This window comes from Punica granatum, chromosome 1 (genome assembly GCF_007655135.1).
Source record: "Punica granatum isolate Tunisia-2019 chromosome 1, ASM765513v2, whole genome shotgun sequence".
NCBI lineage: Eukaryota > Viridiplantae > Streptophyta > Magnoliopsida > Myrtales > Lythraceae > Punica > Punica granatum.
The window spans coordinates 10,042,446-10,325,716 of NC_045127.1; the positions used below are offsets into that span (position 1 = coordinate 10,042,446).

At 37.5% G+C, this 283,271-nt stretch overlaps 27 protein-coding genes, 1 long non-coding RNA gene and 1 pseudogene across 69 annotated transcripts; 15 read left to right on the forward strand and 14 right to left on the reverse strand.

The window, feature by feature from the left end:
• Positions 1–6,873: 6,873 nt before the first annotated feature.
• Positions 6,874–8,916, reverse strand: LOC116203073. The gene is made up of 4 exons (XM_031534742.1): positions 8,811–8,916; positions 7,673–7,880; positions 7,331–7,466; positions 6,874–7,151 (listed from the first exon to the last, which is right to left on the reverse strand). The coding sequence occupies exons 1-4, from the start codon at positions 8,914–8,916 to the stop codon at positions 7,122–7,124; spliced, it is 480 nt and encodes a 159-aa protein (XP_031390602.1). The 3' UTR covers positions 6,874–7,121.
• Positions 8,917–15,577: 6,661 nt separating this feature from the next.
• LOC116199933 (E3 ubiquitin-protein ligase UPL2-like) lies at positions 15,578–32,118 on the forward strand. Of its 2 annotated transcripts, none has more exons than XM_031530526.1 (17): positions 15,578–15,777; positions 15,959–16,084; positions 18,503–18,598; positions 18,685–18,891; positions 19,028–25,532; positions 25,690–26,777; positions 26,865–27,170; positions 27,316–27,520; positions 28,107–28,375; positions 28,475–28,761; positions 29,185–30,316; positions 30,405–30,551; positions 30,662–30,742; positions 30,853–31,078; positions 31,181–31,320; positions 31,418–31,524; positions 31,781–32,118. In XM_031530526.1, the coding sequence occupies exons 2-17, from the start codon at positions 15,989–15,991 to the stop codon at positions 31,881–31,883; spliced, it is 10,995 nt and encodes a 3,664-aa protein (XP_031386386.1). In that variant the 5' UTR covers positions 15,578–15,777; positions 15,959–15,988; the 3' UTR covers positions 31,884–32,118. The 2 variants fall into 2 exon arrangements, with proteins under 2 accessions (XP_031386386.1, XP_031386394.1); XM_031530534.1 differs by having other exon boundaries at positions 28,110–28,375.
• Positions 32,119–33,847: 1,729 nt separating this feature from the next.
• On the forward strand, positions 33,848–34,639 carry LOC116203084 (agamous-like MADS-box protein AGL23). Its single transcript, XM_031534750.1, has one exon. It carries the CDS (start codon positions 33,848–33,850, stop codon positions 34,637–34,639), a length of 792 nt encoding a protein of 263 aa, XP_031390610.1.
• A 1,844-nt stretch (positions 34,640–36,483) lies between these two features.
• On the reverse strand, positions 36,484–37,405 carry LOC116192972 (agamous-like MADS-box protein AGL29). Its single transcript, XM_031521688.1, has one exon. It carries the CDS (start codon positions 37,322–37,324, stop codon positions 36,572–36,574), a length of 753 nt encoding a protein of 250 aa, XP_031377548.1. The 5' UTR covers positions 37,325–37,405; the 3' UTR covers positions 36,484–36,571.
• Positions 37,406–40,260: 2,855 nt separating this feature from the next.
• Positions 40,261–45,154, forward strand: LOC116192671 (protein CLT2, chloroplastic). Its single transcript, XM_031521281.1, has 10 exons — positions 40,261–40,752; positions 41,274–41,419; positions 41,680–41,717; positions 42,290–42,405; positions 42,696–42,795; positions 42,884–42,919; positions 43,011–43,061; positions 43,609–43,732; positions 44,427–44,552; positions 44,653–45,154. Exons 1-10 carry the CDS (start codon positions 40,343–40,345, stop codon positions 44,808–44,810), a joined length of 1,305 nt encoding a protein of 434 aa, XP_031377141.1. The 5' UTR covers positions 40,261–40,342; the 3' UTR covers positions 44,811–45,154.
• A 2,207-nt stretch (positions 45,155–47,361) lies between these two features.
• LOC116207958 (GATA transcription factor 19-like) lies at positions 47,362–52,277 on the forward strand. 4 transcript variants are annotated; one of them, XM_031541107.1, is made up of 12 exons: positions 47,362–47,504; positions 47,613–47,932; positions 48,160–48,243; positions 48,327–48,460; positions 48,850–48,960; positions 49,049–49,190; positions 50,001–50,060; positions 50,210–50,278; positions 50,393–50,461; positions 51,071–51,148; positions 51,743–51,817; positions 51,905–52,277. In XM_031541107.1, exons 2-11 carry the CDS (start codon positions 47,639–47,641, stop codon positions 51,812–51,814), a joined length of 1,113 nt encoding a protein of 370 aa, XP_031396967.1. In that variant the 5' UTR covers positions 47,362–47,504; positions 47,613–47,638; the 3' UTR covers positions 51,815–51,817; positions 51,905–52,277. The 4 variants fall into 4 exon arrangements, with proteins under 4 accessions (XP_031396967.1, XP_031396974.1, XP_031396980.1 ...); XM_031541114.1 differs by having other exon boundaries at positions 49,049–49,163; XM_031541120.1 differs by having other exon boundaries at positions 47,613–47,899.
• Positions 52,278–52,736: 459 nt separating this feature from the next.
• LOC116207984 (GATA transcription factor 25-like) lies at positions 52,737–55,988 on the reverse strand. 2 transcript variants are annotated; one of them, XM_031541140.1, is made up of 7 exons: positions 55,416–55,988; positions 55,104–55,187; positions 54,860–54,993; positions 53,919–54,026; positions 53,691–53,796; positions 53,504–53,563; positions 52,737–53,294 (listed from the first exon to the last, which is right to left on the reverse strand). In XM_031541140.1, the coding sequence occupies exons 1-7, from the start codon at positions 55,722–55,724 to the stop codon at positions 53,253–53,255; spliced, it is 843 nt and encodes a 280-aa protein (XP_031397000.1). In that variant the 5' UTR covers positions 55,725–55,988; the 3' UTR covers positions 52,737–53,252. The 2 variants fall into 2 exon arrangements, with proteins under 2 accessions (XP_031397000.1, XP_031397009.1); XM_031541149.1 differs by having other exon boundaries at positions 53,035–53,285; positions 55,416–55,987.
• Positions 55,989–59,169: 3,181 nt separating this feature from the next.
• On the forward strand, positions 59,170–61,005 carry LOC116214735 (UDP-glycosyltransferase 91C1). The gene is made up of 2 exons (XM_031550178.1): positions 59,170–59,789; positions 59,886–61,005. Exons 1-2 carry the CDS (start codon positions 59,296–59,298, stop codon positions 60,808–60,810), a joined length of 1,419 nt encoding a protein of 472 aa, XP_031406038.1. The 5' UTR covers positions 59,170–59,295; the 3' UTR covers positions 60,811–61,005.
• Positions 61,006–62,005: 1,000 nt separating this feature from the next.
• On the reverse strand, positions 62,006–63,051 carry LOC116214744 (50S ribosomal protein L10, chloroplastic). The gene has a single exon (XM_031550188.1). It carries the CDS (start codon positions 62,950–62,952, stop codon positions 62,251–62,253), a length of 702 nt encoding a protein of 233 aa, XP_031406048.1. The 5' UTR covers positions 62,953–63,051; the 3' UTR covers positions 62,006–62,250.
• A 5,270-nt stretch (positions 63,052–68,321) lies between these two features.
• LOC116194694 lies at positions 68,322–69,166 on the forward strand. The gene is made up of 2 exons (XM_031523575.1): positions 68,322–68,542; positions 68,643–69,166. Exons 1-2 carry the CDS (start codon positions 68,323–68,325, stop codon positions 68,852–68,854), a joined length of 432 nt encoding a protein of 143 aa, XP_031379435.1. The 5' UTR covers position 68,322; the 3' UTR covers positions 68,855–69,166.
• A 160-nt stretch (positions 69,167–69,326) lies between these two features.
• LOC116194684 (double-stranded RNA-binding protein 1-like) lies at positions 69,327–73,027 on the reverse strand. The gene is made up of 3 exons (XM_031523564.1): positions 72,929–73,027; positions 71,425–71,687; positions 69,327–70,603 (listed from the first exon to the last, which is right to left on the reverse strand). The coding sequence occupies exons 1-3, from the start codon at positions 72,951–72,953 to the stop codon at positions 69,716–69,718; spliced, it is 1,176 nt and encodes a 391-aa protein (XP_031379424.1). The 5' UTR covers positions 72,954–73,027; the 3' UTR covers positions 69,327–69,715.
• Positions 73,028–75,462: 2,435 nt separating this feature from the next.
• LOC116194710 lies at positions 75,463–79,963 on the forward strand. 3 transcript variants are annotated; one of them, XM_031523599.1, is made up of 7 exons: positions 75,463–75,633; positions 75,823–76,042; positions 76,332–76,418; positions 76,830–77,210; positions 77,798–77,945; positions 78,231–78,572; positions 79,223–79,963. In XM_031523599.1, the coding sequence occupies exons 1-7, from the start codon at positions 75,575–75,577 to the stop codon at positions 79,684–79,686; spliced, it is 1,701 nt and encodes a 566-aa protein (XP_031379459.1). In that variant the 5' UTR covers positions 75,463–75,574; the 3' UTR covers positions 79,687–79,963. The 3 variants fall into 3 exon arrangements, with proteins under 3 accessions (XP_031379459.1, XP_031379471.1, XP_031379465.1); XM_031523611.1 differs by having other exon boundaries at positions 75,823–76,015; XM_031523605.1 differs by having other exon boundaries at positions 75,464–75,633; positions 78,234–78,572.
• A 269-nt stretch (positions 79,964–80,232) lies between these two features.
• On the reverse strand, positions 80,233–84,431 carry LOC116194702 (protein NETWORKED 2A). Its single transcript, XM_031523588.1, has 2 exons — positions 84,124–84,431; positions 80,233–83,334 (listed from the first exon to the last, which is right to left on the reverse strand). The coding sequence occupies exons 1-2, from the start codon at positions 84,215–84,217 to the stop codon at positions 80,486–80,488; spliced, it is 2,943 nt and encodes a 980-aa protein (XP_031379448.1). The 5' UTR covers positions 84,218–84,431; the 3' UTR covers positions 80,233–80,485.
• Positions 84,432–86,961: 2,530 nt separating this feature from the next.
• Positions 86,962–89,670, reverse strand: LOC116186968. 5 transcript variants are annotated; one of them, XM_031515564.1, is made up of 3 exons: positions 89,461–89,670; positions 88,329–88,827; positions 86,962–87,335 (listed from the first exon to the last, which is right to left on the reverse strand). In XM_031515564.1, exons 2-3 carry the CDS (start codon positions 88,789–88,791, stop codon positions 87,286–87,288), a joined length of 513 nt encoding a protein of 170 aa, XP_031371424.1. In that variant the 5' UTR covers positions 88,792–88,827; positions 89,461–89,670; the 3' UTR covers positions 86,962–87,285. The 5 variants fall into 5 exon arrangements, with proteins under 5 accessions (XP_031371424.1, XP_031371415.1, XP_031371407.1 ...); XM_031515555.1 differs by having other exon boundaries at positions 88,329–88,830; positions 89,390–89,670; XM_031515547.1 differs by having other exon boundaries at positions 89,324–89,670.
• Positions 89,671–93,772: 4,102 nt separating this feature from the next.
• On the reverse strand, positions 93,773–98,633 carry LOC116194926 (kinesin-like protein KIN-4C). The gene is made up of 12 exons (XM_031523887.1): positions 98,375–98,633; positions 97,996–98,106; positions 97,778–97,891; positions 97,602–97,682; positions 97,077–97,148; positions 96,909–97,002; positions 96,790–96,821; positions 96,282–96,355; positions 95,501–95,563; positions 95,234–95,375; positions 94,613–95,065; positions 93,773–94,273 (listed from the first exon to the last, which is right to left on the reverse strand). Exons 1-12 carry the CDS (start codon positions 98,555–98,557, stop codon positions 94,223–94,225), a joined length of 1,470 nt encoding a protein of 489 aa, XP_031379747.1. The 5' UTR covers positions 98,558–98,633; the 3' UTR covers positions 93,773–94,222.
• Positions 98,634–99,483: 850 nt separating this feature from the next.
• LOC116192721 (kinesin-like protein KIN-4C) lies at positions 99,484–107,810 on the reverse strand. 6 transcript variants are annotated; one of them, XM_031521345.1, is made up of 22 exons: positions 107,565–107,810; positions 107,149–107,295; positions 106,885–107,037; positions 106,540–106,790; positions 106,142–106,308; positions 105,701–105,825; positions 105,223–105,259; positions 105,038–105,129; positions 104,835–104,951; positions 104,639–104,752; positions 104,431–104,514; positions 104,116–104,346; positions 103,946–104,026; positions 103,358–103,429; positions 103,137–103,250; positions 102,862–102,947; positions 102,401–102,472; positions 102,058–102,285; positions 101,756–101,900; positions 101,364–101,459; positions 100,821–101,234; positions 99,484–100,178 (listed from the first exon to the last, which is right to left on the reverse strand). In XM_031521345.1, exons 1-22 carry the CDS (start codon positions 107,706–107,708, stop codon positions 99,837–99,839), a joined length of 3,312 nt encoding a protein of 1,103 aa, XP_031377205.1. In that variant the 5' UTR covers positions 107,709–107,810; the 3' UTR covers positions 99,484–99,836. The 6 variants fall into 6 exon arrangements, with proteins under 6 accessions (XP_031377205.1, XP_031377204.1, XP_031377203.1 ...); XM_031521344.1 differs by having other exon boundaries at positions 100,821–101,237; positions 101,364–101,462; XM_031521343.1 differs by having other exon boundaries at positions 102,058–102,291.
• An 8,130-nt stretch (positions 107,811–115,940) lies between these two features.
• On the forward strand, positions 115,941–123,511 carry LOC116187883 (mechanosensitive ion channel protein 3, chloroplastic-like). Of its 3 annotated transcripts, XM_031516898.1 has the most exons (15): positions 115,983–116,096; positions 116,886–116,973; positions 117,071–117,254; positions 117,488–117,547; positions 117,846–118,003; positions 118,177–118,300; positions 118,385–118,482; positions 118,578–118,691; positions 119,189–119,249; positions 119,464–119,613; positions 119,782–119,892; positions 119,988–120,155; positions 120,244–120,357; positions 121,863–121,919; positions 122,472–123,511. In XM_031516898.1, exons 3-15 carry the CDS (start codon positions 117,177–117,179, stop codon positions 123,246–123,248), a joined length of 2,070 nt encoding a protein of 689 aa, XP_031372758.1. In that variant the 5' UTR covers positions 115,983–116,096; positions 116,886–116,973; positions 117,071–117,176; the 3' UTR covers positions 123,249–123,511. The 3 variants fall into 3 exon arrangements, with proteins under 3 accessions (XP_031372742.1, XP_031372751.1, XP_031372758.1); XM_031516882.1 differs by lacking the exon at positions 116,886–116,973 and having other exon boundaries at positions 115,941–116,096; positions 117,037–117,254; XM_031516891.1 differs by lacking the exon at positions 116,886–116,973 and having other exon boundaries at positions 115,945–116,096.
• Positions 123,504–127,154, reverse strand: LOC116187900 (O-fucosyltransferase 31). Its single transcript, XM_031516911.1, has 10 exons — positions 126,859–127,154; positions 126,695–126,757; positions 126,488–126,569; positions 126,311–126,378; positions 125,962–126,050; positions 125,656–125,859; positions 124,799–125,069; positions 124,284–124,511; positions 123,973–124,170; positions 123,504–123,864 (listed from the first exon to the last, which is right to left on the reverse strand). The coding sequence occupies exons 1-10, from the start codon at positions 126,985–126,987 to the stop codon at positions 123,652–123,654; spliced, it is 1,545 nt and encodes a 514-aa protein (XP_031372771.1). The 5' UTR covers positions 126,988–127,154; the 3' UTR covers positions 123,504–123,651.
• A 914-nt stretch (positions 127,155–128,068) lies between these two features.
• On the reverse strand, positions 128,069–136,468 carry LOC116187867 (probable ubiquitin-like-specific protease 2B). 2 transcript variants are annotated; one of them, XM_031516874.1, is made up of 16 exons: positions 136,099–136,468; positions 134,529–134,794; positions 134,376–134,451; positions 134,213–134,262; positions 133,476–133,673; positions 133,304–133,379; positions 133,026–133,134; positions 132,834–132,890; positions 132,297–132,428; positions 131,795–131,995; positions 131,648–131,703; positions 131,428–131,521; positions 130,886–130,976; positions 130,500–130,619; positions 129,634–130,056; positions 128,069–129,055 (listed from the first exon to the last, which is right to left on the reverse strand). In XM_031516874.1, exons 1-16 carry the CDS (start codon positions 136,247–136,249, stop codon positions 128,318–128,320), a joined length of 2,838 nt encoding a protein of 945 aa, XP_031372734.1. In that variant the 5' UTR covers positions 136,250–136,468; the 3' UTR covers positions 128,069–128,317. The 2 variants fall into 2 exon arrangements, with proteins under 2 accessions (XP_031372734.1, XP_031372728.1); XM_031516868.1 differs by having other exon boundaries at positions 134,529–134,848; positions 136,099–136,466.
• A 5,325-nt stretch (positions 136,469–141,793) lies between these two features.
• Positions 141,794–143,556, forward strand: LOC116189989. 2 transcript variants are annotated; one of them, XR_004152586.1, is made up of 2 exons: positions 141,794–142,093; positions 142,982–143,556. It is a non-coding gene; the product is annotated as an uncharacterized LOC116189989 (long non-coding RNA). The 2 variants fall into 2 exon arrangements; XR_004152584.1 differs by having other exon boundaries at positions 141,803–142,010.
• Positions 143,557–143,728: 172 nt separating this feature from the next.
• LOC116189671 (MADS-box protein AGL24-like) lies at positions 143,729–157,253 on the reverse strand. Of its 4 annotated transcripts, XM_031519501.1 has the most exons (12): positions 157,122–157,253; positions 156,389–156,485; positions 156,167–156,252; positions 155,980–156,045; positions 151,501–151,700; positions 145,797–145,878; positions 145,555–145,616; positions 144,944–145,043; positions 144,786–144,827; positions 144,387–144,428; positions 144,170–144,309; positions 143,729–144,030 (listed from the first exon to the last, which is right to left on the reverse strand). In XM_031519501.1, exons 5-12 carry the CDS (start codon positions 151,683–151,685, stop codon positions 144,012–144,014), a joined length of 672 nt encoding a protein of 223 aa, XP_031375361.1. In that variant the 5' UTR covers positions 151,686–151,700; positions 155,980–156,045; positions 156,167–156,252; positions 156,389–156,485; positions 157,122–157,253; the 3' UTR covers positions 143,729–144,011. The 4 variants fall into 4 exon arrangements, with proteins under 4 accessions (XP_031375361.1, XP_031375489.1, XP_031375301.1 ...); XM_031519629.1 differs by lacking the exons at positions 156,167–156,252; positions 156,389–156,485; XM_031519441.1 differs by lacking the exons at positions 155,980–156,045; positions 156,167–156,252; positions 156,389–156,485.
• Positions 157,254–191,070: 33,817 nt separating this feature from the next.
• LOC116203103 lies at positions 191,071–191,670 on the reverse strand. Its single transcript, XM_031534769.1, has one exon. The coding sequence runs from the start codon at positions 191,668–191,670 to the stop codon at positions 191,071–191,073; it is 600 nt and encodes a 199-aa protein (XP_031390629.1).
• Positions 191,671–195,492: 3,822 nt separating this feature from the next.
• Positions 195,493–198,441, forward strand: LOC116215818. Of its 9 annotated transcripts, XM_031551653.1 has the most exons (4): positions 195,493–196,678; positions 197,167–197,248; positions 197,426–197,504; positions 198,000–198,441. In XM_031551653.1, exon 1 carries the CDS (start codon positions 195,586–195,588, stop codon positions 196,540–196,542), a length of 957 nt encoding a protein of 318 aa, XP_031407513.1. In that variant the 5' UTR covers positions 195,493–195,585; the 3' UTR covers positions 196,543–196,678; positions 197,167–197,248; positions 197,426–197,504; positions 198,000–198,441. The 9 variants fall into 9 exon arrangements, with proteins under 9 accessions (XP_031407513.1, XP_031407504.1, XP_031407521.1 ...); XM_031551644.1 differs by having other exon boundaries at positions 197,426–198,441; XM_031551661.1 differs by lacking the exon at positions 197,426–197,504.
• Positions 198,442–221,290: 22,849 nt separating this feature from the next.
• Positions 221,291–227,121, forward strand: LOC116188326 (serine/threonine-protein kinase PRP4 homolog). Of its 9 annotated transcripts, none has more exons than XM_031517610.1 (9): positions 221,291–221,428; positions 222,253–222,427; positions 222,505–222,596; positions 222,687–222,729; positions 222,831–222,887; positions 222,981–223,035; positions 224,754–224,842; positions 225,849–226,376; positions 226,773–227,121. In XM_031517610.1, exons 2-9 carry the CDS (start codon positions 222,278–222,280, stop codon positions 226,899–226,901), a joined length of 1,143 nt encoding a protein of 380 aa, XP_031373470.1. In that variant the 5' UTR covers positions 221,291–221,428; positions 222,253–222,277; the 3' UTR covers positions 226,902–227,121. The 9 variants fall into 9 exon arrangements, with proteins under 9 accessions (XP_031373470.1, XP_031373519.1, XP_031373512.1 ...); XM_031517659.1 differs by having other exon boundaries at positions 225,849–226,344; XM_031517652.1 differs by having other exon boundaries at positions 225,849–226,331.
• A 4,408-nt stretch (positions 227,122–231,529) lies between these two features.
• LOC116203112 lies at positions 231,530–234,673 on the forward strand (annotated as a pseudogene).
• Positions 234,674–236,896: 2,223 nt separating this feature from the next.
• Positions 236,897–238,529, forward strand: LOC116203123 (triadin-like). Its single transcript, XM_031534789.1, has 3 exons — positions 236,897–236,941; positions 237,393–237,863; positions 238,305–238,529. The coding sequence occupies exons 1-3, from the start codon at positions 236,897–236,899 to the stop codon at positions 238,431–238,433; spliced, it is 645 nt and encodes a 214-aa protein (XP_031390649.1). The 3' UTR covers positions 238,434–238,529.
• A 1,684-nt stretch (positions 238,530–240,213) lies between these two features.
• LOC116198212 (transcription factor bHLH30-like) lies at positions 240,214–242,198 on the forward strand. 3 transcript variants are annotated; one of them, XM_031528586.1, is made up of 3 exons: positions 240,214–240,342; positions 240,622–240,903; positions 241,478–242,198. In XM_031528586.1, exons 2-3 carry the CDS (start codon positions 240,676–240,678, stop codon positions 241,976–241,978), a joined length of 729 nt encoding a protein of 242 aa, XP_031384446.1. In that variant the 5' UTR covers positions 240,214–240,342; positions 240,622–240,675; the 3' UTR covers positions 241,979–242,198. The 3 variants fall into 3 exon arrangements, with proteins under 3 accessions (XP_031384446.1, XP_031384438.1, XP_031384448.1); XM_031528578.1 differs by lacking the exon at positions 240,214–240,342 and adding an exon at positions 240,350–240,456; XM_031528588.1 differs by lacking the exon at positions 240,214–240,342 and having other exon boundaries at positions 240,367–240,903; positions 241,505–242,198.
• A 10,230-nt stretch (positions 242,199–252,428) lies between these two features.
• On the forward strand, positions 252,429–254,162 carry LOC116192600 (AT-hook motif nuclear-localized protein 28-like). Its single transcript, XM_031521192.1, has 2 exons — positions 252,429–253,112; positions 253,398–254,162. The coding sequence occupies exons 1-2, from the start codon at positions 252,577–252,579 to the stop codon at positions 253,801–253,803; spliced, it is 942 nt and encodes a 313-aa protein (XP_031377052.1). The 5' UTR covers positions 252,429–252,576; the 3' UTR covers positions 253,804–254,162.
• Positions 254,163–268,083: 13,921 nt separating this feature from the next.
• Positions 268,084–274,427, reverse strand: LOC116210353 (ubiquitin carboxyl-terminal hydrolase 17-like). Its single transcript, XM_031544224.1, has 11 exons — positions 273,698–274,427; positions 271,269–272,712; positions 271,084–271,172; positions 270,795–270,880; positions 270,523–270,685; positions 270,290–270,410; positions 270,018–270,175; positions 269,486–269,570; positions 269,182–269,391; positions 268,997–269,058; positions 268,084–268,911 (listed from the first exon to the last, which is right to left on the reverse strand). Exons 1-11 carry the CDS (start codon positions 273,985–273,987, stop codon positions 268,323–268,325), a joined length of 3,297 nt encoding a protein of 1,098 aa, XP_031400084.1. The 5' UTR covers positions 273,988–274,427; the 3' UTR covers positions 268,084–268,322.
• Positions 274,428–283,271: the final 8,844 nt, after the last annotated feature.

The window sequence follows — 283,271 nt, forward strand, 5'->3', positions numbered from 1 at the left end:
AATGACACTAAATAACTAGTCATTATCCCGGTTGACAAGTATCGATTACCGGTCAACATTATTGTTGCAAATGAAGTACATACACACATGCAATGTCCATATAATGAAGAAGAACTAAAATAGGATTGATACATTTAATAATAATATGGCAATTACTCGAGTAATCAAACACATTCACTTATTTATTGCAAGTTAATTTGTACTTTCTTGCACCAAATGACAACATGTAGGATTATGGAGAGTTTATCGAGTTTTAAAGGTAAAATGAAAATTCACCCAAAAGAAAAAAGTAAAACGGAAAGATATACCAAATCTCATCTATCTTTTCCAACATGATTCACCAAAAAAAGAAAAGGTGGGGGAAAAGATAATCTACACATCTAAGAAGTCAAGTCTATAATTTCCATATATAAGAAGCTACTTAAGGGAAGGAAATTCAAGTCAATAATGGCATTTTGTTATTTTCTTTTTCACACGGTAACTTTCAAAGATGACATATGAGTTTTCTCTTTAGGTATCAAATGCAAATCCAAGGTGATCAGCGATAGCCACTAGACTAGAAATTATATAAGTAGAGATCGGACTGGATCTACGATTCCGCTATACTTTAGCCAGATGTATTAGTTTGAAATATCTACAAACCCTAGAACCTGCATATAACTCATCGAAACATATCTTTTACGTTTTACTCCTAGCAACCATATGAATTATTCGGATATTAAAAGAGTTAACAATAATCACAGACAAGATCAATAAAACTGCTATAATTATGAATTAGATAATGTGTGTTGGCCTTTAATTTCATAAGGAGAGGTTTGGTTGAAGAATCAGTCTAAACATGAGAAGCAATATATATTAATGTTACACCTCTAGGTAATTTCCATGTTTTCAATGGAAGTTAGGGCTATTTTGATAGTTACTGAGATTGAGAAATGAAATTTTGTACAGTGACACTTGTCCTCAGTCTAAAATCGAGATGTTTTGAATCCAATATCTTATCATTGAGTAAGCTTTCTCAGCTCCTTTATTTCCCGTTCTGTAATTTTTTTTCTATTAAGTTTATGAACCTCATTTATAATCGAAAAGAAAAAACCCGTACAAGTGCATATATCTAATATTTGAAAACCATGAAGATCTGTTTTGAATTCTTATTCGTGGTTGTTCTAATTTCCGACTCATCTGTGAGCAAACGATAAATTTCCAGTCGGATAAAGAAAGTCGAACTGTAACATTCAAAGGGTGCAAGTGCAATGGTATCATCCCTTGTTTTTCGATATATATATATATATATTACCCATAAAAGAAAAAAAGTGTGGCCGGACTTCCACTTCTTCATTTAATATACTCCTTGTACATAATTAGTCAAGTTGTACGAAAAAAAAAAATTTCACTTTTGTTGTCGGGTTTTCCGTTTTTGGACAATCATCTGTCATAGTGGCTTGTTCTACTAAACTTGTACTCCTAACTTTAAAGTGGTAAAGCACCAAGCGTGACATTTTAAATTACCGTCCATGGTACCTTATCCCTTCCTTGTAGTGTCCTCTTGAAGGTGTGAGTATCTTCACCGAATAAAGTAAGCCCGCATGATTTGAAGGCGATATAATTGTTTATCAAGATGAGGATGAGAAAGTTTTGGTAAAGAATCTATGGAGTCGGTGATTCATCACTCTTAAAATGTCCAGTCAATTATGAAAATTACACATGTCAGTTGCGCGATCGGGAAAGTCTGAAGGAGATGGGGGACCTCAGCTCCATGTACAGCTTGCCTACTGAATATAATATCCGTCTCCATGATGAGTCAACTTGACTATTCTTAAAAAATATTATCATTATCGTCAATCGATAATAGATCTAAGGTTATCACTTTACAGTAGATCTGTGATTATTTGTATTTAAATATATTATGTTTATGATATACAATATACATAAGCACATCTATTTGAACTTGTAGATCATTTCTCAATTTCTAAGAGCAATCGAGTCAGAGATATTGGAGACAGCAACCTGTATGATGTATATGCATGTAAAGAAATTGTGTCGAAGAGAGCAACTTGTACTATCTATTATCTTCAACCGAAAATAAATCTAGAGTTATCACTTTACAAGAGATCTGTGATTATTTGCATTTAAAAGAATTTGTATCTTATATATGTACTCTACATAAAGCATGCATATTTGAACCCCGTAGATCATTGTGCAGTTTCCGAGAGAAGTCGAGTCAGAGATATTGGAGAAAGCAACTCGTACGATCTATATACTACGACTTCAATTCTTTCCCTGCAACTCTTCAATCCTTTTCCTACAACCCTTTTGTTACAAAAAATTCAATTAGCATCAAGCATGTTCGTTTGTATCTAGCTTCATATTTCATTCATTACAAACACTAGCACACCACTTTAGGCACAAGCAAAAATAAATGGTGTATGGTCAAATATATATTTTGAGAACCTCATCGGGTTATCTTTCTCACGAACATCATAGTGGAACTTAATACGAATTCCCATTTACTTACTTTGAAATGAACATCCACACTCTTACATTAATGTTGGGATTGACAACAATGCCATCATTTTACATATCTATAAGGTTGAGTTCTCAGTCCCGAAATAGTGTAAAAATAAGACGTGCTTCATTGCTATTTCCACCCAAACTTGTTCTAAATTAAGATGAAAATTCTCGTCTTATCTATTAACAATGACAATGATGTATGTGGGAAACCTCCGAAGATATATTGTTTCACTATTAATGGAATCCATTAATCGATTCCGGGTCGAATATCCAACAAAGATATTCTGCCTTCAATCAACCTGCTCCAGTCTCTTTAACAACTTCGTCACCACAAAATTTTGAAAATGATATCAGAATCTTTTTTTTTTCCGTAACAGATACGAATGCACCGAAATAAGTACAATGTCATATCTTGGCTACAATATCAAAATCATAAAACCAACGCCTATCGACCGGGAATTGGTAAAGGTGAATTATCAATTGGTGATTTCAATAGGCTGAGGCACGTGAATCACAACTCGGATTAACCAATCAGAGGTCGACTTGACAAGTCATCAAAAGCCCATGCTAATTAGGCTTTTTTTGCTTTTCCCGTAAATATAATTAGTTAATTAAATAAAGGATTAATTAAATCACTAGTACAGTTATCTCCTCGGGCTTAGTTTGTGCGGACAAGTGTCGATCATCAGCCGAAGAAACAGTTGATGACTTCACCACATGTGGCTGAAAATTTCGGTAGACATACGTAGATGATCACCACTGGTAATTTCTTTTCTTTTCTCACCACATCAATGTCAGGTCACCTTTCAACCCATATAATATATAATGAATATATAAATATTTTTTTTCCCGGCTGACGAGAGTTAAAAGTACAAGAAAACTAAATAATAGGCAAAGTCGGAGTATGGGAACCCTTGATGTATCTCATGGTAGTGCCGAGTTAATGCCGATCGTGGGTAGATGACAATATAATCTATCTTTGCATTTATTGGGCACAAACAATAGCCCAACTCAGGTGTGGGCATTATTACGTAATGGGCTTCGATCAAATCATGCCCACCTAACCCCTTTCTGGCACTTCTTTTCTGTCCTAAATTTTCTTCTTTGGCTTTCCACTCCTATGCAGAAAATAGAGATGTAACATAGTAAAGTGTACATTGTCGGGCCGGTTTCCTTCCTATGTAGAGAGTGGCCCAAAACCTCGATCGACATTCACTCGGGGGGGGGGGGGGGGGGGGGGGGGGGAATAAACATAGAAAAAGATTGTACCACATAGGATCATAAGTTCGACAACGCTGATTGACAGAGCTTAAATGGGGGGAACTCGAGCTCTACCAAGTCTCAATGCAAGGCTAGCTCATGCTCATAAAAGAGGGATTAATAAACCCTAACAGCTTCCGATATTTGGCCCGGCTAGATTTAAAAGGCTCCAGAATCATTCAACTGTCAACGCTACTGGAGGACCAACAGCGCAGAGCCGGGATAGGATCACCGACCAGTTAAGAATTGCTCTATAATGTGAGGGTTTGATAGATTTCTATGGGGAGCTTCTCTTGGTGATCATTCGAGGAATGGTTCCTGCATCCATGTTCCATCTAATCAAAGGTTTTATGATCTGACGAACTAAAAGACACCAGGAACGGTTCCTTAAAGAATCCGGGTTTTTCGATTTCCAGCTAGCTTTCACCTTTCCTTTCTTGGACAGGGAGCTTGTGTTGTTACCTTGCCCAAGTGCTCATCGGGCCGTGGCCTGGCCCATCAAGTCGATCTACGGCTGTCCAAGCCCACGTAATGTTGCGTCGACCGACCATACGATTTCCCTCCCGGAGAACTATTGAATAGGGCGCGTGGGGACCACGCGAGGGAGCAAAGCCTGAACCTGAAGTCCTCCCCACGGAAGTGATTCTCTTTGACGAAGGAAGAAGATAAAGGATCAGTATCGGGGCCCTTCTTCTCTTCTTCGTTACGGCGACGGCCGGACCCAGAAATCCGGCGTCTGCTTAGACGGGTTGTCGTTGCAGCGGCAGTAGAAGCTTGAAGTTCCGGTCTTGTTGCCCGGCAGCTCGGAGTGTATCTTGTTTCCTGTCCTGTTGGAGAAAAATTCTTGACATGGCCGCCAATGCATCTGATGGAGCCACCAGAATCTGCAGCCACTGGTAACATAACCCAAAAAGAAAAAAAAAATCCTTGATAACTTGTCTGGATCATGCATAATCTTGTGGGCAACCTCGAAATTTTGCGTCTTTTTGTTCACAAATTACGCTGAAAATTGTACTACGTTTGTTAGTTGACTCTCCCGCTCATGCCCGGAGGGGATGATTTTAGGTGTAGTTGAATGAATTGGAGGCAAATATTTTTATCTTTCATAGCAATATGAAGTTTTGAATAGAAAACTTGGGGAGTGGTCTTTGAGCTTAAGCTGGCATGAAGTTGTGTTCTTGTGTTTATGTTATGATAATAACTTTCTTCATAAATACAGCATGTCGTTTTTTTTATGATAATTATGTTAAATATGCCATGGTATCATCCGTTTCTCAAATCTATCACATTGTTTAAAAATTATTCAGAAAGACCTATGGTTTACATCCGGTTCCAAATATATCATGGCGTTAATTTCACCGTCAACATTTAATGATGTTGTTGACGTGGAACGTAAGGCGGCCCATTCTTGTTGCTGTGATCCTTTATCCGGGACAGATTTGAATAAAAAATTTAAAATCATAGGATAGACTTAAGAAAAAATTAAAATTATGGGATTGGAACCTATTTACGTTTCATTAATGATAAATTGACGGCGGGATAGATTTGGAACAAGATGTCAACCATAGGCCTTTTTTGGATAATTTTTAAAGCATGAGATAAGTTTGAAAAAACGGTAAAATCATGAGATATATGGCATAATAACCCTTTTCTTTATAATGAATAAACAATTCTGAAGGCTATGGTAAGCATGTGGGAAGTGGAGGCAAAAGATTATGTGCCAATATTTCTGTTGGTTTATTTTAATAGTTGTTGCCAGCTGCAATTTTATCGTATGATTAGTGCTTGAATCCCCACCCAACCGAGCTCGATGCAGCTACTTCGATCTGGTCGGAGTTAGTTGACTCGTTGTCTGAAATCTGAAAGTTAAATGGTTTTCATGGGTTCTGTAGATATCTTACCACAAGACTTCAATTTCCTTCTGATAATGTGCCAAACATGTTTTTCTGCCCCTCTTGGGGTCAGTGAAAGCTGTGATGTTATGCTCTGAAACTTGGTCGAGAATGATGATCTATCCTAATCTTCACAGTTAAATTCTTGTCTGGTTTTCTTTTCATGCTTTGTACGTTACAGTCTTATTAGAACTAGATGAAGAATGAGCATTTTTTATTGGGAACATTTTGTTGCTTCGGAAGCCATTGTCGTGCCTGTTTACGAAGAGTTTGGTTTGATTAATTTAGAGTTCCCATTCGACATTCCTCAGGAAGTCTTATGGAATGGTGGATTGTGTATACTATCAGAAGGGGCAATATCCACCACAGCCTTCTTTCTATTGTTATTGGACTTTCTTGGGCGCTTTATAACTTAATCCAGTTGATTTATTGGTCCTAGAGCACTCAGGAATATGTTAAGCTCTATATATGTTGTCAATGGTTAATTTAGTCTAGCAGCAATAGATAAGAATCAATCCCTTTTGCATGAACTTCCTGCTGATCATCTCTCCATGCCATGACTTCTGCCTTCTATGTTTCCATTGAAGTATCATTGACTTGTTATTGATTCCTCAACCCTTTAAAAGATTATTTTCTTCTCTACGTGCTGATGCTGTCATGTACATTTGGAGCTAGTTCTCTGCACATTAATCAAAACGTCGAGATATGCTGATTAGTAGTTTGGCTTCATTCGCGCAGTGAGAGAGCTATTCCCATCTCGAGTATTGATCTCCACTATGCACATTGCTCCCGGAACCTAGAGAAGTGCAAAGTCCGTGGTGAAATGGTCCATAGAAGGCATGCTGAAGAGCATTTCTTGAACACAGATGCACCGATATGCTAGTTTTATATACTTATATTGTGTGAACTTTTGCACCGGATTCTTGTCAAGGTCATGACTCAATGTTATGGCTTGCTGCAATTGTAAACAGATTTGTGCAAGGACAGTACACCCCAGGAAGTTGTACCACAGCATCTGGTTTGGTAGTAATGAAGGGGAAATTGAACTGGGATCACCTTGTAAATTATTTTTGTAAAGAACGATTATCTACAACTTTCTTCCTATTTCATTCATATTAAATGTCACCTTTTCGCTGGATCTCGGCTCTATTTTGCGGTAAGTACTTTGTCAGGATGGCCACTGTTGGTTTGAGGTGTTAGGATGACCAGTGAGTAGTATGAATGGAATAGGAACTAACAGAACAAATATGAGTAGGAGATTGCTCGCCTGAGCTTTGCTTTTAACAATTTTGACATCAGTCGGGTTTCCCTGGTTGAATCAGACAATATCATTGTAACGGCTTCTCCTGCAGAGTACTAACCAACCTGTGGTAGAGCAGGTGTCATGTTCGATGTGTAGCGAGACAATTGACCGAGACATTACATCCATCCACAAGGGAGAGATCTGCCCACAGAGGATCATTACTTGCGAGTTCTGCGAGTTCCCATTACCTGCGATTGATCTACCGAGCCATCAGGTGTCCAAAAAATAAAGCAAAACTATGAACTTTCCCGATAAAAATATTCAATCTTGGTGCTTCTTCTTCACCCTTATGTGGGACTCCAATTCTGTATATTATCAGGAGGCGTGCGGCAACAGGACAGAACCATGTCACCTATGCAACAGATACCTCAGGCTCTGAGAAAAATTCCACCATGAGAGTCGGTGCAGCGGAGTGGCAGAACCAGTTGCGGAACCCACCGGGTAAAACATCAAAAGTTTTTTCTTCTTTTTCTGGATGATGGAATGCGTCCGGAGATACAAACCTATGAAAATTCAACAAGCTCATGGAACCATGTAAGTTTCGAGCCTCTTATAGAAGAAGCTCATTTGGGTAGCCACAGAATGTTAGACAGGGGCAAGGGATTGAACCTACTGTTATGCTTTTAACAATCCAAACCGGCAGGATCATGATGTCATTTGCTGTTGCTATTTCTTTTTGGTCGTTATCGGCAAACTTGTTGCGACTTACTGGGATTTATGGTGCAGCGATGTGAGGGCGCAAGGAAGATTGAGAGCTCCCAGAGCTGGACGTCCCAAGCATTTCCCAAGACGAATGGTGCTTACGATTGCCGTTGCAGGGAGCGCGGCCCTATTAGCCGTCGTCCTCGACAAGAGAAAGGCAGATACTGATGTGGTGCAGTAACAGCACGATTGTCGCTTTCTTTTGGCTCCACATCCTGTAAAGTTGATAGATTTGAAATCATTACCACCACGATAGTGGTCTAGTGGTTAAACATCAAGTACTCCACTTGAATATCATGAGTTCGAAACTCGCCACTATGTGGATGTATTATGGGATGGCAGTGGCCGGCCCATAATGCTTGATCCATTGGGCCTTGTACTTAATTCATTAGTGTGTTGGTGGAACTGCGGTGATCAAGTTGGGCTAAAGTCTCGGCGAGTTATGGCGAAAGGAACATTCCGTGGCGGTTAGATTCCCTTAATTGGAGCAGATACAACGGGCTAATAACTCGACTTAACCTTTTATTTATAAAAAAAAAAAAGGATAAATTTGAAACCGATATCTACTCTATGATCAATTCAGTCAACCACATTATTCTGGGGAGAGGATGTCCATTTAATTTCGCGTATTGAGTGTTGCAGATTATCGCGACTCCTTTTCCTTATACGGGATTGCACATTTTTTCTTGCTTCCCCCAATTGACTTATTATATCCATATAGGAGATATGATCTATAGTCCCTTTTTGTAGTCTTTTATTTATTATATAAATGGAATCAATTCATTGGAAGCATATTCCATTTTCTATGCCTTCGTCCTTACGATCTAAATTGTCGAACTTTCTCTCTTTTTTCTTATTACATAAATTTCACTTTCTATTCAAAGCTGTATGCTTTAGCTTTACTTAAGCTCTTTGTATCCACCAAAAAATGTCCTGACAGCATCACCTACTCCAAATCCTTTCTAACTGCAATTTTTCTGGTACGAAAAATTTAATCACATATGTAATATGTATTAAAAGGTCAGCTGGTACAAAAGGGTTTTCATACCTCAGGTTCGTCAACCATTTGATGGGGGTTTTCTTTATTTAGCAGGGGGCAGATCAACCGGGCAATCAAATCCAATGGTAAGGAGGAGCTCAAATACCCGTGGCAACTAGGCCGGGCCAATAGATCGGATTAGTTGGGTGCTCGAGATTCAGGTTGATTTCCTGGCGACCAATCTTCGGGTTGTGGACTGAGCATTGGATCATCCATATTCGAACTTCTGCGACAGACGATCCTGTTAATGGCCGAAAGAACAATTATCATGCGGCTGTTTTTTTTCTTTTGGCAGATCATGTGGCTGATTTTTTTTTAAAAAAAATCTCGTGTTCATGGCGATAGATTTTTCTTTTTTGTATTTATCTTTTGTAATTTAAGAAATAAAATAAAAGCTGATAAATCAGGCCATGTTGATATTAATTAATTAATAAAAAAGGATTTTTATTGTTGACTTTCAATGGAGGGATCAAAACCTCTGGGAATCAAGTGAATAGCATTTGATAGCTTTTTGAATACCATAGAAAATTGGGTCAACGACCAAAAATATTATGAATTTTTCCTTTTTTTTTACTTGTAGCACAAACTTTATTTTTTGGTAAAACAAATGAGAAAACTAGCAAAATGGTCATTGAAATATTTTAAAACTAACAAATTACTACCTGAAATTTTTTTTCGAACAAAACGATCATTCAAAGAGCAGAATCCATAACGTTTTGCTACCACCGTCAAAATTTCGTCAGTGCTGTCACGGAAAAATGACATGGACGCTTATGTGGCATCTAGTGGACAAACGACTCCGATTAATGTGGCACTTGCTCAAGAGCGACGTCGTTTGTTCTCATTCAAAAACCGACCATTTATAGGGGAAAAAAAAAGAAAAAGGTTACCTGCCCAAAACGACGCCGTCCTCGCCCTACTCCCCTCCCCCAATCGAACGACGACGTCGTTCCTCTCCCCCACCCCTACCGAACGACGTCGTCACCATCATCTCCTTCCTCCCTCATTTGCAATCAAAATTAGGGCAAGAAATCAAAATTATGGATTTCCCGCTCCTGTTCTTCACGATTGCGGGTTGAAGAGGCTCTGATAGGGCACCGTCATTTACTCACTCGTACTGAAATCGACAAGATCAAACAACGATCTGGTTTGTCTGCTTCGAGGTTAGTCGACCTTCACTCGATTTGGCTTGATTAGAGCTCGCTTTCTGGTTGCTCAGTGTCTTTGTCCATCGGTGGGAACTTTGCTTTTCGGTTGGGAAGTGTCCCTGTCCTTTTCACTTCTTGAAAAAATAAAGAAATCCAAAAGAAAGAAGAGAAATTGGGCCATCTTTGCCGAGAGAGGCTTTGGAGAAATCCCTAATTTTGATTTCTTGCCTTAATTTTGATTGCAGATGGAGGAGGGAGGGGATGATGGTGACGACGTCGATCGGTGGGGGCGGGGGAGAAGAACGACGTCGTCGTTCGGTTGGTGGAGGGGAGTGGGGTGAGGATGGCGTAGTTTTGGGCAAGTAACCTTTTTTTTTTTTAACGGCCGGTTTTTGAATTAGAACAAACGACGTCGCTTCTGAGCAAGTGCCAAGTTAATTGGAGCCGTTTGTCCATTAGATGCCATATAAGCGTCCATGTCATTTTTCCGTAACGGCACTAATGGAATTTTGACGGTGGTAGTAAAACGTTATGGATTCTGATTTTTGAATGATCGTTTTGTTCAAAAAATTCTTTCAGGTAGTAATTTGTTAGTTTTAAAATATTTCAATGACCATTTTGCTAATTTTCTCTAAAAAATCACGGACTTTAATTCTCTTGCCACGTTTTATCATTCATGTCATTTTCTGTCAATTTTTCTGGCGTGGGGACAACGATACTTGGGTGGCAAACGATCTCATACCCAGTCAGCAAAAATAATAAAGATAATGAAATTAAAAAAATTGAAATTGTTGATCAGAGAAGGGGTGGAGGCACCCCGCTGGCCACCCACCCCTCATCGGAGGTTACTGGCATAGTCAGAACCCGTTGGCGACCTCTGTCGAGGGTGGGTAGCTGGCGAGGGGCCCCACCCCCTCAATCTGGGGGAACCCCGACTGGATGTTGCCATTCCTTCTCCGAACATCAGCTTTGATATATCTATATCTATATCTATATCTATATTATATTATATATAAAAGTATGATAAGTTTTTTCAATTTTCAATATCTCAAAAATGCCCCTATATCCTCATAACTTTTCCTCACACATTTTCGGTTCGTGACTTTTCCTTGCACATTTTGACTATATACCATCTCTTTCCATTCATTGCTCATTTTTAACGTTTTATTGCCTCGCATCTCCCTCAACCAAGTTCGCTCTTCATCACATGTATATTTGTTTTGTTATTATTTCATAATGATTTATAGTTTCACAATTTCGTTGTACCATATGTTCGTTTTTCAACATATATTCTCCCAATATGTTCATACATTCTTTATCTCATCACTATGAATCACGTGGTTGTTTTCAAAATTTCATGTTTCCTTAATTTTTGTTCCAAAAAATACGCATATCCGTCGTGAATATTTACCTTTATTTCATACCTTTTATTCGCATGCCTTTGGTGTGCTCTGTTAGTGTAACTTTTTCTCACACGTTTTCGACTCGCTATTCATTGTTTATTATCAACATTCGTTGCCTCACATGTTCTATCATATACTGCCTCAGTCGAGTTAAACTTTCTACATCTTTTCTAAAATATGGCCATTCCCAAAGTGTTTCTCCAACTTTTTTTGCCCTTTTTGCCATTGTAAATTAATAATATTATTATTTTATCCTTTACTAAAATAATACGAATGGCACTAAACATCACATCTTTTTAATAGCACGACATCCTTTAATTCGTTTAAAAACTAACTTATACATATTCTTTCTCATGATATTTCGATTTTAAGGCATCCTTTCATATTTCTTCACTATAAAAACTATCTGACATGTTCTTTCTCATAATTATTCACTCTGACGAACGCATCAAACTTGAAATAACTTTTTCATTCAACTCTGGCAGCTCATTGTCTCCTTTCCTATTTACATTTGCATCTTTTTTATTTTCTCTTTTGATTTTTAATTTCTTCTCCTTATAACTATTCATATTCTTTAACTTTACTAATCGTTGAAAAAATGTTTCTCGTATTCTCTTTCTTCTGCCATAATCCTTTTATTTTTTTCAAATTTCAAAAATCAACTTATACTTATTTTTTCTCATGACCTTTCTATTTCAAGGCGTTTTTTCATATTTCTTCACTATAAAACTACTCGGCATGTTCATTCTCATAATTATTCACTTTGACTAATATATCAATATAAAATAATTTCTCCGTTCAACGCTCACGATTATTCTCTTCCCTCCTATTGACATTTGTACTGATGGATTTTCAAAATTTATATTAAGAATTTTTAAAAATGATTTTATAGATGAATATTTTCTAATGAGTTACCAACATATATCATGTGATTAATACCTTTCAAAAATAACGAAGAAATTCAAACAAATTTTCGACGAATTTTTCAAAAATTACATTAATTTATTTAAAATATTATTTAAGACATTATGCCATTGGTAATTTGTTTTCAAAGTCCTAATTGAAAGAAAGAGAAGAAGAGTTTCATATAAAAGAGATATCATATCGTTAATTTCCTTTTTATTTTATTTTGTATTCTCTTATCTCAGGTTTTTTCTTCTCTTCCTATTCTTATTCTCTCTCTTTCTCTTTTTTCTGTCTACAGACATCAGCTATCGTTCTATTAACTACCATTGTAATGCCTGCCACCACTACCTGCTAACAATATTGCACTAGCTCATGTTGTCAATGTCTTCTAGGGTACATGTAAAAAAAGGGAGAGATAACTTGCTTCCAATGTAAATTTAATATCGATTATCGATAGAACTTATCAATTTGCAACTAAAATTAAATTTACTCTTATGTCTTAAGTGTGATCTAAAGTATATTGTTTGTTTGTTTTATTCTTTAAGTATAAATTATAATGTATAGTATGAATTGCTAAAACAAATTGATATATATATATATATATATATAATCGGATCCAATCAACTTCCTTCTAATTTTCTTTCTTTAAAACTTAAACCTGATCCTTAAGGTCTTTAATTTTCATAATATCTTGACCGATTTGGAATTGGTTTTTTGAATTTTCGAGTTATGGGTGTCATGCATGACTATTTGTGAAAATAATGTTCCTATTAATTATTTTGTAAACTTTTATTGAAAATTTAAATTCATTTCTGTATTTTTTCTTTAGGATATTCTATTGAAATGAATGATCAAGTCAGAACAATATATCAATTGAAAATATTTTCTTGAAATAAATTATTTTTTATTTACATTATTTCATTTTTAAAAAATTATTTCTATTATTTAATCGTGCTTATCAAAATTTTATTATTCATATACTAGACTTTGCACCATCGCGATGCGCAATGTGAAAAAAACATTGTCTCTATATTTTCATCGTTATATATCATTTGTAATTCTACATAGTTGTGCTATTATTAAAAAATTGAAATTTTTTTGATGAAAATTGTAAAAAAAAAATATTTTTAGTGGAAGAAAAGAAAAATAACTTAGGTTGAGATAGAGATAAAGGGAAGACCGAGATAAGAGTTATGAGTTTTAAATTTGAGTAGTTTTATAGTTTTATTATTGCCTTTAGTTTTATTTTTCTTCGATAAATTAAAAAATAATTTGGATAATTTCGTAAAATTGTACAAAAAGTTATACATATACTTAGTTATAGTGATTTGCCATTAGTATGCTAATTTTGTATATACATTTTTATGTTACACATATGAGAATACTATTATCAATATACATGCATATATATGTTTCCATTGAAGTTAATATTATATAATTTATTAAATTAAATGAAATATTTTTTGTGAATATTATTAGTTACTTTTAATAATTTTGTTTTTAATTAACATATAAATACCCATGAGGTCGACTTAGTAGATTTTCATGTGCCGTGTTTACAATGTTAGTGCCATGTTAGAAAAATCAGTTAAAACTGACAAGAAAGTGATGACATGCTAGACGTGATACAAAACTCATAATTTATAAATTTTCATGCAATTAAAATTCATGCTAGAAATCATAAAAGGGCAAATTTTTACTTTTTTTGGGTCATATGGATATTATTAACTATTTTTTGTTTTATTTATTATAAATTAAAGTAAGAACAAGTTTTTGACTAGAAATTGTCATAAATCCATTCAGATAAAAATACTATTAATTAGGGTTAATAACATGAGACACCCTGAACTATTCCTTTTTTGTCAAATTTATCCCAAAGAAAAATTTTTTTGGCACACCTTGAACTTTTATTTCTCCACTCCATCCATCCTACTGTGACTTCATCTGTCAATACTTGACGAAAATGCTAAGTTGTCGTCGTTTATTGAGTGATGGCGCCATGTCAACCAATAGAACGACGACACCTGTTCCTTAGCCCACCCACTCTTTAAAAATGCCCATATATTTTTTTATATATTTAAATCGATCCCAAAATTTCAGGGTGTGTGGCAATTTTTTTTTCTTTGGGATAGATTTGACGAAAACGGAATAGTTCAGGGTGCCTCATGTTATTAACCCTATTAATTAACTTATAATTTATATATTTCTTTTTGTAAAAGAGTTTTCTTGATGTTGAACTTATAAACATCTTGTGACTCATTAATTCTTGTATTTTTTTACAAGTATATATCTTGTCGTTCGAGTATTATGTATTTTAATCTTAGAAAGAAGGTTTCACGTGCAACGCACTTGAAAATTCACTATATATATATATATATGTATTCTAATCTCATTATTTTTGCTAATATGGTTAGCCACCATTTGTTACATAAACACCGTTTGTCTTCTTATTAACAAATTGGACGAAAAATGGTACGGATGACAATCCTGAGAAAAAAAATCAAAGTCGGTGATTTTTTGGCAAAAAAATAAAATTTATGCTAAAGTAGAAAAGGGCAAAATTCAAGATTTTTTTGGTTTTTAATCTTAGAAAAATTGGGTAATTTATATTTTTTCTAAATTAATATGTAAACGGATAATTTTGAGGGTTGGGTGCACTTCTCTTTTTTGACTCCGGTGAATTACTTGTTTGGTTACGCCTTTGTATAGCTATAATAGATTTTAGAGGCGGTGTAAGTGAAAACAGAAAAAAACCGACCTTACCAGACCCTAAAAAATCCGAGTTTTTTTTTGAACCCTAAATCAAACTTGGGTGGTTTTTTAAGCTGAAAAAAAAATCACCTGATAGAATTAGGTAGCCGGACCGAAAAAAAACCGACAAAACCCTAAATCAAACTATCGCACTACTACGCGTTTCTCGGACCATAGCTTGAACTTTGAACCGTAACTCTTTTTCCATGTCGATATGTTTATAATTAAAAATCGGTAACATGCTACTTTTTTTTGGTGTATAATTTTGTATCCGGAAGTCCAATTGATCCGACTAATTCAGTCCAAGCTAAATTGACAAATTAATAAATTTAAATTCTTTCAACATGAATTTTTTTTCATTTACAATAATCGAATCGAGACATTATTTAATGGTAATAAACGATGAATTGTTTAAACTACTTCACATTCATCGGTAACACCGACTTAGCAAAAGAAGGCCGTGGAAAAGTCTTAAAGAAAAGAAAAGAAGAAAAAGCTCGATCGATCGATCGATCGGGGCGGGGCCTCGCACGTCAGTCACCTCCTCACCAATTAATTAAATTAAACATTATCATAAGTAAATCACATAGAAGAAATTATAAAAGGGGGGCCCAAAGCCAAAACTATAATATTAAACCTAAATTAACCCCGAAACTTATACAACTCAACCTCCACCCCCCTCCCTTCCTTCTCTCTCTCTCTCCCATTTGCTTTGGGGTTTCGCCTCTCTCTCTCTCTGTATCAGACCTCTCCGCCTCTGCTCGTCTCTCTCTCTCTCTCTCTCTCTCTCCGCACAGTCAAAGCTTCGGATGTGTATGCGTCCGCCTCCTTCCGCGCCTCCTCGTCCCGCTCTCCCATTCCTCAGGTCCGTCTCCTCTCTGTCCTGCTCTCATCCCTCTGCGTCTCCGATCTGCTTGCGATTCTGTCACTGTGTTGCTGGTTTGATGGATTCTCAGCTGCCTTGTTGTTCCGTTGTGGTTTTTATTTTCTTTTTGTACGTGTTGGTGCTGTGTCTGATTAGGGTTTTGGCTTTTGGCTTGCTGCAGCGGTTGAGTGAGAGCCTCGGTTGAGGTCAGATGGCAGCCCTAAGATCGAGCTTGCCGTCTCGTCTCCGGCAGCTCCTGTCTGGTGAAACTGCCGTCGGTCCCTCCATCAGACTTGATTCCGAGACTGTAAGTGCTCCCTCTCTCTCTCTCTCTCTCACAAGTACGCTTTGTGGGTTCTTATCCCGCTGCCTGCGCTTCTAGTGTTGCTTTCTCTCACAAGTACGCTTTGTGGTTCCCTCTCTCTCTCTCTCTCTCACACACACACACACACACACGCAAGTGTTGCTTTCTGTTTATAGACTTGATTACGTCGTACGTTGATGTCTCAAGTTAGGTTAGTGTCTTCTGCTGATTCGTATATTTGGTTTTTGAGTTAGGAGGTTTTAGGGAAGGGCGTGAGTCTTTTGACTTCATGTTCGATGGATAGTCATTTAGCTTGGCTGGTTTCTGGGCAATCAGTATGTCAAACTTGTTTGTCTGATCACTCTGTAGTCTTCACATGCCAAGTCAACTCCTTTTCTGGTCTTGTCGGGAATAAAAATTTGGCGCGATCCTTAGTCCTCCTTTTCTGGTTTCTGTCAAGTTTGCAGTCTCTACCATCATTAAAAAAAGATGTTCAAAAGCTGCTTTCAAGCCTCTGATAGGAATATCTATAGTATTTTGTTAAGTAAATATGAGTATAGAGGTTTTTATGGCCGTGAGTTGATATTTTCATGCGATTTCCTTCGTCATTTGTTGGGTTTATCGTCCGTCTTCAATTCTTCCCCACTCCCCCCTTGCCTTCACTGGGAGCAAATGAAAAAAATGCAATGTCATTATGTTCCTCACCAATGTATAGATTTCCATGGCAGCCAAATTTTTCTTGTATTACGGTCTTAGCATCTAAATGTACAAAGCTCCTTTTATATATATAGTGGACTAGTTCATGGAAGATTTGGGTTAGTAAAACTGGTGTGGCTGCTCTCTTCTGACTACTGTCAGTGAGACTGAAGATTCGTCTAATGTCTCATGTCCCTTGGGGTGCCTTGGGTAAAAGGAGCATTCTGGCAAAATTGAGTTTCTTTGATGCACAGACTATTTATAAACTGTTGTGGTGGGAATTAGTAGAATCTGCTATCTTTTCGAAAACCAAGTTTTCTAGGTTGTTGGCAGAACAATAATAGATCCAAGACCATTTAGAATCCATGAATATACCTCGATCACCAAGACTTTTGAGCTTCTGGAGGGTACTTAATTACAGAATGGGCTCAATCAGAAGTTCCCTCAATGGGTGGGCGGTGGTGGGGGGAATAAATCACTTCATTGTAACAATATAGTAAATTGAAGGTTTGAGGAGTGACCCACCATTTACAAAATTAATAGCTTTATAGATATTTTGTTTAGATTTTTATTTTTATTTTGGATAAGAAGAACAATTGAAGTATAAAGGGCAAGATATACACAAGTCTTGCAAAAGTGGAAAAATAGGAACATAAAAATAGTGCTACCTGAACCAGCTATCTTATATTGATGGCCTTACTTTTGATGATATATGAGTCTGCTTACATTTTCTTAGCTCCACAAGCCCCAGCATTGAGAAGGACCAATAACTTCCTCTCCCTTGCTTAATTGCTTTCTGTTTATTTTCCATGAAAATATATGGGTTTTGACCCCTAGCTTCCAATGGCTGAGGATGGGATCTTTTTTACTCTTAGTTGCCGGATGGGTTCTCTTCAAGCACCCCAGCCATCTTTTGTTTAAATTAGTTGTGTCAACACTCATATTGCTTAGTTGATTGAAATCTGTGGACGAAACAGCTGTGGTCTCTGTAATCTTTTGACACAATCCACATCAAAACCCTTTCCCATTCTCGGGAAGTAAGTATATGATGATCCTGTATATTCTTGTGCTGTAGTCATCCATAAAGACTCCGCATATGAATATCTGGTGCAACCTAGCATCCTGATAGCAATTTTATGGTCAGCACCACAGATTTCTTTCTCTGAAGTAGCAAATATTTTTCTGCTGCTTTTACTTCCTTTTCCCATATATTGATCTTCCAGTTCACGGAAGTTATTTATTTGACCCAAGGGAATGGAAATGGAATGAAATTTGGTTGCCAATCGTCATATAAGATGACATCTCATAAGCATCTAGTCATTGCAAGTGCACTTTACTAAATGGAATCCACGATTATCCTATAGACTACCCTATGTAGGCACCTTGGCATGTCTTCTAGATGCCTTATGGAAGCTGTGATATTTCTTACAAGACTGCACTTGCATCATGAAGTATGCCTGTTATACCACCTGATCCATCTGCTGATCATCAATTAGCTTTTTTTACATGATTCTAGGAAGGAGCATGTTCAGATTTGCCCCTAGTGGGGCAGACAAGAACTCTTTCCTTCTTGGATATTTTAAAATTTGTTTCAACGTGGGAGTAGATTCGCAATCCCTTATTCTTGTTGCTTGCGTTTCTGGCAAAAACTGGTATCTATGGTTTAGAATCTTTGGCTATTGCCCATTGGCAGTACTCTGAGCATATGACCCTTTTGCCTCGCAGCCTCCTAAAGTTAAAGCTTTCATTGACAAGGTCATCCAGAGTCCTCTGCAAGATATAGCGATACCTCTTTCTGGTTTTCGCTGGGAATATGATAAGGTGACCACATGGCTTTTCTTTTGTAAGTGCTGATCAGCTATATTGTTCTTATTGGTGCTCAGAATTAACTTGTGCAAAAATTGCAGGGAAATTTCCATCATTGGAGGCCACTATTTCTTCATTTTGAGGCATACTTCAAGACTTACGTGTCATGTAGGAAGGACCTGCTTTTGTCAGATAAATTAACAGAGGATGATAGTCCATTCCCAAAACATGCAGTTTTACAGATTTTGCGAGTGATGCAGATAATATTAGAGAATTGTCATAACAAGAGCTCATTCGATGGGTTAGAGGTGTGTCTTTGCTCAACTTATGTTGATTTAGTGACTGCATCTGGCACTTTCATTTACTTACTGGCCACTGAGAATTATTTGTGATAAGCGATGTTTTTATTTTCTGCAATGTAACCATGTTTGTATCCATTTGCAGCATTTCAAGCTCCTACTATCATCCACAGATCCAGAAATTCTGATAGCATCATTGGAGACTTTATCTGCACTTGTGAAAATAACTAAGCTGCATGGGGGTGGAAAGTCAATTGGATGTGGAGCAGTGAATAGCTATCTTCTTTCTTTGGCACAAGGCTGGGGAAGCAAGGAAGAAGGATTGGGTTTGTATTCATGTGTTGTTGCAAATGAGAAGACCGAAGAAGGACTATCTTTGTTCCCGTCGGAACAGGATAAGGAAGGTGATAATTCTCACTTTCGGCTGGGTTCGACCCTCTATTTTGAGCTGAATGGAGTGAGTGGGCAAAGTGAAGAATCCAGTGCTCCAGCACAAGCTTCTACTTCGAGAGTTATACACATGCCAGATCTTCATCTGCGGAAGGAGGATGATCTTGTCATTATGAAACAATGCATTGAGCAGTACAATGTGCCTCCTGATCTTAGATTTCCATTGCTTACTAGAATCAGATATGCTCATGCATTTCGTTCTGCCAGAACGTGCAGGCTGTACAGTAGGATTTCGCTTTTTGCTTTCATCGTGCTTGTTCAATCCAGTGATGCTCATGAAGAACTGACATCATTCTTTGCAAATGAGCCCGAGTATACAAATGAACTGATTAGAATTGTGCGGTCTGAAGATTCTATTCCAGGAACTATTCGTACACTTGCGATGCTGGCTCTGGGTGCTCAATTAGCTGCCTACATATCGTCTCATGAACGTGCGCGGATTTTAAGTGGATCAAGCCTTAGTTTCACTGCAACAAACCGCACTATTCTCTTGAATGTGCTTCAGAAGGCTGTGGTATCTCTAAAGAATTCCAGTGATCCATCATCACTTGCTTTTGTGGAAGCACTTCTTCAATTCTATGTTCTTCATATTGTGTCGTCTTCAACTTCTGGTAACAATCTTAGGGGTTGGGGGATGCTTCCCACATTTTTACCACTCCTGGAAGATTCAGATCCTGGCCACTTGCATCTTGTTTGTTTTGCTGTGAAGACCATTCAAAAGCTTATGGATTACAGTAGTTCAGCAGTTTCTCACTTCAGGGAGCTGGGTGGGGTTGAGCTTTTAGTTCAGAGATTGCAGCTAGAAGTTCATAGAGTCATCGGTTTGTCTGTAGATGTTGGTGCCCCACCTGTTGGTGAAAGTTCAAGAAGCAATGAAGATCTGTTGAATTCACAGAAGAGGCTCATTAAAGTCTCTTTGAAGGCACTTGGATCTGCTACATACTCACCATCAAATCCTAGTAGGTCCCAGAATTCTCAAGAAAGTGTCCTGGCATCCACCTTGTCACTTATTTTTCAGAATATAGAGAAATTTGGTGGTGACATTTATCACTCAGCTGTGACCCTTATGAGTGAAATCATTCACAAAGATCCTACCTGTTTACCCGCTTTGTTCGAAATGGGTCTTCCAGATGCTTTTTTAGCTTCAGTTGTGGCCGGTGTTCTTCCTTCTGCAAAGGCTCTTACCTGTGTCCCTAATGGGCTTGGTGCAATCTGTCTTAACACGAGAGGTGTTGATGCAGTTAAGGAAACTTCAGCCCTACGTTTCCTTGTCAACATATTTACCAGTAAGAAGTATGTTGTGGCAATGAATGAAGCTATTGTTCCTTTGGCAAATGCTTTGGAAGAACTCCTTCGCCATGTATCATCTGTGAGAAGCGATGGAGTTGATATAATTGTGGAGATTGTTGAAAAAATTTCTTCGATCAGTGAAACTAATGGGACAGGGACTTCTGGCAACGTCGATGGGAGTACAGCAATGGACATGGATTCTGAAGATAAGGAAAATGCCTCCGGATGCAGTCTGGCTGGTTGTGTGGATTCAACTGCTGAACGCATTGGTGACGAGCAATTTATTCAACTGTCAGTCTTTCATCTGATGGTTTTGGTTCATAGGACAATGGAAAACTCAGAAACGTGCCGGTTATTTGTAGAGAAATCAGGAATTGATGCTTTACTGAAGCTACTATTGAGGCCTAGCATTGCCCAGTCGTCTGAAGGGATGTCCATTGCCTTACATAGTACCATGGTCTTCAAGGGTTTCACTCAACATCACTCAGCTCCATTAGCACGTGCCTTCTGCTCTGCCCTGAGAGAGCATCTTAAAAAAGTGTTGGCTGGTTTTCTTTCTGGTCCTGGGTCCTTTTTGCTTGATCCCAAGGGGACCCAAGATGAGGAAATATTTTCTGAACTTTCCCTTGTTGAGTTTCTTTTATTTCTTGCCGCCTCTAAAGACAACCGTTGGGTAGCCGCATTGCTTCTAGAATTCGCCAATGGTAGCAAAGATGTTCTGGAAGACATTGGACGTCTCCAACGGGAAGTTATCTGGCAGATTGCACTTCTTGAAGATTCCAAGCTTGAAAAGGAGGATGATGTATCTGGGTCTGTCATGGAGTCACATCAATCAGAGTTCAGTGTGAATGAAACGGAAGAGCAGACGTTTAACTCCTTCAGGCAACTGTTTGATCCAATGATGAGGAGGAGATCATCCGTGGTTGATATGCAAAACCAGTTTTTGGAGTTCTTTCAACTTTATCGCAGTCTTAATGGTGGCAGCAGTTTCCGTGGTGAAGTCCCTTCAGGCCTGCGCCCTGGATCTGCGCATGAAGAGCATCCTTCTGATTCTCCAGATGCTACTTCTAGAAAAGAATTGGACAAACGCAGATCTTACTATGCATCTTGCTGTGACATGGTTAGATCACTTTCTTTTCACATAACCCATCTGTTTCAAGAGTTGGGAAAGGTCATGTTGGTTCCTTCTCGCCGTCGGGAGGATACTGTTAATGTGTCTCCATCGTCAAAAATAGTTGCCTCGGCTTTTGCTTCCATTGCTTTGGAACACATGAATTTTGGTGGCCATGTAAATCCTTCTGGATCAGAGGCTTCTGTTTCAACCAAGTGCCGCTTCTTTGGTAAGGTTATCGAGTTCATTGATGGTATTCTGATGGACAGACCAGATTCTTGCAGTCCCATTTTACTAAATTGCTTGTATGGCCATGGGGTAATTCAGTCAGTTCTGACTACCTTTGAAGCTACCAGTCAGTTGCTCTTTGCAGTTAATAAATCTCCTGCTTCTCCCATGGAGACTGACGACGGTAATCCAAAGCAAGATGAAAAGGAAGATGCTGATAAATTGTGGATTTATGGTCCTTTGGCGAGCTATGGTAAACTTATGGACCACCTGGTGACATCATCCAACATTTTGACTCCTTTTACTAAGCACTTGCTTATTCAGCCGTTGGCAAATGTCGATGTTCCTTTTCCGCGGGATGCTGAGACATTTGTAAAGGTCCTTCAATCCATGGTTCTGAAATCCGTTCTCCCTGTGTGGTCTCATCCTCAGTTCACTGACTGCAGCTATGATTTCATTACAACTGCTATTTCCATCATCAAACACGTTTTTTCGGGAGTTGAAGTAAAGAATGTTAGTAGCAATATCAGCTCGCGCATTACCGGTCCGCCTCCAAATGAGACAACCATTTTGACTATTGTAGAGATGGGCTTTTCACGATCTAGGGCTGAAGAAGCTTTGCGACAAGTTGGCTCAAATAGTGTGGAGCTTGCAATGGAGTGGTTACTTTCTCATCCAGAGGAAGCTCAGGAGGATGATGAACTAGCTCGTGCACTTGCCATGTCTCTTGGGAATTCTGAACAGGACTCGGGGGAAGATAGTTCGAATGCTCATGGTCAGCATCTTGAGGTGGAGTTGGTACACCTTCCGGTTGTGGAGGAGTTGCTAGCAACATGTGTGAAGCTTCTAGAGATGAAGGATTCATTGGCTTTTCCTGTTCATGACCTTCTCATGACGATCTGTTCCCACAAAGATGGCCAATGCAGATCCACTGTCATCTCATTCATCATTGGCAAATTGAAGGATTGCAGTTTGGCTTCTGACAGCAGACATATCACCTTGCTCTCGGCCCTTTTCCATGTTCTTGCTTTAGTTCTGCATGAGGATGTTATGGCCCGAGAAATTGCGTCAGGGAGTGGTCTTGTAGAACTTGCTTCAGATCTGCTGTCAAAGTGGATTTCTGTTTCAGGTGACAGGGATAAAGGTGATGTTCCAAAGTGGGTGACCGCAGCTTTTCTCGCTGTTGATAGACTTCTACAGGCAGATCACAAGTTGAACACGGAAATTCTTGACCAGTTGAAGCGGCATGATGGCTCGTCTATAAGTATTGATGAGGATAAGAAAATCAAGTTGCAGTCAGCATTGGGGTTATCTCTGAAGCATATTGATGTTCAGCAGCAGAAGAAACTGATCGAAATCGCCTGTACTTTTATTAGAAATCCACTGCCATCAGAAACAATTCATGCAGTTTTGCAGCTGTGTGCTACTCTCACAAGAAATCACTCTGTCGCTGTTAACTTTTTAGATGCGGGAGGTCTGAGTTCGCTTCTTTCTTTGCCCACAAGTAGCCTTTTCCCAGGTTTTGATAATGTTGCTGCTACTATTATCTGTCATGTGCTTGAAGATCCCAATACTCTCCAGCAAGCAATGGAATCTGAGATAAGGCACAGCCTTGTGGTTGCTGCTAACAGACATTCCAATGGAAGGGTCAGTCCCCGCAATTTTCTTTTAACTTTGAGTTCTGTTATTTCGCGGGACCCAGTTATATTCATGGAGGCTGCTCAGGCTGTATGCCAAGTTGAGATGGTGGGTGAAAGACCGTATATTGTCTTGCTCAAAGATCGAGAGAAAGATAAAATGAAAGAAAAAGAGGAGAAAGCATCAGAGAAAGAAAAGCTTGCAAGTGATGGGAAGGTTTCTCTAGGTTCTACAAATGCCGGAGGCCATGGAAATGGGCATGGCAGGGTAACTGATTCTAATTCCAAGAATGCAAAAATGCATCGAAAGTATCCTCACAGCTTCACTGTTGTGATTGAGCTTCTCTTGGATTCAGTCATTGCTTTTGAACCTCCACTTTCTGATGAGAATACTCCATCAACTTCAGACATGGACATAGATGTTGCTGCAGTTAAGGATAAAGGGAAAGCCATTGCGAGTGTTTCTGAGGAGCGTGAGACCTCCAGTGCTGAAGCCTCTGCATCACTTGCAAAAGTTGTATTTATAATGAAACTTTTGACTGAGATTTTGCTGATGTATGCTTCCTCTGTGCATGTTTTACTCCGGAAAGATGCTGAAAATGGCAGCTGCCAGGGTCCTCATCAGAAAGGTTGTGGGGGGGGTGTTTTCCATCATGTTCTCCGTAAGTTTATTCCCTGCGCTAGAAGTTCCAAGAAGGAAGGAAAGAAAGACGGAGATTGGAGGCATAAACTGTCAACTAGAGCAAGCCAATTTTTGGTTGCTTCTTGTGTGCGCTCTGCAGAGGCAAGGAGGAGGGTTTTCTCGGAAATCCATTATGTGTTTAATGATTTTATCGAATCAAGTAAGGGATACAGATTGCCAGGGAGCGAGTTGCAGGTGTATGTTGATCTGCTTAATGATGTTCTGACTGGTCGTTCACCTACTGGTTCATATATCTCATCAGAGGCTTCTGCTACTTTGATTGATGTTGGTCTAGTAAGGTCATTAACCCAGATTCTGAAAGTGTTAGATCTGGACCATGTTGATTCACCTAAAGTGGCCACAGCACTTATAAAAGCTCTTGAGCTTGTGTCTAAGGAGTATGTTCATTCTGCTGATTCCAACTTAGGGAAGGGTGAGAATGCATCGAAGCCTTCTGACCATACTCAGCATGGAAGAGTAGATAACAGTGGTGAGATGCCCGAACCTATGGAAGCAGTATCTCAATCAAACAATGATGCAATGGCTGCTGAGAATGCTGAGTCTTCTAATAATCTTCGGAGTTATGGCGGTTCTGAGGCTGTGACAGATGATATGGAGCATGACCAGGATCTTGATGGAGCCTCTGCTTCAGGTAGTGAGGATGACTTCATGCATGAAACTTCGGGAGACAACAGGGAGCTTCAAAATGGCATTGACAATGCAAGTATACGATATGATATCCAGCCTCATGTGCAGGAGAATGTTGACGAGGATGACGAAGATGATGATGAGGATGAGGAGATGTCTGGTGATGATGATGGAGATGATGTTGACGAGGACGATGATGAGGATGATGACCACAATGATCTTGAGGAAGAGGAAGTTCATCACCTGCCGCATCATGATACAGATCAAGATGATCATGATATTGATGACGATGATGATTTTGATGAAGAGGTCTTGGAGGAGGATGATGAAGATGAGGACGATGAGGATGGTGTTATACTCAGGCTTGAGGAAGGAATCAATGGAATCAATGTCTTCGATCATATCGAAGTTCTTGGAAGAAATAACAGTTTTCCCAATGACTCACTTCACCTCATGCCAGTGGAAGTTTTTGGTTCCAGGCGTCTACCACGCACAACATCCATTTATAATCTTTTGGGTAGGACCACTAGTACTGCTCCCCCATCGAGGCATCCTCTTTTAAGTAGACCGACTTCACTGCTCTCATCTTCTCACAGACAGTTGGGTAAGCTACTTTTGATGGTTTTACCTAGAAATTTTCTCATCTTGTTTTGCAAGACTTGCATTTATAAAATGGACTTTTATCGTTTGAGAATTTTTTGCTGTATTCTGTTTATTGTACTCAATTATGTTTTCTGAATATTGGAAACATGTCTTTCCAGAGAGTTCGTCTGATGTAGCATTCTCTGATAGAAACATTGAGACACCCTCAATGAGGTTGGATCTGATCTTCCGATCATTGCGAAGTGGACGTCATGGGCATCGGTTGAACCTATGGGTAGATGAGAATCAGCAAATGAGTGGGTCAAGTGCGGCTACAATACCCCCAGGCTTAGAAGATGTACTTGTTTCCCAATTGAGGCGTCCAGCAGCTGAGAAACCTTCTGAGCAGAACAAAGAGAATGAGCCTAATAGCAATGGTGAATTCAGCCAGCGGCAGGAATCAGAATCTGGTGTAATGCCTGAGGAAGCTGCTGGAGGCCATGTAAATGGTGAAGGTGAGGAGGTTGCTCCATCTGTAGCAACTGATGCTCCTCGAAATGATGATATGGGAACTCCAGTGGCAGATTCTATCCAAATAAATGATTCATCTGGAACACGTGCACAATCTGTTGATATGCAGTTTGAACACAATGATGCTATTGTGCGGGATGTGGAAGCAGTGAGCCAAGAAAGTGGTGGAAGTGGAGGAACTCTTGGTGAAAGTTTACGGAGCTTGGATGTCGAGATTGGAAGTGCTGATGGACAAGATGATGGTGGAGAGAGACAGGGTTCTGCAGATAGGGTTACCTTGACTGATCCTCATGCTGCTCGCTCAAGGAGAACAAATGTATCTTTTGGAAATGCTGCAACTGCCACAGGCAGGGACACATCACTTCACCGGGTAACTGAAGTTCCAGAGAATTCTGCACGAGAAGGAGAGCAGGATGGTCATACGGCGGAGCAACAAATGACTCCTGATGCTGGATCTATTGATCCTGCTTTTCTAGATGCCCTGCCTGAGGAGTTGCGTGCAGAAGTGCTTTCAGCTCAACAAGGTCAAGTGGCTCAGCCTTCAAATGCTGAGTCCCAAGGTAATGGAGATATTGATCCAGAGTTTCTGGCTGCTCTTCCTTCAGATATCCGTGCAGAAGTATTAGCACAACAGCAAGCACAGAGGCTTCAGCAATCTCAGGAACTTGAAGGCCAACCAGTTGAAATGGACACAGTATCCATTATTGCGACATTTCCCTCAGATTTACGAGAAGAGGTAAATTAGGTCATGGCTGCAATTTTATATGAATGCCTCACTTCTGCACAATTTATCTAACCTATGCGCAAATTTATGTGCCATCAGGTTCTTCTGACATCATCAGATGCTATTTTAGCCAATCTCACTCCTGCTCTGGTCGCTGAGGCTAACATGTTGCGTGAAAGATTTGCTCATAGATATCACAATCGGACCCTCTTTGGTATGTATCCTAGAAATCGCAGGGGTGAGTCTTCTAGACGAGGTGAAGCTTCTGGATCCAGTCTTGACAGAGCTGGGGGCAGCATTGCTTCACGCAGACCCTTTGGGATGAAACTTGTTGAAGCTGATGGAGCTCCTCTTGTAGACACTGAAGCTCTCAAATCTATGATCCACCTGTTTCGTGTGGTTCAGGTATATCCGAGATGTGGAAATATCCTGAGATATCATGTTCTGGTAGTTCTCATGTTAGATGTCATACAGCAGGTGCTCATTTTAAATTAGAAAAAAAAAAAAACTAATGCTAACTTTCATTAAATACTATATTTCTTTTCTGCAGCCACTTTACAAAGGTCAGCTCCAGAGGCTTCTCTTAAATTTATGTTCTCATAGTGAGACGAGGACTGCATTGGTGAATATCCTCATGAATATGCTGACGCCTGATACAAGGAAGCCTGTCAATCAGCTTAATGAGGCTGAGGCATCATTTCGTCTCTATGGTTGCCAAAAGAGCGTGATGTATTCTCGTCCCCAGTCTTTTGATGGTAATTACTTCTTATTATCTCACTTATGGGCGTCTTTTTATTTTACTTTTTGGCTTTAACACATAACAGAAAGGCAAGGCTAGAGTCGATTGTTTCTTAATGTTATTTACAATGTTGTTAGCAAATGCACGGGCTAGTTATATGTCCTAAAAGAAGCTTTCGAATATGATTGTACTGGTACTGTATTGATAAAACAAGGTTTTGGTTGGTGTCTTAATTATAGTAGTGGCATGTCTTACTTTTATGCATATCGCGCCAATATATTACAATTTTCAGTGGATCCTAGATGGTAAAATTGATCCTGTTGCACCATTACTTGTATCTTGAGTTTGGTTATAGTCATTAGTGGTAAGTTGCAGGTGGTTCTGAGGACTAGTCTTTTGCTATGAATTCACCATGATCGGAGGTTTACCTCGTTTTGGCTTCATTCTTCTTGTTTATGTAAAACTACATTCTAAGCTATTATCAGCATGTTAGTATAAGCATATAACTGGTTCCATTTGAAAGCAGTTGCTGTTGCAGCCATCTATTCTTTCTTATTATTTATGCCAATGATTTTCTTAATGTAATGTGGTTTTTAATGTAGGAGTCCCCCCTTTGGTTTCTCGACGAGTCTTGGAAACCATGACTTATCTAGCTAGGAATCACCTATATGTAGCAAAGATTTTGCTTCAGCTTAGGCTGCCCCATGCGGTTCCGGTGGGGCCAGAGAATACTGATCAGTCACGTGGGAAAGCCATAATGCTAATTGAAGAAAATAAAAATCAGCCCCGTGGAGAATATTTGCCGATTGAGCTTCTCTTGAGCCTCTTGAACCAGCCTCTTTACCTGCGGAGTATAGCTCATCTTGAACAGGTAATGCATTGAAAACTGATGGTTTGCTTATTGATATAGTCTGCATTTATATCAGGCTCATGCGGTGTTCATTTCTTATTCTATTTTCCCACCTTTCAGCTGCTCAGCTTATTGGAGGTCATAATCGACAATGCTGAAACCAAAGAAAGTTCACCGGGGAAATCAGCAGCATCTGTTGCTGAACCATCTGGTTCCCAGGTTTCTCTGTCTGAAGCTGAAGTGAATGCGGAATCTGGCAGAGTCTCCTCTGCAGCAGGTACCTCGGCCAATGTGGATAGGGACATGAAGAGTTTTAGTGAAAAAGATGAAACTGATACTCAGACTGTTCTTCTCAATTTGCCACAAGGGGAACTTCGACTTCTTTGCTCATTGCTCGCAAAAGAGGGGTATGTGTTTAGCTTTCAGCCGCATCTCATTTAAACGCTATAGTTAATCTTGATTTTCTTATGTGGTGTTTCTCGTCCTATGCGTATCCTCTTTGGGTGGGCTTTCCTGTCTGTCTCCACTGGTTTACCCCTTGTGGCTGGAATCTGGTACTCAGCCATTCGCAAGGGATCTTGATGCCTGCATCTGCATAACTAATTGAGCAGTACACTGTTCAATCTTTCTGTGTATTGATTCATGCAGCTTTATCCATGGAACTATTCGAATTGCATCTGGACATACTTTTCAAGTATTTTATAGACTAAATACTCAGAGGCTTACTAATTTCTTTGAAGATTTTGTGTTATCACTCTGAGCTTAGCTTTTCTTACTCCTTTGTTGATCCACGTGCTGTTTATCCGTCATTGTTGTGCAACGGCTTGCAGGTTGTCGGATAATGCTTATGTTCTGGTCGCTGAGGTGATTAAGAAGTTGGTGAAAGCTGCTCCCACTCATTGCCATCTATTCATAACTGAGCTGGCTAGCGTGGTTCGGAGTTTGACCAAGTCTGCCATAGATGAGCTACAAATGTTTGGGGAAGCAATCAAAGCACTCTTGAGTGTTACATCATCTGAGGGATCTGCAATACTAAGGGTTTTGCAGGCGTTGAGCTCCCTTGTGACCACATTGAAAGAAAAAGAAAAGGATCAGAAGGTGGTTGAGGTTCTTCCTGAGAAGGATTATTCTGCTGCTCTCTCTCAGGTGTGGGATATCAATGCTGCTTTGGAACCTTTATGGTTGGAATTAAGCAATTGCATCAGCAGGATAGAGAGTTATTCAGATTCTTCACCCGAGCTGACTTCATCACGAGCTTCAAAGTCTGTTCCATCGGGCATAATGACTCCTCTCCCTGCTGGCTCTCAGAATGTTCTGCCCTACATAGAATCCTTCTTCGTCGTGGCAGAGAAATTGCATCCTGCTCAGACGGGTAGCGGCAACGACTTGAGTATAGCTGCAGTTCCTGAGCTTGAAGATGCTACAGCATCAGGAAGTCATCGAAAGGCCCCTTTGCCAGCTTCTTCAGCAAAAGTTGATGAGAAACAAGTTGCTTTTGTCAAGTTCTCGGAGAGGCACAGGAAGCTGCTGAATGCCTTCATAAGGCAGAATCCAGGATTGCTGGAGAAGTCCTTCTCCCTCTTGCTGAAAGTCCCCCGGTTCATTGAATTTGACAACAAACGGGCCCATTTCAGGTCGAAGATAAAGCATCAGCATGATCACCATCACAGCCCTCTGAGGATCTCTGTGAGAAGGGCTTATATTCTCGAAGACTCATATAACCAGTTGCGCATGAGATCCACTGACGATCTGAAGGGGCGGCTGACTGTACATTTTCAGGGTGAGGAAGGTATAGATGCGGGTGGACTCACAAGGGAATGGTATCAGCTGTTGTCTCGGGTCATTTTCGACAAGGGAGCATTGCTATTCACCACTGTCGGAAATGAATCGACTTTTCAACCTAATCCTAATTCTGTTTACCAAACTGAGCATCTTTCGTACTTTAAGTTCGTCGGCCGAGTTGTGAGTGTCTTTCTTTACTTTGATGTGCTTTTTATTGATTACTTCAAATAATGAGTCTCAGTTGCTTATACGCCTATTTTTCAATTAGGTTGGGAAAGCGCTGTTTGATGGGCAACTTTTGGATGTCCACTTCACTCGATCTTTCTACAAGCATATCTTGGGGGTCAAAGTTACCTATCTTGATATTGAGGCAATTGATCCTGATTACTTCAAGAATTTGAAATGGATGCTCGAGGTAACACCAATATGGGACCTCAGTTCGTTATTCATCTGTTGATATCAATATCATTATAATTTCTCTAGTGTCTCGAAAGGACTTCTGCTAATGCTGTTTACCATTTGCAGAACGATATAACGGATGTCCTGGACCTCACTTTCAGCATGGATGCGGATGAGGAGAAGTTGATATTATACGAGCGAGCAGAGGTAACAAACCAATAATTCCTCATCTGCCTCATCTTCTTAGAAAGTTTTATTCTTATCCTTTGCTTTTTTTAACTAAAGTTCTGATTTGCATATGAAATAAATATTTGCAGGTTACTGACTATGAATTGCTCCCCGGGGGACGAAATATCAAAGTCACTGAGGAGAACAAGCATCAGTATGTTGATCTGGTAGCCGAGCATCGCTTAACAACTGCCATTCGTCCTCAGATTAACGCTTTCCTTGAAGGATTCACTGAGCTGATTCCTAGGGAGTTGATATCTATCTTCAATGATAAAGAACTGGAGTTATTGATTAGTGGTCTTCCGGAGATTGACCGTACGTTTTCTGCTCTGCTAATCTCCCATTTTTTTGCGTTCTTCACCATGTTTCATAGACTTTATCATTGAAAGTCTGCATTTTCTCAATTTTCTTTTACAGTGGACGATATGAGGGCAAATACAGAATATTCAGGATATAGCGCTGCATCCCCTGTTATCCAATGGTTCTGGGAAGTCGTCCAAGGTTTCAGCAAGGAAGACAAGGCTCGGCTCTTGCAGTTTGTGACTGGCACTTCAAAGGTGATACTTAGTGTTACTTGTGACCCCGAAGCTTTTCCGGAATAACGGTCGAACCTGTCATTAGTTCTAATTCCCATTCGAAAATTCCTTCTTATAGGTGCCCTTGGAAGGTTTCAGTGCACTTCAAGGAATTTCAGGCTCACAGAAGTTCCAGATCCACAAGGCCTACGGCAGCCCCGAACATTTACCTTCTGCTCATACTTGGTACAGAATGTTTTCCATCACTTTCAGATGATAAATTTAATTCGTGTTCGTGATTCTTACAAGACAATACTAGGATGTCACACTAGTTACTGGGGTGATCTGAACCAAATTCGCACTTATTTAAAAAAAAAAGATCTGAACCAATTCGTGATTTTGGCTTTATTTGTGAGAGTGACAAGTGATGTAATTTCAGTTTGGACTCTATATGGCCCAATATTGATGGATGTTATTGTTCTGTTTTTGATAATTTGTGCAGCTTCAATCAGCTGGATCTACCAGAGTACCCATCAAAACAACACCTCGAAGAGAGGCTGCTGCTCGCGATTCATGAGGCCAACGAAGGATTCGGGTTTGGTTAATCAGACAACAGGAAGCCCGTCTTTTTCAGGATGGAAGGAAATAATTGATGCACAATGTATATATTGGCATTCTCTTATATCATCATGATGAGCAAAAGGGAGGAAACTCGTTTCAGAATTATGTGGATGAACGTACAAGGACACACGTTGATATACTACTTTCACTGTACAGTTTTTCTTTATTCTCAACAATTGCTATAGAAAAGAAAAAAGGCCTATGGCAATTCCCTTTATATTTCTCCCCCCCCCCCCCCCCCCCGTCAATTTTGCCCCTCTATTGTGTTAAAAGAGATCTATTATTACTATTATGGTACGCTGAGCCGACTCGACTGTTGATTTTATAATTTAGATCTTTACGATGTAAACTTTGAAGCTGCAGTGTAGACGAATCATGAACAGAAGCTGTGACTATATAAAATCATGGATTGCCTGTCTATGGTTAATGGATCTTAATTGCCGTATAGATTAGCAAGATCCTCTGTTTCTCGATGATTCGAATCGCATTAAAGAGTGTTTGATCGGAAAACAAAACATTGACGCATGAGTTGTGAAACAAAATTTAATCTGTCAAGGCATAAACCCAAAATCATTACTCCGGGAGGCTTATCGGGGACTCCATAACCCCTGAAGACGAGCCTGTTCTTCATTGCCCGTGTCTAACATTGCCCTGTCTGAAGGAGCCACCGTGTCGCCGGCAGCCGGGACTAACCCCTCAAATAAGATCAGATCAGTAAGGGGGGTTCAAACTTCCATTTCATTGTATTTGGATTTCACCTTCTCTGTCATTCTTCTATTTCTGCAACCTATCGCTATGGCCTTTCTTATACTATTATTTGCTTAAATATCATTGAACCGCCCTTTTCGCAGGAGAAATTAGAAAAGTTTTTGATTAGGCGACTTCAAGTTAAATAAGGAAAAAAGAAAAACATTCATTTCCACGGAGTTAACTATGATACGACTAATGTTGGGATCTTTCTGTTCTTTTTCCTTTTCGTTCTTCTACGTCCCATCACGTTAATGTGGTCATGAGACATGTAGTTTTGATCGAGCCTCGGGCTATTTTCCTTAATTTCTCTACGTACCTTTGATATCGACTGCAGAGATGCCCTGATGGAGGCTGCCAACCAGCATCTCATTTGGTATCAAAGGGACTGAGATTCGAGGGGAGTGGACGTCAATCTTCTTGAACTTATGGTCCTGAATCTCCTGATTCATATGACAGAAGATAAGGGAAGAACTTAAGTAGATGGAACATTTGATAGGGAATTATAAAGGAGTCAGGTATTCGTGATAGCAAAACGTGTGAAAATAAACAGTTACATAATCCAAAAATCTGTCCAACCCGAACATTGCGTGAGTCCCCCGCGACATATCTCCGACTGCCCACACCCAATTTGGTTTTAGACTCGTGAGACAGTTACCTGCATGCCAAGTGATATTCTAGCGCATCGTTAATTTGATCCATCGCTTTTGGTTCATGCTAAATTTGATTATCAACATTATATTTTACAAGGGACTACAAGATATTTCAAATTCCTAGTATGCGTGACGTATACATATGTCGAGCCCAAAGAAAAATAAAATAAAGGTGTATATATATGTGTGTGATATACATATGGCGTAGTCGCTACAATATTTTTTTTTCGGTAGCATATATATGTATGCGATATCGTGCAGATATCCTCCAGGGGAGGGGAGACGCACAACATTTTTACATGAAATGAAACAAGTATATATTGAATCTATTAGCATATTTATTTCCTAAATTGAACTATTTGAATCCATATAATATATCATGATATATTTCCTAAATTGAGCCGAATAAGCAATATGTCGGTCACCTTAATTTATACATTCAGACATATATATATATATAGATAAGTAGGCAGCTAGTAATGAGTCAAAAGAAGAGTCAATTTTCTTCCTACTCACTATAACTAATCCAGTTAGTTCTGTTAGTGGGGATGTCTACTATCGGATCGGAGTGTGAGAATGAGATCATGGCTGAGGGCGGCGGCGGTGGCAGAAGGCCGCGCAATTGCTGGAGAAGGACCGAACTCAAGAAGATAGAGAACAAGTTTGCGAGGGAGGTTACTTTCACGAAGCGAAGAGGCGGCCTGTTTAAGAAGGCCAGTGAGCTTGCGGTGCTATGCGGGGCGGATGTTGCGATCATCGCCTACTCCCCCCATGGCAATCCATTCGTTTTTAGCAGCTCCTCCTCCACGGATGGGGTCCTCCGTCGTTTCATTGGATCACCAACCTCGGCAGCGGGAGAGGATTCTGGTGTTATGCCATTGTCAATGTCGTGTGAGGACCGGCTGAGCGAGTATAGGCGGCAGGAGAAAGAGGCACTATCGAGGCTAAATGAGGCGAAGAAGAAGCAGCAGGAGGCAAGCGGCAAAGGGAAGCCAGGGTGGTGGTGGGACAATCCTATTGAGGACCTGGAGGCAGAGGAGCTTGAGTGCTACATCGAGTGTGTGGAGCGGCTGATGGAGAAGGCCAGCCAGAAAGCAGAGGAGATGAGGACCAACCCGGTGCACACCAGTGCTACGACATCTCCAGCTTCTGCGTCCATGGCTTCCGCTGGCCGCAATATGGTGGATACTTTGGACACGGGGCTGTTCGAAACGAGCAATGGCGCAGAGGCGGCCGTAAAGGAGGAGTTTGGCATGGGAGATGAAGAGTTGGAGTCTTTGAGCAGCCTCTTGAAGGAGTTTGAGCATGACGATGTTGGGTGCATGCCTCTATGGTCCTGATGATGATGACACACCACACAGCGGTCGATGTTCATGCGACGTTAATGTTTTGTCCGTCTGTCGTTGTGGGGTCCAAGAAATTCGTTAATATGCCTGTTGTTCGATTTCAATCTCTTTCAGGATGTTTAATTTGCCATTTTTGGCCACACCAATTGTATATGGATCTCTGTGTTTTTCTCAGAGCATATTTTCTAAGTATGTATTTCATACTGCAAGTACGTAATCTAAGTGCGCATTTTCTAAGGAAGTATTTCGTATTCATCAGATGAAATACAACAAATATATTTCCTAATATACATTGTGCATTATTATTATTTTTCGGTTACAAGAGGAGGATCATGGCCTAGTACAAGGAAATGGAAAGGAAATCTAAATAAATGGGCACAGGTAGTCCCACTAATAAGAATCGAACCTGGAACCTCTAAGTTATCAAATGATGGTGTTAGCCACTGCACTACACCCATTTCTCAATTTTATTGTGGCCCAGTAGTCTATTGACTGAACCCGAGCCCTTCGTTGGCCTCATGGATCGCAAGCAGCAGCCTCTCTTTGAGCTGTTGTTTTGACGGGTAACGTGGTAGATCGAGCTGATCAAAGCTGCATGAATCAAACAAAAGAAGAGCACAACACTAATTCTTCATTCGCGTCAGACGGAGAAGATTTGGTGAGTCCTAATAAATACGATCAAGAGTTGGTCCCAAGTACGAGCTAATACTATATTTTGAGTCTGAGAATCACGATCCTTTCAATGAATTTACCTTAGAACAGATTATCTGAAAGGGAGGGAAGATATTCATACCAAGTAGTAGTACGAGCTGAAGTGGTTGGCCCTGCCATAGGGCCTTGTGGATTTGGAAGATACTACGATGGTAAGAACAGATTATCTCAAATTGATCGAAGCCTTCCAATGGTACCTATATATCTTTGAGAAGAAATGTTTTGGTGTTAAAAAATAGAAGAATCCGAGATTCAGGCGATTCTGATAAATGAAGTGCCGGTCGGCGGTCACAAACTGCTAGAGCCGAGCCTTGTTTTCCTCGATGAAACCTCAGACGACTTCCCAAAACCATCAGGTTGCCCTTATGTCATAATCTGAAAAAGATTTTCCTACAAAAAAATGTGGACTTTCAATGATGAAGTCTCTGAGCGTGGTGAACAAGGTAAAAGGGAAGATTAACAGAACAGAAAACGAACGGTCAATTTCTGGAATATCGCTAATGAAAACCTCCAGTTTTTATCATTGAAGATCGATATCAACTCCCTAGGGAGTCGAATATGATTCTCTTCATTAACTGAAGCACGATGAACACGTATACGACATTGATTTTTCGGGGCAAGTCTAGTTGACTTGGTCATCAATTTGGTTTTAGTAGCCGGACCCTATCATGGATTTCTGACTTACACATAACATAGTAATGCCAACCACACAAAAACTACATATGAGATCGTCATTGTACGTGGATTGGATCGGAGTGATGGCGTTTCGAGTCAGCTCGATCTTCTCCTGTTTCATTCGTTGTGTATCGTATTTGCTCCCATCACTCTATGAGATTTTGTGTCTGGTGGAAAATGTGTTGCTAATGACTCTCGGTATTAGGAAACGTATGCAGATTTTTTCTTTGGCCAGAGGCGTATGCAAATTTGCTCGAAAGAAATATTTTGTGGACGATTGGGTGGCCATCGATCACACAATGCTTCATTAGAAAAATACTTTGCTTAACAAAAACACGCAGAATAGATCCCTATACAATTGATAGGTGGCCAAATTTGGCAATCCTCAAAGAGTTTAAAACCGATGATCATCGATCAACAGAAAATTTCTCATGACTTCCTACGGTACCGAAATATTTACGAATTTCCTGGACCCCATAAAGATTGATAAAAATATTAACGTCGCATGGCATGAACATCGATTGCTATCGCTGTCAGTCATCACCAGGACCATAGAGGCATATACCCAACATCATCATATTCAAACTCCTTCAAGAGGCTGCTCTGAGACTGCAACTCTTTGTCTCCCAAGCCGAGCTCCTCCTCCACCACTGCCTCCACGCCATTTCTCGTGTCGAACACCGCCGTGCCCAAAGTATCCACCACCGTGCTGCTGGCTGAAGCCATGGGCGCAGAAGCTGGAGAAATCGCAGTACTGGTGGGCGCCGTGTTATTCCTCATCTCCTCCGCTTTCTGGGTGGCCTTCTCCATCAACCTCTCCGCGCACTCTATGTAGTGCTCGAGCTCCTCCTCCTCCATGTCCTCGATCGGATCCTCCCACCACCGCTGCGGCTGCCCCTTGCACTCTGCCTCTAGCTTACGCTTCCTCGCCTCTTCGAGCCTCGATAACGTCTCCCTTTCCTGTCGCATGTACTCGCTCAGGCGCGGGTCCGCCCCGCATGAGAATGACATAGCGTCACCTGACTCGGAGTCCTCCACTGCGGAGGTTGATCCAAGAAAGCGACGGAGGACCTTGGATGCAGATGGGGCCCCGTACACGAAGGGATTGCCTTGGGGAGAATACGTGATGATCGCGACCTCCGCGCCACACAGGACCGAGAGTTCGCTTGCCTTCCTGAAGAGGCCGCCCCGGCGCTTGCTGAAGGTCACCTCCCTAGCGTTCTTGTCCTCGATCTTCTTCAACTCGGTTCTTCTCCGTCTCCGGCCACGCCCACCACCGCCGCCCTCCGCCATATCTGTCTCTCGCACTCTGATGATCTGATCGTTAAGAGAACTGGATGAGTAATGTATGTCTATGTGTATGTAGGAAGACAATTAAACTGAGTCGAACCCCTGTCTGAACTACTTATATTTATAACGTAATGTGCGTGGACGCATAACATATTAGGGAGACCGACATATCTTCTCGGTCAACTTAGGAAATATACCCGAGATATTGTCAGGTTTTTGGGAAATATATCATGTAATTAACCTGTTTAATTTAGGAAATAATTCTCTGTTAATGTACACACAATGTATGTCCCCTTTCTTTTTCTTTTTTTTCCCCCCTCCGGTTACATAATGCATGTTTATTTTATCCGCACAATATATTCTATGTAGATATGAAGGGTCTGCACGATATATTTCATCTAGATTTAGGATATATTTATTTTATAGTGTATTCTTTAAATTATTCTTTTTTGCTCGAATTATGTAATATATATCTATATATAGAAACATATATATATATATATATATATGTCACATACTGACAGTACATTTGTGCATTGATCACATCAAATAATGACGGGTTTCGTTGAATTACTAGGACTAAGACAGTTTATATATATATATATATAGATAGATAGATAGATAGATAGATAGATAGATAGATCGTGCAATGCCTAGACTGCTCGATCGCCTAAAATGTGATGATAATTAAGTTAGTTAATTAGCAGAAATCCAAAGCGATGGATCAAAATTAAAGAAAGCTTCGCTGTAGAGAATATCACTTAGCTCCCTGGTCACTCGTCAGGTAACGGTCTCATGAATTAAGTTCCCGAAAATATTGTCAATCTCATATTTAGTAGTTTAAACTTGGGAAATATACATGACATAATATAACCTTTTGTTTTTTTTGTCAATTTTATCATAACTTTTAAAAATTACATTATATAGCATGCTATTTAGGGTGTAATATCAATCATAGCATAACATTTTACTTTTGTATCAATTTTATTATAACATTTTGAAATTATATTATATAACACGTCGTTTAGGGTATAGTATCAATTATGTCATTCATGACATCAATTTTTTGTAAAAATTAAACAGAAGACGCATGTGGCTTACCCGTGGATGAATAGTGGGCCTACACTCTTATCACATGCGAAAGTATCCATATTTCGACATGTTCGGTGCCCTTTTATCCACCTGACTCCCTCACCATCAATACCTTAATTTCATTCCCGTCTTTTCACAGATCTCTCCTCACACTGCAGTCCTAAATTTCTCTTCAGTCCAGCGTTTTGTCTTTCCCCCCTCTTCACCCACGAGCTTGCCAGTTTCTCTCTTCACACTTCTCCCTCATTTGTTTCCATAAAAGAAAATAAATTAAGGTTTGCATTCCATTTAATAGGTACGAGCTTCCTTCTTCTTTTTTTCCTAACAATTTTTCATCAATTGTTTATTATTTGAACTACAATAAGTCTGGTATGTGCTTTTTTTCATTCTATTGATGGTGTGGTATTTTTTTTTTTTCAGAAAGAGTAGTTCCGTCTGAGAAGAGGCGGGAATAGGATTCGAGTATTGATGGTGAAGGAGTCGGGTGGGTTAAAAAGGACACTCGACAGGTCGGAATTTGAGTTATTTCGCATGTGGAAAGAGTCTAGACCCACTATTGATCCACATGTGCCACACATCAGCCTCCCATTTAATTTTCACGGAAAATTTAATGTTAAGCTATATTTGGCACCACGTCCTAAACTCAATGCTATATAGTATAATTTTAAAATGTTGTGATAAAATTGACACAAAAGTAAAATATTGTGTTATGACATGTATTTTTCCCTTTAAATTTTAACTAATTGCGATGGATCAAGTGATGACATATATAAATATCCAAGTGAAGTGAATGGGATTACCTTCATATTTCATCCGAAATTTTAAAAAAAATAATATTGAAATACGTTGCTAAATACAAAGACGAGGGTCGGACGATTGGATATAGCCTCAATTGTTGCCCCTCTAGCCTATCAAAACTGGATTAATTCATCATGGCAATGAAACTTCAACCTACTAATGCGATCGATCATCCCATAAATTTCAGCCTCTCTTCATGGCCATAATTAGATTAGATGATGCCCTCAAGCCGAGACTTCCCAACTCCTACTATCATGGCCAGCATAGACAGAACCCAATACATAAGTATAAAGACCTTCATGTTTTCCGGGATAACAACGAACCCAAAGACCTCTTTGCTGGTGTAAGCTAGGTTATTGAATCTTTGTCAACCTTTTCCGGTCTAATGTTATTGAATCATGTCGATATTGAGGGCTCGTATATATGTACTATGCTCTAAGACTGTGTGACTGGCCTCTTTAAGCCTTGTGAGCTATCAAAGCCAGAGGATTGGCAAACCATCTCATTAGAGGTGTGTGTTAGTAGTCGTCACTTCTGGTGTAGACTTCCTCTATCTACACCAGAAGTGACGACTACTAACCATCACCGACACGAGACAACTAATAGCAAGCATCCTCCCGTTGTCATCCGTCTCGCTTGATGCACTATAAGTTCGAGGAAATTAAATCACAATCGACCCCCCCGGATGCGGGGAGGATATTTGTTCTCGCAGGCCCCCATGTGGACGGACCCCAAGTTGAGTGTTAGTACAGTACACAAGTACCAGATAGCCTCAAGTCACAGCTGCAACTTGATATAACTTCCCAGGAATCACTAGACAATTAGACCAGAATCGGATAATTAAGTTCAATGATTTTTTTTTATTTTTTATTTTTTTTATAGGTAAGTAAGTAAGAGGTAAAGAATATCGATTAAGAAAAATATCCATAGGGATCAAAATGAGACAAAAATAAAGTATGGGACGCATTTTGAGATAGAACCAAAATTGCGGGGCAAACTTTAAGGCAAACGGCTGTTTAGGTTGTCCCCGCCGGTCAACCGCCGAGTGGACCGTCGGGGTGAGCCGCAGCCACCATAACTGCCACCCGTCGAGAGTTGAACGTCAACGCCAGATTCCTTATTCCAGTTCTCATGGGATTCTCCTGCACGGCGTCTTTCCTGCCGTCGCCTGCCTACCTCCATGGCCTCCACCTCCCTCCCCTCACTCCAATTCAGCTCCCTCAGTCCCGCGGGCTCTCTTCACCTCTGAGACTCGCTACTACGAGCTCGACCTCCGGCGATGCTGCTGCTGCTGCTGGTATCGGGACCAGACTCAGCGGCGTCATCGGAATAGGGGAGGAGTTTAAAATGCGTGCCAGGAAATTCAGAGTTCGCGCCTCCGGTGAGGAGATATCGCCCCTCTTTTCCGCCGGAACCAAGCTAATCGCCGTTAGCTCGGCGGTGACTGTCACTCTTGCTGTTGCGAATCGCGTGCTTTACAAGCTCGCCCTTGTCCCGATGAAGCAGTATCCATTCTTCTTAGCTCAGTTCACTACCTTTGGGTACGTATCCGTTAATTCAACTGGTTTACTAAGCTTGCAAGAATGCAATTCGGGGGCATTTGGAGCATTGCCATTCAGTGCAGCAATCTCTGTTCGTGGATTTGGTCAATGAAGTTTTCGATTTTCGTGATATATAGTTTCTCATTTCTTGAAGCCGTAATCAATCAACTTATCAAGGGCCAAGCTTCTATGCCGACCTTCTAAGCTTGCGGTTTGTTTTGTTTCGCAGAGTTGTTTCCTAGCATTTAATTCCGAATGTTTCTTCAGAAATAGAGATGACTTTCCATGATTTCATCGATCATGCCCTCTGAAGTACAATCTTAACCATCCTTATGTTGTTTCTTTTGGTGTTTTCTCAAGTAAAAGAAACACAAAACTAGGATAATTTTCTAGAACATATATTTAGGATTGACTGGTTCATTGTCCTGAAAGCATTATTGCATTATTCATTTCATGAAGTTTGTGGGAATTTGTTGGCAAATTTGTCCTGCATAAAATGATTGTTCTATCATTAAACACAGGTATGTGGTGATTTACTTTTCCATATTGTATATACGGTACCGGATTGGTATTGTGTCTGATGAAATGTTGGCGCTACCAAAATCACGATTTGTCGCTGTTGGTATGCTAGAGGCCCTCGGAGTGGTCACTGGGATGTCTGCTGGAGGTACCTTATTCTCACATAGGATGCACTACTAATGCATATTGGTCGGTCTCTTCATCGTCTTTCAGTCGGTTGCAACTTCCCGGATGTTCCAAACTACAAAATCTTTGAAAAATGGGAAGAAGTCACTTGAATTTATCAGCAAAATGTGTCCTTAACCTTGAAAAATTTTAGAGGACATCAAAAGATATGTGAAGAAGAAAAACTGTGGCCTTATCTCTATGGTTTATCATAATTTAAATGCTGAAATGTTTGCCATGCAGCAATGCTTCCCGGACCAGCCATACCAATATTGAGTCAGGTAAATTTGATTTCATGAGGACATTTTCCTGATCTTATGTTTTTCTACTATCAATATTCTAGATATTTGCATTGAGATCATTGATTTTCCCTGGATACCCACCTAATAAATAGCAATAATGAAATTGGGTTTTAAAGTTGTGGTTGGGGAAAGGAAACTTAGTAGATGCATCAGCATATTTATAGAAAGGGATGTCACGTTGTGTATTTTGCTGCTCCATATTTGCAACTATCCGCTAGCCAATGAGGTGGACTAAATATGTTCTGCTACCCCCACAAGTCGAATATTTTCATATGAGAAATTTTGCTGCTCAGAGCAACTTCAAGGATGATCTTCATATTATTCATTAACTGGCCCTTTTTGTTCTCGATGATTTTTTTGGATAAGGAGTAGTGAAATGTTATTTGTCTTGTCAGTGATCCTGGCTGAATAGCCGACCATTTCTTGGTCAACTGGTTCCTAAGTTAATTTTTTATTAATTATAGGGAAACACAGTTAGTATTTGCAGGTTCTGCAAGGACGATGCATTGTGACAAAAATGTTTACTGAGCATTGACCATTTTATTGTGCAGACATTTTTGGTTTGGCAGCTGGCATTTTCTACTGTTCTTCTGGGAAGGAAGTACTCTTTGAACCAAATTATTGGCTGCCTCCTAGTAGCTGCTGGTGTTGTGATAGCTGTTACTAGGTGTGGTAGTTATCTCTTCTTAACAAATGAATGTTGCACTCTTCATCAGAAACAAAAGAAAATGATCAAAAGTGACAGAATGATGAAATTCCTTCAACAATGCAAAAGGGCAGATAAATGCAGTGACAGGAGGAGAATTTCAGCTTTTTTTTTTTCCTTCCAGTCATGTTGTTGAGCTGAGCATGAATTTGTGGTCACAAGAAGCTCTGTTTTGCTTGTCTCTGAAGGGATTTCATATTTTTGTGCTGTGAGTACTTTAGCTAACTGCAGCTATGTATCTTACACTGTAGCGGTTCAAAGTCTGGACAAATGGCACTTGATGTTGACTTTATATGGCCTGCAGTCATGATAGTTTCAAGTGCCTTCCAAGCTGGTGCTTCTATCATAAAGGTTCTACAAGGCATAACCTTGGGTTTTCTTTCTTATTGGCTTCCATATAAGCAAAATAAATAAACTTTGAGTTTTGCTTTATCAACAGGAATCAGTTTTTATTGATGCTGCAAGCCGCCTCAAGGTATGTGGATTGTCTCTCTTTGAAGTATTTAGTCTAGCTAAAGGGTTGGATGGTTTGATTTACCTGATGTCCTTAAGTTGTATAATTGCAGAAAAAGTCGCTCGACATATTTGTTGTGAATTCTTTCGGATCTGGCTTTCAGGTAAAAAGCCTTTTTCAAATATCAATATATACTTAGTTTTCCAAGGTTATAGAACCATACATATCGGTTAGGTTATTAGTACAAGGAAGGCAGGACCGTCTGCTGTTCTCAGATTTTTCCATATATGATGCACAAAAGGATCATTTCACAAAGCATTCTATACCTTATTGCTTATGCATATGGATAATCCACTTATTAAGAAAGTAGCCTTTCCCGTCCTGAGAATGATTTTTCAATTTTTTTTTTGTGGGCCATTGGTCATTTTTAAAGTTTACATATCTATAAGGGTCCACTTGTGAATGGTTGTAAAGTTTAGTTATTATGTTGAAGTATTTTAATTACAACTCTCTATAACTTGAATTGATTTGTCTGGAGCCGAGTTCACAAATCATGAAATAATTGTGATGATTCATGTAAGCTGTTGTATAGCTAGATGAGAATGCACAAGGTTTTATTATTGTCCCACTGTCATCAGAACCATTTGCTTTCAATAAAAAGTTACTGAGAATCATTTGACGTTAGATTTTGATATTTTCCATACTTGCAGGCTCTTTTTGTGCTTCTCTTTTTGCCTCTGTTGTCAAACCTGAAAGGAATACCATTTGCTCAGCTTCCTCTTTACCTCAAAAATGGAGCTGGTTGCTTTTTGAATATTGGAGACAATACCACAGGCAAGCTTCCATATAGTTTAGTGCTGGGATTATAATCCTTTTGGAAAATCATGACCTTATATATATGTATGCGTGTGTATGTATTTTAAATATTTTCTTTGATTTTGGAGTATATGTGGGTCTATGCATATGAGTATCTGAATTGACTGTCATGCCCTTGTAAGTTTTGAAACTGGATTTGAACATTTAGCCTTGTGAAATGTTTGGAGTAGTTCCCAGTTACAATAGCATGTCATAGGGAAAATTTTGGAAGTAGCATTTGATCCCTCAATTTTATGCAAGCTTTAGAAAATCATTGTACCATGCATGTTTTCTGTACAATTCAACCGAAAAATTTCAGGCTCTCTCAAATAGAGATCTTATCAGAGATGCTTCTACTGGTTCATACTTAATTCTAGGTTGCCTCGGTATGTTGCCTAGCTCATGAGGCAAATGATGTGTCAAGTTGTGCAAGTGACTTAAATTTCAAAGTTATGGTTGTTTTTCCATGCTGCCATTGTTAACGGTTACTTCTATGTAAAAGATTTATGGCACAATATTCTTCAAAGTCCCTCGAAATAAACAGTTGCTTACTTATTAATAACTTTATAATTTTGCATTGCGTGCCCTTTTCTGGACCCAGAGAAGTTTTTCGTCTTTCTCCTGAAGTTTTATCTGTCTTCATATGTAAACTTACTCTGATCAACTTGCACAGGTTGTGATGGGGCCCCATGGCTTCCTTTGCTTTACATTGCTACCAACATTATATTCAACATATCGGCGCTCAATTTAGTGAAAATTTCCTCTGCTGTTGTTGCTTCTCTGGCTATCATGTTATCAGGTCTGAGTCTCTCTCAAAACACATGCTTGTCTAATTGTATATCACATCACTTCATACATGCGAAGTTGCTAATAGCTTCTCTGTTTCCCATCTGTGGCAGTTCCTCTTTCCATATACATTCTTTCTCTTCCACTGCCTTATCTGCCTGAAGGCACGAGCTTGAGCCCTTTTTTCGTGGTCGGAAGTGCGATTCTTGTGCTGGGTCTTGCTCTGTACAACTTACCCCGAAGTCCCAGGCAAACCTCGAAAAATTCTTAGAGGAATCGTTTTGCAAGTCCACTGGGCATTGCCACGTGCCCCAGTCGATGTTGGATGTGAGCTATACTCTAGGAGGACCCCAAACTGGCATCTGGCTTTGCCCGAAATTTTCAGCATTCTTTGCCAAATTTTAGGCTACGTGCTGATCTCTACTCCATTGATAATTCTTCAATCTAATTCGAGGGAAAAAAAAATCATTCTTGAAGTGTTTGATTGATAGATGATGCCAGTAATTTCATTGTTCAGTATGTATTGATGTAACATTAAGCGTCTGCCTTGATGTTTTTTTTTTCCTCAGAGCCAAAAAAAAATAAAAGCATCTGCCTTAAATTCTTCAATTTGCATTCCGAGCCTGAAGTAAAGCTTACTTCCTTTATAATAATTCTACTACTACTTCTTAATGTATTTTCTCGGTCACTCGCTCAGCATTGGATGAACTGGTGGCCTCTGCCATGGATATCACGGCCCTCAGATGAAGGGAGCTCCCTCTCAGGGTCTCGTGGAGATCATGAAGGTAAATCGATAGTTTTATTGGTGAATAATGAGATTGGATGACATGAGAAAGTAGTAGTGAGGAAAGGACTGGCTGGCATGGTTTTTTCTTTTCAGTGGCCGGAGGAGTTGCTGCCGAGACAGTGGCAGAGTCTCTTGAGTGTTCGGCAGGTGGGTTCGAATCGGCCTTTGCTGCCTCCGACCGGTCGGTCAAGTTATTGTTGTAAACGAAAGTTAGAAGAATGGCCGTAACAACACCTAGCACTACCAGCATAGGCCTACCACTCCCCAAACTTTCGCAATAATAACTTTGCTCCCCAAAGTTTTGTTGCCTTATAAAGTGCCACGTCTGTCTGATACTTCGGATGGGGACTATGATGTTCGACCTGTTGGAGTCGGTGAAGCTCAGACTTGTTATCCTTTTTTTTTCTTTTTTTACAAAATACAATGATAGTCGAGAATCGTCAGATCCTAAACTTAAAATTCAGACTTATTATTATTTTCAATAATTTTGTACCGTTTGCAAGGCCGGCACCCCACGAGGAACATACATTTTCTTAGATTATCTCGATGGCCTTAGCTATCCAGAGAAAAAAGTCTGCACTTGATTAATTATTGAAGTTTTTTTTTAACTTTTTTATGAATAAATAAATAAAAGGGGCCGGGGCGACCGGCATAACGATTCTCAGTAGAGGTAACCATATGGGTTGGAGTCTTGCCACGGAATTTAGTTTTTCTTTACTTAAATTTATTAAATCGAGTTATTTTTTGTATTTATCAAATAACCTAAACTAGATACAAGGCCCGTACGAACGGGCTAGAATCATTGGGCATATAAAAAAAATTATTATTGGAATAGATATATAGGTAAGACAATTTCGTTTATTATTAAAATTTTGTGAGCAACTATTTGTAGAAACAATAGAAGCCTTCTTTATAATCGTACAATCTTGCAGAGTAGTCGATTCAATGAACAAGCATTACTCATACCCTATAATCGAGAGGGCTAAGGACGGAATTCTTTCCATAATCGAGAAAAATTTCTACTATTCTCAAGTTAAAATTATAGTGCAATCCTGATCTAGAAGAATCCTATTGTCAATATGAAAAAATTAAAAAAACTATGATGCAAATGCATGAGAAGGAAGTGATTAGCGTCTCAAGTAAAACATTATTAGAAGCAAGTGACCACCTTCTTAGAAGAGACTCAAGCGAAATGTGAAGAACCATTCAGTATCTTGAAAAACTTTACACTTTGTTTGGATAGCATCTTATGGAGGAATGGGGATGGGATGTGGTGAGTTATGGAGGGATGGGATGGAGTGGTTTAGGGAGAGGTTCTTTAATTCTCCATAACCTGTGTTTGGATAAACTTCATTAAAGGGTGAGGTGAGATGGTGTAAGAATTTGAAAAAGATCTTTGACTCTTGATTATTTTTTATAGTGTTATTTCAATTGTTGATCTTCTTATCTTTCTATAACACCCCAAATTAGTGAGATTAAAATATAAAGGTTATGAAGGGTTATGGTGGGATTAGTTATCCCTCCTTCAACTCTCCCACTCTTAAAAATTTTAAAAGCCAAACATGAGTCATAACAATCCCTATAACACATCCCTTCTTAACTCTCCATAATCTTCAATCCAAACCAGCACTAATGTTACAAAATTTAATTGATTGATCATAAATTCGACTTTTCATCTTCCAATGAAGGTCATTTCAATTTCAAAAGGTGAGATGACATCACATTATTGTATCACTTGTCATGTTACTATTGACAGTCGCATGAAAGGACACACAAGGAGAACTCTCATCCGTCTTACATGGCGCTACTCGATGCGTCGTCTTGACTTTTTGTATTTTATATAGATTATGGCATAATTTTAACTCTTAATTTGGACAATCAAACACTTGCTTAATTTTGACTCCTGTTCTCACTCCAGTACTTCTGACAAAATGCTCCTTATGTACAGTTAATTAGTTGTGAATTTCTTTTTAATCACGCTTAAAATACTCGGGATGCGAAACTTCAGGGTGCAAATGAACTAAAGTAAAAAGTTCGGGGTGCAAGATAGAATTTTCTAAAAATACCGACGAGAGTGGGCTGCCGTCTTTTCCCCTTCTGCAGTAAGTTTCCACCATTGCCAAGTTCCTCCGACCAGTTCGAACTCCGGAGCTCCTCTTAAGTCAGAGCGATCCTAAGGTCAGCGTCTCTCACCATCCAATGGAACAGTCTCTTCCCCGGCCACCATCCGCCGCCTAGGGTTCAACTTCCGACTTCTGTGCAGTCAATCATCTTTCCTGCTCTCAGGTAGTCCAGTCCCGCTGGAAGTCTCAATGGCGTCTGCATATCCGCAGCCCCTGCAGGCGCGCGCAATCGGCGAACAGGTCGGAGAAGTGGACGGGGAGTGCGATGACGACGACGATACCATGGAAGATATGGAGGAAGCCAGCCATAGCAACGTGAATTCGGGTAACAGTTGTGGTATGAACTGTGGAAATGGTTATGGAGGAGTCGCCTTAGCTCCGAGGACGAATGAGCTCACTATTTCTTTCGACGGAGAGGTCTATGTGTTTCCTGCTGTTACTCCTGAGAAGGTGGTGCTTCTTAATTCCGAGATGACGCAATACGTATGCATCAAGTTCCAATTTTGGGTTCCTGGCGATGATGATTATTAGGTTCGAGTTAAAATGTGGTGAAGTCTTTGTCGGGAATTATGATTGTGTTATCAATTCGAGGTTCATTTGTTCGATCGAGGGGGTTTATAGTTGGAAGAACAGTTACTTGATGCATGTCATGGTTGTCTTGAGAACACAGTTGAAGCAACGATTGAATTGTTTTGTCGTGTCAACTTCAGGTGCAAGCACTGCTGCTGCTTCTGGGGGGAAGTGATGCACCGAGCATTGTGCCCGCAGTGGAAGTACCCTATGAGCATAACGGGGTAAAACTGATGTTCAAGTTGTCAAGCAAGTTATTATTTATTCTGTCCGCATAAGGTTATCGGCAATTAGCCGTGTCTTTTAGGGCTTAGGTGAAAATTCAAAAAACTCGAACCGCTTGAGGAGGATTGCTTCTTTGGTAAGGTTTCGGGAAAAGCGCAAGGAGAGATGCTTTGACAAAAAGATTCGATACACAGCACGAAAAGAAGTTGCGCAGAGGTTAGATTAAATTATTCATTTTCTATTTTAACTTGATGCCTAAGATTTAGGTATATAACATTACGGCTTGATTAACTGGACATAATACTCTTTTAGATCAGTGAAGTGGTCCTTGTACTTGCCTGGGAACTGACTTTATGGTTATTGCCCCTCTTCCCCCTTTTCTTGAAACAACTGGATTTTGGTACTCTCGCCATATTTCTTCTGGATCCTGTTCTGGAAGAGGGAGAACTAAGTCCCGGTGGCCCTCCTCCTTGTGAAGTAGCTATGACTGTGCATATCTGTACCAGCCTAATAATTTGTTCTGCTGTTATGCTATTCATTGTATTCATGGTCGAGTTAGGCAAAAGGCCACCTAACATGCCCTCCTGAAAATATTACACAAGCAGGATGCACAGGAAGAATGGACAATTTGCATCAGTAAATGAAAGTCATAATGCTTCAACATGGGATGCCACTCAAAGTTGTTCTCAAGAAAGAACTCCTATTCCTGAGACTTTGTAAGTTCCCTGGCTTTCTCAGTCTTCATTGCTTACAGCTTTGAAAATAATATAATTTTACTGATGTATTTAATCTATTGAATTTCAGTCTTCGGAGATGTCAACATTGTGGCATTAGTGAAAGTGCTACTCCTGCAATGCGCCGTGGACCAGCTGGTCCAAGGACCTTATGCAATGCATGTGGGCTTATGTGGGCAAATAAGGTTCACTTAGTTCTGCATATTTCCATAGTATGTACAAATTGAGCTTAAGAGTTTTGAAAATGTTCACAGACTACTGTCGTGATGATTCCTATTCCATTCTCCAGTTCTTAGTCTCTGAAATTGTAATACTCGCAAAAAATCTTCATTTTGACATTGCGATGGACTTCTTGTGGATGAAACTTCATATGGAAAGATGATTGATTGGATTAATCATCTTGTTTTTTTCTCTGTCTAAGCTTCTCAAAGAACAGATTAATGCAACCGGAAAGGAGGCATAAACTTCTTCTATTGCTTTGCTTGCGCATTTGAGACAGATGGAGAAAGTATGAGAGAGCATGGACTATTCTTGAGAATAAAGTGTTCCATCTCTCTCTCTCTCTCTCTTTTTCTTTCTGGAACAATGAGACTTTAAACTTATTGAATAAACTCCCTGTGTTATGGCCATATGTTTATGAAAAGAATTGCAAGAACCAATGCCATTTACCTCCATTTCTAGCTGTTGATTTGATTGACATTTTACTTTATGTTGCTGTTACTTAGGTGGTTTAATAACCAACAAGAAGCCGAAAAAGCAAAAGGCTATTCTATTCACTCTTGCTATGTGATGTTTAAAAAGTATTTATATACGATTGTTTTTATTCACTTATTATTTTCGCTATAAATTAAAAAATTTCTGATCTATTAAGCTGTTGATTATTTGTATATGACAGGCAGGATGTAACAAGCTAAGCATATAAAATATGTTGCTATTGTTTTCAGACTGTGTTTTCTCTAACTGTTACCAGCCTCTGTTTATCTTCACAACTTTGATCCAGCTTATAAGTCATTACATTGCAGGGTACATTGCGAGATCTCAGCAAAGGAGGGAAGAATCTTTCTGTGGACCAAATTGAACCAGTATAACTTGCTTACTTTGTTTTTGCCGATTTTGAAGTTTTTATGCACTCCATTTTTATGCTATTAGTGGGCTTTTTATCAATTGCTTGATCGCATATTCTCCCTACTAAAGCATAGTTGACTTGCATCAAGCTCCATCCAATTTGTAGGAAACACCAGTTGATGTCAAGCATGCTGCGCAAAATGGAGGACACTTCTGTGAATATCTGGATGATCATGTAATTCTCATTGGCTTTATGAAATGTCTTGAAGCTCCATTCAAATAGAATGAAATATCTTGACTTTGGTCACCATCTTCTTAACTGTCTTTAGTTTAATTGTGATGCATGCAGGGAGTTTCTGGAGGTTCTTCCACAGACGATCAAAAGCTGAATGACCAATCTGTGCTACCTGATAACAGAGTATAACATAAGTTGACTGTCATTACATCATTAGTTACTGGTTTCATTTTATCGTTCACCCTGCAAAACTCTACTTCAAATGAAAGTATGCTCCCAAATTAAACTTCCACAGTTACTTTAAGTACTCAACTGATGCTCTTTCTAAATTGATTGTGTCCATACCCTTCAAGAATTCGATGCACTGGCAAATAAGTAGGACCTACTTACTAATCTTTCCTATGCATAAGAATTTGTTTGATCAGGAAAGAGCAAGCCCTTTATCATCAATGGATATCTGAGTATTTTTATCAAATTTGTTTGGCTCTATGATGAGAAACTCATCTTATCAGCTATGCATGCTGAGAAATATGTTAGTCTTTAAGTATTTCAGCTTGATGATGGGGATCAATCTACGTGAAAGATTTTGGTTAGGAATTGATGTATGTTTCCTAACTGAGGACATAATTTAATGGTTCTTTATCCTTTTCAACTTAGTTTACTGACCCAGTTCAATGATAGAAATGAGGATTGCCAATCTCTTAAGTTTTTCCCTTTACTACCTGTCCTTCTATGATACACTTAAATAATGTTTGGGTAGTTCTAATATTAATGGAATTTTGTTCCCCACAGGACTTTACTGAATCTGATGATATAATTGCCCAGACTTTGCCCATGATTGCTAATTCTTCGGCCGATGAAGATGAGCAGGTATGATAAGCTTCTCCCAAAAGTAATTACTAGGTACCTCAGCACCCTATAATCTGTGAACTCAAGAAAATGAACGATGCCATGTGGTGGAAAAAATGCGTGACATGGTTTGTGATGGTTTTTAGGGTAGATAGATAACATGAAATCGCCTTTTTATTACTGTTGGGAACTTGGGATGTCCTCTTTCTCTATCAATAGTGATATCAAGTAATCTATTGAATACGAAATTGCAAATAGATGTATTCTGTTTACATATGCATATCATATAATCATAATTGCCATTTGAGCTAGAATATGCTCTACATCCTATTATCTTTTCAATGAATTGATCTAAGTCTTGCCGGATGATAAAAGGGGTTTGCCTGAATTGTCTCCAGCAGTGAAGTACATAATATCCGAGTTGTTTCTGATAATTTTGGTCAAGCTTTGCCGCAATAAATGGAAAAGTTAAAAGGAACCAACTCTCAGCATGGAGAACTGTTTGGATCTTCCACAGCTAACTTTTCCTCTTTGCCAAATGTAACATAGATATTTTGGTTGTGTGATTATCTATGTAGTGAAGAATTTATATCTCATGATGCCTTGGATTTGCAGGGAGTGGGACGTCTTATTGAGTTTGCCAATCCACTTGCTACAGATATTGGCATCCCTCTTGACTTCAATTAGAAGGTAATTTAACAATCTATTGCCTTCACGCACAGAAAAAACTGATATTTTCTTTCCCCTGTAAGGCTAAGTTGCTGATTTCCATTACAGTTCAACACGACATACGTACAGGCTAGAGAGGCTGATTGTTCGTGACAGGTTAGGTAGGAAGCAACAGTTTATGTAGGCGTGACATGGAAGTAAATATATAGACAACGGGCCCTAGCGGGTAGGTTGCAGAGACTACTTTAGTTGGAACAGGGGAATGGCTGATTTTACTCTGTTCAGAAGATTGCTGCTCGTTCAATGTTGAGATAAGTTTACTGGATGGGCATCTATTAATAAGAGGTGACCCATGTTTATTGTGCTTATCAACATCTTGTAGTACAAAACTCTCAAGTTAATCTCATGTTCAATTGTTTTCTGCTGTAAATCTGAAAGGAGGATCGGATGATGCTTAGCGTGCATGTTTTGGTTTTGATTACTCCGAGTGGTTGGGTGTAATTTTTGCAATCAGGAGACCCGTACTACAATTCTTTGAAGATTTTCAAGTAGGGTCTCTTAGTCATGTTTCAAAAATTCACTGGTGCAGAATGCGTGCCCCTTGCCTATGCCGATATTGTCTTGCGAGGCCCGTGTCAGTATTGCCGTGCAAAATCTTGCATGAATAGTTGCTCTTGTCAACAGACGGGAGTAGAACTTGGACCTGATCATCTGGTCAGAATTATGTGCAGGTTAACAAAATAATGTGCCAACAACATGAATCATGGCTTGGCAGGCTTGGTAAATGGACCGTTATGAGCAAGTATGGCAGCTTAATTTCAAACTGCCTAAATAGGCTTAACACGAATGAAAGGCTTTTTATACTTTATAAATTCGCACTCTTAAGCCACAAGGTTTTGATCAGTCTAGCAGACCACACTTTGCAATGCCTAAGCTCAGAAATCCCAATCATAATCATCATAGCATACCTTGAGAAAAACCTGAGATTCCGAAAATACATCCTCCGATCTTTGTTTTCATACCAGACCCACCTTCCCTTAACCGTGTCTACTCAAACAGAAACAGACCATAAAATAATGCAGTGTTGGGCTATCCTCGGACAAGCTTGTTTCACTATCATGTTGTATGACTGGTCTTCGTAAATTAACAGTCCGTATAGCAAAAGGCGGCACTTGCAAGGACATGCAACCCTAAAAATGCACGAACTTACTCTAAACCGGCTGTGGGAAGAGTTTGTGTAGATTACTACCCCTAATGCAGTACATGTTATTATGTTCAAAGGTCCACTAGAGGCAATGTGTCCAATGACGAGGTACAAGGAGAATAAAACTTGTCCATCAGGGCCGAGTACGATACCTGTACACTTAATCAAAACTAGCAGAAGGAAAGAAAGAAATCCCCAGAAACTCTACTGCTCCCCGTTTGAGAAACCAACTAATCTGCGCTGCATATGAGATCACATTCCTTCCAAGCCATTCCTTTCGCCTCCCTGCATATTCTTGAACATAAAGTGGATATCGATATCAGTACAAAGCACACGAGATAAAGTACTCCAGTTTTCTGTTTTCGTGTACCGAAATGTTTGGGGACTATGGTAAGTGCAAAGAACTCATGTCTTGAAAAGTGAAACTAAAGAACTGATAATGTTGTCCGTGGTGAAACAAATAGAATGCCAGAAATAGAACATAATGATCTTGAAAATAATACCTGCTCGACAGAGGTTAGGGCATGATCTGGGGGTCTCTTAGTAAGATCTCTTAGAGTTCCCTGCAGAGTTATAAGAAATATACGCTAATGAATTGAATCCTCAGCAGCATATCGTAAGTCCACAAACAATGGCCATTGCATAAGAATACAGGAATCACTTATGGAACAAAACTAATTAGAAACGAACCCTGTTGGCCCAAAATAATCCACAGGCATTGCAAAGAGACCTCAGTCCAGATGGGCCCCGCCGCATCATCGGTGTACACTTTGAACTTATGCCACAATGCGTACAACTGAACAAGATTTACAAGAGAATTCAAACAGGGTAATTTCTTGACCTGGAAATCAATGAAAATGGGAAACCAGAAGCTTCATGTGGTATACTATACAATGAGGTATCAAAACCCAAACTTACGAGCTTTCCTGTGGCACATCATCTTGTCCTGATTCCTGTCCAGAACCCCAGCTAGTGTCTCCTTCGGACTTCTTTATTGACGTGAATTGACCTTTGCTCCGTTGCATTCTGATTTTTTTTTTTTGAAGGAAGTTATCTTAATTAGCAATTGCACTGCCTATAGCCAGTATGATTTCATTTATCCTTTATAGATTAAGATGAGAAGTATCATCAATCAACAAATGGAAACGAAGAGAATACCAGCCTTTACATGTACACACGAGGAAAGGTACAATGTAAGAGTTTCATCAACATGAAAAAGAATCAATCATGTCCAGTAACACAAGTATATCCAAATTGTACCCTTGCATATACCAAAAAATGTACTTCCTTGCAGCAAATACATGAAATGGTATGATGAGAATGTGAGAGATTAAGGACTACACGTAACATCATTTAGGAAAATGAAACTAGGATTCCAGGGCAAAGTTGATAATATATAAATACTATGAGCAGAAGAACTTCAGTCGGAAAATTTCAGAATTTATCATTGGAGCTCGTTGACTTATTTTTGGGTTCCTTCGTGTTTTTACTCTGGAGAGGTTCATTATTCTAAGCTTCCGAGATAAAGAAGAAAAAATGACACTGCCAATACTTCAACCAGGAGATTATTACAGATCAGAGGAATAGAAGATCTTTACTTGAAGGAGATACTTACAGATCACAGGAACAGAAGATCTCTACTAGAGGAAGTAGACATGATCATCATTTCATATGATCGCCCCAGGACTCCATTAATTCAATTCCAACAGAATCATGAGTCCATGTCCATAATACAAAACATGCAGTATGACAAAGGCCATCTAGACGGCATATAAGAGCAAACAAGCCTCAATTATGAAGAGGATGATGCCACATTAAGGACAGTAAATAAAACAAAGCATGGCACTCTGACTACCAACCTGAGTGCAACTTCTTGGCGGACGCTGTATCTAACTTTCCTGTCGAAGCACCGCTCTTTTCTTTTCTGCCGAAACCTATTTAATGAGGCGACCCTCTGCGGTTGGCTGCAGCGCGAGGGCAAGTCCACAACACCCTAATGAGGAAATGCAGCAAGCAGAATCAATAAAGCAACAAAGGAAACAGCTGATATGCATTGGAGAGGCAATGAAATACCATACTTCCTCCACAATTCACGGAACATACCCGATGAGTCTGCAAACTCATATCAACGCCCTGCGAGCCCGAAGACAACTCATATCCACCCAGCAGCAGTAACACCGCATGAACCTGATCATTCAAAGAAAGATGGGTAAACTTGAATTTTGCTCCAAGAACTTATAATTTGAGCCCTTCTCTAAGCTCTACAGGAATCAGCGTGGGTTCCGTAGTTCGGGAAAATTTCGGCTTTCAATCGCTCGTTCCCTTTGGCGGTAAAGAAGCAAAACATCAATCAAATGCTAAGGCGACAGAGACCCTAATCACTCATGAATCCTCTAAGCTAGAGAGAGAGGGCACCTTTTTAGGAGTAACGGCATCGAAGACGTAGACCTGCCCTTGGAAGGACAGCGTGAGCTGGCTAGAATCATCCTCGTGGCCGGGAACCGCCAGGTCAGTGCCGTCGCCGGACACATAAGCCGCCTCGGGAGGGACTTCATCTATGGCGGAGCCGCCAGTGAGGAGGGCGGGATGGTGCTCGTAGTGGATGCGGGAGTCGTCGAGGGAGTCTCCGGCGGGGGAGACGGAGGCGGCGTCCTCTTCGCCAGCGATCTGGTCGGGGATCTCCAGGTGGTGGTGGTGGTGGTGGTGGGGGTGGGCGGCGTACATTGGGAACGAGATTCAAGTCCAATGCAGGGGAGAGTGAGAAGCATGACAGGTTTGAGGGAGGAAAGGAACTGGGACTGTCTTGAAACCCTAAAACCCTCTGCTGATTCCGATGAAAGGGTATTCGAGGAATAGAGTCTTCTTCAGCCTTGAACTGTAAAGCCCCGAAGCAATGGAGCGAGAGTTGAGCTCAGCAAAGAGAGAGAGAGAGAGGAATGGATGAGGATAAAAGGACAGTGGCCCCAAATGGTTTGGCTTGGTTGGCTCTGTGTTTCCTGAAATTTGAAGCCGACAAGTTTTTTGCTTTTCTCTCTCTTCCATGGCCGCCATCAGACGTCAATGGTTGCTTTTCCTGTCGGTCCTTTTCATGTTTTCTTTTGTTCTTTTTGTGGGTAAAACTCTTTTCTTTTTTCTAAATTATACCCATAATTTCACATTTCTTTCAAATATATCTTATACTTTTAAAATGACTTAAAATATTCAATGATTTATATTTTTTTTCAAATCTATCCCGTCATTATATCTCCGTTAACATTTAACAGTCTTGTCACTGTAACCTTTTTATCCGGGATAGATTTGAGAAAAAAATTAAAACTATGGGATAGATTTGAGAGAAAAATTAAAATCATAGGATATATTTGAGAAAAATTAAAACCACGAGATAGATTTGAAGTTCACTAACGTTTCATTAACGGAAAATATAACGTCGAGATAGATTTGAAAAAAAATGTAAACCTTGAGATATTTTAGATCATTTTTAAAATATATGATGAATTTGAAATGAATGTGAAATTATGAGATATATAGGATAAATTTTTTATTTTTTATATATAAAATAGTTAACTTCATTAATATCTAAAACTGCCCATTCGGTCCTCCCTCCCAAAATACAGAGGCAATACTTCAATATCCCAAGTACATATATACAGGTGACATCGAGGAAATTAAGAAGATGTTTAATATCATCAATTACGGTAAATAGAGGTATAAGTTGCGGTATGCTTGGTATCAACGCAGCTAGCAGCCGCTACGAATCCGTGATCAACATCCCCGTTCACTGCGGATGTGCCAATGCTAGCTGCAATCCCGACGTGCAACCAGTTCCTTCAGCCAAAAGGGGGTCAGAACCCCTACATCTATCCACAGCCACACTCAAAAGCTGACCCCCAAGTGTCATATAATAATGCTACCCATATACAAAATCAGATGAGCCATCAAACGACATCGCATCATCCGTTTATAATAAGCAAAGAGAAACCGGTCTCAGATGGTAGCGTCTCCCAAATCCTGCTGGTCAAACCGAAACAAGAGCCTTCGTCGAGTCCCAAGTCAAAGTCACGAGAGATTCGATTTTCATCACAAATCCTAGACACAGAACACAAAGCGTTGGTGTGAACTTCGGTATCGATAATTCGACCCACTGAGGGATATAACTCTTTCAACGTGAATTTTCTCTATTCTCAAGACTTGAACTCGATACCTTATTTAAGGGAAACAGGCTGCGATCCGCTTGAACCAACCCAAATTTTTATCCATTAAACTCCAAATTTTCCATTAACAACTGCATTTTACAACTTCAAATTGATTTTATGCACGTGTTTGGTCATTAAATTATAATAGACTTAGTCTAAGTTTTGGGAATGAGATATTTGTTGAGTGATTACGGTATATAGGTCATCAACTTAGCAATGGATAAGAGAAAGAAACTTAAAGCGATATAACTAATTCTACTAGCGAAAATTGAATTATGAATCTTTTTGTCCCTCTCAATTCACAAGGGCTATTGTGCAGAATTCCTTTATTGTGCTATTGTTTTATTTGACAAAACTCGAAAAACCCTTTCCACTTTTTATTTTGTATCTCTACCTAGATTTATGATATTATATCGTATTTAAATAAGAATTTAGGGCAGAAGAAAGACAATGAAGAGGGTGGCATCCGTACCCCTTACGCCCTTGCAGTGCATTGGATTGATCCGGTTTGTAGGATGATTGGATTATTCGAGAAAACTTATCCTATGTTTGCTAGCGGAGATAGGGATGTCTACAGGTAAAGTTTGAGACGGCTAGATCATTCTCAAATCCAAATCTTTTAAAAAAATGTCCATCTCCAAACCCTTTCCAGACCCATTAACAATCTAAAAAAATATTTATCAAATCCTTCTCATTGAGTTAGCGGATTTCCACTGAGAACCTCTCTTTTATCCATTAATGCATTCTTAATCATTATAAAAAAATTTCAACAGCAAAATAAACATTTAATCACACTAAGTTTAGAAATAAAAACATCGATTAAAATAGCATCATTCTCAAAAGAATTTCATCATATCGAGTTTCTCCAAGCACAATCCATAACAAGTTAGAACAATTTAACTTAAATGAAAAAGAACTAAACTGGTTCAAACACTCAAAACTCTTTAATTCTCCACAAGTTTCATATCTTCATTGACATCTTCTTGTGATGCATCGAAGACACCATATATTTCACTGCAAACAAATGGATTAATTTAGTAATTTCCACCTTAATTAAAGGTTAATTTGTAAAATAAATAAATTGGAGTATTATAGTAATTTCAACCTTAACGGATTTGGGACGAGTTTTGATGCAAAATACCAAATCCTTTCCAAACCCTAACAAAATTTTAATAAAAAATTCATAAACCTTCCCGTGACCCATGGATAAAACCCTCTAACTGCCTATTAGGATTTGTAAATGGTCAAAACCCATTTATAAAAATTTATGAACTTCCCTAGGCGTGACAAACTAAGTAACGGGATTGGACATGATAATTTATTAATTATCCGGTTTAGAATATGTGGGTGATTATGATTATATTTTATAATATCTTATTTTTTGCTGGTGTTTTCGGATTTTCAACTAAAAGCGTGGAATGTGAGCCGTGACTTAAAATTTTCGTAATACAACTCATCTATACGTATTTGTCGAGAAAATTTTAAATGATTAGGTGAGAAAAAATCAATAAGAATTCTTTAATAAAAAATAATTATGATATTATCCGAGTGATTAGCACCAAATTTTTAATTTTAGGCATTTTAATTGGTACTTATTCACGTCACGTGACGAGATATAATAATCCAATAACTTCTCGTATTTATCCGTATATCAAAAATATTTTGACCAGTCAAAAACGGCTGCCTAATTCCAATTATATTTATCCCATCGATGATTAATTCCTGCGGCTGAAGCATCTCTTATAATGTATCATAACAAAGTGAATAGACATTATCAATGAGGTGAGTTGAAAGGGCTCAGCGCTTATTCATTTCAAATAAGATTTTGAATTTAAATTCTATGAATTATTAATTGAAACAACTTTGTATTTTAGTAGGCTCAATTAAATCAAGGGGCCAGCTGAATTTACGAATATAATAGTAGACCGAACAAAGTAAATGGGCATATATTTTTGTTTTTTCTTCAATGATTGAATACTATAATAATCATCATATGAAGTACCTTAGACTAGGTAAGGCCCACTATTTCCCTTGTTCCCTTTCCTTCTAAAAGACTGACGAAGAAGGAAGAACAGCTCTCACAGTTAGCATAGCATTCATTCATGGAAGAAGAAAGGAAAACAAGTGATGATGGACCTCTACACATAGCAATGTTCCCATGGCTTGCCATGGGGCACCTCATCCCCTTCCTCCGCCTGTCTGAATCCTTAGCCCGGAGGGGCCACCGGGTCTCCTTCCTCTCCACCCCGAGGAACCTCCAGAGGCTCCACGAAACCCGACCCCGGGCCCTAAATATCGACTTCGTCCCCCTCCCTTTTCCTCCGGTCCTGGACCTCCCCACCGGCTCGGAGTCCGCCATGGACGTCCCTTATCCTAAGCAGCAGCTCCTCAAGATTGCTCTTGACTCCCTCGAGCCACAGGTCAGGGCTTTCCTGGAGGGACCCGCTAGGCCCGACTGGATCATCTTCGACTATGCATCGCACTGGCTCCCAGCTGCCGCCACGGGTGCTGGCGTCGCCTCCGCCTACCTTGGCCTCTTCACTGCTGCCACGCTGTCATTTATCGGACCCCCGGAGGCTCGCATGGATGGCCCAAGGTATATGTATGCCATCATATGGGGATCATTTCATGCTGTCTTGTCAAATAAAGAGTTCTCATGCGTCTTGTTGTAAATTGGTTATTTCTTAATAAGGTCGACCATAGAGGACTTCACCACGGTCCCATCCTGGGTCCCACCAAAGTTCGAATCGAATGTAGCGTATCGACTGCACGAGATTGCAAAGTACATGGATCGTTCCGAGGAGTACACATCTGTGACTTCCGATACCGAGCGCTTCGGCATCTCGATCAGAGGTTGCAATATGGTAGCTGTTCGGACCTGCATCGAGTTTGAACCGGAGTGGTTTGGTCTGTTGAGCGAATTATACCGAAAACCAGTTGTGCCTATCGGGCTCCTCCCTCCCACTCGAGAGGAATATGAAGGAGCCGGAAGCCAAGAGAAATGGCTTCCTATCAAGCATTGGTTGGACGAACAGAGACCAGGATCAGTGGTCTATGTTGCTCTTGGAACTGAGTCCTCTCCGAGCCAGGAGGAGCTCACCGAGTTGGCTCTCGGGCTGGACCAATCCGACCTGCCCTTCTTCTGGGTCCTGAGAGATGCACCTGAGTCTACGCAAAGCAGGCTGGAAAACCTTCCCGACGGGTTCCTAGAACGAGTCAGGGGCCGTGGGGTCATTTGTACCGAGTGGGCCCCACAGTCGAGGATACTTAGCCACGATGCAGTCGGGGGGTTCTTGACCCACTGCGGGTGCAACTCATTCATAGAGGCCCTTATGTTCAGCAGGGTTCTAGTCATGCTGCCAATGCTAAACGACCAGGGTCTGAATGCGAGGCTCCTGAGCAGAAAGGGGGTCGGGGTGGAAGTGCCAAGGGATGAGAAGGATGGATCATTCACGCACGAGTCGGTGGCAGAGTCGCTCAGGTTGGCCATCGTCGATGAATCAGGCGAGACACTGAGGGCTAAGGCGAGGCAAATGAAGAGCTTGTTTGGAGATATGGAGAGGAATGAGATCCATGTGGACGGTTTTGTACGGTACTTGGAAGAGAATAGGAAGTGACTTTCCCTCGGCAGCAATGATCCGCGAACCAAATCATGAACTGAAACATCAATTCTAGAGAGATTTTCGCTTTTCATAGTTATGGAATACCATACCTTCCATTTGATGATGCATCATTGCTGCCAAATGAATTTGAATGTCATTGTATATCATCAGTTTCAGTTGATTCAATTATAAGGGAAAGTTGAGAAACCATCTCATCGATCTAATGAGGCCCTAAGCACGGGCATATTAGCTGCCGTAGGCGACCAATTACTCAGTTCATAGTGCGCAAAAAACATCCATTGGCAGCTCATTGATCCAGTTTTCGACCAAAAATCGCCATTTATTATGCGCGATTTGCATTTTTTTTTTTTTGCGGTGTGAACCCCAACATCCGAAAGTCCAATTGAGTCCCAACTAATCCAATCGAGCCGGGTCATCCCATTAAGGGATAAACCTCTCACGGCATGGATTTTTTGCATTTAATATGAATATTATCACCGGTGAAAGCTCACAAAACCCACAACTTCATTACGTGGCAAACTGAAATTGGTAACCCTACATGATCACGCGGTGGTTGAGAACCAACTAAACTTGCTCCCCAGACTTGCTTTCCGGAATCAACTGTCTGGAGTATGATACTACAACGTCAATATAATTAAGCAAATTGATGCACTTCACGCTAATCCGATAATCTTATAACAATAAAAGAATATGTGACCGGATATAAGCTCACTCTGCAGATTTCAGCCCCGGAGGACCAGTGCAGGTTATCAGAATTGCGAGATCACAGGATGAAGGTAGCATACCTTCAATCGGCAATCTCCTCTAGGTGCTGAGACTACTACGGCAAAGGTGGAGAAGACCTGACCCTGAAGGAAGCCGGGAGGCTGAAGTACATCCGGACACCGATCACGGGTCTTATTATCAGGAGCCAGGAAGGATATATCAAAAGATATTCGCAAAGAGGGTCTTTGTTTCAAGCACTCGAGCACAATCCCAAACACGGACTTCCCAGGCTGCAGTTGCTAGATTACCTATCAGAATACCTCTCTTCCATCCACCAGACTCCCAAGACTTACTCAAGAACGCCTCCGTGAAAGAAATTTAAAAGCATACGAACCGCTACGACTAAGAGATCGATCCTCCACAACATTCGACAGCTATGAATCTTCAAGCCACTTTAGCCCAACAAGCAATCTGCTAGAAGCAATTACTTCCACCAACAATGGCAAATGAATCTGAACAATTGATTGCTGATGAATATATGAAATGTATGGACAGATTCACCTCTACATTGTTATACAAATCCGTCCCCCTCCATCGAATTCCATCAGCGATTCATCGAATCGATAATAATCCTACCGCTTTGCTACAACAATCAATTCAAAATTTCAAGAACAACAACAAGATTGAGTTTCCAATTTGCACTTACAGGACCAAGAAACTCACTCCTAACTATTGCCCGCCTCCCTGCTCTTCCAGCTTCTGCACATACGCCTTCAGCACCATTACCACATCCCTCGCGGGCGCCTGGAGAGTGCTCACCAGCCCGATCGAAGGGCTCTGCAGCGACCCGAGCAGCCTCGCGTAAATCTCAGCCCGGCTGGGCATTGACTCGAGCTGCTTGAACTCCTCGGGGCCGTAGAACTTCCCCTCGAAGACCCCGCCGGTGAAGTCGTTGTTCTCGAGCTTCTTCTCCTTCTGGAAGGCCCTGTAGGGCTTGATCGCGGCGGGGACCTCCTCGCTGTGGACGAAGAGCCAGGCGTTCATCCCTTTCATGCAGGGCTTCAGGGCCTCAAACGGGGTCCCCTCGATGGCCTTGTAGACCAGGGTGTTCTTCGCGACGATAAGCTTCGTGTTCTCCGGGAGGGACCGCCGGAGCTCCTGGAACTGCTTGACCGTGAGGCCCTGGTACTTGATTCCGGCGAGGAAGTGGCAGTTCTCGAGCTGGGTCTTAACGGTCTCGACGGTCTCTTCTTTCTTGGAGCGCGAGATGGCGGCCCTGATGGTGGAAGGGAAGCGGGCTTTGCCGGAGGCGGGCGGCGGGGCGAGGAATGGGTTGACGGGTCGGGTCAAGGAAAGGGAGCTGAGGGGATGGGGAGACTGCGAAGGGGGCTTGGAGGAAGGGAAGGAGAGGAGAGTGGCCGCTGCTTCCATTGTCGCCGGAGCAGAGTGGACTGGAGATTGAGTAGTGGATTGATGGGCTTATCTCCTCACAGGCTCACACAATAAAGAGAGTTTCTCTCTCCCCCTCTTTTTTTTTTTCATTTTTTTCATTTTTTCATTTTTTTGGGTTTTTTTATAAAGAAAATCCATGTTATTTTTCGTGTAGTTTCCACGCAGCATCGATTAAAATTGGTACACTTTCCAAAGGATCGGAGCGATTTTGACAGTTATTTTGCTTCCGTTGTCGATCAAGAGGACTCAGATTCTTCTCAACATTTTAATATCTGCGATTTCTTGATAGAAAAGTTTCTAGATATCATGAATCTTTAATCTATAATATACATAATGTAAAATAGAATTCATATATTTATCGCGCATTAAATATATTAATATAAATAAATAATTTATTTTTTGTAAAAAAAGTTGATTGGTTTTTATTTTATTATCTCGAAATGGTTCATAATATGAAATAAATTTGTCTTAACTGATATATATAATTTTTCTAATAAAAAATTATAAATATAAGTTTTTATTGTAAAATTTAACTCTCTAACATATTTTAAAGTGTTGTATGTAACTTTTTCCTTTTATTACATTGCTTCAATTGAAGTGTGTATATATATATATATATATATTGTTTCTACATGAAGAACTTCGTACGTATTATGATTTATTTAATTTTTGCCTTTATTTTCATTATAGAAAAATTTAAAACATCAATAATTTTATTAGCAAATTTGTATACACAATATCGTTTGAATAATGACTTTAAATTTCATTATAATTACTATAAGTATCTCTAATTTATAAAATTACATATCTATTAATAAGTATAAACATTGATCGGAAAATGTTAATTTCAAAAATTTTTATTATGTTTACTTATTTATTTATGATAATATTTATTTAATAAATAAATTAACTGATTTAGTTATGCAAACATATTTGATTTCCAATATTTTCTACTCATTAAAAACAACACTTGGTAAAATAATTAAAAGTCAAATTTTCAAAATTTGTTTTTTCTATACGTTAATTTTATTACCTTAATTTATATGCACAATTTTAGTTTCGTAATAAAGCTATCGGAATACAAATTTTTCAAAAATCAAACATCACTTGGTAAAAAGACTAAAAGTAAATCATATGTAATTGTGTTTTGCATACATTAATTATACTATCTTAAATTATGTTACAATTTTTAATTTCTTATTAAAGTCACCGAAGTACAAATTTATCTTAAATCAAATGTTTCAATTATCATATTCATCTTTTAGAATATTTTAGTAAAAATTTACATATAATAAAATCTGTGCATCTCGTAGGCATAAATATAAAGAATGAAAAAAAATATATGATGTAAATCTAGTTGACTATATTAAATAACTACATTCATAATAAGACAAAAAATCAAAATTTGTGGCCCCAAAGGTATAGTTTTTATCTTCATTAAAATAAAGTTTAGTTTTCATAATTTAATTAATTAGAAAAGTAACTGCATTCATTTTCCTATCTGAAAATTGAAATACTGAATTACTTGATCCTAAAAAAATGTATTTGATATATTGATTGTTTAAAGAATTATACTATATATGATCAATTATAATTTATGAGTTAAAAAGATTAAATTGAATATAAAAATATACATCATCTAAGTGGAAAGTTTTTTTATACTACTCTCAGAATATGAGAAAGATATTTATCAAGCCACTATATAATTTATACGAAAGTTAATATATCAATGGGTTTTTAATAGATCAAATTTTTTTTCATTTTGTTATATTTATATAATCTTAATGGAAGTCAAATTAATTTGTACATCGGGAGAATGAAAAAGGTAAAGTGATTATTAATATTTCTAAACAAAATTGGAAGAATATCAAAATATAAGAAAAAAAATACAATAACATGAGTGCTATTAAAAACTTGTGCGGAGTTACACTTGGCTTTCTACACTAGCAAGTAGCAACTATGCACCCACACGATATGTTTATGCAATTTCCGATTTATAAATATGTTGTATTAGCTAACCGAAAAAAAGAAAGGGTGTTGTATTAAATATTAAAAGGTGCTTACTTAATGCAATTTGAAATTTTTATATTTCATTACATACTAGAAATTCACTCCCACTATGTGCAACAAAATATAACATTTAAATAATATAAGATAATATTTTATAAAATGAAAATACATGAGTGGTTTAGAAATTTACAAAATTCGCTTATGACTTTTTATTTTTATTCAATATATAGAATGATACAAATTAATTTTTTTTAAAGAAAGTCTATTGAAACAAAAAGGAATTTTTGGATTCGTGAAAAGAAAAGAGGAGAAAAATAAATGGGGTGAGAGTCATGAGAGTTGAGGGAGAGGAGGAGTGGAGCGGACGTATGTAAATGAGAGGGGAGGAAAGAGAAGAGAGGAGTTTGTGAAAATTGGAGTGATTCAAAATTCGTATCTCTGCCTCTTATGTATTGTTTCACTTTACTCTAACACTAGTCGTGAAATCCGTGTGTTGCATTAAAATAGTTTCACCAATCTGAAAAAAAAATTATAATTACAAATTAAAAAGAAAAATTACTTGGAGAATCAATAATGAAACAAAGATAATAGAATAAACAAACAACTTTCGAATTTAGTGGTAGAACTTACTTTCTGAGAGCTTGTATATAGGGGTAGCAATACCTTTTGAAATCTTGAAAAAAATGAAAAAAGCAAAAATAAGAGAAAAAAAAGAATGAAAAGTTTCAATAAAAGTGGAAGAAAAATCAAAGCATAAATTTTGCATCTAGAGAGAGACATAGTTCCAAGAGCTTATGTCTTGTTGTAGACATATTATTTAAGAGCTGAATATGCTCATATTTATGTGTTTGATAATTCATATTTATAACTATTATACAAAATATAGATAAAATATAATTTGATTTTTTTTTGTGAGCAAATCTGATTTGTTTTTTGAAAAGAAGATATAATTTACATATATCTATAAATATTATAAATATATTTTTAAAAATAAATATCTACAAAAACGTATAATTCATATATATATTTTTTCTTATTATGTATACTAAAGGTTTTCCACATAACCATATATTAAGATATTTATATTGTGTATAAGTATATACTAATAGATATACTTACTTTGATGTTAGTATTTATTTATGAAATATTAATTTTTATTTAAAAAAATCGAGATTATTAAAGAATATCTATACATATAATAAAATCTTCTTATTTATTTCAAATACACTATGTTATATAGATTATAAAAATTAAAGTAATCGAGAAATCAGATTTTATGATGAGATATACTTAAAAAATAATTCCAGATCTAGAAAATTCCATATATATATATATATATATATATAAAACAATATAATTCGTATATACTTTTTCTTATTATATATACTAAAAGTTGTCCACATAACCATATATTAATATGTCTATATTATGTATGAAATATATAATAACATATAGTTATTTTGATATTGATATTTATGGGATGAAATATTATTTACTTTCAATTTTATTAAATGGAATATTATTTCAGAAAATTTTGTTTCTAATTTGATAATTAAGTATAATTTATAATTTTAAAAACTAAAAAATAAAAAAAAATTTCATTAAAAACGAAGCGTTCTAAGGCCACCTAGGATAAAATATTAATTTTCATATTAGAAAATTCTAGGTTATTAAATAATATATCAATTATAAAAATAAAAGAAATCAAGAAATCAGATTTTATGATGAGATATCTTTTAAAAATATTTTTTACTAAAAACAATTCCGAAAATTTAAAACATTAAAAACATAGAAAGTCCATTTAGAAAATTGATATTGCTTTCTATTGGAGATCACTATCGTATCTAAAATTTTTTATAGTATTTTCAGTTTTTTAAATGGAATATTATTTCAGAAGATTTTATTGTTAATTTTATAATAAAAGATACCTTAAAAATTTTAAAAACTCAAAAAACCAAGAAAATTTCATTCAAAAATGGAGTGGTCTGAAGCCATTTGGTCGGGCCTACCTTGTACCTTGCTTTCATATATATATATATATATATATTCAAAAATATTAAGAACAAAGCAATAAAACATATGGAAATATAACATTCTTTTATATATTATTATAGATATAGATATAGATATAAATTTTAATTGTGTAAAATGATTAAAAAATGACTATGAAGGATGTATGTAATGCTATGACCAGGCATTTCTAAAAGTAACTTACATATGAATCACTATAAATAAAAGTACAACGTAAAGAATAAATTTTGAAAATTACTTTTTGTTAAATTTTGAAAAGACGCTTGCATCAAATTTATTAATTTAAAAAAGTAACTTGCGTCAGAATCAAGTATAAGGTAAAAGTAACTTGTATGCAAACATAACTTCACTAAAACTCGAAAAGTTTGATATGAGAAAGAAAGAGTGATGCATATTCAACCAGAAATTGGAAATTATCTCGTTATATATGATAAATTAAAAAAGAAAAAAATTAATCACTTCTTTTTATTGGTTATATAATCGTTTCTATTTCAATATATTCAGCTACGTGCATATTCATTATGACATATTGCGTTGCGACCGTTCGTGTTTGCAAAGGTGCGTTTGTTATCTCTCGGATTCGACAATCACTTACTTTGCTAACTTGCTCTCCCACGATGATGTTCGACAAGGTGATGATGATCGGTTTGACGACAGGCAGATGATGGTGCTTTTTTTTTTTGTTGGGTCTGAACCCTGATATCCAAAACTCAATTGGACTCTAATAAATTCAATCGAATTGGGTCGACCCACTAAGTCACTTAAGAACCATCTGTTATTGAAAGCAAATACATCACAAACCATTCACCAAAGACAATGATAATAAACACACCAGACAAAACAAAGACGAACAAAGGGTTGACTACGTACTCCGCAAGACTAGAAAATATTTATGAATAATTTATTCTGCAGAATCTTCTTGTTGGTGGTCGCCGTGCTCCTCAAGAAGATGTACTAATTATCGCTCTTAATTGGGATTTTTCAATAACAATCTATCACTCAGTTCTTTGAAAAAAAAAAAAAGTTCGACGTTTATACAAATGGAATATATATGATCACAGATTTTAAAGCAATAATGCAAATGTAATTGTAGTAAAATATCTGCAAAGTCTAATAGAGGCGAGGGTGATACAATATTGTCAACGAACAAACCAATTAAACAGTGTTGTTGCCGTAGGTTGTAGAAAAATATGTTATTGTAACAATTATTTATTTAGCATTTTTTTTATAATAATTAGTTAATACAATTCAGAAGCGTGTATGGAAATCAAGAGAATAGGTTGACTAGCTGCTCGATTTCTCTTGATCATGTGTCTGTATATAAGGCTAATGGCTATGGAGGACATGGCAGCAGTGTGTCTAACAAGAAGAAGAAAGAAGATGATAGAAATGGCTTCGAAGTCGAAGGGAATGGATGGGATCACTTGCCTCTGTATTCTTTCAGGCCTCATCTTTGGTGCCATCATCAGCTTCTGCTTAAATGGTTCCGAAGTGACCGCGAACGCCACCCTCATCGACGAATCCCCAGGTAGGCTATCAAAACTGTGTGAAAACTTGTTTTCGCAATTATTTTCCTCTCCCTTGTTGTGATGAAGCTCGGTTCTCCTGTTCTTGGTTTCGCATTGCAGCTGAGTTGCCTGGATCTGTGCTCAAAAGTGTTAATGATGGGATCATTATTCTGGCAGTAAAATTTCTCCACTTCTTGATCTCAAAGTGGCTGCAGTTCAGATTCGTATCGGTCTTTAACCACTCCGCGAGTTTCTTCAAGTCCGCTCTGTTCTGGGTAGCACTGACCAGATCGGTTTCTTCCTCTTCGATGCAAGAGCAGCTTCTTGCCTAATATGGTGGAGAGAATCAACCGCAGTACATAACATGTCGTGCTCAGATGCCCTTCCCTGCATAGCGAGGGAGAACCGAGTTTCATGCTCTGGTACTAGAGCATGAGTTGGTCCACCAAACTTGGTTTTTCCAATCTCCATCCCGACCTGACCCGGAAGGGCCATCTAAGCGAAATGTAAGCTGTGGCATCTGGCCAGCAAATACCTTACCGATCTACTAGCTCGTGGCCCAAAGTCAGACTACCTGTAACTTAGCATTCCTACATGCCTATATAACAAACTTTGCTGATAAGTGGGTATTAATATTCTGATAAGTCCTACAGATTTTGTACAAAACAACCAATTCTTATAGAATATATAAGCTATCGGCATAAACCGTTCACTCACCGGTGAACAGCATAGAAACCATAGAACTAGACAAGCGAAAGGGAAAAATAATGGTCGAATACGTAAAATATAACTGCACACTCATCAGAAAAGAAACAACATATGTAATGATATAGTCGATCCAAGAATCAATTCCTTGACAATCTTTATGGGCAAGGAAAACATGCATCTTTAAATACACAATGAGTCCCACCAAGCCATCATCAAACTCCAGAGAAGATAATTTTCCCCTCAAGTAATAAGAATTTCTTCCAAATGCAACTCATCTACGGCCCCCTCGGAGGTCAAAAAAGGGGTTCGAGGTGGCAACACGAGCAATATAGGATCAAATACCTAGACCAATTCTGCAGAACCCGAAATAATTCCTAAAAATTGTCTCCCTAATATAACAGATAATGGATTCTCATATAATCCACCCATCCACCCATAAATTATTTCTAATTCTAACTGCAATACCAGAGGTTCCTTCCACTGCTTTACCCCCGAGTTTGCACCATCTTGGATTCTTTCTCCCGATTGTTGAACCCCGTGAGAATAATGGTCGATGACGTCTCTAAATTACTCGCATGCGAATGGTTCTCTGACAGGGAACCCACTTCACCTGCCCGAGATTCATCTTTCCCTTCTGTGAGAAAGGCAGTGATATCTCCATACTCCGTAGAAGACATTCCCGTGACTGGAGCATCATGGTTTACTAAGACAATAATGCTGCTCGAATATTGAGAACCATTAGCACCGTGCTGGTAAAATCTTGCTCCGGCACTCTCTATTTCACTCGAGATAAAGCTTGATCCTCCAAGCTGAGGGTACCTCATTGGATCCTTGATTCCAATCGGGAGAGAAGATCCATTACCTTCTCCAAATTCAGAATCTGTATTTTCTGTGTTGTCGAGCTGTCTCACCGGGAAAGTAGATGCCTCAGCTTCGGCACTTTTAGAGTCAACCTGATTATGCTCAGAATTGTTCCTAGGCGGTTTTCTTTTTGATGCCTTCTTCTTAATACGAGGCTTCTTGGGCTTCGGATAATTCTCAGCATCCGTGGAAACAGAAGCACTAGCCGTCTCTGGGCCCCGCTTTTTGCATGGCAGGACAGTTAGTTGAGACTCACCAACAAGTTGTCTTTCAGATGGCTCGGATGCACTCGACTGGATAGCTATCAGAGCAGTTCTTGCAGCTTTAATCTCCGCTTCTTTCTTTGTTCCTGCAGCAGCACCAATATAGCGGATGCCCCCAATCTCGACAGTACATGTAAACAGAGTCCTTCTACCAGACAACTCATCCCTTTGGCACGTGTATAAAGGGATCGCATAATTCATTTTCTGCGCATATTCTTGAAGAAGGTTTTTGCACAATCCTGTCTCGTGCTGGAATAACCACAGAAATTAGACAATCAACTTTGGTCATAAAAGTGTAAACTGACCCAAGGCAATAATATGTAAACTATGCCAAGATCAAATAGGTTATGAGGTAACCACGAAAGGCCATCTAGATGGATTTTGCATAAGTAAATTAGACAAAAAGGAGATGACTTCTCAATATATTTTACAGTAGACCAACACCAGGAAGGAAATAAAGGAAGCACAGAGTCGTTCACAGGGATATAAAAGTGATGCAAGTTCTTTCTATAAAAATGTAACACGAGGAAACTCAGGTCATTCCAATATAATTAATATGTGGAGACACTCGTTGTCAGATCATAGCAAGTTACCAGCTGAAATCCGCAGAACTCAGAATGAAATAGGAAGATTATCAAATGCAAGTTGAAATTCACAAAATCAAAAGCGCTTCTCTTCCCCCAGGGATCTAGATTTTTTTCCCTATATCATCACTAAGTTCTACTACTCAACGCAATCAATAATCGAACCAGTTCATCCAAGAATCCTCATACAGGTCCCATCACTCATTCAGTTTCCCCTCCACTTGCTGTAAACAAAGTAGGTGGAGAAACGAATGGAACATTATATACTTACAATTGAGATGCATTTGCATTATTTGATGAGCAAACCAAACCGAAGGGAGAAAAAATGAGAGAGAAAAATATCCTTAAGTAGTTAAGGCATGAAAGAAAGATGAGATGTTGACAGTGCATTATGAAGACCTCTAAAACATTCAGCAGAAAAATTGAGCAGGCAACATTGCATTAGTCAGGAATAGCAGATAATATAGTAATGGAGCAAAAGCTTACAACTGGTTGAGAGATGCACTCGCTGACTTCACCAGACTTTGACAACTCCAAGAGAGCAACTTCAGCTGCTGACTGCTCTGCTGCCTTACGACTGAAAAATCCAGGCAAAGAATTGTATCTGACATCATTAACTATCACTGCTGACCTGAATGAAGGCTCATGGGAAGGACCTTCCTTGATAGTTTCATAGACTGGGGTTGGCAGACCTGCTTTCTGTGCATACTCTTGCAATCGGCTTTTGAACACGTAGCACTTTGAAACACCTACATTTCAGAGGAAGAACTATTTAAACAAGCTGCCCGAAAAGAAAATATTATAAGAAGCATGCCGTATCATATTGCATTGAACATCTGAAACACGTTAAAAGGTCTTCCTCATGAAATCCACATCTTTTACAATGATGCCTAATGTAGCAATTCGAATGTTTTCCTCTTATGGCAGGAATTTGCTAAAGCTAATAAAGCAAGTGACATCCATTATGACTGTCTTGTTTGGACTCACAAGCTACTTCACATACAGCATAATTAGTTTTCTGAAGCCCAACAAAGACTGTACAGAAGTTCTTCTGTTTATCATACTACCATAAAACTCATACAGGAGCCCCATGAAGAACTACTCAGCGAAGTGTAAGACTACATTTAACAAGCTCCATAATGCTTCTAACATGCTTTAATAGTAGAAAGGGAGTTCATTATGAGTTTTTACTTCCCTAACACTTAGGTATATCATTGGCAGAGAACAACATCTGGAACTACTGCAACCCTGAACTACATGGCAAGTATGGTTCTGAAGTCCATCAGTGGAAAACTACTTCTGAAAACTTTACAACAGGAGTCTCAACCATAAAACCAACCAATAAAGAGCTATCCTTAAGCTAAAGCTACAACCTTTGATGCACAATCGTAGTACCCTCTCACTTGTTCTCTATCTCAAGAAGTACTTCCAATGCAGCAAGTCCTGGTTCAATTCTTTTTCCCTTTACTCCACCCAATTACTAGTGTTGGTTGCTGAGACGTTCTATGATTTTATCAGGATTATAGGCTATTGGCAACAATGTCGGAAATCAAGAATCGGTCTTGTATACTTAGTTTATCATCTCCTGGGCATTTGTTCTACACGTTTCATCACATGACATTGCTAAAGTCCTAAAATCATATAGCATTTTGTTCATCAATAAGAATGAGTCGACAAGACCAACCAATTGCACAGACGAAGACAACTGCAAAGCAAATCCAGCCTACCGGCAGAACCCAACTCCACCCCATTTAAGAATGAGCAGTTAATCAAAGTGCCATCACCTATAGCGGAACTTGATCGAATCAAAGTGTCAACTTTCACGCTCAATCGCAAATTGCACCACAAAAGTGAAAACTTTTGCTGAGCATTATGCACAAAAAGCTCAACCGAAAAGCTAACGAGTTACAGAATCCAAACCGAAACGTACGGCCATTCCACCAACAAAGTAAAAGACAGTATGAGAATCAAACTAGCAAAAGCCAATAACCTGAGAAGCCGTCGTTGTTGGCCATGGCGGTGCCCGAATATCTCCGCCGATCGCCTTTCCGCCTCGGCACCGACCTGGACGGGGGATCGTCGGAGGCGCCCTGATCTCCGCCCGTCATGCTCCGTCGCCAGAGCTCAACTCCGAGAGAGAGAGAGAGAGAGAGAGAGAGAGAGGGAGAGGGGGCGGGGGACAGAGTAATAACGGAGGCTGATACAGTGGAACGGATGTACATGGTGTTGGGAGGAGAGGGATACTGGGGCCGTAAGATATTTGGGTGGGGACACGTGTTCGAATCCTGTGGGAGGATGCTGAATGCAACGAGAGAAAGGGGAGATTCCACCAAGCTATGATGATGTGAATGTTGCGTTGACTTATGCTGATTCCCGATAGGACCGAATGTAGGCCGAAGTGCCCCCACTACCAAAAGGCGCATCGCACAAATTCATTTTTGTACAACTATTATATATATATATATATATATATTGAAAAATAATACATATATATCGAATGAAAAAACCTTTTTGGCCATCAAAACCAAATATATGAAGAAAAATCAAAATTGGCTTTTTAATTTTTTTTTAATAAGAAGATGTTTTAATTTTTTTACAAATAATAGATGATCGAACGACTCGGAAGAAGCTCTTCTCCACTCCCCTCCTTGAGGTTTTTGGTTCAAATTTTGCTATGAGGTTACTTGGAGCAAGTCCGTGAATGCATTGGACCCGATACGGATGACCAATGTGGATCCTTGTATAGGGATTTGGTTGTGTAAATGAAGCAAAAGTTTGCTCATTTTCTTGGCATCTTGAGTAATCTCATCGGGGTCATATGAAGTAATTTTATTCATGCGCCAGACTTAACATAGATAGTTTATATGGACCGATTAGAGAGGAATTAGGTTGAGTTTTAAATCCAAAATATCATGACCGTTGCACGAAGAATGAAAGATGTTCTTGCTGCATTGCTCATGGCACATAGTAAAAGTTAATATTATCACATATTTAAAATTCAATAATTATCATATATCTAAAATATTTATATTGCACTATAATATATATACTTATATATATAATCGTGACCGAAGAAATTTTGAGATAATCTTAATGCATAATGCGATAACCAAAAAAAATATATATATATATATATAATTGCTATAGTAAAGATTATAGTGTATAACTCCTGGGATTAACATTTGTTTACACATTTTGTAATTTTATTGATACTTTCTCGTTTCATCCGACCAAATAAGTAAATGAAAGATTATCTATCTAGACATGTCCATCAATTGGATTTTCTGGTGGCTAATTAGATTTTTAGCATATGGTCGGGGCCCACGTACCTTTGTATGCATGCAATTTTATGGGTAAAAAAGGGCGGATTGGGTAACCACTTGGAGCTCCAAGTGCATGAAAAGAAAAATGAATCTCTTATGCTTGTGACATTATTTCAAGTTCATTTTCATCTTATATTTTATCTTTTTATCTTATATTATATCACACTTGTTATTATACTATTATTTAAATGGAAATTTGATTATATAGTTACCACATCATTTTTAGGTTGTGATTGAATAGTCGAAAATAACTATTTTTATTAATTTAAATATGATGTAATTTAAAATAAAAGAATGAAGCTAAAAAGATAATATTGTTCACTTAATATTATTTACTTTTTTTTCTTTTCACGTGTTAATCTCTGATTATATTGTTACCTTCTCGCATCTTCGAATTTCATGTTTTATCATATTATTTTACTCGAATTAGACAGTGTTATTATGCACAGTTCAATTTCCAGTATTTAGAATGTTGTAACAACTAGCTAGATATCGAATTCCTTAATCTGAGCCCCTAGAGATCCGGCTACTGCAATATTTCCATGTTATTTCGAACATGATGTGTTATCTTCCTCGTATTAAAGATATTTTGTACACAAATGTCATACCAATGCGTAAAATCGATGCTCATCGTCTCTCCAAGAGAGAAGAGTAAAATCAGTATTAATTGCAACAAAACAAATTAAAAACCATTGTTAATTTTACAAGTCAGTTGCCCACTGGTACCTAGCAAACAAGTTTTTTTCCGCACGAATCGCATACATGGAGAGTTAAGTACTCTACGATTGCTCCAAAAAAGCAAAAAAAGCGAAATATCAATTAGAATATGCATAACTCGGAAGGGTACACCTAACTAATGCGACGAGAATGAAACCTTCTTAAATACTTTGCTTGATACATCTAAAGATTACATTGATAATCCATCTTAGAGGTCGTGGATCTATGTCTCATTATGAACACGTGCAACAAAATTTACAATATGGCATTGAGCCTTCGATGTATACTTGTAGATGGTGAATATCCATTGAGTTTGTTTAATGCGAGCAGAAAAACTATAGGGAGCAAACCATAAAAAATCCAAACTACGAGGGGACCAAACTGATAGAATTAATTGGGATGCAAACTTCAGGGGTAAATTGAAATTTAATGTTTTTGTAGTCCTCCGTTGTAATTTTGATTTCGACTTCGGTCGAAGCACCGCCATCCGCCGCTCTTCTTCGCCGCCAGCGACCTCCTCAATGGTCGGATTCACAGTATAGTCACCGCGCCGTTCCATTCTGCTTCGCGCATCAATGGTGGAGACCCAAACCTAGATGGAGAACCGAAAGAAACGCTCCATTACCGAAGAGGACATCTCCATTCTCCTGCAGAGGTTCCTCTCTGTCTCTCTATGTGTTAATTACACCATACGCCATGCCCTTTTGCTATTATTGCAGCTTTGCCTTGTACTGGTGTATCAATGCTATGGGTACATTTGGGGTTAATTTGTTGTCGGGTTATACGTCGAATTTCGCGAAAAAAGTTTTAGCTTTGAGAATTGGGGTGTTGATGTTGGGGGCAGGTACCCTGCAACTACTTTGCTGGCATTGCTGCAAGAAGTGGCACAGTTTGAGCAGGTGAGGATCAACTGGCATGAGCTGGTAAAGAGGTCCTCGACTGGGATTTCCAGTCCGCGGGAGTATCAGATGCTGTGGCGTCACTTGGCCTATCGGGATGCTTTGTTCGAGAAATCGGACGATGGGGTTGAGCCTCTGGTCAGTTGTACGATGCCTTGTTCGTCGGTAGGAAAGAAACATTTCAGAGCTTGTCTTGTATAAGAGCTTTTCCAATCTTTGTTCACTTTTCTTGGGAAAAAGGCAATTGTTGTTTTGTGCAATTTTCCAGAATAACACTTCAGATCAATTTTTGAACTCAGTTTTTCGACAATCTGCAATAAAACAGACCTAGTACCATTTCTAATGGTGGGCATGTTTACAGAAGATCTCATGTAATTCTGGTATTCTGATTCGTATTTCATTACATTTAGCATTTTCATTTATTTAACCTCTGTAGTTAAATTTTGCTTGCAAGGATGATGATAGTGATCTGGAATATGAATTGGAAGCCTTACCAGCTGTAAGTGGAGAAGCTTCTGCTGAGGTTGCAGCCTCTGTCAAGGTAACCTTCATTCTCATTGCTCTATTAGTATGAAGCAATGACCATGGATGGAATAGAGTACCATATGAATTATACAAGTTATCAGATTGCGTTCCCTTTTTCCACTAGGTTGTGCACGTTCGGATGATATCTAATACATGACTGTTGCATGTGTTCACACTTAAGTATATTGGTAACGTGAGGAAGTAATAGGGCTCTTTTCTGATCAAGCATTTTGGGTTTGAGATTGTTTTGAAACTTGGTTCTTGAAATTAGAAGGAAATGGGAAGATTTATAGATTCTTTTTACTTGTAAATGTTGCATTGGGTCTCATGAGGGAGTGTCTTCTGTAAGGTCCTTAATCATTTCTTCTTTTCTTACTTCTTCTTCCTTCCCCCCCACCCTCTTCTTTCTTTGGTTATGTTTATCTAGGTACTAATTTCCTCTGGTCTAACAAGTGATGGCACCCTCCCAAAAAAATCAAGTGTGGAGGCTCCCCTGACCATAAACATCCCTAATGGCCAACCCTTCAGAGCTTCTTCAGAAGGATCAAGGCCTACTTGTTTGGTTCAAGGCATGAAGAACACTGCTAACCCAGTGTCCATTGAAAAATCGTCTTTGCCTCCTTCAGTAACAGGGAATGAAGGCTCGGACCCAAATGGCAACATGCTTTCTAAGAAGAAGAGGAAGCAGTGGTCTGAGGCAGAGGATTTGGAACTAATTGCAGCGGTACGGAAGTGCGGTGAAGGAAACTGGGCAAACATTTTAAAAGCCAACTTTAAGGGTGACAGAACTGCCGCTCAGCTCTCTCAGGTTTGTTTTCTGCTACTATAATTGTAAAGCGCCCTTGGAATTTTTTCCCCGTTTTGTATGTTTTGTATTATATGGGAAAGCATCACCCAACCACTCATTTTATATCTGACTTAAAGTTGCACAATGTCCCCTCCGACGGGATGCTGCAGTCAGAAATGAGATTTTGATGGGAAAAACTCCTGTCATAAAAGATGAGAAAGGCGAGTTGCAGGGTCTTTTTATTTGTATTGTATTTTGACTAGAATGGATGGTTATAAACATTCATGAATTTTTTTTACGGGTATCAATTTTATAATTAAGATGATCCATAATGTGATTTTTATGCAATGAGTTTTTTTGTGAAACTTATTGCGGGGATGGAAGGCAGCGACATCTTAATTTAAGTTTGAACTTTGGGTAGTAAGTCGTTGGAAATTATCAGTCTATGGAGACAGCTGTAAACCCATGAAAAGTTGAGGACTGCAGTCTTGTGATGGGCCTTCTCTTTCCTCTTGCATTTGTCAATGTCCAGTAACAAATACAGTACTTTACTTCCTCCCTGTCCTCCCAAATTCTTTGTGGTCAATTTTGTTCTTCTGTATATGCAGAGATGGGCGATTATTCGAAAAAGGCAAGGTAACTCAAACCTGTCAGTTTCTAACTTGACTACTGCAAGTCAGCTTTCTGAGGCACAGCTGGCAACCCGTCATGCAGTGTCCGTTGCCCTCGATATGCATGTGAAACCCTTAAGGACAGGTTTGCCCCAGACATCCTAAACAAGCTTTCACTACCGTGTCATACTATTCTTGGCAATGATTGCCCAAATTGGTTTCAATTCAGTTATTGTTGGAGCATCCTCTACACTTCTCTGCCCTAAGCTGTCGCTTGGTTAAGTTCCATCTCGGAACTGATTTTCTTTTGCTTAGTTCCCCTCCTTGATCATCCTGACTTATGGTCTATACAATGTTGCATAAATGTTCGATCATTGATTTTTTTTCTTTGTGCATTACCTGAAATTTTTGGTCTTCAATTTTGATCTAGCAGGAACTTTTTCAAGTAGTACACTTGGACAGCAGGCACAAAATCAGACCCGACAGGTCCCCGAGCCGAGAAAACTAACTCTTCTGGTATCACCATCAGTTCCTCCACTGAACTCCTCTGCATCCTCGGTGAAAACATCACCCAAGGAAAATAATATCAATAACAGTCATGATGATATGGTGATAAAAGCCGCTGCAGTGGCTGCTGGGGCCCGCATCGCAACTCCTTCTGATGCTGCATCACTGATAAAGGCTGCCCAATCAAAGAATGCTGTCCATATCATCCCAAGAGGCAGTTCCCTAAAAGCTGCTTCTGTTACTGGAGTTGCAACAACCAAGTCAGGTGCTTGTCTTAAACTCTGTTCTTGGATGCCCTTAGTTAAGGAAAGAAAAGGTCTCCCTTGTTTGGAAGATGCTATAAAAGAAAGAGGAGAAATGTAGGCAAAAGAGAAGGGAAAGGGAATATTAAGCATTCACACAAATGTCATAGTGAACTGACCTCTTCATCCATCAACAGGGATGGAGGATTGAGATAATACAAATATAGGGAAATAGAGGGAACACACCTCCCTTTCATTTTGCTTCCCTCTTAAAAAAAGAAAATGTTGCCTTGTAAACCCTGATTGCTTGCTTGGTGTACATTAAGAAGGTAGCAGTTCATATTTGGAACGTTGTTTAAACTAATGTAAAAAGATTAACTTTTCTATCAAACTGAATGCTAGAATATATAGATCTCCATAGGTAGTTGTTATATACACTGACACGTGATGTGGCTGCGTCTTTGGTTTGGCTTCTTTTATGCTCGTTTAACACATTGTTGCCATCCTCATGGACTTCAATGTGCTTGTGGGGTATACAGTGCTGAGCTCAGCTATGGGCGGAGTCCCACATTTAAAAAAAAAAAATATATATATATATACACTTAGATTTTAGAATATCACTTCTATTTGGTTTTCTTTTCACTCACTCATTTTCTCAATCTATTCTTGGCAGCACACCAAACAAGTCCCCCAGCTCAGTCTGGCCATGCTGCATCCACGTCCGCTACCTCCCACAATATTCCTGGCAAAGATGCCAGGCCAACAGTTCAAAATTCTCCAAGTGATGCCGCGATATCACCTCAGGAGCAAGATATTGAATCTGAGGGAGGAAAGGTTGCTACAGAGCTCAGCAACATGCTGCAAGAACCAGTACCTGGAGAAGATGTAGCACGTGCTTTAGGAAATGAAGGAGGCACACAAATGCAAGAAGATGCCGTCTTGCATTGTGTAAACGCGGATCTGCCCGCAAATCAAAATTCAGATGCTTTGACAAACAGGGAGGTGTTGACAACTGTGAGTGTTGGAGGTGCTTCTGAAGGCGATCAACCTGCAGAAGGTGAAAAAGCAGGTCAGGCAGTTTCTGAGGAGAAGTGCGAGAAGGAAAGCTTGAAGGGCGAAGCTCTCGACTCTCGCTAACCGTGGTGGTGGGTGAGAATAATGAAAGAATACGGTCGATGGTTTGACTGTCAATATTGGTCCTTGACAGGACTTTGTGCCATAAAATAGTAAAGAGTTTGTTTCTTCTGTAATTGGACATAATAGAGTGCTCTTTAGATGTTTATAAACGAATTTTCCATTGCACTGAAAGAATTGCCGAGCGAGTGAATTTGTCTGTTGCTATGGAGAAATGGAAGGGGAAAGAGTTAAGGACACTGTATTATACAGTTTGGTAACGAAGTCAAGTTTGATTTAATTTGATTTATCTTGATTTGAGGAGATGAAGACAAAAGTAATTGAAAAAAGTAAGTGAGAAAATTTGAAGGAAAAGACAAAAAAAGAGTAATAATTGTATCGTTGAATCGAGAACAAAGCGTGGAACAGCTGAAAGAATTAAGTATTAAAAAATTAATCGTAATAATGGATGAGAAAAAGTTTGAGAGAGAATTTGAAAAATAAATATAAAAAGAGTGTAATGATTGTGTTTATTGAATTAAGAGAAAAGTTAAGTTAAATCAGATTTGGTTACCGAACGTAACAAAGCACGAGTTCTTTTTATATGGTTGTGGAAATAATACATGTACAATGTTGAAAATGACTATCATTCCCGACGGAGCGACACGAAACACGACATCATAGCTCCCAACAGTATCTGCTGAAATACATGAAACTATCACAAATCAACAGAGAAAGAAACTGCCATTAGGAGTTTTTTTTCTGTGTAGGAGGTTTTTGAAGTAACTTATATGGTGGTGGTTTGAAGGAAGCTAATAATGGACTAAGTGGGCAACGGTGCTCGTCTCATGTCGCTGTACTGTTTCTGCAATGCTGGGTTCACGCATGAGAACAGCGATGGCTTCTGCTTCTTCAGCTTGACTCCAAACAAGAAGGATCGCAGGGGTATCCTAGACCTGCCCGACGAGTTGCTTCTCGAGTGATGAGGCTGCTGCTGCTTCTTTGATGCTGAGATCCCAAGATCCTTGTCCAATTCTTTCAAGGTCCTCTCAATCTCAGCCTGAAGCTTCTTTACGCGATCCAAGCCTATCCGCAACTCGTCCTCGACCTTCTTGTTCTCTTGTCGCATGTTCAGGACCTCTCCCTGGAACTTTGCAGCCTGATATTCTGTGATAAGATCATCTTCTCCCCCAATGCCGGGGCCTACCTCCAGGACCCTTGAGATCTCGTCCTGGATGTTGCTCAGGGCCAAGGACCTATTCTGGAGCTCCTCGTTCAGCAGCATGTTGTGCTCGAACCACAGCTTTATCTCCGTCTGTATCTCCCTCAGATGCTTGTATATTGGCCGAACCTCAGAGCTTGGAGGCGCACTGCTTTCATTCTTGGACTGCTGCTTCTTGGCATCCTTCAGCTTTGCTAGCTCAGCTTGCAAGTCATGGAATGTGGTCTGGAACTTCTGTACTCGATGGATAGACGTGCTGAACCTTAGCCAAAACTCAAGATTCTCCTCCATGAGCTCATCAATCTCCACTCGCAGCTTCTCTTCCATGGTCGGGACTGCAGCACCTTTACCGATCTTATATAGGTTGACATTGCCTTCCTTGTACTTCATGTTCCTTGTGAATCTGTCATTATGCAGGAGCAGCAACTTGTAGAGTGGCTGTTTTCCCGATTTAGTTGTTGTCGTTGACGATGATGGCAGCTGTGCTGTAGAATCGTTATTTGAGGTTGTGGCGTTTGAGTTTTCATCCTGAGTTGTCGCTCCAGGAGGAGTAGAACCGAGTTTTTGGCGCAAAGCCTCCAACTCCTCTTCCTTCTGAGCATTTGCATTCCTCAACTCCCTGATCTCCATTGCCAGCTCGAAGAGGCCATCTCTGTTTTTCTTCTCCATTTCACCGAGCTTACTCTTCACGTCCTTGTAGCTCCGAAGAACTGTAGTGTACTCCTCGAGCAAGATTTTTTCTCTATCCTCTAAGCCGTTCAGGAACAGCTTCCTCCAATTCGGTTGCTCATCTGTCCCTCCTTCACCGAATTCATTCTCCATTTCTGTGATCGTGTCAAACAAATCATGGCCTTCCTCCTTGTCGTGCTGCACCGACTCCTGGGGCTTCTCAGATAAAGCGTCGAAGTCACTGCTGGGGCCTGAAAGGATGAAAAATTCGTCCTGCCTAGTCTTGATGGCATTGTGATAAGTCGGGACCCTGCCATCCTTGATCTCTTCCTCTTCCTTTGGGTCACCATCACGTGCCTGCATGTTTTGATGCTCTCCAATCTCCTCCTCATCCTGTTTACCGTCCGACTCGGCTCTTGCCTCTTGGAAAAGTCCTGTCATCTCTACCTCATCATCTAAATTCAAGTTTTCCAGTTTCTCCGAAAGATTGTTGATGTTGCTGGTAGCTTCGTTAAATTGAGATAGAAGGTTCTGGCACTGAGACACGACGTGCTGCTTGAGGTTCTTCACCCGTGTCAGCTCCTCTTCGAATTCCTTAAATTTACCTTTCATTTTTTCTGTACTGTCGACCGGCGTATTCTCCTTCTCCTTTTCAAGGGATAGGATATGTGCTTGGAGGACGGCTGTTTCTAACCTTAACCTCCTCACCAGGGCAGCCTGCGAAGAGACTTCCATTTCTAAATTAACTACCTTGTCCACCAGATCATCGATCTTCTCTGCTATCTCCGGCACAGAGACCTTGGCATCGATCTCTTCTCTCATTTTTTCCCGAGCCAACTCCAACTCGTCCTTCTCCCTCGGCTCGGCATCAACCTTTGGGCTTGGAGACTTCATCTCTCGACTGTCCCTATCCGTGAGACTCTTTTCCTCAGTTTGCCCGCCGGGAGCATCCTTCTGTCTGGGAACAGACACACCGCTGAGGGTCTGGAACTTCTCGTATGCTTCCTGAATCTTTTCATCCTCGACTTTCACCTCTTCCTCTGATTGCCGGTGTCTCTCTTGCAACTTGACCAGAGCCTCCTGGCACGATTTCAGGGCAGTCGTCACCATCAAAGTGCGAGCTTCGTTGTCTTCAATCACAATGCCAATGGAGAACTCGTCCTGCAAGCTGCAAACCTTCTGCTGCATCTCCGTTATCTGGTGCTCGATCTCCCAGTACCTCTCCTTCCCCCTTTCAAACGCACTCTTGACGAATTCCTTTTCCGTCTGCAATGACAGTATCTCTTTCTGAAGCTTATCGAGCTCCTCCAGTGCCTCGGTCTTGCTTAAACCCGAAGCAGGAACAGCAACAGGAGCTTTGGCATAGCTTGGAGTTTGCCTAGGCCGGCCTTTCCTCGACATTAGCGTAGACGGGCTCCTGAAATCTTTCCCGGGACCGCCAGGGGCCTTCGGGATCCGAGCCTTCTGTCCATCCTGGAGGTCCTTGGGTTGGTTCTCGGGGGACTGACCAGACTTCCGTAAGAGTTCCTCATCTTCATCTTCATCATCGACATCGAACTGGAGTTCCTCGGGAAAGGCCGTGGCTATCTTGCGGTTTGCACTCTGGAGCTCCCTGGAGAGGTGGTCGTATCGCTCTGCAAGAGCTCGGTACGACTTGTAGGATTCTTCCACAAAGGCAATAAGCTCCGGCCTTTTCCGGTAGTACATTTCCGCTCTTTTGGCGAATGAATCGCCATCATCATCGATGATTTTGAGCGTTTCAGTGACCTTCTCCTCCATATCTGTCGATTTTGACATACAAATCATTCCTTTCATCACTACGGCGACGAAATATAAAACTCGAGAACATAATAACAATTAACATGCGCAGAAGAAGCATTTTCCTGAGTATGAAGGACAATATTAATTTGTCTCATAAAAGAACATATATGTTCCCTTGTCTTTGGCTGTAAGTCGAAACATTAACGGAAAATCAGTTTTCCGACATTATGCTTAACCGGATAACTGTTCTTGCAACACAGGTTTATTTATTTACCCTTTCTTTATAAAGGAAATCATAAGTTCTTTTTCTTTTTTAAAAGTAGCAATAATTCAATTTGGTGAACATCATTAACATGGCAATATAATTAAAAGTGTTACTTATGATTCCAATTTTTCATCGAGACAGCTCTTGTAAATTTTCATAATCAACAGTTTCCTTCTCTTATCATTCTCAACAGATTAACGATAACGAAATGTGTTATCGATCCTCCATCATCTCCAATACATTCGATGAACATCCAGAATATCCTATCCGAACGTAAAACCAAGAAATTTCCTAAAACAGACACAATGTGCAAGCACACTTTGCCTCCTAAAGTAAATATACCACGACAAGGTTCTGTACATACAATTACCGCACAGCGTTTGATCAACAGAATAAGCCGGCAGGCACACACGAACTATATATACATATCAAGACTTCATGACAACGTCCTATCCATGCAAATATCACGTAGGGCATGCATTTGATCATGACAGGATAAGAATCGTATTGGTCGAGAGAGGGAGGAACATGTGTGACGGCGTACCTTGGAGGCTCTGGTCGAGCCATTTCGACTGCTTGGTGCGAATGTGGCTGGCCCACCACCACGAGTAGGCGTTGCTCGCCGCTCTCTGCAACATTATAATATCAGGGTCGTCCCGATGGATCGAGCTCAAGAACCGGGGGACATGACCATTGGAGGGAACAAAAAGAAGAAGGGAAGGGCCTTTGGGTGGGAGAAGAAGAAGAAGAGGAAGAGAGGTTTTCTTTATTTGAAGGTAAAGGGAGGGATTGAAAGAGGGGACGTGAAGGGCTTAAACATGGAGGGGAGGATACTTCGCCAGGATTAGGTGTCAAGGAAACTCCTTTGACATGCTTCTAATTCCTCCGTTTATATATTAAAAAATTATTAACAACAAAAAAAAATTTGAAATTGCCCATTTTTGGATCTAATTGCCAGGTTGTTTTTTCTTTCTTTCTTTTATTTTATTAATTGAAAACCCAAAAAAAAGACAAAAAAAAAAAGGGTGCATTTCCTACAACCTCTTGCTTGCTTTAATTTGTCCTTTGATTTGTTACATCCTACCTAACTAAATAACAAAACCGTGTAATGTTATTTTCTTATATCTATTCCTTCTTCTTTTTTTCCTTTTTTGTTATGCTTATTAAACGGAACCAGGAAAGCACACTAAAGCGGGTGCAATGCTGAAAATTGTCGAGCACGTATAGATGACGATATCTACTTGATCGAGAAAGAATGTGTTAGCGTGGCCAGTTCAGAGCATCGATCATTCAGCTTTGCAGGGCTTTTCCTCTAGGAGTTTGTTGTTCTCGGAGGTCATTAATAACCTCCCAATCGATTACGCCACAAACAAGAGGAGCCAAATCACATACGCAAAATTATATTTAAACATGCTTACATACAAATATTTGTATATTCTTGTCCATACAATTTGAATGATATGCAGAGTCATGAAGGTGGGGAAAGATTAATTCCCGAAATCCGACCAACTCTATGCCTAAAACGACTTTAATGATCGCGTACGTACCTATATGTGTCTTGTTATATTCCATCGTTTTCAGCATACAAATCATGATCGATTAAGAATATTTTTTTGGAAATGGTTAAAAGCGATAAGAGTATATTCGTCTTTTTTTTCTTATTCTACCTTTCAGTCTCATTTTTTTCCATTGGGCAAGAAAAAAAGAATATCAAGACGAAATTTGCTTCATCAGACTCGTTGGACTCATCAAGGTTCTTGTAATTTCACTATTATTCTCTTCGAAGAAATTTACATTGTTTCGGAGAAAACATTGCACGTCATGTTCGGCGATATGATTTCGTCGCACTTTATTCATTTTGTTTTCTTCGTGTCTTCTCCATTTTCTGGAATTGGAGTTTACACGTAATTGATAAAGGGTTTCGGGAATTTTGGAACATATCAGTTACAAACCAGAACTCAAAATAAATAAATGAATGAAAAGCCAGAACTCAAAATTACTATTTTTGGAAATAACCGTATCTCCCAATCTGTTGGTAGTTAGGGATAAGTATGGCGGAGATGGAGTTAATCTAATCAACAGATAATCTAATAAATCAAGGGAAAAAAAATGTGCGTAGAAGAAAAATTAAATTAAGAAAAAAACCAATTTAAATAATTTGGGCAAGGAAAAAAAATGAAGAAAAAACATTAACAGAATATGTGCTTCGAATTGAGATCTTTCTAACATAGATCCCCAATAATCCAATTGATTCATTGATGTAGCAAAAGAGACGGGTCAAAGCAAAAGATTACAGGACAACAAAACATGGGACCTTGTTTCTATTTCTATTTCTTCAAAAAAATAGCAAAGAGAAAATTTTTGGTTGGCATCTACCTGTCGGCAGCACCGATTGCCGGATTACGGTCACCGGAACGGATTTTCCTCCTACGAAACAATAGTGCAAGACGCGAGACATCTATGTGCGAGGGAACTGCTAAAGCATTTTTGGACGGATCGAGAGATATGGCGTCCTCTTCCGTCTGCTGTACAGTTCATTCGTATATTACGATCCTATGTGGAAGGTATTCCACAATCTAAGTTACGATAGTTTAAGTTCCGGGCCATAGGTTACAACGCTACTGTCGATAGCGACGTAGTCACTGATCGTATACCTCGTAGAATTAAGGAAGTCATCAGAGAAAAAACTGCACAAGTTCACAGGTTCAATTCTTGCAGCTCTCCATTTGCAAGCTATTGTGGAAAAAGAATGTATCGTTCGATTTCTAGGAAGTAGGGGGTGGACTTGAGAACCAATTCAGATTGACTTGTCTTTCCATCTTCTTCTTCCTCTTACCCTTCCGATATTTTTCCGGTACAATCCCACAATACGACCGATTCAAACTTTTCAAGGTCGTGGAGGTAGCTCATCTGCACTTTCTACATATACAGTTCGATGAAGTTGTACATCTCAACTCAAGGCAACAGCTGTACGACGGAAACTCCGCCGACATTTCAACATTTACACGGTGGGAACTTACACTGTGTTCCCGTTCCCGATATTTGCATAGTCATATGCGTGACTATCACTCGACATACAACGACTCAACCGACTGATACCTGCAGATGTTTGCTAGTCATAAGCGTGACTATCACTGGACATACAACGACTCAACTGCTGATACCTGCAGATACAACGGTATAGAAAATGGCACGATCTGGTAAACCCACAGGCGCATGAAGAAAATTCCATACATCGGACATCAATTTGAAAGAAACTAGACACGACACGACGATATGGGAGGAATAGTCACGCTCACGATTTGCTCCATCTCCAGGAAAATTTTGAGCTCCGCTCTTGATTGTGAAAGGGGAATCAAAGCAAGAGTGGGAACGAGAGAGATATACTAATAATAGTCTTTTTATTCACTTACCAATGTACAAGAACATTTACATATTTACAGCAAGTAATAACACAAAACACGGCCCGGCTTCCTATGTACAGCATATATTTACATCAAAGAATTTCAGTCACACAATAGGACTCGTGTCATCATCAGTTCATCATAACACCAGCACGACTAATTGGCTCCATAATTTTTCATTTTCCCAAACAATAGTACAACTTAAGACTGATAAAATTCCACACCATCTGATAGATGCAATGAAGGAGATCCCTCGTACGTAGAGTGGGCCTGTGAATCAAGTAATAGCATGCCACACTAAATCAGCTGTTCTGCAGTGAAGAAAGCCATTGTTCCATGTAGTTGTTGCCATCTGTTCAAACCGATAGAGTTCCAAAGTATGCATCAGACGACTGATAATTTATGTCGAAGGTTTTCTTAAGAACAGAAACGGATACCAAAAAGTAGCAGTTAAAATAGTGAAAATAGTAAAACGAAACATCTCCGGAATCAAGTAGGCCCAAAAACAGGCCAAAACTAATGGAGATCCCCAAACTTCTCCATTTACGATATTAGAGCTCTTCTACCAAAATAGGAGATAGCTGAGATGCAACTTAGCTTGTTTGGGTATGCGGGTTATGGATAGTTATGGAGGGGAGGGTTATGAGAGTTTGTATATATTGACACAGAATTTAAATGACGAACATATGGCAAACTCATGGAATGTCTACCCTATGAATTGCAAAGTTCAATTTGTTTCCAATAGTTGCTGAGAAACTAATGCGTCAGAAATCCGTATCTCAAGTCTCAACCAATCTACTATGCATTGCTCGACACCTCTCTCATAGTTTCATTTGCTCCGAGAGGAAAACACTTCCTGAAGTATCTATACCAATAATATTGTCATTTATCTCTGTCGGGTACTGTTTTCAATTGCACATGTCTATCATTCTTCTCCTACGAGAAGACAGAGATCATCGGAGCAATTCCTCCGGGCACCACATAGTCCAAAACCAAGATTAAGGAAAGGGACAAACAGAAAACATCAGAACGAGCTTAGAGAATTTCTTCTCCAAAATAGGTTCTGCTTCAAATCAACGGACCGTTCAAGGCACTTTCAAATGTCAATTACTAAAAAATTTAAAAACCCAGTAATACAATACAATGACCTGTGATGTAGTTAGTCCAAGCAACGAGGTAACTCTTTATCTCGATATTTCATGGGAGAACAATGCATTCAATCGTGCAATTAAGTCCGTGCTAATGTCACTCATCATAATATATATCAAGTATAGAACAGCCGAGCATCAAGTCTGGTAGTCAATCTGATAGACTAGACTGAGGAGAAAATGAAATAGAAACGTACCAGCAGGATAAATATCAGCAATGTTCCCCACAATTCCTAGGAGTTTGCTCTTCCGGTCATCTTCCAAGTCATCCCTATCACGCCCGTAACAGGGGACCAATACGGCGAAACTATCTTCCGACTCATCATCACTTCGGAAACCGGGCCCGTGAGGCTCCAGCCACCCTATTGACCAATCAGAGTCATCTGATTCTGATCCTGATATGCACCCTCCATCAGGAGGCACGAGGACTATATCATATTCCCTGTCAATCTTCCGCTCCTCTCGGCTCCTCCACTTTCTCTTTATGTTCCTCGAAGATGAGGCCACATTACGTTTCCAGAGAGGAAATTTAAGAGTGTCTGATTCCCAGGATCCCGTCTCGGAAGGGGACGGATTCACAGGGGGGCCGTTCGGGATCCTCGGCTCCTTTTGTTTTCCACTAGAGACCCACCATGAGAGAGGGGTAAACACCACAGCCATATATACGATATGGCTGAATAGTTAGTAAATCTCTACCTGCTGCAGGGGAAAACAAGAACATCAATCGTGACCACTGACAAGCAAACACGATACGATTCTCGAAACGAAACGGACGATGCTAAAGAAGGCGACGGATGGTTGATTCAATCAAAGATGAGAATCGTCTCGGATTCTTTTTCTCGAAACAGCTAGATTGGTTCTTCTATGAAATTCAGTGCAATGCATGCGGACACAGTAATTGAGAAAGTCCAGGAACAAAGAACTCGGAGCTTCCCTTCACAAAAGAAACCCCGCTACGCCAAATATAGAAACCCCACCACTAGACCACCCCCAACAAATGGCTACCGATCCCATCCATAAACGATCATATCAAACAACAAACAGCCCTCGTTGACCATTTCTCAACAAAATTCACAGAAAAAAAAAAACATCACGAGAGTTTGGACAATTTCTGTTCGGTTCTTGGCACTTCTTTCATCCCCCTCTACGAATCGAAATGAATGGCGACTCGGGCATTTCCCGGAGAATCTACCGTATTCGAAATCGGCATTGAAGAGGAAACGGTATGAAGACACGAGGCCCCTTTTGAAATTCTTGCCTTGCGGAGCAAAATTCGGACGGAAGCGAACATTCAAAGCAACCCCAGAAAGCAACTTTCACGGGAAACACCTTAAAAAGGGCCAAAACTTTTGGTCATCGACGAGCCCGCGAGAAAATCGAAACAAAATATCCCACGGAATCAGAAATATCTCTGCTTTGAAGCAGGAGATGAAGAAGATAAATCAATTTTCGGAGGAGGAAGGAACCGCAAAGACGGAGTCAGAGCGCGCCCTGCTCTGTTCGTGTCGTGTCGAGCATGGGGATTGCGATTATGCTGGTGGGAGTGTTATTTAAAGGGAAAAGAAAAGGGCAAAAAGATAGAAGGGCAAATGAAATTGTGGGTTTGCCCCCGGGAGTGTGTCATCCGCTGCGGCCGGGTACAGGGAAAGGAAGTGAGGAGAGGGTTACTTGTGGCTGAAGGGTAAGGGCATTATGGGGAACTGAAGGATCTGTGGGCTCCGGTTGGTTGTTCGCGGAAGGGAGGAGGTGGGGCGCAGGATAAGGGTGTGGGGGCGAGAGCAGGGGATCCGGGCTAGAGGATGGATGAGTGCCAGGTCAGATTTCCGGTGCCGAAGAGAGATGGGTGACGTGGCAGGGGAGAAGACCAGCCATTTGCGTGTGTTTGGGTCTCAAGTAACTCTGCCGCCCACTTGTTTGGGAAATCCCTCCCCCCAAACGCCTCCTTAATAGTCGTTTTCGGCTCCCACTCTTCGTGTAATTGAAAAAGAAAGAAATTTGGCAAATTTTCATATTAGGCTTCTTTAATTTTTTTTCCAAGCCCACGGTAACACTCTGTAAATTCGCAAGATAAAATAAGTAATACCACACGGACCTTGCAAACGGCTCAGCAGTAAGTTCTTTTCTTCGTCAAACTCGAGGTTTAGTTTGGTAATGCTATTACCAAAAAAAATATTGAAGCATAAATGACGAAAGAGAAGTGCGAAATCATAAAACTTATTAAAGTATTTTGCTTTTTTTTTTCGACATGTACTATGATATTCAAAAATTCAATGGATCTTGACTAATTCAGTTTGAGCAAAATTAATTTTTCCTATAAAAAATTTTCTCCCTACCGAAACTAAAGACAAGGTATAAAAGCTATTTGCAAAACTACTTTTATTAGTTGCTTAAGAAAGTTAAAATGACTAATAAGTACAATAGCCGGTTCTAAATTGATAATTATGTTACATCGTGTATATATACATAATTAATGACATGATAATAGATGGAACAATTACGCATAGATAATAACATTAAAATCTTATATATGATATTCTTTCCCCACAAAAAAAACACATTTAATTTTGAATAACAATACTTTCGTCTGTAAGCTTTTCTTTCTCATTTGAGAGTGGGTGATCCATAAAGGTTGCTGAACAGAGTGTCGAAGGAAGATCGCCCCTCCAGTCAAGAATTGGGGCCTTAGAATCACTACTCAATGTGCTTTTCTCTCATGCTTTAAATAATTTTCAAATCCATATATAATATATAATTGCGAAATGAGAAGATAGGGTTAATGAAGTTGCTTCAAGTGGGGAGAGAGAATTATCGAAGTTGTTCCAAGTGTTAAACCCTCAGCTTACCCCGTGACACTTTTCATTTACCTATGAAGATAACTTGACCAACAAGTTGTTCCAAGTGTTAAACCCTCAGCTTACCCCGTAATAATTGTCCAAACTCCCATATTCTATCTTTTACTTGAAAAGAAAAAAGAAAAAAAGAGTCGCCTTTTAATTCTCTTACTAGTCGAAACTAAACAATAAATTCAATAATAATTACCCAAACACCTATTTCCATCTATGATCAAGATAAAGAAAAAAAGGGCACCTCTTAAAAGAACTAACGCTTCTCTTACAAATTGAAACTGTAAAAAAGTTCAATAATAATTGCTTAAACTATCATCTTTAACTGAGACAAAGAAAAATGGCTGCCTCTTAAAAGAAACAAAGCTCCCCTTGCAAATCCAAATTGCAAAAACTATTTTAAGTTTAAAAATTTTACATATTTTACTTTGTTATAAATCATTTGAAAAATTTATATGTTTCACAGGCCATAAATTACATGTAAAATCATATTTGTAAAATATATATATATAATAATAATATTTTAAAATATATTTTATACATAATTCGTAAGTTTTTTGCTAAACGACCAACATTAATTTGATGAAAAATAAAAATTTTGTAGAATAATTTACACATAAAAATATAAATGCATGTTTCAAAACGAAATAAAGTAATAAAAATATTAAGTGAATCGCACAATACATAGGATAAACTTATATAGCAATTACCTTAATTTCAATTAAAATAACCTTATTCATTTCATTTAATCGTCACTTGGTAATTATTAAAAACTTAATTCTACAATCATAAATTAATTAATATTTTTTAAAAAAATATTATTTTTCACGAGTAACAATCCGTGTGAAACGACTGGTTGAAAGTAAAAGAGAAAAGGGTTAATAAAATGAAAGGAAGGTTGAATTTATAAAAGATGTGGGGTAAAGTAGGCAAGTTATCTTAAATAACGTTGCGGCGACTGGAGCAAATTGGAAAAGCAATTCTTTTGCATACCTTTCAAATTTCACGGTGCGACTTGGTTTGCGGTGGAAAAGGCAAAAGCTACCCCATCCCCACACAACAATTATTTAAAATCATTTTTCTATAATAATTCCCGTTTGGGAATTTTCAACGCACTTTCAAACGAGCACTCGAGTTTGATTTTTATTAATGGAATGCTTCAACCATCATGCCAAAAAATTATTGGTTAATCCTTCCTCAACCTCCCTTTAATTAATTTCTCCTCTATTCTCCGTTTCTTTTTTTGACAAATAATGGTGATTCATATATTTTTCCGGTGTTTTAATAAGCATGGATGGAATCGAAACCAGTCCGAACCGATAATATAAAAATCATGAGCGCGATTTGGTTTTTGTGAATTATGAGTAGATGGATTAAATGATGAAAATAATTTGTGTATTTCATCTTGGTTGGTTTTTCTTTGTATATTATCGCGTTCGGGGAAAAAGGTTACGGAAACACCTACGCTCTACAAGATTGATTTTTAGCAGGACATTGGGATTGCTTCTCGAGTCAGGATATGCCATAGGGTTAAGAGTCAAGACGTCTAAGCTGGGTAACAAGTGCATTTGAAACTCCAATTATTATATTAGAGTTTATCTCACCGTATAACCTAATGTCGATAGATATCCTTAAATCTATTTCAACGTCGTTTTTTTTTCCTTAGATATCCCAACGTTGCTATTTTTATTTCACCAACTATCCCCTGGGGCTAGATGGTGATATCAAATTAGCAACGTTGAGATACCTATAGTAAAAAAATTATGTTAGGATGGATCTAAAAATATCTGTCAACATTAGGTTATATGGTATAATATACCTATTATATTATAAAATGACAAACGCAAAGGTCATTTAACCTCTCAATGGTAGCACATAATCGAAGCTTTTTAGAATTTCTGCAAGCTGTCGGATCAATTTTTGTGATGGAACTCGGATCGGAAAAAAGTTGATCAGATAATACACAAAAACATCGATCATATAACTTGCCAACATATTGCCAAAGATTTTCGTGGATTATGCCCAAGGAGAGGCCAATCCAAAAGCATCCAATTATGCATAAAAAAAAACAACGATTGTTGTTCTTTTCTTCTTTTAAATATAAATTAAACAAATTGTTGTGGCTCATCTCCTCCAGTTGGTCACCCCCAAACACTCATGACAGAGGGCAAAAATCGAAGTCACAATCTAATGAAAGATAAGGGGACGGGCCCCACCACTCCGCCCCACAAAAAAACCATCGGGACCATCTAAAGAAAAGAATTTCATGGGGTTGAAATAGTTTTGACATTTTGTTCATCAATTAGGTTCCCTGCCCCAATCATCCATTATTTTTGAATTTCCCCATTTTATAATTTTAGGATTAAGACATACATGTCCTGCGTCAATCAACACCCAACAAAGTTGCACTTGGCTAATAATTATGGTTTATTATATTATTGCAAGATTAGATTGAGATCATCGCATATTCCTAAACCTCTCATAATAATAATATTAATGATGATGATGATGATGGCATTGAATCCCGACGATTAAAGGGAGACAGATGGCGTAATTCCGGGAGGTGACGTGTACTTGTGCATCTCATTTAGTAATTTACTTCTCTATATACTTGCAAGCTGGCAAACAAGCCCCGAGCAGAATTAGCTGCTAGAAGTTTCCATTTATTAGAAAGAGCACCTCGACGGACCAAAATATCAAGGGAAACGATACTTCCCCCGAAAATTCTGCCGAACCCCTCTATGTATGAAATTGCCACAAGAGTTCTCCAAAATTACGAAAGTGCCATACGTGAGATATTCGCAGCAACGCTCAAAAATCAAATATAGTTTGTAATTTTCACTAAATTTTGTTTCCCCATAAAAAATAAAAATAAAAAATGATGTCCATGTCTCCATGAAGAAATCGATCAGCAATGCACCAAGAAATTTTTTTTTTTGTTGGATAGATGCAATGGAAGTTTAAAAAAAAAAGAAAAAAAGAATCATCAACACATTTCACAGCATTTGAGTTTTGTACCCTCTCAAGCAAAGCCAACTTCATAAGCTGAATGCCTTTCCTTCTGTTGTTAATCAGTTCCTGTGTCATACCAAAGTCCAGAAGTAGTAGTTACTTATCTCGAGATCACTACTGAGCACTCCCGCGTTTGCAGTTTCCTTTCAACTAGATATTGACCGTCATCGTAATCTCTGTCTCGAGCTGGCTTGTTTTTTGATGCACTGCATCTTCCTTAGGCTACGCTTGGTTGCTCAGTTACGGGCTTTCCTTCTCTGGTTGTGTTTCGAAGCAAACGATTTGATCTGCGAGGGACACGAACAATCATTGACATTCCGAATAGCTTATGACGCAGCTAACCAAAAGCAGCAAAATAAACAGAAATATTCGGATGTTTGTCGAGCTCTTATAAGGATGAGAAATGAAGTACCATGAGTCGTCCTGATCAATATATGCTTGTTCTAAGGACCCGACCCGATAATGTAGGAAAATCTAGGGATATTCTTTGGTTGCCGTTGATAACGTGGGAGTCCGAGCTAATCGCAACACAAAATAATTGTATAGCTAGACGAGTTTTCCCCCTTTTACGATAATCTAGTGCAGGTCATGATGATCTCTCAACTATTATAGTTGGTGAAGCGTACCAGTGTGTTTGCAATGTCATACAGAGGCATCTTCTTAAGCCCACAGTGATCATCAGTCTCTGCAGGCGCTAACAGGGGCCCGCTGTGAGGAATGGCATCTTGAGAATTGAGGACGTTTTTCTCTGCCTCGGCATTCACCGAAAGATTAGAATTTGAGTTCAAGTTTTCATCACTAATGCCAGTCCCTGCCGATTCCTCCAACTTGACGGGAAGATCTGCCCTGTTTGTGCACTTAGCAGATGAACAGCCGCACGCGATCCCACAGCTGCCCCCAGCAGTCCTGCACTCACATTTCATTGTTTTGCACAATGACCTCTTACTGCAAGAGCAGCATGTCCCCGATCCCTTTTTCCCCTGCACGGAAATTTCCTCGGAATTTTCGAGTTCACTTGCGTTTGGATCTGAATATGCAGTAGTACTTCCAGCAGAAATAGAAGGCTGAGTCAAGTCCCCCTGATTATTATGAGCTTGCAGTTAGTATTTAACATAAACCAAAAAATTCATTTATGCTCATCTCATCACATTTGCTCTTGCTGTGTCGGAAATTTTAATTCCTATGTAATCCCATTTAGGATAGGAAATCTCTCTTTTAAGGACGTATCATTTAGCTAACATGCAAACCTGTGCATCTTCCTGGAATGTGAGTTTTGCTTTTCGCGCTTCTAATTGGCTAAGCAGGTTACTCAGTTTGATTACGTCTTCTTTCAAGTCTCTCAGCTCGGGATCTTCTTTGCAGTCGAGTTCCTTGTTCTGTATCAAGAGCCTAGATAAAAGCATGAGAGTAGCAAATGTCAGAAAAAGCATTGATTTGAAATGTAATGCAGGCAAAGTGCATCATTTGTACGGAAGAAAATTCAAAAAGAAAAAGAGCAAGCAAAAATTGATCACCTAAAATTCTCTTGCTTAAGCAACTCAGCTTCTTCCTTGGCCTTCGAGATCTCATCAGCCATCCTGAGAGCACAAAAAATGCTGTGAGCCAAAAAATCTCTGTGGTTGAAGGAAAAGATTGAACAATAAACAGTGCATGCAGAGGTGCTGATGAATACTAAAGAAAAGAAACTGGAGTGTTCCATCAATGATTGGACGAGACAAAATATGCCATGTACATGATGACAGCAATTTCCTAATCAATTAACCCCAAGCTTTCATTGTTAATTGTGTCCATCTTAATTTAGTGTTTAGTTCCCATAAAAACCATTGATGAGTTTTAGCGAAGTTCGGTTTACTGCATAGCCTCTCAGAGAACACAATTTTTTCCTTAAGAAGTGAAAATACGGTGAGTATGAGGATGGTAAAATAAAATGGAGATGGCGGGATTTTGCAGTCATTATAATACATATTTTATCCCAGTCAAATTTTGCTTACAAGCTGGGGGGATCAGAAAACATGATGAATCTCTAAGAACAGACCAATGGTACAAAGAAAAAAACAAGGCAGACACATCATATGGTCAGTTGCAGCTAGGAAAGTTGTGCAATTATATAAGAACTTAGTAATTGTGACCATCTGTATGAAGACACTGCAAGTAGAAGAAATCAAACCTGTTCCTATAATTAAGTTGGCTTGATTGATCTTAATGTAAACGTAATGGCAGAAGATTTATGATGAAAGCATGCTGCAGGAATGACAAGCTTACTCAACTGGCCAAAAAAGAAGTAATCGAGCTTACATTTCTATTTGATGCTCATATTCTGCACAAAGTTGATTTATGTGTGCTGTGACCTCAAACTCATGTTCAAGACCCTGCAGCACATCAATAGAAAGGACAAGTTTAAAAAATGTTACTTCAGTATTTAGAAGCTATTGAAGGACTAGTTCTCCCAATTGTAAGAGCCTGATCATGCTAGGTAATAGAACTTCTTTACATATCAAATCCCAGCTATAAAACACTGCTATCACATTTTGCTATAAGCCTCCAGTCATGAATTATGTTTAACAAAGACATCATATACATAGAACTTTCTCAATTCAGGAAACACGGGGGATATTTATCCATTAACATGAAGATCACGCACATGCATAACTAGATCCATCACAAGAATGCAAAAATTATATGAGATCAAGCAATGAACGATCAGCAAATATGCACTTTGTAGATAATATATACTTCTTCATACCTTAAAGGAAAAAATCCATTGAAAAAAAAAATAAAAAGAAAAAAGAGTACTGATTAGCACCTGAATTCCAGCAGGACTTGCTCTTTTGGTTCCTATAAGAGTATTTACGAAAATTAGGTATGTTAGACATCCAAACAGTAGATAGATTTGTGGTTCATCAAGCACTGACAGGTACTAACCTGTTTTCTGGCTGAAGAGAACCTTTCGTGATTCCAAAAGATTCCTAAGGCGATTTGAAGCCATAGAATTTTCTTCATTTTTCCGCTGCAAGACCTAACAAATAACTACCAAAAGTTAGTGGAGCTTTGATAGAATACACGGAGAATCTTAAACGTCAAGTGGCTTACCATCTTCTGCCTCTGGTTTAGAGCTAATAGGTTTTGCATCTCAAACTCAGTTCTTCGCCCCTCTTTTTTGAGCTTACCACAGAAAATAAGCATATCAGATTACATAACCTAGTGAATAGGAACACAGACAAGCATACTAAATGCCAATGATGCCAGAAAAGTTTTTGGCCAAATTGGCAAAGTTCTGTCTAAGCTATCTGAGTACCAAGTTCCGATTGTGAAGGGATCGAAACAAAAGAAAATGAGTTAGTGGGAAAAATAAGAAAGAATAATGCAACATACAAAGAATATCACATTAAGCAATTTGGCTTCAATCAGCTTACCGAAAAAAGAAAAGAAAGGTAATTCGACACCCAGATCTGAAATAGCTTTAAGATTCAACTCTATGATGCACATATGGCTGACACAGTAAGAGGAACTTGGCTACTTTGCTAAAGAAAACTATTATGAATTACGCTGACATAACACTTTACCAGAGCATTACTTTCACGCTTAAAAAGGAGGAACATTAGGCAAAATATGTACCTGAAGGATTTCCTTCTCCAATGCAGCCTTGCATAACCTAAACTGCACAGAATCCAGCTTGCCCTGGCACTGAAGTTGAACCTACAAGATAAGTATCGGTTAGTCGAGAAGACTGAGGATTAAGGAACACACTAATAGTTGGCAAGCCCTTCCTCCACAACAAAATAAGGAGGTACTTTTTGAGCCTTCAGCTTCTGGATCTCGTCATGCAGATGCTTGCCCTCATCGTTTCTCCTTCTGCAAGTGGAAAGTTGGGATTGCACATCTTGCTTTTTCTTCAGTTCCTTAACCTGCGCACCCCAAAAAAATTGTAGGATTAGAAGAATGCATCCGGTGTACGATAAGCTTGATTCTTTTCTACAGCAGGTAAATTTGCATGAAATGAAGATTGAACCTGCTCTTCGAGAGCATTCAGCTTTTGTAGATAGCCATCCTTCAACCTCTTCACACTGTCGGGAGTAACGGAAACATTCCCCAGTTTGTTCTTCAGCCCCTCAATCTCTTTCTGCCAATTCACCCAAGAAATTAGCTGATAGAAGTCGTTCAACATGCTTTATCTTCTTTCAATTTCAGAGAGAGTCGAATTCGATCAGTTCCGCTCGAGCACTGAGAATGCCACATCTCTATTTACCGTCCCCTAGAACAAATCTAGAGCTCACACGAACAACAATGGGTGATCTGACCATATGAATCGAACAGTATCTCTTGCAAAATCATCCAGACAGAATCAGATCAAACAATCACTATTTCACCTCAACCGGAGAGCTACTTACCTGATACGCTTTGTTCTCCAGCTCCAAATCATGGATTCGCTTCTCGTAATGCTCTGACTGCTCAGCAGCTGAGCTGACGGCGGTCATCGTCGTCGAAGAAGAAGAAACCGGTGATGCTGAGGCTGATGGCGAGGCGTTCTCAGGTGCAATCGCTTGCTTTGCTCGCCGGGTCGCCTTCCCCATTTCCCTCTCTCTCTCTCTCTCTCTCTAACACTGTCTGCTCTGCTTGATCGACTTCGCAACGTTCAGAATAATTTGAAATGGAGGGAGTCGCTGCGTTGGGGAAACTCCTTGATGAGCCCGCGGGCCCCACCAGTCGATTCTATATATCCCGCAATGGCATTTGAATTTTCTTGTGATATTTCATTTTGCACCCCAAGCTTGTTATTTGACCCATTTGGCACCCTAAACTCTTGCTCTCCACCAGAAAGGCATAAAAAATTAAAATCGTATAGTTCTCACAGGAAGCATCTATTGAAATGTGCCAAGGTTGGATGGCTCAACCTGCAATTTTGCAGAAGGTAACGAGCGACGGTGGGTGTGGTTGATCAGGTCGGAGGACATACAACGTATTCGTTTCAAATAATGCAATCCCCTATTTAGACTTTTGTTGTTCCAACAATTTGCTCATTTCGAATATATTGTATAGCAAGTGACTGTAACTCATGAAATGAGCTCGAGGTCAGATAGTTCGACGTCAATGTGAAGCTTAACCAGCCCAATCAGGACCCTTATGCCTGTTGGGGTTTTTCTGGCTTCTTTAGCCCAGTTACCAGTATATGTCATATGATCCCGACATATCAAGCTACATAAGCGCTTTCTAGCTGACACTTGCTATGTGTCCTACGTCAATCCCATCCCGACACGGAATGAAACAAACGAGTGTATGTTACTAAAGACAGCAATGAATTGTATTTATATATACTAAGACGAATTGCTCGACAGTATTTAGCTAGATGCAGAGTTTCATTCTATACATTGCCAAGGTTATTGGGCTGGTTACTGATTTAGTTCTGGTTGGAGTTCTGCAAGTACAGTTCCATTTAAAAACCTTCAACATATTACCGAAAAATGGAAAAATAGATAAATAAATATAAGAAGGGGACAACTGTAACAAGTTTAGCACCACATTTTTAATTGACTGGAATGATTCGTAAATCATGAAATCAGAAGCAGCAGGAAGTAGGCTCGTCAATGCCCACTTTCCTGCTCTATCAAATTTACAATACAATGAGCAGAACCGAAGTCACCGATTTCGACAGGAAGTCGGAACAGGACAAGTACTTTTGTTTCTCAACAAAAGTTTGTTAGGCAGCACAATCAACAAACTACAGGGGGATATAACATTGAAGTTGTTCAAACACTTTGGAGATAGGCATATCAGCAGAGAACTGATCAATGATTCCTTGGCTGATTGATACCAGTACATGAATGTGGAAGCTGAGCGTAGAATGTTCAGACTTCATTGACTGAGGTTCTCCTTCTCGTCGGAAGTCGGGACCCGCCGAGGGGGGCTCCTCGGAGCATGTGGAGCATTCTCCTTGCTGTGGGTCGGCCCATTGGAAGGGTCAGAGTTCTTCTCTCTGAGAGGGCTGCTGCTTCCACTGTTTGCGGCTGGCGTGCGCATAGCTCTCGGTAGCTTCAGAGGCAAGTCCCCTTCAATGGTGAACTCCTCAGGCTTTTTCACAGCTGCGGCGGCGGTGGTTTCGAGTTGAGATGCAGCTGGGGGAGCGACAGGGACGAGCTGCACAACTGCTTTGCCCCACTTCTTCCTCTGATTAGGCTTCGGGGCATTGGGCGTGACCTGCACATATAGAAAAAATGGATATCACTAAACAACTGACCCATTCAAATTACATACTAAATTAACAGTTTCACCTAGAAGTCATGTGAATCTGGGGGGAAGTTTCAAGCATCTCGATGGACACATGGTCTCAGATTTTCATATTAAACACGATATGAAAGAGTAAAAGTTAGACATGTCACCACAACCTTCATCGAATCTTTTTGTCTTTGATTTTAGAATTGAGTGGAGTTGAGTTTTGATTTTAATTGATTTGTAATGACTGTGTTGTTGAATTATGAGAAAAATTACAAAAAAGTAATGAATAATTGAAATAAAGTAATGATTGTATTATTAAATTATGAAAAAAGTAATAATTATATTGTTGAAATATGAAAAAAGTAATAAATAATTGAGAGAAAGTAATGATTATATTGTTGAATTATGAAAAAAAAAGTAATAAATAGTTAAGAGAATTTAATATTAAAAATTAAATTGAATGATTAAAAAATTTAAAAAAATAATTATTATATTATTAAATTAAAAAAAAATAGAGTAAAATTAAAAATTATTTTGAAATCAAACACACCAATCCACCGAATTGTTTAATGTTACCCCATCTTTTATCTACTAAAAACTCCAAAAAGAAAGAGTGGGCCTTACCTGTCTATTCCCAATATCAGACAAAGCCTTCCTCTTCGAGCCATTGTCACCATCTTCATTCAGAGCTGCCAGCTTCTCTCCAAAGGCACTCTGAAGCAGAGCAGCACCCTCAGAGACGAGCTCAGAGGATTTCTCGGAGTTATCTTCCTTATTCTGATCAGTTGTTTCTGGAGCATCAACAGCAGCTGTTTCCCGGTTGCTGCAAAGTGTTGGGAGACATCCACAGCCAGCTCCACAAATGGTGCTGGTGCTCCTACACTCGCATTTCGAGGTCTTGCAGCGAGACTGTTTACTGCAAGAGCAGCACTTTGCCCCCCAATCGCAGTCATCATCATCGTCAGGAATGTCACAGTCGGAAGCTTCTGATTCCGACGTATCCATGTCCTCGAGCACAAAGACAGAGTTTCTGGGCTCCTGCTTCAAGGTTAGGCAATAACCAGCAAGTTAGCCCCAGCAAAAGGGGGGTGGAAAAAAGTGTCACACTCTTTAACACAACTTGGCCCATTTGAAAATCAAACCACCGGAGAAGCAATGCATGCTCACCTGCTTCCGTAAGCCATAGTTGTGGCCTCCCGAGGACGTGTCAGAGCCTCCAGAATCAGCAGCTTTGTCCTGTAAATGCTTCATCAAAAGCATGTTCTGCTGCAAACATAGACAGGCAAAATTCAAGTTAAGAAAAACATTAGGTATCATTTTATTAGAGCAGGTTTAGAGCGACATTTTTCTGCAAAAGAAGAAATCTTGAGCATGCTTATCTCCATTTGTGGGGAATACATGTTTTCTTTCTTCTTTTTCTGCAAATCCACTATTTACTCTAATATGGATTCATGGGCTTAGTATTCAAACACGGCAATCCTCAAACATATTAAAAAAGATGCAATCATAAATAGATTTGCATGTATCTATATATAAACCCTTTGGTCAAACTCACTAACCTGTGATTTCACCTGTTGAACAAGTTCAGCCTTTTGCATTTCCATTTGTCTAATGATAGAGGTCAGTTTGACAACCTTTTCCTTCAAGTCTTGTATTTCTGCATCCTTTTCTCTACAATCAACTTCTCTATCTCGCAATTGGCACCTTTACAGATAGAAGAATGAAATAATTGATAGTCAAATAATCATCCAACAAGTTTCTGCATCAATTGACATATCACAGTTCCTATTTAGGCGAGCAATTTAAAGAATCTGGTGGACAGGCTTTAGGATAAAGAAAATAGCAAACTCAATTTTACTACCTTGAGGAAGATGCCATATTGAACAGATGATTCATGAGACTTTTTGCCTCTGCAAGGGAACGGACTTGGTTCCATCGTCCCCTGCCACTAAAGCCTCTTTCGCGTTCCTCGGCCTCAGATAGTTGAGATGCCATGGAAACCAATGCACTAGACGATGTGGAGAGCATATTTTCAAGGGCAAAAATCCTTGAATTTCTAGCGCCAGGCGACATTCCTTGAGGATAATTGCTGTTTCTTTTTTTTAAAAAAAAATCATCAAGAGAGTTTCAGAATCACATAAATCTTCTGAAAAATTAGAAAATTTAGACAACCTAAGTAGAAAAGTAAATGGTGAATACCGTACCTCATGATTACTTGCTTTTGCATCTCCACTTCCTCCTTCAGTCTAGCAATCTCCCTTCCCATTCTAGCTCTCCTGATCGATCACATGAATCTCATATTAGTTTTACAATAACATAAGCCAATAAATAATATACGAAAAGCTTACTTTGTACGATTCATTTGGAAAGAGTGCATATTTGTATTACTCCATAAAAATAACCTGAGAGACAAGGTTCTTATACTCCACCATGATTAGACTAGCATGGAAATTGGAAATTTTACTTTTTCCCGATTTACAAACCAAGTCATTACAATTTTTTTTTTTTGAAGTCTCTTTTGATTTTATCCAAGAATTCTTCTTCCAAGGCACAGCTTGTCGATAGACCTTTGATAAATCTCCAAAAATTAGCAATGTAGCAGAAAGCATGTTAACCATTATCTCTAGGTGAAGCTCTCAATTAAAAGTAGCTTTGCAGGACTCACTCTTCCATTTGACGCTCATATGCCGAACGCACTTCATGTACCCGAACTGTAACTTCCAGCTCATGCTCAATGGCCTGCATGAGGGCCTTCCAGTAAAACAAATAAAAGGAAAGGATATGTCATGAAGAAGTTGAGACCTCCACTGAAAATTTCTGAATGTAGATGACTGTCAGTTCTACTATTTGGTTCCCTTAGAGACAATAAAAATATTCATTTTGATTTGTTTTTCCTAATTACAGCTAAGAAATAGATTCAAATTTCGTTCCAATGGTTACCTGAAGTCCAGGACCAGAACCACCAGTTTCACGAGAGGAAGCTTTCCGAGATTCCAACAGCTCCTTAAGCCTTTTTGTAGCCATGGAGGCCTCTTCTGTTTTTCTTTGGAGAACCTATCAAGAAATGTAGTGTAAGGAATAAGAAAAAAAGGCTGAGAAGGATAGACCTTCTAAGAAAATATAGATCAGCAGAATCAAAACCAGAAAGAGAACATTTTTACCATTTTTTGTCTCTGATTCAGAGCCAACAACTTATGCATCTCATACTCGTTCCTCCTTCCCTCTTTCTTCAACTGTCAAATCAAAAGCATAGCATATCGATAAAGATGCTTCCTCTAATACACAGCAAAATCAAGTTTTTCGAAGCAATAAAGGAAAAAAGAACCTTTAGACAAGTATTTAGTCAAGGGATCCGCTCCCTCGAAATTCCCTCAGAAAATTCCCTCGAAAATACTGGATTTCTTAGTAGTGCAAGAGTGCATATGAGAAATAAATATGCTAACTATGAAGATACTAATCTTGAAGGATTGACAATAGATCTTTCGAAGGAGATACCAATGGATTGCTTTCAGAAATAAGATCACATAATTTAAACTAAAAGGACAGTTATTATGCAGGTGGGGATAAATTAGTATTCTTTAGACTTGGTATTCTTCAGAAAGTATCGTTTTTTATTTCCTCATTCCTGGATCTTTGATGCTTAGGATCTTTGATGCTTTCATCAATAAACTTCTCTCTTCAGCAATATCAAGCTAATTTACTTTGTCATAAATCCATTTAAGAACTGAACCTAAACCTAAAAGATGTACCTGAAGAACTTCCTTTTCTCGTGCTGCCTTCCATGCTCTGAAGCTCTCAGATTCTTGCTTGATCTTGTGTTGTAATTGAACCTATTATTGCCAAATGATAAAGAATAGCATAAAATAATTGCACACTATACACATATGTAGGGTAATAATTCTACCAAAAAGCTTGGCACCTTTTGACTTTTTATTCTGTGAATCTCATCTTGCAGTCGTCTCGCTGCCTCGTCGCTTTTTTGTTTCTCATTCAAGCATGTGAAAGATTCATTCTTGACATTTAGCCCATCATCTTCTGAGTCGGTCCACTCAGTGACACGGTGCTTTGAATGATGCAAATTTTGCAAGCGAAGTAATTCCCCTTCTAGCTCTTGGATTTTTGATACATAATTCTTTATCAAATCATATTCCTGTAATATATTTCAGAAATAAATTAGGCAACTTCCAAAAAGAACATCCGATTAACTATAACAGAGACTCGGAGCAGTACGGACCTTTTCTGAATGGATCTCAATTTCATCCCAAGATTTTCCATTTCGAGCTGATTCAATTTGCATTATCAGCTTATCCTTTTCAACCTAACAAATTCAAGGACGTGAACTCATCATGGCTACAATAGTCTTCGCAGTAATAAGAAAAGAAAAAGATTTTGAGATATTGCTTTGATTTATCCCCCCAAAATAAACTAATCTAGTGAGATACCTGAGCATCAATAGCACGTTGCATTAGATGTTCACAAGACACTTGACGCTCTTGTAACTCCTTTTGTAGCTCCACATTACTTGCTTCAAGCAAGGAAATTTTGTGTTTCAAAAGCTACAAAAAGAAACACGTGTTAAGGACCTTGCACATACCATAAAAAAAGTCACAATAAAAGTGTTCCTACACATCATCATACCTGGAGTTCTTCAAATGGGGCATTAGTGTCACCACGATAGAACAAAAGTTCAGCCTGCAATTGCTCGATTTGGCTCCGCATTCTTTGCAATTGATCAGCCATTGGATCGCGATTGACCTATCAAAACATAAAAAGTACAAGAAAACAAAATATAGTAAACTTGAACCTAAGATAGAATTTTCAAGCGAAGGGAAGAAACTCACAATGGCTTTGTTCTGAATATTTCGTGCACGATTTGCATATTTGAGGGTGTTAAGAGTCTCCTCTGCATTTGTGTCAGCAGGACTAACACATGCTGAAAGTAGTATAATACAAGAAAGTTAAGACAGAGAGTAGGAAGAAGTATAGATTGCAGCTTTAATCAATTATAATGCCATCTATTTCTTACCTATCATCACAGTCTTGCTGTTTCCTCCAAGGGAATCCTAGCGATTCAAGTAGAATCATCAGTCTCTCAAGCTATAAATACTGAACTAGAACTTCATCATTGCCAGCTAATTTACCAAAGGTATAAGCAAAAGAAGAGTCACGGAAGACTCGCTATTTACTATTATTTCCTGGCAACAAAATTCTAATTTACGAGATCCTATGCCAGGAAATCTATATTGCTATCTACTGCTTTCATGGGATAGTAAAGCAGCCTTCATTGTTTGCTAGTAATTTTCTACTATGGTTTTCATCCCCATCTTTTACTTGCAGACTATTGGACGACCTTATTATATGGGCAGATACTAGATTCAAGGTGCATCGAGAAAGACATGCTGAGGTTTCAATTTGTGTGGCTCCAATTCTAGGGGCAGATTAGAATAGAAATATGTGGTTGTCTGAGCACAGAAGACTAAGCAACATGATTGCCTCACACATGCCTGTAATAACCGTGTTAACTTGCTGTCCCGATATGGAATGTGGGCTCCTTCTTTGCGTTTCCTGTCATCACCCAAGGCACTAATTACGTTGCCAAGAGCCAATAATCCTTTGTTAATATGGATACCTACATCAAAGAACCACTTTTATGAGATTTTCCTGTTAGAAAATTGATTGCTCTTGAATTGTCAATATATTGCTCTATAGGAATATTCATTAAACTAAGACATAATGCAACAAGCAAGCTATCTAACAGCTTTTAGTTAGAACTTCCGGCAGAAATAAGCAACACTCTATGATGAAAACAGAGCAAAACAAAGTTATTCTATAATCAAGTACTAAAAGTATATTATAAAATTATAATTTCTACCAGGCTAAGCAACTCCTTATAGTAATTAGCAATGACATCTACTACTATTCTAACATCAAGAGCAATGTCTTACCTTCTTTAAGGCGCATTCCATCTGCTCCTGTTCGTTTTGCTCTTTCAGATCCGGCAAGATCAACCAAATGAAGTTTCGAGCACAAGATGTCATCACCAACATCGTTATGGCTTTCTCCCAGATTTTTCTTTTGCTCCACCGTAATGGTGAATATGGCATGCGAACGGCTGAAAAAGGTTAAATTATTTTTAAAAAGTAAAAAGTTAAAGATCACAGGGAAGAAGCTTTTGAAGTAGAATTTTGAAAAGTGACTGAAAGCTGATTCATCGTGGGTTCAGACCATCAGAGAAGAGCAACATCAATAATGTTTTTCTTTTAAGAAAAAGAGTTTAGATCTCAAGAACCTAGAAAATAAAAAATATACAATCAAGATTAATTATAACTCTTAGAATCAAGACCTTGATTGGCTATTCATATTTGTGCTCCCGGTGGCACGAGATAGTGAGCCCCGCAGTAGATAAGATGACATTTCTTCCTTTGACCTCACTTCAGCCTCAGTCACACCTGCCAAGGTTATGCCTCCCATCACTGTTTCTCTTATTTGGATGGGAACTCTTGCAGCTCCTACAGTCTTGGCGGAGGACATGCCCTCGCCCTTAGAGATGGACGAACTGGAATCGAGAAGGTCAAAAACTTCTTCCTTGAAAATCTGTCACGAAAATAATGCTTAGAAGCATCATATCAAGATTCAAGACGGTGCATAAATCATATACCAACACCACCAATATTACAAATATGATTACCTCAATAAAGGATACACGTATCAAGAACTCCGTAGAATCTTTCATGGTCTCAACATGGCGAAAAATCATCTCCATCACCTTGGGTATAATTCTGCCGCTACTCTCTTCTCCATTGTAGTTGGTCCCCATAGTGTATGTTTTTCCCGAACCCGTCTTTAAGAAATACGTGAAACTTGATGTCAGCCATTCGATTGGAACTCACACATAGATACATTGAGATCGAACTGCTCAATCAGGACAGCAAAGAATAGGAAGCAAACATACCTGGCCGTAAGCAAGAACAGTTGCATTGTAGCCATGGAAGAGAGCTTCCACGAGCGGAGCGACGCAGTCATCAAAGATAGATGACGAGGGTGATCCTTTGTTTCCATATACATAGTCATAGGTAAATACATGCGACCCGATTTGCACCTATTCAGTTATGCAACATCGAATCAGCAACATGAACATCGAATTCGAGCAGAAAAACCAGAAATGGGCCAATGCAACAGCTTCAGAACAGTAAAACTGGAGCACAGAAAATAAATCAGCAGCTCAGAGATGTTTGGTCATCCGAATTGCACAAAAATCTCAATTTAGGCTTCGAGAAGCTCGAAAACAGTGAAATCAAACCACGGAAATGAACCGGCAGCTCAGAAAATCATGAAGGATAGATCCTGATGAGGAAGTAGCGGAGGCACCTGAGGCTCCCCGGGGATGACGGTGATGCAATCTGTGCAGCCATTGAGAAGTTCGGGAGTGATAAGGGGACGAATGTTGACCGCGACCCGGACACACTGAGATGAGTCCCTGTCGTGCGGTGCTGCTCCATTGGAGTTCTCCATCTCTGATAACCCTAGAGAAGATTGAAGAGATTTGCAGACAGAGAAGGAGAGAGATGGGGGGGAGAGAGAGTGGGGGATTTTCAAAATGGGAGAGATCGGGAGGAGACGTTGAAAAGCGCTCCAAAACGAATTCAAATCAAATCGAAAACCGGATTGGGCCATGGCCCAATATTTTTTTGTTTTTTACAATTTTACACCCTTCTTTTGTTACTTTAAGCCTGCGTTTGGTTTTCGAGTTGGATAACTAATCCAACTCAATTTGATTTTACACAATGATCGTAAATGTCGACAAATATATTGATGTATGAGAATATATATGTGTGTGTATATATAGATATGAAAGTATATGGAAAATTTAATTTTAAAAATGGCTATGAAAAAGTACAAGTGAAAAAATATTATTAAATAGAAGTAACTGTTAAAAAAAAGTGTGAGTGAAAAAGTATTATTAAATGAAAAAAATAAATATTAATTATTATATTATTAAATTCCGAGAAGAATATAGTTGATTTGGATATAGTTGGATTGTAATTCAAGGAACAAACAATGCCTAACCAATTTTGATTTGATTGTCAATCCATTTACTTCCCATAATTGATTTTCCTCTGGAGAACATTTTACCAGATAAATGTGTGCTGCTTCAAGTACAATAATATAGTAGGTTAAAATATATATGATATTTCACCCGAAATATATATTTATATAATATAATTAGATATCCAATAACATAAAAGCAACGTATTTTTTTCGTGATTGAATAGATTTTAAATGCTAATCCACGTAAAAAGCCCGAGTGGCTCCTCGAGTCACTTGGGGTTCGCTAACCCCAACTCCCCGTTATGCTCACTAACTCGATCCTGTGGTCCCAAGCCTCAATTGGATGGACCTAGGAGCCTTGGATTCATGGAGAGAGAAAAAATTATTAGGCACGTCCGATTGAGGTCCACGAATCCTAGGGTTGGGTTTATGAGCTCAGGGAACTTAACCCTAGGGTTTATGAGTCCCGGTGGCATGAAAACTGGGGCTCGTTGGGGCTCTCGGAAAATTACTTTTTAAAAAAATAATAATTTCTAGTCAATTTGACTTAAACTGGATTAGTCAAGGTCCGATGGCCTTTTGGATATTATAATACACACTGAAAAAAATAATTATCTTTGAAAAAGATGGAAAAGGGAGAGCAGGAACAAAACAAAGATGGACCCGGAATTCTGAGTAGGAGGGGCGAGACCCTTGAAGGATTGAATAGTTAAATAAATTGGTGAAATTAGGGACCCAAAGTATGAGAAATTTCATGAGAAATTTCTTTGAAATTAAGAGAGTATATATAGACACAGACACACTTTTGTATGAATCGGTATTTTAACGGGGCGATTGGCGACTTGCCTCCTCAGTCCTCCTCTCGATCCATCTCTGGTCGTATGCATATGTCGGAGCGGAAAATGATTGATCAAAATTGATTTCCCCCCGGCACTAAGTTCCCTAATCTCTCTATTCCTCTCTTCACATAAGCAGTCCAATGTATATCTACCATGCCGAAAATCGTAAATCTGTCTTAGGCGAAATTCTACCACTTATATCATCAATGGTTGATGGCGACATGCTACTCGTCAGATTAGCACCTGGGCTGGAATTATCTCAAGTTAATTGAATGGCTAGAAACAGTCTCGTGAATCGTTCATGTCAAGAACAATAGAATTTCTCTTGTTTTTGAAGACATTCTTCTAGCTGAGGCACTTTATCACGGGCCATTTGTTTAAGCCAAATGACCGAATATGAATTATTTCCATAAAAAAAAAGTTTGAGAAAAAATTTCTCCACAAATTATTTACAAAGAAATCAAAAATGAAAATATTTTATTTCAACAACCAAGATGGGTTGCTTCCAACAGTTCGACGATTATTCTCACTAATCAAGGTCTTGGATTCAAGTATTGTGAATGGAGAAACTTCATGCTGGGAAAGATTTACTCCTCACTGTACTGAACTAGCTTGAACTGGATTAATTGTGGCACGTTGAATTTTTTCGGATATCAAGGTACACATCGGAAAAAATATTTTATTTCAGCTACAAGTTGTACAAACTATTAGCACATGCTCTGATCCAGATTTAAGAGATTCCAAATTTAATTGTTGTCATGTGTCATTTTTTGTATCTATTTATTTTTTCCCTCTATTATATTCATTAGCATAATTTTTTTAACCTCGGAATAACAATCTATATAGAATTATAAAAGCCGAAGCAATGCCTCGGATGATGCCACGTAGGACAGAGATAGTCCGTCGTCGAGCGGCTTTTAAAATTCTCACAAATCACAACACGACAAATGTTGTCTCATTATCATGCCACAATACTCATAGAACTGCAAAGATCGTTTTAGTTTTGAAAGTCGAAGACTCAACTATAAATCTATAAATAGTCTTTAAGAGAAAAAAAATCTTATTATTTATGCATACATGCCCTCATCATCTTCATAAAACCAAAACAAAAAGCTCTTATTTTAAAAGTCATAGGAAGCTCCAATTTTTGTTTAATACAAAAATATAATTTTTGCAAGGCACTCTCATCTTCTATGAAAACAATGAAAAAATTTTAATCAAAATATGATTAAAAACATATAAACTCTAATCAAATACTCATAGAAAAAATCGTGCCACAATACTTATAGAATTGCAAAAATCGTTTTAGTTTTGAAAGTCGAAGACTCATCTATAAATCTATAAATAGTCTTTAAGAGAAAAAAATCTTACTATTTGTGCATACACGCCCTCACCATCTTCATAAGATCAAAACAAAAGGCTCTTATCTTAAAAGTCGTAGGAAGCTCCAATTTTTGTTTAGTACAAAAATATAAATTTTGCAAGGCACTATCATCTTGTATGAAAACAATGAAAATTTTTTAATCAAAATATGATAAAGAAGATATAAACTTTAATCAAATACTCATAGAAAAAAAACCGTGCCACAATACTCATAGAACTGCAAAGGTCGTTTTAGTTTTGAAAGTTGAAGGCTCATCTGTAAATATATAAATAGTCTTTAAGAGAAAAAAATCCTACTATTGGTGCATACATGCCCTCACCATCTTCATAAGACCAAAACAAAAACCTCTTATTTTAAAAGTCGTAGGAAGCTCCAATTTTTGTTAAGTACAAAAATTTAAATTTTGCAAGGCACTATCATCTTGTATGAAAACAATTAAAAATTTTTAATCAATTAATCAAATACTCATAGAAAAAAATCGTGCCACAATACTTATAGAACTACAAAGGTCATTTTAGTTTTGAAAGTCGAAGACTCATCTATAAATCTATAAATAGTCTTTAAGAGAAAAAAAAATCTTACTATTTGTGCATACATGCCCTCACCATCTTCATAAGACCAAAACAAAAAGCTCTTATTTTAAAAGTCGTAGGAAGCTCCAATTTTTGTTTGATACAAAAATATAAATTTTGCGAGGCACTATCATCTTATATGAAAACAATGAAAAAATTTTAATCAAAATATGATTAAGAAGATATAAACTTTAATCAAATACTCATAGAAAAAATAGTGCCACAATACTTATAGAATTGCAAAAATCGTTTTAGTTTTGAAAGTCGAAAACTCATCTATAAATCTATAAATAGTCTTTAAGAGAAAAAACTCTTACTATTTGTGCATACACGCCCTCACCATCTTCATAAGATCAAAACAAAAGGCTCTTACCTTAAAAATCGTAGGAAGCTTCAATTTTTGTTTAGTACAAAAATATAAATTTTGCAAGGCACTATCATCTTGTATGAAAACAATGAAATTTTTTTAATCAAAATATGATAAAGAAGATATAAACTTTAATCAAATACTCATAGAAAAAAAAACCGTGCCACAATACTCATAGAACTGTAAAGGTCGTTTTAGTTTTGAAAGTTGAAGGCTCGTCTATAAATATATAAATAGTCTTTAATAGAAAAAAATCCTACTATTGGTGCATACATGCCCTCACCATCTTCATAAGACCAAAACAAAAAGCTCTTATTTTAAAAGTCGTAGGGAGCTCCAATTTTTGTTTAGTACAAAAATTTAAATTTTGCAAGGCACTATCATCTTGTATGAAAACAATTAAAAAAATTTAATAAATTAATCAAATACTCATAGAAAAAAATCGTGCCACAATACTTATAGAACTACAAAGGTTGTTTTAGTTTTGAAAGTCGAAAACTCATCTATAAATCTATAAATACTATAGTCTTTAAGAGAAAATAATCTTACTATTTGTGCATACATGCCCTCACCATCTTCATAAGACCAAAACAAAAACCTCTTATTTTAAAAGTCGTAGGAAGCTCCAATTTTTGTTTAGTACAAAAATTTAAATTTTGCAAGGCACTATCGTCATGTATGAAAACAATGAAATTTTTTTAATCAAAATATGATTAAGAAGATATAAACTTTAATCAAATACTCATAGAAAAAAATCGTGCCACAATACTCATAGAACTGCAAAGGTCGTTTTAGTTTTGAAAATTGAAGGCTCATCTATAAATATATAAATAGTCTTTAAGAGAAAAAAATCCTACTATTTGTGCATACATGCCCTTACCATCTTCATAAGACCAAAACAAAAAGCTCTTATTTTAAAAGTCGTAGGGAGCTCCAATTTTTGTTTAGTACAAAAATTTAAATTTTGCAAGGCACTATCATCTTGTATGAAAACAATTAAAAAAATTTAATCAATTAATCAAATACTCATAGAAAAAAATCGTGCCACAATACTTATAGAACTACAAAGGTCGTTTTAGTTTTGAAAGTTGAAGGCTCATATATAAATGTATAAATAGTCTTTAAGAGAAAAAAAAATCCTACTATTTGTGCATACATGCCCTCACCATCTTCATAAGACCAAAACAAAAGGCTCTTATTTTAAAAGTCGTAGGGAGCTCCAATTTTTGTTTAGTACAAAAATTTAAATTTTGCAAGGCACTATCATCTTGTATGAAAACAATTAAAAAAATTTAATAAATTAATCAAATACTCATAGAAAAAAATCGTGCCACAATACTTATAGAACTACAAAGGTTGTTTTAGTTTTGAAAGTCGAAAACTCATCTATAAATCTATAAATACTATAGTCTTTAAGAGAAAATAATCTTACTATTTGTGCATACATGCCCTCACCATCTTCATAAGACCAAAACAAAAACCTCTTATTTTAAAAGTCGTAGGAAGCTCCAATTTTTGTTTACTACAAAAATATAAATTTTGCAAGGCACTATCATCTTGTATGAAAACAATGAAATTTTTTTAATCAAAATATGATAAAGAAGATATAAACTTTAATCAAATACTCATAGAAAAAAAACCGTGCCACAATACTCATAGAGCTACAAAGGTCGTTTTAGTTTTGAAAGTTGAAGGCTCATCTATAAATCTATAAATAGTCTTTAAGAGAAAAAAAAACCCTACTATTGGTGCATACATGCCCTCACCATCTTCATAAGACCAAAACAAAAAGCTCTTATTTTAAAAGTCGTAGGGAGCTCCAATTTTTGTTTAGTACAAAAATTTAAATTTTGCAAGGCACTATCATCTTGTATGAAAACAATTAAAAGTTTTTAATCAATTAATCAAATACTAATAGAAAAAAAATCGTGCCACAATACTTATAGAACTACAAAGGTCGTTTTAGTTTTGAAAGTTGAAGGCTCATATATAAATGCATAAATAGTCTTTAAGAGAAAAAAAAATCCTACTATTTGTGCATACATGCCCTCACCATCTTCATAAGACCAAAACAAAAGGCTCTTATTTTAAAAGTCGTAGGGAGCTCCAATTTTTGTTTAGTACAAAAATTTAAATTTTGCAAGGCACTATCATCTTGTATGAAAACAATTAAATTTTTTTTATCAATTAATCAAATACTCATAGAAAAAAAATCATGCCACAATACTTATAAAACTACAAAGGTCGTTTTAATTTTAAAAGTCGAAGACTCACCTATAAATCTATAAATAGTCTTTAAGAGAAAATAATCTTACTATTTGTGCATACATGCCCTCGCCATCTTCATAAGACCAAAACAAAAAGTTCTTATTTTAAAAGTCGTAGGGAGCTCCAATTTTTGTTTAGTACAAAAATATAAATTTTGCAAGGCACTATCATCATGTATGAAAACAATGAAATTTTTTTAATCAAAATATGATTTAGAAGATATAAACTCTAATCAAATACTCATAGAAAAAAATCGTGCCACAATACTCATAGAATTGCAAAGGTCGTTTTAATTTTGAAAGTCAAAGACTCATCTATAAATCTATAAATAGTCTTTAAGAGAAAAAAATCCTACTATTTGTGCATACATGCCCTCACCATCTTCATAAGACCTTCATTTTAATAGTCATAGGAAGCTCCAATTCTTGTTTAATACAAAGATATAAATTTTGCAAGGCATTATAATCTTGTCTGAAAACAATTAAAATTTTTTAATGAAAATATGTTCAAGAAGATATAAACTTTAATCAAATTTTATTTAAAAAAAAAATAAAACGATTAATTATTCCAGGGGAGAAACCTCCGCTAAGGTGGCTGCAGAAGATCATCTATTAAGGCAGTTACGGATATTTTGTGCAGCTAAAGTTGTTTCTTGTGCACGATACATTGTGAGATAAGGGAGAAGGAACTATAGGACTCTGAGATGGGCCAGTGTTCACTGTGCATCCCCCGCAAAATTCCAATCGGGGTTATGAATGGAGGTGGGTCCACTCCCCCGATAATAAGACGAGGTGGATTTTAGCACGCCGCACACATGGCCTTATTAATTGGGTCTTCTATCTTCTATCTTCTCCAATTTATACGGACAAAAGATCGGCCACTCATGAAAAAAAGTCTCCCCTTTCAAATCAATCTCTATATTTCCATTGTGATTGCTATGAAAGGTTCCATATTGTTAAAATTTAACAATAGAACTATTTTATTCAAATTATTAGTTAAAATATGAGATTGTTATGTTTGATAAATATATTGAATTGTTAAGAATGTGAATAATGATATAATATATTATTTTTATATAAATTAGATATGAGTCGTACAATTTTAATTTTGTTGTATTGTGAGAATTCCGCATGTTTCAAATATAAAATTTTTACCGACTACAATTGTAAGGTTTTAATTCGAGAATGTAATTCCAATGATTACTTTTACGACCAAACATTTTAAAACACGATGAAAAGTTGATGCTTTTCGTATAAAATTCCAACTTTACATCCAACCAAACACCCCCTAACAGTTTATGAGGCCATCATAATGGATGGATCAATACTTTATGGCAATCCCATGTTGACTCAACTATCATTATGATCTCATGAACAATTCGTATGATAAAAGGTAGAAACTATTTGTTTCAATTCAACTAGATCGAAGTTATACAAAATCAAATGTTGTCAAGTTCACCGTTTGATTATCTTTTATGCACCCTCTGATGTCGTCGACGAGCCTTTAACGGGAATAGGTGTTGCAGGTGATACTTTTATCGTCTCTCTATACTCATCGATTATGTCAGGGTTTTCTAAAAGTTATTTTAAAATTTTTACAATTAAAAATATAATAAAAGTCTCATGATCTTATCAAAAAATATAATAAAAAAATACAGAAATCCTTGTACAACCATTTTTGAAAATCGATGACTATATTTACACTAAAAGAAATTATGTGATATATGGTTTTGAAGAAAATAAGTTTCCAAGTATTACTGGCTCCTTTGTTGTTTATCTTTTTTTGTAGTTCTAATTTATATTCTCATCCCCAAAATTTAGATTCTGATATTTTCTTATCGAGTCAACAATAGTACACGTAACACAATAAAAAGTAAAAATAAGTGCCGAGTATATCGTATAATTCTCGATATCGTATGCTCGACCATGAAGATAGATTAGGACACGCTAATAGAATTTTAAGGCAAATCCCAAAAGAATTTCATGCGAAGCGGAAACTATAGAATTTCATTTCATTGCCAAAAAAAAAAAGAGAAAGAAAAAGAAAAAGAAAAGTAAAAAGGGACCATTTCTTTGTTTTTATTTTTTATTTTTTTTCAAAAGTCTTGGACGACTTTTCCTCTCTTCCCCTTTGTCTATCCGCCACATAAATACTTCACCCTAATTTCATAAATGCCCCTCCCCCTATTTCAATATATTCCTTCCACCGGTAAACATCCATAACTGCGCAATGCCATTGGTCCACGTCAGCATCGGGACACGGCACCGCACCCCGCGCACGTTAGCGCTGTTCGGTTCCTTCCGTCTTTCCCATCGCCTTCCTTGCAAAAATCAGAGCTTCTGTCCTTCCTCTCCTTCCTCCATAGAAGTCCTCGCAGGGGAATGCATTCTCGGAATCCTCTCCCTCCCTTCGCTTCGTCAGGTAACGTGACCTCTCCTTTCCTTCCCCTTCAGCTCTTCCGGCGACCGGTGGAGGTTTTGCCGCTTGGTTCATGATAAAAATCGCTGCTTCTCTTGTCTGATTGTTGTCTCGCTGGCCGTGAGAATTGGAGCTCCAAATGATCGGTCTGTTGTGGTGAATTGAAGCTCTTTTTCCGTTTCACGAGCTTTGTTTTGTTCTAATTGCTTAGTTATGTCCGCGCCTGGAACTTGCTCTGAGGTCGACGGTGGCCAGATGTTGGCAATTTGGGAACCTAGGTTTTTGACTCGTACTATGCTTCATGTTTCTATGAATCTGCGGGGTTTTTACTAATCAATTATCAATATTCCCCAATTTATGCCTTTTGGTTCCGTGGCTTGTCCAATAAATTGGGAGTTGTGGTGGGAAAAAGACACTTTTAGCTTTCCTTAACATCTACATTTCTGGAATTTGAGTGAAATGATAAAACGTTTTGAACTCTTTAGAGTGCATCTGAAGACACCTATGCTGCAAACCAGGCGTTGAATGTTTTGGTTGGAAGCATGGACTGGTCTTGTTAAATTTCCTTTCATATTATCACAGTACTGTCGATAATTACATAATCACGAACTTATATAAAACCAGAAATTACAACTCATGCTTATAATTCTTCTTCTTTTTTTAAAAAAATTTTTGGGGACAAAATTGCATCCTTTGAGACAATGAGCTGTGCAGTTATAGCTAGTGTCGGTCAGATGGCCTTAGCAAGTGCTTGAATCAGAGACTGTAACTTCAGCTCCAAATTTATGCCAGGTCATTTCGAGCACTAGGACCGTATCTGCTTTGTCATAGTTATGAACAGTTAAGAGACGGAAAGAATTCGTTGCTGAAGTTCCTGAAAGTATGACTAAGTATTATTGGTTTCTTTTCCTGTCTATATATTGATTCTTTGAAATTCTTGCAGGTGCTTAAATTTTTTCTTTTTCTTGGTAATCCAGCTTGACGGGTATTTTTCTCCGAGGACATGCACTTTGAGTTATAAAAGAAAAGGGTACAACTGTATCGGCAACTGCCATCCCTGTGGCTCCTTCTCCATTAACCACAATGGCCCATGCTAGTTGCCTGCGGCTGTCCCCTGAACGGGGAATCTGCTTTGAACCAAGATGCATTTACCAAAGCAATGTGAGTGACCACCGGCTACAACATCCTAATATCTCTCCCCTCTCCCTTCCATATCCTCGTGTTCAGTGTGAAAGTTTGCACGTCTCTATGTTCCCTGTGCATGTATGCGGGGGATGGACAAGTGGCTCCATAAGTTGGCATATGCAAGTGTGTTTGGCATATAGAAGTCTGTTTATTTGCATCTATGCAATTTCTTGGCTAAATCTTTCTTTCTGTGCTTTAATGTTGTGCAGAGCATTGCCCGGAACAGTCAAATACGTTTAGTGCGGATCAATCTTCCATCACATGATTTGGTATGACTATGAAATACTAATATCTCTCGTCTAGATGGCATACATTTCTTGTAATCTACATTCTCCATGTGTTTTAGGCTTCTTTTTCTATAAGAATGTGTTCTTAATTTTTTTGGCACTTGATTCTTTTGGATAAACACGTGACCCACTAGATGCATGTGCACACATATTTGCATAAATAGGAGTTTGTGGATCAGGCTTAGATGATTATGATGCCCAAATGCAATTTCAGTTTTTTAAAGCTTTGTATATTCACCGTCAGTAGAATCTTGAACTCTGGTGTATGTGGCATCTACAGCGACGCGATGCTTGGAATCTTCGTCTTTTGAGTACTGGACGTGGACCAATATGCCCCACGTCTTCTAGACGGAATATTTTTGTCTGCCGATCTTTTCTGCCACCAGGTGGTGGAAAGGAGGTCCCTGTTTTAAAGGCTGCCAGCTTTGCCCTGAAAAGGCAAGTATTCGTCTTTACATCTGTCATCTGCATTCTGCACTTCATTTTAATGTTGAGAAAGTCTTTTTGTTTGATCAGGTTTTACACTGATACTTAGGACTCTTTATGCTACACCTCAATGAGCTATTGGTAATAATGAGTGCACTGTATATTATCACCATATCTGTATGCAGGTCATATGATGCTTTGTCTGGAAGCCCTCTAGCACTGAAGTTGCTCCCTGCAGCTGGTGTTGTTGCATTTGCTGCATGGGGCCTTGCTCCTCTGATCCGTCTTGTTAGAGTGATCTTCCTTAATGTAAACACTTATTCTGACATCTTCTTTAAATAGTGATTTAATCTTTTTCAGCATCTAATTTCTCCTTTGGTGATTGTTTTGTAGAGGCCTGACAGTAGTTGGAAGAAGAGTAGTACACACTATATTATGACCTCATATATACAGCCTTTGCTCATATGGACTGGTGTAACACTCATTTGCAGGTGCAAATCTGCTAGAGAGTACTTTTATTATTTCAATGTTGACCTGTATATCAATGATTATCTGTTTATACTAACTGCAACTTACTCTACCTCAGAGCGTTGGATCCAGTAGTACTACCAACTGAAGCAAGTCAAGCTGTTAAGCAACGTCTTCTTAATTTTGCACGATCTTTATCTACTGTGCTGGCATTTGCATATTGCTTATCAAGGTGGGCATGCTTTACAGTAGAGCCCTTGGTGAATGGATTTAACTTTACCTTCAAGCCATCACTGATAATATTTCCCCAATTAGAGAAGAGGGATAGTCTTGCCTACACTTGTTTTTTGCAGAAGCATTAATCGAGAAATTATCTGTTTGCTTAACTGATAAGATAAAGATAATAGTTACTTACCGAAAAAAAAAGATAAAGATAATAGCGGTTACCGTGTCTAAACCATGTGAAGTTCCCAGGATCTATGACTGCCAATTATGCATGACACTAGCCCTATCTAAAAAAATTACTTCTTTTCAATTTTCTTTTCTCATCTGACTATCTAGAGACTACTAGACAGTTTTTTCTTTTCCCATTGGAACCGCTGAAGGCTTTATGATATAATTTGTATTGATTTGAATTGAGAATTAGCACGGATACTTCTAGTTACCTCCTCTTTGTAAGTTTGGCATCCTGTTGGGGATGTGAATTGATGAGGCTTTTATTTTTCTCAGCCTGATTCAACAAGCACAGAAATTCTTTGTGGAGGCAAATGAAGCAAGTGACACCAGAAATGTAAGATTATGTTGCTTATATTAACTGAGGCTTATTAATATCCTTCCCTACTTCAGCAGCTGGTAACTGCCTCATGGGTCAGAGCTCAATATGTAGGCAATGGGGAGACTAGTACTTAGCACAGTTCAAGTTGCCATTTAATTTATTGGGAGTGGAAGGTACCTAAAGATTTCAATCAGCAGGCATTTCTAAAGAGAGATTTTGTTCTGTGCAGATGGGATTCAGTTTTGCTGGAAAAGCTATTTATTCAGCAGTTTGGGTTGCTGCTGTCTCATTATTCATGGAATTGTTGGGTTTCTCAACACAGAAGTGGCTGACTGCTGGAGGTCTTGGTACCGTATTGCTCACTCTTGCTGGCCGTGAGGTGCATTTCCCGTTCAATTTTAATTTATTATTGAGAATTGCTCTTGTTGGTGTCTTCATTTAGCTGCCTCCAACATTCATTAATTTCCATCGTACATTAGTTCTTCCTGGTAGTTCCTGACTTGCTGGATTTTCTTAAAAATTGATTTGTATTCGCTTATTGATTCAGATATTCACGAACTTCCTATCAAGTATTATGATTCATGCAACAAGACCATTTGTTGTGAATGAGTGGATCCAGACAAAAATAGAAGGCTATGAAGTCTCTGGCACTGTTGAGGTTTGAGTCCAAGTTCCTGCAAACCTATGCTGCTATTGTACTGCTTACAGAGAACAACTGACTATCAGTAACTGACTAACAATGAATCACTCCAGCATGTGGGTTGGTGGTCTCCAACTATAATCAGAGGCGACGATCGTGAAGCAGTGCACATCCCAAACCACAAGTTCACCGTAAGTGTGGTGAGAAATCTCAGCCAGAAGACCCACTGGCGTATCAAGAACTACCTTGCTGTCAGTCATCTGGATGTCAATAAGATTAATGTAAGAGGGTCATGCTCCTGTTGCTTCCTTGATCTAGTTTTCTAGCTTGTTCTTTCTCCTGATATTGTCATATTATTTTCTGTTCCAGAGTATTGTAGCTGATATGCGCAAGGTCTTGGCCAAGAATCCTCAGGTGGAGCAGCAACGGTTACATAGACGAGTATTTTTGGAGACTATCGATCCAGAAAATCAGGCTCTCATGGTAAATATACCGTTGCTAAATTTCATTTGCCACTTAACCTGAAGCATAATCTTTACGAATCAACTGTAAGAAAAAAAGGGAAAAGATTCTCTTTTTTGATCCTGTTCAGCCCTAGATTATTTGCTATGTTTTCTCCAGCCTTAACTTACATGTTACAATTTTCCGATAGAGCATGTTGGAGACCCTCAATTACTTGTCTCTATATGATAATTTGTTAATACTAAAGCTTGTTTGACTGTCGGGATATGGATTGGGATTAGGATTTCAAAATCCTTATCCTGCATTTGGTGTGGATATGATAGGGATAAGGTGGTATATAATCATTAAGAGACTAATCCCATGTAGGGGGTGGGATAAGGGGGGACTGGGATTAATATTTATATCAAAAGACAAAAATGCCCCCGTCCTAACATCAAATTTCTCAAAATTGCTACAACAGTTTTCTTTTTTTATTTTTGAAGGGTTTGAGGCCAAAACATTGGGAAGGGTGGCAGTGGTCAAACTCTGGCCACCACCACCCTGGCAAGGTTGCCGGCATACCCAGGAGTTGCCGATGACCTCGCCTGGGGCGGTGGTGGCTCGATTCCGACCACCACAGCCTTGATTGAGAGCGACAGTGACGTCTGTGATTAGTCGGGGCTGTGGTGGCCGTAATCGGGTCACCGCAACCCCGATCCACCTAAGAAAGGATCTAGGGCTGTGGCAGCTCAACACCGGCCACCACTGCCCTAGGCGATGTCGCTGGCGACTGTGCCGGAGTTTGGCCATTGCCGCCCCTCTTCCTTCTTCTACCTTTTTTTAATTTTTTTTGTTACAATTTTAATTTTTATATTTTAATATTTCAGATACTTATTTTAAGGGATATGTTAAGTCTTTTTTTGATAGGTAAGGGATATGTTAGTCATTTAACTAGAATATCCTAATCCTAAACCTAAACAATTTGATTAGAATATTGTAATCTCATGGGATTTTAAATCCTAGCTCATCCCATCCCTAACCCTATCGCTAACCCGACCGTCAAACGTAGGCAAATAGTACGTAAGGAAGACATCCATTATTTTGGAGGCGGTGAGGAAATAAACTTAGAACCATACTTTTACGATATGATATTGTATGGTGCAAATGATTAATTTGTATGGCATTGGTTTATGTACTCTCTTGGATCACCTACTATTGTCCTAAACTCCTGTTAGACTTTTTTTTGTTAATGTTCGTAAAGTTGGTCTTCTCCTGATCTTAACACGTAAAGAAAAGTGTTTCGGAAATAAAAATAAGTCTTATTCTGCTGCAACATGGTCACTAAATGCCTATCGTGATGTTGCAAATTTACGAATTGTTGGTTCTTCACAATCTAGAGCCTTGTCTTTTGATTCTGCAATTTCCATCTTATCTCTTTTATGGGGAGAAGTAAAAGAACAGCTTTAATGGTCTCGCTTCTCTGTTAAAATCGGTTGCTGTATTTCTCTAACTTAGATGACCATCTCATTCATCTGGCCACTCTGCAGGTTTTGGTCTCCTGCTTTGTGAAAACATCTCACTTTGAAGAGTACCTTTGCGTCAAGGTAAGAGCAAGTTATCTACTCAAGTGTTTGCTCACAGATGTATCACTGCTGCATGGCTATGTACTCAATAGCATCTTTACGGCAATGCCGGGATTAGGATTTGGTAAGAAGTCTGATTTTCTAGCTCTCCAGTACAAGCTCTGTAGGATCTTCCTTGGAGATGCTGAGATCAAATCTAGTTTTAACATACTTATAATTCATCAAGCACCTTCCATGCAAAGGACTTTACCCTCCTTGTGGCAGTCTATTAGAGTAGTTTGGCAGTGCATTTCTCAAGACGTCAAATCCATCTTGATTCCCATTTCATTGTTACAGATTCTGAAAACATAGCAGAGGAGACCATCTTCACACTTTGATCCCGGTTTCTGCTTAAGGCAGCCTCCTTTAGTTATGCTTAGTAGTTTAGCTGTTCATAAGATTGAGGTTCTCACACTTAATGATGTCTTCGCAAGAACATGGTCTAGCATCTCACTATATGCAAGTACCCGTAATGTTCTCGCTTTCTTATTCTTCATATTAGAGGGTTTGAATTGTTTATTGTTCATGAAACAGGAAGCAATACTGCTGGATCTTCTCAGAGTTATAAGCCACCACCGGGCCCGACTTGCCACTCCCATTCGCACGGTTCAGAAAATATACAGCGATGCTGACCTGGAGAATGTGCCATTTGCTGATGGCGTCTTCTCCCGTTCTAGACCACCAGCAAATCGTCCCTTCCTTCTGATCGAGCCACCAGCCTACAAAGTCAACAGTGATGATAAAGCTAAACCTTCAACCCGTACTGGTAATGTTCGTGCAAATGAAGAGAGAGACGGCAAGGTTGAAGCTAACTCCACAGCTGAGTCCAAGGTGAGCGCGAGTCCCACATCAGCCCCCGACTTGAAGAAGGATGAAAAAGTTGCTTCACCATCAGGTTCTGGCACCCCTGGAGTCAAGGCTACGGCAACATCAGCTTCGGATCAGAAGGGCCAGAATGTGGGATCCCCAACTTCTGTCCAAGCAAAGTCCGAGCCACAACAGCAGGCAAAGGATAGTAAGAAGGCGGATGAGCCTGCAGCATTAGCAACTTCCTCAGAATTAGGTGGGGGAAAAGCCGAAAACCATTCTCCTCATCCTAAGCCTGAGACAAAACAGAGGCCTCCTATGGAAGAGAACATTGTTCTGGGTGTTGCTCTGGAGGGCTCGAAGCGAACACTCCCGATCGAGGAAGAAACAGTTCCTCCTGCTGCTCCTGTGGAGCCCAAGGAGTTGACTGCCCAGAGGAGTGGAAGTGGGCCGGCTCCCAGTGGTAAGGTCAAGAAAGATGGTCAAGTTTCACCAGCAAGTTAAAAGCGCATCTCTCTCTTCTAGTGTTTCCTTGGATATCCCAGGGATTATTCCTTGAGTTTCGATAGCATGCGGCTGCATTTTTTAAAAGCTGCAAGGTGCTGTGCCCTCTCTACAAACGTTACACTGCTCCTAGTTTGTGTAAATAATCATTTACTTGATTGTAATCGAGGGCCTGATGTCGGTATTTCCACTTCCTAATATTGAAGGAAAAAATGTACCAAGTCATTGAATGCATTCGACATGTCACGCCGTGTATTTCATAATCAAAGGTCCATGGAATTACTTTCCTTTTCGGTTTTGATAGACTTTGTTAAGATTAGGATACTGTCACTCACTGAAAAGATTTTCTAAAGAATCGGAAGAACAAATCAAGAGAGAATCTGATTAAAAATGTTTAAGGAACTTATGAGCTCCGGCACATGCAGTCAGGTGCTGGGTATGTATAAATGGATTGCGTCTCCTTTCGCAATCTGATGGTGCCCTGTCTATTCCAGTGCCCGGCCCGAATAGCTTCCTCAAACTCCGACCACTCGATGCTCTTGTTCAGGAACAGCTTCCCCAGCAGCCCCATGCTCGGTCTTATCGTCTTCAAGTTGTAAAATGCTCGATGCCCCACCTGAAATTATTGCATCAAACCAAAAAAATTAACAGAACTTGCTAGATGGTACATGGTTACTGCAAAAATAGCCAATAGATGGAAATAAAATGTGGGATGGCTTCTTACCAGTGCATTGTGCATATTTCCAGGGGATGCGGAAATGAAGATGTCGCTCTGCATGCTTACGTAATAGTCGACTGCTGATGATAGAGAAGCCTTCCCTTCGATCTTTGCCCGCTCCTCTGGAGATGTGAGGCTCTTCTTGTCTTCCATGAGAGGGAACAATTTACGCAGAGTTGAGATCCTTGCTTCTCCACCGTACACCTGATACCAGTCCACCATTATTTTCAGTTTTCTGAGGGGAAAATTAATACATACTCACAACAACCATGCTGTTTTGAACCAATAAAGGCAATGAAATACACAAAGATGAAAACCTTATGCGAAGCGAGGTAGAGGCGAGTTGTATTGCTGAAGCCCAAAGCCGCAAGCAACAAGCCTATCTCTTCAGGTGTAAGGGGACAGCGCCCTTGATATCTCAGCTCCTCATCAGTGAATTGGGAGTTCATTACTCTTCCCTGCCAAAGGACCTGACGGTATTTTGCAAGTGCCATTTTTTGAGCCTTTCCTCCACCAAAATCACAGGCAGAATGTGCAGCCATATCCTGTAGGAAGAAGATTTAAAGTTAGTCAGCATCAGAGCCCACTGAGCAGATAAAAGAGAAACAGTGCACTCATGAAGAGCAACTTGGGAACGCATTTTGGACATTAATGCACTTTTAAGGCCCATACTGAAACGGGAATTGTAGGTCCTTGTGAGTTCAGACAAGACGGGAATGGGGGATTCTTCATATAGCTTGCACTCAATTGCAAATGAGGATGATATCTATAGCAGATGATAGTAGTACGATATGACTTCCTACAAGATATTGACTGCCAACGAGGATAATACCTTGTCAAAACGTAAATGCAGGACAACAAACTTGCTCCCTAGCCGATTTCTAATAGCCTCTTGTCCCTCCTTCAGATGCGTGGTCCCTGTTTCTTGGCTTTGGCTTGGTGGATAGCGGAGGCGATTCACAAGGGTCCCAGCCAACTGCCTGATATGGGGGACAAATGCCAATGCTTCAAAGTTGACTTTACAGCGCAGGCGCTGGAGGTTTATGGGCAGCTTGTTAAAGGCCAAACGGTGTGAGAAAGGAGAAATAGCTGCAACACCATAGCTGCATCCATGAAAGGAATTGAAGTCTCAAAACTCCCTAATGGAATTGATTGATCACAAGGAAGAAAACTATATGGATATGGAGAGCTCTACTTGAATGCCAAGGCAAAACTTCTAAGTTTCTAACAACCGGAGTGCAATATGATAACAGTTTCAGCATCTACAAGCTGCTATGACAGTGAAAACGACTGGTGGATGAAAGCATGTAGTTTTTGTGGCTGACAGACGAGCAAGATCACTTCAGGCATCAGTTCGTTCTTTTTTGAGTTTTCTCTCAGTGAAGACGACGAGAGTTGAGCATAAAGTTCATGGCATTGATGATATTAAAAAGTTTAGAGTCTTAGGTTGTCCAAAGATGCATGGAATGGTTATTTTAGACAAATAATTTCATTCATTTCCCAAACCCATCCAGACATTGCAGGATCACACCACCTCTTTGGTTTCTGTTGCCGTAATAGTCCTGCAATCCTTTCATTTCATCTCTTAAGCTCCTCGCAGGCATTTCTTTATTCCCTTTACCAGTTATGTTTTTCACATGGGACTACTTAAGGGAGCTGATGAGTAGCCCACATCCATTATTAACCAACCTTTGCAATACAGGCAAGACATTTTCCAGGTACCATTCAGCTGAAGCCTGAACCGGCGCTGTCTTGATCCTTGTCTCCCGAATTCCTGTAGCATAGTACTCCCTCGTGCTCCAAGAGAGCTCACTGGGCAGCTCCCTCACTATAGAGACCTCATCTTTTAGGACTTGGATGAAGTGATCCACATCAAATATATCAGCAAATGAACTGCAGGAGGAAATTGAATACTGCCATCAATGACAAGTTTCCAAGGTAGATACAATCCATGGATTCATCAGTACAAAATTGTACATTACAGGAACACATTACCTCGAGTCTTGCCAGACAGGGTTGACTTCAAGGTGCGGGATCACTAGGGTCGAATTTAGTATTTTAGCAACAGCAACTGCATCGCATATCTACCAAGAAATAAAGCCAGTATCAATATCATAGACCGCGGCCGCATCCTAGCCTCAACTCCAAACAGAAAGAAGACAAACAATCAGACATAATTCTCGGCTGGCAAAAGAAGGCTCCACTAGTTTGTTGAAAAATGAACTCAATGCACCATGATGGGCAGTCTTTGAACATTTGGAGCCGGTTTATTGAGGAAAAAACAGTTCTTTTTTGGGGGAACAAAGGAGAACATGTTCAACCAAGCTTTCCATTTTACACTTACCCCCATCCTCTGCTGGTTCAAACCTCCATCGAGAAAGACCTGAATGTAACCCTGACTCTTGGGCAATGCTGCAAGAGGATAAGAGACTCCCAATTATCAAATTGCAAGACTGGGTCACTGGATGAATTGGAAGAACAGGAAAGAAACCAAAACTCAAAAGTCAAAAACAGGACTCACGGGTTGATGGCTGCAAGTCGGGGCAAGGCTCCCACCCTTGGGATGGCAAGGGAGACCAGAGATCGAGCTGATGCCTGAAGGGCTAAGAATCCACAGAAACAACGAGAAAATCATTCCACCCAGAAAAGAAGATCCAGAAATTTCAGCATTTGTGCAGCGGAAAAGACGGAAAGAAATGAAGAGAAGGGGAGATGGGGACCTACTCACAATTTGGCGCAGCAGAGCGGCCTCTAGCAGGGACGAGTGCATAGGCTTCGGGGCGTTCCATTCCTGCAGATTCCAACAAACAATGAAGCGTCGGGCGATCGAGGTTCCCGGGTGAAGCCCTTCATCGCATTAAAGGAATGGAGGAGGTGGAAGAGGGTACGTACGGAGAACATGGAAGGGAAGGAGCGGCTCAATGGGGAGAAGAGATTGGGGAAGAAGAACGGCAGCAGGGTGGCGAGAAGGCCAACGAGAGCCGTCCTCTGGGACTGCGACTGGTGATTGAGCATCATCATCGTCCTCCAGATGAATGGAAGAAGTGAGGAAGAAGACGAAGCAACTGAGAAGGAAGAAGCCTTAAGCTTGCTTGCTTTCGTATGGCAATGGCGACGGGGAGATGAGATGACAGTGGAAAGCTTCGAGTCTGCAGTTTCTGTTACTTAATGGAGGTGAAGCCTCTCCTCATTTCATTCGGGTCGAATGATAATAAAACCGTATTGATAATTAATTAATTAATTAATTAATTAATAAATATTAATCTCTTAATAAAAAAATATTAACCACTAATATAGTAATTATCTTCTTCTTGTGAACGTGAATTACACTCGTTCCACAAACGTTGGTTTGATATTTGCTCGACCCAGGATGTGCTTGAGAAGCTCGAGTCCGGCTCGTTAATGCTCGTTTTCTTCTTATTCTTAGGCGCCCGAAACACTAATGTCAGATCAGATGAGATACTCGAGCCGGGGTACTCCTGAATTCAAGCTTGGCTTCCTTAAATAGGAAACCCGACTCCGGCTCGAAAAGGTCAAATCGAGTTACACTTGTTACCATTGAGCTGATCCCGAAGAGCGCGTGAGCTGCTTGGTTCACTTGCACTCTGGCTGCAAAGTTGGTGCTGCTGCTGATAGTTGTTCCCATAGAGCAAGTCTTGGCCTCACTGGACCGACCCCGGCCTCAGCTAGGCTCAGCAAGGGTTTGCAGACTGGGCATATATTGCCTAGGCCAAATATGGACTGAGGCCATCATTGGCCTCCTCAAGCCGCTCATCAGCTTCGATGAGCCTGTGCTCAGTGCATTCAGTGAGGAGACTTGCTCACCACACGGCCTGAACAATGCCAACATTACTTCCATGCGGGGCCAATCCAGTCAAGCTTTACCTCACTACCGAGACAACCTAAGCCACCCGGACGGCACATTAGTTTATAATACGAAAAGGTTACAACCCTATGGGTTAACACAAGCAAGTCAGGATAGAAACCATAAGTTTCCAGTGCCAAGTCTAAGACGCTGCAAACTGAGTTGATAGATCTCGTGTATCAAGGAAGGAAGCTTAAAACGAAAAATGTAAGGCAAACTTCATGCTTTTCACACCGATGGAATGAAGAGATTGAATATCGCCTTTCGTGAGGCCACTCATAAGATACTAAATCACTACTGTATGTATATATGATGTAGGGTGCCCTAGAATATTCACAAAATGAGCATATGATGTATTTTCATGGCTTTCCACATAAATGACAGAGCAAAAGGCTGGTTAGAATCAAAAGGCACGTTTTAAAAGCTAGCTACCAACTGAGATTCATTCCATTCTTCCCTTTCTTTCCATTCCCTCCCGTGCGCCTCTCACAAATGGAGATCCTCAGACACATCACTGGTGGGCCCTTCCTCACCTTTGAGCGGAGGGTTGATCCTCCTCCTCTTGGCATCACGCTCCTCTTCCGTCAGCTCAGTAACCTCCTCCTGATCACCCATCTCGACCACAGCTGCGGGAGCTTCCACTGCTTCCTCTCTGACTACATCAGCACCCTCCTCCGAATCTTGAGCTGGTTCACTTCCATTCAGATCGGCACCTATCTGTGATGACTCCGCAGGTCTATGTTGGGGTGAGCCAACATTCTCAGGCTCAGGAGTACTTTTGACATGCATTCCATCGTCCAGACCCTGGGAACCTAATATGATCTGAGTCTCCAATGGGCCAGCACATGAGGCAGAAGCAACTAGCTCCTGTTCTTTTGGTTCCTCCCGGTTTTCCGCTAAGGGGGAGGGATGCTCGTCCGTATTGAACTTTCCACTAGGACTAGTAGCTTCATCTCCATGATTAGTATTTTCCAGTACTTTTATCTCCTCCGAATCTTCTACAATATGAGCTGATGTCTCCAGGGATTCAACCCTGTCTTCCTCCTCTCCCATCAGAGATATTTCAGATTTCCAAGTATGATGGGGTCCTGTGAAACCACCATCATCTGAGTAAGGGACCCCATCAGCTTGAGGTGAGCTTCTGCCCATTTCCCTGAAATCAGTTTCTTCACAAGTCCCGTAAGGCACATAGTCGAATTGTGCACCAATTTCTGCATCCTCTGCCTGCAGAACATATCACTGATAATTAGATGTCAAGCGAATTAGAAGATTCAGAACCAATGAATCTGCGATGCAAAAAGTTCTGCCACACGCGAGTCATCTGCAGTTTGATCCTGCCTTTTCTTCTTTCGGCCAAATGCAATGACACAACTAAACTGGGGCAAGAACGGGTGTCATTTATTAAAAACGTTCATGTTAATTTGGCAGGAAAATGAGGAAGAGTTTCCCATTTTTCAAAGAGGATACATGTATTATCATCCGATATGCCCTATAAAGTGCCATTCACTGAATCCTTCCCCCTTCTTCTCCTTCATTTTTCAAGAAGGCAATGTGAAAATGGAAAATCAGGCTCATCTTTCAAATATCATTTTCTTCTTTCGGCAGGTCAAATACAAGAAGTAAGGTTTTCAAATCCTTATCACATAAAATCTTGCTGGATACTAATTTGCAGAATCAAAATCTGAATATTGTTGCCATATAATTGATAAGAATTCAAAGGCACTAGTTTTCTTAAAGAACTAGTACTGAAATAGGCAAAAATACTATCTGGAAACATGCTAATGTTAAGGTTTGATTAATACCTCCATTGCCGAGACACCATTATCAAGGGGGTAATATGATTGCTCATTGAAAGACTGGCAATGCCCAAGAAATGATCCCCCAGAAGTTCCTGGCTCGAATAGCTCTCTGAGAACAAGGCCTGACTCATTACTACCACACTGAGCATTCCTGACAGAAGGGTCCACTAGCAGATCGATTTCAATCCCCTTGTCCGCTTGAGGAACTGAATGACAAGATATGATAGGGTTGGATGTCCCAGCAAGAGAGTTGCCACTATATCTATTTTCGACCTTTGTTTCAAGAATTTCAGGGGACTGGGGTTTATCACTGGAATAATCCGGAGAAGCATTCCGAGACTGCCCGTTGAGAAGTTCGTAAATCAGTTTCTGAATGAGGGTGCGCTTGAAAGATGCCTCCATAGGTTGGAACCAATCCACGTTGAGCTGAGAAAAAGCAGGTGTCACTATGAGTACTTCAAATATCAATTAATAAAGAAACTTCAGCTTCTTCACAATAGTAGCACTGAATCCTTGAAACCTCGGTAACAGGAACTTTTACAATTATAGAGCACAGAAACTGAAACATCACGTAAACGGTCAATGATGCATGACTAATCCAAGTTGTACATATGAAAAGATGAGACCACTATTTACATAGAAGGAAAGCCTTATAATTTCTCATGAAAATGAACATGTCCACGGGAAAGCAAAGAACCACTAGCTGAACACTAATGAACTAAAGAGAAGATAACAGGCCAAAGAGGCAAGTAAGTCAGAGTAATTGTTGGCCTTTGATTCTCCTACAAACTCAAGCCCCAACAGTTCTAGCATATCAAAAAAGTTGCACTTGAGGATTTAACTACAAAAGAAAGAGGGAAATAACTCACATATCTAGAGAATTTGGAAATCTTGGTAGGGTTGAAAGTAGGAGGGGCTTCCGCCAAGAAGAGCTCCAGATAATGTAGCAAAAAGAGGCCACAATCGAATGAATTTTCCTGCTGTGGCAGCTGAAAAACAACCATAGCTAGATATTAAAGCCAAAATATAGAAATACTTACATGCATGCTCTGATAATTTGGCAAATGTAAATTTTAGATTGATTCATTAAAATTTTCCGCTGACCAAGGTGGATTTAGTTAAAGAAAAGCCATAAGATGCATCAAAAGTTTAAAAGACACTTAAGTAAGAACACTTCGTGACAAACAAATGGAACCTGTTACTCTTAATGCAACTACAGCAAAAGAAAATGAGTAACAATGAACAAGGGTCATACATCAAGAGGCACAAATCGCATATTGGAGAATTTTGAGGAGGGGTGCTCGGATGCGTCATTTCCCTTTTCTTTCCACTCCTCCCACAAATAACTGTACAGTACCAGAGAGGGAAAAAAAGGCACAGGTCAACTACAAGCAAAGTAAGATGTACTACAAAAGGACTGATATAACACAATTTGAAATCCAATCCTATGGCTTCAATATAAATCTTCAAGTAGTGTTTAGAAGATTCCAACAAAAGTAGCCAAAGGATATCACTATAAAGATGAAGCACACCTACTAATTTAATTTGCAGCCCACAAGTTAGAGCAAGAGATGTGAAGAATAGCTGTATCTACAATTCTTTGCAGAAATCATTAAATCACGATCTAAAAACCAAAACCCAATAGACAATAACAAAGATAGCGGTGAGAAGGATGCAAGAAGAGACAAGGAAGTGATATCCTCCATGGAGGTAACGTTATATACATAATCACACATCAAAGTCACCTTGTCTGCATAGAATATTATTTATCTCTATATTCTCGGTACATTTAGGTACCTTTGAACTAGATTCTTGAGACCCGTATGGCTTCCTCTAATTGAGTCCATGTGCAATATACATGGTACTTTAGCGGCCTTGGTCAAGTCTTCATCTGACGTAGCAACAGAACATTAGGGAAATAAATCAAAAATACATTATCCTATTGAACTCTGTATCCATCACTCAACCAAAAAGGCCACGTAATAAGAGAAAAGCAGCATAAAATTGTTGCACTCACCACTAAAACTAGCAACCTCGCCAGGGTGACAGATGACAATCAAGCTCCAATGGAGACTGTAATCAGCTCAGTAAAAGAATCCATATGAGCAGCAAATCTGTAATATATGCTATAAGATGAAAGTGTTGGTTTTGCGAACGGTCTTACTTGAAGTTCACAGGAATGAAGATGTAATCCTTCTCAAATAAATTGATTTTCCTGGTCCATTTACGAACACGTAGAAAAGCTGCCCTGCCATCGCAAGCACTAGACGGATCTTTGTCCATATCCGCAAGCTTCCTAAAAAAAAAGCTATTGAAAAAGTGGAATCTGTGCATATCTTCTTGGTGGATTTGCTTCTTCAAGTACCTGTAAAAACATAGAGAATCTTTAGCCAAAGGAGTCGTACTCCTAGAAATAATCTTGAGATGAACCTGTTTCACACAGAAACCTACTCCAACTCCAGTTAAACCCACTAGTGCCAACCAATAAAACTATAGCCAGTGAAATGAATTCTATCATTTTGTGCATGTGATTTTGTGATGCGAGCACACGCGTTTTCCTCCATATTTTTCCATATACTACAACATATTCAATTAATTTGACTATTTTTCATAAAAATGTTAAAAAGGAATTTTTAACTATACAAGACACATATATAATTACTTACTTGATGTAAAAATCAATAATGGTATCATTGATAAATGTCTCCGGTTGTAGTAAATCAACATCTCTTTTACTGATTGACACGGCATCTGAATCCCCCTTTGGGTAGATAAGCTCTTCAAAAGGCTCATCAAAACTGAAAATGCAGATGTGTGCAGCATATAAGCACATAAAATATTAATAAGCACGCATTTAAATTTAGCGGAGAAGTAGGAAACCAGATGGAACCTCACTTCTAACGCGACAGGGAAATGATAATACATCCACACACTGGTGAATTAACCAAGGGAAGTACAAAACTAGATGAAACTTTACTTCTGAGGCACCAGGGGAATCCGTAGAACTACAAACATTTCATAATTACTCTTTCCTGAACTTGTTTCAACAATTAATCTAGACAATGAAAAACCCAGTCTCTCATAATAAAAATTTTTCCAATGAATATCGAGTCATTCTAAACTGCAAGTGATATAAAGAGAAAATAAGACAATTATGACCGTGAAAATAGCATTAAATCCTGGAAATGTATTGCTTCACTTACTTAGGAAAATAACGCTTCTGATGGCTCACGTCAACAACATCCATCCCTGTGTCAGTACTACAAAAGACAATATTTTTGTTAAAAAAATGAAGTTAAGAGGAGGAATATAAGTTAACCAAATTGATTATCGTGTATCCATTAAAAAAAAGAAGATTATTTGGAAACAATAACAATAAAATATTATGCACTCACGCGATTACAAAGTCCCATATACTTGAATATTTCACATTCAAGGCCGTTATAACATCCTGCTTCTTAAACCAGTTTGGATCAACAACAGCAAATTTCAACTCCTCAATACCTGCAAAGGCATAAAAGAAATCAATTAAACCATTAGTGCGAGAAAAAAATTATTTCATCGTAGTAAGAGGACAATGAAAGCAGAAAAGTTCAAACATGCATAAATAATCTAAGCCAAAATCATAAATCCAAGTTTTAAAAAGGATGAAGACTCCAATATGTGCACTGACCAGAAGAGCTGTTCGTGCTATCAGCTTGCGTTGCATCCTTGGAGATCAGATGCAACTTGATCAAGACTGTTTCAACCTGATAAAATTTGACAATTGTCATGCAGCTGAGCATTCACCAACAGAGATAGAAACTTCCAAAAGAACATCTCAGTAAAAGAATCTTGTTACTTACTTTGTTAAACCACTGACATGAAATATTGACAATATCATCTACAGAACATTCAAGGGTCAAGCCTCTTTCTTTTCCATGAGTGGTCGAACCCTCAATTTTCACACAAGTTCGAGAAAAGCTAAGAACGGGCTCCATGTAGTAATTGGCCCTGTATATGACGTATTCAGGAAAAACCACAAGCGCCCCATTTGTGCCAACCTACAATTGTGTAGCTGCTTTGTTCAGATAACTTCTGAATATTTCAGTAAGAATAGAAAAAACTGATGCGTGATTAACAGCATGTCAATTTACTTATAATAACCATGTAGGAATGGTTCATCTTTCTCATGAAAATTGTTACATCAGCTTATCAGAACAATATGGATGACTAACCAACTGCAGATCATCATTCATGTGGAGAACTTTAGCAGGACAAGAGAGAGAAGAAAGGCCAGACATAGCCAAAAGGCAACAAAAGGAAAGAATGGCAATACAGAGACACGTAAGAACCCAATCAAGGATATGCCAAAAAAAAAAAATCAACGATATGCCATGCATATCACTGCCACATACTTTATGTTTCTATTGGTTGAGGTGAAAATCAGTATATCCAGGGAGTTGGAAACAGATAACAGTTCTCCCAAAGTGACAACCGACTGGGCTAAAAGATCAGACAAATGAAATCAAACACATCAAGATTGAAATGCTACACAATAAATTTCATCATCAGATGGAATGAGTTTAGAGATGATAGGTACCAATTCCATGCTGTCCACATGAAAGTTTGATGCATGGCCATTTAAAGAACCTGAAATAATATAATCAAGTAAGAACATAAAACCTAAGGAGCATATCCATTCTATCACTTCATATGAGTCTTGATCACAAAAAAAAAAAGAAAAGTAATATGATAAAACGGACCATCTTCTTCAATATCTGAAGTAGAGGCTTGCTCATTAGCATTCTCAGCATCAGAATTCAGATCAACAGACTTGTCCTGCAAAGAGCTTGCCATTATGAACTTCAGCATGTATCATGCTAGTAATTCTGAAGAAAGATTTTCAGTTAACTTACGTTGGATGGAGACTCTGAGAGGGCACTATTGGATGGACTTTCCCCAGGTGAAGATGCATTAGGACTTGAAGTCCTCATCTCTTCTTCAGAACATGAACTCCTATATTCTTGATTATCTATCCTGCAGTAAGTGTCCAGTCCATCACCTAAAGAATCAAATTGCATAGCAAAAGTGACAGTGGCGCTTGATTCTTTGATAGGACTGCCCCCTCCCATGCCCAATGCAGCATTCATCGTGCAATTTTTCTCATCAGGATCATCGACATCTACACAAGGCAAATCCCCAGAATTTTTACTCTGAAGATTGGATCCATGGGCGACTGCAAAGACAGTTTGAATAAGTGACATCGATGGAGCTAATAGCTTCTCAATAAATAAAAACCACCCACCAGAAAAAAGGCATACAGTTTTTAAGCATATAGAATTAAGTAAACTAACAACAATCTCCAACCGCTAGTAATTGAAAAAGAAAATTCACTAAGCAATTAGTTGCAGGGTCTGATGCACCCAGTCCCAAACATAAGCAGCTGATAGAATCCATGTCGTTGTTTATGCTTTTCCAAATGTCATACATAACATGGTGACAATAGATGGCAAACAACCCATTATACACAATAACCATATATTTAAACACATGCAATCACAAGAAAGAGATTCAACACAACAAGGCTCCCTTCTGATTAGGACACATCTCTAGCCAGATATCCAACCGAGATCATCCTCAGCACCAGTAACAGTACAACACCTATTGCATGGGCTGCAAATAATTCTGCTTATTCAAGAGATAAACATGCATGCCTCTGATTCAATGGGAAAAACAACCAAGCCAGCAACATGTACAAGAAAACTAAAATGCTTTCTCCTTCTAGCTTGTTCTCCTACTACCACTTTTCGAGCGCCTCCATCACCCAACTAAAGAAAATCCTAAACTTTAAATTAGCATATGCAATGGTTGATCACACAGTTCAATATACATTCTAAGCCCAAAACATTTTTTTTTTTGGGAAACAACTACATTTTTTCAACGTACAAGGTTCCTCATTTTCAAGGATCAAACTTAAAGTACTTCGTGCAAAGATTTAAGCCACGATCTCCTAATTAGTTGCAGGTAATCACCTGCCTGTTTCCACCCCAAAATATATGCCAAATCTTACTTCCAACAAGGGACCCTCAGGTCCATTTTTTTAGTTCAATAAAGCCTTTGCTTCATCTTCAACTTTCTTTCCCTCAGAAAGGATGTTCTGGAACAGTACTGCAGCTCAAAGGCTAGCGGGAAAGCCCAAACTAGCAAAAGAAGGCCAGACAAAAACATGATCGGAAACCCATCAACTGAGTTCCCTGTTTGCTACCCCACCATTTGACGCCACTGAGGCTAACACTGCAAAAGGTTAAGCCAAAAAACAACTGCTAAAGGGACACAGCAAACCCAGAATGACCGTCCAAACCAAACTCAGAAGCGCATTGCCTCCATTTTCTCCCCACAGACGCTCGTCAGCAGCCCAACAACCCCACATTTTCCGGCATACTAAAACTGCAGCTCAAAATGCTAACACGATGATCACGAACATACCGCATTCGAGGAACTTGTACTTCAAGCCGGCGTGGTCGTCGACCCTAGGTTTCCCGAACTTCCCCAAAAGCTTGCGAGCTGATTCCTCGGGGACCTCGTCCTCCTCCTTGAAATCGAACACCTCGAGGCCTCTGCACGAGGAGCCCTTCATGTAGACGACCGTCGATCACGCACCCTCCGGTGGGAAGAGACAGAACTCCCCAAGCGAGTGAGCTCCCAAATCACTGTCAGGGGGTAAAAATCGGGATGGGCCTCAGAGTGCGATCGCCAGCTGGAGTTGAAGTCCGTGCCCTAATTTTCTGCAGTAGAGAGAGAGAGAGAGAGAGAGGGGGGGGGGGGCGATGAATGATTAGTCTAAGGACCGGAGATTGATCAGTCGGAATTAGAGAGAGAGAGAGAGAGAGGAAGTGGAGTAAGGCGACAAGTCGTCGACAGGACGACGATAAGGAGGGCGGCAAGGGACAGGGAGCCCGCTTGGCCCGGCCCGCACTAATGTGGGCAAGTCTTAACCGCGTCACATGGCAGCGTGTCACAAAAGATTCAATAAAAAAAATCTTATGGTGCATTTGCTTTCAGAGTTAAAGTAATTTTGATTTTAATTGTGAAAATGATAAAATATTGTGTAGTGTGTTAAGTTAAAGTTAAAGTTCAAATTTTTGACTTGAGAAATGTGTATTTTTGTTGTGTAGTGGGTTAAGTTAAAGTTAAAATTAAAATTTTTATGATTTTAACCCTGAAAACAAACGGGCCATTATTTTTCCTAAACAATGCCATTTTTTAAATTTGTAACCATCGGTGTTGATGTGTTTAATATTAATTGATTTGTGATAGATATTACGTGATATATCCATAACGTCACATGACTTTCTCCTAATACGGAGGAATTGACCAGACTTGTCAGACACGCGTATAGCCTAATTGAGGCCTATCAGGACTAAATTGGGCTTGCTACTTCCTAGTTCCCTCATTGATCTTCCTTTTTTGGTTTGATGTCATGTTGCATTAGATTAATTCTAATCGAAAGTGATGTGGAAAAAGAAACTAGCTGGAACTCAAAATTCAAGATCTAAATCAGCAGCTTCCTTCTCCTCGTTAAATTCTCTTATTTAGGTTGCGTTTGGTAATAGAGTTGAGTATAATTTAATTTAATTTTATAGTTTTTAAAAATTAAAAATTGACTCATAATTTTTTTATTATTTCAAAAATAACCCTACTCCTCTCTCTTTCCACTGAACTCCCTCTCTCTCTTCTCGACTTTCTTAGCTGCTCTTTGTCTTTCCCATGGCCATCCACCATCGATCCATCCATCTTCCCACTGCATCAAATCACAGCAGCAATCAAAGCCTTTTCTGCCTCGAATAACAGCAGCAAGCCTTTGATGGAAGCATCGCAATGGAGCTCCCGATGAGATCAGGACACGGTTCAATCGAAGCTAGATCGACATCAGTGACTGACATGTTCCTTCAATCGAAGCACTCTTTGCCTCGAATCACATCAGCAAGGCTTCGATTAGCCTTCGATTCGAGGCATTGGAGATGGACACGGACACGAACACCAGAGCTTTGATTAGGTTTCGAATCCTCGCAAAGGCCAGAGCTTGGATCGGGATCAGAGATGGAAATGGACGCTCTAGTTTAGACTTGGCTTTTGGCGACTGGACGACCGACTCTATGTGGAAGCTGTAGCCGCACTTGGGGAGGAGGCATGCCTTCTCGCCCTCCTCGAACTCAAACATGTAGACGGCGCATGGTTGGGCTGATGGGAGAAAATGGACGAATGTGCTCAAGAGGAAGATGGTTCTCTCATGGATCTCAACTTTGCAAATGTGATTTTAAAATCACAACTTTAACCTAATTCTATCAACAATAAAATAAAATAACTCATACAAAGTCAAAGAGTGAGCCTCATTTATACCACTTTTTTTCACAACAAAACAAAATAACTCATACAAAGTCAAAGGGTGGGCCCCATTTATACCACTCTTTTTCAAAATCAAAATTTGATTTTAAAATCCTACTTTGAAACCAAACGCAACATAAACAATGCAGTGATGGAGAGGAGAGAGGGGAGCTAGGGCATGTTTCTGAAAATGAAACAAATTGTGGGACTATTATTCAATTTTAAAAAGTTTATAGTTAACTTAACTTAGTTCCCAAACAAGCCCAAATAACTATATTTATTTGGAATTATAATGATTGTGTTATTGAATTATGAAAAAAAAAGAGTAATGAATAGTTGAAAAAATTTAATATTAAAAATTGTATTGAATGGTAGTTAAGATAAAAAATTGAAAAAAAGATAAAAATAATAATTGTGTTGTTGAATTGAGATAAGTGGAGTTAAAAGTGAAGTAGAGTTAAAAAATTACTCATTTGCCAAACAAGCTATAGTGTCACTGGGACATGCCCTTAGCCACTGAAAATAAGATCCACATAGCCCAAGTTTTGTTGCAGAAGAACTCTCTTCATCTTTCAAATTAGTTGTTTTCGGGTCTCTAAAGGATGAACAATGAACACACTCAATATTATCTTAAGTGGAGGTTTTTTTTTAAAAAAAACTCATAAAAGCACGCACTATTGTCGCTAGAACTACCAAATTGCTAACCAGGCTTAAATCACTGGACTGGACTTATTCGTCGGGACCCTTATTAGGCCGGGACTTCTAGTCGAAGCTATCCAAATCGAGTTTCTATTTAGAAACGGTAGATGATCCACATAGTCGAAATATACAATCAAATCGTAGAAACATAAGTTTCTACATAACAATAAAGATAGATATTTAAAATAGTTTTATCACCTTAAATATGAAAGTTAATCTTGAGAAAACTAAAATTAAGCTTAACTTGTATTTTTTTCCTTTTAACTTCACTTATCTTCAATTTAACAACACAATTATTACTTTTCATTTTTTTTTCAATTTTTTTTATATTAACTACAATTCAATTCAATTTTTAATACTAAATTCTCTCAACTATTTATTACTTTTTCAACAATTCAACAACACAATCATTACTTTCTCTCAATTATTCATTACTTTTTCCCATAATTCAACAATATAATCATTGCAACAAAAAAATAATATTTATAGTGGAATGAAGTCGAGTTAAACCCCCTCCATTCCCAAACAAAACCTAAAAGGTTCAAGTATCTACTGCTCAGATGCCCCTATCATGGTATTAGGATTGGACAAAGATGTCGTCATTCTACAATGGGTTGCTAAGACTCACTCAAGCTAATCTTGACGTGGTTGCAAATGGATCTTTCATGAAAAAAATCATATAGGGTCGATCCTAAACTCCTTGAGACGTTGGACAAAAAAAACTATCAGTGGCTTTTGATAGACTTAAACGAGCGAAGAGTAGCTGTAGTGCATGAGCTTTGATTAGGGGTGTAAACGAGTCGAGTTGAGACTGAATCTACAAGGCTCAAGCTGGTCTTGTCAATGTGCTCCTGAGTTCAGGCTTCGACTTGAGCTTGGTCAAGCTTGAACATTCGAGCTTGGCTCGTCAAATAAATTGAAGGCTCATTCAAGCTCGTGAGTGTTTCGAACCGAATACTATAAACAACAATCTATATATATATAGAGTTGTATCATACCCTATTAACTAGGAGTAGAATCGTAAATGTATAATCAATTAGTATGCTATATAGAAATTGAATAATATTAATTACTATTGTAATTAAAGAAACTAAATTTTAAAAAATTAAAGAAGAATACTATCCCTTATTATTATTATTATTATTATTTTATAAGTAATTGCAATTTTATTAGTAATTATATATACATAATCTTAAAGACTAAGAATTATTAAACTTTACTCAATTAATTTTAATAATCATTATTAGCCGTATAAAAGTTAACTTAAGTAAATCTCTCATAGAAGCGATTAGTTATTTTACAAAACTTAATATATGAAATATGAGTGGAAAAAGACAATTACGAATACCTAATATTAAAATTTCATAAACTCTATGATTATTAATCTTTCATTAATAATAAGGGTAAATTACACTGATGGTCCAAAAAGTTTTAATAATATATCAGGTTGGTCCAAAAAGTCTTTTTTGCTACTTGATGGTACTAAATGTTTCAAAGTTGTAACATGATAGTATAAACCGTCATCTCGCCATTGACGCCGTCAAGCCGATGCCGATGGTGCAAAACCGATTTTTGTGGGACGTTACATGATGGTGCAAAATGTTTTGAAGGTGTATCTTAATAGTACAAAATGTTTTACGTAAGTTACATGATGGTGTAAAATTTACAGTCTTGTAAAAGACGGCTTGACGACGTCAAAGACGAGATGGCGGTTTGTACTATCATGTTACAACTTTGAAACATTTTGTACCATCAAGTAGCAAAAAAAAAAAAACTTTTTTGACTAACCCGATACATTATTAAAACTTTTGGACCACCAGTGTAATTAACCCTGATAATAAACTAGCCAGGGATTTTTTTGGATTTTATAACTTTTTTCTTGTAAATTGAATCGATAATTGAGATCATGTCTATGAAATATTTTACATAAATAATTTGCTTATGAATTCTTTAATTAATATTATCTAGCGTGGGTACGAAGTTTATCGTATTAAATTTTATATAGTACAAGAACAATTTTTTTTTCTATATATTAATATAAATTATAAATTTAATATTAATAATTGTGTAATATCTAATGTTTCATAATAAATTTTCGTTTCAAAATGCAATGCACGGGTTCAATAGCCTAGTATCAGACAAAGTATAATCCAACGATATTGATTACAACAAAATATCAACTATAATTTTATTGATTTCCGAAATATAAAATTATTATTACTGGGGCCTTATTATGTGGGCGGAGGGCCTGAGCTATAACAACCAATAATATATATATATATATATATATAATAAAAAAATTCACTCAGGCTCACGAGTTTTTCGAGCCGAATACTTTAAGCTCAAACTTGTATGATTGGAGAGCTTGAGCTCGATAAGATCGAGTCAAATTCGACCTTTTATTGAGCCAAACTTGAGCTTTCATTGAGTCGAGCTCGAACCGTTTGCGAATTATCTCGTCTCACTTACACCCTTAAGTTTGATATTGTGACTACAAGTCTAGCTTAGATAGGGGTGCTGTACAAAAAGGTTCGGTAACATGAACCACTACAAGAAAACAGTCATAATCGAATAGAAAAATTTAGACGAAAATTGACATGTCCAAATTATAGACCGACTTATCAACGGAAAAGAGACGGAAGTGTTAGAGGCGGAAATTGAGACGAAATTTCCATCTAAAAGCCTTATAGAACGAACAATTCGTCTATATGCTAAGTCGGGAAAATCCGTCCATAATTCCATACATAAACTTTTAGACGGACGGCATAGACGGAAAATTACCGTCCCTAATCACATAGACGGAAACTTCCGTTCCAATTTACCTCTCTATTGCTTGGACGTGTTTGGTGAAAACTGAGAATCCGTCTCAACATATAAGAGGTGACTTAGAAATGGAATTTTCTGCCTCCATGACTTAGAAATGGATTTGACACAGAATTTTCCATCTCAACAGTAATAGATGGATTAAAGACAGAGACCCTCGTCTCAACAGCTTAGACGTGAATTGACTGTGAGATTTCGTCTCCACGTATTAGAGATGGATTTCACACGGAATTTCCCGTCTCAATCACTTTAGAGACGGATTACAAAAGGAAAATAGAGTCGGAAAATTCCGTCCATATTCCGTAATTAGATGCTTGTACAGAACTCTGAGTTCCATTCACATAACAGATCAGATTGACCAGATGGACAAGAGACGTCATTCTGCTCTTCTTGTCTTATATCCCACCCTCCCCTTGCTCCACGGCGCCCCATATATCGAAATCTTTGAGGGATTCGAAGCTCCTCCGATCCTCCGACGGCAATTTTCTCCAGTAAGCCTTATTGATTCGGCCTTCTCGATGCAATTGTATGTTTCATCATCAAAACCCTAGCTTTGTGTCAACTCCGTATATAGGTGAAGCTTTTACGATTCGTTCTTACACACGTACAGTTACGGTTATTGTTATATAGCTAATCTCTCAATAGACTTCAATCGAAAGCTTTGATCATATATCTGTAAATCTTTGACCTATGTGATTAGCAAAATACATATCGAGCGATTAGAGGTCAAATTTGTTAGAATTAAATCGTTTAATTGATGTCAATGAAAATTGCCATATATAGCCCCTGGTATAAGAGAGCTTCCAGTCTTAAAATTGGGCAGATAAATATGTTTATATATAAGTTGAGAATCACTGGCCAGAAATTTATTAAGTGTAAAACATAATGCACCTTTAGAAAAAAAAAGGGTAATTACACCGGTGGTCCAAAAAGTTTCACTAATGTATCAAGTTGGTCCAAAAAGTTTTTTTTGCTACTTGATGGTACAAAATGTTTCAAAAGTGTAACATGATAGTACAAACCGTTATCTCACCATTGACACCGTCAAGCGAAGCTGACGTGGCCGACACGTGGCTCCAATATGTTTTTAGGAGTTGATGGAACGTTACATGATGGTTCAAACTTTTTTGAAGTTATCACTTAATAGTCCAAAATGTTTTACAGATGTAACATAATGGTACAAAATATTTCTTTAATTAACTTAAAGGTCCACCCATGTCAATGACGAGATGACGACGTCAATGGCGAGATAACGGTTTGTACTATCATGTTACAACTTTGAAACATTTTGTACCATCAAGTAGCAAAAAAAATTTTTTGGACCAACTTGATACATTAATGAAACTTTTTGGACCACCGATGTAATTACAAAAAAAAATTTATAATGCAGTAATCTTGTTGAAATTTTGACTATATATATAATGATCTAGTAACTTTTTATGGATTGTGTGATTATATACAGATGCATATTTCTCCGCACAGACCTGGATGTATGATAGGACCCACCCTAGCCACGGGGGCCTCAGACCGGAGTTCATTAAAGGGGTTGACATATTTATACGACATGCTTTCAAATTGGATCTATTTAAGATGGTAGAATCGGATGTCCTTGCGTAAAATGCCAAAGGCGAGGGAAAATCTTATCAGAGAAAGACGTGAAGTTGCATTTGCTGAGGTGAGGGTTCAAACCTAATTACTGGTATTGGACAGATCACTGGGAGAAGGTTGAAGCTCAAGCCAAAACTGCACAATAGGATTTTCTGGATCCACCGCAACTGGTTGAAGATATGATACATGATGCAGCTATGCAAGAATTTGGGTATCAATCTGAGCAGAATGGCGGTGCAATTTCTACAAACGAGGATGAGCACACCAATGACAACGACGAAGAAGAGGATCCCAATGATGATGCTCACCGGTTTTATGAATTGCTTAACAAGTACAACAAGCCGTTGTATCCAAGACGCTCTCATTCTGCATTGCCTATTGCAGTGCGAATAATGAGAATTAAGAGTGACTAGAATTTGCCCCATGATACTGTTGATGAGTCGTTCACACTGTCCGAGATAGTTCCCGGGGAGAATAGTGAATGTCAATCCCGTGCAGGGAACACCTATATATATAGCATGTGAGAATTGCGGAGATAATCATCCAATAATGCCCGCACAACACACGGTCCAGCTTGTTCCCCCATCATATAACACTATAGTGACATACAAAATAATTTTATTCCTCTATATATATGTGTGTGTGAACTTTCACTTCAATAATCAGAGAATATACATAAACTATAGAAGTCATTCGAGCATTTAACTATAGGAGTCTAACATAAAGAGGCCATATAGAAGTCTTACATTTACATATATCATTTCTTTGCTCCATATGATCAGTTTCACACTTTTATTCTATCATCAACTCGTAATCAGAGGTTGAAGTCCTTATAATCTTATTTCTTCCGTAATCTATATGCTCTGCTTGGGTCGCCTCCCAATTTAGCTTGAGAAAGGAGGCCTGCGAAAATCCAAGAGAACTAATAACAGTTACAATGACTGATTATGCCTGTTGATTGACCGGGACTCTCTTTGATCGTTCGTTTTCACTTTAAACATTTGAACGAGATGTACATGTGCACGCGGTTTAATTTACTTACCCTAATTTGAGTGAGGTATCGGCTCTCGTAGCCTCAGAAGGAGGAGCAGGGGGAGTAATGTTGACGGAGCCTTCCTCTGCAATTGAGTCCTTCGATTGACTGAAAACTCTGCTATGCTTTCGCTGAGACACCAAAGCCATCTAACAAGAAAGTAAAGAGCACCTCGGAGTGAGAGCGAAAACATTTGTTAAGTTCCATACGTAATAATATGTCTTACTTTCTTTTTCAACTGCATATTGGCTTCAGTCAGTTGATCAATCTGCATTTTCATCACAGAAAAGCTTGTTAACTAAAAGATCAAACAAATCAATTTTAATTTTGCTACACATTCTGCTGTGACTTCTAGCTACTTAATTTTTAGATTACTAAAATTAATCCGGAAAACAGTGAAAAAGCTTGATATCGATTGTCAGGTTTTCATAGCTGCAGCTTGCAAGCTACTGTTACAACTCGGGGCTCAATTTGAAGATAAAAACATCGACCTCGGGATTTCCTATGTCACATCCACACCTATTCCCTACCCGTATCTTCTACCAGGCTAAGTGCTGATCATCTACAGGTATCGAAAAATTTAAAAAATTTCGTTATGAACCGAAATTGTACACAGTTAACTGACCTCTTTCTTGAGCGTGGCAAACTCTCCCATAATTCGCTCTTCCTGTGAAGAAAAACCAAACCGCATATTATTTATTTTCCTTTTTTTTTCAGTAGTTTAATTTTATGTCTTAATAGAGCAATATAATTTATGGCAAATGGGGATAAAAGAATGTGAACCTTAGTCTGGAGCACACGGCTAAGTCCGACTTCGAGTATTTTCTCTAATTTGTGCAGTTCCTCCAAATTTAGTCCTTGGATATCATCTTCCCTCATCTTCCTGCAGTTAATAGTAGTATACATAATATAATTTAATTTTCAACGTCATACGCAAAAACTACATATATTTTGAATGGTATATATATCCGGTGCTAAAGATCTATTCACGAGTAAAAATATATGGGAAATGAACAGACAAAGAGTAAAGCCCATCATCTTCGTGTCTTTCTTCAATCACGTATCTGACCATTCTTTACCCACACAACAATTACAACTGCTTCTGCACCATGACCATAGGCGCTCGGGTCAGGGCTCGCCAAAGCAATGTTGCCCTAGGGACCTCCCGGCATGACCTAAAGGGTTGCCTTGCCATTAAATGTGATCTACATTGTTGCTCGGTCGAGTTTGATCATTGTTATATGTGTGAGAGTGTTGGCATCTTGATCTTTCGAAACTTACGGGGAAATTTGTCCCGAAATGGATCAAATTCTAGGGGGTTAAACCGCGCCTCGCTCCATAGAATATTAATTATCGGTTTGCTGTAATTGTAGATGTGGTTCAATGCATCTTACCGTTGTTTGCTGCTGGTATCCCCAGCTCCTTTGCTTATGTTGATTTGATCACTGTTCACTGGCTGAAAGCATGAAACAAAATAGAGATAATAATGAACATGTGATAGCACCTTTTTCACACCCTTTCCGATGCTCCCATTGCAAGCGTACCTCTAATTGGTGACGCCGCTTACTTATCACCATATATATATATATATATATATATATATTACACTTTAACATTAACAAGATAATCTAATCACCTGAAGATGAAGAGGTGGCAGGTTATTCACTCTTCCAGTGTTATTTTTATAGAGATCATACCTTGATATTGCATTCCTCACGCTGTACCAAAGAGGAACAGGGTAAAAAAAGAAATGAATACAATATATTTGATTAAAGATTTGATTAGAAACGGGAACCTGATATCATGCATGAAATAGTTTTGAGATTTGTAGGATGTTTGCATATCATGGATTCTCACTGAACTCGGGCCGAATTCAAACATTCGGAACGAACGTGTTGCTTCTGCTCCGAATTCAGAACCAGAGCATGCTACACGAAATTAAGCTGATTCTAAGAAGTCGAATCCACTTCCTGTTACTACCTTAGTTTAATTTCTTCCTGTTACTACTTAGTTTAATTTCTTCCTGTTACTACTTAGTTTAATTTCTTCATGTAGCTTGGGCTTTGGCCTCATTTATATTTCCTACAGAAGCAAGAAACTAAGATGGTGTTGATGACATCAAATTGATGCTTAAATTAAAAATTTAACACTTAATTAGATTAAACTTGTTTGATAAACACCAAAGATAATGATCTAACTTATTAGATTAAGTAAAAAAAAACACTTCTTGCATTTGGTTTTCGAGTTGGATAATGATGCAACTCAACTTGATTTTGTGCAATGAGCGAAAGTGTTACAAATATATTGATGTGTGAGAATATATATATGTATATATATATAGATGTGAAAGTAAATGAAAAATTTATTATTAAAAAATTGATATGTATATATAGATGTAAAAGTAGATGGAGAATTTATTATTAAAAAATTAATTATAAAAATGGTTAAAAAGGTATGTGAGAGAATTTATTATTAAATTAGAGAAAAAAGATAAAATTAATAATTGTATTCTTGAATTGAGGAAAATATAATGTTGATTTGAGTCGAGTCGAGTAAGATTATGATTTGGAAAATAAACGAAATGATTGAAGTAACTCAAAACCTCTTACCGGAAAGGTAGGTAACTCAAAAAAACTACTTAGTTTTTAACTTATCCTCTCAACCAATAAGGCATTTGTTAAAAATTATAGCATTGCCCCTAAAGTTTTTAGTACTTGTAGCTCCATTCCTCAACAGTTAGGAGAGAAAGGAGAGAGAGGGGGAGCGGTTAAGGGAAGGGGGTGGTGGTGGCCGATGATAGGTCGCTGGTGACTTCTCTTGTGGCGCCGGTGGCTAGAGAAAAGGCCTACTATAATAATCACGTACAAAAGGTTTTGAAGTTGAAACGGTATTTTATGAACTGTCAATTTTGGAATAGCAACGTCAATATTTGCTGACATGGCTCTTGTATGGTTGTGGCACGTGTCTAGTTTGAGGACGTGGTTCTTACATGGTAGTTCGCATGACATTTTTCAATCTAAAATGAAATAGAATAAAACAAATACAAATAAATATGAAAATTTAAAATTAGAATAATAATAGAATTAAAAAATAGAGAAAGATAAATTAAATAAAAAATTAAAAGATAAAAGTACATTTAAAAATTAAATTAAAATAAATAAAAAGTAAAAACTTAAAAAGGGAATCTAAATTAAATATTAAAATGTAAAATAAAATAAATAAAAAAGAAAAAGAAAAATAAAAGATAATTCTGAGCTATATAACTTAAAAATATGTTAAAAACAAAATTATAAAAGAAGAAGAAGGAGAGAGAGAATCGGGTGGTTGAAGAAGGGGGTGCATTCACCCCCAACAAAATCTCAGAGGTCGCCAGCGGGCTCAAACCGGCAACCTCTAAAGGGGTGGCGGCGGCAGAAGGGATGCCCTCAACCCCTTCTCTAACTAGTGACCATTCGATTCTATTTTTCACTTATGATTTTATTTTATGTTTTTATATAATTTATATAATGTTTATTTGTTTACTTCTGTTTTTTTTTACTTTTACTTTTTTACTTTAATTTATCACGCAATCGTCATTAGGATGTATGTCTTCAAGCTCGACATGTCACACTGTCACGCAGAAGCTAAGTCAGCAACTATTGATGTCGCTAGCCCAAAATTGGCAGTCTGTTAATTGTTTCACCTTTCAAACTTTATGTACACAGTTGTTACGATTTTTAGTTTTTGTACCAAAGTATTACATCAGTAATAGATTTTTTTACCAATTTCTGCAATTTACTAGTCTAATAAAAGGAAAAAGAACGAAGAAAGACAATTAGGTGATTTATTTCTTTAATTATACCAGTCTAGATGCTATTCCAAATCAACCGAGAGCACAATCCTCATCCATTAGTGGTTCGTTTTAATCAGAACCTAATTCAACCCAACAGTAAATTTTCGAGAAGAAAATGAAAACAGGAGTATTATAAATCTATTTACCGTACGTCCATTAAATTCAGATATTTTTCTTCATTTACATCGTAAATAAATATTGATTAAATAGCACATTTTTCATTTTCGCAATCAGTTATTCCTACAGAGGAATTATCCTTCAAGCTAAATCAGTTACTCCTACAGTGACAACAGTCTTTGGCATGAAAGGGTGAGGTCGAAGGATCACATCATATAATAGTATTGTATGTGACTAGTCATTTCAAAAAGATAGTGCAAAAGGTCCGGAAAACAGGAAAAAAGGGGGGAGCAAAAAGGCAAAAAGACAGAAAACGAATATTTTCATCTTATTCCAATTATGAACTTGGTCTTCTATGCCAACGTAGTTAACGATATTCACCTGTTAATTTATTCTTAGTTTTGCTCAATGGAGTTATTTTATTCTTAACTTAAAGATGTATGCGATTTTGAAATGGGTAACTTTACCTAATCAACGAAAATGTTTGTTACTTAGCATCTTAGGTTGGTAAAATTCCGTGAAGTAAATTATACCTACCTTTGGTTCTTTAGTGATTCTTGAAGTACTTGAACTTTAGGAATAAAGGTTAGAACATAGCTAGGTTCTTTATGTTGGATATGTTACATAAGATATTTATATATATACTAGTACGTTATTTGCCCGTGCTTTGCACAGTTTGTTGGACTGAAATTAGTTTTATTGGGCCAAATATTGGTAATTAATTTATATGCTCGCTCAATTTATATAGATACATAGAGAAATGTGATTAGTGTGCAGGATCTTCTGTATAAAGTATTTAGCTAAAACAATTTAAAAGGGAATTGTCTATAATATGTTTGAATATTCATTACAATCAATTAATCATAATATTGGCTATTAACAAGTAAGTTAATATCCCACACATATTTAAAAAGTTAGACACGGACACTTGGTGTAGCTACCTCTAAACCATGATTTTTATTCTTGTAATAAAATAAATATATACGTACTTTAAAACCAATTAATCCAGAGAAGAGGAGAGTTAAAATAAAAAAAACATATAATTATTATAAGAAAAATAAGGCACCTGATTTTAAATTTTATCATCCCCGTGGGAAAAAAAGACACATCAGGATTATTTCTTGAAATTCAAATAAATATTACATAGATTAAATTTTTGATAATTGTTACATACCTAAAGAAGTAAAAATTCGTGCATGCAACAACTGAATTTACACAGTATATTTACCTAACTTATGCTTTAAAAGAAAGTGTAGTTGATATATGAGTTGTATGAAAAAAATATTACATAATAATAGAAGATTTTGAATGTATTTTTAATTATTTTATAGCATAATCAGCACTCTTCAAGGAATTGTAACTCGAATCATAATATGAATAAAGAAGCAGTAAAAAAAATCAGAATATGAATTACTGATAAAGAATGATAATTACTTCTATTCCAATGTTCTTGTTATCCTCCAGATTTTTCACTCGGGATGATTAGCAATATTAATTTTAGAATCGCCATTGCGATGGATGGACTTGGGTATCTCTCAAATTATACATAATTAGTCATCCACCTGGCCTTTGCGTGAAATTGTTATTTCTAACAAGTTTTAGTATATTCTATCATTTAATTTTATTAGAAACTTTTAATTAGTTTATGATTATATAGAATTTACTTCTTAATAATTTTCAAATTAAGGCTGAATATAAAATAATTTTTAAGTACAATGAACTGGACTAACTTTATTAAAATACTTAAGTAACTATATATATATATATATATATATTCTAAATAAATTAAAATAATCTAATTAATAAGTTTATTTTGATTAGTATTAAGGTAAATAATTAGATCTCTAGTTTCTAAAAAAACTTTTAAATTTTTAACATCAAAATTGTAAAAGTCACTTTGATTTCAAGATCTCATATCGTCTAAACAACAATAAATCAATCATATAATTTAAAATTTTGAACTCAAAGAATATTAATTTACTTATAATTTTAATTAAATGTATTTTTAATAATGAGAATTTGTAAATTCTTGTTGTATTTAGTTTTTACAAAAAATTGCAAATGTTATTAACTTTTCTAAAAATCTCTTTACATTTTCGAGTAAGTAATTAGTTCTAAAAAGTTTATTTTGAGTTTTGACTTAAATTTGTAAATTCTTTCATTCTAATATACTAAGTTAGAATTTGATATTTTTTACATATATAAGATAGTAAAGTATATAACTTTAAATTATTGCAAAATTCATGATTCTTGAACATTAGTCTCTTTTAATTATAATTTGAACATTTATTTTTCTTTTGAGTTTTAAATGAAATTAATAATTATTTCACTCTAACATAATAATTTAAAATTTGATATTTTTACATACATACGATAGTAAAGTATATCATTAAATTATTCTAAAATCACGATTTTGAATCATTAGTTTCTTTTTAATTATAATGTTATATTGCTGTTTATTTTGAGTTTTAACTTAAATGTTTAAATTATTTCACTATATATACTAAACTAAAATTGGATATATCTTTTACACATACATAAGATAGTAAAGTACTACTTTAAATTATTTCTAAATTCACAATTTTAAAATAATTAGTTTCTTTTTAATTATAATATTGATCATTTATGTTTATTTTGGGTTTTAACTTAAATTTATAATTTTACTCTAATAGACTAAGTTTAAATTTGACATAGTTTTAGATATATAAAAGTATATATTTCAAATTATTTTAAAATTCACAAATTTTTTCGGTGGCGAAATTCACAATTTTTTAGTAATTAGTTTTTTAAATATAATATTGAATATTTATACCCTAAAAAATGTCATTCGCATTAGGTAATAAATGCATATTATTAATTAGCATGAATGGGTACCAATACATGAGAAACTTCTACTTTGCGAAATGTTACTTTGCGAAATGTTCATACATGGTAGCCCCCGACCATTGCCTCATGCGATATATAACAATATATAGACTAGAGAATAACATAATAAAATAATAAAATAATAAAAATAAAAGGATTAGTGGCTAAATTGACCTTATATTTCCTTCTTAAAATTTTTGTCAACATATATAAAATTGTTCATATAATGCATGAATAATTCACAAATTCTCCCTTTACAAAGATTTTTATCTTTGTAACTCTAGCAGAAGCAATGACCACCCTCTATTCGCTATTTAGGATAAGTAATCAAAACCGTAGCGATGACTACTATCTGGCTTTTGCTAATTATAACCCTATTTTATTCTCTATATATACCAAGTCAATGATATTGATCTTGCTGAATCACACCACAAGAAAAACAAAAAAAGGGGATATATACGATGGAATTCTGTTTCCTGAAAATATTCCTTCCTTTGTTTTAACCTAACGGTAATCGAGTACGAACCTGGAGGAGCTGGAATACTCGAAGAGCTTGCCGGTGGCTGAGAAAACAACAACGGCAATCTCGGCATTACAGAGGACGGAGAGCTCTTCGGCCTTCTTGAATAGCCCTCTTCTCCTCTTCGAGAAGGTTAACTGCCTCGCAGTTGCGTTATCAATCTTCTTCATCATTATCCTCTCTCTCACCATGATTTTCTTGCTCTCCTACACAGAAACATCCCGACGAAGAATCAAAACCCCACCATCTCATCAATTCAGTCTTACTCATTATGTTTCCTTTTCTTTTAATAAAACATAAACAGATTCATTTCAGTATCTGCAAAAGTCTGGGTGCAGCAACAGAAGGTGCGTGATCGATCAAAACTTGCGTGGACACTGTTTCCAGGATTGGAACCGGCATATCAAGCCATACGAACTTCAAAGAAATGAGGCTTAAGGGGCAATACCAAGAGGAGTTTGGAGGTTATTTTTCGTCAGAACTCTCTTGGAGCAGTCCCCGTTCCAAACGGTACATAGAAGAGAATGAACAGCTAATAAGTGAAAATAAAAACACGATGCGTGATCTTAATTTCCTTCAATTTGATCAAAGATCGATGAATTTAAGGTTTAGGAGGGTGTAGAAATGTGTATGGACCAATATCATCAAAAGAAAACATCGATAAAGATTAGATATTTTCCTGATTAATCGAACGAATATGGTGATTCTTTCCGAATGATTGTGAGCTCTATGGTGATTGAACAGGCCAAAATAAATAAATAAATAAATAAAGACAGATAAAAATCATGTAGTAGAGGTATCTCTATTAAGGAAACCCTAAAGGAACAAAAGAAAAAAAAATAGAAACACATATAGATAAGCTCAAAGGTGGGAGGATTAGCATCTCCACTGACACTCTTCATTGAACTTGATCAAAGTTATGACCAATACGTAGCATAAAATCTGCACTAAAGGATATGTAATGAACTTCCCTCGGAAAGAAGAAGAAGAAGACATGGCATTAATGGAAAGTAAGAGAAGAGAGTATTTAGAGAAGTGAGTAGTCAATGGATTGGGTGCTATTTTACCTTCTTAATTAATTAGCCTTCTTCTGGCCGGATGAGATGCATGAACCAAACCAAGAAATTGTTCAGAGATGGAGGAAGAGAGGAGAGAGAGGGTAGAGAGCATATATGTCTATATCCGAGAAAGGAAATGTTGTCTTCCCTTTCATAGCCAAACAACAGGAAGTTCTTTCTATTATCCCAAAAGCTTCTTCGACACTTTTCCCTAAAGTAGATTGTTCAAAATGAAGATATCCTAATTGAAAGGTCACAGACTAGTTAATATAATCATGGTGCAGATGACAAGCTATGAACTTTACGTGGCCGAATAATTTCAATTGTAAGTACATATCTCATAGCCAAGATTAAATTGTCCCTCAACTGAAGGTAATCTCAGGCTATTGGCTGAAAAGACTCCATGTTCTCACCGAGAAAAGGACACAAGCAAATTCAACAATAGTTATTAAAGAAAAACAAGAATTCTCCCTATCCATTACACCACTTAAGAAAACCTCAATTACCCATCAAAAAAGAAAAAAAAGAAAACCTCAATAATTAGGTAGACTTGATCTGGTGATGCTAATATACTTGAGCGACCAAGAACCGGGATTGCTCTTAGTGGAATCAAGGATCACTTTTGCTTGATGCGATGGTGACTACCTAGCTAGCAATGGGAACTTTTGCGATGGGGTCATCACGAGTTCTGCCATTTATCAAATCGCCTTCTATGGAGCTCGGCGTTTTCATCTCAAGGTATATGAATTGTCCAGACTCATATATATCCACGCTTGCCTCGTTGAAATGTGATTAGGATGGGTATAAGTTTAACCTAAATTGATATGATAACTGTAAACAGCAATGAGTTTCAACACGAACCCTATGAAAGGTACTGCTGGGTCCTACGAGCAAGAGGTCCAACAAAAGCTATTTTAAAAGAGAGTGGATCCAATGAAAGGACGACAAGAAATTGGGTAGTCTATTCCTTTCTCTAGCCCCAAAAACACTTTTACTTTTACTTTTACTTTTCTCGTCTTTTCTAATACTGACGGGTTAGACATTTTTTCAATGTGTTTTGCATGTTCATGTTATTCTGGAAGGCAATTTATTCATAGTCTGTCATTTAAGATATGTTTCCTCCCAAGGGAAAACCTTTTGAAACACGTGATCGATATTATATATATAGATATATATATATATATATATATATATCAATGGTGACAATCAACATAGAAATGGGCTCGATGATTTCAATTAGTCCCTCTAGCTGACATGCGTTCACCAATTAGCTCTAAAAATATACAATCAAAACAATTGATTTTTTTTATTTCTTTTTCTGATAAAAAGATAATAATTGTTTAAGTGTACGGATGACACTTGTAGGCAAAAAGAGCGAGAAAGACCATATATTGTCATGTGAGGGCGGGTGTTGAAAATGTAGAATTCCACATGGAAAAGTTAAGAAAAATCAAAATCCAATAGGTTTATAAGAGATTGGATCTATCAACTCCAGCTTTTGGGTTGGCGATTGACCCAATAACTTATAGGTTTTGTGAATATTTTATATGGTATCAAAGCAGGTTATACTTTTGCTGGGACGTGTTGGGACTCACACTATGCCAGGCCCGAGTGTGGAACTCGTGAACAGTGAAGTCGAGTTCGGAAGTGGAAGTTCGGCTACTAGTTAGTTTAGTCCCTCTCGCCAAAGTGTGGAAGAGGAAACTCACCTCGAGGTAGTTAAACTCGAGTCTGGAAGATAGGAGAGTTCGTCTCAAGATAAGTTGTTGAGGGGGGTGTTTAAGTATTCATGTGGCACATATAGGCAAAAAGAGTGAAAAAGACTACACGGTGCCATGTGAGGGTAGGTGTTAAGAGTATAGAATCTCACATGTAAAAATTGAGAAGAAGCCAATTGATTTATAAGAGATTGGGTGCCATAAGCTATTAGCTCAAATTTTTGAGTTAGAAATAGATTTAATAGCTTATAAATCTAGTGGATATTTTACAGTAACTGAATTAATTTAAAAATATATATGGTAAGTCTGTATTATAATAGTTTTTAGAACTGTATGTCTTTTTTCGGTAAATTGCATCTCATTGTTGATCATGCTATGTCATCAAACTTGATTTTATTTGTACTAATATTATTACTTTTATATAAATTATGCTCGACTCCATTCCATTACTTTTTAATGATTTTAGATATCGTTTATTGTTCCAAAATACTTGTATTTTAAAAAAAATTATCGACTTAACGTGCCATCTATCACATTATAATTTTAGCTTATTTCTCGACTTTCATGTCATTTTGATAAAATATGATACAAGTCTTTTAAAAAATACATTTATATTAAGAAATATTTTGATGTTATTTTGATTAAAAAAGGAATATTAGCTAAATAATATATAGTGGAGCATGATTACAAGGAGTGAAAATGTTAAGAAGAAAGTCAATGATATATTACAAAGCAGTCAAAATATAATATAACTAACATTGAAATTATTGTAATATAATATATTTGGAAAATAAATATGATATACTTTTACCAAAATTAATTTGGAGGATGAAAATGAAAAAGTGGGAAATATGATGAAGAGTGCAAAAAAAAAAGGGAAAGAAAGTTTAGATGATATAAATATGAAATGGGTTCTTTTTCGAAAAACTTCATATGAATCATTTAGATTCATTTTTGTTTGTTATACTTGAAATATGGTTATTCTAATGATTTTAGGAGTTAGTTGAAAGGAAATTTATTGTTTCAGAATAGTTGGGTGTATTGGTTAGTTAAAAATATTCTGAAAATAATACACACCGAGAAAAAGATTTATATAAATAAAATTTAATGAACAAATAAAAATATTTTTTTTCTTTTTTTTAAAAAAGGAGCAGGTGGGTCCTGCACAAGTGGAAAAACCCACCTACTTGTCTCGAGGGATCGATGAATCCATTTTTTAGTTGTTTATCTTAATAATAATAATAATAAAAAACAAATAAAAAAGTGAAATTAAGGAGTAAATAAAGGGGCAGGGTGGGTTCCGGCGGGTGGGGCCCTGCTCGCTCCCGAGGCCCGACCGATGGACCCATTTTAATTGTTTTATTTTATATTTATCAAATGTATAATATAAAATTAAAGAAAGCCACCATATGTAATGGGCCTTGTTATATATATATATATATAATGGTCAAAATTGTGTAGTTTTCTTATCATCAGAGAGATACGATGGCCTCAACAAATTTATAAAAGAGTTACCTCTATCCTTTAAGAGATACTTTTTTAAGGGGCAAAATCCATGCATATATAGAGAAAATTTATTATTAAGAGAGTTTAATTACCTAATGAACCGATTCGGCTTAAATTGAATTAGTCGGGATCCGTCTTACTTCTCGATACTAAGGTGCATACTCAAAAAAGAAATCCATGCATATCAAATTTAAAGTGAATACCTCTTAGTCAGACCTCTCCATTTGTGGAGCGTGGATCTCGGCTCCATCATCACCGTCCAATTGCCCCTAGACATATATTTTTTATTATGCACTTAGGATCATACGGGGAAGAGCCAGCTCAAGAGTATTATGCGGGCTTAGATTTGGTTCCAGAGGTGAAGCGCGATTGATTTTAATACACACTCACAGTGGGATTCATGAAATTCAAAGGTTGTTGTTGAAGTTGACGTATTGGAGTAGGAGGTGAATCACTGAATCTATATAGAACAAACCCTAAAAAGAACACGAAAAAGATGTCGGTAGGAAGTCTGGAGGGATTAGGATGTGCTGATAGTCTTTACTGGATTTGATAAAAGTTGCGATCGATACGTAAAGAAAACCAGACTAAATAATATGTAACGGATTTCACCAAGATGAATGATGCGGAAGCATGTGCCACCATATGGTGGATCAGTCCAACAAAAAAACTCAAGTCCAAGACGTGGCCATTTCCATTCATAGAGATGCTGCAACATAAGGATGATTGTTATTTCCTTTATTAGTTTTCTAGAAAGAGAATATATTCATTACAATTGAGTTTCGGAAGAGCATTTCTCAGTTTCCTATTTTGAATAAGGAGAGAGTATTTTAGATGTCAGTTTTCATTTTATATTGGGAAGTTCCTTACTTATTAGTTTCCTATCTAAGCATCTAGATGGTTTGTCTTTAAGTCTATAAATGGGGAGTTATTTTCTTTGTAAGAAGAAGACATGGTTTGATTAATAATATTGGAGATCGCTTTGTGCTCTCTTAAGGTTATGTATCTTTAGAGTTTCTCTTGAGTGGTGAACATCATTTCTTTATCCTTGGATTGACCTCTCAAGGTGGTGATTCAACTACACGGATTGATCTCCGAAGTTGGTGATTCGGCTATACGATTCTTAGAGTGGTGATATATGTATCTCTAAAATAGTGTTCCTACCCTCGACTTTCTCTCTCTAAGTGGTGATATCTATATTCTTGGAGTTTGAGGTGTCTACCCTCTCTCCATATCGAGCATCTCACACCATCCCGGTATCAAAGAAGAAGAAGATACTTAATGAAAACAAAGGGAAGAGAAAAGTTTCAAACTTTCAATGGATTCGTGCTGTTCTTTTACATACCTCCTTAATCTTCTTCTGGCCGAATGAGATGCATGAACCCAACCCAGAAAATGTTCGTGAGATGGAGAGAGATGAGAGAAGGGGGGCGGGAGAGAGAGAGAGAGAGAGAGAGAATCTGCGGGTGTATGTGTGCGCTCGATGGAGGAAATGCTTGTCTTCCCTTTTATAGCTAAAAAAATGAACTTCTTTCTATTTTTTTTCGAGGTTAATGGTCAAGTCTAATGAAATAGGAATCATAATAACTAATAAAGAGGGACAGATGGTCCCCAACGAGTATCACATATGAAATCTCTTAATTATTAGACGAACGTATACGCCACGCGCTCCACCTTCTTTGATGAACTTCTTTCTATAATCCCAGAGCTTCTTTGACGCTTTGCCCTAGAGTAGATGTTGCAAATTACCCGCTAATTGAAAGGACACAAATTAGTCAATCATGAGATACAATGCAGTTGATGAATTGTGATTCATATATAGGTGGACTTTACTTGCAGTACCGAGATTCATACATAATCCAATGAAAGCACTTCTCCTGACTAGGGCTAAATCGACTTTCAGATGGGAGTAGACACCTATCGTAGTCTCACAAAATGAAAAAAGGACAGAAACTAGTTTGGTATTAACGAGGAAAGATTTCTCCCCATCCATTACAATTTACATTGATTAAGAAAACTTTCACAAATTAAGTAATGGTATAACGAAGATTAGATCTCAAGTTAGGCGGCTAAGCCATCACTTCTGCTCAATTTAATGGTTACAACAAGAATGGTGTATGAGTCAATAGCAGCTCTGTAATTGGTTCAAGTAGTTCGGTGCTTATTCCAATAAATAAAATTTCGAGCTTGAGTCTTGTAATTGGAAAAAAATAGTGAGCCGGCCAAGTTTGAATTGAATTAGTCAACACTTGTGTAGACTTTTCTAATATCAGAGTGTATATCGAAAAAAAAAAAACATAAAAATGAGTTTCATAAAAATCCTGTGGTGGGCACCACTAAGTCCAGATACGAGCAAGCGATCCAACGAAAGCTAATGAAAAAGAGAAAAGGGATCCAATGAAAAGAGGAAAAGAAATAATTGGGTAGTCTATTCCTTTTCTCTCCCAAAACACCTCTACTTTTTCATGTGGCCACATACAAACCGTTGCATATGTCAGCGTGGAGATCAATTTCTGTGATCAACGATCATCACCAGTCGTTTTTTCCTGTACGAGATAACCTCGAAAGGTCGTTATCTTTTCGCAGTCTTTTGTTCTTCTTCTTATTCTGCCACTTTTCTTTCTTTTTTTTCCTCCTTTTTCCTCCTTTTTCCTTTACAATTTGTAGATTGGACGTTAGCGAGATTTAACTTTTGAAGCGTGCTAATTTGCCTCTGTGCAGTTCTTTCATTTGATATCTTTCTGCCAGCGACAACCTTTTCGGACACGCCCTTTCGTATTGGATTTGTTATACCTCAGTACGTATGATTTTTCTGATCTCTTATGGCTGCCCCATGATGGCATTTCCGGGCTCATTAGCTTGCCAAATATACGTGGTCTCGATCTCTCAGCGTTGTGTACTTAGCTAGGACTTTTCCTGAAGATTGATCAAACCCGAGCGTCGATACGCTGATGATTTGGATTAGTCGTCACTCGCTCCTGCTGACAATCAATGCAGAAATATTGCTGGTGGTCACTCGAGTGAAGGTATTGATATCTTATGAAATTTTGTAGTAAGTGGCGATTGGCATCCTTTCAAATTTACTGAGGGTGCCGATGTACTTGAAAATGGGGAATTTTATGCCTACTCTTAAATTCTACCATGCTTATTTGGGTTTAGACTCAACTTTCAACTAAAAAATTCGAACTGATAAGTTATGAGATCAAATTTCATATAAACCATTCTATTTTTTTTTTATACTTTTGATGTGGGATTAATTTTTTCCAATTAACTTTTATATTCTCTAACACCTAGTTTAGAAATGTGGGTGCGAGTGGCTTTTAATAGATTGCAGGATACATATCATTAATATTTGCCAAAACGGCAATTGGCATGGGATCCAACAGATACTTACATAACTTCTTTCTTTTCTTTCTCTGTTTTTTTTTTTTTAAGTAAGGGAGGTCCATACTCCATAGATATAGTAGAAGAACAAGAAACAAAACAAATTTTTTTTTTAGTAAGGGAGGTCCATACTCCATAGGCATAATACAAGAATAAGAAATAAAACGAAATAAAGGAATATATAAATTTTACGTGTGAGAATTAAATGCAAGATCTTATAGTACTATATTGAGGCCCTTCCTCTTCCTTCCCCCAGATATTGCATGGAAGGAAGTCAACAATGTAACGGATCTTGGTCAAAAGAACAATATAATGGTCAATATTACGTAGTTTTCTTCTCAGATAATTGGATGGATTCCACAAAAAGCTGAAAAGGGGCATATCGGTACGGGCATATGATACGGTAGAGGGGTACTGATGATCCCATATCGGAGAGATACGAGGGTTTAGGTAATTAGCTACTGCGACAAATGTTTCTTAGTACTCATTCGTATAAATCACCGTGCAATGTTTACAACCTTCTTTGTAGCCAGCGATTTCTGCTTTTAGCCGGGAATGTTTTTTTTTTTTCCTGATATTGATTGCAACATTCCAGGGCGTTGGAACAAGGGCAACAAATTTTTTTTTTTGGGTACTAGTGGTACGATATCTTAATGAAGTACAAACTAAATTTATTCTATTATTATATAATCTCGTTTTTTTTGTGGATTTCATTATATTTTTTTTATGGATATTCAGTTAGATATTCCTCACTTTTTTCTCTTGAAAAACTTTCCAATAATTATATTTCAAAATAAAATTTTCATAAAAAGTTTGTAAAAGACAAAAAAGAATTTTTACTTTTTTCTTGAGAAATATTTGATTTTCTTAATTTGAATATTTTGTGTGGTCAAATACAATTTGATTTATGTTGGAAATTATATTTTTTAAAAATTGTAATGAAATGAATCAAACTAGGAAGTGATTCGTATCAAATAACTTGATGGCAAGTCACCTTATTCCAAGAAATTAATATTCTGTAAGAAAAGTATGAATCCATGAGCTCTACTTTTGTTTAATATTTCTATGGAAATCTCATCAACAAATAATTTTATTTTCAATAAATGTTTTTATGAGAACTTTCTATCCTATTTCTGAAAACATTTTCATTGGTAAGTTATTTGAACAATATTTTATTTATAAAATATTTTGACATATTATCATATGAAATTCTGGTGAATATTTCGTTGAGAAATCTTGAACTCATTTTAAATGAAATTTTTGTGGATAATAATCCATAGAAACGCTGAAAGTTTCTTTACAATGACTCTCTATCTATATCACTCATCATAATCATTTCGGGATATACCTTACTTATGCATGTCCACCTATTTAGACCATAGTGAAATATAAATTTTGAAATCATTGTTCTCGCAATGAAATGTCCATTCGTTAACTAGAACAAGTTTTATATAATTAAAGTATATACATCCATGCAACTAATGTATTCGAAGATCAACTAGCCTCAAACCTAGATTTGTCAAAAACCCATTGACCTTATGGATATCAAACGGTGCAAATCGAAATAAAAGAAAAAAAGTTTTCTCCAGTGGAACATATTATTTCGCCCTTCTATCAGCCCCATGAACTCTTCGAAAATGAAAATATAAAGTTGATTAATTATAACTGATTGAATTTACGAGAAAAATATAATAGTTTGTCATCCAAAGATAGGTAAGCACCCATTGGATTTTAAAATTGGATTTTACACTTGATAAAAGAGTACCTCATTAACAAATATGAATAAGATATAATGTGTCATTTCCAAGTAATGAATAAATAAAGAAAATTTCAGTTAAAAAAGTTGTAAGATGGAAAAGTTCCAAAAAGATGGAAATAAAAACTCCTCGAAATTCTTCCCTAAAGAAATCCTTGAAATTGATAAAAAATAAATGACTAAAATATTAGAAAAGTAAATAATAAAAACACTTAAAATACATAAATCTATTTAATCGTTGAGTTCAAAAGGCTTACATACATAGATATAATTGCATGTGTACATTCACCTTTAATCACATCCCCTTAACAATGGTCGTCACAATCCTGGGGGATAAGACTACTCTGTGTTCCCACGCTGTGAAAATCTTTTCTCGCTCCTTAAAAGGGACCTTTCGCATGCACCAATCAAATGTAGCTACATCAGTGTCTATTGGGGAAAAATTGTACTACCAAAATATAAAATCATTCATTCTCCTCTCTCCCTTCCCAACTGTCTTCTCTACAACCCTTTACAGCATTGAGGCTATTGTCTTGGCCCCGATTAACCCTGTCTTGCTCAATCTCTTGCTAGTACGATGTCGCATTAACGATCAATGACGAGTCCCAGATCACGACGACAAGACCCGAGATGATGAGATATCAGATAACCTCGACAAGATGAGGGGATGTGATCCTGACAAGTTGAGGTGGTGGTAGGTGGGATGCGATGAGCATCATGTCGGCAGGAGTGGCTTGGCCAAAAGAAATAGAAAGAGATGAGACAAAAGGGGGATAGAGAGAGGAATAGAACAGTGAGAGGAATGGAAATTGGACAATTTTGTGTTTTGATTTGAACCATCAATTTTCAATGTACTGTGTCACACAATTATTTATCTCTGAAAACATTTTAAAAGAAAAACAAACCTTTTGAAAAATAGAAGTAAGACCAGACACGTACCTATGTATATTAATCTTCAGGTGTTGTTAAATGTCCTCATCGAATTTTGTTCTTTTCTCCCAAAAAATCTCTCCTTAAGGAAAATGATTATCTCTCAGACAAAGAGTCGTCCAAATATCCCAAACGTTGGGAAAAAGTTACTTAAATCACTCGTCATATGATCGTCCTTATTTGGAAAGAGGATACTTTCCATATAAATGTTATAGGACATAGCAAAATTTCCCTTTGTAAAAGTGAGAGCATTTCGATTGTTATTTTGAATGGAATGAAATCAGACCATTACTTCAAGAATTGATGACATCTAATGGGCTTTCAATGAAGGGGCACCATTACCTTTTGTTACGAAGTGGAAGGACATGATGCCCAAGAGGCAACTTTTCATGAAAAGATAAGTACTAATTTGATATAAAGGTCTAGTTAGGAATTATAAAAGTGGGAAAGATAGTAAAAGGGAGTAAAATGGGGTAAAATAAAAAATAAAAAATGTGAAGAAATCAAAATGAACTTTACACTTTTCTAATTTATATATATTTGTGCATACATCTATATTATTGATTAAAAAAATACATTTAGAAACTAATGATTAGTGCATAGGATATAATTAACATGGAAAGGTACATGTGGTTATATTTTAGAAAATTATAATTGAGTAGATATATAGAGGGATATAGATGTCCACTTTTCAAAATTGAAAGGGTATTTTCAAAAAGTAAAAATCGAGAAACACTTTAAAGGATTTATATTTTTAAAGATGTTATGAATTATATTTAATTTTGATTTTATTATTATTATTATTATACTTGAATAGATGATTTATTGATGAAAATATGCATCTAGAATGAGGCGATTGGTGTAAATGGCTTAATATATGCGACAAGTTACGTGTTGTTATGTTTTAGAAGAATGCAATAGAGCAATAGAAGGATGAATACATATGTATTTTTTTTTTCAATGGACACTAATACGAAAGGTCATGTTGTATTTTAAATAGAAAATAGAAAACATGTCTTCATACATGGAATGAGTGAATATAGTATAAGAAGATGTCTACGTACACTGAATCGACAATATTGGAATTAAGAAAACTGTCTACATACATGAAAGGGTAAAATATGAATTTTCGAATGTAGAGAAATGTAATAATTAGCTTCAGACTTTTATATATGTAATAGAAATAAGTCAACATTTTTTTTCGAAGTGCATTCTGGCTTTCGAAAGCTCAATTGGCTCCTGACTAATTTAGTCGAGCTGGTCAGCTCACTAAGAGACAAAACTTTTATAGTATGAATTTTCTTCATTCACAAGACTCGAACCTAGATCTTAGTTATTGGAAATAAGCGCCGAACCCCTTGAGCCAACTCACGTTGGTGGACACCAATTTTTTTGATAATAAAAGAACGTATAAAAGAACAACTATCAAAGAGGGTGTAGCATATTAGCACGTACCTTCGCCTGATAACTAAGAGGTTTCGGGTTCGATATTCGTCGGATAACATACGTGTCCCTTTATTAGTTATTAAGATTTATATTTCTTTATCTTATAGTTAAAATTATAAGAGATAGTACTCTCGTAATTATGGAAGATCGAATTATAAAGGTTATTCTCTTTTCCATAAAGTGTGCTCCCCAGAACTCGAGCTTATATCATCCTCCTTATAGGATTGAAGCTTCTTGTACTCAACTAACACTTTGTTAAATTATGGGAGATATTGTTTCTATAATTTTAGGATATTGAACATTAAAGGTTACTCCTGTAACAAATCACTTCATGTTGAGACTTGAACTATGGGGTTAAAACTCTTTAGTACTCAACCAACGCTTTGTTAATAAAAATATTAATAATAATAGTGGCAAGTATTCCGACGATTAACTATCATTCATTCATCTTGTTTCAATCTAATTAATGTTTGCTCACGCCACATCACGTAATATTAGGATTGCCGAAAAAACTCTAGGCATATATGCTCGGGGAAATAATCATAAATTAACAAAACATATTGTACGGATATATTCCATTTATAAATCTAGAGGATTGAATGGGGTGTGGTCCATAAAGGGAGATCTGTTGTGTAAGAGACACTTTTTTCCCTTCGATCCCATATCATGCTGTTTATTTTTGGGCCGAACATCATGCTATTATTTCCTTTCAAATTTCTTGAATATTGGAACGAATTTTTTTTTCTTTAGTGTCGTTGAAACCACGTCTACCCTGTGATTTTATGATGGAAAATCCAAGAAGATGAGCCAATCGAAGAATGCATTAACTCGATTTGTCAATTGATATTCATACATAATAAATCTTTACAATCGATCCTAAACCATGATTGGAATATTAGCCAAGCTATTATAGAATATATATATATATATATACACTACATAAAAGTTGAGACAAAGTTCCGAATTATGCCACGTAGGAAGAAAGAAATCTTACGTTAAGCGATCATTTATATCTTTTTTTTTCCCCAGTGGGTAGTGATCATTTATATCTTGGCCAATTAAGGATAGCACTTCACTCAATATGGCAATGTCACACGACTCACATTGTACTTCATTAAATACATTAAAATATATATTTTGAAAGAAAATATAAGGTCTAAGTAATCTGTTTGAATAATCTCTCAAATTTTTCTATCATTATAATATAAATTTTAATATATCGTATAGAAATTTTAAAGGAAATCCGGAAAAAAATATATAAAGAAGTATAACATGATTATCTTATTATCTTGCGTCAACCCTTCTTCTGTATTGCTTCTTAAAAGAAGAGCCGAGAAGCCGGTAAGAAGAAAGAATAAATTGAAGAAATAAAAAATTAGAGATTAATGAACATTTTTTTTTGGGTGAATAGATTATGAACCTTTTTTAAGTACAATGAAATCCCTACATTAGTCTGGGCATAGCATAGGCCTATCAACTAGTTAATATAAATTTCTCCTACATACAAGTCGTATAAGCTGTAGAAATATTACTTATCACTAGTATTCTATCACATTCGTTGCACGGATTCATTATCATATACATATTATCATTTTTATGTGAATTATTGATCACATTTTAACAACAATATTTCGTATTAATAAAAATAAATGATTAATTGGAAACTCAAATTAATCATTTATTCATATTTTTACAAACCAAACTTGCTTTTAAGTTATTTAATAAATAAATTATTATTTTGATAATTTGAACAGTATTAATCTAAATTTGTTATATTTATGAAATTATGCATTGTCATCTATATAAAAAAATTTTAGCTGAATTATATATACTATATATTGGATTGAATCTATCTAGAAGATGATTTCTACATTTATCAGTTCGTAATTATTAATTTTTTAGATTATATTAATTTGAAAATTTAAATTTGTCATATGATATTATAATTGTCATTTGTATATTATATTAATTATATATATATATATATTAATCTATACATTGGACTGGATTCTATATAGAAAGTGATTTTTATATTTATTATCACTTATTGATTAACAATTTTCTAGGTTATATTAGTTTGCAGGAGTTTGCTCTTATATACATTAAATATTGTATTCTACTATATATAGAGAGTATCGATATAGGAATTCGATAATCAAAATATGATTTTGCAATTTTATATATAATGGAAATAAATAAACTCCTTTTAGTATATTTTTTCAAAATTTAAAATAATATAAGAAATTTTTACAAAACTTGTTAATAGATGAAGCAAATTGACAATTCTAACCTTATTAACTATAATTCTATTAAATATTTGTGGGAGTCAATTTTACTTATATATATATATATATTCATTCAAGCTAAGGATAACACCCCTAATTAACTGAGTTAAAAGCCTAAATGCTAGAGGAAAAAAAAACATTTGCTTAATTCATAAATATCCATGCAAGTAATGAGTTGAAACTTTTTCCTGAAAAATGAGAATCATAAATTGTCGATCTGATGAGAAATATCAGTGATGCCAATGGCACTTAAATATATTCGAGCCGGTCTCAGTAACCGACGCATGGGCATACAATTTATGCTCGTCATCCTATCTCCTAAGATAAGCTTGGCATTTCCAAAGTCATTTTTGTAAATATGATCTTGAATCAGAATCTAAAAGAGTGGAAAATTGGTGGCACCAAAAAGCTTTGTGGGTTTTGTCAAATTGACAGTTTTACGATCAGTCAATTCACTTTCATCTCTCTTAAGGGTACTCATATATGTCCATGAAATGTCTTTCCGGCCACAGGTTATTTCCTTCATTTAATTTTGGCCGATGCTGCCTTTTTTCTTTTCGGTATAATTTTGGATTAATTACCAAAGAAAGCTTAACATTTGTACTCTTTTCCTAAATATAGCACAATCAATAACACAAAAAGGCATGACATTTGTATCTTTTCCTTAATATAGCACGATATTGGAAGAGTAGCATAAAAAGACACGACTTTTATATTTTTTTTCTAAATATAACACGACCTTTAAAAAATAATACAAAAAAGCACGGCTTTCAGGAATGATCTTCTTTTTTAACGTGCTAGAAGCGCAGCTAAACCTGAACGCCATGCCTTACTGTGCTATCTTTTTAGGGTTGTGTTATATTTAGGAAAAAGTACAAAGGTCATGCTTTTCTGTGCTATTCTCCAAATGTCGTGTTATATTTAGGAAAAATACAAAAATTGTGTTTTTTTGTGTTATTTTTCACAGGCCGTACTATATTTAGAAAAAAGTGTAAAGATCATGCTTTTTTAGGTTATTAACCCTATAATTTTGGCCAATGCTTTAATTAGCAGAAAGAAAGGATGGCGATTATCTCCTTTTGCATTATAATTCTAGGAAATTATACGGTGACGATATGTCACCATAATATATACTTGGTACATTATATAATAAGCCACGGTTTTTTTTTTAATAATAAGACGTGATACTTTCTATTCAAATACTTGCGTAGTAATTTGAAAATTCTATCATTATTACGCAAGTACTGAGCATTTGAATAGAAGGGTTTGTACCTTATTATAGAATGTACAATATGTCATGGTGACATATCATATAAAAACCCATTTATTCTTTGCCTAACTACTTCCTGTTTTCCCCAGAGCAAGAACTTTTCCATGTTTTCACTTTTTCTCGACCTCTAAGTTTCAAAAATCATTTTATTATTATTATTTTGCTAGCCCGGGGTGTCCAGGTTTCGCTCGACTAATCCCCCGAGCTCCGTGAATCCCCAGCAATGCATGGGGCAAGTAATCACGCCCGAAAGCGCTCCGGTAGCTATATGAGGTTTCGAATCCGGGATCGGGTGAATACTTGAACTCCTCCTTAACTACTAGGCCAAACCCCTTAATTGTGATTAGAGCATACATATCATTTTATGTTTCTTTTACCGAAAACTGGAGATCGATTGTAATTAATTGTGATTAGAGCATAGATATTGTGAAAAGACTACCAAAGTCGAACTAATTAATTGTAAAATATCCACGTGGACCTAAAGAATCCGCCCTCAAGAACTAACTATGAGCCGAGACTGGACTTTAGCGCTCGAGAGGAAGGGGACGACAATTGACAATGAATGCCACACTTGGGTCTGAGAGGAGACTACAAGAAGTCCACGAGAGATTTGGTATAGTGTGAGCCCATACGGAAATATAACTCCTTCTGATATTATATTCACTGGGCTTATAAGTGATTATGTTCTTCTACAACTCAAAAACTCGGGTTAATAGGTTATGGTACCCAATCTTATATAAACTCATGATTCTCTACTCAAATTTTTCGCGTGGGATTAACTCTCAACAATAGTTATAAATGTTACAGAATTAATGCAGTTATATAGATAAGGAGATAATGATTAAAAGCGAAAAGAAAAGGAGGGAAAAGGTTATGAAGCTAGCTGTGAAATATAAGCATGAAAAATGAGAAATTTTCAAAGAAGGTAGCTTTCATGACACATGATGTGTGGACCTGCGAGCAAGTCCCGATTTTCTTGTGGAAGTGATTGAGGATTCCTGCTTTACTCATGGCTATCTTTGCCCCTACACATAATTTTTTTCCAACGAGTCGGATTGGGATGGACCTGGAGGTGGTAGAAAAGGGAAGTCGTGGCAAACCCTAGACTTATCGAACTTCTACTGGGATTTCCAGCTTGTGTACTCAGAATTTTGATATAATAATTTTGATATAAGTTCTCCATTTTTACCTTCCAGCACAAAGTGAAAAAAAATCAAACCCTACACTTCGTTCGTTCTTACAACAAAGACATGCATCGCCCTTATTCTTCCATTAGGGTTTCCTTATGTTTTCAGTTTTTGATTGAATAAAATCTCTATTTACTTTTTCTATCTTACCCCCATAATTGAATTTCAAATATCAAATCCCAGTAACCAACGTGCGTTGATTTAAGCGGTTCAACGTTTGTTTCGCTTAAGTAAGATCTCGGATTCAAGTCCCTATGAATGCAGAAAATCCGAATACTATGGTTCACACCAAAAAAATATCAAACCCTAGTCATTTGTTTTCGGCTCTATATATGATTCCCCCATCAACCCCAATCTTGAGTCCACCCCTGAATTGATAAAGATATATGAGTTATGCAGAATCTCAATGGACATATACACATGTATGTAGTTATTAAACATTTATGTGGTGGGCCAATTTTCTAGGAACTCAGCAGTTTTTCCGGTCTCTCCTCTAGTTCTAGCCGCATCGGAAGTGGTCCCTACAAGAGAGAATCCAAGACACGAAAACAAAGCAAAGCAATACATACACACAGACAGGAATATCTTTTTTCTGGCTCAAACAATGAAAATAATATAAGAAAAAAAATTATTAATGAATTTCAACCATACAATGTGACTGTGCTGCCATATCTTTTTCTTGTTCCTCATCTCATCACCTGGCGTCGAGAGGGGGAAGGGAAGACAAACAATCTCCACTAAGAGAAAAAAGGGATCAGCGCCGAGGAGCCACCCAATTGATTTCCCCTTCAAAAAGAAAGTGTTAGGTTTGCCAATGGGGTTGTGGTTTGAGATATCTTAGAATCTTCTCCCTCAATCAGATATTCTATCCCCCACTTTGGATCTAGATTCTCCCTTAGAAGTTGCTAGGTCACTCCCAACGAATCATCAATAGATAAATTAAAATGCGAACCCTATTGAGACGAAAATTCGTGTGCGGATTGGCTTGAGATGAAAGCTCTCCACCTACATGTTGGTCTTCATTGCTATTAAAATCCATTGGCTGATATGGGCACGTTGCTTTTTGGTTATGTTGTTAGAGTCTCCATACCCGGCCTATATTATCCATAGCTTTTAATTGCTTTAGTTTCCTTTGTTTTTTGGGCACTTACCCGGTATCCTGCTGAAAAAAAAAAAGGCCAACCCCTTTTTCTTTTCTTTCCCGAAAATATATAAAGCTAAGGGACCTTTTTCTTTTCTTTCCCGAAAATATATAAAGCTAAGGGACCTTTTTCTTTTCTTTCCCGAAAATATATACAACTAAGGGAGAACATCTGCGCGATGCTAAAGGTAGAAAAAATTTTCATCAATTTTTGATTTATCATATTAGATTGTATGATAATCAATATCGAGTCTAATTGAAACTAACGATAAATCTACTAAGTATATAGAAAAACTATCAACTCTCAATTGATATTGATAGTAAATGATTCAGATTTTTAAAAAAATTATATTATTTAATATTTCATACCGTATAAAAGCAAACATTTTTGCCCACTAATCATAATCTACATATTCCATAATTCTAATTAGGAAACCATGGCTTGGCACTATAATAGGCCTTAAGTGCCCGCTAATTTACGTGGACATATTATACTGGCAGTGGACTAATAATATTCATTAAAAGCATCTCGTGTCATCATAACAATGTCAATGCTCAAGCGAGAATTAATCTCTATCAATAGACTGGAATAATTTTGCATTACGCTGAAAAATTAGGATATTTCTAAAGTCACAAATGAAAAGAGATCACTTAAATTAGTTATAAATTAGAATAGACCTTTTACCCATGTGGGTTGCTTATAAGTGATCTGGCACTTGTGATTAGATAAAATCCACGATAAGGAAAGTTTTTCCCTCAGTGAACTGACTTTGCAGAGTAGGAAAATTATCTACAATTAATAATAGCTATGAAAGTATGTTAGCAGTGGAATAGGTTGAAAGTCGAAATATTGATAACAACATAAGCACAAAATTTTAGGACGAAATAATTTTTTCAATTTGTTAAAAATTTAACGTTATAGTTGTGAAAACAAACTTTAAAAATGATAAAAGAATTTGTGGCACGATATAGCAGCTTAAGATGGCTCCATACAGAAATCAGTTTTAATTCATTATATGGAAAAGGATAGCCATGGTCCTAAAAATTTACTATTTTTTGAGTTTGAATCCTATAAGTATGACTTTGCAAAACAAAGTCCTAAAACGTTTAGAAAAGTGACAAATTTGGTCCATTTCGTAACCGACCGTAAACGGTCGCTGATGTGGACATAGCACCATTAAAAATAATTCCAATTAGTTGTCAATCAGTACACTGGACCAATCATCCCACGCCACGTCAATAATTCTTAAAGATTTATGAAAAATCATAACAAATTCAAAAAAACTAGAAAAATGTAAAGAATAAAAAATATAGAAAAGTAAAAGGATTTGTGTTGTAAAGTAAAAATTAGAATATTGTTTTGTATTGTCCGTAGGGAAAAGCTGGTCCGCATGGAGGAGCCAGCGAGTAAGGTCAGTCCCGCCCTTACCCTTTTTTTTTTTAATTTTTAAAAATAAAGTTGGTCCTTATGAAGGGCCCACGAGTAAGATGGGTTTCCCCACTCGCAAGCCGGACCCACCTTACTCTTTAAAAAAATATTCAATATTTTAAATTCTATTTTAATTTTTTTTAAAAAGCTTGTCTATATGAAGGACCCAGCGAGTAAGGTGGATTTCCCCACTTGTAATGGTCTCGCCTTACTCTTTTTTTCTTTTAAAAAAAATCAATATTTTAAAATTTTTAATTTAATCTAAATATAGTTTTAATTATATATACAAAACTATTTTTTCGGTGTATATCACCTACTATCCTAAAATTCAACAGGTCTTACTAATCTTAACTCGATTATTTTTCTTTTTGATAATTTTCAAATCTATTTATCTAATATAAATATACAAACCTTTTTTTTCTATGTACACCACCTAAAATCTAGCAAATTCAATTGGTTTGATTTATTTAAGTTCAAGCGGAGTCGACTCATTAAGGGATGAAACTCTTCCGATCGTGAATTTTTTCTAATTACAAAATTTGCACTCTAGACCCTGCCTAAAGAAACAAGCGTCGAATTACGTAAAATCAACCACGTTGGAGAAAAACCTATTTGATTTTATCACCAAATTTAATTCATCTATTATATTTGTGAAGTTAAAATTCTCTTATTTTTTCAATGAAACACATGGCTATACTAGGCTCTTAATTGAGACAAATTCTCTCATAACTATTGATTATAACCGTGATGACGAGATGCTTTCAATTCATATCGAATCCCTACTGCTAGTAAAGTTTCTCCACTCAAAATTAACGGGCCACTTAAGACCTTTTATATTTCAGTCATCGTTTTCTAATTAGAAATATTGATAATAAAATTAAGGTTATTGGGATGCGAGGTTAGATTTTACAATGTACTATTATTATATCATGTGCATTGCATGGGTTCATTATCGTATACCAATTAATATTTTTTATGAGAACTATTCAAATTTTTAACAATAATATTTCTTATTAGTAAAAATAAATGATTAATTTGAAACTCAAAACAGTAATCTTCAGTCATATTTATAAATGATTCAATAAAAATTTTGTAACTAATTTTCTTATACAATATGAATTATATCGATTAATGATCAATATACTAATTTATCATGGATATTTGATTCATATTTCTACCGAGTCACAAACTTATTTTTGCCCTAAAAACATTGTTTTGTGAGATTTTAATTTTCAAATGTTAGATTTTTTTAATGAATCATAAGCTTGTAGAATTTGTGATAAATTTTATATATGTTTGGTTTTTGGATTAAAAATTTTACTCTACCCAACTCAACTCTATTCTTTCTCAAATTCAACATTATAATCATTACTATTTTTCTTCATTTAATAATAATTTTTCACTCATTTTTTTCCCAACCATTTTTATAATCAATTTTTTATAACAAATTCTCTATTTACTTTCACATCTATATATACAAGCATATATATTTTTTCACCCATCTATATATTTGTCAATACTTACAATCATTATACAAAATTAAATTGAGTTAGATCATGATCTAACTTGAAAACCAAACGCAAGCAATTTTCCAAATAACCTTAATTCCATTAAATTAGTGGCTTGTGATAATCTTTATCTTTTTTGAAAATTACATAAATAACAATTAATTGTTTCTCTTAGTGTCTTGTATTTTTTATCATAAAGTTACATGATTTATTTAGATTTTTTAAATAAAAAACTTGCTTGTAAGTCATATAATTAATTAATTATTAATTAAACATTCCGTTGATAATTTGAACAATTTAAATTAAAATTTTTTCATTATGAAATCATGCAACTTTCATTTATATAGACCAACTTCTAACTCAAATATATATATATATATATATGTAATCTACATATTATATTCTATTTAGAAACTTATTCTTACATTTATTATTACTTCTTATAAGATAATTTTCTAAATTATATTAATTCGAGGAGCTTTCTCATATGTATATTACTATATATACAGATAAATGGATATATGAATAGTATAATTAAAATATATTTTATAATTATATAAGTAATATAAAATTTATCATAACTTTGACCTTAATTTCATTAAATTAGGAGTTTTGTATTTATTTATCAAATTTAATAAGAATAAGAAAATTTTCAAATTTAATAAGAGTAAGAAAATTTTATGAAAATTAATGATAAATAAAGCAAATTGATATTTCTAACCCTATTAAATATAGGTCTATTAATTGCTTATAGGAGTTAATTTTACTACATATATGGATGAAACATTAATTAAGCACATTATTTATTGAAAATCTCGATCATATTATATCATCAAGAGTTTATAATTTTTAAACATAAGTAGTTTTATTATTAGTTTAATAATAATCTATATAGATTATTATATTACACAAACTACTATGATAGACCAAAAATTGATAAAAAAATTTCGACTTGCGGTATTGCGTGGATGTCCAATGCTAGTCTTACTTAAAAGATCAAGATGCGGATAGATGATGGAACCTATCTTTTCTATATTCCAAAGTTTTTTTTCTTTTTCTTCGGTTACATAAGTATTTTTTCTCTTTATATGTCTCCAATGTGGAATTTTTAACTCCCAATATCCACTTTTATGTATCAACATATGACTTTCATCATGGTGTTGGCTTCCTCTTTCGTGCTGGATTCACCAACTTTGAAGATGGGCTTCCTCTTCCACACGTTTGGGCTGGAAAACCTAACCTGAGTCGAGTTTGATCTTTTGCCACTCAAGCTTGGCGAAGTATGAGCAACGCATATATGCATAAAACTTACTCTACTATCATGTAATAGTTTCATTAGATTACAGGTGATCAGGCTCATATCAAATTCAAAAGTGATGCAGCAGAAAAAGTGGCAAATTGGTACCTCAAGAAAGATAGGTTCTGACGACCATGTCTCAAGGAAAACGGCATCCAGAGCACAACTCACCGTCTTTTGCTATGAAAAGACGAGATTGAGGCCGAATTTCATCGTTTAGAACCTGAAACAAATAATTTTATGTTATTTGAGAGTTTTTGTCATTTTCAAGGAATAGTTTATTTTAGAAAATATTTTATTTCCTTCATTATAATTTCATTTTTTTTTCTATTTAAGCGATGTAAGCCCTAAGGGTAAAGACAATTTTTTGGATTATGAATAAAGTTTTGGAGCTACTGTGCTCTTCGCCCATTCTTGGATTCGATTCGAGTTTGATGCTGATTTACTAGGAATTAGAAGAATCAACGGGAAATTGAAAGTCGTAATTCCGGTAATCTTCGGAATCAACATATCTGTGACAGTTGTTCACGTGTATACTGCGTCAGTTGGTATCAGAGACAACGGGTTGATCTTGAACAACCATGCCACCCAGGAGAAGGGATCGTGTGGACGATGTTCTTGACCGTGACAACTTGCGGCACCTAGAACAGAGGCTGGAGCAAATCGTGGATTAGAGGATGGATCGTATGATGGAGCAGCTAACGCAGAGGATGATTGCACTTATGGGAAACCAGAATCGAGGAAACCCAAACCCAAACCCTGATAAAGATGAATCTAGCGAGGATTCAAAGGGAGAGGATTATTTTGCAGATATCCCACGTAGGCAGCAAAGGGGTCCTATCGAGGATGACAGAAGGCGTCTTATCGAGGATGACAAGAGGTGTTACGAGTCTGGGATGCGAACTGAAATTCCAAAAATTCATGGCAGCTTTAAACCCGATGAGTTTCTTGATTAACTGGCCACAGTTGAGGAGATCTTGAAATTTAAAGGAGTTCCCGAAGATAAACGTGTACCTTTAGTGGCAATCAGATTGAGAGACAGAGCCATGGCATGGTTGCAGCAGGTCAAATTGACCAGAAGCATATTGGCCACGCAAAAAAATTGAGACGTGGGAGAAGATGAAGAAACACTTGCGAGCCAGTTTTCCGCTATACAATTTTCAGAGATTGATGTACCAGCGACTGCAAAACTTACGGTAAAAAACTCGGACGGTGGATGAGTATACCACAGAGTTTTTCCAACTTATAGTCCGGAATGAGGTACATGAGATTGAAGACAAATTGGTGGCGATGTATATTGGAGGGTTGCGGATGCAGATTCAAGACACCGTTAATATGTTTGAGATGCTTTGGATGTGGCGAGGTTGGTCATAGGTAATCCAAGAAGCCGCTGGTAAAAAGACATTCTTCGTTGATACGGAAGAGGGTGACGAAGAGGATGTGAAGGAATTCGAAGATCCTATATTTGATTGTGAAGAGGTCGTCGACGAAGAAGTTGTGACTGGAGACGTAGGAATGGCACTGGTTGTTCGGCGTTCATGCTTAACACCTAAGGTTACTGATGACAATTGGCTGAGGCACAATATTTTCCAATCCATGTGCACTGTTCTCGGAAAGGTCTGTCGTTTTGTTATTGATGCCGGTAGATGTGAGAATATTGTGTCTCTAAAGACAGTGCAGAAATTGGGGCCTCAAAATGGAGAAGCATCCTAAGCCTTATAAACTAGCATGGCTGAAAAAGGAGGGCGAGGTAAATGTATCACAACATGCATTGATTTCTTTCTCTATTGGCGTGAAATATAAAGATGATTTGTAGTGTGATGTGGTAGCAATGGATGCATGTCATTTATTGTTGGGGAGGCCTTGACAGTGTGACCGCCGTTAATTCATGACGGGCGGACTAACTCATACAGTTTTATGTTTGAGATTGTAAAGATGGTGCTAGTGCCTAACAAAGAGACGGAGAAGCCGACATATATGGGTGGAGAAACGAAGCTCTTGACATTGGCCAGGTTCGAAGAAGAGTTGGACGAGTCACAGCTAGTTTATGTGCTAATTGGAAAAGAAGTGACTGCTAAGGTGACAATCCCAACCGCAGCCACACTCGTAGTGGTTGAATTTATTGAAGTCTTTCCCGATGAGCTTCTCGATGGCTTACCACCTTTGCATGATATTCAGCACCGAATTGACCTAGGGCCAGGAGCGGTACTGCCAAATAGACCCCATTATAGGATGAATCATGACGAGAATGAGGAGTTGAGAAGGCAGGTTGAGAAGTTGCTGGCCAAGAGACATGTCTGTGAGAGCTTGAGTCCTTGCATAATTCTAGCCTTGCTTACACCTAAGAAAGATGGTTCGTGACGCATGTGTGTGGATAGTCGAGCCATTAATAAAATTACTGTGCGATACAGATTTTCAATTCCACGATTGGACGATTTGCTTGATCAAGTAAGTGGTGCAACAGTGTTTACCAAATTGGATTTGAAGAGTGGATACTATCAGATTCGCATAAGGCCCAACGACTAGTGGAAGACAGCTTTCAAGATACGCAAATGGTTGTATGAGTGGATGGTGATGCCTTTTGGGTTGTCTAACGCACCAAGCACCTCTATGCATGTGATGAACCAGGCCTTGCGACCATTCATTGGCAAGTGTGTTGTTGTTTATTTTGATGATATTCTGATTTATAGTGCTAACAAAGCAGAGCATCTCCAACACCTGCGGGCGGTTCTGTGTGTGCTTCGCAGGGAGAAATTCTATGCCGCCCTTAAGAAGTGTGTATTCATGGCATTGAAGGTCTTGTTCCTTTGATATGTGGTCTCCAATGAAGGATTGAAAGTAGATGAGTCCAAGATCGAAGTAGTGAAGCAATGACCGCAATCGAAGACAATTACTGAAGTTCGTAGCTTCCATGGAATTGCTTCCTTCTATAGGCTTTTCATCCCTTATTTCAACACAATTATGGCGTTTATAACAGATTACATGAATGGTAGAAAGTTCGCGTGGACAGAGGAAGCGGAGAAGGCATTCCAGCTTATCAAAATGTGTCTTACGACTAACCCAATATTAGTCTTGCCTGATTTTACCCAACCCTTTGAATTACACAGTGATGCTTCTAAAGTGGACATTGGAGCAGTTTTAAGCCAAAACCATAGGCCTGTCGCATATTTTAGTGAGAAGCTGTCCGGAGCCAAGTTAAATTACAACACCTTGATGTGGAGTTCTATGTGGTGGTACAAGCAATCAAGCATTAGCCGCATTATTTGTTCCATTGGGAGTTCGTGTTTTATACTGACCACGAGGCATTAAAACACTGATGCGGCAGAAGAGGTGGCAAATTGGTATTTTAAGAAAAATAAGTTATGACAACCCTGTCTCGAGGAAAACGGTCTCCGGAGCAAAACACGGGCATTAAACGGGCCTCTCCGAAGCAAGTTATGACAAGATTTTGGCCGAATTCCATCGTTTAGGGCCTTAAAAGGGCATTTTTATGTTATTTGGGCATTTTTTTACAATTTTAGGAAAAGTTTATGTCTTTCGTACAATTTAGGCATTTTTAATTCTATTTAAGTATTGTAAAACCCTAGGGTTAACAAAGTTGTCTTTTGTTTAGTGAATAAAAATTAGAGCTTTCGTATTCTTTGCCCAATCTCGGATTCGATTCGAGTTTGATGCCTATTTCCCAGTATTCGTAGAATCAACAGGTGATAGAAGATCATAGTTCCGGTATTCCTGCACGAATCAACGGGTCTGTAATAGGCTACTCGTGTATACGCTGCGTCAGTTGGTATCAGAGCAGAAGAAGTGGTAAATTGGTATTTTGAGAAAAATAGGTTATGACAACCCTATCTCGAGGAAAACGACCTCCGGAGCAAAACTCACAGCCATTGGCTGTGAAAAGATGAGATTTTGGCCGAATTCCATCGTTTATGACCTCAAACGGGCATTTTCATGTTATTTAGGCATTTTTTACAATTTTAGGAAATGTTTATATCTTTCGTACAATTTAGGCGTTTTTAATTTTATTTAAGCATTGTAAAAACCTACGGTTAACAGAGTTGTCTTTTGTTCAGTGAATAAAAATTAGAGATTTCGTGCTCTTTGCCAAATCTCGGATTCGATTCGAGTTTGATGTCTATTTCCCGGTATTCGTAAAATCAACAGGTGATAGAAGATCGTAGTTCCGGTATTCGTGCACGAATCAACGGGTTTGTGATATGTTACTCGTGTGTACGTTGCGTCAAACACCTTCACCGCCAAGATAAGGTGTCTCAACGACATACCTCATGGATTGCTTATTTACAGCATTTTACCTTCGTGGTGGAGCACAAGGCAGGAGTGACAAATTAGGTGACTGACACATTGATCCGCATGAGTAGTTTCTTGGTCAACCTACGGATTGAGGTACTTGGTTTGACTATCTTCGTGATTTGCTTGAGACTGATCCTTATTTCTCTAATGTTTTGGGGAAAGTTCGTGCCGGAGAGCTCCACAATCCCTACAAAACAAATATTTATAAATTCTTTTCATACTAATGCCCTAATTTGCAAATCGTATTACTTATATTTCAAGATTTAAAAGTCTAAACTATATCCAAGTGACCGCTGTGAATGAAATCATGCTTATGATTAACAAAGCTAGAAACATAATTCAGCCCATAAATATTAAAAAAAGTAGAATTTGTGATCTTAACAGCCAAGCAGAAACTAATGTAATGTCCATACCTGTATTATGTGTCGATACCATGCGATTTTCATGGAAGCCATAAACATTTTCTCTATTGTCATGTTGTAAACTCTATCCATTAGATGACATGTATAGCCGCATATGAAGACTCAGCCTCCTTTTCTTCTCGAACCTGTAATAGTAATGTTAATTACTCAGAAAATTTGTTATATTTTTTTTATCTTTCTTGCATCAGAATTCCATTTCTCTAATGTTTGTTGCCTATATAAACTTCTCTATTTTATCAATTCAACCAAATATAAATGAAAGTAAAGTCTATTGATAAAATTATGGAGATAGAGCATAATGATTCTATTCAAATCGAATAATGAACATTAAAAAATGGACAACATATCTTAGATCCACAGCAAGCAATCTCCCCCTTGTCCTACCCTGTTTAATCTACTCGGAAATTTTTAGTCCCCAAGAAAAAGAAATTTCTTTTCATTTCCCTATAATCCTGAAAACAAACCTACAGACACAATCAAATCTTGCTCTCTCTTCCTCCTTTCTTATATGGGCTTAGAAGACAGATTCCTGTTATGCAATCTCCGAAATACCTACCATGGATTCACCAAGTCCTTCATATTTGGGGTTATCTGCAATTTTCTGAAAGGAAAAATGTGAGAACAAAGCCTGTGCTACGATTTCTTAAACATTGAGAAGTTCCAGAACTATAAATTTGTCAGGAAAGCATGAATTGAAGCCTGAAATTACCACTGTATCTCTCTTCTTTGCCTAATCAATTCAGCAAAAAATATCCTCCTTTTTCTCCCAAAAAAAAGTTCCTACCAATAAGATGACAACGAATTAACGAAATAGAAGAACTTAAAAGCAATACACAGAAAATTGCAGAAAAAACCATATGGTTGATATCCCAGAAGGGCATACCGAACCCTGTTTGATGTCTCATATCTATTTTAGAATTGCATATCGAGATTACATCGCAACCATAAGAAAAAAAAAAAAACTAGAAAGCGAAAGGAAGGATATGCTAATCCTATAAACCCAAGAAGGAAAAAAACACGAAATTGATACTCACACTCACGAGGAGACCAACTTGCTGCCGATCTCAGGGGGCGTATATCAGTTTGAGTCGATCTTCAGTTCGATAAGTCCCCCGATCTCCATTGTCCCATCATCTCTCTTCCCTGCTTCCAGTCTGATGAAACACACTGCCGAGAAGATCACAATGTTGCTGCCGATAATCTCAAGGGCGTGTAGGCGATCCATCTTCTGGTTAGATGAAGAAAGAATCGGCAGATCCTCTTCCTTTGAAACTGGGAATTTCAATGTATCGAATGAGTTTGAAGCCTTGTATACTTACCCATCCAATCAGCACATTTGTCCTGCATTTAAGAATTGATTTGTGAATCTATATATCGTATATATATATATAGAGCTAAGCTTCTGCCATGAAGTTCCATCCAAGCCATGAAGCACCCATAATTATTCTCTTTAAGTAACTGCGACATGATAAATGTAATTTATGCGCGTAAAACTGTTCATCTATGTTCTTCCGGGTGCGGTACTTAGGTTCCAATTGACACTTTGTGGTCCATATTTTTTGAAATTCTTACTTTAATAATAATACACTTTCTTAATGTTTTTATTTTTTTCATGACGAACATGAATATAATAATAATAGGCATTTGCAAGAGGTAGTTATCAAGAGCATGTTCATAGGGTGTGTTCGGGAGGAGGGCGATGGAGGGAGATTGAGTAATATATATTGATATGCAAACAAAGCTAGCGTCGATTCTCACGTTACTACATTATCAAAAATAGGAGACAAAGCTTTTTAGTTTTGTCACGTCATCACTTATATATTAAGAAAATTTTTTATCATTAATTATGCATTACAATATATATATATATATATATTATTTGCATACAGCCCATCAAAAAATATACAAAGTAACAAAATATGCGGTAGACTATATACATTATATATACATTAGCTGCTACACAAGAACAAATATACATGTATGGAATCAAAATATTATGAGAATCTAATTAAAGGAATGTTATGAATTACAAATAAACTATCTAGGCAGGAAGCAATATACCGCCGAGCCTAATAGCTCAGTGCTAATGAATAACATTCCACAACCTTACAATAAGTTGCCACTTCAATTTTTATGCGTGTGCATATATAAAGTTTGTATCTTAACGGATGCATATATATAGTTTCCTAATCAACATGTCTATATATTTATATTATATAGCACGAATGGCATGGATAAGTAATCTGAGGCACTATATATATATATATATATATAGTTTATTTATTAAACGTGTGCGGATATTTTTTTTTCTCTATCTCGCTGCCTGTATCGATGGTGGTCTTGCTAATGTTCGTTGAGCTCATGAAAAGAATGAGGCAGCAATCCCTTAGGTAAGTGAAAGCTTTTACATCTGTGTATTTTTCCTTGCCGAATTTCTATGTAGTTTGAATTCTGATAAGTGTGTTATTTTCTTATCAAAGGTCTTTCTTTTTTTGGGTTTTTACCTAAAATAACTTATGGTTTACTCGTTATCTATCGTATACTTTTTTTTTGTCAAATCTATCATATGGTTTACTTTTTGCATCAAATCTATCCCGGCATTATCTTTTCCGTCAACATCTAACGGTCATGCTGACGTGGCACGTAGAGAGATAGTGGGCCACACTTGTCACGTGAGCGCCACATCAGCATGGCTGTTAGATATCGACGGAAAAGATAACGTCGAGATAGATTTGATGCAAAAAGTAAACCGTGTGATAGATTTGACAAAAAAAATATATGATAGATTTGACAAAACGAGTAAACTATGGGTCATTTTAGGTAAATTCTCCATTTTTTTCGCAAACGAAGAGATGCTTTCTAATGATAAGAACTCCACTTTTGGTATCATAAACATATTGAAACATTGCATTCAACTATCGTATGTGAGTTGTACCTACAACCCTGAATTATAGTTACATTAATCTTTTTAAGGAGAACAATAATTTGAGACACAACGTGAGGTAAGTATGACCTTTCCAGTCCATTTAATTTGCTGGGAAAGACTAAAATCATGCTCATATGTGATATAATTGATTTTTTTATTAACTTATCTTTCTTTAATGTATAATATTGTAGATTTTGAAGCGTTGCAATGGTTTATCACATCATAAAAGAATTGGGACATGAGAGAGACACGTGGATAATTAGAGTAAGACTGACAAAATTGTGGGATGCTGTGAAAACAACAACTAATGAAATCATTAATATTGACATGATTTTCCCAGATAAAGAGATATGTATTAGAATTTTTTGCTAAATATATTAGTTTGAAATACCAAACTTGATTATTTATTTATTATTGTTTCTAATGAAATCAGAGTTCTTTAACGCATGCAATCATAATTTCAAATCAATTTGCTCAAATCGTTACTTCGTGAAGAAGGTTTATACACCATCAAAATTTTAAAGAATTTGAAGATCATCCTAATATTTGAAATTTATGAACATAATACATATTAATCGTCTAACAAAAGTACTTCATCTATGAACAGTAATATATATATATATATAAATAGTAAAGTGAATATATAAGTTTATACAAGAGAGGATAATGTTTAACACTTTAATGATGCAATACATATATATTTATATTTGTTACAAATCATAAATTATTACGTACTGTATATATTGCTTCAAACATATAATCTACATATATACTTAGGAAAAATATTTCCTAAGTATATATGTATTCAAACATATATATATATATATAATTGAGTTGAGTAAAACAAATCTATATGTCTTTAACTCAATAAATATCTCTCGATTAAAATAATTACATATTTATTAATTTATCTTATATACCTGATATATTATCACTTTTCATATTTTGTAATTCTATAATTTGGACAAAATATTAAATTTCAAATATTATGTTTTGCACAATAATAAAACTAAATTTTATCATTAGTATACTTAAACTTCTTATACAAGAGAGGATTCAATTTTTTTCTTATATATTTCGTTAGAAATTTTGAAATACTTTAAATTTTCGTTAGGGGTCTAATTAGGATGTCAACAACCATATCTTTTTTCAGCAAATGATATCGATAACTATATTAAATTGAAAAAATATTGTACGATTGTTAGATATTGATTATTTATATGTTGTAAAAAAGAGTTACTTTTATGTATAATTGTTGCATTATTATTTATAAAAATTTCCTACACAAAGTGCGGGTTTTCATTTAACATATATTATTTCATACGAATTTAAGGAGAGCCTTTCTTTCGTACTATAAGAAGTTTTTACATAAACTTTTGGGATATTATTTCCTCTGCAAGAATCGATTGACTTTTCATGCATCCACCATTAAATATATCATTTGAATTTTGCAAATGTTCCCTTTAACTTTTAATGTATTTGGTCCGACTTCCCCATGCATGCACTCATTCATAATGAGTTGGCTAATAATAAATTACATTGACATTGTTCGTATAATATGGCATTTGGTCCATGTCTTGAAGTGGACTAAAAAGGACCGTCAATCTAAATTCATAGGGACGAAAGAAAGAGATAAACATCATTATTAGAGCAATAGAAGACCAATCTTTTGACAATCCAATTTTCCATCTCTTTTTCCCATCTTTTATTTTTCTAATCTACATTCCTTCTTTATATTTTTTTCTGTTCAACGAAAATAAAGTCCCCGTTTCTTAAAAAATACTAATGTTACAGCACGTGTATAATAAGAAATTATATTTCCTATATTATTAAAGCATCATCTGTTACAAGTTATTCATATTGTATGACACATTACTAAACTGGGTGATTTATTTAATTTCTTTTTTTTGTCTGATGATCTGTTTAATTTATTACCATAACACTGATCTTGGTAGTAAATTAAAAGATGAATCTCATGAATGTCTCCCATATTTTAGTAGAACATACTTGCTAACATATTTAACACCTTTTTCTGGAAATTAATTAATGTTCGGTTATATTTTGAATTTGTAAGTGGTATTAGCAATGATTTTATAACCAAGAGCATGTTAGAATTGACAAAAAGAAAATCAAAAGCATATCAGAACAACATAATAATACATATCAAAAGTAGTGGAGTAGATTGTCTACATTGACAATGATGTATGGACTCCTCTAATTGACTTAAGTAGATCAACGGAAAATATATCAAACACTTAACTGTGTGCTGGATGGTTACAAAATGACAACCACATGGACCTTTTGTGGTTAAATTCAAAATTATGATAGATTTTCTACTAATTAACTCGGCATATAGTGAATGCATCAAAGACCTTTAGGGGCAAAAGCCAATCAAGGTGAAGAGCTGAAGCTTTCGACTGGATCAGATTCTTCAAGCACGGAAGCAGTCTATAAGCATTCTGCTGCATCAGCTACAAAAGGCATTCTGTTGGTGGGCTCCAACTTCAGAACATCAGCAAAGTAAGCCTCTTGCAACGAGCAATGTCGAGGGCCCCATTTTGCAGAGCACGGCTTCGATCAATATCTTACAGGGCAGAAAGGAGTAAGGGACAGTTGGAGCAAGAGAGCATTAATGTAGGATGCAAGAGCTTCATGAATATGGCCCCATCTCTCGTGCATCATACCTAATACAAATAAAAATACAAAGAAGAATGAGACACTCTCCATATTCTCTCCTGAAGCATGAGTTTGAAAATCATGGCGCCATCGGGTTTCTGAAACTTTTCTTCCATGCGCAGTGCTCTGTCATAGAATGCCTTTTGGAATCTCTAGCTTCTACTCTCCGTGTCCTAATAAGCGAGGCTCGAATAAAAGTTCGTCAGACCATGCCAGACTTCGAACTCATTATCTTTGTCATCCTTTGTCTATCATGGAAAGACCATATAAGAATTGCTATATTACCAAATTCCAAACTATTCAAAAGATGGCATATAATAGAGAGCAACATTAGCAGGTTCCCGGGATAGCATGTAGTTGGATAATCTTGGAGCCGCATCATTTTTTAGGCCAGAAAAGATCCAAAACAACAGCCACGATCATTTCTTATCGAATCTCCTCTTCCAATCAGTGAAATCACTTACTTCTTTCCTTGTCATTGTGAACACATCATAGCTCTGCATCCATGCAGTCATAATTCTTTTCCCATGATTCGAAGCACATCATAATTCTTCATCCTACGAGTCTATCTTAATTGTGCTGAACCTACAGAAGGTCCAAGCACTTTCTAGGAGCTAAATTAGACCTCGCTTAGACAGAGTTCAAGGAAAAAGGTTCAACTGAAATAAGCATGTATTGAGTGCGTCAACTAACCTGGGAAACATTTCACCTGGACCCCAAAAATCTCCTCTGGGCTGAGGAATGAGATTTAGTGCAGTATCCCAAGTCGCCGCCTGGAACTATGAAGTCTCGAGTTCAATTCTCGTCAATGGGACTTTCGCGCCCCTTATTTAGCTTTATACTTTATATTCTTGTAGTAAGCCATAAGCCTCTCTTATAACCGAAAAGGAAAAAAAAAAAAAATATATATATATATATATATATATATATCCTCAGGGCTTGAACCAAAGGAAGGAGGTAGTGGTGAAGTCTCAATAGCATCCACTAGCGATGAACGGGCGATTTTCAACTTTATTAACCAAAGTAAAGGCTCTTGCTTCACCATCTGGCCACTTCAATCTCTGAAAATTGCTGTTGAGCAGATAAAATTAAAGCAAGCCTTCCATCCCTTCAGCACGGATACTCCAGTTGCGTCCATGAATCTCTTTGCAAATCGCAAGGTAGTATTCGGTGTTTGGCAGATCGCACTCTAAACTTGAAAACTAGGTCTGAGTTATTTGGTTCCAGAACCAATGCAGCATCAATAAAGCTTAATCTAAAATCGATATCACTCTTTTAACAGGTGAAGTTTGGGATCGGTATGAGTTTTGAATTGTGTGGGTAGGCTTATGAAATGAAGCAACTCAGATGCATGGCATGGCACGTGGGATCAAATTACGTTGCTTTATAATCAGCAGAAAACTTGGTTTTGATCTGTCATGAATGCCCCCTTCTGGATGATATGTGGATGACCCAAAGCAAAAGACCCATTGTACCCAAAAAAAAAATAGCCCAATACTTATATCCATGAAGCCCACAATTTCCCACCTAATAAAGAATCCAAATTGGGCCTAGCTTTTCAGTCCAGTGGGCCCAGCTAATGTGTTCAGCAAATCTTGGGCCAAAAAGTTCACGAGCCTGATAACACTGCTTGGGCCTAATATATCCCTCTCTTTCTCTCTTCCATCTCACAATCTCCTCCTCCTCCTCTTCTTCTTCTTCTTCTTCTCTCCATCTCCTAATTTTCATCGATTGATTTTTTTTTCTTTTACTTTTTTTTTATCTGTATACATAATAAATCTATTTACGTATTCAGAATTTATAAAAAAAAAAACTTTTAGTATCTTTACTTATTTTAAAACGATATCGCAAAGGAAAAAAAAGGGCATACCGCATTGAACATAGACACAAACCTAGTTTTGGTACATACATATAAAGTACCCTTCTACAATTATTTATCCTGCTGGTCAGTGTGACCGGATTGAATGTTGAATCTTAATCTTATTTCTATTTTTTCAATCTTAATATTTACAAAAAATTAGTGCATAATTTAGTCCCCATATTCATGTCAGATGCTCAAATTTAGTCCCAGTCTTGACATTCATGGTTTACTTGTATCTTCTGTTGATACGCCCATGGCATTGTTCACTCAACAATAATAATAAGATTCCAACAAGTTGTGTTTGTTGGCAAACCGAGCACGTGCGCAGCGGAAAGTTTAATTACAGTAAAAATCAAATTTTTATTGCGTGCTCGTTTAATCAAAAACTTCAAGATCACATCTTGACATAAAAATCGCTTTCTAAACGAATAGATAACATTACACAATATACCCATAAGAAAAGTTACGAACTTTTCACTAACCTTATTGATTCGAGTCGATCTAATTAGCCGTCCAAGTGTCCGGCCTCTAGCTCGTCCACCCGAGCACGTCTCCACCGAGATTAGACTCCTCTCGACCCCTACACTCCGATCTAGGTCACCGATCTCGAACGGAATCGTAATGGAATGAAAAGATCTCTTCAAGGACGCCAAGGACAACACCGAAACGCCGAATCGGATCCGAGAAGAACTCCGATCAGCCTTGGGAGTTCACGGCAACAACTGTTTAGCCGTCTCTCCTCTTCCTCTCTTTTTAATATTAGGGTTTTCGATCAATTAACCTCTAGGGTTAACCGTAAGAACATATCTATATATATTCTTACCCTAGGGACTAAAATGCAATTATTAATTAATTCGAATTAATTAATAAATCACAAATGAGTTCTCACAATTTAAGTCATCCAATGACTTGCCCTTGTTGTAAGAAAGAAAGATCAAACAAGTCCTTGACACGAGTTTCGATAAATAGACGATCTATTTACAGAAACTCTTCAAATAAGGAACTATCGTATTTCCTTAATTAGATTTGTCCTTGATATTGAACTCGGTTTCAGGATGTGCTAGCATCCTTGCAACCACATTGCAAACCTCGTTCGATAATTAATTTCTAATTAACTTCCTTAATTAGAATTAATTCTTTTCTCGGTTTAGACACGCTCAATGTGTGTGACTAACTAGGTTCATTATCAAATGGCAATGGGATTATAGTATCAACTCATTTGATACTACTAGAAACTCTTTCTGTAACCGAAAGCATAATTCCCAAAATGCCATTGGTTCCCAAAGTTCACGAGTGACACCTAGCAGCATATCGTGACGATCCAAAAGATAACGAATATATAATTGAAACATTCTGATGAACCTCTGATCGTATATACCATGCATTGAATCCCTTCACTACAATATCCCAATCTAGCCAGAGTTACGGTAAATGCCAAACTCTAAAACCGATCATATGGACTCTCTAATTTCATTCTTAGATCTGTAGCACTTGAACATAAACTCTTTTCTATTCAAGTCTATCTACCCCGACCGAGGATTTCTCGATCCAAAATAAAACTCATATCCATAGGACATTTTCCCTGTTTACTCAGATTAGTGAATCCCGTCTTGATCAGACACCTAACTCCAAGTATAACTAACTAGGACCACTATCTGCCGAATACTCACGCTAAGCATAAATACATTAGCAGTAGCAAATCCTAATTACCTATACTTGAGATAGCGTTCCATCTCAGGTCTAAGGACTATATGCACTAATACGATCCAGACAACATTCATTGACATTAGTAAATTACCGTATGAACATTATCTGCACGTCACGTTCGACTACTTATCATATAAGTATTCACATATCTGTCATGATAACAGTTATAAAATAGCACGAGACTCATTACTCCATTTTCATTAGTATTTGTATACTAATCATGGAAACAGACAAAGGAGACGATCTATCTGAAGAAATAATGTCCAATTAAGTCTCCTACGATCGTGAACAGTTTAAAGATATTCTTACCGAATTGCTTCGTCACTCATATTCTTAACTCTTAAGAATGAAGCATTCAAAATATCTTAAGGACTTTATTCTAATAAACATAGACAATATACGAATAATAGAATAAACTTTATTGCCATAAAATGAATTATCCAAATATATAAATCAAGCTCTAGGGCACATCACTTGTACTAGAGCTACTCAGTACAGTATCTAAGACCCATTTTCTCAAGATGTTTCTCTAGCTGCTGCTGCGTCATGGCCTTCGTGAGTGGATCAACAACATTATCTGCTGAAGCTACTTTCTGCACAGCTATATAGCCTCTTCCGATAATCTCCCTGATAATATGATATTTCATCTTAATGTGTTTGGACTTCTGATGTGACCTCGGTTCCTTTGCCTGAGCAATCGCTCCAGTATTATCACAGTACAGCTCTACTGGTGACGATATGGAGTGAACAATACCGAGTTCAGTTATAAACTTCCGAATCCAAACTGCCTCCTTCGCTGCATCAGATGCAGCAATATACTCAGCCTCTGCAGTGGAATTTGCAGTCGTCTCTTGCTTAGAACTCTTCCAGCTAACTGTACCTCCATTACAGGTGAATATATAACCGGAGATAGACTTTCTATCATCCACATCTGATTAAAAATCAGAATCTGTAAACCCGTCTAGTCTTAACTCACCTCCTCCATATACCAGAACCATATTATTAGTTCTTCTCAAGTATTTAAGGATGTTCTTGACAGCAGTCCAATGATCAAGTCCTGGGTTGAATTGATACATACTAGTCATACTAACAGCATACGCAATATTCGGCCTTGTACACAGCATAACATACATCAGGCTACCTATAGCCGAAGCATAAGGCACCTGTGCCATCTTCTCTCTCTCCTTAGGAGTCTTGGGAGACATCGCTTTAGTGAGATGGATACCGTGTCTCATAGGGAGCAATCCTCTTTTGGAATCTTGCATGTTGAACCTCTTCAACACCTTATCCAGATATAGAGCTTGGGATAGACCTATCAATCTTTTCGGTCTATCTCTATAGATCCGAATACCTAGTATATAGGTCGTTTCGCCCAAATCCTTCATGGAGAAAGTATTAGACAACCAGACCTTTACAGAAGTGAGCATACCAATATCATTACCTATCAGCAGAATGTCATCCACGTATAATACAAGAAAGGCAATCATGCTCCCATTAACCTTCTTATACACACATGGTTCGTCTTCGTTTTTGATGAAGCCAAAGGACTTTGCGGCCTCATCAAAACGTCGATTCCAGCTCCTCGAAGCCTGCTTAAGACCATAAATGGATCTCTTAAGCTTGCACATCTTGGACTTATCCTTGGATTCAAAACCCTTGGGTTGGTCCATGAATATGTCTTCCTCAATGTATCCGTTGAGGAAGGCGGTCTTGACATCCATTTGCCAAACCTCATAATCATAGTGCGCAGCAACTGCTATCATTATTCTGATAGACTTCAGCATGGCTACAGGCGAGAAAGTCTCCTCATAGTCGACTCCCTGCTTCTGGCGATAACCCTTCTCCACTAGCCTAGCTTTATAGGTCTCTACCTTTCCATTGGCACCAATCTTCCTCTTGAAAATCCATTTGTTCCCTATAGGTACTATACCTTTAGGAGGGTTAACGAGATCCCAGACTTGGTTCTTGCTCATGGAGTCCATCTCGGACTTCATGGCCTCTAGCCATTTAGAAGAATCTATATCTGATATAGCTTCCTCATAAGTTGTAGGATCATCCCTATGATCATTATCTTCATGAACGAACAACTCTTGTACGTTCTCATGGAGATTAAGGTATCTCGCGGGAGTATGAGTTACCCTACCAGACCTTCGAGGTTCTGTGACATTCTCAATCTGAATAGGTGTCTCAACTGGTTTATCAATGTCCATCGAAATGGGCATCTGATCGGTTTGTGGTACTGATGACACCTCATCAAGTACTATCTGCCTTCCCATGCCACCTTCCTGGACAAACTGTTTTTCCAAAAAAATCGCATCTCTACTAATAACAATCCTTTGCTCAGTAGGGAAATAAAAATAGTATCCAAGGATGTCACTTGGATAACCAACAAACTTGCCTTTCTCGGACGGGGTTTCCAACTTATCGGTCTTCTGTTTCTTAATGAATGCAGGACAACCCCAAATCTTAACGTGCTTAAGACTAGGTGTCCTACCATTCCATATCTCATATGGAGTGGTAGAGACCGACTTGCTTGGAATTCTGTTAAGCAAGTAACACGCGGTTTGCAGTGCATATCCCCACATTGAAATGGGGAGATCTGTATAGCTCATGATCGACCGAACCATGTCCAACAGGGTACGGTTCCTCCTTTCAGAAACTCCATTCAATTGTGGTGTTCCTGGTGGAGTGAATTGAGAAACAATACCGTGTTCCTTCAGGAAATCACCAAACTCAGTACTCATGTACTCTCCTCCTCGATCTGATCGAAGAGTCTTGATGCTCTTCCCTTTCTGTTTTTCTACTTCAGCTTTGAATTCCTTGAACTTTTCAAAAGATTCGTGTTTATACTTCATAAGATAAACATACCCAAAACGAGAATAATCATCGGTAAAGGTAATGAAGTATGAATAACCACCCCGAGCCATTTCACTAAATGGACCACACACATCACTATATATGAGTTCTAAAACTTCCTTAGCCCTCTCCATTTGTCCCACAAATGGAGTCCTAGTCATCTTGCCTTGAAGACAAGACTAGCAAGTTGAATTGGGTTCAGAACCCAATGGAACTATAAGTCCCATCTTTTCCAACTTACTTATCATATCATCTGCAACATGCCCTAGTCTAAGGTGCCAAAGTTGCTTTAAACTTGGAATATATTCGGATATTGTGTTAATCTCAATCGTGTTCAGAATCGTTTTATTTCTAGCTCTAAGATAATAAAGGCCATCGTGTAAATAACCAACGCCAATAACTTTATTACCATAATAAATGTTGCAAACATCATGTCTGAAATCAAACAACTATCCACTCCTAATCAAACTAGAAACATAAATAATGTTCCGATAGGCGTTTGGTAAAACTAAAACACGATCTAGAAATAAAACATGTCCATCCAGATGTAACGAAGTCGACCCCACAGCTTTGGCCGCAACACTTGCTCCATTGCCGATCTTTAGGCAGACCTCATTCCTTCCGAGGACCCTACTGCTTGCTAGCCCCTGCATAGAGGTACAAACGTGTGAGCTTGCACCAGTATCAAGAACCCAAGCTGTAGATGAGCTATATGAACCATTGGAACTAACATAACAAGAGATAGACATACCTTCTAAAGGTTTCTTTCCCGTATTTGCCTTCAACGAGGCGAGGTACTGCTGACAGTTCCTCTTCCAATGTCCATTCTTGCCGCAGTGGAAACAAGTTCCCTTATCCGCAGCAACCTTTGCCTTACCCTTATTCTTGGACACCCCTGTTGGCTACTGAGGAACATAACCTTTCTTGGACTTCTTATTCTTCTTCCCAGTCTTACTGGAAGAAGTACCAGCCACAAGAACGACTTCCTTATCCTTCCTTTTGTTGTTCATAGCATTTTGTGCAGTGACCAACATGTTCAGCAGCTCAGACAACGAACATGATAACTTGTTCATGTGAAAGTTCACAATGAACCCTGAGAAAGAATCTGGGAGAGACTGAAGAACTAAATCCACATGGAGTTCTTTGTCCATCTGGAACTCAAGCTTCTCAAGCTGTTGAATCAGCCTAATCATCTTCTGCACATGAGCTGCAACTTCAGTTCCCTCCTGCATTCTCGCACGGAACAATTCCTTCGATATCTCATATCGTGCGGTCCTGCTATTCTCCTCATATAGCTCTCTGAGATTCTTCAAGATCTCACGAGAACTCTTCATGTTCTCATGCTGCTTCTGCAACTCATTGCTCATAGAAGCAAGCATATAGCAGCAGACCTTCATGTCATTAACAGACCACTGATCATATGCGTCCTGTTGATCACTCGTAGCATCCCCGCCAGGGAGTTCAATCTCCTGAGTCTCCAAGATATATCCTAGAGCCTCCATGTTTAGGACGATGTTTAGGTTACGGAGCCAGTCCGAAAAGTTAGGCCCAATGAGCCTATTATCATTCAGTATGCACGAGAGAGGATTCATAGATTTCATACTTATCATGACTGCAGAAAATAACAAGATTAAATTAATGAATTTATGTATATATAACCATAATGACCATGGACTTTCAATCACAATGGTCTCCCACTATCTTTTCGAATCCTACACTTCCAAAATAGGAAACGGGAATCCTAATCGAGAAAAATTCCTAGCGGGTGATTGAATTCTCATAAAATACTAATTCCCTCAGGTACCTGCCATTATTGGAAACAAGTATTCTACAAGTGAACAACTCTTTATTCAGTACATCTCTATGTACGACTCAATCAATTCGGCTCCTAGTACTCTGGACCTCAGGTGCCTGCCGTTATTGGTCCATTATACATAGTTAAGTCTAACCCACCAAACCCTAGATATCAGCTACCTTAGGTGCCTGCCGTTATTGGCAACTGACAATCTAAAACATCACATGTTTTAACATTCATGCAAAAAGATCTCTTAGTCTGTCTCATGCCCCCGTGTGTCCACGACCAACAACGAAACAAATTAAAACTCTCTGGAGAATGCTTTGGTGGAGAGCCATGACAGAGGTTTGCAACCTCATGCCATTCTCGACTTAATATTTTAATTTGGAAGATTTTCTTTTAGGTGACCTAATTACTATTCGGTTTCACTTTGCACATTATCCGTATTCACACATCACATGCATAAATATGTACTCGGAATCGATAAAAGCATGATCATGGATTTACTATTAGCTTAATCCTTAGATCCACAAGAAATAAGCAAAATTATCCTAAAGTCCATAATCACACACCATGCTCGAAATTTATAAAAGGAAATTAATAGCATAAAAGGAAATAAATTTCGTGCCAATTTTGTAACTTTTTACAAAATATCCAAGTATCTCATATTAGGAAATTTCTAATTTTTGAAAAATATACAAGATATCATATATCTAGTGTATCTTCAAAATTCCTTTTTGATATCAAATATCAAATTTCTAATCTCATTAGAATAGGATATCAAATATCCAATTTCCATAAAATCAAATTTTACGAAAACAATTTTAGTAATTAATTGTTTCGGAAATCTAATTTCCAAAACTATCGAAAATTGCTCGGAAAAATTCCGATTAGTTGCAGCCGATCAGCAGCAATCACGAGTAGCCACTGATCGGTTTCAACCTTCCACAAAACAGCATAGTCAAAGAGCAGCCACACGTAGGAGCAACCAGCAGCTTCTTGGGCGTTCAGCAACCACAAAGCTGCCACGAAAACAACTCAGCAGCCACCTGTGGAAGCTATTCTCCATCCGAGACCAATAGCCACTAATTAGGCAACAATTGCCCAAAACAATCAGCCAAAAACAATGTTCTGCCCGTGAATGATCAAGTTGCAGCTGCTAAGCAGCCAAGAGACTCAATCAAATTGAATTCTCTTGGGCCGGTTACGAGAAACAATTTCTCGTGCCCAATTCGATACCAATTCATTAAACACTTTAATAAATCACAATCAATACCAAAATTAGGCACAAATTATGTATCTAAACGATTAGAAGGATGGCTCTAATACCACTGTTGGCAAACCGAGCACGTGCACAGCGGAAAATTTAATTACGGTAAAAATCAAATTTTTATCGCGTGCTCGTTTAATCAAAAACTTCAAGATCACATATTGACATAAGAATCGCCTTCTAAACGAATAGATAACATCACACAATGAACCCATAAGAAAAGTTACGAACTTTTCACTAACCTTATTGATTCGAGTCGATCAAATTAGCCGTCCAAGTGTCCGGCCTCTAGCTCGTCCACACGAGCACGTCTCCACCGAGATTAGACTCCTCTCGACCCCTACACTCCGATCTATGTCAGCGATCTCGAACAGAATCGTCACGGAATGAAAAGATCTCTTCAAGGACGCCAAGGACAACACCGAAACGCCGAATCGAATCCGAGAAGAACTCCGATCAGCCTTGGGAGTTCACGGCAACAATTGTTTAGCCGTCTCTCCTCTTCCTCTCTTTTTAATATTAGGGTTTTCGATCAATTAACCTCTAGGGTTAATCGTAAGAACATATCTATATATATTCTTACCCTAGGGACTAAAATGCAATTATTAATTAATTCGAATTAATTAATAAATCACAAATGAGTCCTCACAATTTAAGTCATCCAATGACTTGCCCTTGTTGTAAGAAAGAAAGATCAAACAAGTCATTGACACGAGTTTCGATCAATATACGATCTATTTACAAAAACTCTTCAAATAAGGAAACTATCGTATTTCCTTAATTAGATTTATCCTTGATATTGAACTCGGTTTCAGGATGTGCTAGCACCCTTGCAACCACATTGCAAACCTCGTTCGATAATTAATTTCTAATTAACTTCCTTAATTAGAATTAATTCTTTTCTTGGTTTAGACACGCTCAATGTGTGTGACTAACTAGGTTCATCATCAAATGGCAATGAGATTATAGTATCAACTCATTTGATACTACTAGAAACTCTTTCTGTAACCGAAAGCATAATTCCTAAAATGCCATTGGTTCCCAAAGTTCACGAGTGACACCTAGCAGCATATCGTGACGATCCAAAAGATGACGAATGTATAATTGAAACATTCTGATGAACCTCTGATCGTATATACCATGTATTGAATCCCTTCACTACAATATCCCAATCTAGCCAGAGTTAGGTAAATGCCAAACTCTAAAACCGATCATATGGACTCTCTAATTTCATTCTTAGATCTGTAGCACTTGAACATAAAACTCTTTTCTATTCAAGTCTATCTACCCCGGCCGAGGATTTCTCGATCCAAAATAAAACTCATATCCATGGACATTTTCCCTGTTTACTTAGATTAGTGAATCCCGTCTTGATCAGACACCTAACTCCAAGTATAACTAACTAGGACCACTATTTGCCGAATACTTACGCTAAGCATAAATACATTAGCAGTAGCAAATCCTAATTACCTATACTTGAGATAGCGTTTCATCTCAGGTCTAAGGACTATATGCACTAATACGATCCAGACAACATTCATTGACATTAGTAAATTACCGTATGAACATTATCTGCACGTCACGTTCGACTACTTATCATATAAGTATTCACATATCTGTCATGATAACAGTTATAAAATAGCACGAGACTCATTACTCCATTTTCATTAGTATCTGTATACTAATCATGGAAATAGACAGAAGAGACGATCTATCTGGAGAAATAATGTCCAATTAAGTCTCCTACGATCGTGAACAGTTTTAAGATATTCTTACCGAATTACTTCGTCACTCATATTCTTAACTCTTAAGAATGAAGCATTCAAAATATCTTAAGGACTTTATTCTAATAAACATAGACAATATACGAATAATAGAATAAACTTTATTGCCATAAAAGAAATTATCCAAATACATAAATCAAGTTCTAGGGCACATCACTAACAGTGTTGTCACTGACAAATCCTTATTGGTCACTAGTGTTAGCAAATATACATACCAAGGAAAGTAATTGGTATGTTACTGAGGTCGTCCTATCTGAGTGCCAGGCTCGTGAGGCCATAGATGGACTAAAGCGATGGGGGTTCGGTTCAAAGATCGATCGGAATAAGCCTTATGTATATGGAGAATATACGGGGATACAAATTTTTGAGACAATTCAAAACTATAGGGAGCATTTTGAGATTAGCTACAAATTATGGGGAGTGAATTGAAATTTCAAATTAGTATAGGGCACGACCGTCGACCGACTCTCTCTCTCTCACTCTCTCTCTCTCCGTCTCTCTCACGCACGATGAGTGAGATTATTTCCTTCTATCAGTTCTCTATTCCCCAACCCTGCGATCCGAGAAAATGGATCCCAACCCGAACAGGGCCGAGGCGGAGCGCCTCCTCGAGATGGCCGGGAAGCTCCTCGAGGGCCGCGACCTCACCGGCGCCAGGGAATTCGCCACCCTCGCCCAGGAGACCGACCCCTTGATTGACGGCTCCGACCAGATCCTGGCTGTGGCGGAAGTCCTCCTCGCCTCCGAGAAGCGCGTCAACGGCTACTACGACTGGTACGGTGTCCTCCAGATTGCCGGCGGATCGGACGATCAGGAGCTTATCAAGCAGCAATACCGCCGTTTGGCCATCCTCCTCCGCCCGGACAAGAACAGGTCACCCTACGCCGATCAGGCCTTCCAGTTGGTCAACGAGGCCTGGGCCGTCCTATCCAATCCGGATCAGAAGACCGTCTACGATAGGGAGCTCAGGGTTTTCTCCAAGGTCGACCTGCCGGAGAGCAACAGCGGTCAGCCGGCGGGGAAGAAATTGCCCGTAAAGCGGGGCAGGCCGCCCGCCGCCCCCCGGGAGGCGGCTCTGGATCGGGGGGAGAAGCTATCGAGCTTCTGGACGGGGTGCCCCTACTGCTGCAGGCTGTACGAGTACCCGAGGCTGTACGAGGACTGCTGCATGAGGTGTCAGAGCTGTCAGAGGGCCTTCCAGGCTGTCCGGCTGCCCTCCCTGCCTCCGCTCATCCCGGGGAAGGACGCCTACCTCTGCCCGTGGGGCGGTTTACCCTTCGTAGCCATGCTTGGAACTGGTGGCACCTCGGAAGGGTTCCCGCTTTGGCCGCCACCCCAACCGCCACTTCCTTTCCCGGGGTACGGGCAGCAGACCGTAAATCCACCCCCACCCGCACCTACGCCTCCTATGGTAGTGGTGGGGCCAGCAGGGGGCAATGTTGGGGGCGTGGTTCCGGCCGGTGAGGTAGCTAGAGAGAGTGTAGCGCAAAGGAAGAGGGGACGGCCCCGGAAGAATCCGGTGTGATAAGGGAGTTAGTCATTGTTCATTGGAGATGGACTTCCACGATCAAATGGTTTATGGTCGAGAAAATCAGTCGACTGTTTTCCACGGCAATAATTGCTCGGGGATCGCGGACGGTTCGGATTTACGACAACAAGAGGTAATTGTAAAGGGCTGAAGCCCAAAATTTTGCTGAGATTGGAGAAGGCGAACAGAATTCGAAAATTTTACTGTAAAAAGTGTAGGATTTATAGTTGGTTGGAGGAATATGTGTTTGTTGAGTTGTTTGTTTGTAGAATTCAGGTGTGTCCTGTCCTGTCCTTGTTAACTGACATCCTCATTGGGATTGTGAATTAGACAGTTAAGACTGCAGTGTGTGGCAAACAGTAATTAGTCAAATAGCAATCTATACTGATGATACAGGCTTTACGCTTCATGTGGACTTCTTTCTTGATAAATAAAAGGAGTCGGGGGTGATCAGCATAGGATGAGTTTCAGTTCATGAGGATTTTAGTCGTGGCCCTTCTTCTTGAAGGTGATTTGATTAGCCTGCGAAGTTCTTTCTTTCAGCCAACCGGTGATAATGATCAATAGCCATATAAAAATTTCTCTACGCCCAATTCGGGCAAATTTCTTCTGAGATTGCAGGTGTCAACAAATTTGCTTCAGCCTTCAGGTCACTTAGGCTGAAAATTCGAGTGTCAGCAGCAGACGCTTAAAGCACCCTCTGGTATGCACCCTGCAACGAGTTTTGCTCCTTGTCTCCCATTAAGTATCAGTTTGGGCATTATCGTTTACTCAGTATTGTTTTAGCCATTGAGGAATCTAAAATAAGTTTGTTTTGCCCATAATGAAACCGTTAATTTGAACGTTAAATAGTCGCATTATTCTTTTTCGGTAATAACAGGTTGCCCTATGATTCTCTGCTGCCATTTTATTGCTGGTTCTTTTCTATTCCGGAGTCACGTATAATTTGAAATAAGCAAGTAAGCCTTGCGACCCTTTATATTTGTTGGAATCTTTGTCGTTTCTGTCAATTGTCTTTTTTATTGAATTAAGGACTTAGGTTTGAAGGAAAAAAATAAATGAGACTGCGTGTTGATTGTTTATATGTTGATAGAATACGAAAAAGTTACGAACTTGGGGGCCAGTTCACTTCTTATAGTTGTCTAAAGGGACATTTCTTAGCTTTGAACCAAAGGTAGAAGTTATTAGGATCTTAATGAAAACAAATAAATTGATCGGTTAACCTTTATTTAGTGTGTGTGTGTGTGTGTGTGTGTGTGTGTGTGTGTGTGTATACACATATATACATAACACGGTAACGCAAATAATTTTTGGACACTTTATAAATTGCAGTATGGGTCTTAGGAATTTTCTTGCATTTGTTTTAGCATCTGCTTTTAGAATAGTTAAAATGAAACTTTGTACTTTGCGTAATCAGTTAACTGTACGTATATATCAATTATTCCACTGCACAGGTGAAACCTTAAAACCCTTCTTTGGAGGAAATACTACCATGTAGTCTTTCTCTTCCGATGAGTATGATCATGAAGGTGAAAGTGGGCAAGATATGATGGTCGTTGTTGTGGATGCAACAATCGCTCCGTCAACTGTGTAAGACCACTATTGGTTTGAACCAGATTTGACATGAATATGAAAAGCATTGCGTTGCTAGTTAGAAACGCACGTACCAAATGTAACATTAATGCATACCACACTCACTATTCTTCACATTGATTGACAACATAAATATTATATCATGTTACTTATTTTCAATAATATTCATACGTTTTCTTACAAGTACTCTAACTTTAGTTCGAACTATATGTATTACCAGTCTTTAATGTTCATTGGCTCCAATTGTTGTAAGATCACAGTGTTTTACATTTGGTTCATATATCTTTATAACAGTAATTTGCACCCGGAATTTTTTCCTACATACTCAGTGGTAGTTAAAACGTCATAATACGATGTGGTAGTTCCACTTGATGCTGTCTTTAAATAATCATTTGACTCATGAATTCACTGTGAAATTACTTTTTTTTTTTTTTTAACTCCTCCAATGATAATGAGAATCCTTCATATATCCATTGCAAAAAGGTATACAAGGGGGAAAATGCACAAGCGAATATTACAAGAACGAAATATAATAGTTTATTCACGGGTAACTGAGGAGAATCATGTGACAAAATCAAATCGAAATATAACAAATACAATTGCATGTTGCTATTTTGAAATTGTTATTCGTGATCATGACGAATCATTCTTATTTCACCATAAATCCTAGTGAAAACTGAGAAGGGGAATCTTCAATCCAGTTCATAAATTCATAGTGAAATTTCACTCCACTATTGGATCCCAAAGGAATTCTATGACAAAGTAGACCAGGTAGGGTGTCTTGGGCTGGTATTCTAGTGCAAAATCCAACCGCATATCATAATCTCTAGATGAAGCTTAATCATCTTAAAAGCAGTTCAGTCCCAAGACAATCAAACCAAAGAAACTAAAGTAGCCAAGCAGATCAAACCAGCGACCGCCACTAGGAGAGCCGACACCTGTCCAGAATCAACAAAAAGGCAAGCCACAAGAGGTTAATATGGACTGGTTGGGCATGATCAATCTTGTTAATATGGACTGGTTGGGCATGATCAATCCGATTAGGACGCAATCCTTTGCTGTGATGAGCGGGGATGTTGTCGCAAACAAGAGTGGCAGACGAGTAACCGCCACCGGGGGAGGAATAGGGCCGGAACAACCACTGCATCGCCACTGCCACCTATTAGGAGAGGCGCTGCATCACCGCAACCACTGGTGCACTACGCCGCCATCGCCACAAAAGCCAAAACGTCACCATTACTCCAATTGGGACCTGAGCTGCTAGAGAGGGATTGGGCGTAACCTCCAAAGGGGAGGGGAGGTCGCTGCCACACACCCACCTCCTGCCTCATTATCTCTTCTTTCTCCTCCCCTGGTGGCGGCTTCACTTTCTTCGACTCTTCTGCCCCTTCTTTGTGCTTAACATTCTCCGCCCCTTCACAATCGGATCTCCTCTGCCAGTTCTGATCGATATCCTTGGTCACACCTCCTTGAGACAAGAGTAGCTTTTGTATGCGATGTAGCCCGAGATGTTGTACTGATGGCTGCTGAGATATTCGACCTTGTTTGCGGCTCCTCTGCTTATACTGATTGCAGCTTCTGCTTCACCGCTCCGCTGTGGTGGCTTGGACGAGCTATATCCAACAATATCCGGTCGGATCTTGCTCAAATTTGTTTGGAGCTTTTGATCCTACCAGATCTGTTCAATATCTGAACAATATCTGTCAATGGAAGTGCAAATAGAGGCATCCAATCACGCAAACAAAACCTTATAACTTTCAACAACTATATATCTATATATTTATACATGAAACTTGATCTATTTCATGCGATGTTGGGGAGAGTACGATTTGAATTCCGTATTCTCACGACTGTGATTCGTTTTCTTTTATTTTTTGTGATATTTTTAATAAATTTATTTTGCTTATAATATATTCTATTCGATATTTGTTGAATGAACAAACGAAAGAAAAAAAATGCGTTCACATTAGACTGCAATTCATTTTCGTTTATTTTTTAGTATATTTTAATAAATTTATATTACTTGTAATATCCTATTCAACTTTCGATGAATAAAGAAAGGAAAAAATAAATGTGTCCACATTGCCATTTGGTTTTATTATGTAAATTAAAATTTTTCATTTTTCAATATATAATTAATAATTCCCCCCCTAAATTTTTATATAAAAATAAAAACATTAATTAACGAGGAAGTAAATAATAAAATATAAAATAATATAATAATATATGTATTTACTTAATTGTGAGGCAAATAATATTAATATATACGTTTGTTTTTTCTCAAAATCTTACCATATAAAATAATATATTATATTCGACTTTCTATGAATTAAAAAAAGAAAGAAAGAAATGCGTTCACATTGCTATTTTATTTTATTATGCAAATTAAATTTTTTATTTACAATATATAATTAATAATTTTCCCTTAAATTTTTATATAAAAATATATACATCACTTGTCAAGACAGTAAATAATAAAATATAAAATAATATATTAATATATGTTTTTAACTTAATTATGAAATAAATAATATTTACATATACGTTCATTTTTTTTCAAAATGTTACTGTATAAAATAATAAATTTGAATTAATTTCATCGTATTACTTAATTATAGTTTAAGTAATGCATAAAGTGGAATAAAATATATCTATTCCATGAATTGGTACTTTAAAATATATTCGAGTTAGATATGTATTTTTCTTAAGAAAATACACTTGTCAATATGCATGAACCTACTATCATGTAATCAATTGTATATTGACATGTGGGCAGTCCAATATTTTTTAACATGTATAATTTCTATGATTTTACATTTTTATATATAGGTTTCACAATCACATATTCTTCATTCTTTCGTATTTTGTTGTTGAGAGAGTTTCTTTTTCATCCGTTATTACTATTTTTTTATGACAACATAATTTTCTCTTACATGCCATGAACAATGGTGTTTCTTATACAAAGAGATTAATGGAGAGAATCTCTATGAATTTAGAACAAATTACAATCGTATACAGAAAGAAAGTCATGTAGCTCAAAGAACTATTGCGGTATGTCAACATCAGATTAGAAAAGTAAGCATTTCTTCCGTTTTCAAATATAAGATGTAATCACTATTTTAATAAATATATATCAATTATATGAATTTTATATAAACTTTGATGACCTACCATTACTTAACAATAACTAAAAAATATCATTCATATTTATATTTTACGATCTTTAATCAGTGGGTATTGATGACCTTGCGTAACACGAGCTATCTCTCTAATACTGAACTATAGTTTGACTTTTATAATCATGGAAAAGAGAACCCGTTGCTTTGCAGTAGTAGAATAATAATTTTAGTTAATGTATTATTTGAATAAATTAGAAACTATTCAACTGTATGAATAAATTAATTTAGATATTTACTGATTATATTTCATGTCATATATTGCATGTCTATGAGATAAGAAATCCTAGACTCATTAAAAAAAAACTTTCAATTTTTAAGGAGGTTCAATTTAGATATTTCACTTTATTAAATAATATCTTGGAATTGATTAACTATTTTATATGAAATCTTCAACTGGATTATTTATAGAATATTAATGATAAGCACTCTATATGTACGGATCTTATATCAATTTGAGAAGATAACTAAAGAAGATTCAATTTGAAAATCCATATATATATATATATGTATATGTAAAACTGTATCCTATTGTAATAAATGCTTTCTCATTAATAGAAAAAATTATTTAAATAATATATTCAAAATTAAGATAATTGATTTAATCAAATCAAGCCCAATTACGAAAATCTAATATCGTCTCGACTTTTTAGAAACGGCCCAATTCAAAAATAAGGGACAATTAAGTATACTAACAATTAACTATTTAATAGATATTAACCTAATTTCTATTGTTATAAGGGTGAAATTATTGTAATACATGAAAGTATGGTATACTAAGTATAAAAAAATAAATATTGTCATCAAATTTTGTATTTACAAAATTACATAACCAGTTTTGTGTGAATATCTATAAAATAATGTATATTATACAATTATTAGATAAATATTTAATGTATTGAAACCATTAGTTGGAAAATATTTGTAGAACCATTGAAAATTAGTCTAATCTTATTAAATGGTTATAGAATGAAACTTCGAATTTACTTCAAGCATATTTTATTAAAAAATTATTGTAATATGTGAACTTATTATAATATAAAAAATTATATATTTGAAATAAGAATGTCATCAAATTTTGTATTGAAAATGTATGTAACTAATTTTGTTTGAATATCTAGAAAAATATGCATATTATACATTGACCAATTAGATAAATATATTATGCATCGGGACCCCTAGTTAAAAACTATTTTTCGAACCATTTAAAATTAGTCTAATTTTATTAATTGATTAACGAATGAAACTTCAAATTAACTTTTAACATATTTTATTGTGTTAAAGAGCAAATATATGTTTCAAAAATCAGAACAACTGTTATAAGAAAGGATATATATATCTCTGTATGTGTGTGTGTGTGTGTGTGTGTGTGTGAATATAATAAACACTACAAAAAAATTGATGATGTATAGAATTTCTAAAATTATCATGATTTTATAAGAGAAAAACTTTATAACATAATGCTATTAACTGATAAAAAAATAAAATATAAAATATAAAGATAAGGATGTTATAAACAATGCTTTAAAAATACAAATTTATATTCTATTTACAAAACTTAATATATGTGACAAATTTATAGTAACGGTTAATTTAAAAATGGAATGCATATTAATTGAATTGGAATTATTATCATAACAAGTTTTATTAAAAATTATTGAAGATTATTATTTATATTAAAATTAAAATTGAAAATTATTATTATTTTGTATAAGATTATTCATGTTTAAAAATATAAATAATTACTTTAAAAATGATATAGAGAAATATGAGTATGATCCCGTGCAACGTACGGGGCAATAAACTAGTAAGAAGTAAAAGTCCTCCACGTGTTTTTTAAGATAGGGTGGTAAAATACTATCTAGAATTATTTTATAAAATTTAAGTGTTCTGCATAAAAATGAAATTACAATGAATATTAAGTTTATGGATATGAGATAGTGCATGCACGAAAATAAATTAAATAATGACAAAATGAGTGAAATAAAAAGATAATTTTAAAGAAAAAAGATAGTGTGCAAGTGGGAAAAAATTCTGAACTCGCCTTCTTGGTGATATAGACCAGTTTTAAATTATTAAGAAGATAATATAAAAAAAGAAAGAAAAGGAAAAACTTTGCACTACAAGAAATTGCTCCTATAGATACTGCAATTGAGACGGAAAACTTCGTTTCTACATGATATAGAGACGGACATTTCCGTCTAAGAGGATTCGTCTCAAAAAGTTTCGTTACAAAATAATGAGACAGAAAATAAATATGATCGTTATTATAGTACTTAATCAATAGTAACTCATTGGGGTTGTTCACATAAACTAAATAATATCTATTAGCACCAATATTTTTTTAACATAAAAAATATAATAAGAAATTGCTTTAGTCAACTCATTGAACCCTCTCTCTCTTGAGAGTGGGCTTTTCTTCACTACTCCCCTTTATAGAGTTAATACAAATGAAATTGACTGACTAATTAAACGTAAAAGAATTTTGCTGGGATCAACAAAGACAAATTTGAAGGAAATTAATTGATGGAATAACTGAAAATTGAAAGCTAAAGGGAATGGTTGTACATTGATGGGTCAATCCAAAAGCTAAGGAAATGGAAGGTTAGACGTAAAGCAACATGCTAGCAGAGTTTTGACTAGTTTTGGGGTGTGTTGAGCGTGTGTTCTCCTTGGCTCCCTAGACCTCTATTTATAGAGGAGGTCGGCCTTGCTCTCCAAGCACCAAGTTCCCATTATCCGTCAGTTGAGTCTCTGATGTTGCAGAACGTGGAGAAGTTGGAGAACGTGCTACTTTAATCCTTTGCTCCTCTAAAGTAGGTGAACGTGTAGTGTTCTACATGCTTCTCTTCTCTTCTCTTCACAACTTTCATGAGATAGGCTCTAATATCTCTACGTACTGTGATCTTTCATGTGCTCAAGGATAGTTGGGCTCTGGTTAAATTTGTTTTGCGAAATGTAATTTTTTTCTTGATATTAAAAAATAGATTTTAAATTGCTATTAACTTATTTATTGGAAAATAAAGAAATTAGATTTGAAGGAATATCATTTTTCTCTATAATTAATTTCTTTGATACTTCATGTGCTCAAGGATAGCTGAGCTGCAGTTAAAATATTAGATTTAAAGGAATGTAATTTTTTTCTAATTAATTTCTTCATACTAAAATATAGATTTTGATCTTATAAAAAAACAGATTTCAAAATTCAATTAATTTATAAAAAAATATTAATAATTTTTGTTTAGTCTAAATTATTTAGTGCAACGCATGAAATTAGATTGCAATTATTTAAAAGTACCTTAAAAATATTTTATTCTCTTAGATAGACATTAATTCATTTTTTCATTATTTATTGTGATCATTTATTAGCATTTACTTATTTCAAAAATGTTTTATTCTCTTTGATGGACACTAATTCATTTTTTAAATTATTTATTGTGATCATTTATTAGCATTTACTCACTTCAAGTGAGTTTTACTATATAGATAGATAAATGCAATATCACATCGAAAAAAAGGGCAATTAACAACTTTCTATTCTCAGATTCCATGGATTTAGATAAAATAAATTTGTATTAACCAGGAAGTACGCTCAGAAAAAAAAAAAGGCTAATCCAATGTTCAAGATGCATCCTATTATTTCTTTTTTTTTTTTCAGTTGCATCGTTTGGTATTTAAAAGCTCATTTGGTCTGATTATTTAGATTTGAGCCAGGTCTGTCCATTAAGAGGTGAGACACTTCCAATCATGAATTTTCTTCATTCAAAAAATCCGACTTTGATGCCTTAATTAAAAGAAGTAAGGGTATAACTGCTTAAATCAAATACAGGCTAATATGGTGTGTCCACATTCCAGTACTATAGTGTCTATGTGACTCATCAATATGGGTTGATTCAAGTGGTTCGACACTTGTTTCCCCTAAACAGGGTCTCAAGTTTGAATCCTGCGAATAGAGAAAATTCAAACTGTGAGAGATTTACCCATTAGTGTACGGACGCGATTCGAATTAGATTAGTTGGAACTGATTGGGCTTTTAGATACTAGAGTGTCCACGTGACTCATCAACATGGATTGATTCAAGTGGTTCGACACTTGTTTTCCTTAAACAAGGTCTCAAGTTTGAATCTTGCGAATGAAGAAAATTCAAACCGTGAGAGATTTATCCATTAATGTACGGATGCGATTCGAATTAGATTAGTTGGAACTGATTGGGTTTTTAGGTACTAGAATCACACCGAAAAAATATCCACATGATTGAACTACAGTAGGCCATTTACAACTAAAGACAAGTACAATGGAGCATATGTTGCACCTGTTTTAATGTTTAGTGATAAGATATGATATGATATGATATGAGATTTAGCAATTCCAATTTGACGCAATAAACAATAAGTTGATGTTGTAAAGATTTTATGTGGCTATGCCTATTTATATTTACTAGCTCTTTTGTCTCGTGCATTACATGGATTCATTTTCATATATCTTTTTGGTTCATATTTTGTTTTCTTATTAAAAATAATAATAATTTCCAATTATTAATTTCAATTTCCAAATAATAACCTTCAATATTTTTTATGTTATAAATTAGAGTAAGCAAATTATTGTAATAATAATAATTTAAAACTAATTATTTCAATAAATATGAGTCATATTTTTAAATATATTGTTAATATAAATTTGTTGCATATATTAAGTTTTGTAATTAAGATAAAGGTTTGATTCATCTTTTTGTTAAACATTGTTTAAGATTTTCTTAATTGAAAGCTTTATTTTTATTATTTTGTAATTTGCATTCAATATATGTATATGTGTATGTTTAGCATAATCGAGGTCATGAGAAATCAGAAATGGTTACAAACCTTCCAAAATTTACATTAGAGGAATCTTCTCCCTGGTCTTTTGACTCCATGAAGTCAGCATTATGCTTTAACTCCATTATGACATTCCTTATCACCTCAAGAGACAGTGGACAATATTGAAGAAGCTTCCCTTATCTCAATTGATTCACTTGATGCCATTTCTTTGACAGAAATTATACTATGTACTATGCAGCAACTAGCAACAGAGGGAAGCAAAAATAACCTTAGAAAATGCAAAATTACAAAAGAGATGTAGAAAGGAAGAACCTCATACCAGTTGAGGAAGACAAACAAAGCACTGAGCTCAAGATCACTATCACATCTTCTCTTTTCTGATTGCAATTGAAATTAAGGGAAATTGAGATGCAAAAAGGAAGAACCGCATACCAGGTGAGGAAGACAAATGAAGCATCGAGCTCAGGATCACTGATAACCTCTTCTCTTTTCTGATACTAGCTGAGGAAGATAAACGAAGCATCGAGCTCAAGATCATCAATCACCTCTTCTTTTTACCGATTGCAACTGAAATTAGGGGAAATGGAGATGCAAAAAGGAAGAACCGCATACCAGCTGAGGAAGACAAATGAAGCATCGAGCTCAGGATCACCGATCACCTCTTCCGATTACAACTGAAATTAGGCGAAATGAACCCCAAGACCGTTTCAATGAGGGAGGGGGAAATAAGGGAATGAGACCCAAAAGCTGAGCTCGTGTGGCCACCTGGGCACCATTTGTCAAAATAACGTACCGCGTCATTTCTCCGTCCATCTCTTGACGGATTTGATGCACAGTGAAAAATTTTAAAAAATTTGTGATGCATCGTAAAATTTTTTGAAAATATGATGTGCGGTGAAATTGTTTCTCAAATTATGATGTATGGTGTTAATTTTCACTTAGAATAATAATATATTGTATACTGCATTATACATTCACTTTCCTTAATAATAATAATAAAAATATTATAAATATAAAGGAAAATCTATAAGAGAATATTTTTTTAATAAAACAATAGAAAACTTTCCTTAGTATAGATGATGATAACACGGCAACGCGAGAGAGCCCTGCCTTATATTTTTTAGTACATGGCAGCGTGAGAATATCACCGTTGATATTGTTCCTAAATTGCCAAAAAAGAAAATATCTTAAATGTTTCTTCCTAATACTGAGGTGGCGAGAAAGGACCAATGAAACTTTTTATAATATATATTCATGGCCCACTATCCATGTGTTAGTAAGCTCATTTGTTTGCTTGCTGCAATCCTATTGGTACTTTCTCATATGAGATATTATTCGGTGATCCTACCTCACCACGTGGCATAAGGAAGAACCAATTAAATTGTAATAAACTAAATAATAAGTGCTAATCACTCTATTAATTGTGATAAATCTTCTTAATTGAAGTAATCTTATTGGTTCTTCCTCACCATATCATTATGAGATAGGATCGTTCAGAATTTTCTCTTCTCATAGATAGCATCATCCAAGAATTCCTCCAAAAAAATAATAATTCCCAAAATCATACATAATTACGCTATAAATTGATAAACCCTCTCTTTCAACATCCCTCCTCCTCTTTCAATTTCTCAATTCCTTCAAGGTCTATGGCAGCAGCCGCATGCAGTCTCCGCCTCAACCTCACTCATAAAACCAAGGTTTGTCCATCTCGTTGACTTTCTTATTTGTTCTCGTTCAGTTTCTTTTTCATGTTAAATAGAAGGAAAGCATGTTTGTACTTTTGTCTTTTGCAATCCGGTGGGTTTGTTCCGTTGGATAGAAATGGGAGGTGATTAGATTGGGAAAAACTGAGGAGGATTAGAATTGAGATTCTGATTGAACTTTTTTGTTTAATTGAGTCTTAGAATCATAAGAGAAGATGATACAGCTGATAATCAAAGAACAAAATATGGCTTACAAAAATAAAATTTAGAATACTTACTGAAAAAATTAATAAAATTTAGAATACACTATATTACCTCAACTACCTCTGGCCAACCTCCACTCCTGAGCTTTCAACCGATCTCAGCACGACGATGCCAGATTTTACATCAAGAAGGAGATCCAGACGATTGGCCAAGCGGAGGCAATGACAAATCTAAGCGAAGTGCAATTAAGAAGAGAAGCATAATTGCGATTCTAACTATTGAGGCTTGGTTTGGAAGTGTTGTTGCTGAAAAAAAAAAGTGTTGAAATAGAATTGCTGAAAAATATTTGCTTATGCTCAAAAGTAGTTTAGGCATTTGGTATGTTATTCTCTGAATCTGCTGAAAGTGACGGTAGGATATAATAAGTATTTGCGAAATTGCTTTTGTTGTTGCTGATAAAAGATGAAATGACTAATAAGTGCATTAACAAAATACAAATTTAGAATTTTGTACATATATAACCAGCATAAATCTATGAGATAACAATTATAATAAATTACTCATGTATAATATATTACGTGTAATTTGAATGACAATAATTCAAACAAAAAAATATTCAAACTGAAAAATGATAAATGGCACAAAATAGAATATTTATTATTTAATATTCGATTGAAAAAGAATTATTGTTCCTATATTTATTGAAAAGGTCTACTTATCCATCAAACTAGTAGTAATAGCAGTGCGAACACTAGTCGTTTCATTTACTTGACCAATAGAATAGACATTCTCAAGTATTATGTGTCTTCATCATCTGGATCAAACCTTGCATTCTTATCGTACTTTTCGAAATGGGAATCATCTTGACTCTTAAGAATGAATCCGGATGTAATTATGCAGAGCCATAGTTGCAGCCACAATCTTCACTCAAACAGATAGCTTGGAATAGTTTCAAGGATGCGCCATTTCTTCTTCCATACACCAAAGGACCTTTCAATGACATTTCATAATGATGAATGAGCATGATTAAAAATTTCCTCAGGCCCACTCAGTTCACTTCCACGACAAAAATCAGGAAGATGATACCTCTGATTTTCGTAGGGTCCTAGGTGTCCTTTTGTGTTTGCATATCCCGCATCTACCAAGTAATATTTACTTGAGATATTCAAAATATTATAATGAGAATTTAAATTAAAAAACAGTAATATCAATAATATGATAAAATAAACTTATAAAAAGAAATTCATATGTGTACATGGTGGAGGTTTTGTCGATGACTCGAGAGGAACAAATTGCTTGAGAGAGTGTACTTAACGGTGACGGCCAATACAATATTGATAAGAGAAAAGAGTGCTAGAGTTAATAAGAGTCGATAATAAATCTGAGATTTAGAAAAAGAATGAGGTTAATATTGAAAAGTTATAGAAAGTATATCTAGCGGTGGAATGAGCAATTATAGAAAAGCAGCCCCACCCCCGCTTTTGGCTTTCACGATAAAGTTGTGAATTGCTGTAGGAAACGCATAATTAGAAGCACTCCCGAACAACCCAAATTAGAACAAAACACAATTTTGGATTAAGAAACTCCGTTTTGAGAAAAACCAAAATCACTCCCAAACGGACTCTAAATGAAACCAAACTTTACAAACCCATTGTGGCCAGGTCTAAATGGACGCCAAATGTGGAATAGTCTCAGTCTATCCATAGTTTTAACAGGAAAAGAAAAACCTTAAGAATAGAGTTAGATTGGAATTGAGGGATGATTGAAATTATGGTTCCCCAACCAAACACACTTTTGTAAGCATTTGTTTCACGATTTTCCTTCAGCTGCACAATTTTCCTTCCTTAGGTTTTCCTTTTGTTTAAGCATAGACCATGTTCTACTCCTTTTCAATTACCAATCAACATTAAGGGAGTAGAGATAAATAAGTTTGTGTTTGGTTTCGGAGTAGAATTATTACTCTACTCTACTCTACTTCACGGGATGAAGACAAAATAGTTGAGAAATTTTATTATTAAAAAATGGTTGTAATAATTGTTAAGAAAAAGTATGTGAAATAATATATTATAAAATTGGAGAAGTAACACAAAAAAAAAGAATGGTTAGAAGAATTTAGTATTAAAAATTTGACGATAATAATCATTAAAAGTATATGAGAGAAATTATTATTAAATTAGAAAAAAAAGATAAAAAGTAATAATCATGTTGTTGAATTAAGGGAAGAATGGAGTGGAGTGGGGTGAAGTAAAATTATAATTTCAGAACACCTATCTTGAGTCATACTTTCTTGGGATAGGTAGATTTTTCTCATTAGAAACGGGAACCAATATAGGTAGTACTAGTTGTTTGGCCATGTGATGCGATGCATAAAAACTTTACGAAGAATTTTTTTCGTTAATTTGTATAGTTTTAAAGATATATGCCAAATAATTTGAATTCAGATGCTTGAATTTTTGAACATATCCATGTCTTATTTTTTTGATAAGAAGAGCAAATTTTATTGATAAAATTCAGAATTACATAAACCTCTAGGGTAAACAATGATAACAATAATCACCTTCCATAAAGAAAAGGAATTACATAACCTCGAGAGAAGTCACACACACTATAACGGTTAACCACATCCCGACTAAGAGAAGAAACAGTATGAAAGACTAGTACCAACACAAAGATACTAGACCTCACAAAATCCCAAACCTATCAGAGGGGAAGTAATAAGTTAAACATGGCGGACTACTAGTCCACCTGACAAATTCTCTTCCCTGTTTGAAACTTGCTTCGTGAAGAAGTCTGTATGAAAACTTTTACCTCAGTGAAGTGAAGTGATATTTCAAAGCCAGAATCAAATTGATATCAGCCGCTAATCCCCAAGGGTGCCCGTTGTCCTTTGTAACAAGTGAAGGCACTGAGAGAGTCAGACTCAACAATTAATCGCAACATATCAGCACCGAACAACGATGCCATGATCTGTAAAGCTCTTCTTATAGCAATGACCTCGGCTTCATTTGATTCTTTGATTCCTATTGGCACCGAGAAAATGCAGAGGATGTGCCCATTTGAGTCCCGTAAAACGCATCCCCTAACCAGATCTTCTAGGCTTGCCAAGAGAGGACCCGTCAACGTTCCGATTGTTCCATCCATTAGGGGAGCTGTCCATTATAACTGCCTTCTAAAACTCGATTGTTGCGACCACCTTTTGACTCCATGAGTAGATCGAAGAAGATCAGCTGCAGAGTATGGGAAGTTGGAGTCATTCACCTTGATCCATACCGACACCCCGTAAATTATCAATGAAGAGTTCCAGATATGACAATGCTTTTCTGTTGAAAATAATATTGCTTCTTTCTAAATACACTGTCCAGAGAATAGCCCAAAAAAAAAAGTACCAAACTTTTGATTCGAGTTCACCATTTGCTAAAACTTAAAAGGGACTATTGGTAAAAGAGGTCGGACAAGGAAGATGGTAATACCCATACCAAACCCCACCATCTCGCCACAGCATTCCACATGCCAAGATCAGATAGAGTAAAAACTTCAAGTGTAATATCCATGTCTTATCTTTCTACTATATTTAAGGTAAAACCTCATTTTATAACCGCCACTACATTTACTAAAAGTTGAACCTTATAATATACACAAATTGCTACAAACCGCTCCTATTTTGAAGGAACACTATTAGAAAAAAGAAAAAAGAATCTCACAATATATATATATATATATATGTATATAATGTCATTAGATCTTATTAGAAGCATCTCATTTCATAGTAATATTAATATCCATATCGATTATTAATTTAGAAAACATCTTTTTAGCATTCAGAGGAGGTTATCTAAAATAATTAACAACAATTAATAAATTTTACAAAAAATTAAAAATTAATTGAATTATTTTCTTTTCTTGATCATCTAAACAATTTTGTAATTTTTAAATATGTTTGTAGATTTTTTTATAAGAAAAAGGTTTTATTAATTAGAGTATTAATTGATAAAATTAACTCAAAAAAAAAGAAAAAGAAGAGATGATGAGATGTGAGAGAGAAACCAAAGAGAAAGGATACCAGAAGGATCAAGAGCGGAATCATCAGAGCTCCATTTGAGAACCCTTAGTTAGAAAGATGTCATCATTGCTCAATACACTCCATTTGATAATCATTAGCTTAATATGAATTGAACTTTCATTTTTAGTTAGATGAACTTATACTATATTTTATTGCTGTTTATATTCAACGAACATTAAAATTTGTATAGAATTATTTTTCTATAATAATATATAATAAATTATTTTAAAAAAATAAAAAAAAATTCTCGATAATTGAAAAAAATATCAAAATACGTGATATGCTTTAAGTTCAATGTGCTAAATTCTTTATAAATTCCTGACAAAATTCATTTTATCAATTGTTTTTCTATTCACTATGCTTTTTTACTGAGCACTTATACGTATTATAAGATTACGATCTCTCTATAAGTATATTGCTCACTTTATATGTTTAAAGTACATGTTTGTTTATTGTGATTATGGTTTTACTTATGTGACTACATTTTTATATATTTTTATTTATATCATTTGTAAGTCGCATGTGTTGATTATGTATTTTGTAAAAAAAGATGAAATTGTCGCACAATGTGTGGGGATCGACTCATTTGAAATGAATATAAAAGAGAGAGAAAAGTAGTGAGCAAAGAGAAACGGAAAGAGAGATAGAACATTGGTGGTTGACCCAAATTCATTAGTTTTTCCCCAACTTACTCATAACTATTCCTTTTATCCATGCATTGCACGACTTTGTTTTTATAAATCTCTATATCATTTTTATTGTAATTATAAATTTTGAAACACTATTTTACTTATAAAAAAATAATATTTTCAATTAACAATTTAATGTTTAAAATAACAATATTCAATAGTTTTTTTTACGAATTAGAGTAAGTTAATTACTATAATAATGATTTGAAACTAATTGTTTCAAAATTTGCATTGTATATTGGATTTAATCATTAATTAGTCTTGTCTCATATATTAAGTTTAGTAATTAGACTAAAAAGTTGTTTTTGTTTTGAACTAATATGCATCATATATTTAAGTTTTATCTTTTATTTTATTTATTATAATTATTAAGGAAATTAGCTACATGTAATTACATATATTGCACTTAAGTTAATTTTACTATATATAGATAAATATAGATTTCATAACTGCTAATCAATTATGGGGTAAATTACATTCACTTTCCTTGAGGTATTGCTAAATGACATTCCACCTAATTCTTGACAGAAGAATGACACTCCACCCATTCTTGGCAAGAAATTGACTCTCCAACCATTCTTGTCAATAAATTGACATGAAAGTAACACGAAACCCATTGGCTATGTTGAATTAATATAAAAAATTCTTTTGGCCCTCATTCTTTAATCTCTTTTTCAATTTTATCCTATTTCATTCTTTTTGCTCAATATTATCTTCAGCATGTCACGATTAGTCTACTTTGATTACCCTATTTGACTAAAAATTAAATCTATTGATGTGAAAATTATTCCCAAATGAAAAATAATTTTAAAATTAAAGAAAATTAAAAATATGAAAACAGATTCAAGTATTTTAATGAGGTCTATGATGACTATTAAGCCTTTCAATTATTTGGGGCGAGGTATAGCTTTGGCAAGTTGCTCCCTTTACATCGATATCCAAAAGTATGAACTCTAAAATATTAACCCCTTCTAGGGTTGGTATTGCCAAAGTACTGCATACAACTTTCATGAGGTGATGGTGGCTTCTTGGATCCCAAAGTTTTCTATATAATTTGCTAATATAGAATTTTTTCCAGAATAATAATATAAGTTTTAAAAATTAATAAATAAAAAAATGAACGACAACGAGGAGCAAAGGCAGGGATGGTACGGTCCATCACCTTGGCGAAATAGCAGGAAAACATAGCTGGCATTGATCACTTGGAACGAGAGTGCGAAGGATTACGAGCATTCATCTGTTGAATAGCCTCCCATCTAGACCATCGAGGGTCTCTGCAAATAATTTTATCGTCGAATTTGGACAAACTCTTTTACATCTGTTGTAGTTTTTCTTTTTTACAAAAGTATTATATTCATAAATATATTACATGGTTATAGGCATCTTTCAAGATCAAGATATCAAAAGTAGCAGTTTAAGATTCATAGAAAGTATCGATTATTTTGGGGGTTTACTTTTTAAAATTTTCAAAAAAGATATTATTATTAAAATATTGTAAATATAGATCAATTGTAATTTAAACAATAAATTAAGGTGGACAAACCATGTAATATCAAAAACAAGATCAAACAACAAAAATTAGGATGAAATTGAAAAGCATTCAAAATTTGAGACCAAAAACAAATTTTCTTATTGAGTCAAGATGTTCAATGGTGTGGAGTGTCAATTTTCTCCAAGAATAGGGTTGATTGTCATTGAGTAAAACCTTAAAGAAGGGAGTGTATTTTACCTTCACTTATATTATATGTGATAGGCATTTTTGGAAAAAGAAAATTCATGCCAACTACTTTCCTTTTTCAATTTGTGATAAATATAAGGAGTAATTAAAATTTATATATTATTATCTTCCCTAAATATAGCCAGAGAGTTATTATTTTTAATTTTATTTCGTTTATAGCCAATCGAGTGTTTTTCTTTAAGTTTTTCGTTTTTCACACATTTTCCAATAGTTTTCCATTAATTTATTTAAAGAGTATAAATAAGATAAGAAAAATATAACATAAAGTAATAAAAATGGGAAAAACATTATAATGGAGGGAGCAAGCAACGGCCAGGGTGAGCACAATGATCAATTATGAGGCGGTGGTGGGCGAAGGCCGTCCACCACCCCCCAGTTCCTGTTCAAACGTCTCCATTTTTCTTTCATGGTACTTTTTTACTTTTTCATATTTGTTTATAAGATTATACTTTTTAGAAATGAAAAACGTATTTTCCTAACGGAAAAGTTAACATAAGTTAAAAGTGACAACAACCAAAATAATTTTGAAAGTACTGATTTAATTTCAAATAATTTTTATTTTTAGCTATATCTATGTCTATATCAATATTCTTGAGGTGGTGGTGGGCGAAGGCCGTCCACCACCCCCCAGTTCCTATTCAAGCATCTTCATTTTTCTTCCATGTTACTTTTTTATTCTCAAATTTGTTTATAAGATTATAATTTTTAGAAATTGAAAAGGTATTTTCCTAACGGAAAAGTTAAGATAAGTGACTACAAACAAAATAATTTTGAAGGTACTGATTTAATCTCAAACAATTTTTATCTTTGGCTATATCTATATCTATTTCAACATCTATACTCTACATATATAGATACATATAAGTATGACTTCTCAGAGTATTTTTTTCAACTTTTTTTTTCTCTTTTTACTTCTTGTATTATTATATTATTTATTTTATCATTTACTTAAACGATACGGGTACTAGTTAATATCAGACCTTTTCAGCATTATGGCATATTTTCACGCATTTTCAATAGAAAAACCTAGTATGTACCTATTCTTTCCCATAACATTTCCATTTCAAGACGCCCTTCGATACCTTTTCATACCTACTACATTTCTCATAATTATTACTCTGTCAAGCACATTGAATATGAAGTAACCTCTCCATTTGGTGCTGATGGTTACTCTCTCTGCTTTCCAATTTGCATGTCTTTTATTTTCTCTTTCGTTTCACCCTTTAAATATTATTATCTTTTGTCCTCTTCAAATATTGGTAAAACTTTTCCACACAATCTCTTTCTTTTTACTATGTTCCTTTGATATTTTAAATCAATGATTTCCTTCATGTAGGATCTTTTTCCATGCCTTACTCTAACCTTATGATTTGTTGTTCGTTTTCCTAGTAGGATTTGAATTCAATGCTTGAGCTGACATAACATTCATCGCACCACCATCACATCCAAAATCAGGTGCCTAATGCCTCTTCACTCTTAATTGTGATTAGTATTATGAATTTTTTCTAATTTATATCCTGTACAAGTATTGCAAATAACCTACACTAAATATAAAATTACTGATAGAAAATTTTCGAAAAACTATCAATAACCATTTGTTGGTAATTCCTTCAGGAAATCTATCTTCGTTCTCGATCCTTAGGGTTACGGATATAAAATGGAAGAAATAAGTTGTCTCTAATATCAATTATGAACAAAACTTATCCCAAGTTTCCAACAAAAACAAATAAATTAATTAAAGAAATTAAAATTAGATTTACTTGTGCCTCGAGAGGAGTCTAACGTATATTGTTTATTTCTTTTATTTTATGATTTGTTGAGGGTAAAGTTTAAAAAAATATATGAATATATCCAAGTAAATATATATATATATATATATATTAACTTGGCTCTTGTCAACTTTTTTCGAGTTTTCTTTCACTAAAACCCACACTCGACCCAAGTCCCCAATTTGAAGGAGAAACCCAAGGAAATTCCTTAACTTGAATCCATCGAAGTCGGGCTTTTCCAGATTTTCGGTTTATGGGTGCTATGATTTTTCTTTAAAATATTCTATTCAAATGAAAGATTAATTCAAAAAAATATATATCAACTGAAAATTATTTCTTGAAGTAAACTAATTTTAATTGCAGGCTTTGATTATTATATATTCATATGGTAATTACTTTAATATTTTATAAATTTTATTTTAAAAAATTGTTTATATTATTTTATTAGGATTTATCAGCTTTTTATTGTTCATAAATAAATCATTAGTATACTAATTTTGTATATACCATTTTATGTTACGTATATGTAGATATTATTATTAATGTACATGTTTTCATTACAATTAATATTAATTATTTTTACACTAATTTAAATATTATTTGTAAATACCATTAACTATTTTCATTATGTTATTTTTTTAAATTTTAATCTAATGTTATTTATATACTCATGGGACCCACTTGGTATACATCCATGTGCCACGTGTGCATTGCCAGTGCCACTTTATAATAATCAGTTACAATTGACTTGAAAATGATGACACAATATACGTGATAAAAAACTCATAATTTGTGAATATTAGAAATAGTCATAAATCTATCCAAAATGAGATAATATTATTTTTTATAAATTATATATTTTTAAAAAAAATGAAAAGGTTTATTGACTTTGAACTCATGAATATCTCATAAGCGCATTAATTCTCATATCTTTATACAAGCATATATTATGTCATTCTAGAATTATGTATTTCATTTTAGGCTCTATTTGTTTCAACGAAAATAAGTTAAGAGGAAACTTATTTGTCTAAGTTTGCTAGTGTACTGAAAAATAAAGATTGGAAATGAAGAGAGAGGACGAAAAATGGGTAAGGTGAAGGGAGACAAAGAGAGTGTGAGTGAGGAAATTGAATTTCCTTATTTTTTCAAGGGATTCACTTTTCAAAATTTTAGGGCCTATTTACTTGTAGAAAAGTCTTTTTCATTTTTCTTCTCCTTTTCTAAATTTATTTCTCAATAGAAAATTACGAAATTATGTTTACAAACTCAAAATTTAGATTTTTCACTATCTAATAACCATTGGAGACTTTCCAATTAAAGGGAATATAATTGATATAATTAAAAAGGACAAAAATAATTGATAAATAACCTTTCAATTAAAGAAAAAATGGGAAAACTATTAAAGTACTTCTCTAAATTGCTTTGAACTTTGGAAATTAGAAAAATCTCTTTTCCTAAAAATTATTTTAAGTAGGTAAACACCTATTTTACGCTTTTCTTTTTGTATGAAATTTTTTTCAAAAAATTGAAAGAATTTCTCAAAGTGAACTGGGCTTACCTTGTATTTTCGGTCAAAGGGAAATTGTTTTTCTATTGACCAATTTCTTTTGTGGTACCAAAAATAAGAAAATGAGGAATTCACTTTTCTATAATACATCCCCAAAACAAACAAAGCATTAATTGAAGAACCTTTCACGTGCAATGCACATGTAAATCTCACTAGTATTGGAAAAAGAATAAAGTACTGATTTTTTTAAAATTAGCCCCAAAATATATAACTTTTAGAACCTTACGAATAGATAAGAGAAACATTTAGGATTCATGACCCTCAATATGGGTGAACCCTAGATTGAGTGCTCGGAGATGTAGAGAGAGTGACAACCCATTGATGGGTCTCACAAGTAGTTGATGGCTTGAGAGCCAAGAGCTAGGAGTGCTTTTTGCTTTTTTGTGGCTCGTGTGTCCCAAGCCAGTCCAATCGATGGATTTAGCTCTTCCTAGGTCAAATCTGGCTTTGCGACCTAGAGGCATGGAAATAGTGTTAGCTAGTGTCAGCAGTGGAGTGTGACTAGTGGTTATCGGGGACGGGTTTAGGACGGTTAGTTCTTTCCCATCCCCAAACTCTTTGGAAAGGGTCAATTCCAATCATTTCCACACCCGTTAATAAATTAGAATATAATTCCCAAATCATTTCCATGAAGTTAACGAGTTCTCAATGAAAACCCATTTTCTACCCATTATCCAAAAAAAATTTGAGAAAGGTAGCAACAATAAAATCGGCATTTTATTACACGATTTTTAAACATAACGAAATCAAATTACAATACAATTATACATCAAGCATATGCTGCACGACTTTCACCCCAATAACATAAAGAAACAAATCTCCACAGCAAACACCTTAGTCCTTTTATGAGATTTGAACATTTGAACCAAACAATTATAAGCATTCACCAATTTAATTAACAAGGTATTTCCTAAGAGCGAGCGGCAGTAGAAGAACGATGAGAAGAGGCAATGAACCCTAATTGAATTAACGGGGGTATTTTGTATATTTAATAAATACTTGGAGGTATTAATGGGGGTATTTAACGGGTTTGGGATGGATTTTGTGGCAAAATACCAAATCCTTCCCAAACCCTATAGGGTTTTCATAAAAAAATTTCAAACCCTCCCCGTGACCCGTTGGGTAAAACTCTTTAACGCCTTAATAGGGTTTGGGACTGGTTAAAATCCATTTAAGAAAACACATGATCATCCCTAAGTGGTGACGGCAAACAAATACTAAAGAGCAACGATGATGGAGCGATTGAGATTTATAAATGTAAAGACTAGTTGAGGGCAAGATAGTAGTTTTGTTTCCACCCTTCATGGGAATAAGCATGGAGGATGTGAGTATCATGCATAGGAATTCTCCATGTATTGAAGATGAGAGGTAGGATGATCATAGAGAGGGTTTGGGACGGATAGATACTTCCGATATCTAATAAACCCGTTGAAAATAGCGAATCTTCAAATCCTTATCAAACCAGTCAAGCAATTGAAGAAAAATTCTCAAGCCTTTTCTACTATGTTAATTGGTTTTTATCAAGAATTAGCTTTTTACGACTTTAATAAAGAACCTGAAAAAGCAACTACAAGAATTCGGTATCTCATCGCACAAGTTTCAAGCATAACAACACCAACCGAAATTAACATAAATTTCAAAAGAGTATGATCACATTGAATTTATAAAAAAAAAAATGACTAAAGGCGAGGATTATTTTAGTAATCCTCGTAAACGAAGAGGATATCTTGTAAATATGATAAGTGGCAGGAGTTTTAATAATTTTATAATTTAATAGGTTTGGGACGGGTTTGATGCAAAATATTATAGCCCTCTCAAACACTACAGGGTTTCAACAAAAACTAATATACCCTTCTTGTGACTCAACAGACAAAATCCTTTAACGCCTTATTAGGATTTGGGATGGGTCTATTTCCAGAAATCCATGATCATTCCTAATGAGAGGTACATCCGGAATCTCAATCCCAATCCAAATGGGGATCAAACTAGGAAATTTGTATTCCTTCTAGACTAGGTACAGAACGAACACCAAACATCAATTAGGACGGATAAGAAAATCTTAAATGACTCCTACCTCAAATTGATACGATGAGAAAAAAATCAATCAATCATCAAAAGTGGAGATTTAGTAATTCCAAGTTCACTCTCAAATGATTTAGTAGCTCCAGTCCCGAGTTCAAATCTCCAAACATTTGCTAGAAGTGTACTCTTTGGCTTGGACTTGCGGGATACTGGCTTTTATAAACTATACTTGGTCTTTGGTGGTATTACGCTGACGGTGTCAATACTTATATTGGTTGTTCAATTCGTTTGATATGTTCATGGTTGACGTGAGAGTCCGAACATTCGTAATGGGGACGGTAAAGTCGCCACTACTGCTGCTCGCCATTTTACCTATCAAAAAAAGAGAAAAAAATCAAAATGCTGCAATCAAAATCAATCATCTATTTATTATAATTTAATTGGTATTTCCTTACGTTATATGGTGATATAAGATTGCCAGATAATTTCTTGAAAGGGTTGCCTCAAGCCAAGGGATTTCGATCCCCTTGGTTGAGGCATATCGAACTTTGGTGGAAGTAATAACTGCCCCAATCTAATGAAGGTTAGAATCATCTTGACCTAGATAGTTTCAACCTCGATGAGACAAATCTGACCTAGATCTAGGTCTGAACTATCCGATCTCAACGGTAAATAAATGCTTGGTGATGCAAGCAAGGTTCTTTAGAACTCAACGGGCAGCTAAGGGTGTAATCAAGCCGAGTCAAGCTCGAGTATAGGCAAGCTTTGACTCTATTGGATTTGGAGATGTTGAGGTCGAGCTCGAGCTCGGTACAGCTTTGAAATTCCAGCTCGAGCAACTCATAATATTAAGCTACTCAAAAAGCCCAACCAAATCTTGCCTAAAAGATACAAAGAATGGGCACGGGCCACTAATAAAATGATAATGAAATTTTACACAAGAACTCAATTAAGTTCGCCAGCTGGTCGAGAAGAGTACTTCTGAACTCGAGCTTGGCTCACTCAAATAAAAAACTCGACTCGAGCTCGGCTCCAGCTCGACAAGGCTGAGTCGACTTCGAGTTATCATCGAGTTGATCCCAAACAGCTCACGAGTAGCTCATCTCATTACACCCCCTCTAACAGCTCTTGCAAAATGATTATACAATTTGACTGATGCGAAAATATTCTCATTTCAAGTAGTGAAATCCGAACAATATTTTCGTGCAGAAAAAATCTTGAATGGTTATGATCCTATTTCAAAATGATGCGATGGAAAAAGAAAATGATAAGATTCCTACGAATAACAACGATTATGGCAACCACTAGCTTGCATAAGAGATGCTCCCTCGTACGATTATATTATTCGACCGGTTAGGATTATCGAAGAATTTCTCTTGTTCGGTAATTACGGGCCGAGCTGTAGTGGGCCCAATATGAGCTGAGATGGACCCGAGTAACGGTAGCCCGCCCAACTGGCTCCCACATCTTTCCGTGCCAGAACTGAGCATCTCTCTCTCTGCTCTATCCTCCTCTTTCTTCAACCTCCGAGATCTCAGCGGAATCTCGGTAAGTTCTCATCCTCTGCTCGCTGACTTCCATGCCTCGCTGCTTGCTCTTCTGCTTTGGAATGTAGTTCGAAGCCTTTGTTGGTGTAGAAAATCTCTGCTTTGCTTCGATTGCGCCGTTTGTAGTGCAGACAAGTCGGTCGGAATGCTTCCAATCGCAGGGAAGAGTAACGAAAAGGTTTCTCGAGTAGTAACTGAGGGAACTTGCATGGTTCTTTCTGGAATCAGCCATTGATGCTCTATGCTTGCTCTCACTTTCCTGGTCAGCCCGAAACAATCCTCAAGTGCGAAGTCAGTATTCCGGGTCTGAATTTCGTTTAGCCATTTTAGGTTGAGCTGCCGATTAGTTCATGAGCTGAAATTAAGCTCGGAAGGAGAAGAGGGAAGAAGAGAGTGGGAGGGAAAGGTCCTGAGTGAAGTTAGACCACTAAATCAACATCTCGGTCTTAAGCCACGCGCTTGTCTTCGGTGTTAGCTGTATTGGTTTCGCTAAAATTTTGCCTAATCTAGAGTTGTCGATCACACGCACACGGAATCAAATTTAATGTTTGGAATCAGCATATCTAGTGGTCACGAGACGCCCGATTTGAGTAATCAAGTTGCATTTGCCGATAAGACGCCCGGGGGTTTCTCTATATGTGGATTTTTTTGTGGTGGAACCGGCACACGGAGAGAGGTCCATCGGATGAATAGTTCCCTTTGGCGTATATTCTCTCTATAAATGTCTTAGTTTGTACTTGAGCTTCATTTTATTTCCCGCGCATTGGAGTGGTCTTAGAAATAAGTGATGTCATACGGTCTTGTTGTATTTTTCTGTGATGCTAGATAATTTTCATTTCCAAGAGGAACTATGAGGTTTAAGAGTCGTGCGAGCAAGGGACAAACTTCCATTAACAAGGGAGGTGGAGATGAAGGCACATCTAGTCAGTCGCAAGGGGAATACGCTCTGGGGAGCTTGATATGGATCAAGCTCAGAAGTAATTCATGGTGGCCTGCACAGGTAGACAAGACATTGATTTTCAAAACTTCTAGTTAAGAAGAATAATCGTATTCTCTGTTTCCGAAATCCTTGGATAGGTTGTTGATGAGAACGTTGTAAGCGAGGTCAATAAACCTGCTGGTAGATCACCCGTTGATGTTCTTGTTCGAATCTATGGAAGCTATCAATAGTCAGTCCTTCTACACAGCAAAGGCTACAATAATTCCTTTTGGTTGGTACTGGGTAGTAAATTGATTTGACTCTTCTCTCTTTTGTGCAGTGTGTATGCAGACCTTACTAAATGCCTTTCTGAGTTTGAAACAGTAAGTTCGCACGCAGCCCCTATGTGATACTTTGCTGAGATGATGTGCTTTAGCTGTCCACCATGAAGTGAAACTTTTGGTTCATCTTTTTGTATTTTTAGGTGCTCCGGCAAAACAATGGTAGTTACCTAGATATATTTCAGAGAGCTCTTGAGCAGGTAAAGTTCATGGATTTACTTGGTGCTGTGCTGATAAAAAAAATTCTAGAGTTTTGGATAAGATCAAACCTTTGTATTTCGATATGGCTATAGGATGTTCTTATATCAAAAGCTGGTGGATCAAAGGGAGGAGGATCTAAACGTAAAGGTTAGCTGCCATTTTCTTATAGAGCTGTAGCCTACTTTGTCCACCACCCTCGTCTTAATAACATTGGTTCAGCATTGATTCCTTATGGAGCAACGTATTTTAGGACCAAACTATTATGTTGCGGTTCCTTTGGTATGTTGGAATGGAAATGGAATTCAATTGGGTGGCATATAATTAGTTTGTTAGTCCACTTCATTTCCATGTCATTTCAACACATACCAAGTGGGCCTGAATAATTGTCTTCCTACAAGAGTATATTGCTGCTTCCATTTCTGAAACGCAAGTCAACTAGCCAGGAGGTGTGCAAGTTGAGGCCTCCAAGGTCACATTTAGTACATAGGAATGCAATGGATGGGATGAACATCCCATCCTTGCACTGACTCCATCTACTCTTTAGTCTCACTTTTATAAGTTGGAAAGAACATTCTATTAGGAAGGTATTTTTCTCCAACTTGATGGAATGAACCTTCTTAAACAAAACTCAAGGAATGCTCATTCCACCATGTCAAGTAATTTTTATTTAAGTATCATATATTTTCTCTCAATTGTTTATATCTAAGAGTATATGTAAAATGACACCTTGGTAACTAAGTCATTTTCCTTTTTTTTTAATTACACGCTTTCATATTTTCAAATTGAACTCAAAAGTCGCTATTTTTCTCTCAATATAATTACATTGTACTCTATGGAACCTATTATATCGTGTATACCATATGTGACCTTCAAGTGATTCCATGGGTAACTTCTACTCCAATCTTAAAGTCAGACGAGAAATTTAGTTGCTGCCACCACATCCACGCTGGTTTTATATGATGCTTAGGTATTTTGTTTTACATGTTGCTTAGCTATTTTCCCACATTGTAGACTCTGCTTTCAAGTGACAAGATATATGCTTAGATTAGATGGAAATGGGATCGATGAAACTACAAATGGTGCTAATATGGGCTGGGTTCAATCATGTTCACAACCTTGAGGAACATGGTTCAACATATTCATTAGTCTCATTAAGGCTGAAGTTGTGCCTCACTGTGTTGGTTGGGCAACTTTGGGCTTTCTGTGGCCATCAATGGTTGCCTTCAGTTGCAATTAATCTTCATGGCACCACTTTTACCATGTGACCATCGGGGGCTTGATAGATGTGGACATTGAGCAATTTCAAAACTTAGCTTAGTATGAGGGTTGGCTAAATCACCTTGCCAGCCCAAATGGGCATTCTTTTGTGAAGGATGGACTCCTAATGGAGCCAAGAACGCCAATGGACACTGAGCAAGTTCATCAACGAAGTAAAGTTTTGGTTTCTTCAGGAAGTTCTGTGGATGTCCACACCGCATTAAGCAGAGGGTAATGAGAGAGAAACCTGAGAAGTGCCAACTTGCCAGTGTTTGCTAGACGAGGATATGGATGTATCCTGATTTGTAATGGGTTGTATGAATGAGTGCCGACTCTGGGTTTGTTTTTTATAGCGGCCCAAGGATCCTAAATCCATGTGATGAAAAACCACCCCGTACTCCATGCTACCAACATGCCACAAACTAAGGAATTCATGCCAGTGTCTCATGTGGCGAGTAGAACCTACTTACAATTTAGGAATATAAGTTGCCAATTAAGTTCATGATGTGCTTTAGCATTTCACCTCTCTCACATACTTATATATATATGCTCATCTACCTCTTATGGAAGTCTAGAATCTAACATTCAAAGGTATCTGTAAACATCAGGGGCAGCAAAGGCCAGAACTGGTGCTTCTAAAAACATACGGCCGAGTCGAAGACCAGCACGAGGAAATCTGGATGTACAAGATACACCTGTAAGTATAATTAAATGAAAATGCTGAGTTACGATTTTTCTTCGTTTTTTTTTTTAAATGGTTATGGTAATTTAAGGGCCTTGCTAATAAGAGATGTTGAGCTTAGAGAGCCACCAAGAAAGGTAGAGAAGTAATTCATTGTCTGATGTCTATAGGTAATCTTGTCAATAGTTTGCTAGACTACTGTCAGCATAGTGGTAGGCGCAATGGGTTGGTAAATGACAAACTTTCTAACTACAAGGATATGACTCAACCGCAAATTGAGTTCGTAGTGGGTGGACTGTACCTTCAGGGGTGCGAAACCCACTGGAAGTACCTCATGGCCAGGGCATATCTTTTCCTGCTATATATGTTGAGAGGTTTCCCACATTTCTGTTGCTATTAAATTGATCAAGCTCAAAAGAGCGAGTACACATAATTTGAGTGAAACTAGTAGTTAATCAAAAGGATAAATGATTTTAGAAAAGTTATTTTGGTAATTCTTCTTTTTCTTTTAAATCTTCTTTTTTTTATGTTATGGAAAGGAAAATGTTCAATATCATATTCTTTCCTGCAACAAAAGATGTCTTACAGGTTGCTAAGTTCCCCAATGAATCTTTCAATTAAGGAACGAAAAAAGAAAAAGTTCTTTAGAGTCAAGTTATGGGGCCATCCTATATTTACTGCTATATTAGTCATATCAAAATAAAGTAATGTATTAAGTAGTCTCTTTTGGTCTAATTCTTTTTCTTTGCTCTATAAATGTAAATTATCATAATACGTAATATTAATTGAGATTTTTTGTGTATCTATCTAAAAATCTTACTCAACAGTATATACTAATGAAAAAAATTTTGTAATGGTAACTTTGTTATACTCATATCATTAGACCAATTCTAATTTCTTGATTTAATATTTGAAATATTGAACAAAAATAACAATAATAAGAATAGAAAATTTTATTTAAATTTTCCATAGCTTGATTTTTTATTTAATATAGGTGTTCATTGCTTCTTATGAGACGTAGAATTTACTCCAGGGTAAGCAAGCAGCAGCTGCTACACCAGAAACAAAGGCAAAACGCAAAGGTAGAACTTCTAGAAAAGATAAGCAAGACGGCACTTCTAATGAACCAGAAGGAACAGGTACCTTAGAAATCGAACAGGAAAGTGTATCAGGTAGACTCAAGTCGCACAAACGAACAGCTGCAGAGAAAACAAAGGTAGGAATTTCTCGGCAAGCACCAGCTAACCCCGAGCAAGATGGGCATCAGAAGGCACACTTGCCGAGCAAAGGTCGAATATCTAAAAAGGAGGAGAAAGCAACTGCTGAGAATGACGAGGGGCAGAAGAAACGCAGGTTGAGCACTCTCTACGCTGATGAGAGATTAAAAGACAAACAACCTGAGCAAGAGAAGCCAGACAGCAAGAAGGCGAAGATGTCAAGCGCCAAGAAGGAAGGTAAATCAGAAGTGCCAAAATTAGCCGAGTCGGTGAAGAAAGAGAAGCCAGTAAGCCCAACTCGTACGGGTTTGCTCTTGGTTTGCTTCATTCAGGTTCCATTTGATAGAATTCTAAAAATTCAAAGTGCTTGGAATTAAGTTATGAAGAAGAAAAGAAAGGGAGGTTGAGTTGAGGACGAATTGATTAAAGAGCTCTTGAAACATTTAAGTAGCTCTCTACGCCTTTCTTGATTGGGTGCTGGATAGACATTCCCGACACACTGCATATATATCTCTGTCCCCAACGCGGATCAAATTGTGCATGTTATTGGTGATTGATCTGGTACACTGATGATAGTGTGTGTCGGGCATATCTAACCATTTCTTGGGCAGTCCCTCCCACTCTGTTCCTTCTTAACTTAATTACAACACTTGGTTTTTTCAGAAAGGAACCTGACTTGAATGATATTTGGAGGCGTCGTGTGATACCATCTCTGTTTTTTATCTCAGGCGCCAAAGTTGCTCGCAAAACCCGAAGAGCTTAGGACGCGGAGATTGAAAGTGATGAAGACTCTAGGATTAATTGGGCCCTCAGGTTCACCATTTCACAGAAACGGTCAGATCATAGTTGTAGATTGATAAATAACTGCTGGAAACGAGTTACTTTTGTCATTGTAATTGCATGAGTTCCATCCCCTAAACAGGAAACTCAATTCTACAAATTCGTTGAACTCTTTTGGGGTGTAGAGTGTTGCTGCTGATGCGATCTATCTTTAAAGGCGGTTGGTTGATTCTGTAAAAATGACGAGTTTACTTCATATTGGTGTTTGTATGGAATTTTACAAACCCTGGTTGGATCTGAGCTTGTCGATCCGGGTTGATTCCAATCCGATCTGGGTGGCTAGGTACAGGTTGAGCAGGCCTCACCGGTGGTAGCTGCACGTTGCTACTGGTTGGTGATGGGCTGTTGATAGTAAGGAAAATCACGTAAGATTAATCAGAGAGTGATAGTGATGAAGAGAACCTCCTCTACTTTCCGAAAGGGATTGTCGGAAGATCCTGGATTTGGATCGAGAGGGGTCGAAATCCTTGAGGATAAACAAGGAAGAATTTGCCAGTGTTGTGAGCTCTCCCTGCTAGCCACCTGATCTGTCCCTTTGTATGCGTATTATGGTTGAACACTTTTTGGCTATTTGCAGACTAGCAGATCCATATAATCACCCAACATATTTCTGGATTGCCAGCACAAAATGCATTAGAATCCTTATGTAAACCCTCTCTTCGGAGACATCATCATCTGACTGTGATAGCTCCTCGTGACAATGTCTTTTTTAAGCACGCGGGCAAATTGATCACTCGTGCACGTGAGATGTCTTTAAGCATGCTCGCAAACTGTTCGCTCGTGCACACATCTCGCTCAAGGAAAACATGAGAATTACAGCAATCAACGGTTACATGAGAAAAACCTCCTTCAACGAGACCAACCCAGGGCGAGAAATCTGCAATATTAGGGGCCATTAGTCTGTCTATTCAGCAGCTGCTACTGACGAGGAAGGATTAATAAAAGTTTTTTATTATATAAATTCATGGTCCACTGCTCATTTGTTTATAAATTCATTGATAGATTAGTTATAATTTAATTGATATTTTCTCATGTCATGTGGCGAGATAGAACACTCCGGAATTCTTTCCCGGATCTCCTCCGCCTTCCATTTTGTTACCTGGTCCGACGTCAGAAGAGCAGGGGTGGTCCATCACCCTACATTTTCACATGCAAACTTTTTTATTTTTGCATTTGCAGTTTTGGCCTCTCCATCGTCGCACTTGCCGTATGCTTCTTCTGACCCTCACCCAACCCTATTCCTCAACAAGATCAATATGGTATATAAAATGCAAATACTATCTTCAATTTCACACAACAATCCTCTTCTCTTTAACTCAAGTAAAAAAAATTTCGATATCTCGAAGTTTGACGGTCTTATCTTCCGCTTGAATGGGGTGTATTCGTCCTTGATTTAGAACCAAAAGTTCTGGATTCAATTTTTCGCTTTGTTCTTCGCTAGGTCCACGAGCCTCGCCTTGCTTCTTAATCTTTCCTTCTGGATTGCTGAGATACACATACAACAAACAGTTCTCACACTCTCCCATATGTTTGACATCGATACATGCATGCATAATGCTTCCTTTTGATTGCTACTGCAAAAGTCCGCGATGGACTCAATCAGATTCAGAGCTACGACGAGATGATAGGTGCTTCCAACATCGACAATGTTATGGTTCAAGATGATGATGGCCAGAAACTCGCAGAGCCATCCGGCAGTCACAAGGAAGCCGAGAGAAGGCGCCAGCAGCATATCAACTCCCTCCTCTCGACCCTCCGCTCTCTTCTCCCCAACCCCACCGAGGTCAGTTAGTCCCTCCCACCTCCCACCGAACTGCGCTTTATACACCGCAATGCCGTATTGATTTGGCAGTCGGCACTAAGCAATGGAAGCACTTGCCATTCGCAATGTGTAACAACTTCGATTCCATTTACATTTCATCATCGTAGAAATGTTTGTATTCTATCCTGATGCACCTTTATGGGGCGATCACGTTATGCAAATGCTAGAATGTTATTGAACATCAGATTGATTTAAACATGATTCACATACTTTTTGCGCCACATTTTAATCCAAACATTGCAGAGAGATTGAATTGTTCATTTGTTCGACATAAATTATTTTTTTTCGATTGCAAGAGGAGCCAATTGATTTACTATAATGAAATAGAAATCCTAATAGCTGATAAAAGAATATGGTAATCGCACTGAGTATTGAACCGACAACATCTTAATTGTTAGGCGAGAGCGCATGCCATTGCACCACACCATTACTTTTTTATTCGACACCAATTTTTATGTTTCAAACAATTTGATTGGAAGAAAAAAAAATCCAGAAAAGGAAAGTTCTAATCAAACAAATATTCCTTAATTAGTTAACAAATCATGATGATGTCTTGAGAGGGTAGTGTGGTAATTTAAACTGCTGTCATGGATTGTCCCGCTGCAGAAGACAGACCAGGCGTCACTGCTCGCAGGTGTGGTCCACCACGTCAGGCAGCTCAGACAGCAGCTCGCTGCCGTGTCTCGTCAGCACACAGACCCCTCCTCCTCCTGCAGTTGAAGCAGTAGATTGGCGTCGGCGGAACCCGAGCAGTGGCCATTCCGGGGAGACTCTGATGAGGCGACGCTAATTAGTTGCCACGGCAGTGGCCTCTTGAAGGTGACCCTCTGCTGCGACGACTGGCCAGGCCTCAATGGTGACTTGGCCTGGACCTTCCGGGCTTTCCATGACAAGGAGATACGGGCTGAGATGGCTTCTAGTGGCGGGCGGGCCAAGCTGGTGGTGCGGGTCGAGTGGGTGGGTCGACAGGATGAGGATCGGGTCAGTTGTCTGAAGCGAGCCTTGGAGGCCGTCATGGAGAATCGGGCTAGGGGATTTAGTTATATGAATAAGCAGGCTCAGACTTTGGATGAGTTAAGCTGATGAAGGCTGGACAGTAGGGAAACGGGCTCCGGCACGAGCTAATGCTTTGGACCTCCGCTACGCACTCGAACACAGAGTCAATGTAAGAGTCATCGAGTTGAGCACCACTTCCGTTCTTTAGTAATTGATTTGTGAGCATGTGAGATGAAGTGAGAAAATGATTGTACATTAATGGGAATGATGAAAAGTCCATCATTAGCATCGATTCAAAACTTTGCTCTATCAATCAAGGAGACATTAGTGTCTGTCCATTAAAAAACGATTACATCAATTGCGCATATGATATTTAGTTCTATTAAAAAAGAAAAAAAACTGATATGACATTTGATAAAGATTGTAACAAATCTTATGGCCTGTCGAGAATGAACAATAACAAGACATCAATGAAGTAGAGGGAGCAAGCGCAGATCGTATTGTGGTGAAAGTGTATTCATCATAAAAATGAGGTCAAATTGCATAGTCAATCCATCGTTGTCTTGTTTTAATTTAGCCCTCAAGGCGATAAATAAAATGTCTTTGAGATAACCCCCAATTTTCGGTCCTTTTTCCTGCTAAATCTCAGAGTGGTCAAGCAAATCAAAGGAAAAGACCTCTTCCCCCAAATCACGCATTAAGAAAATTCTTAATTCCAATTGGTTATTGGTGTGCGCTCCTAACCTTTTATTTTTTTTTTCTATAACTATTAAAAATAAAATAATTCTGTCGTCACACATGCCATCATAACATATCAGCGAAAAAAATGCATAATGATAAATGCTTAGTTGAGCGGGTGGGATTGGAAGTAACGTTTTTTCTATTTAGTTCACTTGGACCGCGAAACAAATTCGTGATAGAGGTAAGATAAGCTTAATTTTACTTCCGCTGGGACCACACATTAATGAAGGATGCACACGGACAAGATTTATGAAATTTAGACTTATAATACTTCTAGATTAGTATATATCAAAATAAATCATTAATGACGATGATTGGTCGATGCTCTTCTTACAAGCCAATAACGTCTGGCATGTTACCTTTGCGGTGAATGCTCATGCTATGCCCTCTTTTCCGGGCAGAGTATCGGGGCAAAGTTCCACGTCCTCAGAATGTACACACTAGTGATTATCGGTGAATGCTTATGCTCTGCCGACACAATCAATCGTAAAAGCTGAGGAAGTTGGTTATTAGCTTGAAAAGAATTAATAGAAAATAAATAAATAAATAAATAGACAATAGTAATGCTGTGATTAATTTTTCTTCACCGATATGTTTAGACTTAAAGAATATATATGTAACTAAGTGCATAATATCTAAATATCAAATAGGGAACAAAGTGAAATAATGAGATGTTTATTGCAGTTATTTCCATGTATCAATCGAAGGGAACATAAGAACAAAAAAGAATATTTGGTTGGTTTTCCTATAAAAAAACCTAGGCGGCTCAAGTGGGGGACCATCCCGCTTCCAAACCTGGCGAAACGGAAGATTGAGAAGAAGAAGCCCACGATTGTCAACTCAAAGACTCTCACTTTCAGTGGGAAAAGCGAGCTCGCCAACCACCCTGAACAAATGGACACTTCAGAAGCTGCTATTTAAAACCCCCCCAAACCATCTCATCGTACTCGCTTCCTATCTCACTGTTCCCAGTTCTTGCCCTTTCCCAGTTCTCTCTGTTCTGTGTTCTTATCTCTTGCATATTATTCACCAATATATAAGTTATAAGAATAGAAAAACTGCGAGAGAGACAGAGAGAACAGAGCGATGGAGCCGAAGAGCAGCAGCAGCTTCGACGTGGAGCAGGGGGCACCCTCGATCGACAATGATTCCACTCCGAACAAGAACTTCGACGATGGCGGCCGTGTCAAAAGGACCGGTAATATTATTCATATTATATGCATTATAGGGTAAGAACGTGTAACTGCACCATGTATGTCCTCGCTAAGGACGTCAACTTCTGCTGTGGATTCAGGAAAGTTGGTTTCAGCCAGTGCCCACATCATAACAGCAGTGATCGGGTCGGGAGTGCTGTCCCTGGCATGGGCGATAGCCCAGCTCGGATGGGCTGTGGGTCCGGCAGTCCTCATGGCATTCTCCTTCATCACCTACTTCACCTCCACCCTCCTGGCTGATTGCTACCGGTCCCTGGACCCCGTCACGGGGAAGCGGAACTACACCTACATGGACGTTGTGCAGGCCAACCTAAGTAAGTCCTATTCCGGGACATTCCATTAAATCAGAATTATACTTTATACGACGATTAATTAATTTATCAGAAAATTCGAAACACGTTAGATCTCATGCTTTTCAAGGGGATCATTCAATTCAATTCAATTCAAATTGAGTTTTGTCTTCTTTTTCCTTAAATTCTGAAGTGATTTCTAAAATTCTTAATGAATTATTACGTTAGAATATCTATTTATTTATTTTAATTTTCAGGAGGGAAAAAAGTTCTGCTCTGTGGATTGGCGCAGTATGGGTATCTCCTTGGGTTCACCATTGGCTACCCCATCACTGCCTCTATTAGCATGGGGTAAGTAAAATTTCTGCCAAAGAAAAAAAAAAAAAGAGCCTGATAATCGTCCAGCTCGATCAATTATTACGATTATTGATTGTTATATTTTGTTATTTGATTATTACAAAGTCTAGTTTCCAAAGGTTGATTGTGATTGTTAGGTAAAGAAATAATGCAAACCTTAGCGAATCATAAATCCCTACAAACCGGACTTTGTGATTTACTGATGAGAAGACGATCAATGTAGTAACCGTATACGATCAGTGATGTCTAGGTTTCCTTTCTGTTCTACTGATTGTCTTCTGCACTGGGTTCAATGTGTTTACAAAATGTACCAACGCAGGGCTGTGGAAAGGTCGAATTGCTTCCATAAGAACGGGCACCACGCGAAGTGCATCACATCGAACTATCCCTCCATGGTCATATTCGCGTGCATTCAGATCATCCTCAGCCAAATCCCCAACTTCCACAAGCCCTCGTGGCTCTTGATCCTCGCCACCATCATGTCCTTCGCCTACTCCTCCATTGGCCTTGGCCTCTCCATCGCCAGAATAATAGGTAAGCATCCGTCTTGAGGGCCCCGACGAGTGATCCGGTCCTAAAGGAGAATTTGATGCATGGTTGATGGCAATGACTTGAATTATCTGAAATATTGTGCTTGTGTGAAGGGGGAGCGCATGTGAAGACGACCTTAACAGGGGTGATCGTCGGGGGGGACGTATCCGGGTCGGAGAAGGTGTGGAGGACGTTTCAGGCCCTCGGTGATATCGCTTTTGCCTATGCTTATTCTACCGCCCTAGTCGAGATCCAGGCAAGTTGATTAGTCCCATGCTTTATTCTCGCACCTGATATTATCTTATTTTATGATTTAGTGAACGGTAAAAGTGGCAAGAGTTAACTGAAATGAAATGTAAGAGATATTAAGATACTAGTTAAACAACCAAATTAACTGTCACTTTCCATTTCGATTTTGAGTTTTTGGTCCAGACCCTAGGAAGAGATCAAATCGTACAAACTATGATAGATTGACATGAAATTAGATGCTGTGGCCATGTGACCATACTAGGACCAATAATGTGCGGTGGACCACAGAATTTCCTTGTTTTTGGCCAAAGGAAGGCTCATATTCTCAATTTAGTTGAAGCCTGCAATCTTTTTTAATATAACGTTAGGTATCATTTACTTTATCAGAAAAATTATCGGATGTCCTTAGAATCATAGATAAGGTCCATTTGTGGACCGAATGATAATTCTTTGTATGGTTTGTTCGCTTGGAATGTCACTGTTTGAGAATGCGATGGCCTCTTATGTTGTTATGTATTCTTCATATACCGATTTATGGTTTGACTTATCACATTAGCAGGAATGCATTCAAGTTCGCTAGTCGTTGTGCAACTCTATTATTCTTCCCTCAATTCAATCAATTTAATAATAAATTCTCCCAATTATTCAATACTCTTTAATTTTTTAAAATTTTATAACAAATTCTCTCACATACTTTTTCTTAATAATTATTATAATTAAGTTTTTAATAATTAAAATTTTCACATATGTTGTCTTTATCTTCATAAAGTAGAGTAGAGTAAACTAGAGTAATAACTCTACTCCTTGCATCGGAATGTTGCAGGATACCCTTAAGTCGAGCCCTCCGGAGAACAAGGTGATGAAGAAGGCATCTCTGATTGGAATCGCGACTACGACCCTCTTCTACATGATGTGTGGGTGTCTCGGTTATGCTGCGTTCGGGAAAAATGCGCCAGGGAACTTCCTCACTGGGTTCGATTTCTAGGAGCCCTTTTGGCTGATTGATTTCGCCAATGTGTGCATCGTGATTCACCTGATCGGAGCTTATCAGGTCACATCTAATTTCATCTCATGAAACCATGTGACATTCGTATCAGTATCTGCCCTTCTACAAAGGCACAAAAGAGATCGTATCATCATAGTGTTTTTGCACCTCCTCCTTGTAGGTATCTGCCCAGCCTATATTCGGGTTTGTAGAGAAATGGTCCTCTGAGCAGTGGCCAGAGAACAACTTCATAAACCTGGAGATCCCCGTAGAGATTCCGTGCTATGGGACGTACTGCATCAACCTTTTCCGGCTGATATGGAGGACAGTTTACGTGATTATAACAGCTCTGTTGGCCATGATATTCCCGTTCTTCAATGACTTCCTGGGCCTGATTGGGGCTGCCTCCTTCTGGCCCCTGACAGTGTACTTCCCGGTGGAGATGCACATAGCCAGGACGAAGATGAAGAAGTACTCATTCACGTGGACGTGGCTCAAGATACTGAGCTGGGGCTGCCTGGTCGTGACGCTTGTGGCAGCAGCCGGATCGGTCCAGGGTTTGGCTCAAGATGTCAAGACCTACAAGCCCTTCAAGACCCAATAGAAACCTTACCCTCCTTCGGTCTCTATACATATGTGTGTGTGAGAGAGAGAGAGCGAGCTTTAGTGTATATAACATAAGATACTGAGCTGGGGCTGCCTGGTAGTGACGCTTGTGGCAGCAGGCGGATCGGTCCAGGGCTTGGCTGAAGATGTCAAGACCTACAAGCCCTTCAAGACCCAATAGAAATCTTACCCTCCTTTGGTCTCTATACGTATGTGTGTGTGTGAGAGAGAGAGCGAGCTTTAGTGTATACAACATAAGATACTGAGCTGGGGCTGCCTGGTCGTGACGCTCGGGCAGCAGCCGGATCGGTCCAGGGCTTGGCTGAAGATGTCAAGACCTACAAGCCCTTCAAGACCCAATAGAAACCTTACCCTCCTTCGGTCTCTATACATATGTGTGACTGTGAGAGAGAGAGTGAGCTTTAGTGTTATATAATATAAATCTAATGTTTGTGTGATGTCTCCCGCTAGGAAATAATATGCTAGATTATTGAGTACATTTCTATCGAAGAGCAGATTTCGCACAAGAATTGTTATATCATTCCCAAAAAAAAAAAAAAAAAAAAAAACGAAGAAGAAGAAGCTACTTCTCGGGAGGTACAATTCCCCTTCCCCTCTTTTCTGGGCAGAGTATCGGGACAAAGTTCCACGTACTCAGATTGTACACCCTAATGATTCTTCTATCACAAGATTTTGGCAGAGATTAGACCTACGCTGTCATAATATAGATATATATATATATATATATATATCTCTACACACACACAAACCTCCGGATAATTGGAGAAGGAATGGATCGATCAGCCTGCTAGGTTTGGCACTTCTGCTGCTGATCCGGGAGAAGGCTTGCCATACTGACAAAACAGACTACTTTAAAGGTCGACGAGAGCTCCTCTCCCAAATATCCTGCATCCTGCAGGAAGCTATTAGCAGCGGTGAATAAAGTATTTTTCGATATCTTGAAGTTTGACGCTCTTATCTTCACTTGAACGGAGTGTATTCATCCTCGATTTAGAACCAAAAGTTCTGGATTCTATTTTTCACTTTGTTCTTCGCTAGGCCCACGAGCTTCGTCTAGCTTCTTAATCTTTCCTTCTGGACTGCTGAGATATATATACAACAAACGGTTCTCGCACTCTCCCGAGCAGTGACCGTTCCCGGGAGACTCCGATGAGGCGACGCTAATTAGTTGCCTTTGGTCTCATTGAGGCTGAAGTTGTGCCTCACTGGGTTGGTTGGGCAACTTTGGGCTTTCTGTGGCCATCAATGGTTGCCTTCTGTTGCAATTAATCTTCATGGCACCACTTTTATCAATGAGTTGTAATGGGTTGTATGAATGAGTTGTTTTTTATAGCGGCCCAAGGATCCTAAATCCATGTGATGAAAAACCACCCCGTACTCCATGCTACCAACATGCCACGAACTAAGGAATTCATGCCAGCGTCTCATGTGGCGAGTAGAACCTACTTACAATTTAGGAATATAAGTTGCCAATTAAGTTCACGATGTGCTTTAGCATTTCACCTCTCTCACATACACACACACATATATATATATATATGCTCATCTACCTCTTATGGAAGTCTAGAATCTAACATTCAAAGGTATCTGTATACATCAGGGGCAGCAAAGGCCGGAACTGGTGCTTCTAAAAACATACGGCCGAATCGAAGACCAGCACGAGGAAATCTGGATGTAGAAGATACAACTGTAAGTATAATTAAATGAAAATGCTGAGTTACGATTTTCTTTAAAAAAAAAATGGTTATGGTAATTTAAGGGCCTTGCTAATAAGAGATGTTGAGCTTAGAGAGCCACCAAGAAAGGTAGAGAAGTAATTCATAGTCTGATGTCTATAGGTAATCTTGTCAATAGTTTGCTAGACTACTGTCAGCATAGTGGTAGGCGCAATGGGTTGGTAAATGACAAACTTTCCAACTGTAAGGATATGACTCAACCGCAAATTGAGTTCGTAGTGGGTGGACTGTACCTTCAGGGGTGCGAAACCCACTGAAAGCACCTCATAACCAGGGCATATCTTTTCCTGCTATATATGTTGAGAGGTTTCCCCCATTTCTGTTGCTATTAAATTGATCGAGCTCAAAAGAGCGAGTACACATAATTTGAATGAAACTAGTAGTTAAATGATTTTAGAAAAGTTATTTTGGTAATTCTTCTTTTTCTTTTAAATCCTCTTTTTTTTTATGTTATGGAAAGGAAAATGTCGAATATCATATTCTTTCCTGCAACAAAAGATGTCTTACAGGTTGCTAAGTTCCCCAATGAATTTTTCAGTTAAGGAACGAAAAAGAAAAAGTTCTTTAGAGTCAAGTTATGGGCCATCCTATATTTACTGTTATATTAGTAATATCAAAATAAAGTAATGTATTAAGGAGTCTCTTTTGATCTAATTCTTTTTCTTTGCTCTATAAATGTAAATTATCGTAATACGTAACATTAATTGAGATTTTTTTGTATCCATCTAAAAATCTTCCTCAATAGTTCAATGTACTAATGAAAAAAAAAATTGGTAATCGTAACTTTGTTATACTCATATCATTAGACCAGTTCTAATTTCTTGATTTAATATTTGAAATATTGAAAAAAAAATTGACAATAATAAGAATAGAAAATTTTATTTGAATTTTCCATATCTTGATTTTTTATTTAATATAGGTGTTCATTGCTTCTTCTGAGACATATAGAATTTACTCCAGGGTAAGGAAGCAGCAGCTGCTACACCAGAAACAAAGGCAAAAAGCAAAGGTAGAACTTCTAGAAAAGATAAGCAAGACGGCACTTCTAATGAACCAGAAGGAACACGTACCTTAGAAATCAAACAGGAAAGTGTATCAGGTAGTCTCAAGTCGCAGAAACGAACAGCTGCAGAGAAAGCAAAGGTAGGAATTTCTCGGCAAGCACAGGCTAACCCCGAGCAAGATGGGCATCAGAAGGAACACTTGCCGAGCAAAGGTCGAATATCTATAAAGGAGGAGAAAGCAACGGCTGAGAATGACGAGGGGCAGAAGAAACGCAGGTTGAGCACTCTCTACGCTGATGAGAGATTAAAAGACAAACAACCTGAGCAAGAGAAGCCAGACAGCAAGAAGGCGAAGATGTCAAGCGCCAAGAAGGAAGGTAAATCAGAAGTGCCAAAATTAGCCGAGTCGGTGAAGAAAGAGAAGCCAGTAAGCCCAACTCGTGCGGGTTTGCTCTTGGTTTGCTTCATTCAGGTTCCATTTGATAGAATTCTAAAAATTCAAAGTGCTTGGAATTAAGTTATGAAGAAGAAAAGAAAGGGAGGTTGAGTTGAGGACGAATTGATTAAAGAGCTCTTGAAACATTTAAGTAGCTCTCTACCCCTTTCTTGATTGGGTGCTGGATAGACATTCCCGACACACTGCATATATATCTCTGTCCCCAATGCGGATCAAATTGTGCATGTTATTGGTGATTGATCTGGTACACTGATGACAGTGTGTGTCGGGCATATCTAACCATTTCTTGGGCAGTCCCTCCCACTCTGTTCCTTCTTAACTTAATTACAACACTTGGTTTTTTCAGAAAGGAACCTGACTTGAATGATATTTGGAGGCGTCGTGTGATACCATCTCTGTTTTTTATCTCAGGCGCCAAAGTTGCTCGCAAAACCCGAAGAGCTTAGGACGCGGAGATTGAAAGTGATGAAGACTCTAGGATTAATTGGGCCCTCAGGTTCACCATTTCACAGAAACGGTCAGATCATAGTTGTAGATTGATAAATAACTGCTGGAAACGAGTTACTTTTGTCATTGTAATTGCATGAGTTCCATCCCCTAAACAGGAAACTCAATTCTACAAATTCGTTGAACTCTTTTGGGGTGTAGAGTGTCGCTGCTGATGGAATTGATGGATGCGATCTATCTTTAAAGGCAGTTGGTTGATTCTGTAAAAATGATGAGTTTACTTCATATTGGTGTTTGTATGGAATTTTACAAACCCTGGTTGGATCTGAGCTTGTCGATCTGGGTTGATTCCAATCCGATCTGGGTGGCTAGGTACAGGTTGAGCAGGCCTCACTGGTGGTAGCTACATGTTGCTACTGGTTGGTGATGGGCTGTTGATAGTAAGGAAAATCACGTAAGATTAATTAGATAGTGTGATAGTGATGAACAGAACCTCCTCTACTTTCCGAAAGGGATTGTCGGAAGATCCTGGATTTGGATCGAGAGGGGTCGAAATCCTTGAGGATAAACAAGGAAGAATTTGCCGGTGTTGTGAGCTCTCCCTGCTAGCCGCCTCAATCGGTCCCTTTGCATGCGTATTATGGTTGAACACTTTCTGGCCATTTGCAGACTAGCAGATCCATATAATCACCCAACAATTCTTTGGATTGCCGACACAAAATGCATTAGAATCCTTGTGCATACCTTCTCTGCAGAGACATCATAATCTGCGATAGCTCCTCGAGACGATGTCTTTTTTAAGCACGCGGGCAAATTGATCACTCGTGCACGTGAGATGTCTTTAAGCATGCTTGCAAACCGATCCCTCGTGCACACATCTCGCTCGAGGAAAACATGAGAATTACAGCAATCAACGGTTACATGAGAAAAACCTCTTTCAACGAGACCAACCTTGGGCGAGAAATCTGCAATTACAATGGCCATTAATCTCTATTCAGCAATTGCGACTGATGAGAAAGGATTAATAAAAGTTTTTTATTATATCGATTCATGTTCCACTACTCATGTGTTTATAAATTCATTTATAGGTTTGTTGTAACTTAATTGATATTTTCTCATGTTATGTGGCGAGTTAGAACACTCGGGAATTCTTTCCCCGATGTCCTCCGCCTTCCATTTTGTTGGTCCGATATCAGAAGAGCAGGTGTCAATATCAAAAGACAGAAAGTCCAAATTATTTTCGGACCCAAACGGATAATTATTGTACCCCTCAAGGTAAAAGTGTCCTTGCGCCATTTTTATATGGTACAATCGTTCATATATTGTGTCCTTCCGATCATCAGAGCCAGTCTGGATGTCTAGCGAACAAAATCAAACTATGGCGGATCCATCAATTACTTTGTATCGTTGCCATTAACATGGTATACGACCAAGCATTTGATTCAATCTGTCTCAAATATGAAAGCACCGCCTTGATTTGGTCCCTGTTGGCACAATGGGGAGCTAGTAGGCTAGTCAGGCTCGACCCGGTCAATCTAGCTGGGCTCCTCTGGAGCGCGGAGAGCTTGTGGCTGAGCTTATCTAACCTGCCTACCCTGGCTCATCCTAATATTATAACTCGTATCGTCAATACTAATTAATCTTTCTGCATTGCACCGACTTATGACTAGTTTGAATCGACTAGGTGATATATCGGGTTAAACTTAGCCCAGGAAATTTCAATTACTAAAAAAATTCTGCCTTATTTCTGTTGTACTGAGCATATCTCTCTGCTCTGATGTCTCATCACAGCATATCCCATGGCCACTTCTGGAATTACCACACCACATGTAAATAATTTCGAATTCTGTTGTTGTTGGGGTGGGGGGTGGTCCATCACCCAACATTTTCACATGCAAACTTTTTCACTTTTGCATTTGCAGTTTTGGCCTCTCCATCGTCGCACTTGCCGTATGCTTCCTCTGACCCTCACCCAACCCTATTCCTCAACAAGATCAAGATGGTATATAAAATGCACATACTATCTTCAATTTCACACAACAATCCTCTTCTCTTCGACTCGGGTAAAAAAAATTTCGATATCTTGAAGTTTGACACTCTTATCTTCACTTGAACGGTGTGTATTCGTCCTCGATTTAGAACCAAAAGTTCTGGATTCAATTTTTAACTTTGTTCTTCGGTAGGCCCACGAGCCTCGCCTAGCTTCTTAAACTTTCCTTCTGGATTGCTGAGATACATATACAACAAACAGTTCTCACACTCTCCCATATGTTCGTCATAGATACATGCATGTGTTACGGACGGACCTTCATAGCAAGCCCGTGACACATGCATAATGCTTCCTTTTGATTGCTACTGCAACTTCGGCGATGGACTCATTCAGATTCAGAGCTCCAACGAGATGATAGGTGCTTCCAACATCGACAGTGTGATGGATCAAGATGATGATGGCCAGAAACCCGCGGAGCCATCCCGCAGTCACAAGGAAACCGAGAGAAGGCGCCGGCAGCGTATCAACTCCCACCTCTCGACCCTCCGCTCTCTTCTCCCCAACCCCACCAAGGTCAGTTAGTCCTTCTCACCTCCCTCCGAACTGTGCTTTATACACCCCAATGCCGTATTGATTTGGCAGTCGGCACTAAGCAACGGAAACAGTTGCCATTCACAATATGTAACAACTTCGATTCCATTTACATTTCATCGTAGTAGAAATGTTCGTATTCTATCCCGATGCACCTTTATGGGGCGATCACGTTATGCAAATGCTAGAATCTTATTGGACATCAGATTGATTTAATCATGATTCACGTACCTTTTGCGCCACATTTTAATCCAAACAATGCAGAGAGATATTATTCATTTGTTCGACACAAATTTGGTTTTATTTTTTCAATTTTAAGAAAGACCTATGGATTTACTATAATGAAATAGAAATCGTAATTGCTAATAAATGAACGATAGTAATCCCACTGAGTATTGAACCAACAACCTCTTGGTTGTTTAGTAAGAGCGTGCACAACTACGCTACACTGTTATTTTTTTTATTCCACACCAATTTTTATGTTTCAAACAATTTTAGTGGAAGAAGAATCTAACAAATATGATGACGTCTTGAGAGGGTAGTTTGGTAATTTAAGGTGCTGTTACGGATTGTCCTTCCGCAGAAGACAGACAAGGCGTCACTGCTCGCAGGTGTGGTCCACCACGTCAGGCAGCTCAGACAGCAGCTCGCTGCCTTTTCTCGTCAGCACACAGACCCCTCCTCCTCCTGCAGCTGCAGCAGATTGGCGTTGGCCGACCCCGAGCAGTGGCCGTTCCCAGGAGACTCCGATGAGGCGACTTTAATTAGTTGCCACGGCAGTGGCCTCTTGAAGGTGACCCTCTGCTGCGACGACCGGCCAGGCCTCAATGGTGAATTGGCCCGGACCTTCCGGGCTTTCCATGCCAAGGAGATACGGGCTGAGATGGCTTCTAGTGGCGGGCGGGCCAAGCTGGAAGTGCTGGTCGAGTGGGTGGGTCGACAGGATGAGGATCGGGTCAGCGGCCTGAAGCGAGCCCTAGAGGCGGTAGTGGAGAATCGGGCTAGGAGACTTAGTTATAGGAATAAGCAGGCTCGGACTTCGTATGAGTTGAGCTGACGAAGGCTGGACAGTAGGGAAAGGGGCTCCGGCACGAGCCAACGCTTCGGACCTCCGCTACGCACTAGAACACAGAGTCAATGTAAGAGTCATCCTTATATCGAGTCGAACACTACTACCGTTCTTTAGTAATTGATTTGTGAGCATGTGAAATGAAGTGAGAAAATGATTGTCCATTTATGGGAATGATGACAAGTCCATCATTAGCATCGATTCAAAACTTTGCTCTATCAATCAAGGAGACATTATGATGCGTTTGATTTCAGAGTTAAAAATAACTTTGATTTTGATTGTGGAAAATGACAAATGATTGTGTACTTTGTTGAGTTAAAGTTAAAATTTTTGACTTGGGAAATGTGTATTTTTGTTGTGTAATGTGTTGAGTTAAAGTTAAAGTTAAAAAATTTGTGATTTTAACTGCGAAACCAAATGGAGCATTAGTGTCTGTCCATTCAAAAACGATTACATCAATTGCCCATATGATATTTAGTTCTATTAAAAAAAAATTGATATGACAGTTGATAAAGATTGTAACAAACTTAGATAGAGTTTCTTACTTTGCATAATCACGTATCCATGTGCAATAGTGCATAAGTTAGCTTCATGAGATTATGATTTTATAAATGTATACGTATTTAGCAATTTTGAGACAGAATCATCTCTCGCTTCCTAGAATATCAAATGCCAAACACTATATTTTCAATCCTCACTACATACGAGATCTTAACTCACTCATTATATCCGACTAGATGATGAGCGGAAGGAGATCCATTTTTATGATTTATGTCTCAGGTTTTTTAAATCTCATGGCCTGTCGAGGATGAAGAACAACAACACATCAATGAAGTAGAGGGAGCAAGTGCAGATCATTATGTGGTGAAATTTGTATTCATCATAAAAATGAGGTCAAATTGCAGACTCCTTTCCATTCCATTGATAGTTCATCGATGGACTGCAGCTAAGGCCCATTAATTCAATTCTTCGTTTCCCTTTGAGGGCCCGTTTGGTTCAGAGCCTGGAGTCGAAAACGGAACTGGAAATAGAATGACTAATTCTAATTTTCACTAGCACGGGATTGGAATTGGATTACATTTGCTCATTCCCCGTAAGACTGCCAAGACATGGTTGATTCCCCACTTTAGTTTGGTCTTGTTTCCAACGTTTATGGAAATTGGCCTGGGATCCCTATGAAGCAAACAATATCGAAAAATCGAAAACGAAGAATCTCTATTCTGATTTCCGACTAAAGTCTAGAGGAACCAAAGCTTTGACAGAATCTATCTATACCGTTGGGGATATGACAGAAAGCTTAGCTAATCCACATTAGGCATCTAACGATTTTCACCCAAACTTGGAATAGAATCTTTGTTGGTGACAAAACTGAAATGATGACATTTTAGCAAGTGCATGCACTGAAAGTCATATTCGTTGGGGTTAGTCATTCTGGGTAATAATTCTTCGGGAAGACATTCAAAAGGTGAAAAAGTAAAGAGTAAATTGACAAATTGGTCCTTCAGAGATTGAATGTACATCAAATTTACCCTGAGAAATTTTTTACATCAGTTTAGACCTTCACTTTATAATTGTACATCATACTTAACCTTCCTTCCAAATCCGTCCTATTCCGTCCAAATGTTGTCAATTTACTCTAAAAATTAAAGATAGGGAAAGAAATTAAATTTGGGGAGAGAGAGAGAGACGGGAGGAAGGAAAGAGACGACGAACCCCCCTTCTTTGTCGTCTTCTCCTCCTCTTCTTCGGCATTGCCAATCCCACTCGATCTCATCGAAGCTTCCCCGCTGACTCAGTCTCCGTCTCTCCGCGTCTCGTCGAGTCGAAGCAGTAGCTCGCTGCCCCGCCTTACCTTCCGTCCGATTCTGCGGTCACCAACTCTCCTTGGCCGCCGGCGACTCCCCCCGCTCCCTCCTTCTCTGGCCATGCGACTCTGGTCCTCGGTAATCTCCGCCTCGAGAGACGACTTCATTGGCTCCGCTTCGAGATCCTCCCGTTCCGCGCTTGCGCCGACCAAGGATTTTGCCATGTCCACAGACGCTCACGCCCTAGCTCCCGGGGCCTCCTCTGCCATGCCAGAGCTGGCGCCGCTGTCAGTCCGTTTCGTTCCATTCCTCACTTCCGGTTCTCATTTGCTTTCACTCCCCTCATATAGGAAGGAGAGGAAAGGGTTAGGATTGATCATTAGGACTGGTTGACGAGGTCAATTACAATTGCCCGAGTCTAAACCATGTGCCTGAGCTCCAACATCGTGCCCGTCTCTGCTTGGTTGGCTTTGCGGTTAAATTTCGTGATTGATCAGTTGACTGAATAGTGAAATTTGGTGCAGGTGTTATTGCTGCTACATTAGTGTGTCCTTTAGATGTTATTAAGACTCAATTTCAAGTCCATGGGCTGCCAAGCCTAGGTACATGCAACGGTCGAGAAGATGAGAGAATGCAGTTCATTGTTTCACCAAATGCATTTCCTTGTTTTATCCTGATGGAATTGTTACCAGTTGCATGCTTTTGGGTTTTGGGAATTCAAAGAATGTCCTTGAGGGGAAAACGTTTCATGGATTAGTACTGAGGATGCGTTACTTGTTCGATCAGATGGTTCACAATGCGCTTTTGTCCATGTACTGCAAATTCAGGCAATTGAATATAGCAAATAAGCTATTTGGTAAAGGGGATAAACTTGATAAGGAACGGTGGAACATAATGGTTCTAGGACAGAATAGAGAGAAGTTGAGAGAACAATACATTAACTTCATTAACTTAGTTGCAAAGATTTGCAAAACTGCATTACACATAAACTGAAATGTTGTCTTTACAACTGAAAAAACTGCCTAATACACATAACTTTCCGATACCAGATGCTTGTCAATAATTTCAAGTGCCTTCTCATTATTTATGGGTAGCTTTACTCTCTCCCACAACTTATTAGGCATGTGAGCCCTTTCTATGGTTTTCATATACAAGTAGAAAACACCTGCAGAAGAAAAAAATTGAGCAACTGAAGATCAGCTAAAGCCTACATATCTCAGCAGTCTACATCCAAAGTCGATAGTTGAACACAATCAGCTAAGCAGCTATCTAATTCGTAAGTAGTCTAGAAATTTCCCATTTCCCAGCTTCCCAGGTGACAAAAACATAATGCATCAGAGTCATTGCATCATAAAATTCTCAACTTATATATCGACAGAAACATGCTCCTTACATTGAAAAACTCATGGGAAGCACCATAACAAGGAAATAAGGTCTAACTATTTTCTTCGCGAATGGTGGCATAGCAGCTGTTGGCGAGAGGGCAAGAGCTCCGGTTACAAACCCCAGTGACATTATAAGGGTTTTTGCAGAAGATCCCGATCTCAATTCTACCAGGAGATGGGGGGAAAAAACAGAGAACCATATGAAATGAAAATCAAACCGAACAATACATCACTTCGAGTCGACAAAAAGAATTAAACGGGCAGAGCGAGCAAGCAGATTTCTGAGGTGGGATTTTCTCACTTGGCCATAAAACTACAATGTTTGTAGCGAATAACTTGCCAGATGACCTCATCGTGCTGTATCGTTTACCGGAATTCGATTGCTCCAACACCGCCTTTCCTATAACAGGGGCAGCTAACCCAAATAAGTTTCGAGATGCCCACAAAAACGAAAATTATCTCCTGCAGAGTAATACCTATAGGGAAGAGAACTATAAAAAAGTAAACAGATTCGTCTTACCAGAGGCTAACAAGGCAAGAGCAGGAAAGAGGAAAGATTCGGTTGATAGCCTCGACTGGGATGCTAAACTCTAACAAAAAAGCCGAAGCTGAGCTGCAAAACGGCGAGATCGTTCTCCGGCTATGCCAATCGAACGCCCCGACGCTTCAGCCCCAATGCGAAAACGAAATTGACCTTGTCAACCACAGTCCTAATGATCAATCCTAACCCTTTCCTTTCCCTCCTATATGAGGGGAGCGAAAGCAAATGAGAACCGGAAGCGAGAAACGGAACGAAATGGACCGGCAGCGGCGCCGGCTCCGGCATGGCAGAGGAGGCCCCGGGAGCTAGGGCGTGAGGGTCTGTGGACATGGCAAAATCCTTGGTCGGCGCTAGCGGGGGAGCGCGAGGATCTCGAAGCGAAGCCGACGGAGTCATCTCTCGAGGCGGAGATTACCGAGGACCAGAGTCACATGGCTAGAGAAGGAGGGAGCGGGGGGAGTCATCGGCGGCCGGGGAAAGTCGGTGACTGCAGAACCGGACGGAAGGTAAGGTGGGGCAGCGAGCTACTGCTTCGACTCTGCGAGACGCGGAGAGATGGAGACCGACTCAGCGGGGAAGCTTCGATGAGATCGAGTGGGATTAGCAATGGCGAAGAAGAGGAAGAGAAGACGACGAAGAAGGGGTATTCATCGTCTCCTTCCTTCCTCCTCTCTCTCTCTCTCTCCCTAAATTCAATTTCTCTCCCTATCTTTAATTTTTAGAGTAAATTGACAACATTTGGACGGAATAGGACGGATTTGGACGGAAGGTTGAGTATGATGTACAATTATAAAATAGAGTTCTAAACTGATGTAAAAAATTTCTCAAGGTAAATTTGATGTACATCCAATCTCTGGAGGATCAATTTGTCAATTTACTCAAAAGTAAAAGGGAATTGTCCTAAATTAATTTTGATTTCTTTTAAATAAAGTCTCAAATCTGAGATTTGTGAATAAAAGAAATTCACGTTGAAAGAGTTTTATTCCTTAATGAGTTGATCTTTTTGAACTGAATTAGTTGAGCTCATTGTACTTTCGAATATCGGAGTACATATCCAAAAAAAAAGGAAAAAGAAGGAGGTAAGGTCAAAAAAAAAGTAGGGAAAGAAACAGAGTGAAACACTTGCTTCTTACGCGAAATCGATTCCTTATGTGCTACAGGGAGAAGAGCATGCATATATATATATATATATATATATCAGAGCTTTTTTTCTAATTTCCCATGAGCAGCCAATTTTAATAAGTAGATATGGACGTAAAGTTTTCATCGCATGTGCATAAAATTGATGTGATCGTAACTATTAACCTCATCTTTTATCCATCATAGGTACTTATATAAACATAAAATAAATACTAATGAAGGAAAACTATAAAAGGGAGGAGCCCGAATGGGGTGCTTTTAGCCGATGCTTCAAGAAGTATCGAGACACGTACCTTTGTTAAGAATGGTTTTTGCAAAGCTCGGATTCGAAAGCGTCGTTGTAGGCTTCTTTAGCTGACGATGAAAGAAGAGCTCGACTCTCGATATAAGTAATTCTTGGGTCGTGGTGTGAGTGCCACATATGGTGGAGTGATCGATATATGGAAATAGGATGAGGCTGATCGAATTGTTGCTCAGAGTAGTCGTGTTACGTATATTGAAAGATTCTTTAGAGTTAAAATAACCCTAACAAACCAACGTGGATTGACTCAAGCGGTTCGACTCTTGTTCCGTTTAAACAAGATCTTGGGTTCGAGTCCTTGTGAATGCATAAAATTTACGCCATGAGAGCTTTACCCTTTAGTGGACCGATCCGACTCGATTGGATTAGTCGGGAACCAATTGGGTTTCCGAATACCATAATTCACACCGAGAAAAGAATCCTATTAGACAAGCCGTAAGATGTACATCTTTTGCACGCGTAGTTCAATTGCACAACAATAAGCAGGTGGCTAATATACGTAACAAGTTTATTTTTTCATCTCGCTTCATTTGTGTTTAGGCACGTGACAATAAACCGAACCATCAAAATTAAACAGCGAGAGATCGGACAAGAATCTCATGCTTCTTTTCTTTTATTTATTTATTTATTTATTTTATTTCCCATTAAAATGAGCCCTACATTAGACAAGTCTACTCGGTAACTGTGGTATTGAAATAAGTTTACTCTTTAGGCAAGTTCAAATTAAGTGAAAATACCGATGAAACTGTGAATCAGTACAATCGGATATTACGATCAAATTGTTTGAAGTTTCACTCTCGGCTACTCGATAATACGAGAAAATGAGAGCTCAACCTCGCATGGATCTTCTTGGACAATGTCGGCGCAAGCTGTCCCGACATAAGATTATATGTACCAACATGCTTAGCTTACTAGCAACGTAATTTAGGCAAGCAGGCGTACGTGGTGGTATGATTAGATGCGATAGGGCCCACAATTTATATAATATTCATATATCACAGATTTTTGCAGCTGAATTCCCATTGGCTGAAATATTTTGCGATAAAGTAAACAAACAATCGATCTTTCTTGACCTTTTCCTTTTTTTGGCATATGACCACGACGCCTTGATTAAACTTGATACCCAAAGAAGAGCATACATATACATATTCAATCCATCATTACTTTAGGTGGAATTTAGTCTTCTAGATGACACCAAAAAAGTCTGAAATAACCCCCAATTTTCGGTCCCTTTTTCTGCTAAGCCTATTATCCAATTTATGCTGTCATTTTTTCGCATAATGCTATTGTTAGGGCGGAACCGTTCGATTTAAGTGAGCGGATCCTCCGGCTAAATCTCAGGGTAATCAAGCGATTCTGAGAAAATGAACTCCTCCCCCGAATCAGGCATTAAGAAAATTCCTAATTCCTATTTGTGATGGGTGTGGGTTCCTAACCTTTTTTTTTTATAACTATTTAAAAAAAGGGTATCTTATAACTCTGTTATTTGTAACACATGATATCACAACGGATCAGCGAAAAAATGCATAATGATAAATGCTTAGTTGGGCGGGTGGGATTGGAAGTAACGTTTTTCTATTTAGTTCACTTGGACCGCGAAAACAATTTCGCGATAGGGGCAAGACAAGTTTAATTTTACTTCCGCTGGGACCACTCAATAATGAAGGATGCATGCGGACAAGATTTATGAAATTTAGACTTATAATACTTCTAAACTAGTATATATTAAAATAAATCATTAATGACGATGATTGGTTGGTGCTCTTCTTACAAGCCAACAACATCTGGCATGTTTCCTTGGAGGTGAATGCTTATGCTATGCCCACACGATCAATCGTAAAAGCTGAGGAAGCTGGTTATTAGCTAGAAAAGAATTAAAAGAAAATAAATAAATAGTTGATTAAATTTTCTTCACAAATATGTTTGGACTTAAAGAATATATATGTAACTAAGTGCATAATATCTATGTCGAATATATATTGCATCCTCGTGTAGTCAACAAACATAGGCCTTGAGCTACCTCTTCGATCAATATGTTTTCTCTAACTAGTAAAATGAAGAGGTGCGTGAAATGCTACAGAAATTGGTATGCGAAGTATATGTGATATCAGATCATGCACAGTTGAATATTGAAGGTATAATGCGCATAGATTTCACATATATATGATCATTTTAAAATGCCAAGTGACTTCTCCCTACTGGACTAAAATTATTCATAATTTGGATAATGTTTTTTTCTAATATAATATCTTTCCACGATGCAATTTCTCAGTTGAACCAAATTTAGTCAAGGAACAAACAAAACATAATCAGAGAGTTCGTGTCGTGGAGCTAGGTTTATCCATATATAAAGGAATCGAGCTTTTACATATAAATTATATAATATATTATAGTTGTTATACGGTCTAATGATTGATAATGTGATGAGATGAGAACAGCATAGTATCAGAAACAGGTGTTCTTCCGCAACAGGAATGTTTGATCGACGAGAATGAAAATCCCTTGGATTTAACTGTAATGTCATATTTGCTACAATGAAATATAACTTTATTAAGAGAAAATTTGATTTTTTTTTTGTACAATGAAAGAATATAATTATAATATTAGATTTATTTATTAAAATATCATTCTATATATATATATTCGTAGATATAAAATCAAAAGAAAATATATCATATTTACAGAAAAAAGTATTTAAAAACGAGAAGAACACCATTATTTATCATTTTCAAAGAAATGTTGGTTCCATCAAGTTTAAGAAAAAAAGTCGTAACGGGAGAATGACATTTCTAGCGCGCATATAATATCAAATAGGGAACATAGTCAAATAATGAGATGTTTATTCCAGTTATCTCCATGTATCAAAGCGAACATAAAAAGAATGTTTGGTTGGTTTTCCTATAAAAACCTAGGCGGTTTGAATGTTTGACCTGCCCACTTGGATATATCGCTGGAGTTCCAAGTTCTAACCTATAAAATTTGGGGGGAAAAAAAAGAAAAAAGAAAAAAGAAATAGAGGTGCAGGCAACAACTTGGGCAACTAGGTGGGACGGGCAGCCCCCTATGCTGGACTGGACTTTTCCATGAAATGGTCTATTTTGTACACCCGACATAAAGTTAATAAGAGTCCCGGAAAGTTATAGCTCGATGTCATTTAGATAGTATGTTTAGACATTAGTGATAATACGGTCAAAGATGCGTAAAGATATTTGTCGAGATTCAATGCCCGTATTGTTTATACTCACACACACGCGCATATATATATATTGGAATTCGGTATCATAACTCATCGGTTGAAGTTATTATGTTGAAGTTGAACTGAATAAGTAAGTCCAATAAAAAATTTTACAATATGTATATATTATTATCAGGTCTACCGGAATGGATTTGGTCAAATTTGTGCGAGATCACGCCACGGATTCAAAGCATACTTGCAAGATGCTAGTGCAGAGTTTGATGGAGGTAAGATCTCTAAAGCCAAATGCTCCTCAAATATGGAATTTTTTCATAACTATAAATAATTTTTACCAGCATAAACGATTTGTTAAGTCGCATATAGAACAATCATTTTTTTTCAATTGCATTCGTACTTATTATATATAAGAAAATAATAGGCTTACTAGTCATGGTTGCTTCCGAAGGCAAGAAGATGAGGGGCGGCAAGGGCATATATAAGTCTAGAGCAATCCCCCATTGCGCAAAAGGGATAACATCAACGTGTCATCCGGCCATCCTAATCAATCCCCCTCGGTCGGACGGACACAAAATGGGCCCACTCCCTTCTCAACCCCAAAAACGTTTAAATGTAAATAAATAAAAAAAATCCGTCAAAATTGACTTGCTTTGTTTTTTAAATAATAATTTACTTAATTCTATTTTTTTCAAATTTAATAATAAATTTCTCACTCACATTTTTTATGTTCATTTTGTATACCAAGATGAGTACTTGATGAATTGTGCCCTCACACGAACAACTAACTTTTCATGGCAAGATGGCATCAGAGCCCTGGAAAGTCCTGGAAGTCCCGGGTAGAAAAACAATATTAGCGTCGTCCGTCGGAGTTCACCTAGCGCGAAGCGTGGTGGGTCCAATATGAGTATTTGATGAATCTGTGTCCTCACATGGACAACTAGCTTTTCGTGGCGAGAAATAAATTTTCCATATACTTTTATATCAATTTTTAATAATAAATTCTCTATCAACTTTCACACACATATATATATACATATAACATATTTGTCAATATATACAATCATTATACAAAATCATTTTCAGTTTGATCGTTCATTCAACTCAAAAACCAAACGCAACAGTAATATATCATTTCACCGAACAGATTGATTACAGTATGCATATATTATATAAAAACTATTTTGCGTGAAAATATCCCGAATCATGTAGAAGTAATGTGGCTTTTTGCATCTTTGTTAATCTTTAATAATTTTTGTGAGATTACAAGGGCTTATTATTAGTTCATTGAGTAAGAGTCACTTAACTTTTATCACGAGGTGCTTTAAATAAGTTCAAAATCTATGTATTGTAGGCAAAGTTCGTCAATTGGAGCTGACTTTGTCCAGAGTTAATTTATAATTTCCTTTTTCAATGGGTATTTTAATACCTGAAAGTTCTTGACTTATTCAATTTGAGCCGAGTGGAATTAGAAAAGAGAAAAAGTAAAATTAGATTTTTGTTGTCCACAGAAGTTGAACCAAAATTTTATTTAAAGTAGACAAATGTGGAAATGTTTGAACTATTAATTTATGTATTTTAGGGAAAAAGGGCGAACTTATGATCCAAATGGGGGAAGGAAACAAAAGGCGGTGGAATAGTTGGGGGGGGGGGGTGTTGAAGCAATGAACCCAATCCAAATCCAAATACCAATTGAGGACCACAACAACAGAACAAAAGTCTCCCATATCCCCCATCCATCCATCCTCTCATCCCCATTCCTTCCTCTCTTTCTCTCTCTCTGTCTCTTTCTCTCGCTTTCGGATGAATAAATATTGAGTGAGTATTATTAATTCATTTTAAAATATAACGCTCAATAAAAAGTCTGAAAGTAAAAAAATTAATCTATAACAGATTTATAAATTTTTATTTATAAATATTTTAATTAATTATCACTCATTTAATTTAATGTAATAAAATTATACCGATTAAATATTTTCTCATCTCTGTCCTACTAAGATTGGGCCCACACGGCCTCACCCCCTTCAACCAGCGGCGCATTTAGTCTTGCTTCTTTACTTAGTTTCAAAGCTCACCCACCCACCCCCCCCCCCCCCCCCCCTCTCTCTCCTCTGTCTTTTCTCTATTAATCGGAGCAGAGAGCCAATCCCGACAGGTTTATGCGATTTTGATCGAAAGAACGAGGAACAAAGAACGCGAAGAAGAAGAATTAGAACGCGAAGCGATGAAAGGGGAGTATATGGAGCCCAATACCGATTCAGCCACCGCCGCCATGTTCTCCAAAATCCACCACCCCCACCCTCTCCACCACCACCCCTTCTCCCACCACTTCCAACGCCTCACCCCCGGCGACCGCCAGCCCCCCTCCGAGGACGACTCTTCCGCCGCCACCAGCCGCCCCTCTCCTCCCTCATCCTCCGCCCCCGACACTACCGCTAAGCCCACCAAGCCCGACGCAGCCAACGGCGGCGACGGCGCCTCCATCGAGGTGGTCCGCCGGCCCCGGGGCCGCCCCCCCGGTTCCAAGAATAAGCCGAAGCCTCCCGTCGTCATTACCCGGGAGCCCGAGCCCGTCATGAGCCCCTATATCCTTGAGATACCCGGCGGGGCCGACGTCGTGGAGTCCATCTCCCGGTTCTGCCGCCGCAAGGGCATGGGCCTCTGCATCCTCACGGGCTCCGGCACCGTCGCGAACTGCACCCTACGCCAGCCTTCCGCCGGCAACGTCCCCGCTGGAGCAACCGTCACCTTCCATGGCCGGTACGTGCCGGTGCACCTCCCTTCCTAGCTTGTTCTTAATTTCCCTTTATTTTTTAAGAAAAATTCAAAATTTTTCCTGAAGTGACAAATTAAAGATAAAAATCATAGAGAAAATCTCATTATATATGTCGGTCGAAGATGATGCTGGACGGTTCATTTGATTTTTTTTTTTGGGGATGAGATAAATTTTTCATTTAAATTCATTAATCTGATTATTATAATGTCAGCAATATTATTTATTTACATAATTTTGTATTAATATATATTATTCTTGTAATAATGCAGGTTCGAGATCCTGTCGATCTCAGCCACATTCCTGCACCAGACGCTGGCATTCCCAATCCCGAACGGCTTCTCAATCTCACTGGCTGGCCCACAGGGCCAGATCGTCGGCGGGTACGTCGCGGGGCCGCTGTTGGCGGCGGGCCCCGTGTTCGTGGTCGCGGCTTCGTTCAACAACCCGTCCTACCACAGGCTGCAGGAGGAGCGGGAGGACAGCAGGAGGTCGACATCGGAAGGGCATTCGCCTCCGGCATCCGGGGGAGTGGACAGTGGGAACGCGGGGCATAACCACCCTCATCATCAGCAGCAGCACCAAGGGGAGGACTCATTGCCGGCGATGTACAGCTGCCATATGCCGTCGGAGGTGATGTGGACTACTCCGCAACCGAAGCAGCAGCACCCGTACTGACATTGAGGATGTGGGGGATGAGTTAGTTCCAGAACTGATCGGAAAAACCTCTTCTTTTTTTCTTCTTTTGTTTTGGAGAGTGATGAAAATGGTATGGATTTGGGTGTTGGAGGAGTTAAGGTTGATGGTTTTGTGACTAAGCGGTCGGATTAGTACTCGGGGTTAGTTGATTCAGTTCATTGATAGGAGGTAGATAGTGGGGAAGAGACATGAACAGGACGTCGCAGTTTCTGGTTTTTGTTTTTATTTTTGTTTTTCCTATATTCTATATTACAATGTATGATATGATATGACATGGCATGATCAAGGCGCGGAGTAGGTTATTATAGAGAGAGAGTTGAAATCTTTTTAATTGAAAATTTGAATGGGCAGTGGCCGTGGCTGCTGAACAGTCAAGCCTGCTGTGCTGTGGTATGGGGAGAATGGAAAAAGGTGGGGTGCATGCGAGGGGAAGGAGGGGGTTGGGGGGGAAAGGTTCAAAGTATAAGTCATTGATGGCGGATGTCGCCATCCAAATCAAATCCTTTTCCATCTTTTATGATGTGTGATTCTTTTTTTATTTTGCTTGGGTTCTGGTGGTGTGGGGCGAAGGACGAGTAGGCGTGGGCATTGAAGTTTGGGAACTACTCATCTCTCCCTCCCTCCCTTCCTCCGTCCTGTGAGGTGGTGATAAAGTAAAAGGAGAGATGATGAAGGCTTGCAGTAAAAGCATCAGGAGAATCGGAGGTGGGGGGAAGCAGGCATTCTCTCTCTCTCTCTCTCTCTCTCTGTGCCTGTCTGCCTCTGTCTTTATGAATCTATGTCTGTCTGTGTATGCAGTGCAGTGTAGGGCGAGTAGGTTTAGTGGGCTTCTGGGTTTCTTTCTTTTTGATCAGTAGTGCGTCCCCTGCTGCAGCTGAAAGAGATGGGAGTGCAAGGCTAATGGGTGATGCAAGAATGAATGAATGGGAAGGGAAGGGAAGGGAAGGGAAGCGAAGCAAGCAATCAATCCATTTGTGAGCTTGTAGCAGCTTTCGGCTTCTTGAAATCCGAGAACACAGGGAGGGAGGGAGGGAGGGAGGGAGGGAGAGAGAGAGAGAGGCATTCGAATTCATTCATTTCATTTATGATGCTGAGTGCGTTGAGTGACATGTTTCTGCAGATCTATCTATCCATCAATCCCTCTGTCTGTCTCTGTCGCTCTCTCTGTGCAGTCTGCGGTCGTCTGCAGCGTGCAGTCTGATTCTTTGAATACTTCCTTCGGTTGGGGGTTTGGGGTTGGGTCTTGTCTGTTCCTTTGTTGGCTCTATCCGTGTCTCTGCTAAGTCAGTGGTGTGAAAGTGAAACTGCAATTGCATGAGTTGTCCTACCATTGCATTTTTCTTTCCCCCCGCCCCCTCCTTTTTTTTTTCATCAGTTTCTTAATTAAATTTATCTTGGTTTTGTCCAGGATGTTTGTGAGCAAGATTTGGGACGGTTTGATCTTTTTCTATATCCAAATCCTGAGCTTTGTTTGGTTTTATAATTAATTTTAATTTTATTTTATTTAACTCCATTTATTTTCAATTCAATAACATAATTATTATTTTTTTTTCAATTTTTTAACCATTCAATTCAATTTTTAATATTATATTTTTTCAACTATTCGTTTTTTTTTTTCACAATTTAACAAAACAATCATTACTTTCTTTCAATTATTCATTACTTTTTCTCATAATTGAATAATACAATCATTATAAATCAATTAATATCAAAATTTAATTCTACTTAACTGTAAAATCAAATACAACATTAGGAATGGTTCGCTTTCAAATCTGCTATGAATTTTTGAAAAATATTTCAAATCCTTTTCAATGACTTAACAGGTTTTCATTTGGAATCTTTTTATCATTGAGGTACTCATGTCTACTGTAGATGGAACCTGAACAAAACCTAAATAGGACTCACAATGTACGAAACCGCACAAGTTTCTCAGATTGAAATATCGATTAAATTAAATGAGGTTATGAGAAATCAAGTTTTTCCAATATAATTCAAAATAAATTCGAACAATTTACTCCATTAAAAGAACTGACTCATTCAAACATATAAAATTCCATAAACTCAATCTACAAGCTCCTTAATGGGGATATTTTAGTAGTTTTAAGCTTAATGGGTTTGGGGTGGGTTAAGCCAAATCTTCCAAACCCTATAGGGTTTTTGACGGTAATCTCGAAACCCTTCTCACGACACAACGGGCAAAACTCTTTTATTACCCATTAGAGTCTGGGCAAGGTTGAAACCCGTTTACGGAAACTCCTGAACATCCGCAGGTGCTTCGGACAATTAATTTATGTGGTTCCTTTGACTTCTTACCCCCATCCATCAAGAAGACCTCTCTTTGCTCTCTATGGCGTTTGATTCATGTTTTGTTACATTATGTTACATGGAATGCAAATATTAGAAGAAAATTTTAACTATAAAATCATTGTCCTCAATTTAAAGTCGAAATGGCCAAAAAAAAAATGCAAATCTGAGTTAAGATGTGAGATGGTTGGGAATGGCAGATATATTAGACTGTTAGGAATATAAGTGATGGTCTAATATAATAGATAATTTATTTTAATAGAGATGAAATGTGAGTTTCTTCGTGACTATAATTTTGTTATAATTTAAAATTTTTACTTGTTTTGAATGTAGAGTCTTTAACAATCAGTAGTTTTAATGTAGAGTCTATTGGAGAAGCAATCACGGCATTTGGAGAATAAGCATCGATTACTCATGTGCTGCCATAGCACGGTAAACAGAAGATGTTATGGTTATAATCCGAATTATTAGGTAGGGGTGACAATTCGTGTCATGTCTGAACGGGTTTGTGTCATCGAAGTCATAACCCGTACACGACACGATTATTAAACGGGTTAGGTTTTGGAAACTCATACACGACACGTTTATATCCGTATCAACCCGTTTAGACACGTTTAAACCCATTTATCGAAACGTGTCATAATAGGTACACGTATATACGACACGATTATAAACGTTATCAGGACACGTTATCACAACTTGTTTATCCGATTAACTCGTTTATCCAAACACGTTAACACGACATGTGTTGGATTGGATGAAAGAAAGGAAAATAAATTAGGTTAGGGATTTAGCAAGTTATGATTATATGAGGATATTTTGGTAAATTCAAATACATAAACGAGTTAACGGGTTACATGATTATAGTAAACATGTTTAAATAAATAGGTTTAATCGTGTATAATCAGGTTATACAGGTTCAACTTAATAAGACACGTTTATTAATCGTATTTAAACGGGTTGAACCCATTGAGACCGATTATAAAAAAATATCCAACCCAAACCCGTTTAACTCCGTGTCGTGTTATCGTGTCGTGTAAAATATTACCAGCCTTATTATTAGGCATAGAGTGTTCATAGGTTGCTTTATAAGTTTGCCGTCAAATCCCGGGGCTCGACGCTGGACAGGCAGTGGAAAATGGTAAGTTGTATAAAGTACGTCAATCTTCCCAGATAACTCTTGCTGGCTACCATCACATAGTTACCAAATGCTTATTCCCCATATTAACGTTGTTTGCTCTTCTCCGGGTCTTAAGAAAAAATATTGGTTTTAAGAATGAGCGATTGCCCTCTTACAGCCTTTACGTGGCGTTTGATTCGTATGATAGGAATTGGCTAGGGGAAAAGGATTGGCACGTAATTGAAATTTGGGGAGATTAGAATTTAATTTCTTTTTTGGATTTCTTTTCTTTATTAACCTCAGAATTAACATAGTTAATGCATTCTAGTCACTGAACAAGATTCTATGGCCTGTCCGTGTGATCCTAAAGATGCTGATTTGTGAATTTGTCAGACTAAATAACTTAAGAGTATTTTGTGATTTCATTGAAAAATTATATTGGTAATAATAAGTAAACATAAAGGATCAACTTTTTAACGCGTATCAGCTCGATCCATAAAATTAAATGTTGATGTCAGATAATCGACTTAAGAGAAAACAAAGGAACTATGACATGTAAATCTAATGTCATCACATTTACTTCCCGAGTTTAATGCAAAAGAACTTTCAGCCTGTATGCTTTTTAATTCTAGGGTTCACGAAACAAGGGAGTGGTCCGTCGAGTAGAATGGTTAACGGGGCACTGTGTCCTCAAACATTTCAGCTGAGGATACTTATTCAGCCAAGGACGACTTCGGCGGCAATTGTCGATGGCGGACAATTGGTTCCTCGATCGACAAAGGACCGGATAATGATTTGCTGTGTGGGTTAAACTCATGAGTTTAGGTGGGAACTTGGATACATATCTTTTGCATATGTTAAAAAAAAAGAAGATATGAAATGAAAATTTTTTTAATGCTCTTCACAGTTAAGAGAAGACTAACAAAGAACCTTATATAACACTTTAAATTACAATTACAAGGAAAGTATATTAGTTGAGTTAAGATAAAGTAATAAAAAAACTAAATAAAGGGCACATGTAATATTGCTCACGAGAATCGAATTTGAAATCTCATCATGATCCTCAAATAACAGTGAGTGTCACAGTATTCGGCCACCTTCTTATATAGTTGCTCGATCAATTTCTAACCGCATACAATTACATCACTCACTTCCTGGCTTGTGCTGATGCATTTCTGTACTCACTTATCAAACAAAAAATATTTGCGCGAACAATATCCGGCCACATCGAAAGTTTAGGCATCTGTTAGTTAAGGTTTGTTGATGTTAATTTCTTCCTGGTTGGTGCCGACGGACCTTGAGCCACAGTAAAAACAATGGTTCTTTTAATTTAAAGTCAAAATTCGATAGAAAAGCATAAGAAGGAACGGAAGAAAGCGCCAAAAGTTGGATTTTGTATATAAAAAAGGTGGGGGAAAAGAAAAGCTAGTACTTAGAGTGAAAGCATGCTATTGTTGACCAATTTCTGTCCCTATGAACATATATGATCAACACTGTTTCACTAGGATTTATGAGAATATCTTATTTTGTTTTTATTGATGATAATTAAGGTTTTTCTATGTACTTTATTGATGACGATTAAGGTTTTTCTATGTACCTTATTGCTAATTTCCTCGCCTTGTTTCCTCTTGCTTCACTAATATGAACTTTTAAAAATGGAAGTAGGTATTTGGCAAAAATGAATTACAATGGACGTTACTCCTCCTTTTGATTATAAGTGAGGTTCATGGACTTAATGTGACGAAATTGAAATCCTAATAGAAGCAATAAAGGGTACGGATACTTTCAACACAAGAATCGAATATAAAACTTATTGATTACCCAATAAGAGCGTGCACGACAGTACTATACCCACTTTCTCGATCCCACCCATCCTTTAATTTGCTGCAACTAAACAAGTGAGGGTTTTGGTGGATTATCTTGCTACTCATCCTTAGTGCAAATCAAATATGAAATTCGATATCCATCTCCACCCGTCCCTTCCCACCGTTTCAAGCTCGCCCCCAAACTTTCAACACTTGATTTTTCAACCATTGCTAGAGGGCATTAGTTGTATCTTCAACAATCAAAAAAGAGATTTTTTATCGCCATTGATTGGTATTGGACCGTAGTTTTAGGCTATGCTCGAAGGGTCATTTTACCCTGGTATTTTATTTCTCAATTTGTGCTCTTCCATTTCTCACCGTGAAAAAAAAAATTTCAAAGAGAGACGAGCGACCGATGTGTATCAAATAATTATATTGATGTCCCAAAATTCTCCTACTGCTTATTTATTTATTAATAATTGCCATAGAATGTTAAAGAAATTGAACATTTCAGAAACAAAATAACAAAAAAGGCCCAAAAGGGAAATTAATATTTTTCTTGTCATATCTATCTTTCTTTCTTTTTTTCGTATGAACCTTGATATCTGAAAGTTCAATTAAAATTTCACTAATTCAATTTAATCAATTTAACCCATCAAAGAGTAAAATTGTCATAACATAAATTTTTTGTATTTACAATCATTTATTTTTTCTTTCTTTTTGATTGTCGGGAAGGGGAGATCTTTGAATTGGATTTGATTGATTAGGGAAGAAGAGGGGCGTAGGGGTGGGAATGATGATTTGGAAATTTGACTTTCAATCTATACCTCTTTTTTTTTTCGTTAATAACTTTCAGTCTATACTTTGTCAATGCTTTCTTCAGCATTCTCGATCTGTTAGGGATTTTTGTCCAATTTGTGCTCTGCTCTATACAACTCCTCTTCTTCTCTTCCTAGTTTGCAATTTCTTCTTTCTTGCCATGCACCATTATTTTGCTCTGTTCTTTTCAAAGAAAGTAGAGGAGAAAAATAAATCAATAAAGAAAATTAAGAAGTACGAGGGCGTGGGACGGTGGCGGCTCCTATAATATCTTCAAATAACAAAAGGCCGACCTCAGGAGGCAAATGTTCAGTCTATGAATCCCAAGCTATGCGCATAATTCACCTGCCAATTAGTACGCACATTTTTTTCACAATAGATGTGCTCCACTATCACAATCCACTCACGATGGTTTTGATTAATTTCAACGGTTAGAAATGGTAATAAATGATTATGACAACAACTATTTACGCTTATTCTTTAGATTAAATCCAACGTAGATTAGTTCAAGCGATTCGACGTTTATTTCTGCGTAAGCAATGTCTCGAGTTGGAGTCCTTGTGAATACAAGAAATCCACGTTGGGAAAGCAATACCCCTTAGTGAGACGATCCGGCTCAACTGGATTAATCGGGATCCAATAAGACTTCTGAATACTAGGTTCACATCGAAAAAATCCTTCTTCATCTTTTTTTTTTTTTTCATTTTCATTTGCTATTTATCGACTAGCACCTTTGTAACCTTCAAAAGTTATTCATGTTTTTTGCTTCTTTTTTAACCCCCTTCTGGTACAACTTATAACATGAGACGTCTATTTGAAATTCAAATAGATTAAAATCCAAAGCTTAAGTAGATCTAAGGTGACAAGTCCTTGACATATTACATATGCAGTGACATATTTATCAATTTAGGTCCATAATATCCACTAATACCTTTATTTAAGCATTCCACTGGGCCCGTTAATGTCACGTCGTCCAAAATTATTGTTTCAATCTCATGTGTGGGACAACAAGACAAGATCTCCCACAATAATATTGCATTCATCGAATTCAACAGGAGTTCTTATTGACGCATTTTGGTCGGGGGAACTACTAATAATGAATCTGAAATGGTTCGTCAGAAGTGGAACCATGAGAATTACTTTTCCATTTACTGGAGAGAGTACGTGACTTTCAGAGAACACGAAGGGAACAATAATCGCTCCGAGTTCATAAACAAGATTAAAATTTCTCCTCCCTACTGTCACTTATGGAGTACGGCGGGCATATCATAACATTTACTACTCAACAATACTATTAAGCTTAAGTCTGTCTGGTAATCGGAATAATAACTGTTTCAGATCGATCAGATAATGGACAGTATTTAATCTTTGTAGAAGAACGATGACCGTTTGAAGTGTGCCAACTGCGATATTAGAGATGTGTCTTAGATCCGATTCCATAAAATTAAGTAAGTGGATATATAACCAATCTGAATTGATTCAAGCGGTTTAATACTTGTTTCCTTTAAATAACATTTCAGGTTTAAATCTTGTTATGAATAAACGTTAAAAGAGTATTACTCATTAGTGGGTCGACCTTACTTGAACTAAATTAGTCGGAAATATATATGGATTCCATGAAGAGTGGTGAGGTGCATGATTCATTTTTTTCTAAATTTGAAAAATGAGAGGTGCTGAATTCTCAAATATAGTGGTACGTAGAGAATTTCTCCCGGATTTATCCCCCTCTAAGTCCGATCAATCCTTTTTGAAATTAAATAAAGAGAGAAAAAAAAAAGAATTGATGCATGAATGATACGCCAGATCTATAACATGCATGGCCTCCATATATATATATATATATATGATTTTCAATTGAATATATATATGATACTTATTATAAATATGAGTAAGATATGATTCAGTCCCCAAAGGCTAAAATGTATACAACAAGGTGAGGCCGGGGGATGTCGAATGCAATGCAGTGGTTCATTTTCATGTGATTTTAATTGAGGAAGTACGATATCTATGTCCACCCCAAGAAATAATGGGACAATCTTTTTTGTGTGTGCGCGTCTGTGGGTCTACACGATGCATGCTTTGCTTCATTTGCTTGGATAGGGATAAAAGGACTTGACAACCCCCACATTAATTAATATGTGCGACTATGTACACATTCAGCTGCATGCCCGATCTATTCTTCCTTCTAAAATGTCGATCTTTCAGAATGTCACGACTAAGTGGAATCATATCGATCGGTGACCGAAGGTGCAGGGAGAAGATAACATCGGGTTACCCATTTCAGGAAGTCCAAATTCTCAATCAGGGACATGTACTCCCACACAAGGAGAATATATCTCTAATTTACACTACTTCCTTCTTACCGCTTTGACAGATAGACTTATCGATATTCAAATAATCAATATATAGTGGTTATTGGTCGATCACCCTGGACATATAAGTGCAATATCTAGTAATGATCTTTTCACGTGTTGGATATAAGGAATACGAAGAATATTATCTTGAAAGAGTGAAGAGAAGTGTTTTTGTTGCTATGAGATGAGATTTGAGATTGGTGGAAGTGCGTTGAAGAAATGGTAAGGGTGCTTTACAACTTATTTGAATCACGGATTAAGAATAGTTATAGTGATGAGTTATGAAAGATTATAATAATAAAACACAATCCAAACAAGCCATAAAACTCTTCATAACCACATGTCATTCTTTCCTAAGACCATCTCCACCGGGCTTCTTTGACGCGTTATTGATGCCAGGTGGCAAGGAGAGAGACGCGCCAAAGATGTGTCGTCCAGTGGAGAGATTGGTCCCCTGTCTCTCTACACATAGACCATCAGGTGGCTGAAGCGTGGCAATCGTAGGGCCAATGCCGCAGTCACTTTTCTCATTTAATTTTTTTTAAAAAAATAATAACATTGTGCTAACGGTCGGATTTTTTATCGTTGGCCCACTAAAATTAATTTTTTTAAAATTGCAAAATAGCCCTATAAATACCCATTTGAATTAAAATTCAATTTCACCCCAAATTAACACTCCTCCTCCTCTTCCTCCTTCTTCCCGGAGAAAATGTCAGATCCAAATCAAATTCCCCAAAATCTAGATACTTTCGGGTTTTATATGCAAAATCTGAGCCTTCCCCCAAATCCTAAATCTCGAAATCCCCAAACTCCTAACTCTCAATATCCAAATCCTACTTTTCATTTTCCCAATTTTTACCACCCAAACCATCAGTATTATCAACCGAATTTCCCATACCCCTCATATGACTCATATTACGGACATGCGGGTTCACATTCTCGATTTATGAGTTACCCTTCATCGGCATCTGGAAGTGGTAATGCTGAGTCCGATCAATCCCTGAGTATAACAGTGACACTGACACTAACACGACATTGAATTCACCCCTCACTAAAATTTCAAGCGACAGCCTAGACGGTATCGACCTCAATGAAGAAAATGTTCAATCTGAAGTGATAGTTAGCCACTTTGGTGGTAAATGGCGGCGGGAAGAGGATGACCGGCTAATTAGTAACTGGCTAAATGTCGAAAAAGATCTCATTGTCGGTGACAATTCATACGCTAGTACATTCTAGGACAAAATCCACCACTATTGCATCGAAAAAAACGTAGCCTTCAGCTAAAAATCAATCAGCGTCTTCAAGCAGCGCTGCTACAAGATCAACAAGGACTATGCAAGTTTCCACGGATTTTATGAAGTTGTTGACCGTCATCATCCAAGTGGATCGAATCAAGACCAGGTATTAGAGATGGCGTATTCATTATATATCCTAAAGCTGCTAGTTCCACGGGGCCAACGGAAGCGAAAAAGGAACAGAAATTCAAAATTTCCTACCCGTGAAACTAATTCCAAGACCTATTAGAAGAATAAGAGTAAATAAAAGCGTACCTGGAATTTTAAAACTGTCGAACAAGCGTCCCACGCGTGACGCCTCTACCGGTATCCACACCGACTTTGTCGACGAGTTTTCGAGATCGGCGGTGCTAGCGACCAACACTCGAAAGAAATACTGATGCGACACCCGAAATTATTGAACTTAATTGGTCCTAATGAGTTGAACAATTCAACTCAATAATCCCATTTATATACATACATGTATATCATATATATACGTGCATATCATCTTATATTTTTGCATCTCAATACACAGCCATATATATAATGGCTTGGAGGGGAGAATTTCAACTCCCTGACCGATGTGGGACAAATCAATTAAATGTCCCAAATAGCATCTTATATACATACACACATATAGCCATATACATGTGCATATATATATATATATATATTTGCATGCGTGCACAGACACATACAAGCATATATATATTTATGTATATTATTATTATTATTATTATTTGGCTATTGAAGTTAATAAATCGAGTCTAATTAATCGGCATATTTAATCTCATTAAATATCCGATTAATCGGTCGCACCTTAAATCATCTAATCTCTATTAGACGATTTTATTTGTTTCAAAATATCTCGTCAATTTAGTCGTAGTGTGTGACCCTGTAGGTTCCCAATTACGTTGATAGTAATATCAAAATCTCTATTTTAATATTACAAACAGTGACCGGCATCTAGCAATGCATCACTATTACTAAAGTAATAGGAAAGTCAATTTCTCGACGAACCTCGTGACCTACATTACCGTGTAATATAATCCATTGTCCTCTATATCTCTATTGAGCCCAAGGCATGGTCGATGACATCCTTGTATGGCTCAATATCTCTCTTTCTTGGTTTACTGGGTAAGTCTATCAGAACAAATGAGCTCGATATCGCTATATCGACTCATTTGGGTATGCATACACTTTTAGACTTAACCACCAAGTGGCCGTGAGATATCGCTCCCGTTTCGTAGGAGGGACAAATCCTATCTTGGTTACTCACATTCCTCTCCATGCTCTGTGATATACCCAATAACTGTCTTTATAACCAGCCTGTTACGGTAGCGTTTGACAGTATCAAAGTATATGACATTACATGTAGGAATCCATGGTGACCTCAAGTCAAAGGACCATTACACTATAGTCACTTTGAGATATGCTAATGACAATCACGTAACAAACCATGTAGCAATCTCATGGCGGGTCAGTCCAATACACATTACTCTTAATGTATACATGTGGTGTGATTTGATATCTCTATATCCATGACTTGTGAGACTTGGTCATCAATCAACACCCACACTAGTCTAACCGTATTATCGTTGTCCTAATTAACGATAATACTTTGACTATGGACATTTAGGAATAATGTTCGGTAATTATAGGATCTCACAATCAAGTCACACTTGATGCCTATTGAATATACTATTCCAAGGACATTATTGTGTAAAATCATATTTAGCGCAATCTACACAATAACAGAAATGCCTCGTTTTATAATGAAATAGATATCATATTACATAACTGATTATAGATTGCCTCTAGGGCATACACTAATTTCCAACAAAAGCACAAGGTAAAATTCACTTAAGTTGGCGTGGAATATACTCCGTAAGGAACCGAAATGGAGAAGTCTTCATAATGCTAGTATAGTCGGAGGTCTGGATGCGGACTCTCTAGTTCGTCCACAAGGCAGAGAAGCAGCGAAGAGAAAGGACAGATAAAAATCAAAAGAAAAAGCTCTCGGTATCGATGAGGTGGTGGGAACAGTCACATTCACTTGTGTAGGGAAAGCGTTTGTGTATGAGGAACTGAGGATTACGAAGGAAAACGAGTTCGAGATCGGGAAGGAAGAAATTGCAGTATAGAATAGGATTGCGAATCGGAAGGATAGGGAGGCAGATCAGAAGGATAGGGAATTGGCCATGCAAATCCTTCATACAGACATGATTGGATATTCATCAGTGAAACTTGCGGTTCATGAGAAGATGCTCGTGGAAGTTCTAGCAAAGTACTTGTAATTTCATGTTTCAATTTTAGCTATGCACTTGTAATTTTATGTTTCGACTTTAGCTATGGACTTGTAATTTATGTTTCTAGTCTTAATTACATAATGAAATTTAATTTCCGTTATATCATGTCTTATTGAAAATTATTAATTAATCTAAATTTTAAAAACTAGTTGTTGAAAATTAGTCGTCTGAATCCATTTCTCTCTATAAAATGCTTTCAATCTCTTATGCACTAACTCATATTCTCTCATCTTCACTAATTCACATCCTCTCGAAACACTTATCCAACATCCATCCTCTAAACATGGCCGGAAACCATGATCAATCCGACAACTTATCTTGGGATCCCTTGGATTTGATGGAAGACTTGTTGCTCAATGATACAGAAGAGCGTTGCCTTGAACTCCTTAAGGAGATCCAACGAGGGAATTATCTTGAGAGCTCCTCCTCCAGACCTCGTAAGATGACAATAAACAGAGATCACATTGCAGGACACCAACGCCTTCTGAGGGATTGCTTCACTGAGGAGTCGGTGTACTATCTAGAGACATTTCGACGAAGATTCCGAATGCAACAACATGTGTTCCTTCGTGTTGTTGATAGCCTCTCAAATCTTGATCCATATATCCAGTAGAGGTTCAATGCAGCACACAATGCAAGCTTATCCCTGCTGCAAAAATGCATGGCGGCCATGTGTATGTTGGCATACGGAGTAACAGCTGATTTGAATGACGAATATCTCTGTATCGGGGATAATGCCACAATTGAATGCTTGGAAAAGTTCGTCTGAGGCGTCACCTTAGTTTTTGAGGGCCAATACTTGCGAAGGCCTAATGCAAATGATGTCCAACGTTTGTTATGGATAGGGAGGCTTGCAGCTTCTCCGATATGATGGGCATCGTCGACTGCATGCATTGAGAGTAGAAAAACTGCCTAAAATTTGGCATGGTATGTTCTGGGGTCACAATGGGACTCCAACCTTAATACTTGAAACAGTGGTTTCATATGACCTCTGGATATGGCATTCATTCTTTGGAGTAGCCGGTCGAAAAATGACAATAGCATTTTAGACCGGTCACCGATGTTTGATGATCTGCTAGGAGGTCGAGCTCCCGAGGTAAATTACACAGTCAATGGCAATAACTGTTGTTTGCGAAATATTAAGAAGGAGCACGAAAGAACGTTGAGCATGCATTCGAAGTGTTGCAGTCTCGCTTTGCAATTATAAGTGGCCTGGGAGAAGCTTGAAATGATTATGAGAGCTTGCATTAATCCATAATATGATTGTTGAGGATGAGAGAAACACGTATAATTTGAACTTCTCATACAATGAGGCGTTCAGCGGCTTACCATTACCGGACCTAGGGGAGGAAACTTTTGCTCTATATGAGAAATATATCCGAAATCATTCAATTTTCGGTATAGAGAAAAGCACCGATAACTTACTGGAACATATCTGACAATTTCACCATAATCGAGAATTAATCACTAAATTGTCGTTTGTCATTTTTTTTTTGCTTGTACGTCATGTAATTTTATTTAGTTATAATGAATTTTAATTAAAATAATGAATTTTTGTTATTTATAATTAATATTAATTAATAATAATTATATATAATATTAGCTCTATTCATTTAATTAATATAGAATGCATGTAGACCCTCTTTAGAAACTTGAAAATAGACTCTTCTTGGAGTGTGAAGTCTCTCTTTTTGTTGAGTATCTCCCTGAATAACATGACGTTTATGTGACAGAGTTGGAACACTTCATGGACTTGGAAGAAAGATTCTTGTTGGAAATGGTCTAACCCGCAATCCAATTAAGGGATTAGGATTAGGTGGCATCGGTGGCTAATTAGGGTCCTTTGGTAGGTACAAACCCCATGTGCTCTTCTTGTCTTTCTACTTTCTTTCCGTAAACGTCCATTGTTCTTCATCTTCCTTCTCCTCCTGTCTTGTCTTTGACTTTTTGCCTCCCTATTATGTGTTGACCATTTACTGGTCCAGACCAGACATCAAAATTAACATAATGTCTGAACCCGCCATATCGGAAGGTCCAATGCATATCTCCTCTTTCGATACCCATATCAAACCAATCAATTATTGAGCATGCCATTTCACACCTCTTGGGGCGGGATGATAAATTATCGGATTCCCTCAACCGAACCAGTCCTTCCTTAACCTCTTGGAGCCGTTAAATCAAATATTTGATGATGGAACAGGGCTCTCGCGTTGATTCCCCGTAATGGGCAAAGTTAAGCAACTTGATAATTTTCGGGAGAGAAGATTCATATGGCCTGATTTCAGGGATTCAGTCGAATGACTTCCCCATCGAATTTATTTCCTCTACTGACACCATTACATTTTGAGTCGAAAGTGAAACAAGTACGCATACAATGAGGACGCTCTCTGTCTTGCCAACATCCACATCATCCCGAATTTTTGCATCCTGAATACAGCTGCTTCCTCTCCATCTCTTATTTACACGTTTCTCTATCTCGACACAGAAATCTAATAAAATTATCTTAACTATCAATCTGTCCTCCCCCTTCTCGGTCTTCTAGATGGTACAACATTATATTTTAGATCGCCGAACAACTGGTTAGCCACAGACAATGGTCCCAGGTCAGTCTCCATATTACTAAAGCTACTATTGCTATCTCTACGCGGTTTAGTCATAACATCGGAATGCAAAAATGGAACACTTCCCCTTCCCTCACCTCCCAGATTCACCAGCCCCCCTCCTCCTGATCCTTCATAAGTTTGAATTGGTGAGTACCTCGAGTACAGAGGAGAAGATGACAGAGTGGACGAGTCCCCAAAGATGTAATCGGAGAGATCGTCAAAGCTGGTGGAATCCCGGGTGCTAGCAGTGCTACAAGAGCCCTCATCGGAATAACTGCTGAACAGGGAAGAGTTGTCACTGGAAGAATCCTCCCCGGTTCTCTGAAGCTGGTGCATGTTCAAGTAAAACGATCGGTCTAGCGTAAGGTAAGAATTGGTCGAGCGTTGAGATCTCTGTGTAGGATCTTTCCCGCTGTTCCAAACAGGCAAAGTTTTGCTGACAGGAACAGGAGGGACAGCTCTGTTCTTCAGTGATCTAGGGTCCAGTGGCTGCGACCTGCAAAAGACGAAGCTTCGATTTAGTTCCACTATAGCATCATTGGGACCTGCTGGAAGTAATGAGCACCAGCATCGGTTAAAACCTCGCATAGAAAAGCATGTATGCCCCCTTGGACAAGACTCTTTCAATTTCTACTGGCGTCACCTGTTAAATAGAGAATAATGATGTAGCTTAGTACCATGACAGTACTAAAACTGCCGAAGCATGTTCTTGTTGAAATTTTTTATTGTAACAAGGAGGATCGGGAGTAATAAAATGAGAACATACTGTGCTATCGTCAATCTTGAACCACTTGTTTCGAGAATCCTTGACATAGCAGACATAGTGACCAGAAAATGCCGCATTCATGATATCCACGTGCACAATCACTCCATAAAGCTTGTATTCGGGCTTATCACTTGTCCCGCTCATGAATGAGGTTAGGTCCAGGCTCTCTGGGAACCGGACCAACTTGTTGAGCTTCCCAAATTTACCCGACTTCAGCAGAAAAACAAAGAAATTCATCATCCCTGTACCGGCTAAAAAAAAGCAATCAGAACATAAATCGCTAATGCTAACCATAAATTATTACCTGGAATCGTTTTAGTGCAATTGTAAGGACATTCGGCGCCCTCAGCACAGTCAATTTCTTCTTGGCCTTCTCATAGGATTTACATCTGATTTTAAGAATAGCCATCATGAATCACGTAAGTACCAAGCATTCTTTCATGTTTTATATCTCAGATTAAAAGAGTTAAAGAAGAACAAACAAGCACAAACAAGTAGAAAGCAAGTTCAACGAAATGAGACTCTATTGCATTCTAACGTATCAACAAGAGCACCATCAGAGAGAACCCAAATGAAATTCATTTTCTTTCCATACTCGTTTTAAGAACCTAAAGCCAAACTTGCTTGCCTCAAAAAGCAGCGCGGGCCTTTGCATGTATCTGTTATATTCTTTTCATTCTTTTGGATATGTCTGGGACTACATTGCCTTAAAAAATTGTAGATCTTATGAAGAAAAGGCCAAAATTTACTTGCACTGAAGTAGAACTATTTGATAGTGTCAACAGAAAAATAAAAAGTCCTAGTTTAGACAAAATAAAGCATAGTACTTGACCAACCTGCTACATCTGTACTTGTTTTCACCATCCAAGGTTTCAGTTCTTGTAAATTGCCGAAGGGCTTCCTCCAGAGTCCCAATATCACCTTCTATCTCAACAGTTAGATCCATCATTCTCTCATGCCGCTCAGACTTTCCATGGCACCTTGTGCACTTTATCTGCAAATTACAAACATGAATAAATTTAATTTACATTAGAACAAAAGGAAATTATACCAAGGTGCATTAATTCTGGTAGTACTGTGTGCAACATGGAACATGATGAAATACAACCTTTGATCGAAAGTAGCCACCAAATATAAGGCCAATCAGAGTTGTTTCTTCTTCAATGGAGCTAAATGTCTTTTTTCCAGATTCCATAAGGCAAACGGATTGCATTTTATCAATTGCATACCTGCATGTTTTAGTCATGAAGTAACATGAGACAGATGCACACAAGAAAGATAAACCAGCAAATGAATGCAGAGAGTTTTTCAGCAATGAGAAGACTGAAAACCAACTCTCACCTTAGAAATTCATGTGCATCCTCTTCTCTCCCATGACCAAGCTGGCTTCCTATGCATTTCAGTTGGGAGACGATCCCTATTGGTGAAACAGGAGATTTACCTTCCTTAAATTTCAAAATGAGACCTTCAAATTCACAGGAGAAACACCATTCTCTTTTTCTACCTGATGCAATGGAGACGACAAGCAGAATAATCGTAAGCATTGGTAAGAGATGTTTCTCAAATCAAACCAGAATAAAGCTCTAATGAGTAGTTATGATCTATGAACTTACATGTTTTCCTATGCAATCCTTGAAGAAAATAAGAAGTTAGGGGAGGAGTAAATGCTAGGCACTGCAACACTGCATTAGCATAACAACTGCAGAGAGAGAGAAAACAGCGTGTCAGCTTTTGATGCATTAGTATCTATTTTGCATGTAAAAAAATTTAACGAGACGGAGAGAAGCTTTATTCATGTTTATAACTGCGTAAAACGACCAATTATCCGTTGATTTTCTCGGAAAGACTTTTGTTACTTTATCCGAACACACTGAAATCTGAGATAGGCAGAATTGCTGTCACCTGTTCCCGCAATTTATTAACCCACAAGGACGCAATTCCACACCTTTCCACATATAAAGCCTGATAAACAACTCATACGAAAAGAGACCCTGAAAAACATATGAGGCAATGTAGATTCAGCTTAAACTCATCAAATTGTGAAGATCTATTACAGGTGAAAAACAACAAAGAAAAGTAACGCAAACCTTTTGATTGCATTTTCCATCTAAATCAGTCGGGTCTCCTAACTGATTGTGTTTTGAGATCACAGATCCTTTCAACTGATCTATAACTCTCCAAACAGACATTTTTAAGCCATTTCTAGAATTCAGCGAACCACCTGTGGCTTGAGAAGAGAAGCCCACATGCTTATCAGTTTCATAGGCTTTCCTTGATTTCACATGCGAAGCTGAATGATCCTCAGACTTTGAAACTGCATGCTTATCAGGGGCAGTAGATGACAAGACCATATGACTTCTCAGTAGGTTCCTATTCTCATTGCTGGAGACATGAGTTGTCATTCCATTGGTTGAGGATGGCGAATTACCAGGACTTTTGGCATCCATGCTGCCAGTAACTACACCACTCTTTAAAGATGAACCAGCGCTATCATGGACAGAGTGGAAAGATGAAGAGCTAACTTCCCTCGGCTTCAAGAAATGAGCACCATTCTTCGAGCTGTTACTAGAACCCTCATCTCCGTATCTAGTCCTCTCATATTTCTTGGATGGGAAGTCAGTAGCATTTACACCATCTTTTGCCTTTACACTGGGTGAAACATATACACCATGAGGCTTCTCAGCTCCAAAAGCATCCCCAGATGCTTTCTCAAAGACCTGCTTACCCACGGTTGGCGTATTATCCTGTGACAAGTGAAATGAAAAGTGTAGCGTAGATCCAGAATCAAATGCATCCTTGGTATTAATCCCAGAAGACATCGAAGATGCAGAGCAGTTCTCAATCCGATCCCTTTGCCCAGAGGAATCGACGACGCCCTCCCAGAAATCAGGTACTAGAGACTCCTTAGTCAAAGTCCCGTTCCCAGTGCAATTACCAGATAATGAAGATTTGATTGACCTGCATTGCACTTGTCCATCGTCATAGTCACCCTTGCTTTGGTTCAATGTGCCTGAACTTGAAAAACCACCCACAGAGTCAACCAAGCTGGCAAATTTTGGAGACAGTGGTTTAACTGGATCTCGAATATTGGCATTGGAGTCCTTCTCAGATATTCCAAGTGCAGTATCAGCTGATATATGCTCGTCGCACTTCCCAGAATCAATTGAAGAAATGCTTTCACACACTGAAATATCATCAGATGATTCACTACCGGTAGTTGAAGCCGAGAATCCAGAAAATGAGGCACTAGAAGATTCAGGCGAAGTATTTCCCTTTCCATACGCTGTCTTGGCATCGTTGCATTTTGTATGCAATTCTTCTGCAGAGCTGCTTGACTTAAGCAAAGTGTCTTCATCAGGCAATAACTCCACCAATTTGGTACTCTTATTTACTCCATTCTGACACTTACCATCATGATTTACATATTCTTCTAGGAAGGCTCTTTTCAACTCAAAATTTGTCCCTTCCTCAGGAGGACGACATTCCTCTCTATGCCCTTGACGCCAATGAAGGATTTGACACTTTCCAGAACTGAAACAGTAAAGAGTGGCATAATCATTAGGATAGCAATGACGAGGACCAAGAAAGAATCATGACAGATGCAAAAGCAAGCAAAGATTAAAATGACGAAGAAATCAACATTGGGATACAACCAGATTAAAATGACAATGAAACTAACATCAGGACCCACCAATGCTCTTTGTTTTGTCATTATTGAAACAGTCCAGCAGATGTGGTGCCAAGAGGTGCTGACCCATCATTTAACAGAAAGAAACAACAGAAATGGAAACAAGCGAATAAGACAAGAGAAATGAGAGGAAGAGATAGGTTTTAACTAAAAGCTATGGCAACTGCTTGAGTGATCGATTGACGTTGTGGCAAAAGAAAAAATTTGTTAAATAAATGAGCAACTTGTCAAGATATGTGTCAAAATATTGACTAGAAACGAGAAAAGCAACAGAAAAGATAGAAAGGCATCCTTAAACAATGTCCAGTAATCGTCAGAGAGAGCAGAAAGAGAAATGCAATTGATGGGAAGGAACCCCAATGAAGGTGAAAGTGATGGAGCCCTCTCCAAGCAAAAGAGGTTCTTTAGATTTACACCAAGTTTTTATTTGGTATGGTGGGCTTCAACAGCTGCAGCAATCGCCTCGCTTAACAACTCAAATTCAGCTAGAATGGATAACATCTTGCCATTGTTGAATCATGATCCTATCGAATTCCACTAAATCTCTATTTGCTACAATAAAATTCATTTGGCAATATAATCGAACCGTTCTGATTTTCTAACAGCCCTCATAATGGGTAATCTTGTGGCAATTCTACAACTGAGATTTCTCGCAAGCACAAGCTCCCCCAGCGGTCACATACACACCAGACGCAATACCAGCAAGAGAATTGCATTCAATCGCCCAGCTAGCAAAAGGTTCCAGTTTCCAATTTGATGATAAGCATGACAGAAAAGCTTCACAAAGTATTTCAATGCCTGTCCATGAGAAAATCAGGAATTCCTTACCAGTATCTGACCACTTTGCACTTAGCACACCGTGTTGTGGTGGGGAAATAGCAAACAGCGCACTGGTAAGGGCAGGAAACAGAGGGCAGAGAAGCGGCGCTGCAGCTGACAGAATCTTCAAGCTGGGCCCTGGCGGCTTCCTCCGAAGCCATGGCGAGCAGCCGCCTGATCTCCTCCTTCCTGGCGGCAGAGGCCCGCCATTTCCGCCGTACGACAAGCGCGAACGCTGCGAGCACCAAGCAGACCACAAGGACCAGGCTCGCAAACCCTAGATCCCCAATTATGAGCATTTATTATTACCTCGCTGCTCAGGGCGCATTTATCGAAACCCGCCGTCCACGATCTCTGCCTCCTGGGCTCGCCAACATACATAGATCCCCACCTAACACGTCCGCCGGCGAGGGCTCCGAGGCCGATTGCGAGGGCAGGGGGTGGGGCTCAGCCAATCGATCGGATGGGGGGCTTTATCACGCAAACACCTGAAGCATACAGCGGCGGATTGGGAGGGGACAAAAAGCGGAGGGGAATTGAGATTGCGAGCAAGCTAAGAATAATGGGGTTGGGGGAAGGGCTCTGTGAGCTTGAGGAAGACGAGAAGCTCAACGAGAAGCTCAAGAAAAAGCTCCGGAGATGTGGAAATGGTGGAAGTCTGTGGCTTCAGACACAGAGAGAGAGAGAGAGAGAGAGAGAGAGAGAGAATGGAATATTGTTTTCTTTTTTTAATTGGAGAGGGAAAACGGAAAAAGGGAAAATGGGGAAAATTTTTGGAGGGTAGTGAATAATAAGGGAGGGGAAAGGAATTTTCGGTTTCTGTACCTATCCGAAAACGTGAAGTCCTCGGTCAGCAAATAATATTCCCGGTCTGCCCGAAGCCCATGTGCCCGGTTTATAGCCGGTTCATCGCAGGGAGCAGATTGGAGCAACCAGGCAACTTGAGGGGGTAAATTGTGATTATCGATTCTTGAAAAGGAACAGGCAAAAATCAAACTTAACTTTCAAATATTCCGTCTCCAAAGATCTCAGACCTAACATGGAACGACAGTGGAGAACTCGGGCTTTTTGCCGACATGTACTTGGATCTCAATCTTCTTCTCTATTACGAAACAAGTCAATCCGACTAAAGTACGAAAAACTGTTAGATGAAATGGCTGTGATATGATCTAACTATAATTTGATTTGATTTGATAATATGTATATAGATTGATTAGTTTGAAGTAACATTACCTAATCATTTGGCCTGTTATTGAGTAATTATATGCCAAGGTCCGTACTAATGAGGACAAAACCGGATTGCATGACTCATGCTACCTATACTATTTTTATATAATATATATATATATACATATTATCTATATATATTTATATATAATATTAAAAGTCGGAACGGCACATCGAGAAGTGTCATGTAGGACGAGAAACTTCTCCCCAAGGATCTTTTCATGTGACTGCTAATAATAACGAGAGAAGTAATGCCACCTTGCTTCTCAAAACTGAAATGACCTACATTATGGATAAAAAGATAATTTATCATATTCTTTTAAATTTTCACGTTGACTCTCCAAGGAGCAAAGACGTTCTGCACAATTTGCATAAGGCTATCTTAGAAGGTGGAGGCAATTGTTTCTCGTGACATTTTACTTAAAATGCTTTTAAGAAATTAGAGTGACTTGCTTCTCATAAATTTGTTTCATATTTTCTTTTTTAATTATGTCATGTTGAGAGAGAGGGGGACATTTTTTATATCATTATGGCACTATTATTTTAACTCGAGAGCGGAATAAATTTTTCACATTATGGGAAGGATTTTTTTTTTGTAGGTTAGAGCCATATTAGTCCTTTCGATTATAGAAGTATGAATAATGTTCGCTCATTGAATCGACTGCACTGCAAGATTATAAGTTGAAGTCATATTACTCATATGAAAGTATGTACTCTTAGACATCGAGAAGATTTTGAGTAAAATAGGGAGATATTGGAAAAATCATCTTCTAAATATACTGTAAGTTTTATGATTGGCCTCGATTACTCTAGCACACGCATGTGTGCGGGCCTAGCAATATATAAAAGCTAACAAGTGCCAATGAGAAGTAGTTATTTGAAGATTCTTAGCTCTCATTTGATTGTCTTTTTGACCGCTTGAAGTATTTAATTCTTCATAGAATGCGCAGCTCCATGCTTGTGGACCTTTCATTTTCAGTTAAATGAATGGTTACTATAATTTTATTTGTACTATATTCATCAAATTTTTATAGTTATTATTTTTATGTATTTATATATAATCATGAGTTTTATTAAAAAATCAAAATTTTTCGATAGTTTACATAGACTGTTCAAGATACGAGATATCTTTTCAAGTTCAATGCACTAAATATCCTACAAATAGATGGCATATTTCATTTTGCGTGCATAATCTTTCCTTTCCCCTTTAAGTCATGGACAATTTCTCTATATACGTAGTGCAAGTTTAATTTTTATCTCTCTCGATATATATGTATGTATATTTAATTCATACTTTTATAAGACTATAGTAACTATTTTTTTGTCATAATTCATTTTTTAAATCTCACTCACTATTTATATTGACATATTTACTTGACACATACATCTTTTTCTATTTATATATATCATTCATAACATATGTGTTGAAATATTACTGCGCAGTGCACGGATATCAACTAGTTTAGTTTTAATTTAGTCTATATGTAACCGGTTAATTTAATCTCCTATACTTATTGTTTGCTCTAGAACATGCCACCATAAATTGTCGATTCAATTTTCCTTTTAAATTACATGTGCATTGAAAGATGGACACAAAATGTGAATTAAATTTGGGTAAATTACATCATGTATAGTAACGTTTACATTTTTTCTCAGTATTATCTCATACTTCATAAATCACGCGGTACACCACAATCTTTAGGTTTCGAGTTTCAAATGTATCAAATGATAGGTTACATTTGAAACCCGAACCTAAAGGTTGGGGGGTGCCACGTGATTTATGAAGTATGGGATAATACTGAGAAAAAGTATAAACATCAGGATACGTGATGTAATTTTCCCATTAAATTTTGTAGTGTTACATTTCTCATATAAAAATTATAGGTAAAAATTGTATAATATTTTGAAATCCTGTGTAAATTGAAAGATGGAAAAAATGAATATTACTGCATTTGTTTTTTTTTTTTGAAAATTTGTTATTTTCCTATTCTGAATAAATATATTTATTAGTTCAAATTTTGATTACAGTTCCATCTGCGATAATATTACTTATATGAATTGATTCAGTAGCCAATTTTGCAATTATTTCCACTCTTTTCTTTTTATTAAAAAAACTCATTCTTTCCATTGAAAATAAATATCGTTAAATTAAAAGAGACGTCATAATTTTGTTGTAAGGGAGTCAACTAACAAATTCCAAACTACAATGACGTTACACTCCAAAATTTGACAGGTCATAAACTGGACAAAGCATGCTTCAATTGGGGATTCAGTAGGTTGGATTGTGTATTTAGTGAACCGGTAAATAATGTGTACCCAATAATAAACACGATAAACAAGAAAAAGGAAAATAATTTAGAAGTCTAAGAAATCTTTTTTGTTTTTCTGAATAATGAATATTATTATAGGGGTTTTTACCCCATATATCTCATCGTTTAACATTTTTTCAGATATATCATATGCTTTAAAAATTGTTAAATCTATCCCATTATTTACATTTTTCTCTAAATCTATCCCGTCGTTATATATCCGTCAACGTTTAACGGTTTTGCCACAGTGTTCTTTTTATCTGGGATAGATTTGAGAAAAAAATTAAACTATAGGATAAATTTTAGAAAAAAAATTAAAACCATGGGATAGATTTAGAGCATACTAACGTTTCATTAATGCAAGATATAACAGCGGGATAGATTTGGAGAAAAATGTAAACCATGAGATATATTTGACACTTTTTAAAGCATATGATAGATTTGAAAAAAAAAGGCTAAATCATAGGATATATAGCGTAATTTCCCTTATTATTATTAATTAATACGTAGTAGCATCTACATTGTTACATAGGTTCGGATACCCCTGGAAAGTACATAGTGAGTTAAAAGTTGACCTTGAGCTGAATTGGTCCAAGTTATGAGCAAGGGTGTTATCCGACCAAGGAACCCAAGAACATACCCATTCCGTAAAACGATTAAGAATAGAAATAATATTTGAAATTATGCTCTTAATCTCCTACGGTGAGCTATGTGGATGCAAAATGGCATCTACTAGTAGTAAGGCGTCACAACATAGTCAGATTTTTGTCAATCCTCTTTTTTGCCGCTATTGTTAGGGCAAAAAGTGTTGTTTAGGCCTTTACTTGAAGTGGCTTATCTTCATGTGAGGTCGGGAACCATGATAGTGTTGGAGGACTGTTCGAATGTTGTAGAACTCCTAATAGGCATGAGCTGCTACTATTCTAGGATGCATCCGTGCTGATGACATTTCAGTTGGACCCTATGGGTTCTCGTGACAGTTCGAGCTGCATAAATGGTGTGGATGAGCTTCCTTCTTGCTTTCCCATGTTATGTTCTCTTCTGTTGTGCTCCATGTAACAACTTTTGATTCTCTTCATGGTTTGATGGAAGTCTCCTGGTTTCCTGCATGCAAGACATCATTACGTAAGTTCCACAACTGATAAAGAGTGATTGCTATTAGTGTATATGGTGGGCAAGCAACGAAATTTGTCAAATCCTTAGCAGAGGTACACAGGATAATGCTTGACTATATATCACACGGTGATTCCCTCCAAGCAACACGATAAAATTTACAATCTCCGTAGAGATGATCTAGTTTATCGAAACTTGTTGACAAAGAGGACACGAGATATTTTCTTTACTAAATCAGGGGAGACATTCACTAGCTATTCTCCAAATATAAAGTTTGGAACGTTCGTAGATTTTCAAATTTCAAATGATTTTCTACACAATGTCATTATTATTTTGGAATCTATGTTACTGGTCTGTTAAGTTTAAGGATTTGACCGTGTACTTTCCCGAAGAGGTCGGAGTCCATTCTACGTGTCTTTGTAGTTTTTCTGGGATAGGTGAATTTTGAGTATGCTCTCCACTGTACCTTACTCAAAATATGCACCACTTATTTGTTGTGTTATGTAGAATTCCATGCGCCATAAATAAAAGCATTCTTTTTTCAGGTTGATTGCTCGGCCGACGAAGTGATGGATATGGGGAGTGTCTTCTCTTCGAAGTCTTGGGCCGCAAGACCAACCTCGACATTATAAAGAATCTATCAACTGCTCCATCATAGGTTAACATTAATGTTAACCTATAATTCATAACTTAGAATATCCAGGGATCAATCAAAACTTTCATGATCTCTTGATCACCTTCTTTTTTTTTTCCCTCCGGTTATAAGAGGCCTATGGCCTACTACTAGAATAAAAATAATAAATTTAAATAAAATGACACGGAAGTTCCACTGATGAGGATCAAATCCAATACTTCATAGTTTCGGGCGACGACTTGTGCTACTGCACTAAATTCCCTCCGTCTCTCGATCACCTATCTTAAAACATAGCTCCATTCCTAAGCACCACTCTGCCTTCCAAGATATCGCTAGTCAAAACCCAAAAACATTCGTCTTCACATGTAATTGGGAGTAGTTTGGATATTCTACTAAATTTGAATGATATTACAAATAATTAAAAAATTGAAACGCCACATCCACGCACATATACATTGATCAACACATGAAAATGATGCCAAAAAAACATTGAACTAAAAATATAAATAACTCGGAGAATTTCTCCGGCATATATTCATCCATTTTTGTAACAATATTTCACATTTTTAGACTTTTTTAATGTAATAGTAATCATGTTTAGGAGCAAAAAAAATTTCAGCGGTTAGATATCTAGATAGCAAGATACCCATTTGAAACCTTTATTATTATTTTTTTGCCCTTTCCCCAAACCTAATATATATATATATATATATATGTATGTATGTATGTATGTATGTATGTATGTATATGTATCAGATTAATAGGACAGACGGGCTTCGCATGATGGGCCAGAGCCCGTGTCTCGTGCCATAGTGTTGGGCTTCGCATAGCGTTTCTGGTCTTCCCTGATCATCATCGGGCCTTATGGGCCCTTAGCTGATCCGGGACCAAAATCCAGTCCCCAACAGAGGTGATCATTTTTTACCCTTCCCAAATCCAAATGTTGCATTAAAGTGTCTTGCTTGATGGTCATGGATGGGTTTATGAATTTTTGGTTAGAACCTTATAGGGTTTGGAAGGGTACTACATTTCACATTAAAACGCGTCTCGAACTCGTTGCGGTAAAAATTACTAAAATAGATTTACAGAAAACCGCTTCATTTATTAGATATACTTTAATACCACTATTAGTGATTCATTTTTGTGAGACGAGACTCTTTTTGGACTTATACTAATTTAGGTGGTGTTATTATGCTTGAAACTCGTGCATGAAATACCAAATTCTTATGACTATCTTTTCAAGTTCTTTTTTAAAGGTTAAGAGAAAGAGTCCATGAACAGGTAGGAATCCTTCGTAATAACCCGCTAACTCAGTGGGAAAAATTTGGGGATTTCTCTACGAAGATTGATTCTTCCCCACGAATTTGGTAATGAGAGAGATCCAGCCATTCCAAACCTGTTTAACGATCATCCTAGTTGGAGTCAGATGGGCCTTTGTTTCTTGGTCTTGAGTCTTTGTACTTATATTGGTTTATTTTGGGAATCCATCAATTACAACTTGGATTCGAATTGAAGAAACACAATCGTTAACTCTACATATAAAAACACACGATTGACGGCTCTCTGGTGAGGAAAAAAAACTAATTAGGTTGCGATAATTAAGAACAATTATAGCAATTACTCGAGCGATCAACACTCATTTCCCATGTTTATTGTAATCTAATTAGTGTCTTTTCATATCACATTGCGAGATAGGATTATTGGGAAAAACTCATACTTCTTTACATAGAGGTTACAGATTCACATAAGTTATTCTCTTTATGCGCTAGCGCCCTTATTTTAATACGAACATTGTTAGCTTTTATTTTTAATTTAACTATGTAGGTAGATATTTTAGAATCGATAACATCAATTTTCTAAATCAATTTCAGTTTATTGAGGAATGTTGTTTTCTTGGTAAAATATCTTTATGCTCACTCATTTTACTGCGAAAACACGACATGGTATAATATGGTGTTATCATTCTTAAGATTATATAAAATAATATATTCGGCTCAACCACATTTCTACGCTAATAAGTTCATAGATCATATAATCATCATTTACACATTAGCTGATTTTCTAGCTTAATTGTATTAGATTCTCGAAATCTAATTGTCTGAACATCATTTTTTGCACACTTAACTTTTATTTATCCACTTATCTCTTAATCAATTCCAGCCTTGGTTAAATATTAAAATATCTTAATTGAATAGGAAAAAAGTTACTTCATTGCATATTTAAAGACAATCTTTTGTATCATTTCGTATGGTTATCGCACAATTATTCACTTGATTTCTATTTCATAAATTACATAAATGATTATAAATCTACTCATAAAATTGAAATTTGCAAATTTTCTCCCGATATGTAAAAAAGGTCCGCTAAGTGGTTTTTTTATACGAATATTCTGCACTTTTTCACCACTTTATTTTGTTATACGCTCTCTAATTTCGTTCATATACACCCGAAAGGTCCAACTTATTCTTGCGATCTTAAAAATGTAAAACTTCTATTATCTTTACATCAGGTACTCTATATTCTACAGAAATAGCTTAAATTTCCAATATATATATATATGGAGTTGTGTCCACCCTAATAAATGGGAGTAGAATAATAAATGACTTTATAATTTAGTATGTTGTATAGAAATTTAATAATAATAATAATAATAATAATAATAATATAAACTTGACTACACCCTAATAAATAGGAGTAGAATAGTAAATGTCTTAATAATTTAGTATGTTGTATTGTATAGAATTAAATAACAATAATAATTATTATTGTAATTAAAGAAAATATGTCCAAAAAATAGTAAAGAAAGAGCCAATATCACTTACTATTATTTTATTAGTAAATAAATTTATATAATTTTGAGGAAATTAAGAACTATTTAAAATTATATTAAACTTTTCCATATTAATTTGAACAATCATTATTAGCCTTATCAAAGTTAAATTAAGTAAATCTATCAATAAAATGATTGGTCATTTTATCTTAAATTATTCATATTTAAAAACTTATAATACATAAAATATGAGGAGTATAAAACAACAATGAATAATTAACTTTAAAATTTTATAGATTTTATGATTATCGTTAATTCTTTAACTAAATCTAGAAATTTGTAATTTTTAGGATTCTAATGTTCTTACATATTAAATTGATAATTGGGATCATATGTCTATGACATATTTTACATGAATTACTTGCTTATGAGCTCTTGAATTACATTATTTAGTGCAAGTTTAAAATTTACTGTAATAGTATAAAAATAGCTTTTTGTATATTAATATAAACTATTGATATCAATTATTGTCTTAATTAATATTAACTTCCTATACTAATTTTTCTTTACAAAATCCATGCAACGCACGGGGCCAATAACTAGCATATTACATATGATTTTTGTTTACTTTACTAATTGCATTTGATGTTATTTTAGTAATTTCACATCCTATTAGATTTTTGGGTTAATTTCACCGCACAACATGATATTTTAAAAAATTTCACCACATAACACATCGTATTAATTTCACCAAATGGCATTATACTTTGAAATTTTTTTATAACATAGCACGACATCAATTTTCTGTCCATTTCCTCACGGGACGTGACCGATGTTTTTGGCCCACCCTTGGACAGCTAGACTTTTTGTGGGCTTTGAAACTTTTCACAATATAGCACAAAACTTTAAAACTTTTCACAATGTAACATATATAGTATTAATTTCACCAAATTGCATGTTTTATATCATGGGAAGAAGCCAATAGAGTCCACAAAAAGTCCAGCTCTGCAAGGGTGGGCCTATAACGTCGGCTACGTCAGTTTTTCATTAAGGAATTGATGAAAAATTAATGTCGCGCTATGTTATAAAAAAATTTCAAAATATCATGCTATTTGGTGAAATTAATATGAATATGCTATGTGGTAAAACTTTTTAAAATATTGTAATATGAAATTTACCCTTTTTTTTTTTTTACCTATATTCCGTTAACTTTTTCTTTTTGTTACTTTCCGCCATGTATCACTATCCTTTTTACTTTTTTTTGCCGAAATTAGAAATTTGATAACGCATGTAGTATATTGTAAATCCTTACCATGAGTATTAATTCAAATGAAATTTCTACCATTTATTCTGACGTGAAATTAAATTAGAATTCCCTAAGGGTGACTCAGGATTCCATTTTCTTTGTTTTCATTTTTTTGAGAGTTCTATAGAAAAGCATATTTTATTGTTTGAAAATCAGTCACCAAATTCTTCAAATCTATTTTAGGGATAATCATTCCTAAAGCCAAGTGAGACATAAGTCTATGA

Coding starts and splice junctions, on each gene's coding strand:
- LOC116203073 (XM_031534742.1), bottom strand. CDS start 8,916: ATGATCCAATGCTCAGTCCACAACCCGAAGATTGGTCGCCAGGAAATC. Junction 7,467..7,672: donor TCGCTGCACCATAAATCCCA/GTAAGTCGCAAC, acceptor GAATTTTCATAG/GTTTGTATCTCCGGACGCAT. Junction 7,152..7,330: donor AATTTTTCTCAGAGCCTGAG/GTATCTGTTGCA, acceptor GATCAATCGCAG/GTAATGGGAACTCGCAGAAC.
- LOC116199933 (XM_031530526.1), top strand. CDS start 15,989: ATGGCAGCCCTAAGATCGAGCTTGCCGTCTCGTCTCCGGCAGCTCCTG. Junction 18,892..19,027: donor GCTCATTCGATGGGTTAGAG/GTGTGTCTTTGC, acceptor ATCCATTTGCAG/CATTTCAAGCTCCTACTATC. Junction 28,376..28,474: donor GTATAGCTCATCTTGAACAG/GTAATGCATTGA, acceptor CCCACCTTTCAG/CTGCTCAGCTTATTGGAGGT.
- LOC116203084 (XM_031534750.1), top strand. CDS start 33,848: ATGTCTACTATCGGATCGGAGTGTGAGAATGAGATCATGGCTGAGGGC.
- LOC116192972 (XM_031521688.1), bottom strand. CDS start 37,324: ATGGCGGAGGGCGGCGGTGGTGGGCGTGGCCGGAGACGGAGAAGAACC.
- LOC116192671 (XM_031521281.1), top strand. CDS start 40,343: ATGGGATTCTCCTGCACGGCGTCTTTCCTGCCGTCGCCTGCCTACCTC. Junction 41,420..41,679: donor CACTGGGATGTCTGCTGGAG/GTACCTTATTCT, acceptor TTTGCCATGCAG/CAATGCTTCCCGGACCAGCC. Junction 43,062..43,608: donor CTTTCGGATCTGGCTTTCAG/GTAAAAAGCCTT, acceptor CCATACTTGCAG/GCTCTTTTTGTGCTTCTCTT.
- LOC116207958 (XM_031541107.1), top strand. CDS start 47,639: ATGGCGTCTGCATATCCGCAGCCCCTGCAGGCGCGCGCAATCGGCGAA. Junction 48,461..48,849: donor CGAAAAGAAGTTGCGCAGAG/GTTAGATTAAAT, acceptor TTACACAAGCAG/GATGCACAGGAAGAATGGAC. Junction 50,279..50,392: donor GTGAATATCTGGATGATCAT/GTAATTCTCATT, acceptor TGATGCATGCAG/GGAGTTTCTGGAGGTTCTTC.
- LOC116207984 (XM_031541140.1), bottom strand. CDS start 55,724: ATGTACGCCGCCCACCCCCACCACCACCACCACCACCACCTGGAGATC. Junction 53,564..53,690: donor GATTATTTTGGGCCAACAGG/GTTCGTTTCTAA, acceptor ATAACTCTGCAG/GGAACTCTAAGAGATCTTAC. Junction 53,295..53,503: donor CCCTAACCTCTGTCGAGCAG/GTATTATTTTCA, acceptor TTTATGTTCAAG/AATATGCAGGGAGGCGAAAG.
- LOC116214735 (XM_031550178.1), top strand. CDS start 59,296: ATGGAAGAAGAAAGGAAAACAAGTGATGATGGACCTCTACACATAGCA. Junction 59,790..59,885: donor GCTCGCATGGATGGCCCAAG/GTATATGTATGC, acceptor TTTCTTAATAAG/GTCGACCATAGAGGACTTCA.
- LOC116214744 (XM_031550188.1), bottom strand. CDS start 62,952: ATGGAAGCAGCGGCCACTCTCCTCTCCTTCCCTTCCTCCAAGCCCCCT.
- LOC116194694 (XM_031523575.1), top strand. CDS start 68,323: ATGTGTCTGTATATAAGGCTAATGGCTATGGAGGACATGGCAGCAGTG. Junction 68,543..68,642: donor CCTCATCGACGAATCCCCAG/GTAGGCTATCAA, acceptor TTCGCATTGCAG/CTGAGTTGCCTGGATCTGTG.
- LOC116194684 (XM_031523564.1), bottom strand. CDS start 72,953: ATGGCCAACAACGACGGCTTCTCAG. Junction 71,688..72,928: donor CAACAACGACGGCTTCTCAG/GTTATTGGCTTT, acceptor TCTGAAATGTAG/GTGTTTCAAAGTGCTACGTG. Junction 70,604..71,424: donor AGTGCATCTCTCAACCAGTT/GTAAGCTTTTGC, acceptor TGGTTATTCCAG/CACGAGACAGGATTGTGCAA.
- LOC116194710 (XM_031523599.1), top strand. CDS start 75,575: ATGGAGAACCGAAAGAAACGCTCCATTACCGAAGAGGACATCTCCATT. Junction 75,634..75,822: donor ATCTCCATTCTCCTGCAGAG/GTTCCTCTCTGT, acceptor TGTTGGGGGCAG/GTACCCTGCAACTACTTTGC. Junction 77,211..77,797: donor CTGCCGCTCAGCTCTCTCAG/GTTTGTTTTCTG, acceptor CTGTATATGCAG/AGATGGGCGATTATTCGAAA.
- LOC116194702 (XM_031523588.1), bottom strand. CDS start 84,217: ATGTTGCAGAGAGCGGCGAGCAACGCCTACTCGTGGTGGTGGGCCAGC. Junction 83,335..84,123: donor GCTCGACCAGAGCCTCCAAG/GTACGCCGTCAC, acceptor CAAAATCGACAG/ATATGGAGGAGAAGGTCACT.
- LOC116186968 (XM_031515564.1), bottom strand. CDS start 88,791: ATGGCTGTGGTGTTTACCCCTCTCTCATGGTGGGTCTCTAGTGGAAAA. Junction 87,336..88,328: donor TGCTGATATTTATCCTGCTG/GTACGTTTCTAT, acceptor CGGTTTGAACAG/ATGGCAACAACTACATGGAA.
- LOC116194926 (XM_031523887.1), bottom strand. CDS start 98,557: ATGGGGAAGGCGACCCGGCGAGCAAAGCAAGCGATTGCACCTGAGAAC. Junction 96,822..96,908: donor TCTCTTCAGCCAGAAAACAG/GTTAGTACCTGT, acceptor ATACTCTTATAG/GAACCAAAAGAGCAAGTCCT. Junction 95,376..95,500: donor CTTAAGCAAGAGAATTTTAG/GTGATCAATTTT, acceptor GCTTTTATCTAG/GCTCTTGATACAGAACAAGG.
- LOC116192721 (XM_031521340.1), bottom strand. CDS start 107,708: ATGGAGAACTCCAATGGAGCAGCACCGCACGACAGGGACTCATCTCAG. Junction 107,296..107,564: donor TCATCCCCGGGGAGCCTCAG/GTGCCTCCGCTA, acceptor ATAACTGAATAG/GTGCAAATCGGGTCGCATGT. Junction 104,347..104,430: donor TTGAGATCCATTCAGAAAAG/GTCCGTACTGCT, acceptor AATATATTACAG/GAATATGATTTGATAAAGAA.
- LOC116187883 (XM_031516882.1), top strand. CDS start 117,177: ATGGCCCATGCTAGTTGCCTGCGGCTGTCCCCTGAACGGGGAATCTGC. Junction 118,483..118,577: donor GGTGTAACACTCATTTGCAG/GTGCAAATCTGC, acceptor ACTCTACCTCAG/AGCGTTGGATCCAGTAGTAC. Junction 119,614..119,781: donor TCACTCTTGCTGGCCGTGAG/GTGCATTTCCCG, acceptor TTATTGATTCAG/ATATTCACGAACTTCCTATC.
- LOC116187900 (XM_031516911.1), bottom strand. CDS start 126,987: ATGATGATGCTCAATCACCAGTCGCAGTCCCAGAGGACGGCTCTCGTT. Junction 125,070..125,655: donor GTCTTGCCTGTATTGCAAAG/GTTGGTTAATAA, acceptor TCATGGATGCAG/CTATGGTGTTGCAGCTATTT. Junction 123,865..123,972: donor GAAATATGCACAATGCACTG/GTAAGAAGCCAT, acceptor CAATAATTTCAG/GTGGGGCATCGAGCATTTTA.
- LOC116187867 (XM_031516868.1), bottom strand. CDS start 136,249: ATGAAGGGCTCCTCGTGCAGAGGCCTCGAGGTGTTCGATTTCAAGGAG. Junction 133,380..133,475: donor CATGTCAGTGGTTTAACAAA/GTAAGTAACAAG, acceptor AAATTTTATCAG/GTTGAAACAGTCTTGATCAA. Junction 132,891..133,025: donor ATATGGGACTTTGTAATCGC/GTGAGTGCATAA, acceptor TGTCTTTTGTAG/TACTGACACAGGGATGGATG.
- LOC116189671 (XM_031519441.1), bottom strand. CDS start 151,685: ATGGTGAGAGAGAGGATAATGATGAAGAAGATTGATAACGCAACTGCG. Junction 145,044..145,554: donor GATACCAGCAGCAAACAACG/GTAAGATGCATT, acceptor TATTAACTGCAG/GAAGATGAGGGAAGATGATA. Junction 144,828..144,943: donor GCCGTGTGCTCCAGACTAAG/GTTCACATTCTT, acceptor TTTTCTTCACAG/GAAGAGCGAATTATGGGAGA.
- LOC116203103 (XM_031534769.1), bottom strand. CDS start 191,670: ATGGAGGCTCTAGGATATATCTTGGAGACTCAGGAGATTGAACTCCCT.
- LOC116215818 (XM_031551644.1), top strand. CDS start 195,586: ATGGATCCCAACCCGAACAGGGCCGAGGCGGAGCGCCTCCTCGAGATG.
- LOC116188326 (XM_031517610.1), top strand. CDS start 222,278: ATGAGGTTTAAGAGTCGTGCGAGCAAGGGACAAACTTCCATTAACAAG. Junction 222,888..222,980: donor TTCAGAGAGCTCTTGAGCAG/GTAAAGTTCATG, acceptor ATATGGCTATAG/GATGTTCTTATATCAAAAGC. Junction 223,036..224,753: donor AGGAGGATCTAAACGTAAAG/GTTAGCTGCCAT, acceptor TGTAAACATCAG/GGGCAGCAAAGGCCAGAACT.
- LOC116203123 (XM_031534789.1), top strand. CDS start 236,897: ATGTCGAATATCATATTCTTTCCTGCAACAAAAGATGTCTTACAG. Junction 236,942..237,392: donor CAACAAAAGATGTCTTACAG/GTTGCTAAGTTC, acceptor AATTTACTCCAG/GGTAAGGAAGCAGCAGCTGC. Junction 237,864..238,304: donor CGGTGAAGAAAGAGAAGCCA/GTAAGCCCAACT, acceptor TTTTTATCTCAG/GCGCCAAAGTTGCTCGCAAA.
- LOC116198212 (XM_031528586.1), top strand. CDS start 240,676: ATGCTTCCTTTTGATTGCTACTGCAACTTCGGCGATGGACTCATTCAG. Junction 240,904..241,477: donor TTCTCCCCAACCCCACCAAG/GTCAGTTAGTCC, acceptor TGGTAATTTAAG/GTGCTGTTACGGATTGTCCT.
- LOC116192600 (XM_031521192.1), top strand. CDS start 252,577: ATGAAAGGGGAGTATATGGAGCCCAATACCGATTCAGCCACCGCCGCC. Junction 253,113..253,397: donor ACCGTCACCTTCCATGGCCG/GTACGTGCCGGT, acceptor GTAATAATGCAG/GTTCGAGATCCTGTCGATCT.
- LOC116210353 (XM_031544224.1), bottom strand. CDS start 273,987: ATGCTCATAATTGGGGATCTAGGGTTTGCGAGCCTGGTCCTTGTGGTC. Junction 271,173..271,268: donor ATGGAAAATGCAATCAAAAG/GTTTGCGTTACT, acceptor TATGTTTTTCAG/GGTCTCTTTTCGTATGAGTT. Junction 270,686..270,794: donor AGGATTGCATAGGAAAACAT/GTAAGTTCATAG, acceptor CCATTGCATCAG/GTAGAAAAAGAGAATGGTGT.